This window comes from Alternaria hordeiaustralica, assembly GCF_023758085.1.
Source record: "Alternaria hordeiaustralica strain BMP 2776 chromosome Unknown scaffold_19, whole genome shotgun sequence".
In the NCBI taxonomy this organism is placed as follows: domain Eukaryota; kingdom Fungi; phylum Ascomycota; class Dothideomycetes; order Pleosporales; family Pleosporaceae; genus Alternaria; species Alternaria hordeiaustralica.
In genome coordinates, this window is record NW_026056791.1 from 197,020 (window position 1) to 444,281 (window position 247,262).

General features: G+C 53.5%; 77 protein-coding genes across 77 annotated transcripts; 35 read left to right on the forward strand and 42 right to left on the reverse strand.

Moving 5' to 3' along the window:
- Positions 1 to 1,149: 1,149 nt before the first annotated feature.
- J4E84_007973 (uncharacterized protein) lies at positions 1,150 to 4,230 on the reverse strand (the record flags this gene model as incomplete). Its single annotated transcript, XM_049390551.1, has 1 exon — positions 1,150 to 4,230. The coding sequence occupies one exon, from the start codon at positions 4,228 to 4,230 to the stop codon at positions 1,150 to 1,152; it is 3,081 nt and encodes a 1,026-aa protein (XP_049241652.1).
- A 2,457-nt stretch (positions 4,231 to 6,687) lies between these two features.
- Positions 6,688 to 8,145, reverse strand: J4E84_007974 (uncharacterized protein; the record flags this gene model as incomplete). Its single annotated transcript, XM_049390552.1, has 2 exons — positions 6,688 to 7,119; positions 7,168 to 8,145. The coding sequence occupies 2 exons, from the start codon at positions 8,143 to 8,145 to the stop codon at positions 6,688 to 6,690; spliced, it is 1,410 nt and encodes a 469-aa protein (XP_049241653.1).
- A 945-nt stretch (positions 8,146 to 9,090) lies between these two features.
- Positions 9,091 to 11,561, forward strand: URE1 (Urease; the record flags this gene model as incomplete). Its single annotated transcript, XM_049390553.1, has 3 exons — positions 9,091 to 9,438; positions 9,487 to 11,166; positions 11,241 to 11,561. The coding sequence occupies 3 exons, from the start codon at positions 9,091 to 9,093 to the stop codon at positions 11,559 to 11,561; spliced, it is 2,349 nt and encodes a 782-aa protein (XP_049241654.1).
- A 278-nt stretch (positions 11,562 to 11,839) lies between these two features.
- On the reverse strand, positions 11,840 to 13,210 carry J4E84_007976 (uncharacterized protein; the record flags this gene model as incomplete). The annotated part of the gene is made up of 1 exon (XM_049390554.1): positions 11,840 to 13,210. The coding sequence occupies one exon, from the start codon at positions 13,208 to 13,210 to the stop codon at positions 11,840 to 11,842; it is 1,371 nt and encodes a 456-aa protein (XP_049241655.1).
- A 1,876-nt stretch (positions 13,211 to 15,086) lies between these two features.
- Positions 15,087 to 17,381, reverse strand: J4E84_007977 (uncharacterized protein; the record flags this gene model as incomplete). Its single annotated transcript, XM_049390555.1, has 6 exons — positions 15,087 to 15,327; positions 15,414 to 15,433; positions 15,948 to 16,719; positions 16,774 to 16,914; positions 16,969 to 17,103; positions 17,182 to 17,381. The coding sequence occupies 6 exons, from the start codon at positions 17,379 to 17,381 to the stop codon at positions 15,087 to 15,089; spliced, it is 1,509 nt and encodes a 502-aa protein (XP_049241656.1).
- Positions 17,382 to 18,940: 1,559 nt separating this feature from the next.
- SCD1 (Scytalone dehydratase) lies at positions 18,941 to 19,593 on the reverse strand (the record flags this gene model as incomplete). The annotated part of the gene is made up of 3 exons (XM_049390556.1): positions 18,941 to 19,405; positions 19,455 to 19,510; positions 19,557 to 19,593. 3 exons carry the CDS (start codon positions 19,591 to 19,593, stop codon positions 18,941 to 18,943), a joined length of 558 nt encoding a protein of 185 aa, XP_049241657.1.
- Positions 19,594 to 23,307: 3,714 nt separating this feature from the next.
- J4E84_007979 (uncharacterized protein) lies at positions 23,308 to 24,190 on the reverse strand (the record flags this gene model as incomplete). The annotated part of the gene is made up of 2 exons (XM_049390557.1): positions 23,308 to 23,912; positions 24,184 to 24,190. The coding sequence occupies 2 exons, from the start codon at positions 24,188 to 24,190 to the stop codon at positions 23,308 to 23,310; spliced, it is 612 nt and encodes a 203-aa protein (XP_049241658.1).
- A 1,428-nt stretch (positions 24,191 to 25,618) lies between these two features.
- Positions 25,619 to 28,372, forward strand: J4E84_007980 (uncharacterized protein; the record flags this gene model as incomplete). Its single annotated transcript, XM_049390558.1, has 3 exons — positions 25,619 to 25,843; positions 25,893 to 26,684; positions 26,873 to 28,372. 3 exons carry the CDS (start codon positions 25,619 to 25,621, stop codon positions 28,370 to 28,372), a joined length of 2,517 nt encoding a protein of 838 aa, XP_049241659.1.
- An 862-nt stretch (positions 28,373 to 29,234) lies between these two features.
- On the forward strand, positions 29,235 to 32,170 carry J4E84_007981 (uncharacterized protein; the record flags this gene model as incomplete). Its single annotated transcript, XM_049390559.1, has 3 exons — positions 29,235 to 29,748; positions 29,885 to 30,061; positions 30,294 to 32,170. The coding sequence occupies 3 exons, from the start codon at positions 29,235 to 29,237 to the stop codon at positions 32,168 to 32,170; spliced, it is 2,568 nt and encodes an 855-aa protein (XP_049241660.1).
- Positions 32,171 to 33,295: 1,125 nt separating this feature from the next.
- On the forward strand, positions 33,296 to 34,693 carry J4E84_007982 (uncharacterized protein; the record flags this gene model as incomplete). Its single annotated transcript, XM_049390560.1, has 1 exon — positions 33,296 to 34,693. The coding sequence occupies one exon, from the start codon at positions 33,296 to 33,298 to the stop codon at positions 34,691 to 34,693; it is 1,398 nt and encodes a 465-aa protein (XP_049241661.1).
- A 598-nt stretch (positions 34,694 to 35,291) lies between these two features.
- Positions 35,292 to 36,748, reverse strand: J4E84_007983 (uncharacterized protein; the record flags this gene model as incomplete). Its single annotated transcript, XM_049390561.1, has 3 exons — positions 35,292 to 35,939; positions 35,994 to 36,458; positions 36,671 to 36,748. 3 exons carry the CDS (start codon positions 36,746 to 36,748, stop codon positions 35,292 to 35,294), a joined length of 1,191 nt encoding a protein of 396 aa, XP_049241662.1.
- Positions 36,749 to 37,440: 692 nt separating this feature from the next.
- J4E84_007984 (uncharacterized protein) lies at positions 37,441 to 38,334 on the reverse strand (the record flags this gene model as incomplete). The annotated part of the gene is made up of 1 exon (XM_049390562.1): positions 37,441 to 38,334. One exon carries the CDS (start codon positions 38,332 to 38,334, stop codon positions 37,441 to 37,443), a length of 894 nt encoding a protein of 297 aa, XP_049241663.1.
- Positions 38,335 to 42,542: 4,208 nt separating this feature from the next.
- On the forward strand, positions 42,543 to 44,564 carry J4E84_007985 (uncharacterized protein; the record flags this gene model as incomplete). Its single annotated transcript, XM_049390563.1, has 2 exons — positions 42,543 to 42,547; positions 42,848 to 44,564. 2 exons carry the CDS (start codon positions 42,543 to 42,545, stop codon positions 44,562 to 44,564), a joined length of 1,722 nt encoding a protein of 573 aa, XP_049241664.1.
- Positions 44,565 to 46,919: 2,355 nt separating this feature from the next.
- J4E84_007986 (uncharacterized protein) lies at positions 46,920 to 48,347 on the reverse strand (the record flags this gene model as incomplete). The annotated part of the gene is made up of 2 exons (XM_049390564.1): positions 46,920 to 47,091; positions 47,149 to 48,347. The coding sequence occupies 2 exons, from the start codon at positions 48,345 to 48,347 to the stop codon at positions 46,920 to 46,922; spliced, it is 1,371 nt and encodes a 456-aa protein (XP_049241665.1).
- An 855-nt stretch (positions 48,348 to 49,202) lies between these two features.
- On the reverse strand, positions 49,203 to 50,061 carry J4E84_007987 (uncharacterized protein; the record flags this gene model as incomplete). Its single annotated transcript, XM_049390565.1, has 3 exons — positions 49,203 to 49,502; positions 49,557 to 49,735; positions 49,788 to 50,061. 3 exons carry the CDS (start codon positions 50,059 to 50,061, stop codon positions 49,203 to 49,205), a joined length of 753 nt encoding a protein of 250 aa, XP_049241666.1.
- Positions 50,062 to 51,550: 1,489 nt separating this feature from the next.
- On the forward strand, positions 51,551 to 53,005 carry J4E84_007988 (uncharacterized protein; the record flags this gene model as incomplete). Its single annotated transcript, XM_049390566.1, has 1 exon — positions 51,551 to 53,005. The coding sequence occupies one exon, from the start codon at positions 51,551 to 51,553 to the stop codon at positions 53,003 to 53,005; it is 1,455 nt and encodes a 484-aa protein (XP_049241667.1).
- A 304-nt stretch (positions 53,006 to 53,309) lies between these two features.
- J4E84_007989 (uncharacterized protein) lies at positions 53,310 to 55,013 on the reverse strand (the record flags this gene model as incomplete). Its single annotated transcript, XM_049390567.1, has 1 exon — positions 53,310 to 55,013. One exon carries the CDS (start codon positions 55,011 to 55,013, stop codon positions 53,310 to 53,312), a length of 1,704 nt encoding a protein of 567 aa, XP_049241668.1.
- A 220-nt stretch (positions 55,014 to 55,233) lies between these two features.
- On the reverse strand, positions 55,234 to 56,271 carry J4E84_007990 (uncharacterized protein; the record flags this gene model as incomplete). Its single annotated transcript, XM_049390568.1, has 1 exon — positions 55,234 to 56,271. The coding sequence occupies one exon, from the start codon at positions 56,269 to 56,271 to the stop codon at positions 55,234 to 55,236; it is 1,038 nt and encodes a 345-aa protein (XP_049241669.1).
- Positions 56,272 to 59,641: 3,370 nt separating this feature from the next.
- J4E84_007991 (uncharacterized protein) lies at positions 59,642 to 60,580 on the forward strand (the record flags this gene model as incomplete). Its single annotated transcript, XM_049390569.1, has 1 exon — positions 59,642 to 60,580. The coding sequence occupies one exon, from the start codon at positions 59,642 to 59,644 to the stop codon at positions 60,578 to 60,580; it is 939 nt and encodes a 312-aa protein (XP_049241670.1).
- An 819-nt stretch (positions 60,581 to 61,399) lies between these two features.
- J4E84_007992 (uncharacterized protein) lies at positions 61,400 to 62,255 on the reverse strand (the record flags this gene model as incomplete). Its single annotated transcript, XM_049390570.1, has 2 exons — positions 61,400 to 61,968; positions 62,018 to 62,255. The coding sequence occupies 2 exons, from the start codon at positions 62,253 to 62,255 to the stop codon at positions 61,400 to 61,402; spliced, it is 807 nt and encodes a 268-aa protein (XP_049241671.1).
- Positions 62,256 to 63,381: 1,126 nt separating this feature from the next.
- Positions 63,382 to 66,879, forward strand: J4E84_007993 (uncharacterized protein; the record flags this gene model as incomplete). The annotated part of the gene is made up of 1 exon (XM_049390571.1): positions 63,382 to 66,879. One exon carries the CDS (start codon positions 63,382 to 63,384, stop codon positions 66,877 to 66,879), a length of 3,498 nt encoding a protein of 1,165 aa, XP_049241672.1.
- A 568-nt stretch (positions 66,880 to 67,447) lies between these two features.
- J4E84_007994 (uncharacterized protein) lies at positions 67,448 to 68,664 on the forward strand (the record flags this gene model as incomplete). Its single annotated transcript, XM_049390572.1, has 3 exons — positions 67,448 to 67,507; positions 67,559 to 67,623; positions 67,827 to 68,664. The coding sequence occupies 3 exons, from the start codon at positions 67,448 to 67,450 to the stop codon at positions 68,662 to 68,664; spliced, it is 963 nt and encodes a 320-aa protein (XP_049241673.1).
- A 1,735-nt stretch (positions 68,665 to 70,399) lies between these two features.
- On the forward strand, positions 70,400 to 71,650 carry J4E84_007995 (uncharacterized protein; the record flags this gene model as incomplete). Its single annotated transcript, XM_049390573.1, has 1 exon — positions 70,400 to 71,650. One exon carries the CDS (start codon positions 70,400 to 70,402, stop codon positions 71,648 to 71,650), a length of 1,251 nt encoding a protein of 416 aa, XP_049241674.1.
- Positions 71,651 to 72,698: 1,048 nt separating this feature from the next.
- Positions 72,699 to 74,582, forward strand: J4E84_007996 (uncharacterized protein; the record flags this gene model as incomplete). Its single annotated transcript, XM_049390574.1, has 1 exon — positions 72,699 to 74,582. One exon carries the CDS (start codon positions 72,699 to 72,701, stop codon positions 74,580 to 74,582), a length of 1,884 nt encoding a protein of 627 aa, XP_049241675.1.
- A 770-nt stretch (positions 74,583 to 75,352) lies between these two features.
- J4E84_007997 (uncharacterized protein) lies at positions 75,353 to 77,761 on the reverse strand (the record flags this gene model as incomplete). Its single annotated transcript, XM_049390575.1, has 3 exons — positions 75,353 to 76,784; positions 76,831 to 76,921; positions 76,969 to 77,761. 3 exons carry the CDS (start codon positions 77,759 to 77,761, stop codon positions 75,353 to 75,355), a joined length of 2,316 nt encoding a protein of 771 aa, XP_049241676.1.
- Positions 77,762 to 77,991: 230 nt separating this feature from the next.
- On the forward strand, positions 77,992 to 78,804 carry J4E84_007998 (uncharacterized protein; the record flags this gene model as incomplete). The annotated part of the gene is made up of 3 exons (XM_049390576.1): positions 77,992 to 78,075; positions 78,128 to 78,364; positions 78,418 to 78,804. The coding sequence occupies 3 exons, from the start codon at positions 77,992 to 77,994 to the stop codon at positions 78,802 to 78,804; spliced, it is 708 nt and encodes a 235-aa protein (XP_049241677.1).
- Positions 78,805 to 78,960: 156 nt separating this feature from the next.
- J4E84_007999 (uncharacterized protein) lies at positions 78,961 to 81,779 on the forward strand (the record flags this gene model as incomplete). Its single annotated transcript, XM_049390577.1, has 4 exons — positions 78,961 to 78,976; positions 79,029 to 80,026; positions 80,659 to 81,459; positions 81,528 to 81,779. The coding sequence occupies 4 exons, from the start codon at positions 78,961 to 78,963 to the stop codon at positions 81,777 to 81,779; spliced, it is 2,067 nt and encodes a 688-aa protein (XP_049241678.1).
- A 1,234-nt stretch (positions 81,780 to 83,013) lies between these two features.
- On the reverse strand, positions 83,014 to 83,565 carry J4E84_008000 (uncharacterized protein; the record flags this gene model as incomplete). Its single annotated transcript, XM_049390578.1, has 3 exons — positions 83,014 to 83,079; positions 83,131 to 83,447; positions 83,508 to 83,565. The coding sequence occupies 3 exons, from the start codon at positions 83,563 to 83,565 to the stop codon at positions 83,014 to 83,016; spliced, it is 441 nt and encodes a 146-aa protein (XP_049241679.1).
- Positions 83,566 to 86,745: 3,180 nt separating this feature from the next.
- On the forward strand, positions 86,746 to 88,542 carry J4E84_008001 (uncharacterized protein; the record flags this gene model as incomplete). Its single annotated transcript, XM_049390579.1, has 4 exons — positions 86,746 to 86,849; positions 86,898 to 87,152; positions 87,201 to 87,610; positions 87,662 to 88,542. 4 exons carry the CDS (start codon positions 86,746 to 86,748, stop codon positions 88,540 to 88,542), a joined length of 1,650 nt encoding a protein of 549 aa, XP_049241680.1.
- A 1,952-nt stretch (positions 88,543 to 90,494) lies between these two features.
- J4E84_008002 (uncharacterized protein) lies at positions 90,495 to 91,834 on the forward strand (the record flags this gene model as incomplete). The annotated part of the gene is made up of 2 exons (XM_049390580.1): positions 90,495 to 90,833; positions 90,923 to 91,834. The coding sequence occupies 2 exons, from the start codon at positions 90,495 to 90,497 to the stop codon at positions 91,832 to 91,834; spliced, it is 1,251 nt and encodes a 416-aa protein (XP_049241681.1).
- A 1,164-nt stretch (positions 91,835 to 92,998) lies between these two features.
- J4E84_008003 (uncharacterized protein) lies at positions 92,999 to 95,103 on the forward strand (the record flags this gene model as incomplete). Its single annotated transcript, XM_049390581.1, has 6 exons — positions 92,999 to 93,185; positions 93,235 to 93,521; positions 93,568 to 93,694; positions 93,747 to 94,196; positions 94,249 to 95,012; positions 95,065 to 95,103. 6 exons carry the CDS (start codon positions 92,999 to 93,001, stop codon positions 95,101 to 95,103), a joined length of 1,854 nt encoding a protein of 617 aa, XP_049241682.1.
- Positions 95,104 to 102,707: 7,604 nt separating this feature from the next.
- CYP6 (Peptidyl-prolyl cis-trans isomerase cyp6) lies at positions 102,708 to 104,189 on the forward strand (the record flags this gene model as incomplete). The annotated part of the gene is made up of 1 exon (XM_049390582.1): positions 102,708 to 104,189. One exon carries the CDS (start codon positions 102,708 to 102,710, stop codon positions 104,187 to 104,189), a length of 1,482 nt encoding a protein of 493 aa, XP_049241683.1.
- Positions 104,190 to 104,768: 579 nt separating this feature from the next.
- On the reverse strand, positions 104,769 to 107,048 carry J4E84_008005 (uncharacterized protein; the record flags this gene model as incomplete). The annotated part of the gene is made up of 1 exon (XM_049390583.1): positions 104,769 to 107,048. The coding sequence occupies one exon, from the start codon at positions 107,046 to 107,048 to the stop codon at positions 104,769 to 104,771; it is 2,280 nt and encodes a 759-aa protein (XP_049241684.1).
- Positions 107,049 to 108,107: 1,059 nt separating this feature from the next.
- Positions 108,108 to 108,968, forward strand: J4E84_008006 (uncharacterized protein; the record flags this gene model as incomplete). Its single annotated transcript, XM_049390584.1, has 1 exon — positions 108,108 to 108,968. One exon carries the CDS (start codon positions 108,108 to 108,110, stop codon positions 108,966 to 108,968), a length of 861 nt encoding a protein of 286 aa, XP_049241685.1.
- Positions 108,969 to 110,608: 1,640 nt separating this feature from the next.
- On the reverse strand, positions 110,609 to 115,901 carry J4E84_008007 (DNA-directed RNA polymerase II subunit RPB1; the record flags this gene model as incomplete). Its single annotated transcript, XM_049390585.1, has 2 exons — positions 110,609 to 115,474; positions 115,545 to 115,901. 2 exons carry the CDS (start codon positions 115,899 to 115,901, stop codon positions 110,609 to 110,611), a joined length of 5,223 nt encoding a protein of 1,740 aa, XP_049241686.1.
- Positions 115,902 to 116,487: 586 nt separating this feature from the next.
- J4E84_008008 (uncharacterized protein) lies at positions 116,488 to 118,091 on the forward strand (the record flags this gene model as incomplete). The annotated part of the gene is made up of 4 exons (XM_049390586.1): positions 116,488 to 116,557; positions 116,618 to 116,679; positions 116,730 to 116,959; positions 117,008 to 118,091. 4 exons carry the CDS (start codon positions 116,488 to 116,490, stop codon positions 118,089 to 118,091), a joined length of 1,446 nt encoding a protein of 481 aa, XP_049241687.1.
- Positions 118,092 to 120,032: 1,941 nt separating this feature from the next.
- Positions 120,033 to 120,767, forward strand: J4E84_008009 (uncharacterized protein; the record flags this gene model as incomplete). The annotated part of the gene is made up of 1 exon (XM_049390587.1): positions 120,033 to 120,767. The coding sequence occupies one exon, from the start codon at positions 120,033 to 120,035 to the stop codon at positions 120,765 to 120,767; it is 735 nt and encodes a 244-aa protein (XP_049241688.1).
- A 922-nt stretch (positions 120,768 to 121,689) lies between these two features.
- On the forward strand, positions 121,690 to 123,943 carry J4E84_008010 (uncharacterized protein; the record flags this gene model as incomplete). The annotated part of the gene is made up of 5 exons (XM_049390588.1): positions 121,690 to 122,381; positions 122,430 to 122,653; positions 122,699 to 123,073; positions 123,119 to 123,697; positions 123,813 to 123,943. 5 exons carry the CDS (start codon positions 121,690 to 121,692, stop codon positions 123,941 to 123,943), a joined length of 2,001 nt encoding a protein of 666 aa, XP_049241689.1.
- A 381-nt stretch (positions 123,944 to 124,324) lies between these two features.
- J4E84_008011 (uncharacterized protein) lies at positions 124,325 to 126,223 on the reverse strand (the record flags this gene model as incomplete). Its single annotated transcript, XM_049390589.1, has 1 exon — positions 124,325 to 126,223. The coding sequence occupies one exon, from the start codon at positions 126,221 to 126,223 to the stop codon at positions 124,325 to 124,327; it is 1,899 nt and encodes a 632-aa protein (XP_049241690.1).
- A 683-nt stretch (positions 126,224 to 126,906) lies between these two features.
- J4E84_008012 (uncharacterized protein) lies at positions 126,907 to 127,359 on the reverse strand (the record flags this gene model as incomplete). The annotated part of the gene is given in 2 exon segments (XM_049390590.1): positions 126,907 to 127,333; positions 127,352 to 127,359. The coding sequence occupies 2 exon segments, from the start codon at positions 127,357 to 127,359 to the stop codon at positions 126,907 to 126,909; spliced, it is 435 nt and encodes a 144-aa protein (XP_049241691.1).
- Positions 127,360 to 130,831: 3,472 nt separating this feature from the next.
- On the forward strand, positions 130,832 to 131,701 carry J4E84_008013 (uncharacterized protein; the record flags this gene model as incomplete). The annotated part of the gene is made up of 2 exons (XM_049390591.1): positions 130,832 to 131,252; positions 131,301 to 131,701. The coding sequence occupies 2 exons, from the start codon at positions 130,832 to 130,834 to the stop codon at positions 131,699 to 131,701; spliced, it is 822 nt and encodes a 273-aa protein (XP_049241692.1).
- Positions 131,702 to 132,812: 1,111 nt separating this feature from the next.
- J4E84_008014 (uncharacterized protein) lies at positions 132,813 to 133,973 on the reverse strand (the record flags this gene model as incomplete). The annotated part of the gene is made up of 1 exon (XM_049390592.1): positions 132,813 to 133,973. One exon carries the CDS (start codon positions 133,971 to 133,973, stop codon positions 132,813 to 132,815), a length of 1,161 nt encoding a protein of 386 aa, XP_049241693.1.
- Positions 133,974 to 137,446: 3,473 nt separating this feature from the next.
- Positions 137,447 to 138,027, forward strand: J4E84_008015 (uncharacterized protein; the record flags this gene model as incomplete). Its single annotated transcript, XM_049390593.1, has 2 exons — positions 137,447 to 137,449; positions 137,506 to 138,027. 2 exons carry the CDS (start codon positions 137,447 to 137,449, stop codon positions 138,025 to 138,027), a joined length of 525 nt encoding a protein of 174 aa, XP_049241694.1.
- Positions 138,028 to 138,523: 496 nt separating this feature from the next.
- J4E84_008016 (uncharacterized protein) lies at positions 138,524 to 139,570 on the forward strand (the record flags this gene model as incomplete). The annotated part of the gene is made up of 1 exon (XM_049390594.1): positions 138,524 to 139,570. The coding sequence occupies one exon, from the start codon at positions 138,524 to 138,526 to the stop codon at positions 139,568 to 139,570; it is 1,047 nt and encodes a 348-aa protein (XP_049241695.1).
- A 69-nt stretch (positions 139,571 to 139,639) lies between these two features.
- J4E84_008017 (uncharacterized protein) lies at positions 139,640 to 141,314 on the reverse strand (the record flags this gene model as incomplete). The annotated part of the gene is made up of 3 exons (XM_049390595.1): positions 139,640 to 140,639; positions 140,696 to 140,909; positions 140,966 to 141,314. The coding sequence occupies 3 exons, from the start codon at positions 141,312 to 141,314 to the stop codon at positions 139,640 to 139,642; spliced, it is 1,563 nt and encodes a 520-aa protein (XP_049241696.1).
- Positions 141,315 to 143,369: 2,055 nt separating this feature from the next.
- On the forward strand, positions 143,370 to 145,530 carry J4E84_008018 (uncharacterized protein; the record flags this gene model as incomplete). Its single annotated transcript, XM_049390596.1, has 2 exons — positions 143,370 to 143,556; positions 143,684 to 145,530. The coding sequence occupies 2 exons, from the start codon at positions 143,370 to 143,372 to the stop codon at positions 145,528 to 145,530; spliced, it is 2,034 nt and encodes a 677-aa protein (XP_049241697.1).
- Positions 145,531 to 145,856: 326 nt separating this feature from the next.
- J4E84_008019 (uncharacterized protein) lies at positions 145,857 to 147,558 on the reverse strand (the record flags this gene model as incomplete). Its single annotated transcript, XM_049390597.1, has 2 exons — positions 145,857 to 147,053; positions 147,112 to 147,558. 2 exons carry the CDS (start codon positions 147,556 to 147,558, stop codon positions 145,857 to 145,859), a joined length of 1,644 nt encoding a protein of 547 aa, XP_049241698.1.
- Positions 147,559 to 148,866: 1,308 nt separating this feature from the next.
- On the reverse strand, positions 148,867 to 150,371 carry J4E84_008020 (uncharacterized protein; the record flags this gene model as incomplete). Its single annotated transcript, XM_049390598.1, has 3 exons — positions 148,867 to 148,982; positions 149,034 to 150,300; positions 150,366 to 150,371. 3 exons carry the CDS (start codon positions 150,369 to 150,371, stop codon positions 148,867 to 148,869), a joined length of 1,389 nt encoding a protein of 462 aa, XP_049241699.1.
- A 409-nt stretch (positions 150,372 to 150,780) lies between these two features.
- Positions 150,781 to 154,770, forward strand: J4E84_008021 (uncharacterized protein; the record flags this gene model as incomplete). Its single annotated transcript, XM_049390599.1, has 1 exon — positions 150,781 to 154,770. The coding sequence occupies one exon, from the start codon at positions 150,781 to 150,783 to the stop codon at positions 154,768 to 154,770; it is 3,990 nt and encodes a 1,329-aa protein (XP_049241700.1).
- A 1,613-nt stretch (positions 154,771 to 156,383) lies between these two features.
- On the reverse strand, positions 156,384 to 157,304 carry DHG2 (L-rhamnose-1-dehydrogenase; the record flags this gene model as incomplete). The annotated part of the gene is made up of 2 exons (XM_049390600.1): positions 156,384 to 156,846; positions 156,907 to 157,304. 2 exons carry the CDS (start codon positions 157,302 to 157,304, stop codon positions 156,384 to 156,386), a joined length of 861 nt encoding a protein of 286 aa, XP_049241701.1.
- A 331-nt stretch (positions 157,305 to 157,635) lies between these two features.
- Positions 157,636 to 159,878, forward strand: J4E84_008023 (uncharacterized protein; the record flags this gene model as incomplete). The annotated part of the gene is made up of 3 exons (XM_049390601.1): positions 157,636 to 157,748; positions 157,867 to 157,894; positions 157,956 to 159,878. 3 exons carry the CDS (start codon positions 157,636 to 157,638, stop codon positions 159,876 to 159,878), a joined length of 2,064 nt encoding a protein of 687 aa, XP_049241702.1.
- A 6,600-nt stretch (positions 159,879 to 166,478) lies between these two features.
- On the reverse strand, positions 166,479 to 168,115 carry J4E84_008024 (uncharacterized protein; the record flags this gene model as incomplete). The annotated part of the gene is made up of 4 exons (XM_049390602.1): positions 166,479 to 166,631; positions 166,689 to 167,018; positions 167,136 to 167,982; positions 168,051 to 168,115. The coding sequence occupies 4 exons, from the start codon at positions 168,113 to 168,115 to the stop codon at positions 166,479 to 166,481; spliced, it is 1,395 nt and encodes a 464-aa protein (XP_049241703.1).
- Positions 168,116 to 175,397: 7,282 nt separating this feature from the next.
- Positions 175,398 to 177,707, reverse strand: J4E84_008025 (uncharacterized protein; the record flags this gene model as incomplete). Its single annotated transcript, XM_049390603.1, has 1 exon — positions 175,398 to 177,707. The coding sequence occupies one exon, from the start codon at positions 177,705 to 177,707 to the stop codon at positions 175,398 to 175,400; it is 2,310 nt and encodes a 769-aa protein (XP_049241704.1).
- A 449-nt stretch (positions 177,708 to 178,156) lies between these two features.
- J4E84_008026 (uncharacterized protein) lies at positions 178,157 to 179,068 on the reverse strand (the record flags this gene model as incomplete). The annotated part of the gene is made up of 3 exons (XM_049390604.1): positions 178,157 to 178,424; positions 178,489 to 178,573; positions 178,807 to 179,068. The coding sequence occupies 3 exons, from the start codon at positions 179,066 to 179,068 to the stop codon at positions 178,157 to 178,159; spliced, it is 615 nt and encodes a 204-aa protein (XP_049241705.1).
- Positions 179,069 to 179,370: 302 nt separating this feature from the next.
- Positions 179,371 to 181,983, reverse strand: J4E84_008027 (uncharacterized protein; the record flags this gene model as incomplete). Its single annotated transcript, XM_049390605.1, has 1 exon — positions 179,371 to 181,983. The coding sequence occupies one exon, from the start codon at positions 181,981 to 181,983 to the stop codon at positions 179,371 to 179,373; it is 2,613 nt and encodes an 870-aa protein (XP_049241706.1).
- Positions 181,984 to 183,501: 1,518 nt separating this feature from the next.
- On the reverse strand, positions 183,502 to 186,771 carry J4E84_008028 (uncharacterized protein; the record flags this gene model as incomplete). The annotated part of the gene is made up of 2 exons (XM_049390606.1): positions 183,502 to 185,082; positions 185,110 to 186,771. 2 exons carry the CDS (start codon positions 186,769 to 186,771, stop codon positions 183,502 to 183,504), a joined length of 3,243 nt encoding a protein of 1,080 aa, XP_049241707.1.
- Positions 186,772 to 188,679: 1,908 nt separating this feature from the next.
- On the reverse strand, positions 188,680 to 192,929 carry J4E84_008029 (uncharacterized protein; the record flags this gene model as incomplete). Its single annotated transcript, XM_049390607.1, has 6 exons — positions 188,680 to 189,021; positions 189,073 to 189,204; positions 189,256 to 191,870; positions 191,923 to 192,198; positions 192,247 to 192,357; positions 192,407 to 192,929. The coding sequence occupies 6 exons, from the start codon at positions 192,927 to 192,929 to the stop codon at positions 188,680 to 188,682; spliced, it is 3,999 nt and encodes a 1,332-aa protein (XP_049241708.1).
- A 2,825-nt stretch (positions 192,930 to 195,754) lies between these two features.
- On the reverse strand, positions 195,755 to 197,414 carry J4E84_008030 (uncharacterized protein; the record flags this gene model as incomplete). Its single annotated transcript, XM_049390608.1, has 4 exons — positions 195,755 to 196,453; positions 196,539 to 196,837; positions 196,888 to 197,301; positions 197,348 to 197,414. The coding sequence occupies 4 exons, from the start codon at positions 197,412 to 197,414 to the stop codon at positions 195,755 to 195,757; spliced, it is 1,479 nt and encodes a 492-aa protein (XP_049241709.1).
- A 2,810-nt stretch (positions 197,415 to 200,224) lies between these two features.
- On the reverse strand, positions 200,225 to 201,905 carry J4E84_008031 (uncharacterized protein; the record flags this gene model as incomplete). The annotated part of the gene is made up of 5 exons (XM_049390609.1): positions 200,225 to 201,018; positions 201,082 to 201,147; positions 201,205 to 201,481; positions 201,542 to 201,617; positions 201,679 to 201,905. The coding sequence occupies 5 exons, from the start codon at positions 201,903 to 201,905 to the stop codon at positions 200,225 to 200,227; spliced, it is 1,440 nt and encodes a 479-aa protein (XP_049241710.1).
- Positions 201,906 to 202,571: 666 nt separating this feature from the next.
- On the forward strand, positions 202,572 to 204,509 carry J4E84_008032 (uncharacterized protein; the record flags this gene model as incomplete). The annotated part of the gene is made up of 7 exons (XM_049390610.1): positions 202,572 to 202,853; positions 202,905 to 203,180; positions 203,231 to 203,365; positions 203,415 to 204,027; positions 204,088 to 204,276; positions 204,338 to 204,377; positions 204,434 to 204,509. The coding sequence occupies 7 exons, from the start codon at positions 202,572 to 202,574 to the stop codon at positions 204,507 to 204,509; spliced, it is 1,611 nt and encodes a 536-aa protein (XP_049241711.1).
- A 313-nt stretch (positions 204,510 to 204,822) lies between these two features.
- Positions 204,823 to 206,204, reverse strand: J4E84_008033 (uncharacterized protein; the record flags this gene model as incomplete). The annotated part of the gene is made up of 3 exons (XM_049390611.1): positions 204,823 to 205,851; positions 205,904 to 206,031; positions 206,084 to 206,204. The coding sequence occupies 3 exons, from the start codon at positions 206,202 to 206,204 to the stop codon at positions 204,823 to 204,825; spliced, it is 1,278 nt and encodes a 425-aa protein (XP_049241712.1).
- Positions 206,205 to 206,694: 490 nt separating this feature from the next.
- On the forward strand, positions 206,695 to 209,415 carry J4E84_008034 (uncharacterized protein; the record flags this gene model as incomplete). The annotated part of the gene is made up of 1 exon (XM_049390612.1): positions 206,695 to 209,415. The coding sequence occupies one exon, from the start codon at positions 206,695 to 206,697 to the stop codon at positions 209,413 to 209,415; it is 2,721 nt and encodes a 906-aa protein (XP_049241713.1).
- A 303-nt stretch (positions 209,416 to 209,718) lies between these two features.
- J4E84_008035 (uncharacterized protein) lies at positions 209,719 to 214,115 on the reverse strand (the record flags this gene model as incomplete). Its single annotated transcript, XM_049390613.1, has 6 exons — positions 209,719 to 211,266; positions 211,315 to 212,020; positions 212,067 to 212,834; positions 212,882 to 213,118; positions 213,166 to 213,945; positions 214,027 to 214,115. The coding sequence occupies 6 exons, from the start codon at positions 214,113 to 214,115 to the stop codon at positions 209,719 to 209,721; spliced, it is 4,128 nt and encodes a 1,375-aa protein (XP_049241714.1).
- An 805-nt stretch (positions 214,116 to 214,920) lies between these two features.
- J4E84_008036 (uncharacterized protein) lies at positions 214,921 to 215,334 on the reverse strand (the record flags this gene model as incomplete). Its single annotated transcript, XM_049390614.1, has 1 exon — positions 214,921 to 215,334. One exon carries the CDS (start codon positions 215,332 to 215,334, stop codon positions 214,921 to 214,923), a length of 414 nt encoding a protein of 137 aa, XP_049241715.1.
- Positions 215,335 to 216,346: 1,012 nt separating this feature from the next.
- Positions 216,347 to 217,231, forward strand: J4E84_008037 (uncharacterized protein; the record flags this gene model as incomplete). The annotated part of the gene is made up of 2 exons (XM_049390615.1): positions 216,347 to 216,622; positions 216,815 to 217,231. The coding sequence occupies 2 exons, from the start codon at positions 216,347 to 216,349 to the stop codon at positions 217,229 to 217,231; spliced, it is 693 nt and encodes a 230-aa protein (XP_049241716.1).
- Positions 217,232 to 217,656: 425 nt separating this feature from the next.
- On the forward strand, positions 217,657 to 218,810 carry J4E84_008038 (uncharacterized protein; the record flags this gene model as incomplete). The annotated part of the gene is made up of 2 exons (XM_049390616.1): positions 217,657 to 217,661; positions 217,745 to 218,810. 2 exons carry the CDS (start codon positions 217,657 to 217,659, stop codon positions 218,808 to 218,810), a joined length of 1,071 nt encoding a protein of 356 aa, XP_049241717.1.
- Positions 218,811 to 218,923: 113 nt separating this feature from the next.
- J4E84_008039 (uncharacterized protein) lies at positions 218,924 to 219,799 on the reverse strand (the record flags this gene model as incomplete). The annotated part of the gene is made up of 1 exon (XM_049390617.1): positions 218,924 to 219,799. The coding sequence occupies one exon, from the start codon at positions 219,797 to 219,799 to the stop codon at positions 218,924 to 218,926; it is 876 nt and encodes a 291-aa protein (XP_049241718.1).
- Positions 219,800 to 220,189: 390 nt separating this feature from the next.
- J4E84_008040 (uncharacterized protein) lies at positions 220,190 to 221,830 on the reverse strand (the record flags this gene model as incomplete). The annotated part of the gene is made up of 1 exon (XM_049390618.1): positions 220,190 to 221,830. One exon carries the CDS (start codon positions 221,828 to 221,830, stop codon positions 220,190 to 220,192), a length of 1,641 nt encoding a protein of 546 aa, XP_049241719.1.
- A 1,159-nt stretch (positions 221,831 to 222,989) lies between these two features.
- Positions 222,990 to 223,655, reverse strand: J4E84_008041 (uncharacterized protein; the record flags this gene model as incomplete). Its single annotated transcript, XM_049390619.1, has 1 exon — positions 222,990 to 223,655. One exon carries the CDS (start codon positions 223,653 to 223,655, stop codon positions 222,990 to 222,992), a length of 666 nt encoding a protein of 221 aa, XP_049241720.1.
- Positions 223,656 to 224,314: 659 nt separating this feature from the next.
- On the forward strand, positions 224,315 to 226,468 carry J4E84_008042 (uncharacterized protein; the record flags this gene model as incomplete). The annotated part of the gene is made up of 1 exon (XM_049390620.1): positions 224,315 to 226,468. The coding sequence occupies one exon, from the start codon at positions 224,315 to 224,317 to the stop codon at positions 226,466 to 226,468; it is 2,154 nt and encodes a 717-aa protein (XP_049241721.1).
- A 1,674-nt stretch (positions 226,469 to 228,142) lies between these two features.
- Positions 228,143 to 229,281, reverse strand: J4E84_008043 (uncharacterized protein; the record flags this gene model as incomplete). Its single annotated transcript, XM_049390621.1, has 3 exons — positions 228,143 to 228,729; positions 228,793 to 229,192; positions 229,249 to 229,281. The coding sequence occupies 3 exons, from the start codon at positions 229,279 to 229,281 to the stop codon at positions 228,143 to 228,145; spliced, it is 1,020 nt and encodes a 339-aa protein (XP_049241722.1).
- Positions 229,282 to 229,788: 507 nt separating this feature from the next.
- J4E84_008044 (uncharacterized protein) lies at positions 229,789 to 231,283 on the forward strand (the record flags this gene model as incomplete). The annotated part of the gene is made up of 3 exons (XM_049390622.1): positions 229,789 to 230,235; positions 230,289 to 230,414; positions 230,462 to 231,283. 3 exons carry the CDS (start codon positions 229,789 to 229,791, stop codon positions 231,281 to 231,283), a joined length of 1,395 nt encoding a protein of 464 aa, XP_049241723.1.
- Positions 231,284 to 232,023: 740 nt separating this feature from the next.
- RPB2 (DNA-directed RNA polymerase II subunit RPB2) lies at positions 232,024 to 235,887 on the reverse strand (the record flags this gene model as incomplete). Its single annotated transcript, XM_049390623.1, has 2 exons — positions 232,024 to 232,189; positions 232,268 to 235,887. 2 exons carry the CDS (start codon positions 235,885 to 235,887, stop codon positions 232,024 to 232,026), a joined length of 3,786 nt encoding a protein of 1,261 aa, XP_049241724.1.
- Positions 235,888 to 236,620: 733 nt separating this feature from the next.
- J4E84_008046 (uncharacterized protein) lies at positions 236,621 to 237,784 on the forward strand (the record flags this gene model as incomplete). Its single annotated transcript, XM_049390624.1, has 1 exon — positions 236,621 to 237,784. One exon carries the CDS (start codon positions 236,621 to 236,623, stop codon positions 237,782 to 237,784), a length of 1,164 nt encoding a protein of 387 aa, XP_049241725.1.
- Positions 237,785 to 238,987: 1,203 nt separating this feature from the next.
- Positions 238,988 to 239,731, reverse strand: J4E84_008047 (uncharacterized protein; the record flags this gene model as incomplete). Its single annotated transcript, XM_049390625.1, has 2 exons — positions 238,988 to 239,295; positions 239,725 to 239,731. The coding sequence occupies 2 exons, from the start codon at positions 239,729 to 239,731 to the stop codon at positions 238,988 to 238,990; spliced, it is 315 nt and encodes a 104-aa protein (XP_049241726.1).
- Positions 239,732 to 239,761: 30 nt separating this feature from the next.
- On the reverse strand, positions 239,762 to 241,454 carry J4E84_008048 (uncharacterized protein; the record flags this gene model as incomplete). The annotated part of the gene is made up of 2 exons (XM_049390626.1): positions 239,762 to 241,415; positions 241,450 to 241,454. 2 exons carry the CDS (start codon positions 241,452 to 241,454, stop codon positions 239,762 to 239,764), a joined length of 1,659 nt encoding a protein of 552 aa, XP_049241727.1.
- A 3,839-nt stretch (positions 241,455 to 245,293) lies between these two features.
- J4E84_008049 (uncharacterized protein) lies at positions 245,294 to 246,619 on the forward strand (the record flags this gene model as incomplete). The annotated part of the gene is made up of 1 exon (XM_049390627.1): positions 245,294 to 246,619. One exon carries the CDS (start codon positions 245,294 to 245,296, stop codon positions 246,617 to 246,619), a length of 1,326 nt encoding a protein of 441 aa, XP_049241728.1.
- Positions 246,620 to 247,262: the final 643 nt, after the last annotated feature.

Sequence of the window (247,262 nt, forward strand, 5' to 3'; positions counted from 1 at the left end):
TGTGGAACCTCAGCGATACTACTGACTTGGCTTCGTTCCTACTCTACATGTATCTCATTTATCGGTTTTCGTTGATAGTCAAAAGCATGGTGGACCAAATCTACTTCATCCGCGACGAAGTCAGGATAAGTCGCAATCAAGTACGGCCAGATTCCCAGGTCAGCATGCTAAGCCGAGCGCGACCCGAGTCACACCGAGATAATCAGAGTATGGTTACCTCGGTACCATCGGACAACGCTAGTCTACAGACCACCTCGCCGTCGCCGTCGCGACCACTGAGTGTTATCGAGCAATGGTCTACTGGCAGAGAATACCATACGGAGTTTGGACCACCAGGCAAAGTAGATACTGAAGCAGATATCGGTCTGGTTCCATTGGCTAGACGAAAGACATTTCCTCCGCAGCAGAATGGGAAAGATGCATGATCATGGCGATTGGCCGACCAGTGTCATATGCGTTAGAATACGGAGAGCAGCACACCAATAGCAGATTGTCAGGTATTGAATGAAGTTATTCGTATTTCTTCTTGAACCTGAACCAAACATGTCCGCCATCCATTCATCATCCATCATCCATCAAACCGAAAAACCACCATTCCATGTCCAAACCTCCCACCGTCCAGCAGCCAACCTCATTACAAAGCCAGCCGCGACACATGAAAAAGAGATACCAGTAGACCCCATAATGACCAATTCCCCAGATGTCGATCCTAATGCACATGCACCATGCCCGGATATTCGCCCATCGCCAATCATGCATCCCGGATAAAGACCTTCCTCCCACGTGTGAGAAGCCGAAGAGCCAAATGGCTGTCTCCAACGTTGAAAAATTCCCAGATCATGCAAACGCAACGCCAAAGCAACGCAAGATAGTACAGAACAAAGGAAAAGAACTCACACTCAGAAGAGAATGGACGCCGCAACCAAGACGTTGCTGGCCAATTTGTTCCTTGGAACTTGCGATGAAGATCGCTCGCAAACTTTTCGTATGTCGTACCGCGTCGCAAGGTCTGCGGTTCGAGATATCGTTGGTAGCACTTTTGAGTATGTTCGAGACTGCTGGCACTGCTGTTCATCAAGATTAGTTCACATAAGATCATCACAATAGCACTGCGTACCTGTTCTTCTTCAACCCCATCAACACTCCCCATCAAGCAGCTTTCAGAGCCTGCGCGACCAAGACCGGAACCAAGATTGCAGTGACAAGGCCAACATTAACGACGATACCAGCAATGAGCGCCGTTCGCTTAGACTGTGGCGTGACGTGACCAAGATGGCCTTTGGTAAGCTCGGCGATGACCTTGTCTCCTATGAAACGGAAGAGGATGATGCAGGGTGGCAGGAGGCAGAAGGCCATGAGGATGCACCATGATAGCTTGCGGCGGCGTGCCTCGTCTTCTGGGTTGGGCTCCCGCTCCACGCAGAGAAGGTGAGGCGAGTGCTGGTGGGCAATGTTGGTCCGGACCGGCGCAGGGTAGATGTCTAGGCTAGGGTGTGTGGGACGGAGAGGCGTGGTAGTGTCGCTGGTAGAGGGACGATCACTGTGGGCCACGAAGCGCGTGATGTGCGTGTCCTGAGTCGAGATGGTCGATCGAGCAGCTTCAGGCGCAAGGAACATCTGCCGCAGTTTCGTCTGACCGGGTACGGCCGAGCGGCTCGTGCGGCGTTGTTGACGCAGAAACGTGGTAGAGTTACGGAGGTGCTTGCGAGCACCAGGGTTTGGAGAGGTCTCTTGAACAGTTTCCAGTTCTGGCGTCTGTGAGAACATACTAGCTTCTGATGGTGTACGATGCTCGGGACTCGGCTTGTAGACTGGTCGGGACTGGCTGATGCGAGTTACGCTGCCTGTAGCTGGGAAGGGCGAAGCATAGAACCCGGTGTAGTCTGAACGAACGCTCTGGCGACCGACGCTCGAGCTGAGGTTCACACCAGGACTGCTAGTATTTGCGACACTGCTACCTGTCTCATGCATGCCAGTACCGCGAGGAGTACCAGTGAGGTTGCCCTTAGGCCCAACATAGGAGAGCTTCTCAAAGGTGTTCTGGCGCTCGAGACCAATAGGACTGTTGTCGAAAACGCTCTCATCAGCGGTACTTGAAGTCGGTAGAGTACTATCATCGCTTCTATACCGGTAATGTCCTTGTGATAGACCCACAGACGAAGCGCGCTGCTCATCGATAATGATGTTATCATTAGGGCCAGAAGCTAGCAGCTCTTGCGTCTCTTTGTCGCTGAAAGCGTACGGGTCCGCCCAAGGAGCGTAAGCATATGGCTGATCGACGGCACCGCGCCCGCGAACGTCCTCAGGTTGAGTAGCGAACTGGAACAATGGTGCTGTCCGTGATGCTGGAGGGCTAGTGGCCAAGGGAAGAGATGAAGTATCGGGTGCGGTACGGACACTTGCTTGAGCTCTCAACTGTGGTGGCGATGAGCCGAACAGATGAGGGTGTTGAGTGCGTGATGGACTAGGGTGGTTGTAGTATGTCGAACGAGCCGGCGATTGAGCTAGCTTCGCCCAGGAAGGAAGGGAGCCATCTGAGTTTAGGCCAAGACTGTTCCGGGTGCCCTCACTGCTGCTATAGTCTGCAATACTGCTAAGAAGAGACTCGTGGCCTTTCGAATCGCGACTGTTGCCGCCGACCGTCTCCCAATCCGCTTTATCTCCGGTAATAGCTGCGTCGCCGCCACCAAGAGGTGTGTCGAACTCCTCAGGAACACCAGATGACCTGTTTGTGGCTGATTTACTTAGCATAAGGCTGGCCGAGTTGCGTCTAGTCCACATCGCGGGGATCTTACGGTCATCCTGATGCTTATTGGCCGTGTCTTGGAAGATTTGTTCGGCCTGTTCGAGAGCCTCTCTAGGCGTATGCGGACTCTGCGGGTTGTCCCCTTGAGAGTAAGAAGACGAAGGCTCCAGAGTCCTGGCTTCTGGTTGAGAGTACGATGAAGATGGCTCCAGAGTGCCTTTCATAGCAGGCTGAAACGAGACATCTGACTCAGAGATGCGGAGCAGATTTCGAGTATCTCCGTATGAGTAGCGTGATTCATCGGAGAACATACCAGACACTGGTAGACGTGGAGGAAGGAAAGGTGCTTCATCGTACTCAAAGGCCGGTGCAAGAGGAGCCGCTTCACGAGGGGGTGAACCAGGGTGCTGGGTAATCGGAGGCCGCCTTGAACTTATACCAGTTTGTTGAACCCCCTTTCCTTTGCCTTCATAGTGAGTGGCTACGGGCGCATTTGCAGTATCATGCGGGCTATATTCATCGATGAGTTTGCTGATGGTGTCTGTCTTGGGATCACGTTCTTCGACCGAAGGGTGGTACATGTCCTGGGCGAATGGACGTGACATTTGCCGACTCATCCGATTAGAGTCGCCATAATCGTACGAGCTGTTAGGATTGTACTCGTTGGCAAAGTCGCTTGCGTTTATCCCACTAAGCCGAGCGAACGGGTTGCCAATGCTATTCCGGTTGCTCTGGAGTCCCTGCTGATACATGGACTTCCGATGACCATCTGCGGTGTAGATGGACGAACTGGGGTAGATCGAATCAAGATCGTCGTAGTAGGGCTTTGAAAGCCCGCCTTCAGTAGAGTAAGGTAGATGAGACTCATCTAATCGTCCGATCTCCGTCGAGTGCTCATCCGGCAGCATGGATGCTAGCGAATCCGTCTGATAGTGTCCAGCGGATTGACCTCGCGGTGCCTCCGCTTCATTCTGTCCGGGTGAAAAGGCTTGTGGGAACGCCGGTGTAAAGGCATGGAAGCCTTCAGGTGACAGGGGGCTGCTGGGCGTAGCTGGCGACATTGGTCCGACCGGGAAGTATGATGTTTCGGGGGTTGTGATATAGGTCTGGTGTAGCGGACGTGGGAATTCTCCTTCCATGCTGATTGATGCCTTGCTCACGTTTTCGCTACGCATCTCCTGCAACTCCTCGCCCTGTGACGCCGACGGAGTCTTGGTGAGCTTCTTCGTCAAAGTGCGAGTCAATCCTTTAAGGGAGAAACGCGACTCGCGAGCAGGCGGCTTGATGGTCAGTGGGGAGGGCGCATTGATTGATTCGGGGCTGTAAGGAGGCGATGTGTAAGACGAGGAGTTGGGACTGAGGGCAGCAGGTGACGGTTCAAGCGGAAGCTCCATATGCGACTGCTCTGGCTCATCTTCAGGACGTCGCAGAATACCTGCATGCGCTGCGCGGAAATCGCCGTAAACGGCTCGTTTGGGCGCCATCTGTTGCGATCAGCTGTGCTGAGAGCGGAGTTGGGTTGTAATGCATACCTCTGAAAATGCGTCGTCAGATGAACGTAGAAGAAGATATTCACTAGAATCGAAGTCGCGCGAGGGCGTAACAATGTCGTGAAGCAGTAGCGAATCGTGCGGGTTAACCAAGTCAAAGGAAGCACCGCGATAATGGATAATTGCGGGCGTCGCGGGCGGCGTCGCAGGCGCGGTTGTCGCGAAGCTAGGTGCGTCTATTCGCCTCGGCTCTCTTTCATCGTGGGGTGGTGAGAGCGACGGGTCGATCCGGTGGGGCGGCTGCGGGAAGCGGGATAGCGAGAAGGTCGAGAGTGTGGGCGTGGTCTGCGCGCCGCTGGAGTGTGAAAGATCGGTGGAGAAGCTCAACACAGCAGGACGCGGTGATTGGCGGTCTTGCGTAGATTTCACGTTTGCAAGCGGAAGAGCAAATACAGGACCTGTAGTGGCAGGCGGTTTCGGCAACCTTTTTCTTGACTTGAACTGACGTACCTTGCTAGACGAGTTTCCAGTGGATATGCTGGATATACTGCCCGTCTGCACGCGAGGCTCAGCTGACTGCGACCGAAGCGATAGTTCGAGCAGTGTCGGTTGCTGGGGCGGCGGGGCAATCGAGTTGAGTTGGTATGCCGACTGCGAAAAGTGAAGAGGGCGCAATGGTGGACCAGAGTCTGACCGCGTCGAATGCGATACCGATGGTGCGCGTTCGATATCGTTCAAGGCAAGTGCCGCAGGTTTCCTCCGAAGAGTCTTGCCTGACGGTGTACCTGTTCGCGATAGCGTAGGCGTGTGTTGCTGCTTGCGATACTCGTGGATGGTGAGGACGTGGACGGGAGTCCGGGAGGAGGCAGACGAGGTAACTGAGTGGTGTGGGGAGTGGACGGGCGTTATGGGATTACCAGCTTGCATCCGCAGTGAAGCCGGCTCAGAAAGTCGCGGTGACTGCGAGTGGGGGTAAAATGCCGCCATCTTCGACGTGCCTGGCAGAACCGTTTGTCGTTCTCTTCGGTGGTGAATGAGAGTTTGCAATCTGATTCCTGACTACAACTCCGTCATTGGTTTCATGTGTAGGGTAGCTTTCCAGGCTCTTGGTTCGTTGTTTCGCTTCGGATCGGACTTGAGGTGAAGTTTAACGAATGCATTGCGGGACCCACGCCATGGGCTTCGAGGGTATGGATACGGTCCGGTTGCTTTCGTTCCAGTCGGCGAGCTATACTTGTAGCGATCCCAGAGTATCCGGTAAACCTCAAAATCGCCGTATACAGACGTTGTAACCGTGCCGGAGTGGGCTGATGTCCGAAAGAGCGGTTTCCTTCGGAGGAATGGCTGAGTGCAGTCACAACCGAGTGTTCGTGAACGCACACGTCGTTGCGTGCTGATAATCGTAGTAAAGGCGGTGCGAAGCAACGTCAGAGATACCGAAGATGCGGGACAAAGAACCAGGAGCGAAAGACGGTGAGATATTAAGATTAGAAGTCGATACAGAAAAGACGGGCGGCACGAGAATCTATCCCGTTGAGACGAAGAGGAAAGAGCGCTAGACGATAGCCTTGAAGAGGAAGAAGGCACGATGTTCTCTCACCGAGTACCTACACACAGCAGGAAGGAACGATGACGGACCACCAAAAAATAAACAGAACGGAAAGAACATCCCTAGAAGCCAGCCCAACTTCAGCCCCGGCCTTAGCTCCGAGGGGCACCGGGCATCGCATTCGTCACGCTCAGCAGACCACACAATTCCCACGCATCCTCTCTGCTGCCCTACCTCATTACACCTACCAGGACCGTTGCGTACGTAGAAAGAGCGATGCAGCTTCGTGGGTGGTTGCCGGCATGGCGGCCCCTTGTCTAGCGTGTCTTCGCGCTGGCCAGTCAAACCTCGCAGACACCTGCAGCGACGAAACACAGGACATGGCCGCGCGATGGCGAGAAGGCATCGTACACCACTTGATCTGCCCCGAGGATACGGGCTAATACCCGTCATCTCGTTTCAGGGCCTAGCGGTCGACGTATCGGAGGTTGGGTGGATGTTGGGAAGATCCAATCAGGCGCCGTGGTGCGTTTGCCTGCGAGCTTCACGACTGGCATTGCGCGGTGGGAGAGATGAGTCTTACCTCAGCTGGTGGAGAGAGGTGGAGATGACATTGCGTGGAAGAGGTGCAGAGTCTTGCCCGGTGCGAAAGGGGTGGTGTGTGATTGAGTGATGGTGGTGTGCTGTCATTTCACGAACCTGTCACAAACTGCGCTAATGGTGGCGATCTCGAGTAGCCGAGTCTTGGGAACTGCATGTTCTTACACGAGTAATGATAAGGCGGTCGACTGCCTGAATTATATTGGAGCGCTGCAGTTTTGGCCTGGTTAGGCTCTCACGCGGGTACTTTGCATGCATGTGTGGTAGGAATGAACTACTCTACGCCGTTAGACGACCCCAAATCACATTACTGTGGCTCCACTGAGTCTATCTCCGCCACGCGATCTATCGCCTTTCTCTTCTGGTTCATCTTGGGCAAGCTCATGCAAGGCTTGCTTCGCACCGTATTCTTTCAATCCCGTCCTTGACTTTCTCCGCCGTATTGACGGGTACCGCACAGGCTCCAAGTTGCTTAGAGGAGAATACGAGAAGCGTCGCGGATCAGAGCCTTGCGGGTACTGATGTTCCAGCACGACCCGAATGTTCACGTTCTCTGGCACCGAGCTATGGCGATGTTGTTGAGATGAATCTCCTTTGGGCGACTTGCTCTTATCTGGGGGCGTACTGGGCTGCTTAGGTGGGGGTGAGGATGGAGCAGCTTCGATGGCTTTACCCCCGTCGGCTGCTTCATACTCTATTAGGTTTGGATTGTTGATTTCCCCTTGCCGTGTGCCCTACAGTGGTTAGCTTATAATGTAAGTTTCTCAGTGAGAATGGCTTACTCGTGTTGGATACACAGTTCCCGGCATCATGACGTATTCATCCAGCGTATGCATCAGTTTGGCGAAGTTGAATCCATGCCCTGGCCGACTTGGAAGGAACCTCTGCCCAATGTCGTGTTCGAAACTGAGCATACAATCTTGGTTCGGCATATACTTGGAGAGATTCGTGTACCACTGGGGATACGTGCCGTACCAGGCTCCGACATCCGCGTTCAGGTCGACTGACATGTATATATTCTCGCAATCTTCCGGCTTCTGCACAAGTAGGACGAAGTCGAATTCTCGTGGCAAGCCTGATTTTTGGAGCATGTTCTCCGTGAGTGTCCAGACGGCCTTGGCGTCTTCGACATCGTACTCTGATCCGTGTGGGCTTCGCTTCGATCGCACCGATCCTTGGATGCTCATCATGTGGAAGACTTTGTAGCTGCTCTTCATAGCTGCTTTCGGGTTCAGTGAAGCAGATACGGGCGCCTGCGATACGCCTAGGGAGCTCGATAAGCTGAAGTTCCACTGCAGGTTCTCTGGCGACACAGATCCGAACATCAGCTCTGGCGCATGCTTCAAGATGCGCGGATGCGACGCGCCTGGTTTCCGGGGTGTGTTGGGGTCACCATCATCGCCATGAACGGTGACTTCAATCTCAGCGCTCTTGAAACGGTGCGACTCTGGGTCGTGAGGATGAAAGACAAAGTGCACCGAAACGAAGAAAAGGTTGTTAATATCTGGTTCGTGAAGCGCGTTCGACCTGTAGTAGCCGTGTTGAAGTCGATTAACATGGGCGGAGATGTACGCGTTCCCAGGTAGCCGGCGCTCATAGAGGCATTTTTTGTTGATTTGGAGTCGCTTCCTCGGTATATTCGGATCTTTGGGTGGAGGTTTGATCGTTACTCGACTTCTCTTAACAGGTGGGTCAGATGTTTGCTGTTCAGGTTCGGGCTCATCGTTCTCTCCCTTCAGATGTCGCATCAATGAGTGCATCGTAACGTAGAGTTATGTCGAAGATGGCGTTCACTAGACGCGCGGGTTGACGGTCACAGAGTATCAAGACGTGGTGCGTGCCCGCGTTGTCATCGACGCTACCGGCTACGGCGGTATTCCTGGTGAGTCTGGATCTGGGCTTATCATGGCTGCGACACGATGCAGGAGTGTTGAAAAAGGAGAAGGGACGAAGGCCTGAGACGCGTCAGGTAGGATAGGAGCAAGATAGGTAAGAAGGTTGGTGGCATAGGCCGAATAAGGCGTGGATCTGCATGTCTCAGTGGTGCTGGTGTTGAAACCAATAACCCCTACGTCATGCTGAGGTTAGCTCGAACCACGACAGGCACGCGCAGGTTCGCGACACCTGAATGGTCTGCCGGAAGACATGTGCCTAGAATTGCGTCCATGAATGTCGTGGATGAAGGTCGAGAGCGCGTTGCCGCGGACGTAAGCTCCTTATCAGCGCGCGTCTTTATCGCAAGCGAACCCCGCAGCATGGCCCAAAGAGGTGAGGCCTGTAGCGGTAGAGTCGGTAGAGTCGGACTGGAGGATGGTGGGGATTCAAATACAATCTGGAGACGCGTTGTATCGCTCCAGATCTTGGCTGCTTCTGATTCTACAATATGCAGTTGTGTCCAAAGGAGGTGTGTAACATGGTGCCATGGACGCGTGCTGCCCCTGCTGACCATCGCGTCACAGCTTGACAAGCTCGTCATATCGCAGCTGGGACTCCTTGCGCAACGTCGGCTGGCAAGGGGAGTGAAGCTGAATCATGCTGAAGCTACTGTGAGTCTCGCATGATATCGCGTGGACGCTGCTAATACTCCCAGGCTTTGATCGCGAATAACCTCCAAGAAGTACGACCTCCGACTTCGCGCGCATCCTCGGTCGCATGCTGAATGCATACAGCTTATCCGCGATGGAAAACACTCGGTCGCCGACCTCATGTCCATTGGCACGACGATGCTTGGTCGTCGCCATGTACAGCCCTCTGTTGTCGCCTCGCTCGGCGAGCTGATGGTTGAAGGCACCTTCCCAACCGGCACATACCTCGTTACCGTCCACAACCCAGTGTCCACCGACGATGGCGACCTTGAGAAGGCGCTATACGGATCGTTCCTGCCAATTCCATCGAACGACATGTTCCCACTACCCGATTCGAGTGTTTACGAGAGCACGAAGCAGCCAGGCGCGATTGTGGCGGTCAAGGGAGAGGCTGGTATAATCAAGCTGAACGAGGGGCGCAAGAGGATCAAGCTCAAGGTGAAGAGCATGGGAGATCGACCGATTCAGGTATGTAAGTATCATCACATTACAGGGCATGCGACTCACAAGATATAGGTCGGATCGCACTACCACTTCATCGAGACGAACCCGCAACTCCAATTCGACCGCGTACGAGCTCATGGATACCGCCTCGATATTCCCGCAGGCACATCGGTGCGCTTCGAACCCGGCGATACCAAGACAGTCACCCTGGTACAGATTGGTGGTAATAAGATTATAAAGGGCGGAAACCAGATCGCCTCGGGCTTCATTGAGGACATGTCGGTTGCGAATGGCATCGTGGAGAGACTGAAGTCTGGCGGCTTCCTTCACGAGCCTGAACCGCATGGTGACGCTGCATACATCGACATCTGCACCATGGAGCGACTGTCCTATATCAGCATGTTTGGTCCGACGACTGGTGACCTGGTTAGATTGGGTGCAACAGATCTCTGGATCAAGGTTGAGAAGGACATGACCATATACGGCGATGAGTGCGCTTTCGGGGGAGGCAAGACACTAAGAGAAGGCATGGGACAAGCTGGCGGTGTATCAGACAAAGACTCGCTGGACACTGTCATCACTAATGCTTTGATTATCGACTGGTCTGGCATCTACAAAGCGGACATCGGAATCAAAGATGGTATGATCGTGGGCATTGGCAAGGCAGGCAATCCAGATGTCATGGACGGTGTGGACCCCAACTTGGTAGTCGGTTCATGCACCGATGTCATTTCTGCTGAGCACAAGATTGTCACAGCCGGCGGTTTCGACTCCCACATCCATTTCATCTGTCCCCAACAAGCACACGAAGCTATAGCATCAGGCATCACAACTATGCTCGGTGGCGGCACAGGACCTAGCACGGGTACAAACGCAACAACCTGCACTCCAGGCAAGACGCACATCCGACAAATGCTCCAAGCCATCGACACACTCCCCGTAAACTACGGCATAACAGGAAAAGGCAACGACGCCGAACTGCGCCCCTTGCAACAACAAGCCGAAGCCGGCGTCTGCGGTCTCAAGCTCCACGAAGACTGGGGCAGCACCCCCGCCGCCATCGACGCCTGCCTAACAGTCTGCGACGAATACGACATCCAAACGCTCATCCACACCGACACGCTCAACGAATCCGGCTTCGTCGAGTCCACCATCGCCGCCATCAAAGGGCGAACCATCCACACGTACCACACTGAAGGCGCAGGCGGCGGCCACGCCCCCGACATCATCAGCGTCGTCGAACTCGACAATGTACTTCCTTCGTCTACGAACCCCACTCGCCCTTACACACGCAACACGCTCGATGAGCACCTCGACATGCTAATGGTATGCCACCACCTCTCCCGCAACATCCCCGAAGACGTCGCCTTCGCCGAATCCCGCATCCGCGCCGAGACCATCGCCGCGGAAGACGTCCTACACGACCTCGGCGCTATATCCATGATGTCCTCTGATTCGCAAGCCATGGGCCGCTGCGGTGAAGTCATCCTCCGCACGTGGAATACCGCGCATAAGAATAAAGTGCAGCGCGGTACGCTCAAGGAAGACGAGGGCACGGATGCGGATAACTTTAGGGTGAAACGGTATATCAGTAAGTATACTGTTAACCCGGCGATAGCGCAGGGGATGGGTCATCTGGTGGGGAGTGTGGAGGTGGGCAAGGTGGCGGATCTTGTGCTTTGGACGCCGAGGAACTTTGGGGTTAAGCCGAGTTTGGTGGTTAAGAGTGGGTTTTGCTCGTATGCTCAGATGGTATGTTTTCTCTCCCTTTTCCCTCTCCTCTTCTTCTCTGTCTCCAGCTCAGCAGTTCGTCTAACATTGCACAGGGCGATCCCAACGCCTCAATCCCCACCGTCGAACCCATCATCATGCGCCCCATGTTCGCGCCTATGGTGCCTTCCTCCAGCATCACTTTCGTCTCGCAAGCGTCTATTGCGTCTGGCGTCGTCAAGTCTTATGGCTTGCGCAAGCGCGTTGAGGCCGTCAAGAATTGTAGGAATATCGGTAAGAAGGATATGAAATACAATGATACGAAGCCGAAGATGAAGGTCGATCCCGAGAGGTATACGGTCGAGGCGGATGGTATGGTATGTGAGGCTGAGCCGGCGGAGACGCTGCCGTTGACGCAGGGGTATTTCGTTTATTAGAGAAAGAAATTGAGCAGTTAGCCCTGATACTCTGAAAGCTTGTTCTGCTTTGTGAATATATGTCTCCTGACAGTGAACGTGATATCCTCTTGGCTCTCAGAGACAGAGTTTGTGCTTCGATATTCATACGAGCTACTGACTATTCATACAACAAGTAAGACCCAGTCTTAGCCCTAAAAGACTGACAAGTACAACAATACGCTTAGAACGCTCAGAAAACAAACGCTAAAAGACTAGCCCATAGTCCTCCAGAAAGCATCGACAGACTAAGAATACGCTCAATCCCCCCTCATACACACCACCACTTCCTCCTGCTCGTCGCCAGCTCGCAAGTCAGCCTTCTCTTTCTTAGTCATCGGACTTCTCTCCCGACTGCCACCCATGGTACTCTGCCTCTTCCGCTTGATTGTTGGCTCAAATTCGTGAGCGTTTGGGTTCAGCATACCGGAGCCGCTGAGGTCGGAATGTGCCGTGGCACCACCAAGTGCTTGTGCGAGTTCAGGTCCCATGCCTGTAGTGTCGATATGGTGTTCAAAGCTGCCCAATTCCTCGCCAAGGGCACTGTAGAGCTGTCTCTCCAGACGGCCGGTACTGTCGATGCTTGAAAGCGACACTCCAGTCTTGTGGCAGGGCTTAAACGGAGAGAGCTTGTTACTCTCGAAGGAAGCATTGGTGTGTAGGTGGGGGTCGATGGCATCCACATCGATGATCTCCACTACATCAGGGATATTCTTCTGGGTATTGTGCAAGGAGTCGTCTTTATCCTCAAAGATGGGTATGTGTGCAGTCCGAGGACCTGAGTTTAACGATGGCAGCAAGCTCTGATCATGGCGCATTGCTTGATCAGACAGCCTCGGTGAGTCGGATGCCAGGCCTTCCTTCCGGCTCCTGATGTTCACAGCTGAAGGGCCGTGAGCTGACCCAAACTTAGCAGGCTCAATGGTCGGAGGTGGCGCTTCGCTCCGACTGAACCTGTACATACTTGAACGTGCCGGAGATGGGTCTCTCATGGAAACATCTGAGTTATGGGTTGGAAGCCTTTGCGCGAAGGGGTTCGGCGTCGGAACACGGTTCGCGTTTGGAAACGCAGTAGGCAATCGCGATTGCGAAGGTGGACGATTCTCTTTGTTGTTTGAGAAGGAAGGGTGATTCATCGTAGGCTGTTTGTCATTCATCGCATCGTGGAACCGCTGATTAATTGGTGACTGCTTATTCGATGCGTTCCGTAGGGCATTATTGAAGTCCGAGTATGATGGCTTGCGCGCCATGGCCGCCGACGACGGGCGGTTGATAGGGGGATTGATGTCTGACTTTGGGGGACAGTAGTTGTAAGCAGTCGGTAGGCGACCAGTATTCTCATGGCGTTGATTGCCCGATCCATGCGATAGCTCACGATTCTGCTTCGGTGGACTCATAGCTTGGATAATCTGCCCTAGCTGGTCATCTCGAAGGGTGACAACGAGCTGTTTCTCTTTTTCCTTCCTCGGCGGATGATCTTCCCATTCTGTACTCATGCCTTGGTCATATTGGGACCTTTCAGGCATCCATGGTTGACTTTTCCGTGACAGATGTGAAGAAGCATACATGTAGTCAGGCATGGCCATGTCGCTGATGGAGCCCGACGTTCTTCTTGTTGACCATGTATCCATGCTAACGTCGTCGGCAGAATCTACAAGGGAGTTGAGATTGTCATCCCATATGCCTGGGCGACCGTTGTTTCTGAAACCTGGCAGTGGCTTCGCAAATTGTGAGATGGGGGGCAGATGCGCGTTAGAGCGTCGATTGGGTAAGGGAATCTGCGATCTAGCAAAGGCGGATGCCGATGTTTGCGAGATTGGCGACTGCATATTGATATCGCCTGGGAAGGGTCGGGCCTTCGGTGTCCGAGAGTTCGTCGGGGATATTTGTGACAGGTGCGTGGCTCGCTCGAGCGCATTGGGAAGGTATAGAGGGTTTCTGATGGGCCATGAGATGCCCGCCTGTTCTAGGACATCTGTTTCTTATTAGGGATCCATATATGAGGGGTGTGAGTTCCTTCGATGTACCTTTCGGAGCATGCTGGAAGGAGAAGCAAACAATGTCGTTGGTCGTGCCAAGATCTACCTCTCCAGGACTTGTCGTCTTCATGATCAATTGTTCCGACAACATTATCTTTATTCGTCCTTGGGGGTCGTGAGCATTCCATGAGTTCTGCATGAGGGTCCGCTGATGAAAGGGCGGGAACTCGAGGCATTGTTTCCGTTGACTTGATGGATACTCGTTGATGGCGAGTGATCTCTTCTCTTGCGCTACACATCGTCAGTCCAACGGTGATGCATCATTGACTTGGGTGGGACATACCAATCTCTTGGGGCCATTTCGACGTTATGTCGAAGAAGCCACGACTATGCTAATCAGCATCGCGGTCCCATGTCCACAGCCCATGGTGTGAAGCTCACAAGACTCTAGCCCCGTCGACAATGACCTGGACTGTGTATACGACCTTCTGATTCGCCTTCCGCCGGGACTCGATCAGTGCCGAGGCTTTCGATGCAGTGGCCCATGAGTGTACGGAGATACGGAACGGTGTGGACGGCGGGAGAGTGCTGATGTAAGAGGTCAAAGTGGGCAACTGGCGGCCATCTACATGGTATCAGTATTGACGCCCAGGTATAAGACGCCTGCATGCAGGTGGGGTAGAGCAGGGTACTCACACTCTTCAGGTGAGACATAACAGGCGGTCTTGAACTCCTGTATGGGTACATGAGAGTCCTTAGGGAAGAGGATCACGTCCCAATCGTCGTAGCGCATGGCAGGCGTGCGATTGCTGCTGTTCGGGTCCAAAAGAGCAACAAGCAATTGGCAGTTGTGCCGGATGTGTTTGTGGAGAGGAGGAAGAAGCCCATTGTTTATGAGGGTTGAAGGATGAGCGACGGCGGGTACGCCCGAGGTCCAGTGATGAGGAAGGCACGATTATCGCGGCGCAACGTCATGGCGCGAGGCAACTCACATCGTCAAAGGTTCTTGCAAATGCGATGAAGTGTAAATTGTATAAGATGGGCATGACTAGATCAAAACGCATGTTGCCGCATGCTCATGTAGCATCTCTCAGAAAGCCCTTCTACTAAAAACTCACTGTCCGTCAGTCTGTGATGTACCCTCCATGGACCTTTGCAGCGACCTTGTACTAGAACCCACTAACCATCAGTCTGCGACGTTTCTTTCGATAGACATCTCCCGAAATACCCACAGCGCACGCAGCAACTCAACGCAAAACCTCAAAAGAAGTGCAATCTTCTAGCAAAGACGCGAACCTCCCGCCACGATAGAAATGAAACAGACTCTTGACGCCTTCTCTTGCTGCATGGGTATACCATATAATTCTTGTTCGCCAGACGCCTCGCTAAAGCATTATGCCTTCATTCCCCAGTTAAAGAATATAGCCACGTCGTGATAATGAAGTTTCATGCCCCAAGAACTCCTTGCTAAAGCGGCAAAACAGTATCTGATATGCGTATAACCAATGCGAGAGCGTACGATGCGCAGTTACTGCGGTGGAGGGAATTGCTGCGAGAAGGCACCGCCAAAGTCGGGCGAGCCGAAGCCGGGGCTGTTGGGGCCGTTGGGCTGGGTGGGGGTGAAACGGTAGTTGTTGAACGTGGGAGTGCCGTTCTGGCCGGCAGGGTTGCCCGTAGGAGCGTTCTGACTGCCGGGTCGCTGACCACCGAGGCTTGCGTTCATCGACGGCGGGTAAGGGGAAGGCTGGCCAGCCTGGACGGGAAAGTTGCTACACAATGACGTTAGCAAGATGTCTAAGGAGGGTAACGAGGTGGTAGACTCTGCGCGTGCTAATAGAACCAACGACAAACTAACAAAGGAAATACTACAAGGCACTTGGAACAGAACGTTAGACGAATCAACCAAGCCAGCAAGCAAGCACGCAACCAAACACGCAGAAATAGAAGAATCGTGTGATTGGAAATGATGGCCAATCCTGCAAGGAGCAGCGCACAATCGTGAAGAAAAGGCAAGTCGAGAGAAAGCAGCATCCGGCCCATGCATGACTAGCTACATCCCTATGCTCCCAGAAAGATGAGTGGCACGCTTAGAAAGAAAGCCCGAATGGGAGAATAGATGGCCTGTTATACAAAGACTCCCTTCTATGGCCCTCCAGCAAGATGAGTGTCGTGAGAAGAAGTCGAGAACTTTTGGAGAACCGCCCGTTATAGAACTAAAGACCAAATCGCTCGAAATTCGTCATGCCGAGTCATGAAAGGGATCGTTGCAGTAAGCCAACGGGATGAACCATGACAGAAGCGCCGTGCAAGCAATACAGAGGGAAAGAATGCGCTTACTACAGTCGAGTTAGCATCAGACACAAAACCGCAACATGTCTTGTTGACTTACCTTCATCATCGGGCCGTAGCCACCGCCACCGCCGTAGGGGTGTTGCGGGGGCATACCCATACCTGGGCCGAAGGGAACTGGTGGAGGTGGTGCAGGGCGGTAAGGGGTGCCGGCTGGACCGGAGTTGTTCTGGGACCTACCCCAACTAAGACGGACGCGAGAGTTACCGATGGGGTAGCCTTGCATCTGGTTGATGGCCATCTCGGCAGCGTGGCGCTGAACGAACTGAACGAAGCCGCAACCCTTGCCTGGGGGAATCTTGACGTATGTAATCTCGCCAAAGCCCTGGAAGAAAGAGCGGAGCTCGTCCTCGGTGACGTAGCCGGACAGACCGCCGACGAAGACGGTAGTGTTGTTCGGGTCAGTAAACTGGTTCATCGGCTGGGGAGCACCGTAGTAGCCACCCATGGGAGGAGCGCCCATCGAGTACATGCCCATACCGGGGCCGCCGCCGCCTTGGGGCATGCCGCCCATTCCGCCGGGACCTCCGGGACCACCGCTCTTGTTCTTGGGTGTGGCGGTGGAGATACGCATGGGGCGGTTGCCGCAGTAGACGCCTTGCATCTCAGTGAGGGCCTTTTGCTGGTCCTCCTCGCTAGCGAACCGGACAAAACCGTAGCCGCGCGACATACCACTGATAGGGTCGGACATGATCTTGGCGGACTTGGTGGACTGGTACTTGTTCTGGAAGAGTTGTACGAGGACGAACTCGGTGACCTCGGGGCCCAAGTCTCCGACGAAGATGCTGAATTCGGGACCACGCTCATCGCGGCTGTTCGAGTCGTTAGTGATCACTGTCGTATGTGGATAGCCGGGTGAGACTTGCCTCCTGTCAGCAAGACCACCGCCAGAGGCCCAGTTCAGCTTGAACGGGCGGTTGGAGTTGGGGATGAGTTGGCCGTTGAGGCTAAGGGCCTTGGACGCAGCATCAGGGCTCGCGAAGTCGACGAAGCAATATCCAGCATTGCTGCTATGCGGTAGTTAGCCTGGAGACTTTTTCCTGTGTGAATTCCGTGCTTACCCGGAGAACTTGTCGCGGATCATCTTGACGTTGACAGTCTCGCCCATGTTGTACCAGATGCTGCGCACGAAGTTCTCGTCGATCCAGGGCTCGAGTTCACCCATCCTGCGTTGTGTTAGCATCGATATGCCCCACCTAGTAAAAAGTCACCCGAGCGCGCATATCGCCATCTGAGATGCGCAACTCGCAACTCGGGTGCGTCCGCAGACTCACCAGAGAGTCGTCTTGCCCGCGCCCTGGCCTTGGCCGTCACCACCAGCGCTGCCTGGCGGGCCCATGTTGCCCTGGGGTGGGAAGCCGTTGCCGGAAGCGTCCATGGGCTGACCCATGTCGCCGGGCTGCGGGGTCTGGTTGTTCATGTCGCCCTGGGGCTGGCCTTGGAATTGGTCGCCGTAGCTGTTGTTGAAAGACATGACTGATAGATCAAGCGGGGTAGTCGATTGAGCTAACGGAGGTGGGGAGTAAGGGTATGAGCTCTAATTATGATAGAGAACCGTAGCGTCGTTTATATAGTCTGCGCCGAAAAAGCAATTGTTAGTTCCGGTGAGTGTGCGCGCAGGAGGTCAGGCAGCGGGAGCAGGGTGAAGGAGCTGGAAGGGTGGCAGGCTGCACTTACCGATTAGATCCGGCTCCTTCTATCACTGCAGTCGCGGAGGCAGTAGAGAGTACAGGCCAAGGAACACGGCTAGGAGATAGTCGGGAAAAGCGGCGACAGTAACTCCAGGTCGCGCACGAAGGAGTGGGTGTGGGTGAGGGAGAGCGAAGGAGTGACCGTGAGGAAGCTCGAACGAAATCTGAGTGGGCGGGTCAGTACCGTAGTTTTCATGTCAGGCATCACATGCGGCGGGCGCACGAGGCCCATGTCACGACAGGTGCTCGCAACACCCACGGCAGTGAGAGCGCGTCGGGATGCGCGACGCTGGCTCGGGCTGGTGGCCGCGCTGCTGCAGGCCGCGCGACCAAGTCCGTGCAGACGACGACGTCAGTAGGCGATGGACGCACATCGCGTAGCAGACGGGCGGTGGCCGAATTGATTGTGCAGTCCGCAGCTCCCATGCCCCGGTGCACGAAATTGTGCAGTGGGCGGCCCGCCAAGACGAGATGAAAATTGCTCATGAGATATACATACCGAAAAATCTCAAGGACACCGGCGAACTGGAGAAGCAGATGAGATCCAAACACCACAAACGCGAGAAATCGGAGAGGAAAGACGATCGACGACGGCGAGTGTTGGGCAGTGTGGGAGGAAGGTCGGTCGGTGGGCGGGGTCGGTAGAAGAGCGAAGAACTGCAGATGATGTACGGCGCCGAGAATCCGCTAGGATTTACTTCGCTTGGTTTTGGTAGCGATGACTGCGCGAACCTGGGGACGCGGATGGCGTAGACCAGTGCAGGTTTAAGCTTTCGATCGATACAAGGATTGCGCGACCCAAGGATGAAGCGGCTCCATTGCGAGTGGCCCATCGCATCTCGCTACAGAGGCTCAACACGGCTGCCACGCTGGCATCGACCAGATGAAGAACGGTGCCGGCTGCGTGCGATCTGCTCTGCGTTATTAATAGGCGACCCACCCCTGGCCGCGTAGATGACTTGCAGCCAGAAGTCGTCACCGGGCTTTCGCAATGTGCGGGGCGGTGCCTCACCGAGAGCCTCTGCAGTCTGCAGCCTTTCCAATCCATATCTCACCCATGCTCGCGCCGCATCGCTGGACTCTGTACTCACGCCGCGCAGTTTTGCGCCGGTCGAATCACACACCTGTACCCAAATGGGCCCCTCCATCCTCTCTCAGTGGTCCCACCGCCTGCAGCTAGACGGCCGGCCGCTGAGGCCTGCATCCAACCAGCTCGACAGACACATATCACGACCGTTGTGCGCTTGGAACACGTACACCAGACTGAGGAATATCAAATACAATGTTGTAATGTCTTCTATCATTCGTAGTGGTATCTTAGTAAGCAGATTCCTATCCTATCCTACATCGCCTGGCCAGGGACCTTCTCTGGGATGCCAGCAGCAGCCTTGGCCTCGCCCAGCTGCTCACGGCCCTCGGCAAACACCTTGTCGAAGTCGTACTCGAACCATCTGATATCCGGGTTCAGTCCAGCAAACTTCCACTCGCCATCGATCTTCTTGTACCAGTGCGTGTTGAAGCTGTGGGCATGGCCCTTGACGGCAACCTTGGTGCGGGACTCATCGGTGTACCTCTGATGGGGCACACGGAGCTGGTGGTACCCGGTAATCTCGTCCTCTGCAGTCTTCTCCCACCGCGTGCCGCCGATGAAGTGCTGTGTCTTGAGGAGAGGGTTGCCTAGTACGTTGGGGTCCGAGGCCATGGCGACGAACTCGTCTGCAGGCATGGCTTCCCAGATCTTGTCGAGGAAGGATCGGTAGTCGATCTTCAATGTGGGGGCGATGCATTTGCTCAGACGGTTCCAGTCCTGCGATGTGTAAGTGATTATCGCTGAGCAGCGGTGCATGTCGACCGACCTTGCTATCGTAGCTGTCTGCCCACTCATAGCACGCCGACTGGCAACCCATAACGTCTGAGCTTGTTAGTCATGCTCGCAAGAGACCGCAGAGAGGACCAACCATCGAACGTCGGCTTCAATTCGTTCTTCTCAAACATGATGACTTTTTGTTTCTGGTAGTTCTGGGAGGCGAAAGTGTTACTGTTATAGTATGGTATTGCAATTATATCTCCTCCCTTCGTTCCCTTCGTCTTTATATCTGTCGTGCTCCATATTCCAGCACTTCTATTTGCGTCCTCTTCTGCGACGTTTGGCTTCGGGTCCCCGCCCAACGGGGTTCCGCCATCCGCATACTCGAGACTGCCGGTGCGGTGCCAGCGGTCGCGAAACGGGGCCGAGTACATTCCTGGACTCGGAGGTCCCTATGTTTCGACACTGCCGACATGTTTCTACACTAGGATAGTGGAGTTACGTCGAAGATGTGCTGCAGGGCAGTTGCTGCCGCGACCCCTCGCGGGAGAAAGAAGGCGCACGGGCCACTGAAACACCAAACCTTCCGATGGTGCGCCGTGGCTTCAAACTTCCTTCATCTCCAGATTTAGCAGTCGCAGGCCGTTGCGCGTTCGTTTCGTTTTGTCGTCTTTTGATACTAGCCGGTTGACATACCGTTGCATCCTATGCTCCACGAATCGACTGAGTTGCGACGAACCAATTGGTACCATCAATTGATACTCACGCCTAATCAACTATGCTACATCCGATTCTGCTCTAGTGAGTGAAGTGAGGATATACAGCTTCACCCATCCACGCCAACCTAGGAAAGACTAAACAGCTGAGAGCCTACGTTGACGTTAGGTCACCTACGTTGCGAGGTTTGAGCTAAATGTAGCCTGCAGACCTGTTCAGTATTTTTCACGTATGAGGTGCATCAGTTCTCTGTCTTTCTCCAGGACTGTCAGACTAGGATGCTTCTCGCTCCGGGCAGACTGATTGGCTTGCGACACGCCTCTCAGCCCCTAACATGTGGCGCGTGTGTGCCTGCTGCCTGACCCCTCTCTTCACAGGCCAGATAAGCAATCGCTGCAGTTGTCTTTCTGGACACGTATTTCGTACATTAGTTTCTTCGACATCGTTCTTCAGCTTTTTTTTGCGCGGTCCACCTTTCCTGAAAAGTTCCTTCGATGCCCAGCTCAGCGTTGCGCCTACTGGCAAATCTGTAACAGGAGTGCGTTCACGACTCTCACGCACGCTTACGCTTTGGCGTTCGCATCACCATGGAAGCTTCTGAATCTTATGTGGCGGAATCGGTCTCTGATGTGGAAGAGCCCGCCTCTAATCAGGATCCGGGCGGTGACTCGCTAGAGCGGATGGTGCACTGGGATCCACCATGTTGGTGGATTATGGACGATAACCCGAAAACTTCTTCAGACTACGACCATATCAAAGCCGCATATGCCAGAGCGGAGACCTGCACAGTATGCCTCAATAATCTCTGGCCTCCAAAAGGTGCGGAAATCCGCTTTTCAGATTTAGTGCTATCTGTCGAAGAAGGTTGTGCTGGATGCATGATACTATCCGGTATATTGAAAGTCTGCTCTCTAAGCAGTGGAATAAATAAATCATTGGGTTACTGGGATTTTGCAAGGTGGCAGCAGAAAAACACGCGCTGGACCATTTATTTCCAAGAGCAAGCATGGGAAGTATTTGTCCCAAAAGACGTGTTTGGGAACGGCAATTTGGGTGGAGGCAGTCCTCTGCATCTGTCCCAACCTCAACCATGGCGGGTGCCGCACCTGCCTCGCGAGCTTGAAGTATACCCAAACACCGGATCTGGACACGCCATCGAACGCGCTCTTGCATGGTTGCGAGATTGCGAGGAGAACCACGAAGCGTGCAGAGGCACCAACTTAAAGCTGCCTTCTCGCGTCATCGAGATCCAAGGCCCCGATTCTGTCAAGCTTTATGAGTCTAAGGGGGAAGTTGAACCCTATGTTTGCCTGAGCCATTGCTGGGGCAAGGGCAGCATGATTCAGACCACTACTTCTAGCGTGGACAAATTTAAGCAAAATATCCCCTGGCACGAACTTCCCCGTACTTTCCAGGAATCCATCTCCTTCACCTTCCAGTTGGGCTATCGATATCTGTGGATAGATTCACTGTGCATCCAACAAGACAGTGACGAGGATTGGCGCATCGAAGGAAGCAAGATGGCACAAATTTACTCTGGCGCTGCTCTTACGCTTGCTGCAGCTGCCGCGGATGGTCCAACGATTGGATGTTTTCGACAAACTCCCGAACGCTCTTCTACTGCGTATCCGTATTGCGATCCAGATGGCTCGAGACTAGAGGTGCATATTCGGCCTCAATTGCGGGGGGAAGCATGGCTTACGAACACACTTCCCTTGTTACGGCGTGGATGGACTTTACAAGAATGCTTGCTCTCGCGAAGAATGATTACCTTCACGGACGAAGAGCTCGTTTGGGGATGCCGAGCCGAAACGGTGTGCGAATGCTCGTTCATAGACGACTACTTTGATGCCTACGAGAACGTACGCAGCCCACAAAAATATACACAGGCATCCCAAACTGGTTCCAGAGACGGACCAGATTTATGGTACCCAGTTATCCAGGCATACAATCGTATGGATTTAACATTCGAAAGAGACGTCTTCCCAGCCCTACAAGGACTAAGCAAGCAAATGTATCAGTACAAGAAGTCGCCATACATCGCCGGCCTGTGGGAAAGTAGCATAATCTCCGACTTGCTATGGTTAGTGGAGTTCCCAGAAGAAGTAACCAGGCCACCGAAGTGGCGAGCTCCGTCATGGTCTTGGGCATCCATTATAGGTCCTCTCACTTTTGGACCCCGAGTAGAGCTTAAAGCTCTATGCGAGTTCGTTACTGCACACATCGTACCTGCGGGCGAGGATGGGTTTGGAGAGATTCTCTCAGCAAAGATCACCCTACGAAGTCGATGTCTCCGGCAAGATCTCGAAGGTTCCTATCAATCTACCACGGGATCATACCGGCGAGTGAAGTATCCAGACGATCCCGTGTGGAAGTATATTGAGCAAGCAACGTGGGAAGACTGTTGGCCGGAAAGTGCAAACAGTACGAAGCCTCATAGCACACCCATGGCTCTAGGTGAGCGTGTCAAGACGCTGTTGGTGGCTCAAACATTCTTTTGGGGCTCGCTGGGGGAGTACCAGCTTCTCATCTTGCGATCTTTGGACCCCGAGGAGCACATTTACGAGCGAATTGGTAGGATGCAACTCCACATACTGAACAGCTCCGCAATTGATGACCTTCTGATGGGCGAAGAAGAAACACTTCACATTGTCTAGTCGGACCACAGACACGCGAACACGTTGGTACGAGAACGCTTCGGCTCAAGCGTCACATAGAGGCGCGAAATGGTCACTCTCACATTATAGTCGAAACTACGAGTAGTTTAGAATAGAACGGGAGTACCAAGAAACGACGCACACAGAATAGCACCTCCACAGCAAACATCATATCCTCAACCGTCATACACGCATACACCCATGCGTGTTCACGTCAAGCGTCCTTCAAATCATCTGAATCATATAAGGCCATGTCAAGTGACACCAAGAAACGGATGCTTTGCTGGTTTAGATAACAAGAACGATTCGATTGAAGGCGACGTAAAAGAGGTAGGGTGGTATCAGGATAACGAGGATGCCCAAACGCCAAATGCAAAACAGAATAGTCCAAAGCCACGAAACGAAGCGTTCGCTCTTCTCCGCACTCCGTTGGTATCACCCCAATGCACCAAGCCATCCCCAGGCCTCACCCCCAAACGCCACACCACACACCCCTCAACTCCACACATGCTCTCTCCCTCCCCTCAGCTACTTATACTGCGGCACCCCCTGCGGCGGCGGGCCATAACCCGGCGGTGCACCACCACCCGGCGGACCCTGTCCTCCATACCCATTCATCGGCATAGCCGCACCACCCTCCTGCGGCTTACCCGCATTGGCAAGATGCGCCAGTTCCGGCCGATACTTGATATCCTGCCAGAAATTGCAGACGTGGCACCCCACTTCTTTGCGTGGCTTGAGGCTGAATGGGATAACGGGGATGAAGCAGAAGGTAAACCATTCCCAGCGCTTCATTACGCGGCCGGTGTTGTTGCCGCAGTTTTGGCATTGGAGCGTGAGGTTTTCGGTGCCGGCGAGGCGGGAGGTGAATGCTAGGAAGATGTTAGTGACGGGTACTGATAGGGCTGGGAGTAGGACGTTTGGGAGTGAGAGGAGGGAGGAGAGGATGGAGGATGGGTAGACGTACTGTGTGTTCCGCAAGTAAAGAAGAAGAACATGGTCGCGGGTTATGTGCGCGTGTAGCGCAGTACTCGTTGTGATACGTGTATTTCCCGATTTGGGGGCGGGTGTCTCTTCGCGGTCGGGCTGGTGGAACGATGCGCGTGCGACAAGTGGTACGGATGCTACGCGTTCTGCCGATGGTTGTTGTTCGTATATGCTACTCGTGGATGTAATAGCGCGTGGTATTGAGGTTGAATGGTATTGGGAAGTTTGTCTGGAAAGAAGTAGAATCGTCTGAAATGTATTGCGATGGGAGGCGCGGGTTTCTGGCCGCTGGTAGAAGGCCATTGGCGCCGAGGAAGCTGCGTCATCATCGATGCGTCTCAGCCACACTTGGCCTGGGGGCTAGCGGCTAAGTCCGCCAGCGCGGCGGCTATCACATGTACATCTCCACGTACGCACCCCACATGTGTTGATTCTCTGGTACGGTAATCATCGCATTTAGAAGAGCCCAAGAGTCGGATTGTATTGTCGGCATGCGGTGATGACCTCCAGGGTTGGATGTGGCCGAGGAGTTGATCGACGGCTAGCTCTTACCTGAAGAGGACTGCTGCGCCTGCATCGTGATTCGCAGTGGATGTTAGTCACCTGATCAGAATCGCGAGGCACATTACGAATAGCTAATGGGGTTTGAGCATCAACTCTTCATTATGGTATCGAGCGGCAGCCTCTAAAGCCACTCTTGTGGGAAAGAGACTCGTGACAGTCATTAAGAGTAGGATAGTACAAGCCCTTCATTATCCTTCGCATGCCAACGCCGATGAACCGCAGAGCCCATAGACCTCCATTGAAGGAAATATCCACACTGTGAGAGTGAGGCAGCGTCTCCCCATCTGGAAAGAGACCTAATGCTGGCCCCACAAGAACCTGAGTAGAGAGGATGGATGAGACTCTAGAGGTCACGGGCGCCTTGGTCCAGTCGCATTCGTCTACTGAGTCTTGAAAAGCAAGATAGCACAGTGGCCGAGGTAGAAGTAGATGAAATGCTTCGTCTCTGTAGTCCAGTCAGTCATCATTGTATGAAAGGTGCTAGTACAATAGTCCAGCTTACCATGCGTGACAAAGCTTCCAAAGTTGCGGCCGACGATGCAGTGCCATGTGGCACCCTTCCGGCTGTCGAACTGCGGAGACATTAGCGCGCGCTTCCAACAGCCCTGGGTGTGATCTTACCTCTTTCTTGATGTACTGGGCAATGTCCTACAAGGCGAAAGTCAGTACGGCCCTAAAATGGTCTCGGCCTGAGCGGATAGTGAAGTCCCACCTTCTCGATAGTGAACTGCTCCATAGCCGTTTGTGCTACAACATGTCAGCGTATCCGTCGAGGTATGTCGAAAGCAGTTGACTTACCAACTTCAATGGCCTCTTGTTGCATCTCGTCGCTCTGTCACACATGTCAATATGAATCCGGAAGCAGCAGCCTAGCTATCCCGTACCATGTCTGCGGACTTGATTTGAGCTACATACTGCATTAGCTTGTACTTTGGCAGACGTGTTGACAGGAACAAGGGGTCTTACCATCCTGCTTGTGGGCATCTGACTTGTCGCTGGCCATGGTGTTGATCTGTATGTGTATCAAAGGTTGAGTGGTTTGGTGTAGCTTCCTTCAAAGTAGGCGAGCTCTTATAATGCGCGTGGTTGAGTGAGGCTTGTCCAGGGCCTTGTCATGATGTTTGAGCAGGCGCTCGCGGCGGTCTGCGCTCGGGCCTTCCCCGTGAGCCTAATGCGCGCTAGTGGGCTGCCGGCCCATGCGTCGTTCACTTTTCTCTTCAGAACGCGACACTGACATCCACTACTCCTCCCACGACACCACAACCCGGGCAGGCAAGACTCTTACAGCATGGAGTCGTCACGCATCTTCGTGAGGAATTTGCCCTCTCACTTCACCGAGGATGACGTGCGGAAACACTTTGCCAAGTTTCCCATCACTGACGTAAAGTTCTTCAACCACCGACGCATCGGCTATGTTGGCTACAAGACGCCCGAAGATGCTGCAAAGGCTGTCAAGTACTTCAACAAGACCTTCATCAAGCTCACCAAGATCTACGCAGAGATTGCGCGACCTGTATGTACTTTGCGACCACAATGGCGACAAGCGGGGCTAACATGCGCAGATCGCCGACAAGGAACTGCCAAAGTCACGGCGGCAGCAGAAACTCGAGAAGAGCGCCCCAGTAACCGACGAGTACCGACCGGAACGGCAAGAGAACGACCTCAAGCGAAAACGAGAGGAAGCCGAGCAGGACCCGAAGCTGAAGGAGTTCTTGGAGGTCTATCAGCCGCCGTCTAAGACCAGCATATGGGCCAATGGCGATACCCAGCTCAATGAAGCACCTGCCGCAGCCGCTGAAGAGGCTGTACCGGCGATTGCTGTACCAGAGGACGAGAGCGACGATGAATATCAAATCATCTCGAAGAAGCCAAAGATTGCTGAAGAGCCTGCGACCGCGCCAGCCCCTGCAGCCCCTCAGCCCACACCTGCTGAAGCAAGCGCAGCAGTGCCTCAACCAGGAGCTGGAGAAGCTGGCGATGCGATGGAGGACGTACAAGTAGCGCCAGCCATCGAACAAGGACCTGTCACGGATGAGGACTGGCTGCGGTCGAGAACAAACAGGGTTTTGGAGCTCGTGGAAGACGATGAAATGCCATCAGCTAGCACGGCTCCTGTCGCTGTAACACCAAAGCCAGCTGCCCAACCACGCGCACCTGCTGAGCCTTCAGCCGCCGTTGCCGACGCACAGCCAGAGCCACAATCCCCGGCGGAAGAGCAGACCGATACTGCTGCCGCGCCTGACGAGGAGGACAAGATCCGCGAGACTGGTCGACTATACCTCAGAAACCTGCACTACGAGGTGACAGAGGATGAGATTAAGGAACAGTTCTCCAAGCACGGAGCTCTTGAGGAAGTAAGTCATCAAATATCTCTTTCTTTACCCGCCCATGCAATGATGAACATCAAGATAGGGACAACTGATGCTTCGGCACCTGAGGTTACCTTGGAAAGTATTTTAGTAGATGTCTTTCTTATCTGATAGCGGCAACCACTCCTTGTTGATAAACGTACACTTGTACGAATAGTTGCTGACTACGACAGGTTCATGTGCCGTTGAAGAAGGCAGATGGCAAGGGTAAAGGTTTCGCCTTCGTGCAATTCCAGAACCCGAGCGATGCAGTGGAAGCTTACCTTGACAACGACAACACCATCTTCCAGGGACGTCTCCTTCACATCATCTCCGCGAAAGCGAAGAAAGATACCAAGCTCGACGACTACGAGATCTCCAAGCTGCCTCTCAAGAAGCAAAAGGAGATCAGAAGGAAACAACAGGCAGTCAAGGCCACGTTCAATTGGAACTCGCTCTACCTTAATGCTGATGCAGTCATGTCCACCATCGCAAGTCGCATGGGCATCAGCAAGGGCGAACTGCTCGACCCTACTTCGTCAGACGCTGCAGTCAGGCAAGCGCATGCCGAGACACACATCATCCAGGAGACCAAGTCGTACTTTGCGCAGCATGGCGTCGACCTGGAGGCCTTCCAACGCAGCGCCAAAGGTGATTTGGCTATCCTCGTCAAGAACGTACCTCATACCGTGACGGCTGATGAGCTCCGCAAACTGTTCGAGGAACACGGCAAAGTGACCAAATTCCTGATGCCGCCGACCGGTATGACAGCTATTGTCGAGTTCTCGAACGTTGCGGAAGCAAAGACTGCATTCATGTCGCTGTCGTATAGGAAGATGAAAGACTCAATTCTGTACCTGGAGAAGGCCCCCAAGGATCTGTTCAAGGAAGGTGTCGCAACCAACTTTGTGCAGACCACGCCGTCCGCCCAGCCTTTGCAGTCCTCACAGCCTGGCGTGAAGCTTTCTGCAACTGACCTGCTGGTGGACGACCCTGAGCCAGAGGCAACAAACACTGCCACTTTGTACGTGCGCAACTTGAACTTCTCCACCACAACTGAGCGTCTCACGGAGGCGTTCAAACCCCTCGCAGGTTTCCGGAGTGCCACTGTGAAGACCAAGACCGACCCCAAGCGAGGCGTGCTGTCCATGGGCTTTGGTTTCGTCGAGTTCAACAGTCCCGAAACTGCGACTGCAGCTTTGCGAGCCATGGACGGACATGATCTCGAAGGGCACAAGCTTCTCATCAAAGCTTCCCACAAGGGCGCCGATGCCGCCGAAGAACGCCGCAACGAGGATGCAGCAAAGAAGGCGGCCAGCACGAAGATTCTCATCAAGAACTTGCCGTTCGAAGCCAGCAAAAAGGATGTTCGTGCTCTGTTCACTCCTTACGGTCAGCTTCGATCCGTTCGAGTACCCAAGAAGTTCGACGCTTCCTCACGTGGTTTCGGTTTCGCAGAGTTCACCACCAAACGCGATGCTGTCAACGCCATGAACGCATTGAAGAACACACATCTGTTGGGCCGTCGCCTGGTCCTTGCATTTGCTGAGACGGAGTCTGATGATCCAGAGAAGGAGCTGGAGAAGATGCAACAGAAGGTGGGAGCACAGGCCAACAAGGTCGCCTTGCAACGCCTCACAGAAGGTGGTCGCAAGAAGTTTAACGTTGCAGGCACCGATGATCTAGACGACTGAGCGCAAGAGTATTCCGATAGGAGTTGCGCGCGCGACACCGTCATACCTTGACGCCATCCCTTGCTCCCCGGCCACACAAGCTAGGCCGCCCTTTGCCGCGGTCCGTAGGAAGTAGTAGGGGTGCTTTGACCTGCTGCACGACGCTATATCTAGAACACCGTTTTCTAAGCTTCGACAGGGTATATCGCCAGTGGATTGCATCAATGGGCATGGCCACCACACGGCGTTTCAGACTACTCCAAAGGGAGTAAAGAAGCCATGAACGAGACGTTTGTCGATCATGCAGACTTGACGTAGTTTGTTGTTTGCGGACACTGACCTCTATCCTTGCTTTGAGCAGTCCGTGATGGCTCTGTTCGCCTATGGCCAATCAGGTGACTGTCGAACAGATGGCAGTTTGACTCCATGCCCTTGATCACTCTGCTAACCACGCTACATTTACCATTACAACAGCAAAGGTTTCACGAGAGATGTGATCAATGGCCAAAAGTCGAACTGGGACTTTTTGGAGGCCATGATGAAGGCACGACGCACTCCAATCTTAATCTTGTGGTACTGGACTGTCACCCCGATGACTGGCCCCTCTATCAATTTCCGGCTAGCGGAAGTCGTATTGCACCCTACGGTCGGTGCTATGGCCTACGTGCCTATCATGTAGTCCTCCTGCCTAGGGCCCGTCATCTGGACCATACTTTATCAATGCAATCATCTGCAAACCTCGCCGCATACCCAGCTACATTCTCGTCTTCATTCACCACACTCGTTGCTTCAACTGCTCAACATTCATTGCTTTGTACTTCAAGTCTCATCCATACTTATCATCGCTGGTTTCATATTCTGAGGTTTGCATGCCATAGCCGCCATGCAGGTCCAGTCACCCCAGCCCTTGTCCAGGCTGTCGGCGGACATTCCCCTCTTGGAAGGTACTCCGGTCGATGGATCGCCACAACATCGAGACGTCCTCCAGGAGCGTTACGCTGCGCAGTCTCACAACACTCATAGCAGTACAGCCTCGCCACAAGTGGGACAAAGAAGCAGTCTCAGCCCCTCCGACAGCTCTCACGCACAGCGGAGCGTCGCCACAGGAAACTATTACACCGGCAATGTACACGCACAACACATCGGATTGGCCGGCTTCGGCGTCGAGAGGTCAGAGAAACAGATCAGATGCGAGCTCGGGCGACTATACAAGCTACTTCAACGGTCAGAAAAGTACCAGACATATCGCGAAAAGCAACCAGCTCTTACACCGGCCGAAGTCGTCGCGAGAGACGCTGCAGAGAGAAAAGAGCAGGAAAAGAGAAAGGCACAGGGACTACAGCAAGAGAAGGACAAGACTGTCTGGCCTGACTTCTTAGAACAAGCCTTCTGGACGGGTAAGTTTTCATTTTCATTACACCTCATCTCGCAGTACGTCTGTCTCACTACCTGCGTTTTCCACTTCTATTCTCCCACCACCTATGGTTACGCAGCTTCACGATTCCAGCCCAACATCTGACAAACACTCTACAGCACTCGTACGATGGCCGCCAATGGGAAGGAAGAAATACATGCTCGAAGGCACCCAGCGAGGGCGGAATGAGCTGATCCAGGATTCTATTTACAGAGACACCGGTATCAGACGCGACCGCAAACAGGTTTCCAGCCATCTCCAGGTCCTCAAGGACAAGCTCAGAGGTGTTCCTGCTGGTGAGTGCCCGTCTCGTACATCGTGTAACCATCGGCATCAGCCTCTTCTCATTCGCCCATAACATCGGGGCAGCGGTCCCGCATGCGTCGATCCGGTTTCAAGTCGTCAGAGCATTCCTATCTTCCAAAGTTCTTCTAGAAGGCAGTGGCGGCGGCTTTGCGGTTGCTATTCCTGGTGTGATTGAGAGGGTTCCGCTAGGGACTACCAAAATGAGACTAACCTGCACGACAGTCCTACTCTACATGGCCACACCTGAGGACGTCTCTAAGCGCCGATCTACGAATACATCCGCCCGATCATCCTATTCGTCACAGCTGCATGGCCGCCAACATGCGCAGCGCACAGAGTCTGTTACCAAATCCGATTCCAGTACCTCCTCGCCGCACGTTTTGCCGCATTGTAGCGGCCCACAATCCGACCTCGCCCTGGGTTCCGGCCCGGATTCTGATGCGCTGTCTTCTTCATTCGCAGTCACGGGCTTCAAGATCCTCCTTGAGGGTGATCATCAGCCTATGCACTGTTTGGCTCAATCACAATCGCAAGGCAGGCTCGATAGCTCGGATGTTGTAGATCTTGCCTCTTGGCGCCATCAATACCGCGAGTTTGACTTCCTCCGATCCGAGACCGAGGAATGGATGGAGAACGGTCGGAAAGTGTTGGTCGCTACCGCATCTACTGCCTTGATGACAGAGGTGCCGCCAGATGTCGACCTAACCATCATCTTCGATCTTCACTCGCATTCCGATTTGTCAAGATACGACTATGTCGAATGCATGACGCGATTTTACAACAGCGGCGAGAACGCAATCAACCCGCAATTTGACCGCACTAGGCATAACCGTGAAGAAACGCGATCCACTTGCGAATATCGGCGAGACCCCCAAGGCTCTCAAGGTGTCCTATGCGTGCAATTTACGACGGAGCCATGGGCGAGGCATGTGAGGGAGAACCAGAATCTGACGCACAGGAGCGAGGGAATTGTCAAAGAACCGCTTCAACACCTGGCAGCAATACAGTACATATATGGTGTTGTTGCTAACACAGGCGAGGTCCGATGCCTCGCTACAGTTCTTTGGAGGTTCCAGCAGACGAGTGAATCTGCAGAAGTTGGCAACATTGAGTGGCGTTCCGTGAAGTTCGCTGATCATCGGTCAGCTGCAGGAGAAAGACATTGTTATGAGGCGATACCCAAGACTGAAGATTCGGAAGATACGGAAGATGTTCCCAAGCGTACTCTGGCCATACCAACGTCTACACATACAGTTGCGACGCCTTATTACCAAACTGCACAGCTACCATTGGACTTGGCACATACACATATAAGCCACCACTCATACGAGACTGAGCCTCACCATGCGTACTTGCCATCACATCTTTCCGTCGATGTTCTCGAATCAATGCAACCAGATCCAGACCACCTCGACACCTCGGTGGCCACTACTACCACTGAGTTCTCCGGCGGAAGCTTTGCACAATCACGTACTCCAGGCATCGCATCGCCGAACACACAAGGCAACGACTTCAACTTCAATGCCGGACACATGGCTATCCGAGGCGACTTCGAACCTGTGAGCAACCCCCAGGTATATGGAGGCTTCCTTAGCCAAAGCACTGGACATGAGGGATTGCATACGCTTGCTGGACTGGAGCACGATGAGCTCGCAACCATGGGGCTTGCTGTCGGCGAACATGGACAGCTGATTCCAGTGGATGCAAACAACGATCTGCACTATCCCACCAATGCAGCTTGCTATTCGGCCAAACCCAACTGGCAGCACGCGCAACTCGTTTCGCACCTCGAGAACGCAGCAGAACAGTACCGCCCTTACCTGAGTCATGATGGCCATGCTCAGGTAGCACCAAATCAAGGCGCTGTTCATGGCCATGACCCATATCAACAAGTCGGTCAAAGACAGGACTCAGTGGCGGGTATCTTCCCCAACGCGAATCACACCTTTTGGGTTTTGCACGGGCTTCAAAGCCCATTCCAAGACGACATGGGTAGTGGTGCCGTTCATGGGACAGAACACTTGGAAGAGCAGACACACGGTCCAGACTACGGTGTGCCGGGTCTAGTTGAGAGAGACCAAACAGGAAGAGGTTATTAGACCTCGGTCGGCCCCCTTGAGGCCGCTTACGATGAAATGACTTTATGTTGGTTACATATGTATCATGTAGATTAGGATTAGGTAGATTATCGAAAGAGAATAGAGGTCTCACGCTGGCGAAATTTGATACCTATCTCGTACGACATGTCTCGACACACTGATCACAGAATGCTCGTGTCCTGCACGCACAACAGCCCTTAGTTTCTCCGATCCCTTTGACGCCGCGAAGATACATGAAACATGGTCGACCCACTGACGCATGCATCTGACAGACACACCCGAGCCGCTCAAAACTACACGCTAGCAACGGCAATGGCGTCAGACTCCCGGCACAGGCATTAAACGGTCGATAGGGCGTTCCTTACGCTGCACAGCCGATCAACCTGCATACAAACCTAAAATAGACAAGATATGCACATGTAAAAGCTTTGATCTTCGGGTGAGGAGCCCAACAAACGCTACACCCGATCCCGCATAACGATCTGTAAGGACATTGTGGCATGTAATGTAGGCGGAATCCATGGAATAAACTACGTAATTGCCAACGGCCGCGGCCATACCCGCAAGGGAAGCGGTGCGCCTCGGGTACCCTGATTGTTCAGTCCATGGGCATGTGCATGATCCCTTTTGCTGCACTCAGCCACGATAACAGATGTTGTTTACCTAATGCTATCGCTACACCGCATGTGCGCACCGGCGTCATTACAGCCCAAAGTGCTGCGAAGAGCCTAAGGCGCGTCAAGTCGACAAACGCGCTGGCGCGCGGTCACGCCTGCTTGCCCGCATTGAGCGGGGCAAACAGCGAGAAAGCTCCACTTTCAAGCGACGACAACAGCAAGCGCTCGGCACGCTACCTCGTTTGTGGACTTTGCTATGGACACGGCGGGGGAGGATTTGAAGAGATACTTGATTGTTCCGACACTTTCTTCTTCTCCTTCTTGTTCGTTACTTCCGTCTTCACGTCCAGCTGCTAGCGATTTGGAGAGAACGATTCCTGATCCTTGCAACACAGATACGAAATACGAGCAAACAGCCTCCACAATCAACAAGGCTGAGAAGAGAAAGATGGAAGTCGATACACCTACTCCCCTACCCAATTCTTTCGGGGGTGTGCATGCAGCTGCTATGGATGGAAGTACACCACTCGACGGCGTGATCAGCATGGATGATTTCATGATCCAGAACAAGCACACGCATGAAGCTCAGAAACTCGTCCAGGAAACCAGACAACCGGCACTTCCTCCCTCCAAGAAGCCCAAAACCCCCAACGGAAAAGCCACTCCACTCGTTCCTGTAGCAGTCGGCGCCCGCTCCTCCCGGCACACAATCCTCCTCCACGAAAAATACCAAGCCCTCGGCATCCCGCAACCACTCTTCACCTACGGAGGCGGCAGCGAAATGGGCTGGACTGTTTCCGTTTCTTTCCCTGGTCTGGATGATGCGGAGGAGCTGCAGGGATTGAAGTTCGAGGAAGAGAAGAAGTTTAATAGCAAGCAAGAAGCCAAGGAGGCTATGAGTCAGAAGGCGTTGGGTGTGTTGGAGGCGTTGGAGAAGGAGGGGAGGGTCAAGAAAGGTGGGAAGGGGAAAAAGAAGAAGGGGGGTGGTGAGGGGGAGGGGAAGGTTGGGGAAGTTGGAAAGGTTCAAGAGGAGAAGGAGAAGGGGCCGGGGGAGAATTATGTTGGGAAGTTGCTTGAATTCCAGCGCGCGACTGACTCCCCCCAACCAACATATACGGATTATCAATCTGGTCAACGCTTCTCCTGTATCATCACCATCGACGGCGAAGACCAACCCTTCGGCTCCATCTCAAACCTCTTCTCCTCCAAAAAGGCCGCTCGACAAGACGCCGCCCGCCACGCCGTCGAGCATTTCAAAAGCCTAGGTACCTGGCCCTCAGACGACACAGCCGTCGGCGGCATCCGTAAGAGAAAGAAAGGCGCACCCATCGACCCAGAATCCGTCTTAATATCGCCCCTAGACGGCTCCAGTTCCCCCTCCACACCCCCCATCCAAGCAACAACCCCCACCCCCGCCCCACCCGGCACCCCCTCCTACGCCTCCCGCGTCGCGACCCTCGCCGTTACCCTCGCGCTCCCGACTCCAGAATGGAACTACACGCCCCACCCCTCCGATCCTACATTCCACAGCGTATGCTGTTTCTTTAAAGGCGCGGGACAGCACGAGGGTCCGATTGGTGAAGTGAGGAATATATACGGCAGGAAGAAGGCGAAGGAGGAGTGTGCAAGGTTGACGCTGGAGTATTTGCAAGAGGTGAAGGAGGAGAGGTTGAGGTATGGGATTAGTGTTATGAGGGGGGTGCTGGGGAGTGAGGGGGTGGAGGGGGTGATTGAGCGGGGGTTGGGCAGGGTTGGATTGGGTGAGGGCGAGGAGAAGATGGTTGGGGATGTGGGAGGCAAAGTGAGATTGGGAATGGGGCTTGATGGTGTGGATGATAGGATGGGGGATATGGATGTGGGGGAGAGTAGTGAGGATGAGGTGTTTGCTGATGCTATGGAGGGCTAGGGTTTGGTCTCTACTTTGGAGGCGTCGGACTTGTATAGCAACTTTGGGTAGTGTACAGCGGGATTGGGTAGAGATGGTGTGGCCTGGACCTTGTATACTGGTGTTCGGTACACATGAACTTTGGGTTTGACTGTAGCATAGATCCCTCTGATGAATACCCCTACAACATATCAAAGCCCTCGTCCTCCCCCACTTTCACCCAACACATCTACCTCACCATCTCCGCACACACATTGAAGGGCAAAGCAATCGAACACCCAAGTAAAATGACCAGTAATATTCGCGCATCTCCACGATACACATGTCTAAACTCCATTCCTACCTTCGCAGAAGGCATGAAGTAGACAGGAGACTAGTTGTACAGTTTACCCAGTCCCGCTAACATTTGAGATACACTGGATGGGAGGCTCACTAAGCCCACCTCGACACTCTTCGCGAAGAAAAAAAGCAGAATATCCATCCGCACCATGCGCCGTGATAAAGAGACCCAGCGACGACAACGACAGGAGGTATAGATGTACAGGTACAGAGGACCATTGCGACCGTAAAGCCCGTGGACTCAACCGCAGAATTAGAAACCAGGAAGTCGGCCGCTCTTCTAAGACGAAGCAACCTCGCTCTTCCTCTTACTCCGATCGCGCTTCTTCTCCTTACCAGCCTTATCCGCCTTCTCCTTCTCCTGCGCCGCCGCGTTCTCCTTATCGCCTTCCATCTCCGTGTTGCGCGTGCTACGCCCGGATTTGGCCTTCTTCTTCGCGGCGCCAGTCTCCTCGGGGGGAGTAGGTTCGTCGTGGGAAGAAGCTGGGGCGGGAGCGATGGGCTGGGGCGCAGATTTCTCCTTCTTCTTCTTGTCTTTCTTTGCGGGGGTTTCGGCGACGGCAGGGGCGGTGGAGGTAGTGGCTTGGGGTGCGGAGCGCGAGGTAGGCAGGGGAACGGGTGTGGACGCTGTGGCGGGCGCGATGGAGACGGGGATTGAGTTGCCGTTTACAGCGGGCGTGGTCTTCTGGCGCTTGCGTGGTGTCTTTGCGGGGGGAGAGGGGGCTTTGGCGGGCGCTTCGTCTTCGTCTTCGGAGGAGGCGTCTGTGTCTGCTGCGCCGGCTTCGACTTCGGCTTCGATTTCTGGTTCGCCTTCCTCGGACGCGTCGTCTTCTTCGATTTCGGCGTCCTTGATGCCCTTCTGCTTGACGTATTCGGCCATTTGGACTTTCCATTCTTCCATGGAGTTGCGGTAGGATGCTTTCCATTCCTGTGATTGGGTTAGTGAGACGTTGATTGTCGGGTTTTGTGGTTGTGTGCTTACCTCCTTCTCCGCGTCGGAAAGCTCAGCCCAGCGCCTGTTGACCTCGGTCTGGACGGCGGCTGGAGCGAGTGTGCCACCGGGAGCGAGCGCTGCCTCCAGATCCGCCTTGACGATGGGACGCGCGTGTTGGTGGTAGAGGAAAGCAGCAGTGAGAGGCTTCTTGGGCGCATTGGGGTCTTTCTCCTTCTTCTCGCGCTTGCGCTTCTTGCTCTTGACGCCGTCAATTGCTTTCTCAGCAGGCGCGCCGACGTCTCCAGCTACGCTATCCATGAGCTTTTGGCCACTCTCTACAACATTTGCAGCGGTCTTGATGGTGCTTGTGATAGCATCGTTTTCGGTCGAGACGTCGTCTTTTTCAATGCCGAGGACTGATGCGCAGTGCTTGTTGTAGTGGTCCATGAGGACGGTGATCTGATGTTGTACGTTGACGAGACCATTCTGGAGGCTGTGGAGAGAGCCGAGGACCTGCGCGTAATTGTAAGTTTTTGCTTTGAGAAACCACCATGTATCGGGTCGCGTAGATTACGCGATCCATGTTACACAGACGTATCCATATGGCGACGTGATGGTGGCGCGATAATGCGCGCTGACCGCGTGGTGTTCCGACGCGACGACAGAGCTATGCGCGCGTGTCGCAATTGCGATTGCAGAGTGCAAAAAGGGAATTGGGTACGTACGTGGTCTCTGGTCCGATTGAATTCTGCAACAGAGATCAGCAATTCGCCGGTGGCGGGCGTCTTCTTCTTGGGGACCATGTTGGGCGGCGTGGTATGGGCAGAGGGTGAAGACGCGTTGACGGGCGGGAGGTTGAAGAGGGAGGGCGCGGGAAGGGCGGAGGAGCGCTGAAATTTCGGGGGGTCGGGGGCATAGCTCCCTTAAGTGACAGCCCAAACACAAGCGAACGTGCCCTGACTTTTGGGCAGTCACCAGCCCATTTTGGGGGGCACCAGTAAATTAATGCCCCCAAAATTCAAATCTAGGCTTACTTTTCGCGCCTGCAGCCTGTACAAAAGGCGCGTTTTCAGTATGCATCTTGATGAATTGCACGCGAAAGTTATGCGCAGTCTTTTTTAAGCGTCTATCGCCTTTCAGAAGCCAATCTCTACTATCAACGCGCATTATATCTCTGTTGCGCAATGCATGTCTCTGTTGCAGCGTGTTGTGCAACTTGGGTGGCGTAGGCCGCCTATTAGAGCGAGGGCGCTCATCCGCTGGGCAGAGTGCGCCTGGCAAGTGCCCCCCAAGCCGCCCGTGATAAGGCCTCGCTTTGGTGCCACCTCCCCATCTTTGCGCATGTTTCAGGCGCTGTTTGGCTTTGCCTGCCACCACCACGCAACATGTCAAATTTCACTTTTCGACGGCGGCTCATATCTTCGCACGATGTATCATAGTAAAATCCCAGACAATCTTTTCTTCTTCTGCAGTCATCTTTGATATTGTTACCTATCTACTCCTTGAATCGACCACCTTCGCTGACGTCAGGGTATACGTCAAACCGCCTCTGTCCATACAGTGGCACTCCCTTCCTGGTCTCCTCGATCTTGCCCGCCTCCAGTTCGCGGATGAGTACACCCTCCTTCTCGTCGAGCTGCTCTAGCACTACCGCATTGGGGTCAACGACCATGCTGTGTCCCCACGCGTTGTATTCAGCCTCCATGTCTCTTGCTGGACTACACAATCCAACGTAGACCTGGTTGTCCGTCGCCCTAGCCCTCGCCAACAACTCCCAATGTAACGCGCCGGTTGTGAGATTGAATGCGCCAGGGTATAACAGCAGGAACGCGCCTTTCCTCGCCGCGATCATTGCGAGCTCGGGGAACCGTATGTCGTAGCAGATGGCTATCGCAATCTTTCCGTATTCGGGGAGGTCGACTAGTGTGATCTTATTGCCTGGCGACAGCACCTCGCTCTCCTTGAATTTGATCTTCCCTGGGATATCGATGTCGAACAAGTGCACCTTGCGATGAGTGGCAAGTAGCTCTCCACTAGGCGCAAATGTCAAACTCGTATTGTACAGCTTCTTTGTATCCTTATCATCTCTCTCCGGTATGCTTCCTCCAACAAGGTATACGCCCGCCTCTTTCGCCAATTTGCTCAATGCGTGGAAGGTCTGCGATTGCGATTCCGATGGTGGGGATGGGAGGAGTGTCTCGGCGTACTTGTCGAAGTACTTTGTTCCGTAGGGCGAATTGAAGCATTCGGGCAGGACTACGAGCTTTGCGCCGGCTTTCGAGGCATCGAGCACCTTTTGGCGCGCTGAAGTGAGGTTTGCGGTCTTATCGGCGCCTGAGGCGAGTTGGATGAGCGCGAGCTTTAAGGACTTTTTGAGGAGGGACGCCATGGTTGGTGCTTGTTTGAGGAATTGGTGAGACTACAAGGCAAATAATCCGGGGAAACTTGAAGCTGAAGTATATACAATGCGATGTTGGAGGTCTGGTTGGAGTGTTGGAGTAGAGTTGGGGTGGGGGTTAGCTCCAGATGTCCGCATGATGACATCGCTCGGACTCGCCGCCCCGATCATGGCGGGGTGTGCCTGCCGACGCGTTGGACGCGTTCCTTCACTCCTCAACCACACCACACCACACGCCGATATCGTCTACTTTAACAACATTGCGCAAGCGCGTCACTTATCGTCAAGCAAAGACACTGGCAATGAGAGATCTCGCATTCCATTATTCTTTTACACCACGTTGGTGCAAAGAAGACGATATCCCATCGCTTAATACCGCTGCCTTTACCATGTCCATCGATCGTTCCTTCCCAACTCTTCGCCCTGGATGTTCGTAGTGGAGCAGGAGAAAACGCACTGATTATAAAGGTTCCGCTCGGTCAAGCCCTTTCTGTTATTTCACGCTTCATCTATGATGTATCGACGGCGAGAAAATCCTTGATAGGAAAGATCCCCGGATAGAGATTCGGATTTTGTTCCATCGATAAGTCCGCAGACGCAGCTCTCTTGGAAATCGTAACGTATCGATAAATCTGTCTCCGTACACTCTCGGGCAAACTCAACAGGTTTGGGTAATACCATCGCTTTGTGGTGGGAGGCTTGCCTTTCTTCCTGCCAGGGCACAGTTGAAAGTATTGTTGTGCGTCTCGATGACTGCCATGACGGCCAAGCACAACGTACCCAGGACTACTCCAATAGTGAAACGGTTGAAACTTGAATGGCTTGGTCAGCACAGAGAGAACCTGCCCAGAATACTTCTTGAAGTCGTCGGTATCTGCGCGGAGGTACTCTAGTACTTTGTTGACAGTCTTGATGTCAAATAGCTGACACTGACCGAAGTGCGGAATATAATTTCTATCGCCAAGACCCGCGTCAGACAGGACGAATTCGAAATCAGCTTTCACAGCCGAAGGTGACCACATTGCCTTTACGAGCGGAGCAAGATCGACGTTCTGGAACCATGGATAATGCTCGAGGCAGGCACTTTCAGAGCATCCATTGGCGACATCGATCTTCACCCGTCGAACATACTGCATCTGGGACCCCGAACACCAGATCGCAGCCGATTGAATCTGACCAAATCCTTTTGCGACCGCCTTGATCTGTGCAAATCTTTTGGTATGGCCGTCTGGTATCATGCCGAATACGAAAGTGTTGTTGCTGTACAAGACACTTGCGGCCTCGTCATAGATCTGCCGGCAGCTGCGCAGCAAATTGATACCATCGCGAATACTGGCAAACGCAGCCGAATTGACCGGGGCGCATGAATTTGATTTCTTGTCTTCGTCTTGGATACCCGTTTCTTGGTCCCCCGAGCACAGGAACCGGACGTTTTCTTTAGGCTCAAAGAGATCAACGTATATCATGGTGCGTATCTCGCCTGGCAAATCGAGGATTGAGCCACCGATGTGGGCTTTGCTGGCTTTCGTCCGCGGGATTTCGATGAATCGGATCGCCATCTCGGATGCCTGATCGATGAGTGTGAGTTGAAGTGTACGAGACTGGGATTGACGGAGCTGGCCCTTAAATACTCGAAGGGAGAAAGAGAGAGCGGCAGCCTGATTGACCAAGCATGTGTAGTGCACTGACCTGGAGGCCGTGGTTCCGTACCTTGCGAACGCAGGAACGCTACGACTCAAGGCGCACATCGCCACTACGGAATGTGCCTGGTGCACAGACATTCAAAAGGCCTCCGTTCATTGCTTCTGTATATGAATCGGCTTTTCGATCTCAAACACTTACCGCACCTTTCAGCACTCAACTCTCCTACTCGAGCAAACAATATGGCGCCGAACAACACGCCGAAGCCGATCGCAAAAGGCAACTCTACGAAACCCAACCCGGATATCCTTTCCTTCCTCGATCTACCAGCCGAAACCCGGAACCAGATATATGGAATCCTCTTCACGAAAGGTGCCGTAGACAGTCAAGTGCATGAGCTGCACGACTGTAATTTCAGGCGTTGGTACCCGCCGCCCGCCGCAGAGTTGGCATCTTCGACGAGTATAAGACTAAAGAATACGGACGAGGATCACGTATCCTTCGTAAAAGATGGTTGCCATATCGAAGGTATACAAAGCACACGTGCACAATTCCTCGCAGGGAAGCCATTACTCTCAACATGTCGACAGGTCTATCACGAAGCCGTCACCACGTTTCTGAAGAGTAACACCTGGACCGTTGCATTGAAACGTTATACATCTAGATCCCAGCTTGTCACACTTTTACAAGACGCAGCGATCTTCTTGAGCGGACTTGGTTCTCAATCCGGATTGCTGAAGGGGTTGGAAATCGACATGGTGGGAACATGTTCTCCTACGTGTCAAGACCTTCATATTTCTCGTGATATCCAGGACCCATACCTCGCTATAGCCACTAGCATTAGGTTCAAAGACTTGGTGAAAGAGCTCCACAAGCCTTCCAACAACGCTATCGACGTGGAGATTATGTTTGGCACTCCATTCAACCATCCAGCACGTTGCATGACAACCCCTCTAGCTACTTCCGGCCTCGACCTCTTTCGTCTGAACAACGTACTCCGACTTCTAGTCCAGGATCCTCTCGGCTTTCTCAAATACGGCGATGCAGTACACGAAATCCTTATTGATAGGGATGGCAGAACAGGGGGTATCTTCTTTGGTCGCTCGTTCATGGACCCGACTCATAAGCAGTATTTCCGCGTTTCCGAAAACGGTGACGCAATAACTCTTATTCCTCCCTCCAAATTGGATCACATACTGAAACTGCCAGAAAATATCAGAAGCGAGATAATCAAGCACGTCACACAACGCGGAAAGACCATAACCTTCGACTTGGATAAGGGGACATGTGAGGACGGGGACCTGGTTCTGGCTTCCGTGTGTCGGGAACTTAGAGGGGAGAGCTTCAGTCAACTCCAGCTAACCAACAAGTGGATAGTCAAAATGGCTTCCAAGGACAAACGTACCAACTTTGACGACTTTCGCAAATTGGAGAAATTTTGGTGCATTGGCAGATCGGCACAGTTTCCTTGGCGCGGCAGGGAAATACATACACTTCAACACTTCGACTGTTTGCTTGAAGTAGAAGCGGCAACTACTCCTGAAAGTGTCCGTATCAACATCACCGATTTTCTTCGCATCACTTCTACTATAGGAAACAAGACAGGAAATCTTACTATATCTGCGACACGCGGCCAGGACGTCGCCCCATCGAATACCTCCACATCCTTCGAGGAACTACGCTGGTACGCCCTGATAGCTCTAACAGAATTTATCCGCAAGCATCCAGATGCCAATCACAGGCTCTGCCCCAACATCTGGATCAATGGTCTCGGCAAAGTTGTTGAAATCGAGAGCGCAGACACGACGATGGATCTTCAAACGTACATACAAAAGTACACACCCTGGAGCACACATCGCCGTACCATCTTCCGAGAATACGGCCTTTCACTCAAAGGGCATAAGTACTGGCACGATATGGATGGCTATACTCCGCCTGCCGAAGCATTCGACGGCTCTGCACGCTTTTATATCGGTTGGCTTCAGCGATGTGGGTTTGGTGTGAGTCCGAGGTACTGGTCTGATGCCTGTAAGTTGTTTTGGGTTTTGTTAGTGACGAGGGAGTATGCTGACTGCTGTAGTTTTCCAGATTCCGGATGCGTAGGGTAGGTTAGGATGTCGCGGGTACAAGCTAGTAGCGCAGTAAGGGTGATTTGGAAGGTGGGGCTCACTGTTTCACAGCCTGTTTGTGGGAAAAATGAGTGCGATGGCTCTAGGCAAGCAGTCTTTCACAAATACCAGGTACTCGGCTGCTGGGTGGGTCGAGCAGGCGGAGGGGAGGTGGTTTAGGTCATCTCTGGCAGCTTGGTGCGAGTGTGAAAGCTCTCAGGGCTGCTGACGGTGGCGAAGGTTGAGAGACAAGAGAACATTCACTTATCGTCAACGCTGTAATGTGCCCTTCTCCACTCGTATTACGGCTACGGTCGTACACGGTGCCTATTCAGGCTATCCCGTGCGTACTTCTATTCACTCTTACCAGTACTTACGCCTATTAGCTCTTGCTCGTACCGTAGTACATTCAATTACCGACGCGGCAGGCAATACTCTTTCACCAATACTATGTAGTCGGGTGCTACCCCGGCCCAAGTCGCAGTCAAGAGAAAAGGGCTTCACTTCATGCAAGCAAGGTGAATCTATGTCAGGAAGTACGAGCGATACTGGGGCACAGACGCTGACCTTTCTTCCTTTGTTGTATATAATGACCCGTACAGCCGACTCTCATCCCCTTCAACTCACCCGAACTCAACAGCTATGGCAACACTCCCGCGAACGGAACCAATACCGGAAACTCCAGCCATTCCCGCTGTGTCTGGTGCGAAAACTCTCTTCTCTTTACCTGGAGAAATCCGGAACAAAATTTATAGCTATCTACTTCCGGCCCACGGCGAGATCGAAATACACCAGCTTGTCCGAGACCAGAGGTTTGCTTCCGCGGATACTCGTCCGATATACACCCAACACGCACATGCTCTAAAGCTGCTCATCACGTGCCGGCAAGTCTACCACGAGGCCACGTCCTTATTCCTGTCGAGTAACACGTGGGTTATCTCAAGGGCTTCGTATGACAAGTCAGGGTACCGAGTTACACAAGCAGACGACCTCGCAACTTGGTTGACTATGCTCGGATCTAGTGCGGCCATGGTACAAAAGGTTATTGTCAACTTGGCTGAAAACACCGACAATGGTGGTGACCAACTCAAATGGCGCCTAAAAATTGACTCCAGCAAGGATACAACTGATATGGCTGAGGCTGTCAAACTAGGCAATCTACTGAAGTGTCTCTGGGCAACCCCTAATGCGATCCGTAAGATGAAGATTGTCTGCCCCAAGGGAGCAGGCAAAACCTATAAGTACCGGAACAACAATGATTTTAATCCCATGTTCAGCAAGACACATCCGGAGAACAGAGGTAACAAGACACATCCAGTCTTTGACACTGGTGCCATTACAAACGCGCTCATAGCTCTCCGACGCGACGATCTCGGTCTGAAAAACTGCGGACGTCAGGTGCACGACGTCCTCATCCGAAGAGATGGTCTAGAAGGGTATATCCTGTTCGACTACAACTACTATAAGCCGTCACACGATCGTCCCAAGGTTGAGAGGACCTACGTTGAGCGGAAGTTCTCCATCACGAACGGCGGCAAAACACTGTCACTTCAACCCGCCGACACTCCCGGATTGATGAACTTACCCCAGCACCTGAAGATCCGACTGTTCGAATCTCTTTGTCTCGCTAAAGGATTCCTCGACCCATGGCGAAGTATAGTCACCATTGATCTAGACGAAAAGATCACAGTAGGCGCAACTCCAGTGCTGGAATCGGTATCGCAACATCTGCGATCGGAGTGCTACTACCGCTTCTGGCTGGCCAATATTATTTCAGTCAAGATGCGGAGTACAGACGTGAAAACAGACTTCGACCACTTCGACAAACTACGCGTCTTCTGCTGCACCGCGTCTACTCCACGTGAGCCCTGGAGGATGAGCAACAGACGTAAAGGAATCCGCGACCTGGAGTTCCTACTCCAGTTCAACGTCTCGCTCGCACCCAAGCTCGATGATTTGCGTATCAATGTACTCGATTTCCTACGCGTGACGTCGTACCTTGACAGCCGCGACAGGAAAATCACTTTCCAGATCGGGGACAAAAACGATAAGGCGTCTGTCCCGTTGGCCCATCTCCACACATGCGCACTCATCGCCCTGACCGACTTCCAACAAACGTACAAGCGCACCCGTCCTGATACCAAGCGCTGCCCTAACATCTGGGTAAACGGCTACGGCCGCATCGTGTGCGTTGAAGGGCCAGGCGGCAAATCCATCAACCCATCGGAGACCATACAGCGGAGTGTGTCGCGTGGAGATGGTGGTGAAGATGTGAATGTTATCAATCGAGATTTTCGCAAGAAGTATGGTGGAAATGTAGAAGATGGGGATTTTACGACGCACGCAGGCCGCCTGTTTGATGGCACGTTAGGGTGTTATTTGGGGTATCTGCAGTGGTTGGTGGTGGTGGGGGATGAGGATGCGGCGTATTGGGCGGGGAGATGTAAGTTCTTTTGTTTGACCTTGTTGTGAAGAGAGAGGCTGACTGATGTGTTTAGATTTTGTTTGCAGTGGATGATTATCATGTCAAGTGTGTCACACGAGACCACGGGGAACGATCACGCGATTTGGATCACAGCTCGCGTCTTTGGCCGCTTCGAGATCATAAGGCGGCGAGCGTAAGCTCTGTTTGAGTGTAGTGCTCAGGATAGCAATGGTGACGAACGACCTCAGATTCAATAATGTCATCTGCAGCTCAGTCACTTCGATTGTGAAACATGCTATCTTTGTCAACAAACGACTCTCAAGTCCTGTGATTATCGACAACGCAACTGCTTTATTGAAGTGCCAGACAAGCTGAACTTCGATAAATACGTGCTGCTCACATCATCTTCTCACTGTCTTCAACTCCCTCATAAAGTGCCACTGTTAACTCCTATACAGCTTTCTTCACAATCTATCAAGAAGTTTCCAGCAGAGCAATACCAGCCATGCTTAGCAAGGATGCTTTCATTGCTTTGGGCAAAACCCCTCCACCTCCGCCCATCGCTGAGGGCACTTCAATACCATGCGATTCGACAGCGCCCTCATTACTCACTACAATTCCTGCCGAGGTTCGGAATGCTATATACGACACTCTCTTCCATGTACCAAGCGGCATACGGATGTGTTTCGGGTATTGCGGCCCCGAGTTCGAAGACCAGGAGCTGGGTGAGGATTTAGCATCTGGTCTTGCTCTTCTATCTACGTGCCGGCAGATCTATCAGGAAGCTGCCACGACTCTTTTCTCCAACAATACCTGGATCATGTCCAGATGTCCCACACGAATGCATCACATATCGATAAATGCACACATAATAGAGCCTACAGGTGCTGCGTGCATGCTTCAGATGTTCGGTTCTCGCAAGATGATGGTCAAGAATATTCTCCTCGACTTGGATATGACATGTCCGGTTCCATGCGCGTTGCACCGTATAGCACCTGAACATCAGAATAACGGAGGTGGTATGACTGGAGGGGAATGGACGCTGGAGCTGTGGACTCTCATGACTGAGCTATTTCATCTACCGGACCTCAAGGTGCAATTCGTGCATCCGAAACGCCGCCCTTACTTTGATCTCCATCCTACGACTGGCTTTGGCCAGGTCGATCTAGGTCTTCACCTTAGCACACTCAACAACATATTGGACACCCTTCGAGAAGACGCCATTGGCATCAGGAAGTATGGAAGACAGGTTCAATATGTCAGGATTTTGAGAGACTGTACACAGGGCTATGTGCTGTTCCACATGCCGGGTCCCATGAGTGGTCATACGGTCGGCCTCGGAGACACAGTTCAGCTAGGATTCGTCATATCTCATGGGGGCAGAACGTTCAACTGGGCGGAACTTGAAAGGACGCCGCCTACCCTTGCAAACCTGCCACGGTATTCGAGAGATAAAATCCTGGACGAGGTTGCATTCCGAGGCATCGATCACAGTGGTAGCAATGGCGTCGGGGTCGTTTGGGACTTGGATAAAAAGACCTTGACCGGAGCATCACTTGTTGGGGGTGCAATATGCCAGAAGATTCGCAAGGATTACTACAGATGGATGTGGATAAACAAGCATATCATTCTCAAGATGAGTACTAGCCAGACACGCGCGGATTTCAAGAAGTTTGAAAATCTCATCGAATTCTCGCCTCAACGCAGCGTCACTCACCACAATCCTTACCACGACCGATTTCAGACTTCGCATGTGACGCTCCTTCTAGAATTCAATACACCCTCTGACGTCTCGGTGGAAGACATCCGCGTCAACATCAGCCATTTGTTGCGAGTTACTATAGACTGCTGTGGCAGTACGAAGGTTACCGTTTCTTTACCTGGAAGGAAAGATGAACCTCGTGCTGAGGCGACCATGAATCTATGGATGTGTCGAGCGTCTATGCTAACTGCACTTTCGGATGCCGGCAAACGCGTGAGCGAAATACATTGGATGAGTATCCATCCCGCTGTGTGGATGAATGGACGCTTGGAAGTCGTGGAAGTGGAGAAGGATAGCCTTTCAGGGCCTTCGGAAGAAGATGACTATCTTTGAGCAAAGTTAGATATACGGGAAGCCAATGCGTAAGTTTTTTTCAAGAACAAACTTGCGCTAGACTGACTGATTCCACCAGGTTGTAGTGTTCCTTAGTCCATCAGGACGATATGACTGCGACAACGGCGGTTCAAGATCACTCATGTCGTTTGGTGGCTTTGGTTTGATAGAGTTCGCAAGGTATGTGAATGATGGCTAGAGTGTGCGCGAGAAAGATTAGTGAAAGCGGCAGGGAGGTGGGAGCAGCAGTGCGTTGGTTGTGAAGAATGCAAGAAATGTATTGTAATTTGAGGTGCCCTCGCACATCTCAAGCTGTGTCATCGTGAGACTTGTTTGGGACTATATCCTCCGTGACGCGAACCTCGTGGCTGCCCTCCAGTTCCGATAGTACGATCCAGGTTGGGAAGACACACAGCACCGTGATGCCAAAGTTGATACCGATACTGACAAAGTGGTTTGCACCACCTTCAGATTGCATACTGTCCCAGTTGTTAGTCAATGATTTGCGAATGCTTTTCACGAATGACAGTACTTACGCCCAAGCAACAGTTTGACCGAGTGCCTCTACACCACGCAGGATACCAGTAAGATGGCTCAAGTTGGAAAGATCGGTCGCATACTGTCCTACTAGCCAGTAAAGGAATTGCTGGAAGGCCTGGCCGCCGAACTGCCAGAAGAAGACAAGCGCGTAGCTCTTTCCAAAGCCGCCTTGGAACCAATCGAACACCGGGGATTCCGACGCATCGTAGTTCTGTTTCTGGAGTATCGTCGCCCAGATCCACGTGCCGACAAGGATGGTGATGATGGTGCAGAATGCAATGCGACCGCGCTTCTTGATGTGAATCTTCTGGTTGTCGAGTAGGAAGGCGATTATGAATGAGGAGAAGATGCCGGCGAAGTTGGTGAAGAAAGAGGAGAACGCGCGAGCTCGAACGGTGAAGTAGGTCGTCAACCACGTGCTCATGAAGCCATTGTAGAAGTAGCTGATGAAGAAAGCTGGCAGCAGGAGCAAAATACGGCGGCTGACGAACAGCTTGCCGACGGCCTTGAACTCGGCACCCCAGGTTGCGGCGCGCTCAGTGACGATCCTTGTGCCATCCTTTCGCCAGACCTTGTGCGCTGGCGATAAGCACAGGGCTACCGGAAGGCCAAGGCACATGATAACGATAAACACGATGTAGGTCGTTGATGAAACCGATCCAGTGGTTTTGCGGTTCGCGTTTAGTCCCAGGTTGATAGATCCTCCAACAATCGGCCCAAGTGCCTTTGCGGTCTGCCAGATGGCAAGGTAGAAAGCGCGGTCTCCAGGTGATGGGTATCCGATGATGATAGCCGCCTCAGCAGCCCAGAAGAAACCAGCGGAGATACCACAAAGCGCGCTACCAAACAGCATGAACCATGTGTTGGCAGAGATGTTGTTGGTGTAGAGACCCGCGCCATACAGAGGGTAACCAATAGCACCCAATGCAAGACCATACGTTAATCCGATACGGTTGTTGATAGCTCCAGCAGCAACACAGACCACAGCGAAGAGTCCGTATACCAGAGCGTTGGCGGCAGAGACGGCGTACGGTTCAGCGGCACCTCCAGCCCCTAACCCACCAAGCGCATCCCACATTCCCGGAGCCGTGAACGAGACACCACATGCGACCAGGATCTGGAAAGGTACCGAGCGGAAGAAGGGTCCAGAACCCTTGATGGAGCCCGAAGGCTCAGACAAGGAGGCGGACGACATGGCGATGCGGAGGCGAAAGATGGAGAGAAAAGAAACGGGATGAGGTGAAGAACCTCAGTCAAACGTGGAGACTACATATCTTAAGAGTTCGGACGACACCGCGATGCTTGGCGAGCTTGGTATCCAATTTTTCTCCCTTAGTGATGGACGTTGAGGCAATCACCGCAATCGAGACGTTTGGTGTTTTCTATGGGGCGAGCACGACATCTGCGCTAAATGACTCGCGCGTGGCGGCTTGCGACCCAAGCGTCCACGGGTCGGACCCTTTTGGTTATGACTTCACTCGAGTTTTCCAGTGGCTTGCCAAGTATGGTGCGGTTTCCGTCGGTTTGATGGTAATCCTCCGCGAAAGGTTGCAATGGATGCGCCATTTCGACATGAGATGCGGAAAGCACGACATGTTGGGGTTGCCTGAAGGCGGCAGAGCACTTGACACCCGCGGACGGCGAAACGGGGAGAACAAAGACCACGACAACATGTCGGGCACCTTGCCTTCTAAAGTCTACAACTGCCCGTGAATTACGCACACCGTTGCTGATACTCATTTCTCTTCAGCCCTGGCGGCCTGAATGTCTCTTCACCGCTCTATTACTGCTCCACGCCGGAGGATAGATGATTCCTTTGCACATAGACCGTCATTATGTTCCCGGCCACTAGACTTCCCTTCCTATTTCACGTTGTCGCGTCAATCTTCATCTTTGCTTTGGAAACATTCGAAAGTATTTCCCGTGCACCGAAAAGAGAAGGAAGTCAAGACCAAGAAACGATCGTGCAAACAGTAGCCCAGCGTAAATTTTTCGTAACCATTAAACTAATCATATATGATCGTACTTCCAGCCTCCCTCAACTTCGAACTCAAACGCGAGCGGCGACGAAAGCGGCAGCAGTAGGAGCATCGATCTCGTAGTTTCTGTGCTCAGGGGTGATGATGATGCCGTTGTCGCAGATGTTGTCACCAGTATGGCAGATGATAAGAACCTTGCTGGCAGCAACAGAGCCGAAAGACTCGTCACGATCAGCATCGCCGAATGTTACAACGGCGGTGACACGCGAGGCGGCGGAGGCTGATAGCCTCTGTGTAGCAGTGTGCACGAGTTGTGCGCCTTGGGAGTATCCGGAGACAACGATCTTGGTTGATGGGCATCGTGTAATAGCCTAGGTGCGCAGTTAGCATCGTACTGATATATCAATAGTTATGATGACACTCACTTGGTTGATCAAGTTGAACATGGTGGTGGCACCTGCGGCGTCGCCTCCAGCCAAGAAGCCAATGACGTTAGCCGGGTAGGTAACGCCTTGGATGGCCAAGTTGCTAGCTCCTCCGACACGCGAAGCCAGAGCATTGAAGAAAGTTGGGCCTTCGGAGTTGGCCTCGCCTACATTACCCGCTAGAAAGGGTATCAGTGAACAACTCGCCTACGATCAGTAGAGAGTTCTGACCTTGGGTAGTACCACGAGCGTAGATGACAGTTACGCGACGGCAGGCGGTGCCGTCAGTCAGTTGGTTGTAAGTGTCGCCGCTGAACTGGCGCTTGGTAAAGTCACGTGTTTCAACGTCCTGGTTCTCAAGCTGTGCCGCGTACTCCTCGACAGTGAGGTCTTTGTCGAGGAGGTCAGTGATGGGGAAGCTCACCCCGCTCGCAGGCGTTGGCGCAGCGAGGGCAGTGGTGAGAATAGCCGCAAGGGCAAGAAGGGAGCGAGCGCAAGTCTTCATGTTGAGCGATTGTCGAAAGTGGCCGATTTGTAACGAAGGAAGTCTGAAGAGGCTGGTAGCGATGATCCACTAAGAGTAGGTGGACGGTTTGACCTTTTGTATTCTGAGCCATCGTCCTACTAAAGCACAGCGAGTGTGGCCATAACCACTTCAGTACTATCTCCTGCGCTACTGCATCGTCTCTTGCAAGCACATTGGCAAGCCATGTCATCAGACCTTACCTACATGCCTATTTCTACCAGCTCAATTTCCTCCTCCGCTTCGTTAAGCTGGACTGTTCTTGTTTACCGCCGTCGACACCCAATGACTACACCTGATCCGTTCACGTTGACCAGTGATTGCCTAGTTCCTGTCCGACGCTTTAAATGACCTGCATTGTGATGCATCGGGCCTTTATTGTGTACTCCTAGTTTGGCTTTTCACTCCGTGTTTGGTGTTGCTGCCAGTCTTGTTACCTTCTTCTTTGGAGTTAGCACGTTCATGAACCCCAGGTACCACCGGATATCTCGAAACACGTGGGGAAGACATGGGGTTCCAGGACGAATAGAGAACATTTCCACAGCCGATGCTGCGCAACGTGAGAACCATCGACGATACGATTCGTGCAGCCGAGGCTTGTCAAGCTTGTTGCGGCGCTACGAGGCGTCGATCAGTGAGAAATCTTCGATGCAGCGCCGGGAAGCAGCCGCTGCTGCATATTTTGGGTGTATAATCACAACCTCTGCTGACAGATACTTGTGCTCATGGAATGTCACTGTCATCGAGTCGCATTGTTGTAATTTGGTGGCTTCCCAGTCAATGCGATGATGTCACGCCAAGCTTTGGGGTTAGCGCCATCTTTGCTATCTTGTTCAGATGTTCTCCCTTCGATTTGGACTGACCAAGCCGATGTGCTCACCAGACTTCAATCACGACATTTGTAGCGATTTTGAAAATACTGCACAATCGATGCAGATGTGGTTCGCAAAGCGCGACACAAACTGCGTGATCGAGACCCCTGGCTCCCAGCCACCTCGAAGGTAACTAACACCAGCACTGCCCTCGCGACCAGACAGCCAGAAGAATGGAAAGCGTCGCGAGGCCGCAGTGGCTTTACTCATGGTCTTTCCTCCGGAAGACGACCGATGTTATCGCATATCGTCGCAAATGGTCGGAAGCTCAATGGAGAACCCCGCACACAGTACCCGTTGCCAAGCTGAGCATGCAGCAAAGCTGTTGAAGTCTTCCCTAATTCTCCTTCTGGCGCCTTGGTAGCATTACGAGCTTCCAATTACGATACAGATCGGCGCTCGCGAAAGCCATGATAGCAAGAGTTGCATTTCTCCGATGACGGCAGTCACTGCGGTATCGCGAGATGTTGGAGATACCGGCAGTCGACAGCCTGTCGCGAAGAGTGGGATGGCGAAAATGGTGGAGTATAAAATGTAGGAATAGAAGATTTGGGTAGCATCTCTTGTATCGTCCAAGCCAATTGCCTAGATCGATCAAGATGCGGTCCTCATCCATCCTCGCAGTCTGCGCGGCGACACTGCTGCAGACGGCTTTCTCGTCACCTATCCACGCACATCATCCTCACCAATCATTTCCGAGTGCGCAACAATGGCCATTGCCCGTCGTTGGAAAGGCGTTAGAGCAACAGATGCCGGATGAAGACCTTCAGGATATCATTTCGCAAATATCGCGCGACAACATCGAGGCTACGATCCGGAAGCTGGCATCATTCGGCACGCGTCACACCCTGTCAAGCCAAACTGACCCGAACCGAGGCATCGGCGCTGCACGAACATGGCTTACGGCTAAGTTCCAAGAAGCAGCCGATGAGAGCGAGGGAAGGATGACCGTAGACTGGAACAGCTTCATCAAATACCCCGGAGACAACGAGCGCATCATCTTCCCAGTAAACATCACAACCGTCGTCGCAACACTAAAAGGCAGCGAGGACCCAGATCGCGTCTACGTAACAGGCGGGCATTATGACTCGCGCAACAGCGACCCCATCGACTACCAAGGCGACGCACCCGGTGCCGTAGACGACGCTTCAGGCGTTGCAGTCTCCCTCGAACTCGCCCGCATCTTCGCACACTACAAGCCCAAAACAACCATCGTGTTCACAGCCTTCGCCGGCGAAGAGCAAGGTCTCCTCGGCGCCGAGAACCTCGCCCAAACCTACAAGAATGCATCCGTAAATGTAGCAGGCATGATAAACCTTGACATGGTCGGCAACTCCAAAGCTTCCGACGGCACCATCGATCCTTACAACATCCGCCTCTTCTGCCAGGGCACGCCTCTGACTGAGAACTCTACAAAGATGACATCGCGTCTTAGCATCGGCGGCGACAACGACAGTCCTGCTCGTAACATGGGTCGCTTCATCTACGAAGTCGCATCGAATGCCTTCACGGAAATGACAGTGCGCCTCATCTACCGTCTCGACAGATACAGCAGAGGCGGCGACCACCGCCCTTTCCTCGAAGCAGGCTACACAGGTGTTCGCTTCGTCCAGCCCAACGAGGACTACACGCAACAGCACCAAAACGTTACCGTACGAAATGGAAAGCAATACGGCGACCTGGTCGAATGGCTGGACTTTGAGTACAACACGCGCGCCGCCAAGGTCGTTGCATCCACTATGTGGAGTTTAGCCAACGCACCGGGTGAGCCAACGAATGTTGGTATCAACACTACGACGTCCGACAACTTCAGCCAGTTCAAGTGGGACGCGCCAAAGGGGCTGCCGGTTGAGGGGTATGAGATTCTGTATCGTGACACGATTGAGCCGCATTGGACGAATGTTATTGAGGTGGGGAATGTGAGTTGGTTTAACCTTACTTCGGCGACGATTCATAAGGATAATGTTATCTTTGGGGTGAGGAGTGTGGGAAAGGGCGGGTATAAGAGTCCGGCTGTTCTTCCGTTTCCGTTTGGATGTTCGAGGAACTGTTAAGCGAAATCGGTTGATTGGCATAGATGATTAAGATGAGTATCGCCAGGTACATTTGGAACTAAGTGTCCTTCATCGTCCCTCATTCATGCATAAACTCTCTCGAGACGCCACTCCATTAATCTGATCAGGTGCTGATGCTAGAGCACTGGCCAAGTAGACTCAATCGTACTCCTCCACGCCTTACTACGCATTCGGCTCTGCTTGTGCTACTACCATCGGGTATGTGCACACTCCATCATACATTTTCACCTGTTCTTCCTGCTCTTATAGATGCGCCCTAGGTCCAAACATTGGCTTTCTTCCTCTATGACTCTTCTTCCGCAGCCTCAAAACTCCACCCGTCGCTCCAAAAGTATCCTCCTAAGTAAAACCAAAGCCCGATCAAGGTATCGGTATTTGGGAAATCATATGTGTCGCATTGAATGCTCGTGTTGTTCCAAATACCCTTGATATTGGCATAGCCTTCCTTGCGGACTTCGGTAGGACTGTCGATAGTATTCGAATAGGGTATGATGATCTGACCAGAGATGGCCGTGGCGGGATATGTGGCTCGCAAGATAGTACCGTGACCATCGATCCAGATCTGTGGAAGAGGTCGGCCGGCTTCAGAAGGACACTGCTTCATAACATCTGAAATCAAGAGAAACAGCCTGCAGGCCAGATCGTGCCACACGATGGGCTTCGTGTCACTGCCATCAACTAATTGAATGGTGCTGCCTGGTTCTGCACGTAGGAAATGGAGCATACTCAAAAGCTTGCTGATGTCGATTCGAAGATCCTTAGTCGAGCGTGGTGTAGATAAATCAAACTTCAGCACTATGCTGATAGAGCGCTCCTCATCCCAGCATGCATCCGGTCGTATCAACTCGGCAAACCTGTCAACATCGAACCAGTCTTGCAAAGCCCTGAAGCCTTTGAAGTCGGTAGTAGCCTCCCGAGTAGATGCTTGGATCACCATTCCGTTGTACAATTGCTCACGCTCCCGGTCGATGCGGTACCGTAAATGCTTGTTGACTCCGCTGAGTCCTACATGGTACCCCTGCGCTTTCTTTTTGTCGAGGTCAAGTACTATAAGCGCGTCCGATGCAAGTACATAGGAATTTATGTGTGATAACAATCTGCTGGGAAGGTGTAGAATGTTTGAGTGTCGAGACTCCACCCATTGGACCTTGGCGCCGTTGTCTGAGATGTGGAAGGATCTTCGGACCACGTTATGGAACCGCGGCTCCTTCGGGTCGACAAAGTCGACCATACCAACTGGACTTGAATTGACGCGCTGCGTGATGACAATCGAAGATAGCAGGCGAGGATGTCTAGCGTACTGCCTCAGGTTGAGAGCGTCCTCAGTGCCCAACGTGAACAGAAGCCTGTTCAGGAGATCGAGGAAAGGGACAGGACTCTTCCTTTCGTAGCCGAGACGTTTTCTTTTGGGTAACGGCCATCCTGATAGTGCGAATACAAATTTCGATTTGGTGTCGGAGTGGTTCCAAATGAGCCTCAACAATGATAGTAGGGAGGTAACTTCAGACCTCGTGCGACCGAATGCATCTGCGTCAATTTGTACACGAGACAACAACTGATAGTGTGACCCGATGTCTGTAAGCCATCCACAGGCAGATTTCAGGTGGTTGGTGAGAGCTCGTGAAAACAGGAAGGTATTTCCCCCATAGAGAATGCCCACTGCCTCATGATAGACCTGTCTACATGACAGTAACAGCCCTACATAGCCATCAAAGTCATGATGAAAATCCTCCCTCTGGACATTTCGCTCCACAATGCCGCCCAAAAGAGGATCGGCCTGATCCTGAGCTATCCATGACAGGCCCTGTCGCAATTCCGAGAGACGCGCATGACCGTCGTGAAGGAGTACGGGTCTGTCTCTCTTGAAAATATACTCATAGATTCGGTTGCGAATCTCAGGCGGTAGGGTTGTGAGGATGCTGGGCGCGCGGGGATCGGCAGGACCTGATGTTGTTTTGGGGATCTCGAGGACGGTAGGAGTCGCCATCTTAGGTCGGCCGTCGAGAAAGCACGGCAAGTGGAGATGCCGTCGCAGGCAATTGATGTTAGGAGAAGAGTGTGGGAGGAGATTCGCGCGGGATAGTACTTGCAGTTTTAGGCAAACAGCGGTCCGAGCGCGGAGCTAGCGCGAGGTGAGAACCAAAGTGAAGGTGAGAGCGAGAGTCAAGTCGCACCTGCCGAATTAGTCTCGTCGTTGAGTGAGAAAGTTAGTCACGCTTAAGCTTCAGCAACCCGTCGTCATTCTCAGTGAAAGACGCCTTTGCCGGTTCCAGAGCTCGTTTCAGGTCACTATTCCTCTCTTTCGCTACGGTAAGCAGCTCAGGACAATCCGCCGCATTCCAGCCCTCCAGACCATGAACGAGTACAGCCAATATCGAGTTCTTGAACAGGTAAGAGCGCCTCCTGCTACCCAGCGCCGTCAAAGAAAGAAACAGCGCGGAGTAAACGAGAAGTGCCAACGGGTACGCAAGCCAGGCCCATCTCACATCAACAAAGATATCCGGCCCGTAAGCTTCACTGGTGTTGTTGATAGCTGCAGAGTTGCCGGGGCCTTGTATGACTTTGCTTCCTACATCTGCAAAGCCTCGGAAGAATTCGGGCCATGTGTGACGTTCGTGGTATGGCACGAAATACGTGCTCAGTATGGTAGATTTGAGAATCCTCGACGTGGCAGAGCCGAGCCAAAGGGTCGAACGATTGCCGATATAGAACGTTTCGTTTAAGCCTTCAGCCCGAAACGTTTGGTCATATCCAGATCCTGCCTTATAGGGGTCGCCAGTCGGGTGCAGTGGCCATTCCTCCACTGATTCGTAGCTTACGGCTGCATTTCGTACGGTGATGCCGGAGTATCGCTTTGCACAATAGTTTAGTGTGCAGTAAGATATTGTCCCGTTCACCAGTCCAAGTCGATCGATTTCGGCAACACGAGTGATATCGGACGTCGACTTGAAGCAAGCGAATGCAGAAACAGCCGGCAGTGGTAGCTTGTAAGGGTCAAGCATGACATTATCCTGGTAACGTTCGTAGTCTCCGATGCAGAACTTTATCTGTGGAGTAGAGTTCGATGGATTCCATACTGGGCCGTCATTGTTCGCAGTGATGAGACCGAGTGTCCTGTCAATGTCATTGCGTTCTAAGCGAAGGATACCAAGTCGGTATCCATTGGTTAGCCTCTCAAGTGAGCTAGCACCCACTCTGGGCCATGTAGAGTTACCGTTGTATTCCGTTTCAATCCACAAAGCCATGTCCGGGTACCCTAGTCTCATAAAAGTGCAAGCTCTCCCAAACGAAGTCGGTGGGCCGGCTGCAAAATATTTCTTCATCGCAGTATAATTCGATCCGAAATCCAAATCCAAACTCGTCACTGTGCTGTTGTAGCTGCCTGCGGTGTTGGAACATGCTGCGAACGCATCATCTACTTCAATAGCGTCGTTCCTAAAGTCTTCATCAACAGACACGTCTCGAGAGGTGCAGGAATCGCAAAGACCCAGAGAGGTGAATTGATCAAGTTTGCATTCTGCTGTCGGACAGTGTACGTTGCTTAGTAAGTTGATGTCCTGCAAAGAGACATGTTCTATGACTCCAACAGCCAGAGTGTACTCCATACCTATAGCATAGTTAATGAAAGGACGCTTGCCGTCTGTGCGACTAACATACCAGCCAGATCAGCATTCTCTGTGTTCCACACATCTGACAATGCTTTGCTGGAGCTCAAAGTCCCAGTAGTGTTGACTAGTAGTGCAGGCTTAGAGTAGACCCTCAGGACCTGCTGTGTGAAAGGCTCAAAGCCAAGCGAAAGAATCGTCAAGGCGGCTCCAAATGATGCTAACACAGCGGACTTTCTCAATCGCAGGTTGAACAGAAATGTCAATGACCCCCATGGCCCTCGGGTAGCCAGATCGAAGTCATAAAGGCGATTTACAGGCTTCGATTGGGGTGTCTGGAAGTAAGTCCACTTCAGCTGTCCGATGCACTCGGCAAGAGGAACTAGCAATGCCGACTTGGAGATGGTGGAAAACACCGCTATCAAGGAATTCGGCTGGATGGGAAGTCTCCAGTCTCTCATGCGCCTGCCATCCATGGTAAAAAGGATAGCTAAGATCAGCGCCATGCACACAGTACTCAGCAACAAGGCGGCCACTTCCCACCACCAGCCCATGGGACGTGGATGGTGTGTGACCATGGGCAATGGCTTGGCTGGGGGAGATGAGGAGTCTTTTTGGGGCTGTATAGTCGACATGGATTCCGGACTGTTGACTGTGGAAGGCGACTCTGCTCTTGACGGAACTGGAGAGACAGATTGGCGTGTGAGAGGTTGGCTTGAGAAAGACACTAGCTCAGTCATCGCAAAGCTAGCGAAGGAGATTCGGCCATCTGCCATGAGCTGGTCGGGCACTGGAGGTCCTTGGGTACCAGACATGTCTGTCGCGTAGATTGGAGAGAAAAAGATTGGAAAGCTGACAGAGGCGGATAAGTCGAAGAACTCGAAAAGTGGTACAAGACAGTTCGCGCCTTATACTCGATCATCGTCGCACGATACAACGCGCCGTTATTGCGGCGATGTCAGCCTCCTATCGTCTATCGCAGTGCCGCCGCCAAGTCTGAGCCCCAGGAACATGGCGTGGAGGCCGACAACCACTCTGGTGGTATCGCAGTGATATATCTTCGCCCCATTCTCTTGCAAGACCCCCGATGCAGTACGAGTATCTTCGGGTTATACAAGAATGCATTGAAATAAGCCGATCAAGATGCACAACACCGACCCCTTCTTCAATCCAGCAGCGACAAGCTTACCGAGACCAACGAAGAGGGTTCCAAAAATTCCTGGAAGGCCCAGAAGGCCTACCAGAGCAGTCAATATATGTAGTTTTAAACCAGCAAAATTGCTACCTCAGACGAATCTTCACTGGTAAGCAAATCACCCCTGCACTAGGATGAGGAAGGACGGAAGAGGCTGAGAGTTTGGCGGATTATATAGGCGAAGGGATCGCAGGCAGCAGTCTGTCACGGGTGCGGATGAGGCGTGGTTGGGACCCGTAGGGCTGCAGGCAACTGTTCGTCACGGGTTCAGATGAAAACTTGGAAACGTTGGGTGTGGTGGATCGAGAATAGATGGAATGAGGCAGCCACGGCGTACGCGGACTCGATGTGTCAGCAGCACCCACGTGATCCTGGTGACTGCCCAATCGGCTCCAAACTTGATCGAGGCGGAACGGCAGGGGTCCGATTCTCGGCATATCACCTCGCCCACAATCCCTCCATAGTACACCCTCAAACAACAAAAAGTAAACACCACATCTTCACCACCCCTGCATAGCGAATGCGCTTCCATGGCGCACTGGAAGAAAGTCGTCGCCGGCAAGAGCGCGACGACGGAAATGCTAGCAAGTCGCACAGGCTTGGCCTGCATAGCAAGGGCCAAGTTGGAGTAACCCTGCAGTAGGCATGGCAGTGGAACAGAGAGCTGGACCAGTCGTTCCTCGTGCATGCTTCGTCCCGCGGCATCCATGTCGAATACTCGGGCCCGGATAATCGGCGGGCGGGCGGACCTATTGGTCTCTCATGCGCTGGGTTACAACTCACCCGCCGTCGCAGGTGGGATTACACCAGGCATGCTTTGACAGCGAAGAGGCCGGCGATTCTCGTGTGTACCGTCGGCGAGGCTTGACAGGTGCAGCGACGCTTCTGCTTAGCAGGTGTGCTAGGTGGCGAGCAGAATGTTCAATAGGGTGGCCGAGGTCAGTCTGGTGAAAGAGCAAAAACTGGGGATCGTCGGTGTGAGCCTTCGCATAGCGGCCTTCAGGGTCTGGTCCCTGTTGCGACATCTGTGGCCAGCTGTGAGGATCCAGAATAATAGCGAGCCATAATCGTGCATGTGCTGGCGGTGAGGGCAGCGAGCCTTGACGCGAGTAGAGTGCATGTCTTATACCCGCCTGCTCCCTTTTGATCCCATCTTGCTCGCTCTTCCCCTGCTCCTCGCCGGCCTCGACATTCAGACTTCTCTAGCTTGTGTTGTGTGGTGACGGCTAGCTGCACCGTTTTCCCACGTCGTCGCCGTGCCGCATTCTCGTCGCAAAACGCCGTCGACCCTTCCCGACCAATCTCGCAGCAAAAGCCGGGGTGTCCCCTCTGGCCCGCAAGATCTGCAGGATAGCGCAAAAGACATAGGATTCGAGCGATTCCCTCTGTGCATTCAGGGATTTTGCAAATTACCATCCACGGGACTTTCGGAACCTCGACGCGCAAGACAGCAGAGTCAGCTGTCAGGTACCCGGTGTGCACCATTCCGACGAGCGTCTGATAGCTAGTGGGAGAGCTAGGCGGCGTCAGAACGTGGGAACCTTGGAAACAGCGGTCACGCCCGAGGTCAGCACACACACCTGGCCGGCCCCTTAGTAAGGAGGAAGTTAGAGAAGGTGCGGGTGAGGCGGTCACATTCTGCGACAACCCACTTTCCGCCTTGTCCTTTCACACTCGAGCACCCAAACGCGCAATCTGCGAGCGACGGCGACACCTCATCTATCCACGCTCTCCTCTCGCACGGCGGCACACTTCCTACCAACAAACTTCGCCTTGACAGAACCTTCAAAGAGCGCCATATACACACCCGCAGCCATGCACCGCAAAAACCCCATCAGCGTGCTCGTCTACAACACACTCTTCCCCACGCCCTCGCCCACAGACCCGCCCTCCTTCAGCGCGCACCTCTCCAAAAACCTCGTCGGCGAAGTGCGCATCGAAACAGCAAACTTCTACGGCTCGCTCGACACAATCGAAGCGCGGTACCCGGGTCTAAACTACGCCTTCCAACCACACCGGAAACGCCTCGGCCGCTTCCCACACCACAAGCGACTCTTTGACGCATTCGACAGGCTCGGGCTAACCGAAGCCGAAATCCAAGGCTTCTGCAGATGGGAAGGCACACTCTGGGCACGAGAGCGCTATGAGCGAGACGAAGGCGTACGCGTAGTCGACACGACCGGCGTAGACATAGGGGAATGGGTCGACACACGCCGAGCCTACTCATCACGCCACAACAACGGCGCAGGCATCAACGTCAAGACGGACATTGAAGTCGAAATCGAAGAACTAGAACACCACAACCACCTCCTGCACAACCCGCTCACCCGGCAAAACATGCAACCGCCCAGCCACCACCACAACGGCGGCGACACAGAAATGCCCGACTCCTCCTCCTCAGCCGAAGACGACGACGACGACGAAGACGGCGCAGCAGAAGCGTCAGACTCGGAATCAGACTCGGACTCCACATCCAACGAACTCTCCTCCTCCGTCGGCTTCTCCCTAAACGCACGCCTCCTCCACGCCGCCGCCCTGCGCGAGTCTTCGGGCGCCCTCAACATACCCATGGACCCAGAATGGGAACAATACCTCAAAGAAGCGTCTGAGCGCGGCGAGCTCAACATCGACGCGACGAGAGAGGCGCTGCGGACGATGGCAGGCCAGATCGCGCAGTTGCACCAGAGCACCGTTGAGGCGGAGGGCAGCGAGGCGGTGCCGCAGACGTTTCAGCCGAATGCGGCTCCGGCTTAGGAGTCCGTAGACGCGCGGATGCAAATGGAGATGGAAATGGATGCGCAGGCCGAGGCGGAGATGGAAATACAATGGATGATCGACGAGGGCGTCGAAGCAGCGGTTATTGTTATGTTTCCCGATGTGTTTCTCACACCACCACCACGGAGGGCATGATTACGAAGGACACGACGACGGGAACGATCAGGACGAAGACGCAGTCAGTGGTGATAGGATACCCATCTTTAAGGATGGTACTTGTTGTTGGTTTTGGCCTTTTGCCTCTCCTGCACTGCATGGCGTTTTCTGTGCTACTTCCATACAAGGCAGGCGTTTGATGGGCATTTCGCGAGATACCCCAGATTTCCTGCTGGGCTTTTCTTGTTTTGTTGGGATAATGGATGGTTCTTGTTATCATTTTATAGATTGGTGAGGAGGCTTTGGATGGGCAATGAGGCATGGACTGAGGCATGCACGGCATATAGTCATAATCCATCATGTTCAGATTTTCAAGATGGTTGTTTTTGTGGTGTTCTTGTTTTTCATTATGTGCTTGATGTTTGCACTTGTGAGGAGTCATGGTTGCTCCGATCGCTATATGGAGCTATTGAGGGGTTGCTGGTGCTCCTGGCTTTTCCATCAAGTCTCCTTTGTCGGAGTTTCGGATGTAGCTAGACATGACCCAAGGCTGCATCCTGCGTGAAGCCCTGCAATCCTCTGCGGGCATCACCGGCTATGACCAGATTGCTTTCCCATGCCAGACGGCCTTGAGGAGTGTGGACCACGGTTGTGAAGACATGATATGTTGCAGTATTGTGAGATACTACACACACCGTCGCCTTAACGCCTTCCAGAGCTTCCGAAGCCGAATCCGCCAGGGCCCCTCTTAGTACCCCTTGTGATCCTGCCGCTACTATCCTCATCAATCTCCATAGCGTCGTCACCACCCATACCCATCAGATTCCGCTTGCCAGTGTTCTTCTCGTCACCGACCGTCATGACTGCCTCAAATGCCCTTTCCTTCTTCCGGCGCATCTTCTCGCGGTCCAACGCCTCCTTCTTGACCTTTGCGACTTGCGCCTCCAGATCTGCTAGAGCAGAGTCACACCGTTGTGACCATGACTGTAGGGTATTTTGAAGTGCGGGGAGGGATCCTGGGGCGAGGTCGCGGAGCGGTGAGATGGATGTTACCGAGACGAGTGAATGCGCGGGGTCGAGCGTCGCGGTGATGAGCCCGGAGTAGATGGCGGTGGTGATGAGCTCCTCGAGAGCGCGGGTGGTGGGCAGCTCGAGCGCTGTCATGAGATGTTTGTAGGTGAGGGTTGCATGTGAGTGTGAGAGCGGCAGTAACGAGAGCAGTAAAAGCTTCTGGTGTTGCTGTGCTGAAAGTTTTGGGAGATTCGCTTGAGCTTTGCGCTGTCAGTACACAACTTGATGGCTATGGTATGATCAACGCACCCTTGTAGTCTTCCCAGGTTCCCCAGGCGAAGATCTCGAGCAGGATAAGATACGAAGCATGCTCCTCTGAATTCCGTAGGTTCTGGATGTTTGGCGTCTGTAGGAGTTCGGCGAATACGTATGTGTTGGGCGCACTGGTGGCTTGTACGATCAAGTCCGATGCTGCTCGTGGAGAAGTCGCGGACTTGCTGAGAGCAAGGAAGGGCTCGAGAGCGTTGAGGGCCTTGGTCTGCTCCATGTCGAATTATTGAAAATGTAACAGCTTCTGGAGTGGTGGAGGCGTGGTTTCAATGTAGCTGTCTATCGATTGTGGAAGGCGAGCAGGCAGCTGCATGTGAGGTACGTCTTGGCAATCGCGGTCGGTCGCGACTGCCCCGCGACTCAACCCCACCCGCCTCTACGCTCGGACTTCCATTCATTCAACGAGTTCGATTCCAACAGGGGAGTTCAATAGACTTTTTCTTTTTGCCCTTCGCATTCAAGCGTGGGATAATGTGCCAGGAATCACCTCTCAGTCAGCGACACAGGCCTTGACTCGTACCCGACACCGCCTGCTCCGCAATCACGAGATCGTATGGTGGCCACACATTATCAATCATAGCGCGCGAACTCAGCAGTTCGTAAGACGAAGTACACCAAGTCCGGTCCACGTCGTGTTCGGTGACTGACACGGTGCACGCTCAATCCAGGCAAACTGCCACGACACTGGTAATTTGTTTCGTTCGGCCAAAGCGGTAACAGGCCCTGAGGCTCCGCGTGTCTCATCTAAGGATCAGGAAGGGTTTTATGTTCCTTCCTGTTTCACATGCCAAGAAGGAAACACTATCGTCTAGTGTCCGTGCCGCGTCAAAGACACCACCAACTCCTAGATATCACAATTATTCTTAATCCTTCTTCTGTCGTCCTACGGACTTGGAGTGTGCCCTGCATCTCACAGCGCTTGCACTCTGACAGCTTGACGATCAGCTTGTGGCGGCACCCTAGCAATAACGGCCTATCATCCACCTGCGGAGCCGGTCTAGCCTTCTTTCGACGTGCCGCGGCGCTGGGCTTGAATCAGCACTGGGTCAGATTGTGGCTGCTGCACTCCGTTCATCAATCGCCATATTAATAACTTCGCCATCTGGCACTACCGGAAGCTGGCCTTCCTTTTTACTCCGGAGTCCGCTATCCTCTCGCGTTTACCTCACGTTGTCGCCATAACGTCGCGCGCGATCGCTTTTCGACTTCGCCCCAATCCTCCCGCTTCGTACGAGCCGCCCTCGCCCCAGTCTGACCGTTGGATGCTGCATCTGGCTCAGCATCGGCAGTCTAGTTTGCGACCCGTCTGAAGTCAACGGCACCGAAAAGCGCTTCTAGCCATCATGGCTCCTCCTCCGGCGACAGCGCACATGGCGACAACGACGCTCAAAGTCGAGGGCATGACATGCGGCGCGTGTACCTCCGCGATTGAATCGGGCTTCCAGGGCGTGAAGGGAGTAGGAAATGTGTCAATAAGTTTGGTGATGGAGCGGGCTGTCATCCAGCATGACCCCGAGGTCATCACCGCGGAAGAGGTTAGGGAGATTATCGACGACAGGGGGTTCGACGCAGAAGTGCTCTCGTCGGATTTACCAATGTCGCACAGCGCAGATGACCACTTTCTGAGCGATTCTGAAGATGAAGAGGAGGAGGCGATCGGAAACACCTCGACCACAACGCTTTCAGTTGGCGGAATGACATGCGGAGCGTGTACATCCGCCGTAGAAGGCGCTTTCAAGGACGTGGCTGGAATCAAGTCCTTCAGCATATCGCTCCTCTCTGAGCGCGCAGTCATCGAACACGACCCTACGATCATATCTCCGGAAAAGCTCGCTGAAACCATAGAAGACGTTGGCTTCGACGCGGAGGTACTGGATACCGTGGCCGCAACACCAGCAGCCAAGAAGAGCAGGAGCCGGAAGCAGCAGAGGACGATGACCACAACAGTCGCTGTTGAGGGCATGACCTGTGGCGCATGCACATCAGCCATCGAGAGCGGGTTCAAGGACGTTGAGGGTGTATACCAGTTCAACATCAGCTTACTCGCTAACCGTGCCGTAATCGTGCATGACCCTTCCAAGCTCACCGAAGAGCAGATAGCAGAGATTATTGAGGACCGCGGCTTTGACGCACAGGTCCTATCATCTGTCGATGGTAGCATACAGCAGTCGTCAACAAGCAACATTCCCGTACAGCTCAAGATCTATGGACTGCCCAACGCTAGCGCTGCTCAAGAGCTCGAAGGTCTACTACGGAAAAGATCCGGCATCACCTCAGCAACTGTCAACTTCAAGTCGTCAAGAGCCACCATTCAGCGAGAGCCTCAAATCGTTGGCCTTCGAGCAATCGTCGAGGCCGTGGAGGCAGCTGGATACAACGCATTAGTCGCAGACTCCGAAGACAACGATGCCCAACTGGAGTCCCTCGCAAAGACTAAAGAAATCCAGGAGTGGAGAAGATCCGTCATCTTCTCGGCTTGGTTCGCACTTCCTGTGTTCTTAATCAGCATGTTCATTCCCATGTTCCTGCCATTCCTCAACTTTGGCGGTATTCGTCTGATACCTGGCCTCTATCTCGGCGACGTCATCTGCTTGGTCCTTACTATACCTGTCCAATTTGGTATCGGAAAACGTTTCTACATCTCTGCGTACAAGTCTCTGAGCCACGGCTCTCCCACCATGGATGTTCTGGTAGTACTGGGTACCTCAGCCGCCTTCTTTTTCAGCGTCTTCTCCATGTTGGTCTCACTCTTGGTCTCCCCACACACCAAGCCGACCACACTGTTCGAAACCAGCACCATGCTGTTCACTTTCATCAGCTTAGGTCGCTATCTTGAGAACCGTGCAAAGGGTCAAACGTCCAAGGCCCTTTCCAGCCTCATGTCGCTAGCTCCGTCCATGACCACCATTTATGCGGATCCCATCGCTGCGGCTAAAGCTGCTGAAGGTTGGGATGTTGCTGAAGAGAAGTCGGAACGCACCTCCACTGATGGCAATGCTGCTGAAGAAAGGGTCATCCCCACCGAGCTCATCGAGGTTGGCGACGTTGTTATTCTTCGTCCGGGTGACAAGCTTCCAGCTGATGGTACAGTCACACGTGGAGAGTCGTATCTCAACGAGAGTATGGTCACCGGTGAAGCTATGCCGATACTCAAGAAGAAAGGCGCACTGGTCATGGCTGGTACTGTCAATGGAAACGGACGTCTGGAGTTCATGGTCACCCGAGCCGGCCGCGACACTCAGCTCAGTCAAATTGTCCGCCTCGTCCAGGAAGCCCAAACGAGTCGTGCTCCCATTCAACGCCTTGCCGACATTGCTGCTGGTTATTTCGTTCCAATCATCATCACTCTCGGCCTCGCAACCTTTGTTGGATGGATGGTTCTCAGCCACGTCCTACCCTACCCACCCAAAGTATTCCTTGATCACGCTAGTGGCGGCAAGTTCATGGTTTGCTTCAAGCTCTGCATCGCTGTCATTGTCTTTGCTTGCCCATGCGCGCTCGGTCTTGCAACACCCACCGCTGTCATGGTCGGTACTGGTGTTGGAGCTGAGAATGGCATTCTCGTCAAAGGTGGTGCCGCTCTCGAGACTGCCACAAAGATCAACCATGTCGTCTTCGACAAGACTGGCACACTCACTGTTGGCAAGATGAGTGTATCTCAGGCGGACATTCAGGGAGGCTGGGGTACTGCTGATAAGAAGAACCTTTGGTGGACACTCATTGGACTTGCGGAAATGGGCTCAGAGCATCCTATTGCTAAGGCTATCGTTCTCTCCGCCAAGGAACATCTCCGCCTCGGACCCGATGGTAACCTGGATGGCTCAGTCGGAGACTTTGAAGCTGTCACCGGTAAGGGTATCATCGCAACGGTCGAAGCAGCCCTCTCTCGCGAGCGCACCCGCTACAAGGTCCTCATCGGCAACACGGCTTTCCTCACTTCCGAAGGTGTTAACGTGCCTGACTTCGTAGAAGAGCCGCTCACACCTGCTGCAAACTCCAGACCTCGAGGTGGACCCCAAAACCGATCCGCTGGTATCACCACGATTCACACCGCCATCGGCAACACCTACACGGGTACATTGAGCATGTCCGACACCATCAAGCCTTCAGCTCGCGCTGCAATTCTTGCCCTTTCTCGTCTGGGCATAACATCCTCGATTGTTACTGGTGATACCTCTGCTTCCGCCCTTGTCGTCGCAGCAGCAGTTGGTATCGATCCCGCAGATGTTCACGCTTCGTCTACCCCCGCCGACAAGAAAGCTATCATCGAAGACCTCCAGTCGCGTGGCCAAGTTATCGGTATGGTCGGTGACGGCATCAACGACTCCCCAGCGCTCGCCTCGGCCGACATTGGTATTGCTCTCTCTACTGGTACAGACGTCGCCATGGAAGCTGCCTCTATCGTCCTCATGACCAACACCGATCTCCTCTCTATCCCGGCCTCACTAGTCCTCAGCCGTGCCATCTTCTTCCGCATCAAGCTTAACCTGGCATGGGCGTGCATGTACAACTTTATCGGTCTTCCTTTCGCAATGGGTTTCTTCCTACCATGGGGTCTCTCGTTACATCCCATGGCTGCTGGTGCCGCAATGGCATGCTCATCCGTCAGCGTTGTCATGAGCTCTCTGCATCTCAAGTTCTGGCACAGACCCAGCTGGATGAAGGTCAGCGTCCTTGATCCTGGTGCGCCGATCGATGAGAAGGAAGCGGAGATGGAGAAGATGGGCCACAAGGGCGTCTTTTCTACTTTCAAGGATTGGGTCAGTGATGCGTGGGCCGCGAGGAGGCGGAACAAGGAGGAGACAAGTTATATGCCTTTGAGGGATATGGAGCAGCAGTAATCTCGTTCACGCGTATTTGAGCAGATGTTGTTAGTATTGGCGTAGCGTTTAGGATACCACCTTTCCTTGGTTCTTTCCCTTGTCTGTATGTCGTTGCATTTCTGTTGTTCCTAATTGGGAGTCCCTGTATATAGCTCTTGACTCCCGATACAGTTGTTCCAATCTCGTATGAATCCAATCCGATCTACGCTACAACAACCTTTATGTCATGTGAAGATCATATATGTTAATTCAATGGCATTACTCGTCAAACTAGCCAACATATAGAAAATCGTGATGCGATAGCCCAGATACTTACCTGAAGCAGCCAAACGTCGGCAGCTTGCCGTGCGCGTGACGAAGTCGCGAAAGCGCGGCGGGCCAGGGTCCACCAATTGGCGTCACAAAGATAAGGCCAAGATGAACAACACAACACCGCAACCGCCTTCCCACTAGAATCCGCCTTATTCGCCCTTGCTCGCTTCGTGGAGCTTACTCGGAACACACATGCGACCGTGAATAGCACCGAATCCCACGTCTCACATCCACCCGCCAGAAACGTCAAACGAGGCCGCTGCCGCCGTTCACCATGGGCAGGAACCGAGCCGTGTCGAATGCGTCGACGCGGAGCAGCGAGCCGCCGTTACAAGTAGGTATGGGCACTTTTTGAGCTTGGCAGGACTGTGCTGAGTAGACGCAGGAGCTGGGGAGTATGTATGATTACCTGGCCAAGGTTGTGCTGTTGGGACCCAGCGGCGCTGGCAAGTAAGTTCGCGATAAGAGCGAAGACATTGTACCAAAACACCGAATAACCAAGAGACAACTATAGATCCTGCCTCCTCCACCGCTTCGTAAAATCCGAATGTAAATCTTACCCCCATCTCCTCTCCTCTCTCCTCCCCTCCCCACCGCCATCAACACCCCCCACTAACACCCTCTTCCTCACTCACAGGGCGCGTCCTCTCCAGCCAAACAATCGGCGTAGAATTCTCCTCCAAAATCGTGCACATCGCCGACCGCCGCCAACGCTCGCCCTCGTCCCCCTCGTCGCGCAAACGGATAAAACTCCAGTTATGGGACACAGCAGGCACAGAGCGCTTCCGCTCCGTCTCACGGTCCTACTACCGCGGCGCCGCAGGCGCTATCCTCGTATACGACGTGAGCAGCTGGCGCAGCTTCGAGCAGCTGAAGACGTTTTTGGATGATGCGAGGGCGTTGGCGGGACCGGATATCACGATTATACTGGCGGGGAATAAGGCGGATGTTGAGGATGGGGGTGTACCGATAGGCATGAGTAGTGGAGGAGGGGGAGGAGGGGGATATAGCAGTTATGCCAGCACGCCCTCGTCGGAATCTGGTCTCCCACCACCCACGCCCTCCTCGCAAGCAAGTCGCACGCCTAGTCTCAACGCCAATCTCCACGCGAGCTACACCGTTGCGCCTGACGGCCGCGAAGTCCCCGCCGAAACCGCCTCTCGCTGGGCTGGCCAGAACGGTATCCCAGTTGCCGTCGAAGTCTCCGCGTTGAACGGAGAGAACGTGGAAGAGCTGTTTACTAGACTGGCGCGCATGATTCTCACCAAGATTGAATTGGGCGAGATCGATCCTGATGATCCGGCCAGTGGGATCCAATACGGCGATTTGGGCTGGGATGATGGGGGCGGGAGTGTGAGGAGTGGGTTTGGGGACGAGGGGGTTAGGTTGAGGAGGAGAGGGGGGAAGAAAGCTGGTGGTGCGTTGGGGGAGTGGGAGGATGTTTTTAGGTTGGGTGGGGGTGGGGGGAGGAGGAGAGGGGGGTGTTGTTGATATTGGAGGGGATGGTAATAGGTTTCTTGGACGGATGGTAGCATGTGGTTTTTCGGATTGTATATGCGGCATACCCCCGGTGTTTCTTTCATGGATATATAGATAGATTGACGATGTAATGTGGATTAGAGGGCCTTTGGGCACATACGAACGAGACAAATTCCTTCAATTCTGACAGCTGCACATAATTACACCTACAAAGTGTTTGGGAATTGAAATCCTTCAAGATTGTCATAGAACTACTTGACGGCATCTTGTTACCCTGCTTTGCATCGACATTCCACCGTCATAGATAATCTCTAACTTCCTTGTCTGCTTGGCTTCATATCATCGATCGACGCAACTCATACGCAGTATATTTCTTCATCCGATGAGTTGTCAATAACCCACATCACTGATGCAGCATCACGTCCAGTCTACCTCGCGTTCGCGCGCTACTCGGGAGCTACATGACGATCACATGTCACCCACGACGTCGGAATTACATCGGGACATTTTTCTCACCCACCTGCATCAACCTTATCAAAGTTCTCACCTCGGGGCAATAGTCGGACGGGCTCGATGTGCAGATTTGGAAGTCAACGGAATTCCGTACCAGACTGAACAACGCGTTATTCGAACTAAAACTTTTTAGATGGTTGATTTAGGTTGGTTGATCCGTAGAGTACCGCGGCGCGGAGGTTTTGTGGTGTGGCCAGATGCGGCGACGTGAAGCCTAGCGCGATCTTCTCGCGCATGCGCGGATCTAAACGTCTGGCGTGTCGTCATCATGGAAAAGGATAATGCATGCGCACGCGATCATGCTGTAAGCCACTCCCCACGCCCATCCGAACTCGATCCAGCAAAATACCGACAGCATCCATCAATACAGATTCCTGCACTCCGAAGAATTCCCACAGTATGTCCCATATCTTGCATGCTGACGCGCTAGGGAAACTCCTGGATCCGCCGTAACGCGTCCGAAACCTCGGCATCTCTCATGTCACAAATTCACATTTGCCACAGTCATGGATGGCACCGGCGGGCGGGCTAGCACTCGGGGGTCGCGTGCCCTTCCGAGGGTGGACGCCCCAGTGCCCTGGCAGTAGCGTGTTAGCATGGGCTTTGTGCGTCACTGGCATGTTCTTCAGATTTCCATGATATAGGCGTGCGTGCGGCTCCGTTTCTGATATAGACTTTCCTCCTCAATTTACACCCCATTCTTACGGCCTGTTCGTTTCTTTACTAGATTTACGACCTCGATTGAAGATTGTCTTTTACGGTTTTTGACAATCATACTGTCGTTCTCACGCGCGTTTAGATCTCTTACCCGCGCTCTCCCCTCGCGACTTCCGTTCGGGACAGCGAACCCGCTTGCGATTGCCGATATGTCGTGGCTCCATCGATTGAATCCCACGCCGGGCTTCCCGCCGCATACGGGACCGTACAAGGTCGGCTCTGTGGATGTAGAGATACCCACAAGCGACCTGGACAGCCCGAGCGCGGATGCGCCTCCTGCGGATCTACCAACTGTCGCTTTCCGCATCTTCTACCCGTGTAAACAGGACAGCAATGAGAAGGCTGTGAGATGGATACCGAGCCCGCAGAGGGAATACATTAGTGCTTATGCGAGGTTTCTGGGGGCAAACAGCGCGTTTGCGAGTGTTTTCTCGTGAGTACTGTGAGATGGCATTTTGGCTGAGTACGATGCTGACAGTTGTCTAGATTGATGCCACAACTACTCTATTACATTTCTATGCCTGTACACCAAAACGCCGAACTCCTCGCTCCCCCACCGAAGTCCGATCGATGGCCCGTTATGATGTTTTCCCACGGACTGGGAGGCACACGGAACGCATACTCGCACATCTGCGGGTCGCTTGCAAGTCATGGAATCGTAGTGGTAGCGGCAGACCATCGCGATGGCAGTTCGCCTCTCGCCATCCACCACACGCCGGAGGAGAAGCAGAAGACGAAGCGCGTCGACTACCGGTCCATTGCGCATAAGGCGAGCACAGAAGTATACGAAGCACGAGACGAGCAACTGAAGATACGGCTATGGGAGTTGGGCATGATGCACGACGCGGTCTTGAAAATCGACGAAGGACGTAAACTCAAGATCGTAGCCCAAGACCAACCCAAGGGAAAGAACCTACTCAGCATGTTCTCCAACATCCTCAACATCCACGAGCCCGGCTCCATCAGCTACGCAGGCCACTCCTTCGGCGCATGCACAATGGTGCAATTCGTAAAATCCGTCTACCACCGCCCTTCCACCCCAACCCCAGGCTACAAACCCCTCTACACCCCCTCCTCAGACTCCAGCCTAGTCCAACAAATCACACCCAGCAACTCCGTCACCCTCCTCGACCTCTGGACCCTCCCCATCCAAAGCCCCGCCACAAGCTGGCTCCGCTCCAAACCCATGCCCTGCTACGATGCCCCCTCTGGCGGCAAGAACCTGCTAGCCATCGCCTCCGAAGGCTTCTACAACTGGTCCTCCAACTTCCGCGAAACGAAATCCATCTTATCTCCTCCTTCTCCCCAATCTTCGAAACACACAAACCAACCTGGTCCCCACATCTTCTACCCCATCGCCTCAGCGCACCTCTCCCAATCCGATTTCGGCGTCCTGTTCCCCTGGGTCACAACCAAGGTTTTCGGCGCAAAGGAACCTGAACGCGTACTGAGACTCAACACACGCGCGATACTGCAGATGCTAAGGGAGAACGGAGCGAGGGTTGCGAATACGAGTGCGGCGGATTTGGAATTGGAGGATGAGCCCGGCCCGGCGAAGGGCTGGAATTTGGTTAATGATACTACGATTTTGAGTAGGACGAAGGATAGTGTGAGGGGGTGGGTTAATATTAGTGTGGATGGGGAGGAGAGGAGGGGGGAGGAGAAGGTTATGAGCCCGTTGGAGAAGGTGGGGAGTGCTGGGAAGGGGCCCGGGGATGCTGTGGTTGAGGGGGAGGCGCTGGGGCAGGTTGTTGAGGGGAAGGCTTGAGGGGGGATGGATGGATTCATGATTGCGATTGTGAATGGAGGGATGGCGTTTGGCATAGCGTTTTTGTTTTTGACTTTGGAGTAGACATACCCGGGTATATAGATATGAGTTTGTAAATGATGATACGTTTCTCAAACGGTCTACTTCCTGACGGTATGCGTGGTTCGAGATGGAACTTATCAACTCAGCATCAACTGTAACATAATGCTATAATATGCCAGAAATGTGTCGGTATAACTGCCATGTTCAATCTTGCGTCAAATACTTTGTCCTGTTCCACTTGAACCTTACTCTATGTAGAGGCCAATATGTAAGTTATCCAAACTACTGTGACTCACTCTTTATATCAAATCATATGTGCATTGCATAGCCTCTGGCCACGCATCACTATAACTCCAACATGCATCAGTTGTATGCAAGAACGACTGAAATTCTATAAGAACTACTTGATCAAGGTAAGAATATCGCTTTCATTCCTCGTATATGCATGCTATAGGCAGTAGTGACTTTAACGTGCATTGTCTTGTGACTTTTGTCCAACGCAAATTCAAAGAAATACATACACCCATGTTGATGGAGATAACGCGTGAGCCAATCAAGGCGCGTCGATAATGAGAGACTAGCGCGGCATCCGCGACATCGAGCACTCGCGGTCAACCATCGAATACTATATAAACCTCACCCATTTCCTCCCATCCATCTTCAGCATCAATTCAACCTTTGATGCCAATTACATAGTTTTAATTATCACGGTTGCAGCTGTCTCAAAGACATATCGCAGCTTCTAGTAGGGTCTAGAAGAAGACTCAGAATTACCTGCACGCGTGCTTCCACAAGGCCGCAGCGGATTGGCACCGGAGGTCTATTACACTCCACGTCATCTACCAGTCCCTTGATATCCATATTCACTGCTCCTCTCTTTTACCCCGCACTTCTGTTGTTGCAGCCTAGAGGTAGCGCGGCACGTATATGGCAAACGCCAGCTGGCGCCTGACATTGTAAACAAACACACGACCACCCCACCTCGCAGAATATCAACTGCAACACCATGGCAGCGACCAAGAACGAAGTCCCCAAGTCCTCAGCATGGCTGCTGGAGAAAGCCCAGAATGCTGCGAAGGCGTCTGGTACCGGACCAGAAGCCGTCGCGAGGATCCTACAAAAGACGAAGGAGCAGAAGGAAGCCAACAACGAGGAGCACAAGAGGAGGATGAGTCTTCTCAGCAAGAAAATGACGGAGCTGGGAGCGAAGCATCAAATGAACCCGTTCAAGAATGCGGAGCAACCTGTCGCGGCGGACACCATCGCCGTCACGCCCAAGATCATCAAGCCAGCGCAGCAGGGTTTAAAGCGTAAGCTTCCAACATCTCCCGGTGCGAAGCCCGTCGATCCGCCCGCTAAGAAAGCGAAGGTTCAAGACAGTCTCCAGCCTCGAGTTCAAGACAAGTCCAAGGCGAAGGAAGCCGTCTCCCAGAAGCCAAAAGACGACACCTCTAATAAAGCAAAAGAGGGTGCTACAGAGCCGAGCAAGTCGAAGGTCCAAGTCCAGATTCAAAAGAAGCCGCAGTCGAACGCCGACACGCATAAAAAGCTAAAGGTTAATACAAAGGAGCTGGGCAAGGCGCCGTCTAAGTCTGCGACTCCGACCCCGACTCAGAAGAAGCCACAGGAGAAGGAGACGAATGAGCAGATCGATGTTCAGAGCTTGTGGAAGATGAGGAAGCAGAGGGAGCCTCTGAAAGGCGAGAAGAAGGACCCTCTTGAGGACGAGCCAAAGAGTGCGACGTTTGCAGAATCGTCGACTGCAGGCGCTTCACGGGAGCGGACGGCTGCTACAACTTCAAGGGCTGCAACGCCAGCAACACCGGCAACGCCAACAAACAACGCAGACTCGGAAATCGTGCCGTCAAACGACCTCTTTGTCTCAGACGATCCGGAAGACAAGTATCCTATTGCAAAGTCCCTCCCAGCATGGTACACCTCCATCACCATCAAAGACCCGCGCATGGAAGCCATGACCAAAAAACGTCCCCTCGCCCTCGTTACCCTCCAATCTCTCAAAGCCGCCCTAACCGACAGCGAGAAGCCCGGAAAAACCCCCTCAGAACTCGAAGCCCTCTACGACAAAATCCGCGACCTAATCCACAAAGCCGAAATCGACCTACAAGTCAACACCGTCCTCCTCCGCAAAGCCATGACCCTAAGCCCGGACTACGGTCTACCCCGCATCTTCAAACCAGGCACAAAGTTCCCATGGGATCTAAAGGCGGACGCGTATCAGTTGTATAAGAGATGGTATAAGAACGATTTGAATCAGGATATACTGAGGGGAATTGTGCCGCATAAAGGAGATAATAGGACGAGTGATCGTCTGGATGATACGTATCGTGCCAAGTTTCCTACGACGGCGAAGTATTATGGGGAGGGCGAGTTGGTGCTCGGGCAGTGGTGGCCTACGCAGCTTTGTACTGTGCGCGATGGGGCGCATGGATCTGCCCAAGGGGGGATTTACGGGGAGCGCGATAAAGGCGCTTACTCCATCGTTCTCTCCGGTGGGAACCCGTACCACGATGTCGATAACGGGGATACGATTGAGTACTCTGGCACCGAAGGCCGCAACGCCACGCCTACGGAGAATACCGCTCATTTGATCAAATCCGCCGAGTTACTCAACCCCATTCGCGTCATTCGGTCTGCTCAGCTCAACAAGAAGAATCCGTACCGCCCGGAACTGGGGCTCAGGTACGATGGGCTTTACATAGTCAGGGGGTATACGTGCGTGGATAGGGAGAAGGCTATGTATAGGTTTAGGCTGGAGAGGTGTGAGGGGCAGGAGGGGATTCGCTGGCAGGGGAAGGGGAAGCGGCCGACGGAGTATGAGTGTAGGGAGTTTAGGCGGTTGAAGGATAAGGGTGTTGGTGTTGGTTGGTAGGATGAGGATGGTGGTAGGGCGGAATGGAGGGGAATGTCGTGTTGTGACACCTTCATGGCAGAAGCTGGACTATTTGGGAGCGTGTCTAACGGATCACTTGTCACTGCGACAGACACGAAGTTTGAAAGGATGTGTGGATGGATGACATGGCGGTGGTGGAGGCGGATATACCGTTGCCTTCTTTCCCTTTCTTTCCTTTGTCTCTCACTCCAGGTGTTTCTCAGGATACCCGTTGTTCACTCTTCAAAAAGAGAGGAGAGCAAACTAGTTAGTCGACGACAGATACGTCTGTTGCACAACGACAGCACATGTAGTTTCCTTGGGGTGTATATAAAAAATAGCAAGTGTTTCTGTATTAGCTGGAGAACATAAAAGTGCGCGCACGTAGCAAAGCGACGCAAAAGCTTGACATGCCATAACAATCACATCTTACAGTTGTTCTTTCCAGATACCCATTGCGTGATTTCGGAATTGTGTCCTGGTTGGACATCAGTCTGGAGTATACATCATACTTCCAGTAATGTAATTACGAAATTTGATATATTGTATACCTTCAGCATACTGTATCAGCTCACAGAGAAACGAATTCATCCATGTATTGAACTCGCCATCACCCGCATGAACAGAGCAAGGAAGAAGAGTCAGGGAAACATGCCGCATTACATTGCACAGCCATATCCCCATCATAGACTACATGTCCATCTCTACAGACACACATATCCGTGTAACCCAACACCAAAATATCCGATACAGTACAAAAACCAACCACTCTACTCATCATCACTCTCCTCCTCCTCATCATCCATCTCCAAATCCTCATCGCTCAACCCCTCGAGGTCAACCTCCTCTTCCTCCTCCTCATCCTCATCCGCCGCAAACTCCTCTCCACCCTTCTTATCATACTTCTCCCCCTCCTTCCTCTTCCTATCCTCCGTCTTCCTAGCCTCCTCGAGCAACTTCGCCTTCTGCTCCCTGCTCTTACGCTGACCCGCCACATACGCGCCGAGCGGACTCTTATCCCACTCTACATCCTTCAAGAACCCATCGACACCCGCACGGTTATTCGGTGCAAACTCAACCTTATTCCTCTTCTCCTCGACCCACCGGGAATTAGCCTCTAGTTTCTGGACGAGCAGCGCGATGAGCGAGGAGACTTTGGTGTTTTTGTTTCCAGAGCTCTTCTTCGTCATGGCTTTGACCCAGCGCTTTAGCATGACGATGACGGGGAGGGCGAGCTCAGGGAACGCGATGTTTTTTGTCCAGAGGATGAAGAATTCGGAGAGGAGTTCGGCGACTTGCTCGCCGATGCCGTCTTGGTAGATGCGTGTGCGGAGGAAGGCTTTGGTTGCGCGGATGCTGATGCTGAAGTCGAGCGCTTTGAGGGTGCTGGGCTTGGGGGGTTTCTTCATCTCAGCCGAGTTGAGGACTTCGACTAGGGCGGGCGCGAGCGGGATGTAGGTGGAGGTTGCTTGGGCGATGCGGAGCAGCGAGCGGATGAGTTGGAAGCGCAGGGGGAAGTATTGCGATGTTGGAATTAGGCGCATGGCTCCGAGGGTGACTTGGACGACGGGGTAGATGAGGGGGCGGAGTGATGAGGGTTTGCCGGACTCTGCTTCGCGGAGGGTTTCGCAGTGCATAGAGATGACTCTTGACCAGAAGTCGAGCGAGTGAACGTACTGCCAGTTGTAGACTGTCTTGTAAGAGTCTTTTGTCTTGTTGGTGATGCTTGTGCGTAGGTGTATCGCGAGCTGGCGGATGAAGCCGAAGCCTGTGGTGTAGCCAACAGTGGGATCGATGCCCCAGAGCTCGGCTGCGGTGTTCTTCATCAGGTTGATACCCTGGATGGTGTGGATTGTGGTATTCCTCGCGCTCTTGACCAGGCCCTGGTATACCTGCTTCAGGACCGCCTCGCGGATGCTTGGGTCCGCAATGACTACTAGTCGTCGCAGAACCAAGAAAGCCGACACTCTTGTTCCGTCGTTGTTGGCACTATCCGACCAGACTGATGCGACAGAGCGGACGACCTCGCGCACGACCTTCTTGAAGGACAGAATGTATGGGAGCATGTGGGAGAGCGAATCCAGGGTCATCTGGAGGGTCTTCGCATCGGACAGGTTCTCAAGGAGGTGATGTATCGAGACGGTATGCGACTTGAGGAGGGGAGTAAGTGTGCGGAACTTCTTCGAGTCGGTAGCAACGCGACTGGTATGGTCAGTGAATATCCTGAAGAAGTAGAGTGATTACTTACATCCTGCCTCCAGCGCTCTCCTTGACGGGCAAGTGATGTTGGAGGACCTTGGGTACTAGGTGAAGAGTGGTTACTTGAACTTGATGGTACACTACATGCTGTTAGTCTTTATCTCATCGTAGAAGTCGATCGACATACCATCTGGGTCGGTTATGGAGTACTTGTATGATTTAGTAGCCTCCGAGTCGTTCATGTGTGATGCAGCGCGGAAGGCCAGAACGACCTCCTTCATGGCGCGCAGGGAATGTTTCGACTCCATGGCAGCCTTCCATTTTTGGATTGTCTTCAAGCCAAGTTCATTGCCCGCGTCTTCCTCGTCGTCGAATGCGCTTTCTTGCGCTTTCTGGGCTTTCTGCTTCTTTCTCGGTGTAGCCTCGTCTTCACTGGCAGACAGAGCGTCAATCTCTGCAAGGTCGGCGTCTTCGGCAAAGTCCAAAAGCTCCGCGTCGTTCTCCTTGAGGTACTTGTAGAACTCGGGGTCCTTCTCCGCCAGTCCTTCGAGCTGCGCCTTGTGTGTGTCTGCATCGTCGCCAGAGTCGCTTTCGGAGCCGGACTCGTCGGTGCCGTCGGGCGCATCTTCCATGTCCTCATCAGAGCCTTCCGACGCATTCTCCTCGACGGGTGTACGTTTGCGCTTGCCGGTCTTGGGCTTGGTCTTCTTCTTGCTCATCTCAGGTATCTGGAATCCGCCTTGGAAGAACTGGTCCATGGACATTTCGCCCAGGTTGTCGTCCTTGGCGCCGTTCGTCTTGGGCTTCTTCGCGGCTTCCTCTTCCAGGTCGTCGGCTTTGGCATTGTCGCGGGCCTTGCGCTCCTTCTTCTTGGTGTCCATCTGCTTCCTCTGCTTGACTTTGGCGACATCCTTGCGGCGCTTGATGACGTCGCCGAGCTTGTCCTTCTGGAACTTCTTGGTCGCCTTGGAGACGGGCATGTCGGCGGTATCTGGCGGTTCCTCGTAGGCGCGAGGGTGTTGTTGGCCGGGCGTGCAGCTGGCGGTTGAAAAACTTGGGCCTCGAAAAAGTTCCAGCGCTAAGGACCCTGCCTGGATCTCTAGCGCCTTCCCCACGCGATGAGCTGCGGCGCATCGATAACACAACTGTGCACCACTCAACTAAGCCCGCGACTCTATACCAAAGCATAACTCATCTCTCATAATTCATAATGTCCTACGGCAGGCAGCTGGCCTACGCGCCGACGCCGTACATTCCGCGCTCTAATCTTTCCGCGACCATCAACCTTGATGAGGTATGACGCGCATCAGTCCCACTCCGCATGCGCATACTCACCGTCTACCCAGGAAGTCAAGCTCTCCACGACCAATGCCGAGCGCGACCTGAACGACTCGCTGGCCGAGATCTACAGCATCATCATCACGCTCGACGCCATAGAAAAGGCCTACCTCAAAGACTCCATCGCCGAAGCCGACTACACCGAGACATGCAACCGCTTGATGAAGCAGTACAAGTCCAATCTGGCCAATGAGACTGTCGCGCGGGCATTCGGTGACCTGGATCAGTTTGCAAAGGAATGGCACGTATGTCATAGCAAGTCTCGAGCTTCTCCAGTACTAGGCTGACACGACTCCAGATGGAATGTCCACGAGCTATCGAACGACTGCGCGTCGGCATACCCGCTACCATCGAACAGGGCCCATCACGGCCAGCTCAGTCAGGCGACTTTGCTGACGCCACGCTGGTCGTCAACGCGACCGAGACCTTCATCACCCTGCTCGACGCTATCAAGATCGGGCTGGTGGAGAAAGACACCCTACACCCTCTCCTTGTCGAGATCATCCAGGCTGTCAACAAGGTCACAGATGTCGAATTCGAGAATAAGGGCAAGATTGTGCAGTGGCTGATCACTCTGAACCAAATGCGGGCCGCCGAGAAACTGAGCGATGAGCAGTCGCGCGAGTTCCAATTCGACATGGACCAAGCATACTACGGCTTTAAGACGACCCTAAAGAAGGCTTGAGACGGGCGAATAGGCAGCGTTGGACTATCAGAATATCTGCTCGTGGTACCTGCATCTTAGCCCCGCGGTGGTTAGCTTGGGCCCACGCTGGACCTGGTGAGTACTGCACCCCACCGACCAGCAATTTTCCCGCGCATTCGTCATAGTCGCTTCAAAATGTCCATGTTAGATGGTATACACCTGCGCCTTGCATCTGCATGTCTTGGTGCTAAATCCATGTCTAGTCCTTGACCTTCCGCAACTCTACACCAAGCCCTCCGCTGAGGCCCTCCTCGAAACCCTCGCGCTCCTTACCACCGCTCCGCCTTCGTGGGAATATACAAGCACAAAGCACAAAGATCATGATGGGGAGGCAGTGATAGAGGCGCGCGAGCCTGCAGTTCAGGTCAATCCAGAGGGCGTCACGCGATACCTCACGACCATTATCAGTAGCGGGCTGCAATGGATAGAAGACGATGAAGTCAAGGAGCGCATATGGGATCAAGCCAGCGCGCGCCTCAGTGAGCGATCCGGTCGATCTGCCATGAGCACCATGTCGCGCACTTTCCAGATTCCCACCTCGTCCGACGCATTCGAGCTTAAGATCCACGAGCCTGCCATGACAGGCGACGATCTGGGCCTGAAGACCTGGGCTGCTTCCTATATGCTTGCGAAGCGCCTCAAAACCTTCCATCTCGTCTCCTCGGACACACAAAATCGGCTACAAGTCCTTGAGCTTGGATCGGGTACGGGCTTGGTTGGACTGGCAATGGCAGGCTTGGGCGCAGACGTTGTTTTGACAGATCTGCCCAGCATCTGTCCAAACCTGGCCTACAATGCGCAACAGAATCGGGAGGCCGTCAGTCTCAATGGTGGGACAGTCCGCACAGCTATGCTTGACTGGACAAATCCAACCTCCTGTGAGCCACTGCCAGACGATAACAGTACTGGCGATGACGCGCCCATTCCTGCCAAATTCCCCTTGATTCTTGCTGCAGATTCGCTCTACTCCCCAGACCATCCGCGCATGTTGGTCGATACCATCGGCGTTTGGCTGGCCCGGGACGACAACGCTACAGTGATCATCGAGTTCCCATACAGGGACGCTTACTTGCCTGAAATCAAGGACTTTCGCCGCCGGATGTTAGAGCTCGGGCTACAGGTAGTGGAAGAAGGAGAAGAGAAAGGACGCGATGACTGGGGCCCGTCCGAGGCGAGCGAAGATCAAGACGATGATGCGCTCGTGACTTGCTGGTGGTCATGTTGGAAAAGGCAAAATTCAAAGGCCAGCTGAGATATTCCAACCAAGATTGCCGCACATTACCCTCTCAAAAGACCCGGCGAGCTTACACTAAGGCGAAATGGCAAGGTGTCCCACGAACCGGAACATGCGCAATTTGGTTTGGTCATTCGCATAGCCGCGGCGCTCTATAGCGACCTCGGAGCAACGCCGAGATACCCACTCCAGCTTTCCAAGAACAGTGATGCAAGCGCCGGATAATTAATACGGATAATTTGGACAGCTTCCAGACTCCCGCCTGCAATGGAGGGGCATTTCCTAACCCAGGCGGGATAGCTTGCCGCGAGGGCTTACTAGGATCCACCGTTTGTATCGTCATTAGCATTTCACCTGCGCGTGAGTTTGGAGTGGACGTGTTCTTACTTATTTCTTTCCCAAACAATTGATTCTTTAACGATTGCGACTGAAACTTGAAATTCTCACAATATATCACGATGGCGACACAAACAGCAACCCAGAAGGTATAGCTTGATTGCCCCACCATGCCCCTCCAAACATGCGATAGCTTTACAACCACCGCCATCAATAGTCTTCGCGCTTCAGCCATGTTTACAGCCAACTAACACACCCCCCAGAACCCCTCCTTCATCCTCAAAGCCAAAAACGAAGTCATATACGAAGACCGGCCCATCCCCTCTCTCCCCTCCCCCTACGACGTCCTCGTCCGCCCGCGATGGACCGGCATCTGCGGTTCAGACGTGCACTACTGGGTCGAAGGCCGAATCGGGCATTTCGTAGTCGAGAAGCCGATGGTGCTCGGCCACGAATCCGCGGGCATCGTGCACGCCGTCGGCGACAAAGTCAAGAGCCTCAAAGTGGGCGATGAAGTCGCCATGGAACCCGGTGTCCCCTGCCGCCGCTGCGTGCGTTGCAAAGACGGGAAATACAATTTGTGTCCTGACATGGCGTTTGCGGCGACGCCGCCGTATGATGGTACCCTGGCAAGGTATTATACGCTGCCGGAGGATTACTGCTATAAATTGCCGGGTAATATGAGTATGGAGGAGGGTGCGCTTATTGAACCTACGGCTGTTGCTGTACACATTACGCGGCAAGCGTCTATTAAGCCCGGCGACTCTGTTGTTGTATTCGGTGCCGGACCCGTCGGTCTGCTGTGCTGCGCTGTCGCGAAGGCGTACGGCGCGAAGAAGATCGTGACTGTCGATATCAACGACGAGCGGCTCAACTTTGCGCTCAAGTACGCGGCGAACGCGAGTTTCAAGTCTGCGCGAGTGAGTGCGCAGGAGAATGCTGAGAATCTGGTTAAAGAGTGTGGGCTGGGTATGGGCGCGGATGTTATTATTGATGCGAGTGGGGCGGAGCCGTGTATTCAGACTGCTATTCATGCGTTGAGGATGGGGGGGACTTATGTTCAGGTATGTTTTCATCACCCTCACTTACCTCCCTCCCCACATCTTCCGTCCCCCATACTAACACAAACCAGGGCGGCATGGGCAAACCCGACATCAACTTCCCCATCATGGCCATGTGCACCAAGGAACTCAACGTCAAAGGCTCCTTCCGCTACGGCTCCGGCGACTACCAAACCGCCATCGATCTCGTTGCGGGCGGCAGGATCAGTGTCAAAGAGCTTATTACGGGTAAGGTCAAGTTTGATGAGGCGGAGAAGGCGTTTGCGGATGTCAAGGAAGGGAAGGGGATTAAGATTTTGATTGAGGGGCCGGAGGGGGAGTAGATGTGATGGTTGAGGGATGGGGATGGGGGATGGGGATGGAGGATTGCGAGTAGAGGATGTAGTTGTATGGTTGTTTTGCTAGGGGAAAGGTTGGTGTTCAAGACTAAGACTGGCCAAGGCTAGATCTGTTGTTGGTGTTTACGTAGAGGTGGCGGGTAGAGACACAATTTCCCAATACGATGTTATGACCTTGACTCTTTTGCACAGAAAAGCTACGTGTTGTACATGCATCTTCTCTGTAGTTCTGTGTAATTTTCACGCTTCTACATTGACAATGTTCCATTAAGCTTCCTGATATGCGCTTCCATGGCTTTTATCCCCGCTTCTCGTGCAAAAAAACAAAGACACGAACTAGTTCATCTTTGCACTCAAATGGAGAGCACCAACCAGATCGATTCATCAGAAACAGTCACAAGCATCGCTTTTTATCACTGTCAGCAGTACGAGTATGTAATATGATGTTCTTCAATACCGTATAACGCACATAGCCCTCGCCGACTAATCAACACGCCACGCATGTCACCTTTCCTTCCACCGCCACCTTGGCTACGACAGAGGGGTTCAGCCAATTCCCTTGGACAATCTTGACTGAGGCGCAAGCTGTAAGAAGCTCGTTAGGCCAAGGCATACACTGCATACCAAAGGCTTCTCAAAACGGGCAAGGGAATTGTGGGGTGTGGATGGGGCTGAAACGAGGAGTTGCCTCAGGTTTTGTCATGTCAGAGATGTCACAGCAGTCAGAGCAAAAGGCAAGAAGGTAGATCCTTGCAGAATGGCAACGTTGGATGAGAGTGATGTATGGAAGGACTGAGAAGTGCAGTGAGAAAATGCGTCATGAGGTGTTTTTTGATTATTGATTCATTTTTGTTCGTTTGTTAAGTTGTTAAGTAGTGCAAACACCTAGCGCCCGTACATTCGCTGCATGACGCCGTGAAATAGTAAATAACATCGTTCGGTGCGCTCTGGTTGGGATAGGATGCTCGACTGCTCGTTTGTTGAGGGGTTTTGGTATCGTGAGATGAATGCTGCTGCTCGTCTTGGATGCTGAGTATGAACGCCTCCGCTCGTGGGCGGTTCCGGAAAATCGCTAAATCATAGTGGGTGGTCTGCCAGAGATATGGGAGTGGTACGTCGTCTACGTGGACATTGTACATGGAAAGGCGTGTGTGGGGTATAGGTTTGTTGAGAAGCGAAGTTGAGGTGCATTGTTGTTGCGGTCTATGGAAGGGCCAGACTATGCGGTCATCTTGCGGGCTGTGGAACCACGCTTGGGGAGAGTCCATGGCTCGGGGCAGACGACCTTGGATAACGTTAGTATGTCGATATCTGATAGGGATAGAATGGTACATACCTCGCCCTCGCTAAACGCCCAGAAGTACGCTCCCATGCCGATGATGTAGTAGAGTCCCGAGTTGGTGCCTTGGTAGATCAAGAGCGCACACAGCGCACTGAGCGGGTAGATGATCAGGCGCGCTTCAATCGAGCGGTGCAGTCCTGTGCCAGCGAGCAGTGGCAATGGCCATTCCCATGCTAGACCGATGAAGCCGAGAATCATGTTGATGACTTGGAGTACGGGGATGGGCTTTACGGCGCCATCGAGGTTCTTGGTAGCAAAGTCCCAGAAGATCTTGGGCCAGAAGAAGCATTCGAGTGCAGCTCCTATTTGATCTGGAGTTGTAATTAGTACGGTGTTGGTGGTGGTGTCGATGACTGTGGGGTAAGACTTACACGCAGCAGCCGTGAGGATGACGAGGCGCGCCCAGTGGTTCTTGATTAACTTGCCCATTGTCGAAATACGGGTATTATAAAGAAAGGATACGAGCAATAAACCGAGCCCGCGGTCGTATAGGTGAGAAAATAAAGGCAAATAGAAAAAATGAAGAAAAGAAAGTGGAAATGTCCCTTCGACTACCAGTAGTCCCTCAGCGACAGATGAGCATCGATGGGCTTGGGTGTGGCAGGGCGAGGTTTTGTGTTATAGACACTGGCTTGGTCGCGGATGGGCGGTTCGTAGGCGTGGCGAAAGCGGTAAGGCTTCTGGGGAGATCAGGCACGGAGCAACTCGAGTGGAGTGTATAGTGGGTAGGTGTTATGGTGGGCTGAGGCGTAGGCGAGTATCAGGCGTGTTAGGTGTTCAGGCAGCGTGGTGTTGCCGTTGAGCTTCGCGACGGCAGGCGTGTCAGTATATCGGGAGCGACAGCGGGTGTCGACCGCAATTGTAGAGACAGTTTATGCGCCAGGGCCTTGCATCGCGCACCCTGGTCGCACTCTTCTTCTGGCTCGGCGCGCGCTGGGGGGAGAGATGGTCGCTCGTAGCCGCTTGACCCGCTTCGTGGACGATTGGGCGTGTGGGCGGCGCGATTGGCTGGGCTGCTGTGATGCTGCATGCGACGCCAGCCTCTCTGCAGCCACGGTGCCAGTATCCTGGATCGCGCCGCCATTTTAGTCTATCCTATCAATCCTATGAACGGCTGATGCTCGCTAGCTTGGCAAAGGTAGTGTAGCGAGGGCGGAGCTAGGCGTGAATCTTCGCGTTCACGTGGTTTGTAGCCATTGTCTAAGACTTGGTGACTGTTTCTCGGCGGAGACATTATTCAGGTCATGATCCAATTCTATACCGCTCTTTCGTTGATGGTGGCGGACGAAGAGTTTGCAAAACGCCTTTACGCAAGCCGATTCGCGTTACCGCTGGCTCTGACGTACACGATAGCCATGAAACCTGCGCAGTGCGAACAATCGGCCACTCTGATCGAATAGGTAATTCTCCGCAGATATCGCCATCGCACGTGCGGCACGGTAGCATTCAGATAATCCGTCCCGACGGATGCCTGAGTCCCGGTTTCTGTTCTGTGCCTCAGGTTCTCCAACCGCAAACCTGGCGCATGATGATCAGTCATCTGCATAGAAGATCATATCGAAGCTCGCTCCTGGTTCCTCAGGCTTGCTCATCAAACAACATCATACGACAAAGTTTACTTCAGATGCCCTCGTGGCTGTCAATGCCGTCACGGTGGGGGGCTGGCAGCCATGGCAGACGTTGACGCAAAACAAAGTGGTACGATACTCGTTCGGTATCAGTTCGCACTCATGGTGAAGCTTTTGGCAGGGCTCCTGTCGGAGAATTGAACGTGGTTCACAAGCTGTCGATCAGAGGGCATGTGTGGTTGTGTGCAGAACAATGGCCTGATGTTGTTTTCTGCGGGTGTGCTTTGGTCAACGGCGAGCAAAAGGAAGGCGCGACCGTGGCATCTGTTTACGCTGCTTCCCAAAAGGGAAATCTATGATAGTGTAATCCAGATGTCGGAGTTGAAGACAGGCCAGAATCTAGCCCTCCACCATCACTCAGCATCCATCATATCGCCGAGAACCACTTCTCTCGGCTTTCTTCGCACTGCACACCGCTTCCCGCATCACGGTCTAAGGCGGGACTAACAAGACTTTCTTCATATCGTCGGCCATCCACGAGGCCGGCAATTCGCATGCTGCCGTCCGTCGAGCCGTGTACGATGGAGACGGTCCCAAAATAGAGGCGAGATCTTGTACACATGCAGCCAGCACAGCGCAGTAGCGGGCTCAAACTTTGTGGGGGTTCCTCGAGCGCTTCGAGACAGCCCCTGATTGGTCGTGTGCGCCACGCCAATGCTCGCCCGTTAGATTTGGTGCTACCAACCACGAGCACAGAGAGCCTTCAACAGCGATGAATTCAAGCCTCGGCGGTTCTAACGCAAAAGCCACAACAGGCTCCTACCATGTGTCTTTCGCGTCTTCGATGCAGTCTTCTGCGCAAGGGGCGGTAGTTTAGAACCAGATCCGCCACCCCAATGCGTACCTTCCGTACCTGCCAACGCTATCCCCTCCGCGACTGCAGTCATCAATCCCAAAGTTACCAGCCTCTGCATCTAACCTAACGACATAACGTAGCGAATACCACTTTCAGCGATTCATTCAGATACCCGTCCTGATTTTCCTATCCCTTTACGACCCGCCTTCCAACGTGCACCGTTTCAGCACGCCTCGCCTATCCGTCGTGAACCCCATCAAAAGAATCGGAGCCCATCTGCCAACGGTCAATCGCACCCCTCAGGAAATACCGTCCGAAACCCTACCACGCGGCTCAGGCCCATCTGTCAGATCGTGCTCACGTCTGAAGTTTGACAGTTGTAGATCGTGAAGATTCGCAAGCCTCGCAGCCTCACCAACACCAGCCCCAACAAACCCACTAGCGAAACGGCAATCGCCTCGCCACTCGCCGGCATACACTGCACTCCTACTGTGCATTATCCAAGAGCAACTGAAGATCTTGAGCTCCGAACATACGACCGCATTTGCAAGGAAAACATGGTTCTGTGCCTGGCGCTTCAAGTCTGAGACGCTCTTCACACACTAGCCGCTCGCGCATAGCAGCAAACCCCTCCCCCAACTTCGATACCTCAAAATCCGACCTTGCGCCCATTCAGGTTTGGCGCCACCGGATTTCCTCTGCATCACGTCCCTCCCTAGTCATAACCTCTGTCATCCATCTTAACGGCTCCTGGTATACGGCACCTTCGTGGGGCATCGGTTTGAGCCACATCCGTACCGAACAGGCCCTGTCGGTTTCAGCACAGCGTGCCGCTCTACCCAGGTTTTACGGCTTTGCCTATCTGCACCTGATCTGCGCACGTTGACTCGGCTTGTTCCCAAGGCTTGACATTCTAATACCCTTGGTTCCCGGCAGCCTTGGATCCTCCTCCCCATCCGCGCGCTCTCTCTCTACATCACTCCGCTCGTCCCGGGACACCCACATTCTTTTCTTCACTTCGTATCTGGCTGGCCGGGTCGAACTTCGACTGGATCGTTTATTTCCTGGTTGGGTTCGCTTATACCACGCGTATACTCTTTAATCTTTTCTATAATCACCGTTGAACGGCACGCCTGAGGTGGACTTGTTGACGACACAACCGATTACCGCGGAAGAACATTCATCATGGGCGGCGGCGGCACATCGTTTTCCAGGCTCTTTACGCCACAAAAACTCTTCTTTCACATCTTCTTCTGGGGTTTCCATTGGGCCCTGTTCGGTATAGGATGGTAGGAAGCCCTTACTCATATCATTGATCGACCACTAACTTTAGTCAGGTGGAAACAAGCCGGTGACGCACGTTTAGCACCGCTCAACGCTCTGCAGTACTCAGTATGGGTATCTCGAGGTGCAGGTCTTGTCCTGTCAGTCGATACCATGGTCATCGTCATGCCAATGTGCAGAAACATCCTCCGATGGCTCCGTCCCAAGGTGCGCGTACTGCCGCTTGATGAGTCTCAATGGTTCCATCGACAAGTCGCCTACGCCATGTTGTTCTTCACTATCCTCCACGTAGCGGCGCATTATGTCAAGTGAGTTGATAAACGTCTTCCAAAGCTTCACTATGCTAATAAATATAGCTTCTTCAACGTCGAACGTGTGCAAGTCAGACCCCAGATCGCGCTGCAAATCCATTACGCCGAGGCTGGTGGAATCACAGGACATATCATGTTGCTGTGCATGCTTCTAATCTACACCACGGCGCACCACAGGATTCGCCAACAATCGTTCGAGACCTTCTGGTACACGCATCATCTGTTCATCCCGTTCCTGCTCGGCATGTACACCCACGCGACCAGCTGCTTCGTCCGTGATACCGCTCCAGCTTTCTCTCCATTCGACCACGACAACTTCTGGACCCACTGCATTGGTTACGAGGGATGGCGATGGGAGCTTGTGGGAGGTGGTCTTTACCTCTTCGATCGTCTCTACCGTGAGATTCGTTGCAGACGCCAGACCCAGATCGTCAAGGTTGTTCGCCACCCATACGGTAAGCAGATCATCAACGTTGTTTTCCAAGGATTGCACTAATGCCGAATAGATGCCGTTGAGATTCAGTTCACCAAGCCCAGCATGAAGTACAAGCCCGGACAATGGCTTTTCCTGAACTGCCCGGATGTTAGCTATCACCAGTGGCATCCATTTACCATCACTTCCTGCCCCAACGACCCGTACATCTCGGTTCACGTGCGCCAGGTTGGTGACTTCACTCGCGCACTTGCCGATGCTCTCGGTGCGGGTCAATCGCAATCCAAGCTCTACGACGAGCTCGACCCCATGGGCATGTACGAAATAGCACTTCAGCATGGCCAAAAGATGCCCGCTCTCCGCATCGACGGACCCTACGGAGCCCCCGCCGAGGATGTTTTCGAGAACGAAGTCGCAGTCCTCATCGGAACCGGTATTGGTGTCACACCCTGGGCCTCAATTCTCAAGTCCATCTACCACCTCCGTCTCAGCCCTAACCCACCCAAGCGTCTCCGCCGTGTCGAATTCATCTGGGTCTGCAAAGACACCTCATCCTTTGAATGGTTCCAGACCCTCCTCTCATCGCTCGAAGCGCAGTCCCTCGGCGGCGCAGATGGCGACCAATTCCTGCGCATCCACACTTACCTCACCCAGAAGATGGACGTCAACACTGCGCAAAACATTGTTCTCAACTCTGTAGGCACCGACAAGGATCCCCTCACAGAACTCAAGTCACGCACCAACTTCGGTCGTCCCGACTTCCAACGCCTGTTCTGCGGTATGCGCGATGGTATCCTAGACCGGACCTATATGAACGGTCTGGAAAGCACGCTACGCACAGAGGTCGGTGTCTACTTCTGCGGTCCCAACGTTGCGGCCCGCGACATCAAGAAGGCGTGTAAGCAGGCGGCATGCCAGGAGGTCAACTTCAAGTTCTGGAAGGAGCATTTCTAGATGACGCTGTTGTTCAAGAATGTGTATTTTGTATGCGAGGTTGAATGTCAAGGCGTAAATCAGGTTGATGTGTATTTGTTACGATTAGCCTTCAGAGTAGTAACCCAAGGGTACACTCCATTTTCATGTGTTCTTACTACAATATGCGGATTATGCAAAGGAAAGAAAGAAAGAAACTAGACTTTTTGAAAACCTCTATCATGACTCCAATTACTTCCGCGCATGTGTTGAACGTCTGATGTGTTGGTGATACTTACTCGTACCTCCTAGAGACTCGATCACACGAACCAACACACCAAGCAAGACAAGCCTTCACCAAGCACGTCCAACCTCCAACACAACCCACCATCGAACCACCCTCACTCCACCCAAGTACCCATCTCAATCTCACCTCTAACACTCATGCACCACGCCTCTATTCGCCTCATCTCTGTCCCTTGCAGCCTCGCTTCGGTACAAAGAGCTTCCGAACCATGCGCATGGTGAAACAAGACACCTTAGTACCACCATAGTAATCCCACCTCTCCACTCCGACTCCCTTGGCAGCTATAACAAAGGATCAAAGCTGTGATGTTAGAGAATGAAGGTGGTGCGATGATGGGTCGATACATTCGCCGATGGGATTGGGAAGGAGAGTGTAGGTGTGTAGGTGTAAGGCCGCCTGCCTGTCTTACCCCGAATTCCTACGCGCGCGCGATAACTCTTCCGTCTTCGTTCAAGAACAATTCTCTGCCACTGCTTCTCTTTCTTCATGCATGTATTATCGTTGTGCGTGTACCTGGATATACATAGCACCTGCCAGCGCGATGCGCGTCGTCAAGCCGCCAGTCGCCACATATTGCGGCGCAGTCATGCAGCAAACACGGACCGGAGACCGCGGGGATGGAAATAGACGGGAAGTCTGATGTGCATGCGGCGTGGGCGGTTCTATAGGCTGATATGGTTCTGTGGATTGCGATGATGTTCGTCTTCGGGATTGAGGAAGACGAGGGTGTTTGCAGGTGGTGTTCGCGACTTCCATGCGAGGACGAGGTAAGCGCCCCGGTTTCCTCAACATGTGTTTTCCTCCATAAATGACATGACACCTAAGAAGACGAACGAACGGCAATAGTCTAACTACCATTGTCTGTCTGCGCCAACGTGACATATCAATCCTTCCGTCGTACACCGTACCTGCGTGACAACCCGACCGCCGCATCTAGAACCCATCAATCGGTGAACGCGCCGAGCCAACACGCCAACAAGCACTCCCATCCACGTCTAAGATCGGTCATGAGCCGAGGCTACACAAACGCTATTCATGGGTTACGCATATTTTTCTCCACTCAACACCACGTCTCCAACTATCGTGAAATCTGTCTTCCCTCTAGTCTCGGAGGCTCGGTGTAGGTTACACTACCAGAAGCAGTATAGCTGCAGCCACCAACCTCCAACCCCACCACGTAGCTTCGCGGCGGAAACGTAGAAGGGGTCCAACTGCATCGCGGAACTGCCAGACTGGGAAGCCGATACTTGCGCGTACCTGCCCCCTTCTTGCGGACTTGTCTGCCCTCCCATTCGTGGAAAGACTGGTGATGCGCGACTATGTGGGGTTCTTCCTCCAACTTGCCATGGCGGGGCGGCGTGACGTTCTCATGAATGGAAGTATTATTCATGGGCGCGGTTTGCGTGGTTGCCCCGCACCAATTGCGAAGGAGCGGAAGGGTAAAGTCTGGGTTATAGTAATGGATTAGGTACATGCTGGCAAGCACCAAGCGGTAAAGGCGTACGCTTGCAGACAGGCAGAAAAGAAGGGCCGCGGGAGTAAGTAAAGGTGGCCAGGTGATCTTTATTGACGCGGTTGTCCCCCCCAGTTTTTTGTTTACCTACCCTTTCTATCGGACCTTTCTTGCATCATCCCCATCCTTGCGATTGCATACCTTTAAACGTTCCTTTTTCGTGCGTTTGGTTCCATGGCTTCTCTTCCCCTCTTCACTAGCTGGGCGTCGGAGATTAAGCAATCACTCAACATCAAGGAAGAGACGACCAAGATGAACGGCACACATACTGAGGCTGCTGCTGCGCCGGCGACGAACGGTGTTAGCAAGGCTAATGGCAACGGCACGGATGTTCAGTTCTCGTCAAAGGCTAATATCGGTGTTTACACCAACCCCGCGCATGATCTCTGGGTCGCGGAGGCGGAACCCAGTCTGGAGGTTGTGCAAAGAGGAGGAGATTTGAAGCCAGGCGAGGTTCTTATCAATGTCAAGAGCACGGGAATTTGCGGGAGTGATATCCACTTCTGGCATGCTGTACGTTTTCTATGCCCCTGGGGTTTTGACGGCAGCAGAAAGCTTCCAAAGCTACACAGAGAACGAACAAGTGCTAACTCCATTTCTAGGGCTGCATCGGACCCATGATCGTAGAAGATACCCATGTCCTCGGCCACGAATCCGCCGGCACAGTAATGGCCTGCCACGAATCCGTCACGCACCTCAAGCCCGGCGACCGCGTAGCCATCGAACCCAACATCATCTGCGGCGAATGCGAGCCCTGCCTCACAGGCCGGTACAACGGCTGCGAGCGCGTCCAATTCCTGTCTACACCACCCGTCACCGGCCTGCTCCGCCGCTACCTCAAGCACCCAGCCATGTGGTGCCACAAGCTGCCCGACAGCATGACCTTCGAAGACGGTGCCATGTTAGAGCCTCTTTCCGTTGCGCTTGCTGGCATGGACCGCGCGAACATCCGCCTAGGTGACCCCACCATCGTCTGCGGCGCCGGCCCCATCGGCCTCGTCACACTTCTCTGCTGTCAAGCGGCTGGCGCGACCCCCCTCGTAATCACCGACATCGACCAAGGCCGTCTCGACTTCGCCAAAACCCTCGTCCCCGGCGTCCTAACCCACAAAGTCGAATTCAGCCACTCGGCCACGGATTTCCAATCCGCCATCCTCAAACTGACCGACGGCGTCGAGCCCAGCCACGCCATGGAATGCACCGGCGTAGAATCCTCCATCTGCGCCGCCATCCAAACCGTAAAGTTCGGCGGCAAAGTCTTCGTCATCGGCGTCGGCAAGAACGAAATGAAGATTCCTTTCATGAGACTGAGTACCCGCGAGGTGGACCTGCAGTTCCAGTACCGCTACTGCAATACGTGGCCCAAGGCTATTCGGTTGTACAAGTCTGGTGTGATTGATTTGAGCAAGCTGGTTACGCATAGGTATAAGCTTGAGGATGCGGTTGAGGCGTTTAAGACGGCGGCGGATCCCAAGACGGGGTGTATTAAGGTGCAGATTCAGAGTTTGGATTAGGCGTGGGTAGGGGAGTTGAGGGGTGGGGGGTTTTCTTGTGATGTACATGACGATGACCATGATGAGTATGAAGGGCGGTGGTTGGTGTGAGGGTGCATCCAGCATTTACATCTTGGCGTTTTTCGGGGAGAGTTCGTCTGGTTGACGATATCTAGCAGAAATGAGATTATGACTCTATGCGTCTCCTGTGTCTACATGTATCTTGCTCACCTCTGCTGGTGTGCGATCTGATTGCACTTTCACGTCGTGCCTCTCTAACATGAATCATTCCGTCCATAAGATTGGCAGCAATCCCTCATGACGTGAGCCGACAAACGCGTCTTAAAAGCGCTCTAAGCTCGACGCGAGGGAATGTTATGCCAGAAAACTCTACGGATGTGTTGGGAAGCACTGCGACGCATTCGCCATTCGGCGTCGTAACAGGGGAGGAGCATAGCTCCGTAAGCATGAATCTGTAGACAGAGAAGTCAGCCTTGTGGTGATCTAAGAGGAAAGACAGAAGGTAAGACAGTGCTTATATGCTGCTATGCTACCGTAAAACACCGTCTTACTCCGCTCAGGGAGGCTACATTTGGCGCGTATACCTTGTCCCAATGTCCATGGAGTTGCTCGCGCTTGACATTGCGGTTGCGCCTGACTATGACTGTATCAAGAGAACGAAGTCGCAGAAGCGACAGTTCGACGTGTGTTCCGACGAGGCTGGCGCGTCATCATGGGCAGATTGGTACGTTGAGTTGAGGGTTGGGGATGATGACGACGGGACCTCGACGCGTTGTCGCACAGACCAATATCGTCCAACCCACGCGTTCCTCCAACACCCCATTTACTTCTACATCGCCGTCTCGCATTCATAACACATGTATAAGTTTCCGCGCACGGATTTCCTCCCGTTCAGTCTACAATCTGCAAGGTCCTGCATGGCCCTGCAAGTCAGACACAAGCTTTATCGTATTAGCAGTGGCCAATGAACCACAGCAAGCCATTTACCCTACTCGTTCCAGCTTCTCCTGCGTAGAAAGGCCCTGCAGGTCGCGCGCAGGTCTCTCGTGGCTCTGCATGTGCTTACTGTCAGCACCCCATGCTCATGTCGCTTTATGATAAGTTTCCTTCGCCTGTCGCGCTTCTTCGAAGTGATCCTTCCACCTTTCCTTCTCGACCCTCAACATGCTGCTCCAAAGCGTTTTCTTGCTATGCTTCGCTATACTTACAGAAGCTCGTACGCATCTCGGACGTACTGCCCAGGTGATTGAAGCAAGACAACTCAGCAAAGAGACGACATACGATTTCATTATTGCTGGTGGTGGCATTGCGGGGCTCACGGTTGCAGATCGTTTAACGGAGAACCCAAATGGTACATTCATCGCATGCTCGAAAGGCTGCAAATTAATCATGAGCAATAGTCACTGTACTAGTCATCGAGTATGGCCCGTTTGACCAGAGAGAAGATGGTGTCATGATCCCTGGCGCCTATTTTCCGGTGCCTTACCTCTGGCTGCCGTTGATGAGTACGCCACAAACAGCGCTTGGTGGTACATCGTATGGTGTGCCATGTGGCAGGGTGGTGGGCGGCGGGTCTGTTGTGAACGCCATGTTCTTCCATCGATCAGACGCAGAGCTCTATAACGCTTGGGAAGAACTGGGTGCGACTGGCTGGGGTTGGGCTGACCTGTTTCCGTATTTCAAGAAGGTATGGTTTACTCTCGGTTTGGGAACCGTATGCTGATGAGGAGAAGAGTGAGACGTTTACAGCACCGGACGCGGATTATGCAGCTAGTCACAACATTACCTGGGATGCTTCCGTCCATGGCTTTGAGGGCCCAGTGCAGGCTAGCCATGCTCCTTATGACTACCCGGGTAGCGGTGAGTCTCTAGCGACCCAGCTGAAGTATCTGAAAGCTCACTATCAGGGTAGCCAACATGTACAACGGAGCCCTAAAGCTAGCTATCCAGCCAGCCCTAGACCCCAACAATGGCCGCGCTCAAGGCATATTCCGTCTCCTTCGCTCCGTTGATCCCAAAACGCAGACGCGTTCTTCGGCTCGAATCAATCGCTATGATAGGGATGCGGCGAGGCCAAACTATCACATCCTTCCGAATACAGCGGTATCGCGCATTCTGTTCGAGAATGTCACCGCTGTAGGCGTGGAGTATATCGGTACGACCAGTGGCGAGAAGCACACTGTCCAAGCGAGCAAAGAAGTCATCATAGCTGCTGGAAGCGTTCACACCCCGCAGATCCTGCAACTTTCTGGGATTGGCGACACTGGTCTTCTCAAGAGCTTGGGTATTGAGACTGTTTCAGGTCTCCCTGGTGTCGGTCGAAATCTGCAGGATCATCTGGTTCTGAAAGTGAATTACAACTGTACGCGACTGAGTTCCATACTTGTCCTTTATGGGTCGACTGATTGATACAGATACATCTAATCACTTTCCGAATGGTGATTCATTGCAGTCGAACGCCACATACGCCACAGAACAACGCGCTCTCTACGACGATGGAAAAGCAAGCGCATTCGACCTCACTGGCACAACTGGCAATCTTATGATCCAGCTACCGCTTTCAAACTGGACAAATGACTCCGCATCTATCATGTCTCGAGCGTTTTCTCTCTCACCGAGCGATGTACTTGGTAGCGACGTGGACCCGTCAATTCTCGCCGGGTATGAAAGACAGCGTGCCATCATTCTCAAGGACATCAACGTAGAGGCCGTGGGCGGTCTATCATGGAACACCGGCCCAGAAACAAGCATCTACATGACCCGCCCTCTCAGCCGTGGTTCAATCACCATAAACTCAACTAGCATCCTTGACGCTCCACTCATCGATTACGGCGCGCTGACAGACCCAACCGACCTCGACATGTTATACGCGATCTACATGAAGAACCGCGAACTAATGGCAACACCTGATATTGCCATTCTCGGTCCCATAGAGACAGCACCCGCACCGGGCATCAGCAATGAGCAAGATGCCAAGGAGAAGATCAAAGTGGCATTGCAGCCAAGCAACGCGCATCAGTGCTGTACTGCTGCTATGATGCCAAGAGAAGATGGCGGGGTCGTCGACCTGCAGAATAGAGTCTATGGCACGTTCGGACTGAGTGTGGTGGATGCGAGTACGTGGCCGCTTGTTGCTGGTGGTGGGCCTCAGGCTAGTGTTTATGCTGGAGCTGAGAAGGTAAGGTTATGATCGAGGAAAGCTGGTAATCATATGTACTAATGATGCGTAGGCCGCGGATATGATCAAGAAGCGTCACGGATTGCTTTGAGATCCGTCTCTTGATGTGCTTGGCGTTCGTAAGCCGCGGCGTGGACATGGAGAAGTTGTCGGAGTTTGCGGAGTTATCGCTCTTGACTATCTGTCGGGCGTTGATCTCATCTCACGTGTAGTCTACATTCAATGCAAAGTATTCTGAGGCAGCATCGAGGTGTTTATGCGTGGTTACTAAATGGGTTCTCGTAGGAAGAGCTATATATACTTGAACGTACGAGGAGCAGTTCTTCACTTCACCAACTAATCGAGTGGCACTTGAGATGGATACTTCACAGCTTTTCACTGTCGAAGGCATGATTGCTGTGGTTACAGGCGGAGGCACAGGTACCTTCTCTGCTCAACTATCTCATCTCATCTCACTACCAAAACAAACACAACCACTAACAGCACCCCAGGAATCGGCCTCATGATAGCCCACGCCCTCGCCTGCGCCGGCGCATCCAAAGTCTACATCCTCGGCCGCCGCGAAGACAAACTTTCCACCGCAGCCTCTCAACACGAAAACATCATCCCATTTCAATGCGACATTTCATCCAAAGCATCCCTGCAAGCCGCCGTAGACTTCATCGCCCAAGACACAGGCTACATCAATATCCTCATCGCAAACTCCGGTATCTACGGTCCATCCTCAAGCTTCGCTCCGCGTCTCAGCATCCAAGAGCTGCGAAAATCCATGTTCGAGAACACATCTATGGAAGACTTCACGCAGACCTTCCATGTCAACACCACCGCGACGTACTTTACTATGCTGGCTTTTCTCGAACTACTGGATGCAGGGAATAAGAATGCCCTAGCCGGTGGGTTTGGTAGACCGTTGAAAGAAGGTAGTAAAGTACCAAGTATACAGTCACAAGTCATTATTACATCCAGTGTAGGCGCTTTCCTGCGTGAGTGGCAATGCGCACCGGCGTATGCAGGGAGTAAAGCAGCAATTATGCATCTGGTCAAACACACCAGTACAGGGCTTGCGCCGCATGGTATCAGAGTCAATGCTCTGGCGCCTGGATGTCCATCTTCCCCTCCCCGCAAACCTACCGCTCCGTGGCTAACAGCATGTCAGTCTTCCCATCTGAGATGGCCAATGCAGTTATCGAAAGCAGAGACCCTAGTACAGAGAGTGTCGACAATCCGAACTTCATTCCTGCACGAAGGTTTGGTGGGGAGGAGGAGATGGGTGGGACGGTGTTGTATCTCGCGAGTCGGGCCGGGAGCTTTTGCAATGGGTTGGTGCTTGTGAATGATGGGGGGAGGTTGGGTGTTACGACGAGCAGTTATTAAAGATGGTAAGGGTACGGGCCATGTATGAGCAGCTGCCATGTCAATATGAAGGCAAGCTGTATATTCTCTTGTTCCCAGCCCTGAACGAGAGTAATCGCGACGCCGTTGCATGCGCGCTGTGACTATGACATCACAGACGCTGAACATCCACCGCCTGATGCACGTCGTTTGCGATACTTCCGCTGATCATGCCGAGCAGCGTAAGCTCTTTTTCCCGACCAAAAAGATGTTTAATGTCCGACCGGCTAGCAGCAGCTGTAGGACGAAGGAAGACAAGGCTGAGCGAGAGAGAGCCTTCACCCCAGCGTTCCTCAGCGGCAAGCGCTATGACAGGTGGACGACGACCCACCATCTACTGCCCACCGCCAACCCCAACCCCCAAACCAGCCTTTCACAAAATCCTTCGATACCACAAACCCTCCTTCTAGCTCCCAACCCATCACCTCTGTGTCGCCCACCCCCCTCCCGGCACCACTCCCCCATCCACACGCATCACACCGCCCCTCGGCCCCTTTCCCCATCCACCACTACCCTCCTACAACACACATGCAACGCTCTTAGGATAATCCCCGTAGACGCGCCGTACAGAAGTGGAGCCTCATACTACGCATCAGTCCTGCATGGTCTGCTGTGCGACACCTGCTGACCGGCTTTGTGCGTGTGTGACGGGCTGTCGTGTGTAACGCGAGCAGGGAGGATATGCCTGCACCTGCCCTGCGGCAGGGTCCAGATGCAGCCCGGACCCGTGTTCTGAAACGAGCGTTTGTTTACTGCGTTTGGTTGTGTAGGTTCGGGGCGGTGTGTAGCATGCAATGTGTGTATGTGGGGAGACGGATGGTGGAAAGCGGTATGTGGAAGAGAGATTGCTGGTTGGGGTGTGTCGTTACGAGGTGGTGTGGGTCTGTTTTCGGGGTTCTGCAGCGAGTGTTTGGGGAGAAGTGACATGCGATCAGGCGTGAGCTGAGGTGTCTGCGAAACAGGCAGGGATATACTGTTGGAGTGTGGTTGTGCAGCTCAAGGTAAACTCTTTGCAGAAGCGAGAACGTGCATGTCTTTTTTGGAACAACATGAGAGTGGTGAGCAACGCGCGTCAGGTGGTGATAGTACCTTGCTTTACTCTGCAGGTGGAACCGTGGGGTTGAAGCTCGTTACGATTATCATTATTCGCTCATGACACCTTTTATGCTAATCAGTACAAAGTATCCGGTACATGACCTCCTATATTTCCGTGGTATCGCATGCGCAGCAACCTTATACACACTAAGCTTGCGACATGTGCTTTTCCCAATTTGAGCGAGTGTGAACGTGACAAGAATGCGGGGTGTGTTTAAGGAGCGGCCCTGGCGTTTTGTCTTGACGAGAAGACATGGTAGTGATACTGGTGTACAAGAATAGACATTAGCCGCCCAAGCAGAAAACAATCGTAACGTTTCGTAGCGTAGCAATGATGCTGAAAGCAATGCAGTGTAGAACATCGAGACGAATACATAGCGTTACAACACAGTGTTGAATAAGCAGAAAGGAAACATGGTTTGATGAACGCCAACCGGAAATGGCTCACCGGTTGCTGAGAACAATGCGAAAGCGTAACGTGAACCGGGCCGAGAGCCATGCTCATGATGATGACGGAGTGCTCGACGAGTCGATTGCCGGGACTAAGATGCAGAGAGGGAACAGCGTGCTGGCTGGAGCTCCCCGTCCAAGGATGCAGCGATGTGAGATGTTGTACATTGGCATAAATCCAGACCATTAAGTACCCCACGGCGATGAAAAAGGATTGGGATACGCAATAGTGACGAGATAAGAAGAGTGATGCAGGCAGGCTGATCCGCCGTGATGCTGAAGGGGGTATCTCAGTAAGTGCTGTTGAGGTTTCCCATCGAGGTGCGGTGGAGCTGCACAGGCTGCATGTTCCGATTCTGGCAAGACTCGCGATGCAAGCTGCGATTTCCTGGGGAGCCCCGTGTTTGGCTGTGGCTGAGAGGTGTGTAGCGGTGACCACTGACGAGTGTGCAATCGCTCGATGACTCGCCACTTAGCGAGTTCCGCTTTGACGACGAGTCAGGGCTGTAGCTGTATAGATTCGTCTGTGAGGCTGGGCGTGTCATTGGGCGTGTCTCACGGACATAGGAGTAGTTTGTCGCTGGAGCTGGCGCACTCATGCCTTCGAGAAGACCAGATGTACTGAAGTTCAGCTCTAGCTGAGATGCAGCAGTGGTTGCAGTCGCATCGTCCGCGGTTGACGTTGTATTTGGCATGTAACTCATCCTGCTCTCCGCGTTGTCTGGCATGACCGGGGATATTAGTTGGGTAAAGGCATCTGCAGATGACGCCCCGGATGCGTTGGCGTGACTCTCGCTGTCGGTAGTCCACGGTAGTAACGATTTCGCGAAAGAGCCTCTACCGTCCATACCCGAAGTGCCAATAGCCTGGGCCGAGCGGAGACGAGCATCTTGCATCTGGTCTACAACATGGCTGCTCTGAGCTGGGCTCGGTTGTGGCATTGGCAGTTGTCTCCTAGGCACACTGGAATCCAGAGGGAGAGGTTGTCGTGGATGGGGCCTCTCAGGGATAGTCAATTGCAGAGAAGACATTCCGGTATTGAGAGGGGATACGTCCGAAGGTGTGGCCAGTCGACCATTTGTATGAGCGAATTGCAAGTCCTGATCAAAGTATGTGCTTCCTTGCTGCAAAGACTTCGCAGTTGGCTGAGTCCAGCGATAAGCAGGTGTGTACATGTTTGCGTTTGCGAGTGCTGTAGACTGTGGTAGATATGCGGGTGGCTGGTCGAGAGGGTATGCGTCAACCGGCGATGTGTCTTCCGAATAAGGTAAAGTCCATGCTGAAGAATAGGCCGGCTTCGAATCGAGTTGCGAATACTGCTGATTTGGCATGGGGCGTGCATAAAGACCGCTATTGCCTCCCGTAGAGTACATGGACATCATGTTGTTATGCGCGGTGGCCATACCACTGAGGCTGTAGGCCATGCTTCTGTCGTCTAGCACTTTGTGGACGGAATCGGATCCCACCTGACTGAATGAGTGAATGTACAAAACGCAAGCAACTAACGTACTCTGTGGAATTGACAGGCTGCCGGTTCAACTCCAGCCGTTCGGCAGTTGACGCACCCAATATCATTTCCAGGATCGCCGCTGCATCGAATCTTCCTCTTACGGCAACGCGCGCACTGGAGACAATGTTAGTAAAAGTAGGAACAGCATTTATAGGAAGTATAGTTAGGAAGGCAGCGAGGAATCGTGTTCCTTGTGAATGCTTCCGAAATTTTTGAAACACATGTTGACATACCGCTACTGCAATGCGACGTCTCGCTGGCCCATTTCCCATCATGGGTTCTTCCATGCTGGCTCGGTTATGCATACCGCCCACTGGGCCGCCCATGGGATAACCTCGTGGATTTTCTCGCGTATTATGGGCTAAGGACAGCGGAGCATTGCGATCGCTGTACATGTAGTTCGGATAGGACAGGTTGTGAGGCAAACAGCGTCGCGGACTGCCGTACTCCATGACTGACATACTGGCGAATCAACTGAACGTCAGCTATTTCAGTCTCCATGACCTGAAGTTGACTTACATCTCACAAGGATACCGACAAGATCGACTGTTGGCGAATTACCCACAGGTATGATTCGGATAGCGTTCGCGGGATGCAACGCCCGAGTCAAGAGAGGGCAGTAGTTGATGACTGGACCGTGGGCGCTCCTCCAGGGAGAAAGTGTAATGAACCGGTGAGCAGGTCATACGATGATCGGCTGGCAGGATTATGTTTATAACCCAAACGAGTTCCTTGCGTCGGCAAAGACTGTTATACTGGATAAGAGAATGATGCAGGGCGAACGTGGCTCCAAAGAATGGCTTCGAGAGTGAGTGTTGATCAGGAATTTGTTTGTGACCTCTGTCCCCCATGAGGGCTATCTCGTTAGTGCCTCCGGACACCTGCATGCATGGACGCGGTACGGTGACTGTACAAGAACCTGGGCCTGCGCTTCCAAGAGAGCACTGGCCAAGCCCCGCGGAGAGAAAGACAGGTGAAACATTGTACGGCCTAGGTCCTGTGAATACTTCTTCATGACAAGCGCCAGAGCCGAATCAAGACCCATGAAGTATGTGATGTGGCCCCCACCCCTTCCTCGATGGGGCTATCTTGTAGTCGTGAGGCTTTAGCAGATACCCAATCGGACAAACACTGATGACTTTTCCCGTTACAAAGAAGCCACGTTATCAGCTAGGCTTGATCTTTCGCAAACAGTCGATGGATGTTTGTAACTGACATAGTGTTACCGCGGATCCGGGATGTGAGGCACGGATTTGACAGTTTCAATCGACTTGCCCTAATCCAGGACGAGTGCGCCAGGCTCGCAGGGGTGTCAAAAGAGTTAGTGCGCTACACCTGCGAGGAGGGGGCTTTCTGTGAGGAATAACACGCTGTCGACCAGCGAAACAACCTACTAAGGACTCTCAAGTCTCGTAGTACTGCTTGTAGCATATATTGGCACATTTGATCCTAGGAAGGGTCTGTTGTCAGATCAACTAATCGCTTCGAGCATACATGGCTTGCGCTGAAACGTACCTGCAGATGATAGCCAGCCTCCTTGAAGACCCTCTGATTGGCTAATTGACGAGCCAATACCGCTGGTAGTACCTCCGATCACGTCATTTGCTAACAATCTGTTCAACCTTACAAGTTTGGCCGCTGAGGATGGTCCAGGGAGTTGGCAGAGGATTGTACGATTGGCGATCCAACAGCCCTGTACTGAACATGTATGCTACCGCTGGCATCTATCCCACAGCCCCACGGCAAACGGATATACGGGGGGAAAGCTGGGGTAAGGTTCCGGTGGGTCCTATGCCTATTATGGATCGCGGTGAACGAAAAGAACTGGATCCGATCATGGGCCGGCTTCCAGATGGTATCACATAGAGCCGATATGAAGATGATGCTACGTAGCGTATCTCAAAGTAATCTTCCGTGTTCACTATGAGTGACTTATCCGAGCGCGCTCGAAGCTTGAGTATGCCAGGGGGTGAAACAAACCTGCTCTGCACCTCGAGGGCCCTAGGAGTAGTAGCGCTTTGACATATGGTGAGGACCGGAATTGCTCGATCTGTCGATGTAACAAGCCAATGTGCGCAGCACAGGCCAGCGCCAAGCTGCAAGCAAACTTCGATGCGCATCCCATGTAAATGACCCATCATCGTAAAGCGATCTTTCTGGGCTTAAAGCTTCATACCCCGGTTCAATGCATCGATGTGCATTAGCTTGTGCATCAAGTCGCACAGTCATGTTGGGTCAGGCTATACCCGCATCCGGTCTGAAGCCCGTGGGGTTGGGATGACAGGCAGATTACAAGGCTCGTGGATCCATCGTTGCTGTGCGTGTCTGGAAAGTTAGGTTGCGAGTACGCATGAGCGAATTGCTGAAGCTCCGTCTTCGCAGTGACAGTGTCACCACACCTGTAATTGTCAGGCATGCTGTGTCGCCTCCCTGGAGCAGAAGAGCTCCTGCAATCTCGAAGACAGCAGTGATAACAGAGATTCCTCCACTTCCAGCGAGATAATCCCGCGGTCCTCGAAAAAGACTGAACTGGCCGCTGTGGTCTGGGCTGGCCGTCAGGCTTCGGCTGGTAGCAAGTCGAAGCGAGAAGCAGAGGCCCGCGCCAGGCTTCTGACAGCCGGTGGTGGGGAGATATGCCCAATATACAAAACGATGCCCTTTGGTCCAATGCTCCTGACGGACGGGGCCGGGGAATTCGGATCGATATGCAGCAGGCAATGCAGTGGCTGCCCGAATCTGTGTGCAGGGATTGCCGTCAGACGCCGGGTAGCACTCAACGGTCCGCCTCTCAGAAGTACTCAGAGCTCTTTCTTGGTACTCGCACTATTTCCGGACAATGGCTTGACAAGCGTGGAAGCCTGCATCTCTCAGGTGCATCCCAAGTTCGATCTGTCAACGCCGGTAGTGTATGCATCAGGACGCTGCTCTTGCAGGTAGACAAGCGGGACCAAACGACGATCTGAAGCGCGGGCTGATGTGAAGGCTGCTGGGGCACGTTGCCCAGGGAGTATTGGCTCAGCAGCTTGCGAGACGTGAAGGTGGAGAAACGCGACATGTACCTGGAGCTAGGCCACAATGGGCGTTACGTCATGATGACTAAGCGTCAGGGCTACGCGATCTCGGATGCTGTCGCGCGCGTTGGCGAACCTTTGCGACAAACACTCGTTCTCGGCACAACATAGCCCAAACCATGTCTGTGCTGCTGGAAACGTCACTCGGAGATATCACCATCGACCTGTTGGTCGACGATGCGCCCAGATGCTGTGAAAAGTAAGTCATCCAATCCCTACGCGCGCCTTGGGTTTTCGCACCTGCATGCTGCATGCTCCATCCCGCTGTCGCCCCAAGCTGAGCATAAACAGACACTGACAATTTGTCGCCTTAGCTTTCTCAAGCTGTGCAAAGTCAAGTACTACAACTTCGCCCCCGTTCATAGCGTCCAACCAAACTTCTCCTTCCAGACGGGCGACCCCATCGGCCCTGGTTCCAAAGACAGCGACGGCGGCCGCTCAATATGGGGCTTGCTCGACCCCGCACAGCCCGCGAAGAAGACGTTCGTACCCGAGTTCAAGCCTAAGCTCAAGCATGCCGAGATGGGAACCGTCAGCATGGCGACCGCGCCGAACCCCGAAGATCCAGACGAGCGGTTCGCCGGCAGTCAGTTCATCATAACGCTGGGACAGAACATCGACTACCTGGACGGCAAGGCGGCCATATTCGGAACAGTGGTAGAGGGTTTTGACACGCTGGAGAAGATAAACACGGCATATATCGATGACCAGGGCCAGCCACTCAAAGACATCCGCATACTACACACAGTCGTCCTCGACGACCCATACGACGACCCCGCCGGCCTCGTGGAGCCACCCGAGAGCCCTGTACCCACCGCCGCGCAGCTCGCCACCGTCCGCGTCGCATACGATGAGAACCTCGAGGAGGACAACGACCCGGAAGCCCTGGAAAAGGTCCGCAGAGAACGTGAGGCGCGTGCACAAGCCCTCACGCTCGAGATGGTAGGTGATCTGCCATTCGCCGAAGTCGCACCGCCTGAGAACGTGCTGTTCGTGTGCAAGCTCAACCCAGTGACGCAAGACGAGGATCTGGAGCTTATCTTTTCGCGATTCGGCAAGATTCTCAGCTGCGAGGTCATCAGGGACAAGCGCACAGGTGACAGCCTGCAGTACGCCTTTATCGAGTACACCAATCAGAAGGACTGCGAGCAGGCCTATTTCAAGATGGATGGTGTTCTGATCGACGATCACCGCATACACGTCGACTTCTCCCAGTCCGTCTCCAAGATTGCCGACGATTGGCGGGACGTTACGAACAAGAAGCGGAGACGGGCTGCCGGCGGCTTCGGTGGTATCGACAACCTCGAGAAGAAGAAGCAGTATCGTGACGGCTCCGGACGCCAGATCATGTCGGATTCTGTTGTCAACAACTTGGTGGTCGATCGCGACGTTTCAAAAGATACCGCGCCACGGCCGAGGGATACTGGTAGAGATGAACGACGAGACGACACACGGAGGCGTGAACGGAGGACGGAATACCACGACGACCGCTTCAAGCGAAATCGTAGTCGGAGTCCCAAGCGCGAACGTCGCGATGGTGATGATGGGAGGTACAATCAGAGGAGAGAGCGAAGTCGTAGCCCAAATCGTCATCGTGACAGCCGTCGGGAGAGGAGTCGGGATCGCTATCGCCGGGATGATCGGGACCGCCGGCGATGAGGCCACCGTTCTGTAGATCGAGGCGCCTTTGGTGTTTGGGATTAGAGCCAAGATTGTACCGCCAGTAATGCGTCGTCTGGCTGGTCATTCTTAGTAGTTAATGCAAATCCTCATAAATTGCCAACGCGAAACACGAATCTGTTCACCTCTTATCGCGCGGTCAGGTATCAAGTATGGTGTATTTGCTTTTCGATATATTCTATATGTATCTTCTATTACTTTAGGAAATGACTGACTAGTGTATATTTGTTAATGACCGATAACAGAATCGAGAATGAACTTTACGCATTGGCTACCGTGAGCTTCCGAGCGTGTGTCATCATAGTAGAGGATGCTGCTTGTCGAGCGCCTATTGCGTCACGCCAGCAATTCAGTCTCGGGTGCCATCGTGTGGATGGAGCACTCGTGAGTGAGCCAGGCGTCGCATTATGCGGCGACGCGATGATAGGACAGTCTTCTTGCCTGAACATATGCGATGTTTACCAACCGATGAGGTTTGAGGTATCGGAAAACATGGCTATCGTCGGTTGCCGGTAGCGAGGCGTAGTGTGTTGTTTGCGTTGTGGACGCTGTTTCCTTTCAATCTGAGACGACGGCAGTATTATGCGGGAATTCTTCTGCATCCTCCTCCTCCTCCTCCTCCTCCTTCACCCCCTTCTCAGCCTCGTAAAGATCGAGAAGCTCATCACAGCACGACCACCAAGTAGTCTGCATCTCCAGCTCCTGATCCAGTGCCTCAAGAAGACCCTCAGGCGGCATAACGGGCTCAAAGATCCGCGCAAACTGCGTTTTGAGCATGTTCTCCGCAGATACCCAGCCACCCCGACCCAGCCCCCTAATGAACGTCCAATAATTCAAACGACAATGAGGTATCTCGCGGAGTAACTTGTCTATGAGGCCCTCTGCGTACCCACCTTGGGTTACTGCAGCGACAGCGGCTTGGTAGAGACCCGACTTGAGCGTGAACTCTGCGTTTTCAGCATCGCTGGCTTCTGCTATGGCGGCGGCGTAGATCTCGCGGTAATGTTCGTGGTTCCATGCCATGTACGGCGATTTATCGAGGCCAAATGTGTATTCTGGAAACCAATCGCTTCGGAGAAACATGGGGACGGCTGTGGCGCCGATGCAGCGTGGTGCTGCCATCGCGTTGTCCCAGTCGATGATACCTGTTACGTTGCCCTCGTCGTCGCAAAGAATGTTTTGCAGATCTAGATCATCGTGATGGAGGGTGAAAGTCTCGCCAGGCTGCCCGCGGAACACCGACTGGTGATAGAAGATAAAGTAGAGGATGTCTCGGACGCCACGTTCTTCACGCCCATCGTCTTCTTCCCAGGTGTCGTTGAGTAGGCGTTCCCTGTTGTCAGCCATCATCTGTCTTATCTTGGCTCCGAAGCGGGCTCGAATGTACTCCTCGGTTGTAGCAGCCGGTGGACGCTTGAAAACCTCATCGCCATCTTCGTATGTACAGTGGCACGTGGGTCCAATACCAATGAAATTGCCGTCGTCGTCGAAGTTAGGTGCTCCAATGGCCTCGAATTTAAGGGTCTGAAGCTCAATCATTGCCCGTGCCAAGGAGCGTAGGAATTTGAGACGCTTCTTTTCGATATGGGGAGGCGGGACATCCGCATGTTGGAAAAGATCATTATCGACGGAGGGATAGTCTTCTGGAAACCAGATATTGTTAGCAGGCGTGCCGGGTAACATTGTCATCAAGATGTACGGGAAACCAAGCGCGTTGTCGTGTCCAGTGGAGTAGTCAATGACCTGTGCGACAGGTGCGTTTGTATTCTTGCGAATGTACTCGATTAGCTGAGCTTCGTTCTTCAGCACGTAGGAGTCTTCCTCCTGCCAGTGTGCGCGCGTACCGTGGCCAGGCACGCGGACAACGTACTTGCGAGTCTGCTCGCCTTCACAAACAGTGACGAAAGTCGCTGCATTGAAAGTGCCTTTCGCACGGCGCACTACCTCAACAGTAGTGGTGGGCGAAGACGAAAGATCGCAGGCCTTGATCAGTTCGCGGTACTTTGCATCGGGAATTGCCTCAATCGTCTTGAAGTCGCAACGCGGGCCGTCACCTTCATCTGAAACGTCTTTATTGGTGTTCGCGCTTTGACAATACTTGTCCTTGTTAGCACCAGGAAATGTACCTGAGTCAATAGCGGCGTCATTGTGTTTTGGCTTGTTTGAATCGGAGTTGGAGGGTCGGGAGGCCCTATGTTGCGTGAAAGCGATCTTCTTCCAGAAAGCCTTCAGACAGCCGGGAAAACGAAGTGTCTTTTCTTTCTTCACGGGAAGCTGCTTTGGCTTCGCAGAGATCTCGCCTTCGGTTTGGATCACGGTATTTATTGGGACCTCGCAGGCGATAAGTACCGGCGAGTGCACAGACAGGCTGTCTTGCTTCTGGATTGGTGATCGCTCTGGATCCGAACGCAGTTCGGGAGAAAGAGAGATGCCTGGCACGAAGAAGTTCTCGCCGCAGCTAAGACGTGGGAGAGAACGTTCGGTTGCAGCCGTTGACTTTGAAGACGATGGCGAGTTTGGATCAGTATCGCAGGCTTCTGAAGTGTGAGAAGAACCCGTCGTGGCTGTCGGCGTGTCGCTTGGTAGACGAATCGGAGAGTTCGACTGATTCGTCAAGGACGGCTCTTCAGAAGTTTTGCGGCCCAGGGTAGTAGATAATGAGTACTTTATGGCTTTGCCGATTTTAAACACCCGTTCTAGTGGGCTACGCAGAGTAGCATCAGACGTGTTGGCGGTGGAAGGCAAGGTCGTAGTCGCCGCGCGCCCACCCTTCTTGTTCTTAAAATCGAACATTGGTGTAAAGGTATACTGATTCCGTTCGAGATGCTCTGCGCGCATAGAGAGGAGTTCGGTGGTCAAGTATTGGTATCTCAAGGAGTGAGTGTCGCTGTTTTGGAGGTTGAGTCGCCAACTCTAGACAAAGGGCCAGTAGCGACAAAGGCGCGAAGGGGAGAATGTATATTGAGAAAGGGTCGCAACTACAGTGAATGTACGTTAGTACGGCTGCGCCTTTTGTGGGACCAGTGCGTGAATCACGCTGGAAATGACAGACGCTCGTGCACAGGAAGCATCGGCGTACTGAACCAAGACCCCTACCCGAGCCTTGGTGTTTGTCAACAAACTTCTACCATGTGAGTGAAATGAACAGCAAGCGCTTCTACGATCACTGAAGCGGTCACCTCTAAGTTCTGGACTATGTAAGACATCTCGCGGTTCTGTGTCGGCCACATACCACATACCGTGTAGTTTCACAATGAAGGAAATAAGTTAAGGGACCAAGACCTCGCTGTATTGCATTGCAGATGATGTCTTTGATCTTCTAGAATGCCGATAAAGTAGAAGGGGATGTCGTCGTGTCTGATGTTGACCCGAAGCTGTCCGAATCTGTGGATGTAATAGTCTCTCAGCTGTATGATGTGTGAAAGTCAACCGTGAACTCTGCTAGAATCGGTACGAGGTCTTCTATGTTTCATTAGCTTGGTGAATGGTGTACCACTAGAGCGCAGGCAAGCGTAACAAGGCTGACTGTGGCAACCCAGTTGCAACTGTTGCGTTCACCCTTGGTCCCTCGCAGTATATCAAAAGGTCCTTTCTCTGCTATTAGTATACGCGCACAGTTTACTCCACAACCAGCTCTCCTTCGCAGCATTTTCAACCTCTCGACCAAAAGCTGTAGCCCCTCTGACAAGAACATACGCACACACAGAGCACCTAAACCTGTGATACCTACCCGCTCTTACCGAGTCTCTCCGTCTCTTCCTCTTTGAGCACCCAGTCTTGAGGACCGCCATCCCATTTGTATCCTCGGCCTCAACACATAGTCGCTGTAAAGCCCTTTTAATTCCCAGTCCTTCGAATAACAAATATTACCGGTCTAAAACTAGGAGGTAATTCAAAATGCACTTATTCAAGGATTGGAAGAGTAAGCACGGCGCTGGGGAGTCCAAAAATGAGACGAAGGTCAAGCCACTCCCTCCTCGACTCACCTTCACGGAGCAGACACAACCGGATGACTCCATCATCAAAAGTCTTGACGACCTGTATTCTAAGACGGTCAGAATTTGGAGAGGTGGAGATTGGAACAATGATGTGAAGAATGGTGCCACAGGCGCATGCTTCGACTCATCCCACCACGTGCCCGGCGAGGGCACCAAGAACCGTGCGGCTTTCAAGGATGGCAAGTTTGGATTTTGCCTAGAGTGGATCGAATTTCCGTACGAGGGTGAAGTCTATCGTGTCAGGTGCATGAATGCTTTCTGCGTAAGATCGCAGCAATGTACAGACCACCCCAAAGCAGTATACAAGGACGGCCCAAACCGTGTCTATGATCTTATGAATTGGGGTGAGAACGTCACATATGGTATGATCAAAGATACCAGAGCTCCAGCAATCCCTTTGACGGATTCCCAGCGGAAGGAGCAGGCCCTGGAGGAAATTGCGGAGGTCAAGGCTAAGTCTGTCGAGGCGTACGAAAGAGGCGAGCTTGCGACTGCCAAAGAATTGGAACGTCGAGTCTCCAACCTTGAGAGAGCGCTGAAAAACAAAAGTTACTTGCGCGAGGACAGATCAAACGCCGCGCCCCAACCCCCTGCGTCTGCCACTATTCTCAACGCCCGGAAGGCTGTGAGCAATTCAGCCCCAGGTAATCCAGACCTTGACGCCAAGGCCAAGCGTAATCCCAACAATCTCAAGACGAATAAGGGCAAGACGGACTATACAAAAGTCCTAAGATCGATCAAGGAGCGTCCGGGTTCTTGAAGTCATGTTCGCTCATGTTTCCAAAACACCCAAAGCCTCATTTATAGGGACACTTTGTACACGCGGTTGGTGTTATTCTTGATTCTCGCGAACCCGGTGCCCAGCATAATATAGCGAGCCTGATGGTTGTGTTTTCGTGTAGCGCAAATGCAAAGTATAATCAGATTCATCCCAAAACTATCTCTTTCTAGTCGGTGACGTATAACAGCTTTCCAAGTGGATTGAGAGAAGACGTGCGTAGACTGCTGCATGCGACGTTGGTGAAACGCAGCGAGGCATGCTGAAAGAACTGCACCTGTAGTTGTAAATAGGCGGTCGATGGTCTTGTGCCGCGGCTCGATCGTCCGAACGTGGGTAATGACGCGCATCGTATAGTGGCGGAGTGAACTCATCGTGATGCACCTGCTAACATAACAACCTGGAGGTAAGTACATTCACCGCGCTGATGTGAACGGCAACCGCGGACCGTTGCCCAGTAAGAGCGGCGCCTTTACCTTTGCATGGTTTCGCGAGTGAGCTGAATTCGCGTCGCTTGCAAAGACAAGTAGCAAATACTGTGCAGCGTTCAGGAACCGGAAGGGCGGGGATGGAGTGAGGTGGAAGTGTGAAGAAGCGACCACTATTGAAAATGCAAGGCCGGCCCACTACCAAGACACGTGATCGCGCGGCTGCCGAGACTAATCTTGGAAAACCACAACACGCAGCAAACATCAATTGACAATAACATCGTCATATTTCTTCTTAATTATCTACCCAGCACCCAGACTTCAGCCAACGCGCAGCAACGCAACAACGTGACTCTATATTCCCATCTCATGCGTCTCATTTTCCCTCCAGCAAGTAAAAAAGCCCCACCGAAACGCAATTTATAGCGGGCTGTCTTTCTAAACATGCGCAAGCATCCATCTCTCAAAAAAGAAAGCCCCCGATTATGTTATGAGGGCGCGCAAAAGTCAACAAACAGACGCTCCGCTATCAAACGCCCAATGCGCAATTTTCTTCCAGAGCAAGGTAAAAAGCAAGCAATGATTAAACGCCCGTGAAACAACCCCCAGCCGCGTAGAAGGGAACTCAGGGTGTTTGTATGCAATCTTGAACCGCGTGACAAGAGTAAAAGAAGAAACGCGCAAAAAAAGCAGGTTTTTGGTGCCACACACCGTGCAGCTTCGGATAATAGTGGTACACAAAAGCATGAAAAGAGGGAAGAAGCCCCATCACTCGTTGCGCAGATTCCATGTGAGTGACAATAGTGCCGTGAGCCTAGTTAAAGGAACGGCATACCACATACACAAACATGAGACTGCCATACGAGACCAGCCGTGATAGGGTAGAGCGACCATGTACGAATGAAGTTCTAGGAGAGAACACTCTCGGGGGAGAAGGGGGAGCAGGTAAGGCACTTGCTCGACATTTTCACACCGGAAGAGGTCACTCACCCAGATCATCAATCCATGGCAAAGAGAGAGGAGGAAAAGAACATTTTCATACACAAAAACTAGAAGAAGAGATCGAGAGAGAAAAAAGAAGGCTCCGATACCTACATCGCCATCAAGCCAACTATTGCTTTGGAGATCTGGAAATAAACGTTAGCACGTGCAAGATAAACGGAGGTTTGTCTACAACTATGACCAAAGGGGTACTTACGTAGGAGAGTACGCTCCGCCCGGAGAGGTAGGGCTGTAGCGCGGAGAGGTAGGTGAGAAGGAGCCTGCTGGACTCGTGGGCGAGTAGCGAGGAGACGTCGGGCTGTATTGCGGCGACGTGGGTGAAGTCGGAGACTGCCTGTTGCTGCTCGCTTGGTACTGAGGGCTTGTGGGACTGTACTGCGGCGATGTGGGGCTGTACTGTGGCGAAGTCGGGCTGTACGCGGGGGACGTCGCGCCACCCATGAACGTTGGGGACGTCGGGCTGTAGTTGGGCGATGTGGGAGAGTATTGAGGCGACGTCGGGGAGTAGCCAGCAGGAGATGTGGGCGAGTACGACGGTGATGTGGGTGAGCCGTATCGAGGCGATGTAGGCGAGTAGTGCGGGGATGTAGGCGAAGCCATGTATCCTGGTGATGTTGCGGCGAAACGAGGGCTGGCAGTACCGGGCGAGGTAGGCGAGTAACCAGGCGAAGTTGGTGAGAAGCCTGGAGACACTGGGCTGGTAAAGCCAGGGGACATGCCAGTGAAGCCTGAACCACCCGGGCTTCTGCCTCCGTCGTACCCGCCGGGGCTGAAACCACCACCTCCGTACATACGACCATAGTCAGTGAGACCACCGGAATCGTCACCTCCACCAGCGGCAGCCATAGGAGAGAACGAAACCTGATCATAAGAGCCGACACCCATGCCACCCTCGTACGTGGGAGAGCCCAAGTCATAGGGTGTGTTGGCTCCGTCACTCAGGTAGTTGCCAGCGCCAGCAGCGCCTCCCATCATCTTGGAGTTGTCCTCCACCATGGTGAGAAGCATGGCGTTGTCCATGACGACGTCAAACTCTCCGGTACCCATAGGCGCCAACTGACCGAGCATGATGTTCTCAGATACACCACGGCAGTCGTCCAGCTCACCGAATCCGGCAGCTTCTAGGAGAATCTCGACTGTCTCTTCGAAAGAACAACGCATAAGAGCACCAGTGTCGTTACGGTTGATACCGTGACGGGTGATGGCCATGAGAAGACCACGCTGGCACATGATGTCGACGAGCAAGGCCATGTGACGATGGTTGACGTAAGAACCGTCGAAGGACAAGACCATACCCAGCTCCTTGAGTAGACCAGCACGAGCTGCTTCGATTCCAAGAACAGCAAGGATCTCGATGAAAGAGTTAGAGTAGGTCTTGGTGGCATCAACACCCTCAATGGCAAGCACTTCGGCCAGTGCAGTACCTGTAGTATCGAGCACCCACTCCTTACACTCGTCCTTGTTCTTCGAGTGTACAAGAGACTTGTCTGCCAACTCAACGGTAGTGATGTGGTCTCGGATGAAAGCACGCTCGATACCGCGAACACCACGTAGCGTAACGTCATCGAGAAGATGCTTCTCAAGCTTGCGCATCCATCGCTCGTCACGCTCGTCCTCATCCTCGTCATCCTTCTGGAGGTTCTGGTCCCAGATGAAACGAACACGCATGACCTGCTCGTCGGCGTTCTCGTCACTGAAGATGACTGCCAGATTAGGCTTGAACTCTTCCTTGATCTTGCCGGCAACTTCGCCAATGGTGATACTCTTGTCCAACAACTTCTTGCGGTCGAGGATGATTCGAAGCAACCACTTGGACTGTGACTCAATAACTTCGTCCTCTTCGGGAAGAATGAAGTAAGACTCAACCATGTCCTGGTCCTCCTCAACTAGCGTGGATTGAATGTCGGGGTCATAGTAGAGTTCAACGGCTTGTGTCAATGAGCGGAGGGTTGTGAGCTCGATGGTGCTTCGCAGGCGCTTGGCATCCTGTTGGCTGGCCTTGGAGTCTGTTTGGCGGACCAACATAGACGGAGTCTTGATGTTGGCAGCGACGTTCAGAATTTCCTTGAGACGGGGCACACCGAGAGTGACGTTCTTAGAAGACACACCGGCAAAATGGAAAGTGTTAAGCGTCATTTGTGTAGCGGGTTCACCGATGGACTGCGCGGCCAGAACACCGACCATCTCACCAGGAGCGACAGCGGCCTTGAGGAAGCGGTCTTCGAGTTCACCAAGAACATAGTTCAGGGCCTCCTTGTTTAGGCGATGCTGAACGACAAGCTTCTTGTATGCGAGACGAGCGCGAAGATGAGCCTTGAACAGATACGTTGCACTGCTCTGGGCCTCTCTTGACAGTTCGTCGGTGCCACGAATGACAACCAATCGCTCCAGAGTCTCCTGCACCTGTCTGATGGTCTCGATGGGGTGTAGGTTGCTGACAGCCTTCTCGGGGTTGATATTAAACCGCGCCTGAGCGGAGCGGATCATACGCTGAATGTTGAGCGGCAACTGGAAGGACTCTAGGTTCTCGTCGGTCACATTCTTGCGGAGAGTCTGACGATCAAGTTTGATCATCTCGAACTCTTCGTCCAGGGCTCGTTGAACGTCGACGTCACCCTGGAACATAGTAGCACCCTCCAGCTTCGACACTGGAATCTCCGGGTAGTCCGTCGTGAGAACGTCAAGCTTGTATCCATCCTCAAAGTCGGCCTCGGAAGCCATGAGGATATCCATGGACTGGTTCTCAATGTGTGCGCCATCCAAACCATCTTCACCGTAGATAAACTCGACAATATCTCCCATAGAGTTACGCACAGTTCCATCGTACTTGACCATGACATCTTCGAGCGCCTTGACGAGACGACGTTGAATGTAACCAGTCTCGGCTGTCTTGACTGCTGTATCGATCAAACCCTCACGACCAGCCATGGCGTGGAAGAAGAACTCCGAAGGCGTAAGACCGCGTAGATACGAGTTCTCGACGAATCCACGAGACTCTGGCGAGTAGTCATCCTTCGAGAAATGCGGCAGCGTCCGGTACTTGAAACCATAGGGAATACGCTGTCCTTCCACAGCTTGCTGACCGACGAGGGCAACCATCTGAGAGATGTTGACAGTGGAACCCTTGGAACCGGAGACGACAGTTTGGACAACGTTGTTGAAGTCCTTCAAACTGGTCTGGGCGGCGGTACCTCCACCCTCACGACCTTCGTTGAGGAACTTCTGGACCTTGGATTCGAATGTACCACGAATCGTCATACCAGGCATGGGCTCAAGCGCGTCCTTAGTAGCCGTCGCAATGATCTCTTCAACCTTGGCCTTGGACTTGCCAATTTCGGAGGCAATCTTGTCGGAGGTGGCAGGGTCTGGGATGGTGTCACCCACACCGAAACTGAAACCGTACGTAAGAAGCCACCAGTTACAGATGCGCTGGCAGGCATTGAAGAACTTGACTGCTGCATCCGGTCCGAGCTCGTTGAAGATGATGTGAATAACACCACCTGCAGAGGCTCCGACAATCTTCTTTGTGACCTGACCGTAAAGCAGCTGACCACCCTTGATAGCGAACGACTTGTCGACGATGTCGTTGTATGCATTGGGCTTGGAGTCCGCCTCCTTCTTCTCAATGTTGACCTCGCGTGGGAAAGCCATGCTGATAATCTGCTTACCAGTCCAGAGAGGCCGGGGCTTCAGAATGGCCGGCTCTGGAACAATACCATCCCAATCAGGCACCCACATGAGGATGGGCATGACCTGCTCGATGGGGATGAAGTTGTCACGACGACTCATCTTGTAAACACCGAGAAGCGTGTCCTGCACGATACCCATCAAGGGCTGGTTCTTCTGTGGTGATACAATCTGCTTGGGAACCATGCACAGGTTCTGCACCTCAGCGCGGGTCTCGTCGCTCTGGGGGACGTGAAGATTCATCTCGTCACCGTCGAAATCAGCGTTGTAGGGTGATGTGACGGACAAGTTGAGACGGAAGGTTGAGTAGGGCATGACCTTGACGCGATGTCCCATCATGGATTCCTTGTGCAGCGAGGGCTGACGGTTGAAGATGATGACATCGTCGTCGTCAATGTGGCGCTCGACCTTCCAGCCGTACTGTAACCGCAGGTCGTCGAGGTTCTTGTTGTGCTTGAGGTCGAGACGGACACCGTCGGCCTTGATGACGTAGTTGGCACCAGGGTGTTGGTTAGGACCGTTGCGCACCAGGTTCGTCAGCTTGCTGATGTTGAACTTGGTGACAACCTCGGGGTATGTCAGGGTACGTGCGATGGATCGGGGCACACCGACTTGGTCCAGTGACAGGTTAGGGTCACCGGTGATGACAGTACGCGCGGAGAAGTCGACACGCTTTCCCATCAAGTTACCACGAAGACGACCCTCCTTGCCCTTCAAGCGACCACGGATAGTCTTGAGCGGTCGGCCAGACTTCTGCATGGCCTGTGGGACACCGTTGGCGTCGTTGTCCATGTAGGTGGCGACGTGGTACTGGACGAGAGCCTCAAACTCGGCCGTTACATGAGCAGGCGAACCCTCCTGCTGACATTCTGCGACACGACCGTTGGCGCGGATAATGTCTCCAAGCTTGTAGGTCAAATCGTCCTCTCCACGCATACCCTGGCCGGTACCGTCGACGGAGATACTGGGGCGAACCGGAGGTGGAGGTACTGGCAGGACATCGAGAATCATCCATTCGGGGCGAGCGTAGTCGGCGTTCAGACCGAGCAGTTGGAGTGTGTTGTCAGACATGAGCTTGAAGATAGTCTGCGCCTGCTTCGGTGTGATGACTTCCTTGCGGTCGCCTTGGCCGTCGTCGTCGTCCTTCTTGCTCTGTTTCCAGGTGCCGGTCAGCTTGAGACCCTCCTTGCGGATAGAGTCTGGCTGTTTGCTGCCGCAGCCGCCGTGGGCGATCTTGGGGAGCTTGTTCTTGTCGCTGCCGTCGTCCACATCCTGCATGCACACGGTCTTGCCCTTGGACATGCGCCAGATCTTGTCGAAACGCTTCTTCGCATCCTTGGTCTTGGCGGCGGCGGCCCAGTCAGGATGGTTCTGATATTGCAGTTAGCATGAGCACGAAAATCTAGGATCTGAAGTCTCTGTCTTCCGCGGGAAGACTTACGAAGTCAGCCTTGATCAGACCACACGTGTGGCAGACAGTCTCGAGCAGCTTCTTGATCTTCACGACGAAACCGACGTGGAAGACGGGTGTGTGCAGTTCGATGTGGCCAAAGTGACCGGGGCAGGTCTGGATGTCCTCCTTGCAGGTCGCGCACGAGTACATGCGGTCAATGGTGCCGAGCTTGGGGTCGTTGAGACCCTGCTCGCGCGGCTTCTGCTTCTGCTCGTCCATGGTCTCCGGGTAGATGATGTGGACCACGCTCATGGCCTTGATCTCCTCGGGAGAGAGCAGCCCGAACTGGATCTCCTTGATCGTCCGGAGCGGACATTTCGACACCTGTGGGGCGCCGGGAGGCATCCTGGCGGTGGTGGAAGTTGAAAGGGACTGCGGGTGAGAGAACTATCGGTCGGCGGTCGCGGTGGCCACGCCGGGCGGTTCCTCCGCGTATTAAGTAGTAGGTGCGACTGCCGTTGTAGCTGCGTCGATAGCTGTGGTGCCTGGTGAGAGACTGAGTGCGCGCCGCGCGCGGAAAGAGATGCGGTCGAAGAGTCGTACCCGTGAAAAGGGCGGACGGGGGTCGGGGGCTCGCCGGGTCGCGCCTCGGGGTCGGAGGCGTGCGCGCGTATTAAAAGCGCTCGGGGGAGCACTGTCGGGGTCGGCGAGGTGGAAGACGCGCTCTAAGTAGGTAAGAGCGGCCGTTGGTGATGGCGGGTGGGGTGGTGGTGAGGGCGTCGTGCTGTAAGAGACGGAAGGCGACAAAGAGTTGCGGCCGCGCTTTGACGCACTAGCCGAGTCTCACGTGCAGTGACCACCGCGGACAGGACCACGCCGATTCCATGCTGCTCACTTTGCGCCTATGGACTTCATTCACCAGTCGCGTCTGTAAAGATGCTGCCAATTGAATTCCTTCCTCTGCACTCCCCGCCCTCTGCAGTGCACCACCATGAATCTCTCGCTGGTTGATCCCTTTGTCCTCGCGCAGGACTGCCCCGATGTCATCACCGGCCGCCTACGTGAGTTCGACATTGTTCCCAGGTTACTTTTCCCACCAGGCAGCAGCTGACAACGCGCAGGCAGCGGCCACTCGACGTCAATTCGCTTCAGCCACCGGGGCGACCTGCTTGCATCCGGACGGGTACGCGAATGTTACGCCGTGCCATGTGATTTCTGCTGATTGGATTCCAGCACGATGGCATCGTCGTCATCTTCGACATTGAGACAAACGGCGTTGCGCGCAAGCTGCGCGGCCACACGCGCCAGGTCCAGTCTCTCAGCTGGTCGACGAATGATCGCTATCTTCTCAGCGCCGGACAGGATTGGAAGTGCGTGCTCTGGGACTTGAAGGATGGCTCGCGGGTGCGCACCGTCCGCTTTGAAGCGGCCATCTTCATAGCGGAGCTGCACCCAAAGAACCAGTGAGCATACGAGTCACGTTTGCAATGCTCCGACTAATTGCTTTCCAGCATGCTCTTCGTAGCCGCCCTCTTCGAAGACCAGCCCGTCATCGTCGACATGTCCGAGGAAGTCCCCGTCAAACACTCCCTCTCGTCCGCGCCCCATCGAACCGACATAGAACGCGAGAATGCCTCCGAGAAGCAGACGGCACAAGACGCCAAGCAGACGACCACCATGACGCTCTTTACACCGACGGGCCAACACATCATAGCAGGCACCAACAAGGGGTGGCTGAACATCATAGACACCGAGACACATGCCGTCCGCTACTCGTTCAGGGTCACCAACAACATCATCGTATACATTCGCATGACGCCATCAGGGAGGGACGTCGTGCTCAACTCGAGCGATCGCATTGTCAGGACACTCCACCTACCCGACCTGAGTGACCCAAAGTTGGACTTTGACACACTGCAGCTGGAAGTCGAGCACAAGTTCCAGGATCTTGTGCAGAGGCTCTCGTGGAACCACGTCTCATTCAGTCCCACAGGCGAATACGTCACAGCATCTACCTGGATGAACCACCACATCTACGTCTGGGAGCGTGGCCAGGGCAGTTTAGTCAAGATTCTAGAAGGCACCAAGGAAGAGCTCTCCGTAGTAGAGTGGCACCCATTCCGACCCTTCGTCGCCGCCGTCGGAGTAGACTCGGGCCGCGTCTGGCTCTGGTCCATCCTGCAGCCCCAACGCTGGTCCGCCCTCGCCCCCGACTTCGTCGAAGTAGAAGAAAACGTAGAATACATCGAGCGCGAAGACGAATTCGACATCCAGCCTCTCGAGGAACTGCACAAGCGACGTCTAAACGCCGAAGACGAAGAAGTCGACGTCCTCACCGTAGACCCTGTTAAGACCTCGGCCACGGAGTTCGGACCGGCGATTGGCGACGCAGAGTTCAGGATGCCCGTTTTGTTGGATATTGAGGCGAGCGATAGTGAGGATGAGGTGGTGGCTGTGGGCGCTGGTCAGTTCCGACGCCGCAGTCCTGGCGCTAATAAGGAATGGATGAACGATGATGAGGTGACGGTTAGTGGTGATGAGGCAAGGAGAGCTAACGGTACTGCAGTGAACGGGACGAAGAGACGGCGAGGCTGATGAACGAAGCATAGACGGCTGCTAATATCGTTGCTACCAGCTGGATGGGAGGAAGTGCTGAGACGCATCGCGTGGCAAGAGCGCGCCGACATGACAACACCGTATGGAATGTACTTGAACTCAAGACATCGTCAATTGCATAAGCGGTTGATAGACAAAGGATTAAATCTTATGAATATATTACTACCACCTCACACAAGAAAAAACCTGAACAGGTCTGCAGACTACATCAACCCAAATTTTGCAAAGGAGGGGTGATCCAACGTCAACGTAGACTCCAGGGTGTTCGATTATTTTCTTGGATGGCGTACCACCTTGTTCTTCACCGCGACTCGAATGCCATGTTGGCGAATGAGCTTCCATATTCTTTTAACATACCGTGATTTCTCTCCTCAGATACTTCGGTCCCATGATTGAAGTAGATGTTCGTCTAAATCGCGGGTGACTGTTAACTCCATGATGTTTGATGATGCGTTACGGAGTGGGCTCAAAGGGGTTCCAATCATGTTTTTTTCATTTTGCAGACGAGCGTCTCAATGGCGTTGTCCTAATCCTAACCTCTACATTCCCAACACAGTGCGCATCCTCTATATCGATCAAACTCAATACATATTGACTTCCTTGCGGTTGCTAGGTGGCCACCCTTCTCTTTTATGAAGAATGACCTCCTGCTGCCGACTAGCAAGATAGATCCAATTGAGCTCTGAAAGTGTCTTGTTGTTGCGACTACCTATTTTCACATACTACATGTGTTGTAACCACCTCGCATTGTGTTGAGAAAAATGTAGCACCTTGTTCCTCCATGTGGTAGGCGGTAGCAAATGTTTGAGTCCACAATTATTGGCACGGATTGACTTCGGATGGCGTGGCGCGGCGTCGCTTCATCACACAAACGACGATGAAACCTGTTCTGGCGTTGATCTGAAGGTGATGACCTTGAACATGTGCTGGGCAAGGCTAAGGCAACACCAATGCTGCAATTTGTCTAGATTAATCGTGGATGGCTGGGGCGACGATGGATGCGGCGGCAGGTCTAGCAAACGTCACTCGGCCTCGGTTGGTAGGCGTTGTCCCTGGTTGTGGATTGTGATCAGGCCCAGGGGCGATGCTTGAGAGTCAGCGGTACTGTGCAAGCTGATGCGCCTCGATAGAACCATGGATGAGGATGCAAGGCGCGTCGCAGTGCGGTGAGCCCCGGAGAAGTAAGGGTATTCCAAGTATAGAACCATGTCCGATGGACTGCAGACTCTGAGCGTCTCGGATGAAGAAAAGGTTGGGTTGGTGTCAGACTCCGGGTGGGCGATGCGCGATGCTTCTACCGCACCGCCCGCCGCTCCATGGAACGCGCAATTTAGCTCGATGCCACACGGACCTCGCCAGTCGAACGCCAACATCCTGCCGAGCACACCATGGCAGGCAGAACAGACAGGAGAACGCAATGGAAAACGCGATGCACATGCGATAATTGACTGCCAGCAGCGACAGCTAGATATCCAGAGCACAAATGCGGCTAGCGTGACTGGGGGCCGTGCGCCCTCCTCCTCTTGGGAGTGTCGGAATACAATGAGAAAACGTTAGCGACGATTCCCGCCCAATATGATCTGGGAAACCGACCACCCCAGCTGGGCCGGCGAAGCCCTTTCTTTGCCCTCGCGGCAACCTTCGTCACCACCCACTCTCCCTGCCACTCCTCCTCTGCATCTCTCCACGCTCTGCTTGCATCGACGCGCTTCATCAGCTCGACGATACCTCGACTTCCTGTGAAGCACGGCTCACCCAGCTTGCTGCTCACCCTAGCCACCGACACGCCAACGCGCTGACCGGCAGAGCCACTGTCTTCTCTCCTCACCGCTGCAGGCCAAACCATCACCACCACCATCTCTGCTGCCCTCCACATCAGCCATCTCCGTCCATCATCGCCGCGTTCCTCTGCACGCGAACATGACCACGAAATCACCAAAGACCCTCGTCGTCGCACTCAAGCTGTCACCGGATTCTCTGCGAGACTTTCCACACGAGCCTGCAACGCCGCCCAAGGAAGAGGCCAAGCCCTCTCCACCAACACCCGCGCCGCAGATTAACGAGCCCTCACCTGCTGCCACGCCCGCCGACTCAACCCCCAACATGAACGGAAGCACACCGTCGTCGCTGGCGCCCCCCTCTTCGAAGAGGAAGGGCCCCAAGCCCGGCAGCAAGCGGAGTGCTGCGCAGATGGAAGCTGGCGCGAATGGCGCAGGCGCAACCCCCAAACCATCCAAGGCCAAGCCAGGGCCAAAGAGGAAGAAGATGGGCGACATGATCAACGACCCCAACTCCAAGGGGCCCTTCCCAGCACCCGCAGCCATCAACAAGGCAGGCCCCAAGGCAAACCTGGGAGCCATCAACGAGCGTCTGCGCGCCCTCGACAGGTCAGGGGCCAAGTGCCGTCGCTGGGAGAAGAAGGGATTCCAGGTCCGCAGCTTCACCGGCGTCATGTGGCAAGTGCCTACATACCAGCCCGGCCGCAAGGGCGCCTTCGCCGACGACGTCAAGAGCGACAGCACCGGCACCAGCGACTCCAAACTGAAGGACGAGAGCAGCGCAATCAGCGACAAGAGCGGACTGAACGGCGACAGCACACCCGTACCAACGCCCATGAACGGCATAGCAAGCTCTCCTGCTCCTATTCCCGCTTGAGGCACGAACGCTCTTGGTCTCATTTCCTTTGATGTACTCCTGCTACAGCCTGCACCTCTTGCGGCTCGGCCTTACTTTATTTCTTGCTACCTGTTTACTATATCGACTTGCTTCCTTTGTCTTGTTTGGCGTTGAGGGAGCGCATTGCATTACTACGTAAAAGGCGCCAACTGGGGCGTCACTGGCTTGCCACGGGCAGCATGGTGTACGGCGCACAAGTATGTTGTGAATGGACGTCACAAATACTGGATACGGATGTGGAATCCGGATAGAGACGGAAAGGGGGCTTTGCATAGCATTATGGAGAGAATTGAATATCTATGTCAAACTACAAGTACTTGTCCATGCATCTTGGGAACCTCGGTAGCGGGTGTCGCAAGCATGCCGTGCCAAAGCACATTAACGTGACAGTGTATCTTCTCGCGCCTTCAGATTGTAGAGTGCCCACTTTTGAAAGCTCATAGTATGATGATTGTCAAGGATGAGCGTGACCTGGATGGCGTTATCGTACCCGTGGATCGCGGGGATCTCCACCGATAGCTCGGCGCATCCAAACCTCCGCCCATGGACCTCATTGACGTACAACCTGCCCAGCACACCTTCGCTAGCTTTCCTGCAGCAAATCCTCCGCTGATGATACCATGAATGCATTTGTGACGATCGCCTCACAGGAGCCCGGGTGCCGTTGATTCTTGCCCTTGCCGTTGGCACCTTCCAGCACAGAGTACCGCATTCACTCGGCGCCAGAGACAGCTAGCCCACGCGTCACTGCGCTGTTGGACGTCTCCAAACCCCGTCAGCGACTACGACCGCCCGCTCGACCATTACTACTCGCGTAGTCTGCGCGTCCGCCCTTTGCGATCGCTTCCAAACGTCCGCCCGAACACGCTGGTAGTTGGCAGCAGCGCCACTATCGACCACTATGAATCCTCGGAGGGACAGCTACGCCAGAGTAGCTGCTGCATCGGCAGGCAGCAATAGCTCATTCCAACAACCCACCCGATCCGGCGCCTTTGCACATCTCGCCAACAGCGGCTCAACATCGCACCCGAACCGCCTCTCTCGCTCCATCGACGCCGACGGCCACATGTCTACAAGTTTCGGAAGGGCCGGTGGGCCACTGCCCTCATACTCCAGCCAGTCTGGCTACTGGCATGGCTTGGGAGGGTCGACACAGGATATACCGCCGTTCTTCGTGCCTTCCTACCTGCGCGGGTCCAAGCACGCCGAGAAGTTACAAGAGGCGCACAAGGCGAAGCTGGCCGCCCAGCGGGAATACAAGTCAACGCACTCGTCCAATGCAGGCTCGCTGTCTACTAGTTCTAGCAGCGTCAATCTGCACAAGATGGCGCCGTCACATCGCGGTCTGACGCATGAGATAGTAGAGCGTGCGCCCGTCTTTGTGGATGAGCCGGTAGCGCCATGGCCAACACGGTGGAATGACGCAGACAGGTTTCCTCAGCTCGAGCTGGAGGATGGTCAGAGGCTGGCCAAGTTCTCGGGCTCACAGAAGACACACGATGAAGCTGCGTCGGTTCGCGCGGACTTTCCCATGCCGCGGCAGTGTGGGATCTACTACTACGAGGTTACTGTCGTTTCTAAGGGGAAAGACGGGTATGTTTGTTTGGCACCTTGTAATGCACACGCTAATTCACAGTGCAGTAGGATGATCGGAGTAGGCTTTTCAGGACCCAAAGTCGCCCTCAGTAGGATACCGGGCTGGGAACCTGACTCGTATGCGTACCATGGCGACGATGGCCAGGTCTTTAGTAATACCACTTCTGGAAAATCATACGGGCCTAAGTTTGGCACGCTGGATGTCATCGGCTGTGGCATCAACTTCCGGACAAATACTGCGTTCTTCACAAAGAATGGCCATATGCAAGGTGAGTATGCGAAATGAGGGATATGGATAGTACTAATAAGTTCAGGGACGGCTTTCCGAGATCTGAAACCCAATATGCCGTACTATCCCACTGTAGGCATGAAGAAGCCCGGCGAGATGGTGCGCGTCAACTTTGGCCAAGAACCCTTCGCTTTCGATATCGACAAGATGGTACAAGACGAGAAGGCCGCCATACAAGCTGAAATTGCCCGGACCAAAACAGAGGCGGGTGCGTTGGGAGGCGAGGATGCGTTGATACATCAGCTGGTGGGACAATATCTGGCGCACGACGGCTATGTAGAGACTACACGAGCTTTCTCGGATGAGATTGTCGAGGAAGCAAGAGCGCTTGCAAACAACGACGAGACAGACGTTTCATACCGAGCAGCAGTGGAAGATCTGGATGCGCTGAACCGACAAAGTAAGCTCGTTCCTCAGGGTACGAATGCATGCTAACAGAACCCAGAGATACGGACAGCAATTCTTGAGGGCGACATTGACAAGGCGCTTAAGCACACCACCGCATACTACCCCTCAGTGCTCCGCGACAACGAAAACATCTACTTCAAACTCCGCTGCCGAAAGTTCATCGAGATGATCCGACGATGCGGAGAGTTGAACGCACAATGCCAATCCGCACCAGCACCATCCTCCAAACGATCCACCGCTTCGAATCCCAACAAGCGCAACTCAACCGCAACAGAAGAATACGATTTCGAAATGGAGCTCGACGAGCAACTAGGCGTACACAACCCACCACCCAGCTGGGACAACAAGGACCAAGACGACTACTTGGAAGTCGGAGACGAGGACGACATGGAAGATAAAGTAGCCAAGAGCGAACGAGCGACAAGCGAAACTATAACATATGGCATGGAGCTGAAATCCGAGTTCGCCAACGACCCAAGACGGGAAGTGAAGCGTGCTCTTGAGGATACGTTTGCGCTTATAGCATATGCGGATGCGCGGGAGAGTGCGCTGGCGCCTTTACTGGAGATTTCGGGGCGTGCGCCTGTTGCTGAGGAACTCAATAGCGCTATTTTGGGTACGTACAGAACCTGAGGTCAAAAGGAGGTCATGTCCTGCAAGGACGGCAAGCCTCTTACGACCTCTCCGCACTTCCACATACTCAGAGAATACATGCTAACTCCCCCACCTAGTCTCCCTCGGCAAATCCTCCTCCGCGGCCCTCGAACGCCTAATCCAACAAACCGAGGCCCTCGTCACCGAACTCGCTGACGACGGCGGGCCTGGCGCTTTCATCAACGTTCAACGCGATTTCCTACAGTAGTATTGGTTTGAGTTCCTGGTTTGAGCGGGGAAGGATGTGGGTAGGGATGGGAAAGATGAGGAGATAAGGAAACTCGGACGGAGGGCGGGTATGTTGCGTTTTTCGGATGGGGGGCTGTGATATCACTATCTCTTTTTGGGGTTTTGTCCTTTTGAGCAGATGAATCAGGAGCATTTGCATAGCTGAGGCTGAAGGCGTGGAAGGCGTTGTTTTCGGCCCGACTGACTAAGATTGGGAGGATATCAACATCACTACTCTCTTGCTCTGTTTTCTGTAATCTACTAGCTGGCATCTCAGGTCTGAAATGAAATTAGGAAGCCATCCATATCTCATCATATGAACCCTTGTCTTTCGAGCAGCTGCATTCCGTCACGTCGTCCCTCACAACGGCCACCACCACTTCTTCTTCTCTCCGTCCCCGCTCCTATTCTCTTCTACCTTTTTGCCCCCCTTACCTCCACCCTTCCCCTCCTCCAATTTATCAAAAAACACAACCATAATCGTAGTATCATCCACCGCATTCCTACTCAACGGCTCCGGCCCCGCCAAAACCCCCAAAAACAACCCCCTCCTATTCCCACCCATCGCATTCCTCGCCAAACAAACCGCCGCATTCTCATCCTCAATCGCAAAATACTCAGGCTCCGCTTTCCAATCCACGTCTTCGCCGGCCGCGGGGTCGCACGTCACACCCGGGTCCAAGCTAGAGAAGTTTTGAGGGAAAACGGGAGGGTTGCGCAGGAGTTCCGGGTCGGCCTTCACAGAACCCTGGCCACGGGCGCGCGCGGAGAGATAGCGGGACACGCACTCGACGGCGTGTTCAGACGAAATCCGGTCCCAAAGACCGTCGGAAGCGAGGATGAGGAAATCGCTTTTCCCCCCTTCTGCCCTACCATCACCACACAGCATCCCATCGCGCGGCTCCCTCCTCACAACAGCCGTTTCCTGCACCTCAGGCTCCGCCGTCATATACGGGGGACTCAGATTCCCCGGTCTGGGCGCCGTACCCCAGAATTTGTGCTGGCACGCTTTGATAGTCTCGTTATCCCATTTCCAGCGGTGGTCGCCGAAGCCGCGGGTTACGGCTATGCCTAGCATGCGGCCTGTTTTGGGGTCTATGACGGAGGGTTCGTCGGGGTGTTGCTTGCTTAGTCTTTCTACTTCCTTAGCGTTGGAGCCGGTTTGGTCTTCCGAGAGGGGGATTGCCGTGTAGGAGGATGTGGAGGGGTCCCAGCGGCCGAGGACGGCGCGGGAGTCTCCTGTGCAGGCGACGCGGAGTTTGTTGGACTGGGGATCGAATGCAGCGAGTAGCGCGCAGGACCCCGAGAAAGCGGGTGTGAGCGCGGCGATGGCGGCGGCGTTGGCGGCGGGGAACCAGGCTGCGGCTGTTTTGGCGCGGGACATGATACTTTTGTCGGTGGCGAGGAAGGCGGTTTTTATGCTGCTTTCGATTTGGTGGCTGGAGGCGTGCGGTGTTAGGGTGCTGAGCGCGGAGGATACCATGGGGATTAGTGTCCATTGGAGGTAGAATGCCGTGTGTCGTCCTGCATGCCCATCTAGTACAGTCCAGTAATTCCACAGGTTCTGCCCGGGGCCAGGCGACGTTCCTAGTGCGAAGAAATCCTCACATGGCTCGTTGCTGCGGAACCGACAGCCGTGTGTTATGGGCATTTGCACGTCTGGCATGCCTTCGACGCCCTTCTTTGAATCATCGGGCGTCATCATCCATCCGTAACATAGCTTGTCGAATTGCTCTGAGAAGAACTTCGCTACGGCGGGGTCTTTCATCGGGGCGCTGGGGTCTGGGATGTGGAAGTCGAGGATGTGTTGGACTTCTTCTTTCGAGGAGTAGAAGTGGAGGGGTTGGGCGAGTTGGGAGGCATCGTCGCCGGTTTCGAAGGCGCCGTAGACGCTGTCTGTCCAGTCGGTTTCTACTATGTCGACGAAGTAGTATGCTAGGCCGCCTAGGGTGAGGAGTACAAGGACGGTTTTGGTTGGGAAGCGTGATTCTAGGAGTGTGGTTGTGGGGTCCTTGGCTGGTTGGTTCCATCGCGGGTTGAAGAGGGTAGTGTCTCTTCCATTGGTTCTTGAACTCTTGGGCTGGGTTTGTAGGAGTCTTGTCTGCGAGAGAGCACGTGATAACGGACTTGAATGAACGCGTGCTGTGTGTGGCCGTAAAGCACGGGTCGTCACCGCGAGTGGCCTCTGTAACCGCGTTTGAGGCTGTGCTTTACCGGCGCATTTGAGCCGTACGGCGCTTCCCAACCTTCTTGGAATCATTTTACCTACAGTGTTCCCTGTATCGCAAGATGGGTGAGATGTGTTCTGCTTCTTTCGCGTTGTGGAGCTTAGATTTGATGGTCTGTGCACACGCTAGTTTGATCGCCCTTTCACGTGGAGCAGTAGGGCAGGTGCTTGGCACGAGAACAATGAGTCCAGAAAAACATGCACTGGCTTATGGTGGCAAGATCTTTGTGGTATACAAGCTGTTTGTTGCTCTCAGCTTGATCACCATAGATGATTCTAGTCAGAATTCGTCGCTCCATGGTCATCGGTAGTGGGTTTTACGACTTTAGTGATGAAAAGATAGTTGCTAATAATAGGCTATGGTAAGGATTGGGTATCGTCGTTACTTGCTTGTGCAACTCATGAAAGCCATAAGGATCCAAAACGCCTCCCAAAACCAAAGGGAAACATCAAGTACGCCACGTATACGCCGACAAGAGTGATGTTGGTGGCCAGCAGCTCATTAATCTGACCGGACGAGTATAAGCAACAGTCTTGATGTGTAGTTCTGATACAGTTCCATCTTTCTTCGGACACCGATGCCTTGTATTAATTCCCGGATGCTTTCGTACGATACACCGACCAGGAATCGCAGCGTCCAGCCTCCTCTCCATCTCCGTGTGTAGCAATAGACGTCGGACTTTGAGATGTTCGGAACATTTGGTATGAGGTGAAGGTCACATCTCTGTCCAGTGTACATCCTCTATACGGTCGACCTCTTCGTACTCTCGCTTCTTCTTCTCCTTTTTCTTTGCGTTCGTGTTCTTACGCCGGAGCATCAACTTCATCTTGTTTGCCAGTTTCCCGAAGGCGGCCGCCGTGGGTGTGCTGGCTGTCGGCTGAGGTGATGTAACATCACCCTGTGGAATGTCTTCGCTCTTCGGGGGGAAATCTTGTTGTGATAGGCTTGCTAGCTTGATCGCGTGGGGGCGATTGACGTAGCTCGCCTGCTTAGTAGGGTGCGATGAAAGCGATGTCTGTGATGAAATCTCCTTGGCAGAGGAGACCGGTTCTTTGGACTGAGCTCTGACGGTGCTGGCTTTGGGCTTTGGTGGGGCCTTCACAGGCAGTGGTTGTAACATGCGCCATACTGGCTCAGTAGGGCTGGAGGGCTCAGAAGACGAGGACATGGGACGGACTAGGACCACCGATGAGTCGTCCCACTGGTGGTCCATCCTTGGTGAGTAGGCTGGCGTCGACGGCTCCGAGTCGATGAAGGTGCCGAAAGACTTTGCTGACATAGGTGGGGGAGACATTGGTCCCAGGGATTGTGGTGTCATAGGAGTGTGTACAAGAGCTGGAGGAGGATAGCTCTTTGTGGACTTTGCGGAGAAACGATGTGGTCGTTCGGGTGACATTGTACGCGGCTGCTTTGGCAGCCCGTGAGTGGAGAGCGGTCTGTGGATGCTGGCACCCAATGAACCCGAGCCCAGGCTAGGCGACGGCACCGACAGTGTAGCCATGTCTATGGGTGTGACAGTGCCAAGTTAGGGACAAGCTTTTCAATGAAGGTAGTAATCTTAAATCGCGGAGGCGTTGTGTGATAGTGCGAACGAGACGCACGATACGAAAAGAAGCGCGGGAAAGGCGGCGGCGAAGGATGTAAAAGAAGGCGGCACCCGTAGACACGTAAGTACCGAAAGGAGAGTATTGCGGCGTAGCAACGAGACCGGTCAACTGGGTAAATCAGACGGCAGAGGAGACCAAAGCTGCGCCCCCAAACGAAACAGAACGATAACAGAGGGCTGAAAGCGGTACAACCTATGATCTGCAGGCTACACTTTTGTTATATGAATGCACCACACACGCGTCATCCGCGCCGCGACGGTGCGTACCACACCGTTTACAGCTGACAGATCTATCTGCGCATTCCTGCTACTGAGGTGGCAATGTGGGACTACGCCCGTTGGTCTTAACGCGTGTCAAGACTCGAGAGCCGCCTGTCCTGACCCCGCCGTCGCGACATGGCACGGAAAGCTCCTAAAGGATGAAGGACGTTGGATATGCGGCTAAGTAGGGAATGATTGGCGACCCAACTCGCGGGGGCGCTAAAGTTAGCGCTTCATTGGCTGACGGCGGACAACTTGCATCAACCACGCCGCAATTCATATAGAGCAGCGCCTGCAGGATAGGAAGTGCCAACAACGGGGACCCGGGGGGTGGACCAACATCGGGTGCTGTCCTGAACGGCTGGGATCTGCTGTCGTGGTTCGGTCTCGACGCAAGGCGGCTCACAGCCCCCATTCGCTCAACTTTGTTGCATGGTCTAGCGAATCAGCGCGACGAAGCACCTTTTCAGCCTGCGAGCCCCTTCACCTAAGCATGACCGCTGCCCGTTTCGAGGTGTAGGTAAGTTCCTCGGACCTGATGTCAGACCACAAGAAGAAGGCGTTCTTGTGTGTGGTTCGCTGCCCTGAAGCTCCTCCAGTTCTCGTTCCCGAGGCGCTCAGCCTAGAGCTAGGATCATGAGTTCGCTGATCAGAGTTGGCCCCCAATGCCTGAGTGGTCGAAGGTCACGCCAAACCTGTCCACCATGACGACCTAGAACTTAGGGCAGTGTCCGGCGCGTCTGATGAAGGACGACTGCGCCGCAATATCGAGGATGTTGAAAAGTGGGTATGGCCCATCTTGCTCGCGGCAGAAACCGTTGTGCAGTGTTGTGTAACACCCATAAGCGCCGTGCGAGGTTGATCCATGCAGGCTACTGGTGGGAGTGTACGAATGCCATACCAGTTGTAGACACAGTCGTGCGTCAAAGAGCCTTTTTAGATTAACCCGATGCGCGTCCGTGAGGGGTCATGGTAAGCGATGAGATTGTTGCAGATTGCTCTTGAGCCGTTCGGGTAGTTGATAGGAAATGTTGCGTGTCGCAGTCATCGCAGGCCGCGGGACAGACGCTCGGGCCGCCAGCAGGGTCAGGATCGCCGAGACGAGGTCCAAGAAGAAACCGCATGCAGGTGAAGCTTGACTGCCAACGGCTATTGACCGAGATAAGTCGATCCTACGTGTTGTTGCATCGGCCCTTTGAGCGGGGAGCAGGAACTTGGAAGACGCCCGCGGGCGGGTCGCCAAGGAACTTTCTGCGTCGGGACCACCCTCAACAGCCGCCGTCAGACCCTCCCTCCCTTCCAGCTTGCACATATGTCTCCATTGAACTTCACCTGACCATGCAAGACTACCTGTTTGTCTGCGCATGACTTGCCCTCTGGATGCAGCCAACACTCCGTGTGGGACGTCTACAATGTTGGATTTGCACCTGATCACCCTACATACTGCCGTGAATTGGACCGTCTATCGCTGTTGATTCTCTCTCACTAGTGAGAATCACATGGAGACTCGGAGCTTGCATCAGATGAGATGCGATTGCTCTTCGTTTCCTGGATTAGGCGAGCCTGTGTGGACGTAGGTAAGATGAGCAAGAGGAAGTCTAGGACGTCTCAGGAGCGAGGTTCCGATTCGCATACTGTCTCCTTCCATCTTTGTGTCAACTATACTTCTTTCACAAGATGAGTGGCTTTTCCGTCGAATTTACCCTGGTCTTGTTGTCTCATGGGTGTCACCCCTCATGCCAGCACCAATTCGCTGACACTCATCATTCCCTGAAGCCGATGTGAGGATTAATCTCATGCTCTGTGATCAACCATACAGCTGGGCGACAACACAGTCGGTCATCTTCCACACGACAGTTGTGTCACGTCCTTAGATTCCAACGCCAGTCTTCCTGAAGTCCATAGTGTTCAGCCTTGTCTCAGCGCATTGCGAATTCGGATCATTGACAGCGAGTCCTCCGACATCGCAGGTCCTTACACGTCCGCTGAACATGCTTTACAACTGGACTCAGACTTCATGCAGCAAATTGCCAGACTTTACGCTTCTCGTCATGTGCGAAGGTGACAACATCCCGCTCGAAGCAGTAAGTCCCTCCAGGAGATTGCACAGTTTGTCGAAAGATGCTCAGCTGACATTGAGGGTACAGACCGGCAAGAAGCCTCTCGAACTGCGTTCTAAATGACGAGAATGCTACCGCACGCTCCGGTCGGACGGTCTCAACCAGACTTTACAAGATATACGAGAGCGCAGCTGCTCTCGTCGAAAGAAATAAAGGCGAGATCATGGAAGAAAACTCAACCGACATCCTCAGAAACCTACACTCCACCGGTGTTTCAAATACTGAGATAGCGCTGAAAGTCCAGGAAAACACAAGACCATTATTTCACCTTATCATGGAATGCTCTTTTTCGCATCGACTCACGTTCATCTCAAGTGGATTCAGCACTGCTTGAACCTTGAGAGAAGTTGTACGCGTGGTAGACCCTGACATCTTCTCCCCCTCTTTCAATCTTCCTCTACTGTCCGCTAATGGCCGCGCAATCGCTCAATTGGGACGTCACCCAGCGATATCGACTCCTCTTCACGCTCACATTCACCTTCACTTTTGACGTCAGTGCGCAAGCTACCTTTTGGTCACTATCGCAGTTTGACAAACGCCGTCACGTCGTCTACGTACCAACACGTCTATATCCGCGTCTCTTTCTCAGCGCCATCTCCATTCCCTTCCCTTCCCTTTGAACGCACACGTATCCGCCGCGCCGAACTCAAAACATGGATTTCCCGCACGCGCAGATGCAAGCGACGCTGGCAGCGACCAACTTCTCGCCAAAATCAGTACCGTCGCTATACCCTCAGCTTGCCAAGTCACAGAAGAATTTGCATCGCAAAGACAGCTTCGTTCCGAAACCTCCCAAAGTGCAGGAGAACACTAGCGATAATGGCGACGACCAAGCACAGCGCCAGGCTTTTCGCAAGAGTAGCATCAAAAACTTTGGTAGTCTCTTCGCGCGCAACCGCAGCAGTATCGCTAGTACTAGCCCATTGACGCAGGTCATGAGCTCCGAGTCCGAGGGCAGAGACACAAGCGTTGAGACCGAGCGCGCAAGTCAGCAGACCACACTCGTCAGCTCGGACATTCCGTCTCCTAGTAATATCATGACTGTTGCCGAGAGAGAAAAGATCCGCGAGCGTCGTACGTACCCTCGACCTCCACTCCAACCCTAAACTAACAAGTCCCTAGACCGAAAGTTTGTGAAGCTCCAAGGCCTCGGACACGACCACCCTACCGTCTTCACCGCCGACCCAGGTGACTACTCTCAATATGACTACGACGATAGCGTCGATAATCGGCGCTTCAGAGACGAATGTGGAGAATGCGAAGGCACACACGTCGCCCACGACCTTGCGAGTCCCACACCGAGCAGCCGCCACCGTCGCAACGAGTCCCTGCACGTCAACTTCAGTCAAGAAGAAGTGAAGAAATACGCCGACGAAGTCCGCAACATGACCATCGCAGACGTCCACCTCTCTCTCTTCGGCTACTGGATCAAGGAGAGCGACGAGCACTTCCAGGAGGCCAAGAAATATCTGAGAGAGCTAGGTCTTGATCGCGTGAGTCTCCATTCGGCACCCGTTGTATGAATATGGTCGGCTAATGTGAATACTGAATAGGGCTACAACCTCTCCCGCCTCAACAACTTCTGCCTCGAAGAACTCTGCCGCGACGTCCACGACATCCGCCCCTCGTACGCTAAGCCCACTTCACAAATCCTCCTCCATAGATGCGCACGCATTGGGAACTTGCGTTGTCCGGGCACGACCTGGTGTCACGCAATGTTCTAGATGCCTCTGCCATGTCTCTCCCTCCCTCGTCTCACTACCACCTACCTTCTCGCCCATGTCTACTACTACTAGCAGCGTTTCATAACCATCCAGAATACCACCCATATTCTAGATACACATGTCATAGCTGCAGTCACACATTACACAAACTAACATCTGCTTCTTACGTCTAGTGAATCCCGTACCACGATCCTCAAGCGACAAGCTGCCGCCGACACGCCCACACATGGGGGCACTACGACGCCTACACGTTCTTTCTCGTCGCCAGTTAGTCCGCGGATCGACAAGTTGCCGCCTTCACTTCACCTTCAGCGAGAAAAAGTGATAGAATCACAAGCGTTGAGGTCGACATCCCTTGGTTCACCTGGTGGACGAGGCGATTACCCACCTAACAGTATGCTACATCCCCGTCAACCCCTCATAAACTTCATGTTGACTGACAACGTCAGCGCCCGACCGCCCTATGCCACTCGCGTTCCGCTCCCCAAGTTCACCCGTAGGCTTCTTGCCGTCGCCCTCGCACTCCTCTGTCTTCTCCTCGCCTGGTCCGCCGCCCGTAGGGGCTTCAGATGAGTTGTCCCTGCGACCGTCTTCAGTGACGTCGTATGATTCGTTCTACGATGAGACGACAGACTGGAATATCAGCGTTGCGGGCATCTATCAGCAGGTGGTTGAGTTGGAGGATGTCGATCAGATCGATAGGATTATTTCTGATCTGCAGAACATGAAGGCTTTGTACTCTGAGGAGACCTGAAAGCGTATATGGGCTCAAGGCATGAGGGAATGTGATCTGTTTCGATGCATTATCAGGAGAGGTTTAGATTGTGGAAATGATCTGAATACCTCCTATCTACAACATGACCCACTTATCCATTCCACAAACCTACATTTCCCACCAACCCTCCCCCAATCAAGCCCACCACCCAATCAGCGCCATAACCGCCGCCCCAAGAAACACATACCCAACCATCAACCCCAACCTCGCCAAATCCCTCGTCCTCTCCCTATCAAACAAAAAGTCCTTAGCCAACAACTCCACCAACCCACTATACACCAAAAACCCCGCACTAACCGCATTCAACACGCCCTGCACCATCAAACTAACCTTACTCTCCGGTAGATACGTCGTCCGAACACCCAGCCCCACCGCAATAGCCAGCGGCGTCGTGAGCCCATATAAGGCACAAAGCGCCCACGGCATCCAGGCCTTGTCGCTAGGAAAGGAGATGCTGGATAAGCGAGCCCCGATTCCTAATCCTTCGAAGGATTGATGGAAGACTAGCACTGGGTAGAGGGTTTTGAATTCGTCACCGACGACGCCGAGGTTCAGGCCGATGATGACGGAGTGGAATATGATTCCGAATTCTAGGACGAGGAAGGCGCCGATTTGCTGCGCGAAGGAGAGGCGGGCTGCGGTTGAGGTGGTGCAGAGGGAGGATGAGGAGTGGTAGCTGCGCAGGCTTGCTGTGTGTTTGCGGTGGTGGTCTTGTTGATTCCCGTTTTGGTGGTCTTGACTTGGGTTATTATCGTTGGATTCTGGGTCCACCATGGCTGCTACTGGTGCGACTCCGATGGTGTTGTTGTAGTCAGAGCGAACAAACGCGTTGTTAGAAACCTCGCTCTCTTCTTTCTTCACGCCAAAATACCGTTCGACATATACTTCCGCACCTAGATCTACACAGAATACCGCCATGATAGATGTCAGCACTATGGCTGCACACCATGGATACTCCGCCCAAGCTCCGCTTTCTCCTACACAACTCCCCGGGCCTATTGCTTCGTACGCCGGATCAAGCAGGTGGATAAACGCTGTTGCGACTATGACACCCGAACCGAAGAAGCGTGCGAAGGTGTAGAGACCGAGTGGGATTTTCCAAGACGGTCTCTTGCGCGCGATGACGGGGAAGTAGGTTACGAGGGTTGAGACGAAGCCGATGACGAAGATGGACGAGATACGCGCGCCGAGCATGCCGTTGTATTCGTTTTCGCCCACGGTGAAGTAGCAGATTACTTCGGCTTTGTCGGCTGTCGTGAGGTCGACGTGCGAGGGGTCGAATGCTTGTGTCGCCATGATGGGCGGAGAGAGAGAGGAGGTGGGTTGGAAGCAATGAGAGATACTATGGACTTCAGAGACTCGTACGACGTTGTCTCTAGCTACTTTGTGTTGGACTGCAATTGATGTCCTCAAGTTCTCAATGTAGTTGCGGCTCTGACGTCGGGCATTTTATCGTCTGCATGCCAAGTACCTTGTTGGACGATTGACAGCAGGCATTTCAAGCCACTGAGAAAGTGCAGTGTGTACTGTACTGCCCATTTAGGTACCGAACTACTCGGTACCCTCGGCATCCATCCCGTTCGGGAAGTCGTAAACGTCGACGGTTTCTTGACGTTGCTTCGCTGCTTCTGGTGTCTCATTACATAAGGTTGTAAGTTTTTGCGCCTCTAGCTACCCTGCGTGTGTACATGCTGGGAGATTTTGTACGCTGATATGCTTATTGAGATTTAGTCCCCGTTGCTGCTAGCTCGGAGAAGACGTCTGACTGCGTTGTTGCATGTGCTCGGTAATGGGTGTTGAGCGTGGTCGGTGCGTCGGAAGACATGCAGGTGTTCGCTTTTTTACCCCTACTTACCGCTTCGTTGCATATACATACTACTACCAACATACACATAGGAATCCTGTAGAGCTTGGAACATTTCCTTATATTCATGAGAATGAGTTGTACGCGAGACTACTGAAGCGACTGCTTTCTTGAGGGTACATCGGCTAATGCATTATTCATCGTAGCTACTTGTCGCAACCGCTCAGCAGAATACATTATAACTATTTTGAACGAACAGAGATACATGTGCTCTATCGGATCAATAAGCCCCTTGACTTCAAGTCCATTCCCTTTTCTCTCTCTTGACAAACAGTAAGTTTCGTCACTACTGGCGCCTGCTGTGTAGTAGGACTTCGAGTGAACATACTTAGATCCGGTCTTTGCTCCTCACTTGGTGGAGGAGGCCGAGGAGGTCTTCTAGCAGATCGCGCGGGTATCGGTGTATCTGGCAGCAGTATATCTTCATTCAGCGAGTGCCTGGAACCTGCCGGCGAGTTTGGTGTAGACATGCTCGCTTGTATAGCAAGCAGGGGTTCTCGTATGATCGGTTGTGGGAACGACTTGTATGATTCGTAGGGCGTGCCACCAATGGTGATGCTACCAGACCAATTTTTCGAGTGTCTTGATTTGGGTTTGGGGGCCGGCGATTGGGATGCTTGGAAGCGAGAGTATGGCTTGAGGCAGAGACTGCAAACGATGAGAACGGCTAGTGTCGTCTGGCCTTGTGTGACCACGGCGTAGGGTAAAGAGTCGAAAGCGGGGTCTCCGTTGCGATCATATGCTTGTCGAAGGAAGACCAGACGAATGACAGATGCTGCAACTAAGCTAGACAGAATGTCAGCAAGGTCTCAGCTGAGTAAAAGGTCCTTTGCTTACATGAAGCGCATGGACAACAGTAGTGTCGCCAAGGTCTTTTGGCGGTAGGATTCCCGCAGTGTCCATATGTGATGTACCGAGAGAGTGATCACGGCTGTTTCTAGAACAGTATCCGTGATGGTGGCGATCATCCAGAAAGGTATCTGTACTATACTTAGAACGCGTTCAGTCACGGTATGACAACCGGACTTACCAAGGGGATACACTTCCCCGTCCACACCAGCCACGGCGTCGGTAGCTCGCACTGGAAGACCATGCCTGCTAGAACTGCAATGGTCCATATCAGAACCAGTGTACTAACAAGTAGGACGCTTGCCCTGCGTAGTGTGCTATCTGCTAGATGATAGAGGAACAGTAGGACCGAGCTTTTGGCGATGCTTATTGTCAAAACGAAGAGTATCGTCGTAACATAAAGCTTGAGTTGGATTTGCTCCAAGTCATCATCGCTGAGGAGACAGTCCCTCTTCCCCAGGCCCGATTCAACAGCCGTGGATATTATCACGGTGCTTCCAATGGCAAAGACTGATGCGGTAACGATAATGACGTCATCTGTCGACGAGAGATGGCGAAGGTGTTCAGATCTGTATCGAGCGACGACTCTTGCTACAGTGCATATAGCCTATGACAATGATCAGCATTGAGATGGATACCAAGAGGGAACTCGTACCAATAGGCAAGCAAGAAACCAAGCTACCATTACCAGAATAGTACCATGATTCTGAGCTGAAATGAGCGCATTCTCATGCTGGGCTTGTTCGCACATCGTGTCTTGCGCGGTTCGGAGATTGCATTGAAATGAGCCTTGATGAATCTTTATCGAAATAGCATGTTGGCGGCTACAAGGAGATGAATAGGGCCAGATGTTCTCGAACTTCGGACAAGCTGCATACGCTGTTCGTAATGCTCCCTTAAAGTCCGAGTCACCAGGACTACGCGTCTTGCATTTCATGCGAATGATTGCCTTTTGTCGCGGCAGAGACGACGAGGGGTTCGTATAGTTTCGTCTAGAGAACCACAAATAGAAGCGGAAGGGATATGAGTCGCGATCCGCAGCGAATCGTAGAACAACATGACGGCAGTGGGCGGGATTCGATGCTGATCGGTCGCACGCGTGCCTGCATCTAGGCTAGACGGCCGTCGTGGAGCTGAGCCCAGGTCCGTAGTGTTGGGATGAAGGATGGCGCCACAGTGATACGGGGATGTTGTACATGCCGGAGCGCTGCCAACCCGCAGATGGTGGCAGCTGAGGTTAGATGATAGCGTTTCAGGACAGGTTTGGGGTTGTAAAAAAGCAATACTCTCTCGTATACCTTGACATGCCTGTGGCAATCGCTTCTATGACATGTTCTACTGGAGCGAACCCTGCAAGAAACAAAACGAGGGAAATTATGCCATCGTAGTGCATCATAGGTGATCACAACGAGGATCGTCATGCGACGGACGGCCAATAGTTGGTGGTCGGGAACGGGCCGCACCTAGCCAAGTCCGATATGCTGCAGTCTTACCGGAGGGTTCGATAAAGCAGTCCTGCCCCAGGTTGAAGCATGACCAGATGACTCGGCTGCGAGAAGGACTGCTGCTTGCTGTTTGGTGCGGAGTCCGACTCGCCGTTGGTGGCGTCGAGTGAGGCAGCTCTTTCGGACTTCATCCAGGCGGAGATGAACGCGTTGCCTCAAGCACCACGGGCGTGTACATGATGACAGGAAGTCTGTGAAGAGTGAAACACATGACTTAGTCCGGTAGATGCGACAAGGATGAGCAAAGGGGCACGATGAGGAGGCAGAGGAGCCGTGGTAGCTCACTGAGGCGATGTGCCCGTTGAACCACGTCGGAGAAGGTCATACAGTTGCAGCTGCGTATGAAGTCGTGAATCTCGTGTAGCCGCGAAGTTACATCCGGATGGAGGGTCGTGAGACGGAAGTCGAGTTGTGCGTCCAGTGTCTGTGAAGGTCGCACGGGCCGGGTGGTTGACGTCGGCACTTGTCGTTATCGATAAGAACTTTTGCGCAACAGCAATCGAGCCCTATGCGACAGGAACTATCCAACTTTGCCTACACACAACACAGCCATGGTATGTTTCTCTGCTGACTTCTATACAATACAGTAAATACTTATTTAAGCGGATAGGCACCCATAAAGAAGCGCACAACAGCGCGCGCAAAGTCAGCTCGCGCCGCCCGTCCCACCACTACCACCGCAACTCTCCCAAAGCCCGACGGCATCCCCTCGTATCCATCCTCCAAGCGCGACAAGCTAAAGATCAAACACTCCTCATTCGTATCCAAAATCGAAAAGTCCTCTGCCAAGACCCAAAAACGGCGACGCCCTAACAACAAGCTCATCGCAAACCTCGAATCGCTCGCCGACGCACTGCCAGAGTCTGGAGAAGATGGGCTTGAAACAAGTCAAGCGCGGATAGTGCAACCTCAGAAGATGCCCGACAGCATGAAGAAAACAAAGGGTGCGAAGAAGCGGAAGGAGAAGCTGGAGAAGTTGGAGAAGGAGAGGTTTAATGCAAATCTGGCGCAGCTTGTGGGCGGGAGTGGGAAAGGGGCACAGGGTGCTGATGCAGTACAAGATCGCTGGGCGGCGCTCAAGAGCCATGTGCAGAGCAATATGCAGACGAAGCCTGAGTTTGCACAGCAGTGAGGCCGTGCCGTTTCGGAATAAGAATGAGATCTCGCCGATGGCTCCGTGGAGCGAATTGGCAGGCGAAAAACACTGAAGAGATACCCGCGGGACCATGGACACGTTGGCAGGAAGTAGGCCAGGCATTCTGACGAGGCACGAGTTTCCCATCCGTGTCTGCATCGTCCGGATTAGGCGCCCTACTCTCCCGCATTTCAAAGCCTCATAGCCCCGACGGTGCGAGCCGATGTCAGCATGATCACAAAATCTCCGATCAATCGACTTAACGTGAGCAATGATGTGGCAAAAGCACGGCAGCCCAGCATCGCGCTGTGTAATGCGTGGCGGAAACTTTCCGTAGGATCATGATCGCTTAATCATCGACTCTTGTATTCTGCAGCCACCTCCTTTGAGCTCTACACCAACACGTAGTAGTAAACAGCCATGCAAATGTATAATAGACCATCAAATCCATTCTCTGGCACAACTCAACTGCGATTTTCAACAGTCACCCACAATGAACGAAGCCGCAATCCTCACATCCCCAAACTCCCCTCTCACATTACAGGCCCTTCCCATCCCCACACCTTCCGCCCACGAACTCCTAATCAAAGTCTCCCTCATCGGCATCAACGCCATCGAAGCCAAGATCGCGAAACGTGGCACCCCACCACCGCCTTCCTACCCCTTCATCCCAGGCTCTTCCTACACGGGCACTATCGTCGCCATCGGTTCCTCAGTCACGAAGTATCAAGTTGGCGACCGCGTCCTCGTCAGCAAGAGATTCAGTACACAGGAAAACGCATATGGCGCGTATCAACGCTACGTCCTCGTTGCTGCAGGGGAGGAAATGGTAGCCAGAATACCGGAAGGCATGAACAAAGATGAAGCAGCAGCGTTGGTAGCGTTGATAATGAACGCAAGCTGTGTTGCCGGTCTCTTCTCCGGGCGGCTGGGATTGCGCAAGCCAGGTGATGAGGTCCAAGAAGGCGAAGAAAGAGAAAAGACCTTGATTTACGGCGGAAGTTCCAGTTTCGGCCGTCTAGCAGTGCAGTACCTCAGATGCGCAGGGTACGATGTTATCACAACGTCTTCACCACAGCACATGGGTACTGTGCGTACGCTCAGCGGGAGTAGAAGTCACGTCGTCGACCACACACTTCCACCCGACCAAATCATCGTGGAACTTATTGCAAAAGGCCCCTACTCTGTCGTCGTGGATATGATATCCACTCCCCAAACCATCCCCCTCGCAAGCCGCATTCTAGCCTCCCAAGGCGGTGGCAAACTCTTCGCTACACAGCCTATGTTCAGTCCTGAGCGCTTGCCAGAGGGTGTAGAGAGGGTGTTTGAACCGTGGTCAGACTCATTGTACGAGGAGGGGAATGAAGGACTGATGGAGTGGGTTGTGGGGACGTATTTACCGTTTGGCATGGAGAAGGGGTGGATGAGTGCGCAGGAGGTTGAGATGGTGAAGGGCTTAGAGAGCGTTGATGGGGTTTTGGGGAGGATGGTGGAGGGATATGGGGCTGGCAAGAGGTTTGTTGTTGAGCTTGGTAGGTAAGATGTTTGACTAGGAATGCTGATTCCGACTCAGTGCTCTTATCTACATGGAGGATTTAGAACTACAAACTCAGTAATCCGGAAACTCAGTATCGACAGTACTTCTCCACGCCTGCAGACCCCCCTTGATATCACCAATATACCTCTTCCCGCCCGCATCGAGTCCAAGCTCTTTCATCTTCTTGACCGTAACCTGCGAGTCGTTACCCAATCTACACACAACGAAGATGGGCTTCTCAGATTGGCGTAGCATCTTGGTCCAGTCCTCTTCTTCGACGGCAGAGGTAGGTCCCCGGGTGGCTGAGACCGTAGAGAAAGGCACGTTGATACTACCGTCGATGTTACACAGTTCAAACTGTACTTTCTCACGGACGTCAACTAGCAAGTGACTTTCTTTCTTCGATACTGTGCCCGTGAAAGGATTGACACCGGACCGTAATTGGGCGTAGTTCTTCGCTGATATACGTTCTTCAGGGGCCAGTGGATTGTTATCTGGAAGTAAACTGCCGCAGAACTGAACGTAGTCCAGACTGCCCGAATCCAGCGCTTCTGCACTAATCGTTGCGTGCGTCGAACAAGCAGCGCACTTCGCTTTCCGACTCCTGAGCCGTATAGACCGGAACATGGGATTTGAGTAAGCCGAGAAGAGAAGAAGACTCGGCGGATCTGCGGGTGTGGTGGTGGGTTTGTGGGTGAGGACTTTGATCGCTTCGAGTGCTTGCAAGACGCCCATTACGCCAACGACCGGTCCTAGGATGCCACCGTCGCCGCATGAGACGACGGATTCGGGGGGTGGGGGTTTGGGGAAGACGCAGCGGTAACAGGGGCCTCCGTTGGGATCGCCGGCTGGTAAGGGTGGGTTGTTCAGGACCATCATTTGGCCGTCTATGCGGAGGGCTGATGCGGAGACGAGCGTCTTGCCGAGGAGGACACATGTATCGGATATTAGGTAGCGCGATGCGGGAGTGTCTGTGCAATCTAGAACCAAGTCGTACTGTTTGAATGTCGAAACCGCAGTCCCTGGGCTGAGTCGGGATGTGTGAGGGACGAGTGTAACATTAGGGTTGAGCCTAGTCTAGTAGGTTAGCTGGGGTTTCCCGTAGTACAGATTGATGGGTAGACGCACGACTTCAAAGACACCATCGCGCTCTCGATTTTGGTCATTCCAACTCTGGCCGTAGAATGTAAGATTTGTCGGTGTAGATTCGATTCTTCTACAACGTCGCCATCGACTAGTCCAACGGTACCAACCCCTGCTCCGACCAGGTATGCAGCAGCTGGACAACCAAGACCACCCACACCTACTATGAGTACCCGGGCATCTTTCAAACGAAGCTGACCTAAGGAATTCGAGCTCAGCACGGTTTCAAGTATCCTCATTCAAGACTGGACTTACCTTTTAGGCCGATCTCAGGCATGATCAGCTGCCTTCCATATCTCTTGTACTCGTTCTTCTCCAATGGCCATTTTGGCGCTTCTTCAGCTACAGTGCCCGCGGCTTCCGGCGCCGTTTGCTCTTGCTGGAGTATAGAAAAGATCTCGTCGCGGAACTGATCCGGGACTCCAAAATTCATGTCATGATCCATGGGGTTTACAGGATCAGTTGCCAGTCGCCTTTTTTGCGGCACAATCTTGCCCTGCTCGCGTTGATTGTGCTCCGCTTCCGCCAGCTGTTGGCGCAGGTCTTTGAGTGTGGCTTCGCATGTTGCAATTTGCTTGCGCAATGCGCTGATAACCGAAGTCATGTTGGTGTTGCCAGGCGAATTGCCTACATCGTGACTCTGGCACGTCTGGGATGCTTGTGGCAGCCCGATGTGGGGCCGGGTCGTCGCTACCACATGCAGTCCCGCAACGCTAGTCTCGATTGTATTAGTGCGCTGTGCCCTTCACTCGGACACGACGCGCAGTCTCGTGGTAATGTTGAGTAAGACGCGACTTACGAAAGTCACGTTTAGTGAACAAGATTAAAAATATCGAGTTCCACCGATTGATGAGCGCCGCATGTCCTGGAAGAGAACTTTATGAGCCCACGTGACGATGATACGCGTAATGGAGTATGTAGTCGGCACGCTATAGGTCACTACGAGATCGCACTTCACGAACGATGCGCAACTTCATCCTTCAAGCCTCCACGACTTTAGGCAGCATCTTCTCGTGATGTTGGCTTCGCTTTCAGCATGCTTGGGCGTACAGCCTCTAGCGACCATTTGAACACAGGGAGCTCTTAGGGCAGCGGTTGACGCCCATTTCATATCGTTGGCCCGGGCTATCAGACCGCAGACCGAATGGCGAGGCAGAGTCGTGAAGGCTTGCATACAAGGCGGTCGAAGTGGCTCATGGATGTAGATGGACTCGATCTGGTGGGCCCTGGCCTGACCACCCTTTCGAAGCTCAAGTGATGACACGCAGCGGAAGATTGCAGGTTGACCTTTTCATTGGGCTTTATATCGTTGATGCATGAAGCCTTGCGCGAATGCAATTCTGCCAATCTTTTGAGCAGGTGCAGGCATGCAGGTGTCGCCGTCCTTTCGCGACCGATCGGTAGTCGAGGCAGCCGAAAGACGATTGACGAATCTGACATGCTGATGGGAGACCGGTGGATAGATTGTATATAGAAGGATGACTCGCCGGATTTGGAAATATAATGCAAGTCAGAAAAGTTCCGTAGGAACGATTGGTTGTATGAGACGGCTTTCGAGGCGGAAAGTAGGGCGTTTTCCATGGCTGCCATCTCCCTGCGCTGGTGTCTGAAAGCAGGCTGAACAACGTCGGTGTGGCAATACGGCTCTGCTGATGCCGGATGGCTTGGATATGAAGACATTCTCATGGCTGCTGTCAGGTGAGGATCTGGATGTCACTTCTGCTAAATGCAGCACTTGGCCGAACAATGGCTCAGCTCGTGTTTCATCATGAATTCTGCTGGTAGGCTAGCAGCTCGAAAAAAGCATTGCGTTGACGAATGATTGAACAAACGGGCTGAAGCACGTTGACCCAGATCTGCGGGCGCGAGGGTCGTGTTCACGGGAGAAGCACCGAACGAGCGGCACCTAGGCATTCGTCGCGATCCATTCGTTACCAAGGTTCGGCGGGCGCAGGATAGATGTCAGCATGCACCAGCTTGGATGATATCGCCATGCGCAGTGCCCGATGATCTGTGCTGCAGGCCTTCGAACGAGGGGCGAGAGAAGGCGGCGATAGGTCGCCGAATACTTATCTTTCTGCAAATGATAATTCTAGCCTCGTCGCACTGCGCCGAGAGATCCTTGTGCTTTGGAAGCTGGGCGCCCCCACAAGAGCGGGAGAGGTTCACTGCCCGTAGGATTAGTAGTGGCGCCTCCACTTTTTGGTTTGGTACAGAGCTGACCTTCCACCTTAGGCCGTCGAATGGTCTGGAAGCCGCATGCAAATGTCAGCTGCTGCTACTGGCTTCGTGGTCCAGCATTTTCACTAGTAGCGACTGCTTAAGGGGTTTCAATTGACGTATACCTGGTCAGTGTGCCATCTCCCTAACACTGTCCTGCCGCCCCGCGGAACAACGGGAACGAACCTCAGCACCCCGCACCGTCGTCATATCCATCACCCATTTTCAACCACTCCACGACGCCATGGTATCTGTTTGCGCGACATGTAAAGGTCTCCAGAAGCACCTCCATGGATCGGACAGCGTGCAAGAGAATGGGCCAGATTCCCTCGTTTGGGTCGACACGACGCTGCCAAACCTGAGGTCGAGATCAAATTCCTGCCGCGCGTGCGCGCTCCTCCTCAATGGCATCCTCCTACACCACGACCGGTTCCCAAACATGAACGAAGACAATGTGAGAGTGAAGGCAGAAACATTCAGGCCAAAGAATGGAAAAGTTCCCCAAGAACATCTTTCCGTCGAGCTCCGATGGAAAGACAACGACGACCATGACGATTGCCACGAGGACGAACATGAACATGCAGCAGGCCATGCAGATCTGAAACTCGAGTTCTTCACCGATGGAGGTATGCCAAATTTCCTTCCGACGTGCTTCGGTTGATGTAGTGATGGTCGCGGTCGTGGAACGGTCACCTCCAGGGCTACTGCTAGCTCATTCGCTCTGCAGGAACGCGTGGACTGACAACACCGCAGACGGCCAGTCTCCTTTCTCCGCCATTGGGCGCGGAAAACATGTGACAGATAATCCACTACAGAGTACTGGCTTAGCAACAGCGCGAGGCTTGATAAAGAATTGCATAGAGAACCATGTTACATGCAGTCGCCGAGGTAAACCGACCACACTACCGAAGCGCGTTCTAGATCTGCTGTCGCGCGACGACTCCAAGAGCATGCGCTTGCACGAAAGTGAATACATCCAAGACGAGAGGAGATACGAACACGGCGAGTACATCGCCCTGAGTCATGTCTGGGGACTGGCCAAAGGTATCCCGAAAACGACTTTGGCAAACCTGCAATCACACAAGAAGAGCATTCCATGGTCAACATTGCCAAGAGCATACCAAGAGGCCGTCTTCCTCACCCGAGCGCTTGGTTTCCGCTGGCTGTTTATCGATAGTCTGTGCCTGATACAAGATGACGTCCAGGAGAAGCTTGAAGACTCGCTCAAGATGGATGAGATCTTCGGCAACGCCTTCTTGACAATTGCGGCGACCTCCGCATCCGACAGCAGTACCCAACCCCTCTTTCCCCCCAAAACACAGCCATTCAAGATCCAAGCAACGGACAACAAAGGCTCGCTACATAAGATCAACGTGCGGGAGCAGCCGACTCATTACAGTTTCAAGGCGCCTTTTGACGGAAATGCTCACATGAACGAGTGGGAGCTACCCTTCAACATGACCGAAGAAGCAAATCTACACACGCCCCTCTTGATTCGCGCATGGCCGTACGCCGAACGCCTACTTTCGCCGAGAGTGCTGCACTTCACCAAGAGCGAGATGATTCTAGAATGCCGAGAAGGCTACCAATGCGAATGCGGGCGTATCGACGACAATACATATGACACGCGGCCATGCGACCAGGTCAAGCAAGAGTTTGGCAGAGTCCTCTACGAAACAGCAAACAGACCACAACAAGCCAACACCAACGGAAATATGGGCCACACTCGGATGGACAGCATGACAAACCAACTGGCCTCTACGAATCTCACGAATGGCGCCCAACAAGAGCTGTTACGCAGACGCGAAGAGACACTCCAACTCTGGTCCTACATCATAACCGAATACACCGCACGCCACCTCACCTACGACAGCGACCGCCTGATAGCAATAGCAAGCATCGCCAAAGCCCTCTCTCCAACCCTCCAATCAGGCTACATAGCCGGGCAATGGACCTTCAGCACCCTCGGCCTCCTCTGGTATCCCAACGACAGCTCACGCTGCCGGCGCCCCAAACTAGCCCAAGGACAAAACGTGCCAAGTTGGTCGTGGGCCTCCGTCGAAGGCTCTCCCATCTTCTTCGACAACACAAGCGCCATGGATCTCGCCTGCCGCGCTTCCTTCGGTCCAAAAGGCAAGCGTGCGAGTGCGTGGTCACCCATCATGGGCGAGCCCCTCGAACTCTCAGGTGCCATGGCCGCAGAAGTCGTGTTTCATTCGTCTCCGCCTTCTTCATCTGCATCGCCAGATGCACCACCCTCGTATACCTTGGCTAAAAACGGTATGACCGTTGACTTCACTCCCGACGTCGTCCCTCCCCGCGGCGAAGACGCGCTGCAAGACGGCGAAACCCTCGTTTGCGTCCTCGTGAGCATGACATTCCGCTCTTCCATAGTAGGCATCGTGCTCAAGTCTTCGTCTTCGGCGGGGAATAACACGTATCATCGTGTCGGCAGACTGGAATGCTATGAGTGTACGCCTGAGGGGACGGAACAGGAGATGAGTGAGGATGCGGAGGCGCTGTTTGAACACTGGTTCCCTGAGATTCAGGATATGACGCAGTTGGATAATTATCCGCAGAGGACTTTTACTGTTGTTTGAAGTACCTGGGTACCTGGGTGTTGTTGGGGGAGGATGGAACTGGTCATGTTGAGTGGGTGGAGGTGGCTGGGCTTTCGTTCGTGCTTTGTATATTCGATACCCCCTTTGCTACTAGCATCTTGCGGTAGTACTTTCGTTGTTGGTGTTTAGTCGTGGTCGGGACGCGTGAGAAGGCTGGTAGCTGGTGTTTCTACAATTGCATATATTAGGTATCGAAGAAACACATTTCAATTCATTTCGGATGAACATGAATGTGTACAGACATCTCGAATTATATCGAAACCTCAGTTCACGGTCTACAATCCAAAACTCTACAGCCAAGCACCTCAATCCACCTTCACCAAATTCACCCTCCAACCAAGCAACTCCACACTCCCAACCTTCCCACTTTCGGCATCCACACGAAACATAATCGTATCAAGCGGCTCCCCCACATACCTCGCCCAATCCCCATTATTCCAACTCATACACTCCAGCCCCGCCCACAACTTCTTCGCCGGGCTGATTTGATCAGGCAGCATCCTCCAGTTCTCGCTCTGCGTACCCAGAGAATCTAGATCAGTTGGGTACAGCCTCGCGCTAAAGTTGTCCAGTGGGACTTGTTGCTTCATAGCCAAAGCAGCAATGATATCAACGCCATTGACGCTCAGCGCCTCGACAGCCAAACCCGGACCCGCCGTCGAAGACAAAACGAGCGTGTCGTTCGAAGACGCCGTCTCAAGCACATACCTCCCAGCGTACATCCCCTCCGCCTGCTGACGTGCTAGTTTATCCGCCCACGGGACCAAAGCCGTAACAACTGTATCCAGCAGCTCCACACTCGAATAACTCGTCTCGCCCCCTGCCGCATTAATCGTGATACTGATATCGTATTCCGGGATCAACACAAGATAGCTTCCATACCCCGGTACACCACCCGATTTTGTATACACATCGATCGCGCGCGGAAACTCGAGCGGAAGGTCGTCGATACGGAAGATTTCCCATGCTACACCGACGTATTGGTGGAGAGACCGGAGGAAGGTGGTGGGCTGCATCCACTTCCTCAATGCTACTTTGCTGAGTAGCTCCCCGTTCTTGAGCGCGTGAAGCAGGGTGAGCAGGTCGTTGGGTGTGGACCACAAACCGCCTGTTGGGTTCAGATTGCCGAAGGGGGCTACGAACCATGAGGCATCTTCAGGGCGGCGGGGTAGGACGGCGGTTCCGTCGTCTGAGGGGACGGAGAAGGAGGAGTTTGCCATGCCCACGGGGTCGAGGATGAGTTTTTGGATCACGTCTTCGTAGGTGGTGTTATGGGCTGCTGAGAGGGCTTCGCCGAGGAGGATGTACCCGATATTGCTGTACATGGCGCGAGAGGAAGGGGAGTGTGGGGCGTAGACTGGGTTGTTGAACTCGTCGAGGAGTTCTTGGGGCGTGCACATTCGGCCGCCGGGGATGGGGTCGCAGCCTGGGAGGGTGTTGTTGAGTGGTGGGAGCCCGAGAGCGGTTGCGTTCTGGCCGAATGCTATGTCTGTTGTGTAGCCCTGGGGTGGTGTGTTAGTTCAGCGTGTGGGTGGGGGACTGGATGAGCGGAGGACGTACAAAGCGACCGAGACCGGAAGTGTGATCGGTTAGGGACTTGATCGTTACATCTCCGTAGTATTCTTCGTTCAGACCAGGAATGAACTTTGTAATCGGGTCATCCAAGCCGATCCTGTCTTTGCTCAGCTCCAGAGCAAGTGCCGTGATCAGCTTGGTGGCGCTAGCTATGCGGAGTTTGGTGTCGAAGAGGGACTGATTGACTTCACGGCCAGGGGCTGTATGCTCATATTGGAAGACCGTGGTGTTGCCGATAGAAGCCTGGATCGCGAACGAAGTGTTTTGTACAAAACTTAAGTTTTGGAATACAGCATCCGGTATGCTGAAGTTGGAGGTATGGGCAGCAAGTGATGGTGGTGGAAGAATTGCACCTGGTGGTGGGCATTGGGAGAGCGCGGTGGGGGCTAGCAGGGAGAATACTGCGGCTACCGGAAGTAGCATCTTCGACATGGCTGATTTATGACAGGATCAGTGAAGAGATGATAGTCTTGTTGTAAAGGAGAACTCTTCGGGAGAATAGAGATGGAGTGGTGCATCTTGGAAGGTTAGTAGTGCCCTTTCTTATACGGAAAGATGAGGCCTCCCAGAAAGACGGTAGCACTAGTACATGCACCGCCTACTTCATAGCTTTGATGCTTCTTTCATCTGGACTGACGACTTCAGCATGGGTCTGCGCAGCATTCAACGAGTCCTTACGCCCTGTGGAGACTGTGTTGTTCCTACTGGACGCCTCATGGGAAATGCTACTCATTAGACAGTCTAGCTGAATGACGTTGAAGTCATCTCGATCATAGTCATAGACATTTAACCCATGCCAGCACTGCAAGACAGATGGTGTAGACAGCAGCTCGCCTATCTTGAAGACGTACCTGGTAGTCGAAAGATGGGGTAGGGCTGTTCACGGGGCTGCGCCTCACACCAACTTTGCTGCTTCTAGCGCCCGCGCTTTGTGGTCTGATTGGCTGACTCGTACATTCTGAGGCATGTATAAACGAACAGTTTGTACGAACGAATCAGAGGAATGACGACCGCTGAGCCGCAGGATATCGTAGATCCTTCGGAGAGTTCCGTCAGTGCTGAATGCCTGACGTGTGGGTAACTTGGCGCGAAAATATATGATCCACGTTCCTCCCAAAATATGCTGGTCGCCCATCTTCTGCGGCGTAACTTTCAGATCATCGTATTCGAATCGGACGTTAGCGGTGAATTTTCAGAGACTCTCGCTTCAGGGCTCTTCGTGGCCATTGATGACTCGACTGTCGAGAAGGCAGCATCGCTCGTTGTATCCCCTAAATTGATTGAAAAGTTGGTGGCGCAAGAATGATCCCAGATGTTACACAACAACTCTGTCATGTGTGGATCGTGGATGAGGAGCGCTGATAAGGCGAAACGCCTTGAATTTGAGAGCCTCGTGCGGAAGATAACGAGGAGCTTGTGCTCGGGAAATTCTGGTACCATTATCAATCCAGCCTCGTCATGCAAATCGATCGTGGAGCGATCAGATATGCATCTCTGGTAGTTGCAATCTGCAATCGCCGTTACAGAGAAGTGGTATCGTTGCTCAGCCCGAATCTATCTATGGCCCTGGGAATCATATGCCGATCGTAAGGAAAACCAACCAAAGGCCCATGATCATCCACAAATGCAACGCCGTTGATATGCCTGACACCTTGAAACCCAGAAAGAATCGAGAAGAGAGACTCATAAGAAACGCCGTGTAAAAGTCGCAATAATAGCAAACGACAACAACATGATGTTTTAGCTGGAGCCCGTACTGCTGTGCATTGGCATGGAAGGTGTATGCATCATGCCACTTCCACTTGGCATACTGGTAGGACCTTGTTGTTTTTTCTTTTCTTTCTTTGCCCAGCGCACTGTCGCAGTTAGCATGTTATACCACCTTGCTTCTGGAGTTGACGACTTACATCCGCATGCATTGCACAGTGTTTTCGGCCCATTTGGACCCTTACGCCATTCGGGCGAATCCAATGTGCCGCAGTCTGTGCAAACGTATTCGTCGGCGATTTTGAGCTTCTTCTTCTTGTCAGAAGAATTTCGGCCATCGCGGTCTAGCGATATTTGTATGCCTGCATCGCCACGGATGAGGTTCGGGCTGGCGTCACCGGTACTTATACCCTGTGAGCGCTCGCCGTCCCTGTACCGGAGGCCGGTCAACATCTCGATTGTTTCTAGATGATTTGCGCCCTCATACCGCATCATCTTATCGTTGATACTATCGGGCTTGCTTGCGGCGAGGGCCTCGTCGAGGTTCTGGCGGGTAAGGGCGGTGTTGGAGATGACTGGCTTGGCTGGCGGCGGCATTTGCGCATAGGACGCGGCATCGGCCTGGCTCATGTTCTGCGTGACATGCGATTCGGAAGGAGTCACCGAGGTGGTGGCGCCTTCCGTCTTCTTTGCCCAGTCGTCCTGCTCATCCTGCTCCTCCCGCTTGAGCTCGGCTATGCGCTTCATGAGGCGCTCGTTCTCTATCTTGTGTTCGAGGAAGGAGTCGAGGAGGGCGGCGTTCTTGGTCGGGTAGGGGCGCGCCATCATGAAGAAGCCGCGGCAGTTGATGGTGTTCGGCGGCGCAAACGAGTTCTGGTCGCTGCTGAGATGCGGGTGGCCGTGCGACTCGAAGATGATCCATGTGTCGTCGGTTTTGCGGAAGCGGTAGAAGAAGCGGAGCGGGTTGCCGGACGCGATCGACTCATTGAACTCTTTCACGAAGATGCCAATGTCGTCGGGGTGGATGAACTCGTTGATGAAGCGGCCCATGACATGCGTAGGGTCCCAGCCCGTGAGCGCCTTGCATGAGGGGGAGACATAGAGGACCCTGCCGTCGGGAGTCAGTATGTGCAGCAGGTCGCGCAGCTCTTCCAGCACGCGCTGCGACCAGTTCCGCCGCTTGGTAAACTCGGTCAGGGTGCTGCCAGAGGGGTTCATGTTGGGGGCGCCGAAGCCCGTCGGTAGAGGCCCAGCGCCTGCGCCTGTCATCTGCATGTCGCCCATGGTGCTGCTGGCTGGTAGACTCGCGGCCTGCATCTGTGGATCCGCAAAGGAGAATCCGCCGTTCTGGCCGCCCTCGGCTCCGTCCAGCGACCCCATATCCAGATCCATCGACTGCATGCCATCGTCCATGGGCAGCCCGTTAAACTCCTGCGTCTGGGGGTGCATAGGCATTCCGGCCATCATCTACAATCATGAGACAGGTGTTCAGATTTACTAAGGATGCAGGGCCAGTCAGCGTACCTCAGCACCGCCATTTTGATATTGCGCCATGGCGTCTCAAATGCACGATGCTGCATATGATGTCGTGCAGTAAAGCCGCGGGTGATAGGCGCGGGCAGCTTCCCCGAGGACGTGATGGGATTTCTATGTTTTGTGCATGCCCATCCGCACTTTAGCATGACGACAACAGTGTTGCGCTTGTGAGCCCAACCCGCACGGCCCTCTTCCGCACGTGATACCGCGCCGCTAGTCAACGCGTCCAGGCTACCGCGCCTGTTCGACAGGCAGCAAACAACGCGCTACTATATCAACCCAGCTGCGGGGTGCAATTCCAACATCCGCCTGCTCAATTGTACGACAACGAATAGCTGATCCCCCATCACCAGCAGTGCAGCCTCACAAACACCAGGAAAAGAAGCAGCGCCGGCAGCGCGAACCGCCATCATGTCGAAAGTCGATCGCCTGATGATCCAGGGCGTTCGCTCTTTCGGTCCAGAAAAAGGAGAGGTCATCCAGTTCACTGCACCCCTCACACTCATCGTCGGCTGGAACGGCTCTGGAAAGACAACCATTATCGAGTCTCTCAAGTATGCGACTACCGGCGAGCTTCCGTCGAGCAGCAAGACTGGAGGCGCTTTCATCCACGACCCATCGCTCCGAAATGAGAAGGATGGTGTGGCGCAGGTCAAGCTATCTTTCCGCTCAACTTCTGGGGTACGCATGGTCGCCACCCGTAGTATGCAAATCACCGTCAAAAAGACTACGAGGAGCCAGAAGACCCTAGAAGGCTCATTACTCATGATCAAAGACGGCGAAAAGCATTCCATCTCAACCCGTGTCGCCGAGCTTGATCAGATCATCCCTCAGTATCTCGGTGTATCCAAAGCCATCCTGGAGAACGTCATCTTCTGCCATCAAGAGGACAGTCTGTGGCCCTTGAGCGATGCGACTACCCTCAAAAAGAAGTTTGATGAGATTTTCGAAGCTTTGAAATACACCAAAGCCATCGACAACATCAAGAAGATCCGGAAGGACCGAAACGTTGAACTGGGCCAGCTCAAGATCATCGAGGCCAACGCCAAAGAGGACAAGACGCGCGCAGCGGACAGCGAGAGGCGGCAAGCTAAACTGTTTGACGAGATCGAGACGCTGCGAGAGGACTACAACGACGTCGATAAGAAATGGACTGAGGCGAAGCAGGAGTATGAAGACGCCTACAACCACCAGGCGCGCTTCGTACAGATCGTGGAACAGCTGAAGTCCAAGCGCCAGACGCTAGACATCAACAGGGAAAATGTTGCAGAGCTCCAAGACAGCATCAAGGAGCTGGCTGAGTCGGACGAGGAACTCCAAGACATGCTAGATCAGTACGAAGAGCGCGTCTCTACATACTCCACTCAGGCCAAAGAGTTCCGGAATCAGTATCTTGAGCTCAAGAACGACCTCGAAGACAACAGGGGCGCCCTTGGAGCGAAGCAAAGCGAGATCGGCAAGTACGAGGCGCAAAAGGAGCAGTATGAGCGTCAGGTCCAACATCGCGAGAACTCTATCAAGGAAGCCGCTAAGCGACATGCTGTGCGAGGGTTTGATTACGACATCACCGAGAAGCAGGTGGAGGAGTTCCAGCAGATCCTAAACAAGATGTCTCGCGATCAGAACAAGGTTCTGGATCGAACTCGGGAGGAGACACAACGCGACCTACGTGAAGCCCAGGATAATCTCAATCAGCTAAAAACACGCAAATCGGGACTTAGTCAGAGCAAGGACTCCGCCCGGAGTCAGATCACGAACAACGACAAACGCATCTCCGATCTCCAGAGGACCATGAACAACATCAAGGCAGATGAGGGCAGCGAAGCCATACTTCAAGACAAGAAGCGAGATGTCGAAAAGCAGCTCCAAAACGCAATCACCGCGGTGAACTCGGAACGCTACGACGAACGCATATCCGAAGCGTCCAACAACGTACGAACACTCGAAGACCAGAAGGAGCGCTTGACGAATGAGTTTGGTGATGCTTCAAAGCAGGCTCGGGAGTCTGCAGCTATCGACGTCAAGCGAGAGGAGCTACAAACCCAGCAGCACAGCTTAGCGACCATGAAGAAGGTTCACAATGAGCGCCTTTCACGGCTGGTGGACTCTGACTGGGACCCCGCCACTTTAGAGACGACTTTCCAGCAGGTGCTGGCAGAGAGGGCAGGCAAGGTCAAGGAGGCTGGGTCTCGCCGCGAGATTGCGCTGACCAAGTTGGGCAAAGTCAACTACGAGATGTCAAGCTTGGAGTCGCAATTGAAGCAGAATCGTGCCGACCTCCAAAAGTACGAAAAGACCGTGAAAGAATCCATACAGAAGGACGACATCTCCGATTTTGACGAGACTCTGCAAGACCTGGAGTATGATTACGAGCTAAAATCTACAGACAAAGCCAAGTTCGAAGCACAGATGGAGTACATGAGCAAATGCCTGCAATACGCCGAAAAACACAATATGTGCCGTCTATGCAAGAGGACTCTTCACGATGACCACGATGAGGACTTTACAACTGCGGGCTTTGTCAGCGGACTCAAGAAAATTATTGCAAAGGCGAAGGAGGATGTGGAGGAAGACAATGTTGATGAAATCATGGCCAAGCTTGAGACTGCTCGCAAGGCCAAACCTAGCTATGAACTAGCGACTCGCCTGCGCGACACCGAACTTCCCGCACTCCAGGCCAACCTCACCAAGCTGACTGCTGAGCGCGACACTCTCAACAAACAGCTCGAAGACCAGGATGCTGTCATCTACGATCTGGAGGCTGCGAAGCAAGAAGTTGAGTCGTTTTCAAAGGAGGTACAGACCATTGTTGCCTACTACAGCAGAGCGCAGGAGCTTGAGGCAGAAATTAAAGAGTTAACACGGAAACAAAAGTCTGCAGGGCTCTCTCGGGGCATCGACGCAATTCAGACCGATCTGCAACGTGTGTCTGATGATAGCCGCAACGCTAGGACAATGCTCGAGCAGCTTACGGCTGCCAGGGACAAGTCACGTAACCAGATCACGACTCTTGAGCTGAGCGTACGTGACATCAACGCGGACCTGAGCAGTGCCCAGTCAAAGCTGAAGGAGAAGCGGGATCTGGCCGATCGAGTAGAAGACCTCAAGCAGGAGAATAACAAGCAACGTGAAGCCCTACGCAGCTTCGACCAGGACATCAGTAACATCGACCCCGAAATCGAGCAAGCGCAGTACAAGTACGACGACATCAACCGCCGTGGCAACGATCGCGTTCAACGCGCTCACGATGAAGCTGCTAGGCTATCCGACACTGTGCGCCAGCTCAACCAGGCGAACGAGGAAATCGATGCTTATATTAGTCGTGGTGGACCACAGCAGCTCGCACGCACCCATCGAGAGATTGAGAATCTCCAAGGCGAGGTCGCACGTATCGAAACTGACATGTCCGATTTGACTCGTAAGATCAAAAAGCTTGAAGACACGGTGCGCGACACGGAAACGAACAAGCGCTCCATCAGTGAAAACTTGCGCTATCGGAAAGCCAAGCGCTCCCTCGACAGCCTAGAAGTCGAGATCCGAAACCTAGAAGAGCTCGGTGCTGAGCGTGACAAGGCACACTACGAGCAGCAAGCTGAACACTGGGATCTTCGAGTACGAGATCTCAATCTCAGGAAGGCAACTCTGGAGCGCGACATGAAGAACAAGGATGACCAGCTTACGGATCTCATGACGGAGTATGAGAAAATCTACAAGAAGGCCGCGGAGCAATACCGCGAGGCGCATATCAAGGTCGAAACTACCAAAGCCGCCATCGACGACCTGGGGCGCTATGCTGGCGCTCTGGACAAGGCAATCATGAAGTACCACACTCTGAAGATGGAGGAGATCAACACCATTCTCGCTGAGCTGTGGCGCAACGCGTACCAAGGTACAGACGTGGACGCGATTCGTATCGTATCCGATGGCGATGGCAAAGGTAACCGGACGTACAACTACCGCGTTGTGATGGTAAAACAAGACACCGAGATGGACATGCGAGGCCGCTGTTCCGCAGGACAAAAAGTCCTCGCTTCAATCGTCATCCGTCTCGCGCTCGCAGAATGTTTCGGCACAAACTGCGGTCTCATCGCGCTCGACGAACCCACTACCAACCTGGATCAGCAGAACATCAAGGGTCTCGCCGAGTCCTTGTCTCAAATCATCCAGAGCCGCAGGAAGCAGGCCAACTTCCAGCTACTGGTCATCACGCACGACGAGCAGTTCCTCCGCGAGATGAACTGCGCGGACTACACCGACTCGTACTGGCGCGTCGGTAGAGATGTGAAGCAGGAGAGCTATATCGAGCGCCAGAACATTGCTGAGGTAACTGCACTCCAACCCCCCTTGATGCTCGCGCAGAGCAGGCACTCCCTCTTGAATAGGATTCGTTTTGAAGAATGAACCGGACAGGTTCTAACATTTGACAGGTTTCTTGATCGAGGCATCTGTTCTTGACGCGATCTTTGATGGCGTTTGAGGATATGGTATATACTCGCATACTAGGGTGTTCGCGGTTTTCGTACATTCGCATCTACATTTTGTAGGTGTTGATATGGGTATCATAGCGATGGAGTTGGCGTGATGGGTGTTGTTTTAGGAGGAATGGGTAGATTTATCGGGTATCATGTATCAGGGGCTATCATATGTATGGTGGCCTCAATGTATTCACCTTAACTGACCTGCATCATACCAAGATAACATATCTCAATTACACTAACTCGGTCACAGTGCAATTCTGATGGCTCAGCAGCTCGTAACTAACATTCTATTTCACTTCACAGCGTAACATGCACATTGTCGCCACAGATTGATCTGTCCAACTTTTCCTTCCCTTCCACATGTCACGAATCCAACTGTCGAAACTTCACACCCTCCTTCTAATGGCCGATTTCGTAGTCCCTCCTCCAACCCCAATCCCAAAGCCCCGCCCCTTACACATCCAAAAGATGTCCTCCGTCGAAACCATCCTCTTCGACCTAAGACACCACAAGTCCTTCATCACACCCCTTACCCCCCTGTCAGACCCATACATTCACTCTATGCAAACATTTCAAACCTTCACCACCTCCCTCATCCAGTCTCTAGAAGCCAATAACCCCGCCGTTGTTGAGCTGGTACAGAGTGATACACTACAAGAACTATACTCAAACTTTCCTTCTTTCTACGAGCAAGAGACGTTCAGAGAGTGGGTGAAAGATGCAACGCTGAAACATCCTCAGCGCCAGACAGAGGCACAGTGTCGGTATCTACGCATCGTGCAACTTCAGACACGCTCGGAACCAGCCATGAGCGTCGTCGACATCGCAGCGAGCGCCATCACAGCAGGCGAAGAATGGCGCGAAACCGCATACACGCCAGCGAATCTAGTGCAAGACCCAGACGCACTCTACTTCTTCACATGCGCCTTGAGCCGCCTCGAAACAGTTTCTATCCCCTCCTCCCCCTGTCCAATCTGCACATGCCCCTTCGACCCTACCACGCACATCCCCAAACGCTTACCTTGCACACACATCTTCTGCACCCCCTGCCTCACCTCGTGGCTCCAAAAAAGCACGCAAGCATACACCTGCCCCCTCTGCCGTGCCTGCATCCCCTGCGGCCGCAATCCCTGCACCTACCACCCTATCCCCCAGGAAACCTCCTTACCGATGCCGTTGCCTGAGATCATGGATGTGGTATTAGTGGATAGGATAGGTGGGATGGATGTACGGGGTGCACAGCTACATGGGATGGCGCCGGAGAGGTATTGGGTGTTGAGGGAGGAGACGAGGAGGGATAGGGTGGGGTTGAAGGCCGCGAGGGATGTGCTGGGGTCGGGTGTGTTGGTGGGGGAAGAGAACGATGGGGTTAGGGGGTTTATGGAGGGGGTGGAGAGGGAGGCTGCGGAGAGGATTAGGGGGGATGTGCTACATGCGGTGGCGGGGATAAGGCGCATAGAGGTGGAGTTGCCGTGGTGAAAGACGAATAATATGATGTCCTTTGTTTTCAATTGGGTTTGACGAGACTGTTTATCTTTATTGGAGGTTTACGAATAAACCTCCGTCAACCAACAATTGCGCGCCGTTCACATAGCTACTCAAATCACTGCCGAGGAAGATGGCTGGACCAGCAAGGTCACTCGGCACACCCGTTCTCCCCAGCGGTATCCTGCCTTCCATGTACTTCCTCTTCTCCTCGTCTTCGAGATCCTTCTCGTTGAGCTGTGTCTTGATTGTACCTGGTAGCAGCGCATTGCACCGTATACCATGTGTTCCGAGTGCGCACGCGGAGGACTGGATGAGGGAGAGGACACCGGCTTTGGTGGGCGTGTAGTGGCCCTGGTATGCGCCGCCGACAAGGGCGCTGATGGAGGATATGCCGATTATAGAGCCGCCTGGGGGGGATTGCGTGGACATTTGCTTTGCGCCGGCTTGGATGGTGTGGAATGCGCCGGTGAGGTTGGTGGTGAGGGTGTTGTTCCAGAGGTCCGGTGTTATCCTGGTAGACGGGTGTTAGTTTTGCACCTTTCAAGTGTTGTTGCTAATAGGAAGGACTTACTCTAGAAACTCCTTGAACTCGCAGATACCGGCGTTGCTTATCACAACGTCCAATCGTCCCCATCGTTGTACTACGGCATCCACCAACTTCTTTCCTGTCTCTGGGTTTCCTACGTCGCCGGGTACTTCTACTAGTCTCTTCTCGACTTCTTCTTTGCTGGTTTGTAGGTTCGAGGCGGCTTCCTCGACGAGGGTTTGGTACTGCGATGAGGACTTGTCGTCGCCGAAGTGGTTCACGGCGACGTTTGCGCCGTGTTGGAGATATCCTAGGACGATGGCGCGGCCGATGCCAGTGACGCCGCCGGTGATCATCATGGACTTGCCAGACAGTAGCTGAGGGGTTTGCGCCGCTGTCGGTGTGGTGGGCGTCCACAGGCTGTTCTTGCGGGCGTGCGACATTGTGCTCGTATGTATAGAGTGTGGGGTATGATAGATGGGCTATCGCGATATATGGGCTCAGGGTGGTCTGCTTGAAGGAATTGAGTCTCTTGGAAGACGGTGAGGAATAATTTGTCCGATAGCACCGTCTACCCAGGAAGCCATAATATACATGCCGCTATGCGCAATCTGGTTCGGTAGGTGCGATGTATGAGTGAGCCGTGTTCGGTCCACGTGTTCGGGACATCATCAGCCGAGGCCGAAAGTCTTGGCGATTGCGTCGCGTTCGCCAGTCAAACCAGTTGCGCAGTTCACGCAAGCCTCCACCAGATACTGCGATACGAGATCAAGGATGGTGTATTCTTGGGACGACAAAGAGGCGCTATGCTATCAACTCTATGTCGAGGAGCGCAGGAGTCTGGAAGAAGTCATGTCGTACTTTGAGATACGAGGGTTCACCCCAAGGTATGCAAGCGCTGCGCGGGAGAGTACATATGGGTCGCCGTACTCGCTCACCGTCATTTCGCAGTCTAGTGTTTGGCGGACATATCTAGAACAGTTAACGCTGACCCTATTACTTCAGCAAGCGTGCCTTCCAGACCCAATTCAAGGTGCGTCGCTATCGCACGACTTCCAGCCTCCACTCTGAATCCCCGACTGATCACGTCATAGCGATGGGAGTTCCCCTCGAAGCAGAATCCAGCGCATAAGAATACCGCCCTCGTCGCGCGACTCCAGCAACTATGGGAACAAAACTACACGCAGAAGGACATGGTGGACACGCTACAGGCTGAGGGCTTCCAGATCAACGACCGCGAACTGCTGCGCTTGCGCCTAAGGCTCAAGCTCTTGCTTCGAGAGAGCGTTTCCAGATCGAACAAGACAAAGGCTGATGGAGGGAGGATACAAAAGAAGCCGAAGAAGAAGCCTACCAAAGTTGTGCCTGGGAGAGGTTTGATCAATCAGCTTGGTAACGCGATATTGGCAGAGGAATCTACGAGCGACGATGGAAGCGAAGAGGAGCCTGCGACTGCTCAGGAAGAAGGAGAGGAGGCTGGGGCATCTGTGGAAGAAGCGCGACCTATACTACCCGAACCCGACATCACGGGCTTGAGCGAGGAGGAAGTGCTACGCAAGCAACTGCGCCAACAGCAGCTTCAGACCGAGAGCGATGAGAAATGGCGGACACGCAAGCGAAGACGTCGAACACGCGGCTGGGCCGGATTGCCAGCTGACGCCCCCGGTGAACCTCCACGATTCCCTTCCGAAACCACCATCGACGAAGCCAAAGCATACCTCGGTCTCGACAACGATATGTACCGGCAGGTTCGAGAGAGCTTTCTCCAGATCTGCAAGGAGCAGGAAGTCACAAAGAAGACCATTGCCGGTCCGGAGAAGTGGGCGCAGATTGTACAACAACTCGTTCGAGATGACGCGCACTTGGCCCAAGTCTTCCAACAAGAGCCAGAGGCGCTACAGAATGTCGACGCGCTCTTCCGTCCGAAAGGTCAGAGAGCGCTGTCACTTGATGTTATCTGTCTGGACGTTACAAAGCGCTTACGAACGATGGACTCACGCATGACCCTCGCCGATGCAAAGAACCTCCTTGGTCTCAATCCCGAACAGACGCGACACGTCCGAAGCGCCTTTGCTGACAAGCTGAAAGCAGCTCAGTTTTCGAACAAGCATGAAGCTGGTGAGGAACGCTGGACGGGTTTGAAGCAAGCGTGGGTCAACGAGTCCGAGTTCCTGGTGAAGGCGCTCGCACAAGGGGAAGAAGATCCAGAATACGCAAGGAAGTTACGGGCCCTCGAAGTGTTGGCCCGGGACGTGATGAAGCGGCAACAGCAGGAAAAGACCTCCAAAGACCCCAGCAAGAAAAAACAGGTTCATCAGGGCCCGGGACCAGGACCTGCACCGCCGGTCGTCGCTACGCATTCGACGAGCATGGGAAATAAGGGGAGACAACAGAATAGTGCTGGGCCAAAGGCAAGGACACAGACTACATACACCGCCGCGCCCTCCCTATCCACAGCATCAGATCTCCAAATCGACCCATCTCTCCTCCTAGCCGCCAGCGACGCCGCAGTCCTACCCATCCCCTCCTATTCCCCTCAACACCACTACCAATCCTCCCACTACCAACCAGCATCCCAGCACCAGCACAACCACAACAACCACCACCCCAACCCACACCCCCCCTACCAACAACCCTACTACCCCGCCACCCCTCCCATCCCCATCCCCACGCCCATCCCCGTCTACTTCCGCCTCCACGCCCACTCCTCAACCCCGTACCCCACGCGCTCCGTCTGGCTCTCCATTATGCAAACCCCCTCCCTCAACGCACTCCGCGAGTTAGCGATGCGCGAACACCCGGGTACTGTTGTGCATAAGCTGCAGGGGTTGGTTGTACATAGAGGGGGGAGGGCGGACAGTGAGGTTGTGGTTGAGGTTACGGATGATGAGGAGCTGGGTGCGTATTTGGGGCTTGTTAGGAGGGCGGGAGGGGAGGATGGGGGGCAGGGGCAGGGGAAGGCGACGTTTGTTGTGTTGTTGGGGATGGGTGGGGAGGCGGGAGGCGGGTTTGCGTAGGGTCTTGGAGGTGGTGAAATCCTGCTATCTCATTTCCAATAGATCGAGATCAACAGCGCAGGGTTCATATGCTCGTTCAAATACTATATCTTTCACACTTGTCCTGTTTGCTAAGCCACATATCAAAAGTCAATTATGACAGTACCGGTTTACTTCACAACCCCCATACCAAGCCTCCATGCATCAACTCTTCACCTTCAGAACTACTCAGATCTACCCCCTCACAAACTCACCCCATAAGCCTCCTCCCCCGCCTCCCTCCAAACCCTCTCCCTCTCCCCTTCTCCCAACCCCTTCCCCTCCATCCAGCTTTCCACAACTTCCCTCCACAGCTTCCAGCTCCCTTCCTCCCCCGCAGGCCCACCCACATTACACACCGGCCAGTCACTCCCGAACATGACTCTGCCTGGGAAGCACTTGAACACGTGGTCTAGGAAAGGGGATAATGCAGTTAGGATACTGGCGATGTCGGCGGGAGTGGGTGACGAGGTGAATTCGTTGAAGGCGCCTGAGAACTTCATGTAGACGTTTGTGTCGGATGAGAGGGATGACATGGCTTGCAGCCAGATGGGGGATGGGGTGGGGGATATGGGTGAGAGGGGGGGTTTGGCGAGGTGGTCTAGAGTCGTGTTAGTTTGGTGTCATCTTGTTATGTTTGTGAAAGAAGTCACAGCGCATTGCGGTTTATGGCTTGGGTGTGCAAGAAAAGGGGGAGATGTATACGTACTCAGGACGAACTTCACCTTCTTCCCATCTCCACCTCCCTCCTTCTCCTCTCTCGCCCTAACAGCCTTGATCAACCCCCCAACCGCCTCCATAGGCCCTGTCCCATCTCTATTAGTATCGACACCTACATCAAAACACCATGCCTGGCATCCATCTCCCAACCCCTTCAACCCAACTAGATTACTAACCCAACTCTCCTCATTCTCATTTAGCATCTTAGCAACAACGCCCTCCCCCTTCCCTTGCAACAGATACCTCCATCCTTTGATACATTTCCAGAGCTGCGGCCCAGCCACCTCCTTGACAAGCTCTAGATAGACATTAAACACCCTAGGACTCAGATGAAAAGGCGCATAAACCACACACCCCTTCATCTTCCCCCCTTCCTCCCCCGTAAACCCATCCCCGTCCCCCTCCTCCGGCCTCCCCTCCACAATCCTCCTCAGAAACCTAACCTCCTCCAATGGTTCTTTCGCCCACTCCCTCAACTTGCCCTTAACATCTTCATCGCTATCAGAGTCTGAGATACTTGGCTCCGCGGAGGGCAGATACCGATCAGTTTCTACGTAGATGAATCCCGCGGGCTGGGGTGATGTAATGGAAAGATAGTCTGAGATACCGTGCCGTTTGGAGAGGTGGTGGCCGGGGGTCATCCAGCCGTGGTTTGAAGAGGATGTCGCGGTTGAGGGCCACAGGTGGATGTGTGTGTCTAGGATGGGTATGTCTTGGGATGGCATTGTTGGATTGGTCGGGTTGGTCGGGCCGTGGGGCGTAGTGTTGGAGGATGTGAGGCTGATGTCGCCTGCGTAGGATTTTGGACAGGTGATCTGAAGGGGTCTTTTTTCTTCTTTTGGTGGTAGGCCTAGACTGATTGTTGGGCGTTTCTGTTGGTTGATATGCTATACTGAGTACTGTGGTGTTGTGATGCGGGGAGGTGCTTTCGGTTGGCGGGGTAAGTGGCTCCGAGGAATATCCATCGATAGGTTGTTGTACACGAATGCTACTTCTTCACGCAGATCACGGTGGTTTCTGATTCATGCTGTTCTGATTTGGACGCTCTCGTCTGTTCTGAGGCATGCTTTTCCAATCGGAGAACTTGGCGTCTACGATGGCCCAATAAAAATACTAGTGATGAACTTGCAGTATTGATGTTCAACATGCTTCTGAACTACACCAACTAAAATTTATCGAAGATAACAAGAACTCGAAGTTTGATACACATAGAGCAAAGTCAAATGGACAGGAAAGGCCGTCCGGCTTGGCCACCCTTCATCACGATATGGCCGGTGATAATCAAGGCAACGCACAACGTATCGACGATTCCCAGCCTCTGGCCTCGGCAACTTGATCCCGAAACACATGCTTCGTATCCTGCAGACGATATACCGGAGTGCACGACCGTTGGTTCTAGACACATGCAAGGTGTGTATCTTGGCATCACAACCGCGCAGTACATACCACATACAAAGCAGAACCCACATACTTCGTACATCTCACCAAACGCGCTCCACGGAGGAAACGTACAGCCATTAGGCGTCCCCTGCACGCACGATGCCGACTTTGACGTGGTCTCAAAAGGCAGCTCGTCTCGATCGTGCAGTGATAGGCGCTTAGTCGTCCCGCGCTTCCCAGCCACAAGGACAAGTGTCAAACTCAATGCCTATGAAGCCGACGGCAATTGTGGGGTAGCCATAGGCAAGAGGGTACGAATATACTTTCGCTTGGAAAGCGAGAGCGGGTGCCCACGATCCTGGTGCTATTGCCCTTGATTGCCTCTCACGGTACAGTAATTCCCGTGGGAGTGTTCGGAAGCGAGGGAGGGGTAAGCGGAGCAAAGAGGGCCGGAGAAGCACCGACGCTGCCAGGCGCGCAGCTCAACAAACAATTTTCAGAAGTCGTGCATACGTGAGGCTCTGCGAAGGTCCCTTTGTTTCCGTGGAGCGTGACATGTGACTGGGGATCCTGCTTACTGCATCTGCCGAAATTCTTGTATCGGCAGCGCGCAGCATGCGCGAATTAGATGTATGGCCGAAGCTGTCAAAATCTGTGGTGGCTGAGCGTCTCCGATCCTATTGATCTCAGCGTTTAGTCAACTCCACCACTGTCAGCAGGACCCTCTCTGTATTGCAAAACAGAGGGTCCGCAAATGGACCTCCGCCTGTTGGTCTCCAGTATCACCTCAGCGCTTACCAATATAGTGCACTATGGCACACTTTGCTGAGCACTAGTTGTTATTGTACCCACACCCGTTTGCCCATCATCCGCCAGAATCTATCAGCGAGTGGACCTAAGACCGAAGTAGCTCTTTGCAAATACTATGGGAATGTCTGGCGGCCTCATCCCGCGATGTATGACGTGAGGTGTTGAAAGCTGACTCGTGCGGCGCCGAACGCCTAAATCACAATCAAGGATCGAGAGGCCGTCCGGCTGTTCTGATGGTGAAAGCAAGAAGAGGGTGGGGTGAAAAGTCTGGATGCAGCGAAAGTAGCCGTGATTGTGGAGAAGACAGGCAAGACCCTTGATGTCTTTTGACGCCGAGTCAGCCACGGCTCAGTCAGGATGCACGTCATTTTAGCGCGTTTACAGCCGTGGAGTAGAGGTATGGGTTGCGGCTCGCTCGGTTCAAGAGACCGATGGTTAGTGAGCGGACTATAGATCGTGTGTTCTTGTGGCTGATGATATGGGAATGCGGCTGTGAGACGATGCTAATCTTGGTTGCGCGATGTTTGACGTGCAGCTGCAGGGTCTTGCTTCGTAGATGGAGTACCAAGGTTGCTATGCGGAATGACAGTTCAGTCATGTGAGTATGTCGTGCGACGTCGTCATCTAAGATCGACGAACCATGGAAAAAGAAAAGCGCCGGGCCCCGTAGCGGACAACGGACGAGGCTTGATCGGATCTACTATACCAAAGTCGCACCGAGCCTAAGAATGGCTAGTAAGGGTTCCCAAAAGGCCACCTATATCTGCGGTATTAAACGACGCGCAAGCTGGTGGAGTTGGAAGCAGTAGGTTGAGACGATGACGATGTCATATATGGTATCTTCCCCACATTACGACGTTGCAGCGTTCCTGGATATAAGCCGTTTCGGGGCAGACTGGCCAGATCGACCTTGAGCACGTGACCTGTACTCCGAAGATGAAAGCTTTTCCACCATACATATCCGAAGATATGCCGCGACGAGCAGAATCCGGCGATAACTGTACCGCAAACGTTAGAGGTACCTGACTCGAAATGATTTGCAGCTCGTGCTTGCTTGCCGCTGGATCTCGGTTCACGACCGGCACGGCGCGACGCTACCTCGGGCGCGCCAGTTCAAGGCCCATACAGACGGAGAGAAGAAGTTTCCAAAGTTTCGCAACTGGAGTTTCCGAACAAGCACGGCTATGCTTCGGTATTGTTGGAGATTGCTGATGATGTAAAGATTATGTACTGGTTTGGTTGAACAGGTTCGCGTACCCGTGTCGAACTTGGAATATTGCTGCCGGTATGGAGCCGTGATCGATTCAAACGCACGCTCGGAGGAGGCTCCAGCATTGTGTCAGACAATCATGACACGATCATGACCAGATCCAAAACTTGCATGATAAGTAGCCTCAAACAACTTATGGAGTAGATCTGGGCCTTTTGGAACTTAGGCTAGACGTCTGATGTCGTCAGAGGGCCAGCATCTATAGAAGCTAACGATGCCGACAAGGACTCCGCAAATACACAGTCTTTGCTGTCGCGGTAATAGCCAGCATGGCCTTAGCGCAGCGTATCCTGGTGAGGATGAAGTGGGTATTTGTACGCATTGCATGACAGCCCTTGGCCCCTTGCTTCAAGATGTACGAGTAATTTGGACCTTCGCGCATAAGTTCCCTCAAGTGAGATAACTGGACGGAAGAGAGGTGATGTAAAGATTTTTGTGTGATAACGTGCGTCCCGACAGCGTGTCTCGCGCGTGAAGCGAGATGTGCAGAGTTTTCGCCTTCGACCCAGCTGTTTGGACAACGTTTCGGCTGCTGACAAGCAGGATCAAGCGAATGTCAATTGTCCGGAAGTGCAGACTGATTGCGCTGCCATCATCAGGCATCCCGGCCCATGTCGTGTTACGTGGGTAGCAGATAGGTTGTGCCATCTTGCAAGCGTGTATATTGAGCAGTCATTGTCATCTCGATTGGAGATGTTCATTGCCATTTTGGCTAGTGCGTGGCGCTCGCCCAGTCTGCACCTGTGCAGTTGTAGTACTTTTGACAAGCCAGGCACCAATGACAATGTTCCGTCCGGTATTGGTAAATGCTCTGGGACACGGCACGCGAGGGTCGAACTGCAAGTCCGTGCCTAAAGCTGTCTGCAGCGTGTTGCATCGGGGATGCGGCACAGATGCTTGCGACAGCTTGGCTACAGAGTATCAATGTACATGTGTGCTGTTCGATGCCTGGTGGCCCATCTGCTGCGAATGCTACGTACGCAGTGACAGGCAGCTATGACGAGAGGTGGAGAAATGGGTCAGGCGTCGCGCCGCAGACAGCGCCAGTCTAGCGCGTGGGAGCTTGGCTCTGGACACACAGGCCTGCGGGAGCGGGATGACCAGCATAAGGTTTGGACAAAGGGTCTCTTCCGTGCGATTTGCTGGCTCGCTAGAAGACCAGGGCTCATGCATCTGTCATCCGTCATCGTCCCTGTTGACAAGACGCAGAATTTGTGTCGTGGGTAGGGAAGAAAATTGCCGCAACGCACGATGATGTTTGATGAGGGCCAGCGATGCAAGTGTGCATGAGAAGTTCGGCGCCGGCATGGCTTCCTTGAAGCTTCAGCTAGGACGTGCAGCATGCAGGCCCGCTTGAGTGGGCAGCTTCGTTGGTGGGAAGACCTGTGGACGCCATCGACTTTTCAGCGCCATCGGATCGCGATAGGGGAGTCGAAAGTGCCAGAACAACGCTGACCCCCAGGGCCTGCTGCAGCCGATGCTGGACGGAATACTCTGCAGCAGTGGACGAAGGGCGGATTTGGCGTGGGAGAAGGGCAGCTGCGAGAGTGACATTGCGCAAAGCCACAGATTAAACGATGCTGCGGGCCATGGCCGAAAGCGGAGATACGAGGTAGTTCCGAGACTTGGGGAGTGGGTTCTTCAATTCCCTTATCCCGTAAACCGAGGGGTACCTAGGTACCTGCCCTTCGCACCTGCCGCCTTTGAGTGGTTCGTTCGGAAGTATTGCCTACCTATCCTCTGCGTAGTGCGCCCGTCTCAGATAACGTGCCGCTATTTGTCTCGAGGCGGCCCAGACTCCCACATCTTTGCCGTAAACGATGAAGCAGGCGATGTCCTCGATGCGGGTGATGGTTCGCGCTACTTGTAGGCCGTGCAGCGCGGGTAGGACGCCTAAGACGGCTGACCAGGGGGTCGTGTGTTGCTCGGGAAACAGCTGTGATGTTGGGATAGAGTTTTTGTGCCGCGGTTGCACAATTGTGAGACGTGGAGCCAGAGCAGTCGCGGCTGACTACGCGCCTCGGGGGACGGCAGGAGCGAGCTGCGACGTTGGAAGTGGAGGAAGGCACCAAACAGAGCGACTGTAATAACGGTCATCATCATTGTCATTTGTTGTGACTTTTGCGTAGACTACATGGTTGGGTATTCACCAACACGGCGCGTGGAAAGACGCTGCAAATTCGACCATGGCCGTAAACTCCTTGAACACCTTGCATCCAACCGGGCCCATTTTGGTATCCGAGAGCTGCCACGCTCAATAGTAGGAAACAACACAGCGCGGCTCTACCATGCGTGTACTGGTAGATGCTATGCTTCAAACTGACATGCGTCTAACATTAATGCATCCAAAAAAACGCGCGGCCGGGGCCTGGAATGCCGGCCAGAAAGGGAAAAATCGTCGTCTAATTCATCATCGGAAAACCGGCGCCTCGCTCGCGAAGCACGCGTCCGCCTGGTGGAGGCGTCAGGGGAGGGGTAATTGTCGCCATCGGCGGGATAGGCAACATCCTGATGTTGTCGTCGGCATCTGCACCCTCGCGAGTACCCCATGTGGTCTGATAGCAAGCCGTCAGCAAGGTTGAAACGAGCGCGATGAATGATTCATGACATACCTCTGTCACGGTGATGCAGCCGTAGAGCTTGATCAGGTTGTGGAAATAGCCGAAAAGAATCGAGACCGGGACGAAGCGGACGTCGCCCGGGTTTCTTAACAAATGGGGAATTAGCTTGATCGTCTTCGCGAAGACCCAATGCGCGAGGAACAGCGCCCAGAAAAGGTTGCGCTGCCAGTCTTGCTCATGGGCTTGCTTGTCGTCCTCTGCTGCGTAGTATCCTGCCTCCGCCAGCGCGAGGTAGACCGAGACGAAGAGGGCGCAATCGAGGAGGAAGGCCCATTGCGTAAGCGTGGTTTGGAAGACGGCGTAGAGGGACCATGGGTAGTTCTATTGCGCAAGGATTAGCAAAGGTAGCGCGAATCGGCGAAGTCAAAAGAGGGGCTGGCTTGGCGGGCGTCCAACAACGCGAAATCTGTGCAAATATTGGAAACTAGCGGCACTCACCATCCACATGTAACCCTCCGTCAGGCTAGTCAGATTGCTCCTCCAGTTGGAGCGGACCCATCGCAGACATTGACGAAGGTATTTCGAATCGTCCTCAAGAGTCGTCTCGACTTCGCATTCGCGGTGGTTTTGCATTTGGATCTTCCAGTTGTGTGAGAACAACCATCGCGTGATGAAGTTATCGTCGTCGGCGTTGAGGAAGTGATCGCTGCCCCATGTCTCGTGCGTGAAGCCGTAGGTAAAATTGGGGTCTTGTAGGATCTCGGATCGATAGGCAACGGCGCGTCCAGATAAGCATGGTAGGCCACCGTCGATCCAGTTGCAGGCAGTGCAGTCAAAGTTCCTCCTCACCAGATAGATGGCACCCAGGAACTCCCAGATGCTGGAGCGGTTGAAGCGGCGGATTTGCTGGTTAGTTCCAACACCTCCGACAGATGGGTCTTCGAAAGGAGCAAGAATCCATTTGGTAAACTTCTCCGGTAACCATACATCGTCGTCAAGTAGAAGCGTGATCTTGGTCTCAACCTCGGGAATGGCTCGGCATAGCTGTCGACGCTTGTTGGCCTGGCTGACGGATAGAACTTGAATGATCTTGGGGCTGCCCAGCTCTTCTACCATCTGGTACACGCGCTTTACTCGCGAGTCGGGTGTGACGAGGAGGAGGCTTAATGGCTCGAGACGGTATGCGCTTTGAACCGTCTCTTTTAGTTGTTGCAGGTTTTCAGCAACTGTTGGGATGATGACAGTCATGTCCTTTGATGTGATGGTAGGGTCGTCGACAGGCTTCATGGGTGTGTACGTCCAGTTGCTCGCCAGGTTCACCCATAATCTGACATATCGAAACAAACTGTGGTACCGAGTCAGTGTCGTCCAAAGTGCGGGGAAGGCTGGCAGTGGCAGCTATGGTAGACTTACAAGAGAGCCAAAAAGATACAAAACCAACTCCAATTGGGGAACAAGGCTAATGGGAAAGAGAACATGGTGACGGCCAACGAGTGTGGTAGTGCGGAACGTGAACTACGACGGTGGACGGTAAACGAAGATCACATCGAATGGTGGGAGTGAAAAGCCGCTTGCATCGGGGAAGCAGCGGAAGTGACAGGTATTTAAACAGATGCTTGCGAGCGGGCTAGGGCGGCGAGGACATGTTTCGCTCCCGGCGCTGTTTAAGCTGCATGAGATTCCCTTAGCAGACTTTGGGGTAGTGTGAACATGGCTGGAGCATGAGGTAGTTGCGAAATTCCAGTAGTGACCAGGGTGTGTACGAGTCGGGAATAGCGAATGCGCCCACTGAGCTCGAGCGTCATGCTTGGATCCCGCCAGCCGTTGAATCGCTCGCATATTCCTAGCCACCCTAGCTGCAGCGCTTTCAGGGATCGACTGCATCGTGGTGCATTGCTGACAAGGGCCCTCATTGTAACCGCCCCGCGGTCGCTCCGGTGCTGGTGCCGTTGGGGCACGAGACAACACGCCTCCCCACTACTCTCACCTCATCGCGCCATCCACTACGGCGAATCTTGACATGCCTTTGCCATCGCCCACTGGTCCTCCTGACGCCGCCAGCTCGTTGATACGGAGCCGACGCGCGGGCTATGAACGATGCGGCTGATGATCGATGGGTCCTGGTCAATATGTGACCCCGCTTGGCGCCAGACCATCTGAGATCAATGGCTCTAGGCCTGAATTGCCCACTCTCTCGTCTTAGAGTCCCATGCACTAGCCGCTGCAAGCGGACCTTACCAAGCGTGGCGCAATAGCGACGATAGGCGCTTCGTTACCCTTTGGCGGCAGGGCTGGCGTCTCCATCTTCCGTTCGTACATGCTTCCGGCACGGCTAATTACTTATTACCACTCATCCACACTCATGCTACGACAGCCCTCGTTGTTGTGTCGCTGCCGCTGACCAACGGGAAAAATTCCGGGGCTGTTCACTTAATTTACTCGATTGCCCATTCTCTGTAGCCGAGCACCTGCAACAGCGACGGGTCGCCACGGTCTTTCGCTACTAGAGCAACAATGCCATGTGCCTCGCCGGTCCATATTGTTGGCGTGCTCCGTCCCTCTAGACACTAGTAGCCTGTATTGGTCGTACGTCGACCGATGGCTTTTTCGTCGGAGACATTGCCGTATACAGTAGCGAATTGCCTGGACTTCCTGCTACCTTGCTTCAGGTTGACTGTAATTATTGTCTTTGTCCCGCTGGACCAGAATGTTGGAAAGGTACCTGCACCGGATGAAGACGTACAAGGTCCGGGTACGCATGCCTCCAAACTCAAACGTCGTGTAGAACGCTGCAGAGACGGGGTTTATACCATGCTTATGCAGATCCAGTCGTCGGGCCGCGGGAAGCCATACGCGCATCCAATTACCTGACTGTCAACCATGTAAACGGCTTGCTGCTGCATACTGCATGTAATTTACGAAGGTGGGTGGGCGTCCAGCATGCGAGCGATCGAACGAAAGATGGGTCATGGCTGCTGGCGCTTCCCTGCATGAAGCCCTCCCTTTCGGTCCCGTTAACGTCTACATCCGGCTTTCAGATGAGCAGATGTAGACTGCGTATCTTATATCCTTGACCTTGTATGTGAGTTTAGCATGATGATGCCCAATGTCAGTAATGGTTGTACTACAGGCGGAAAAGAGCATTGATCTTGGTGGATCATCATGCCACATCGCAAGACGAAAATCACACCCCACGGATGCCAGGTGACAGCTGTCAGAATGGTCTCGGTTATTGCGTCATTAACCAGAGACACGGGCAGAGAGGATCCTCCACATATTGCGGATCGCTTGCCGGTTCCTCGCGAAAGCCAGAGCCATACACAAATGTACCTCATGTTAAGCGCTCCTGCGCCACAGACGAAACAGGGTCCAGCGCCATTGAGCCTCAACTACTATCAAGACCTACCAGGTGGACTTTCGCTGTCGAGATCTCATGCATCCGAGAAACACATTCCAGTGTTACTGGAGCGATGACAGATCCGTAATGTTCGACGAGGGGCGCTATCAGCACGACGTACAAGGCGTCATGGTAGCTCCATGTTAGACAAACCTGTCATGGGTCTAATCAGTGAAAGTCGTGGTAAGGTGCTCGACTGCCTGATGGAGCGGCCAAAATCCGAGATACATTCCGCTAGTGTTCAGGCGAAGACCTGTGAAAGCTGACTAGCACCCTATAGCCGTCGCACAGCTTTTCTCTAGTCAACTTGAAGGTAGTACAAAGGTGTCAATCGAAGGGTCGACGTTCAGTGTTGATAACGTAAGGTGAATTGAGGAACTCTTTGGCAAAAGTAGACATGAGATCGTGATTTGAGCGTGGGCTTACACCAGCCTCAAGGCAAAGCTATCCTCAGTTATGGTTGACCCATTTGACCCAAGATTGGGTGTGTTTCTTACGTGGTACACTGTCGAGGGTTCATCAAGTGCTGGACAAGGCTGGTGATGGCCCTGATGCGCTCCACTCACCCGGAGCTTGGGTCCGGGGACAAAGCGTAGGATGTCTTCGCCAGAAGATGTCGCAGCTGACTACACAAGTAAAGTTTGAAGTTCTGAATCGCCTGAGGCTTTTCTTGCTGGGGTTGCACCCTCTCAACAAAAGACGTCCAGATGACCTTCCTAAAGACCGGGTTTGCTCTTGCCTAGCTCACGATGTGCACCGTAAACGAGGGTGACCCGAAGTGAGATCTTGGTGTTTCCTTGGATAATGTAATCATTGTTTCAACTCGGCCATCGGTTTTCACGGGCACCGTCGTTGTCTCGGTGTCTCTTGAACGGTATGTTCAGCCAAGCCGTTCCTATGGTCTTAGTGTACAATTCTCATCGGCGATACCTGCCGCACTCAGCTGAATGATGATAGCGTTGTGGAATTGCCATGCAAGGAGTGTTTTGGGGAACCGCCATTGCCTCTGGGTCGGAGAGGGGCGCAACCGACCCAGGAAACCGACCTGAAAAGGCACACGCAAGTGCGAGCGTCTTGCGTGCTTTGGGACTCACTCCATTGAAAGACGTAAGCGTGCTACCAAAGCAGTATGGTAAGACAGCAAAGGCGAAAGAAGTGGGCTGGTAACGGATCGCGGCGGGTCAAGTGGTGGTGGTGGTTGCTTGCCTGAAGCTACAACAGCTTGAGATCGACCGAGAGACTAGCGCCGATCAGTCACCTGTGCACATGAATGCCCTATCGTACTCGCCAACACATGATCCACAGCCCTCCTGCACTCAACGACGCGTTCAGTCAAGCGTACGGGTGTATGCTAAACTTAACAGTGTATCAAGTGTGGCTACAGTCTCGTACGATGCTTGACCTTCCGCGCGGGGGCCAGGGTCATGCGAGTCCCTGGAGGACGCTAAGGACGCGCTAATCAATCGTGCTGATCGCCAGTCCCGAAGCGCTCTCGACCAGGTGTTCCCCACACACTCACACCACCTCTAGCCGAGCCACCTCTGCAGACCCTCACACGTCACTACGTATCTCGTACTTTGAACAGTAATACTGCTCGGACGGCGACACAGTCAAAGGGGTCGTGCGACACAGTTGTGCGGCGCAAAAATCCGCCCATGGGTATGTCGCTGAACATTCTTCGCAGGCTTCCAGCTGCGGCATTGTTGGACGCGTCATATTACGTGGAACATATCCCGCACTGCCGGAGATTGGAGGCCACTATAATCCGACTAGGATTGGGGGCTATAACGATGTCCTTATCCATATTCTGCACTGTATGCGGCTGCAGACACCTGGTCCCAAACCCGCCCAGATAGCTTATGTCCTTGTGCATAGCCATGGCCCTTCGCGAACGGTGTGAAAATTATTTAGCTGCATAAGCTGATCCTCCGGAAGGAAGGTAGAACAAAGACATCGAGTTCCTAGTCTTTGGCATCTACCGTCATCTTTGCTGACATTCCAACAAGGCATACCCCTCCAAGCGCATGTGTTGACAACCAAGCCACTCGCTGCCACGGGACGAGTACCAATAACTTCCACGAACATTTCCATCACGTCAAAATATACAAGACTGCCAAGTGAAGCGAGCGGTCGTCTAACAGGACCTCGGTCGATCTCTGATGTCGTGCATAAGCCACGGTACACCAGAGTGGACGCTCACCACAGCACGTGCAAGGAACGTCTATCGGATTACACCCTCTCTCATTCGCGTCAACTGATCCACCGCAAATTTCACGCAGACAGAAAAGTCGACCGCAGGGCTGTGTAGGCGTTACCCGCTCGTGGCGCCGACTATCTTGTGACGATAAGCATACATGATAGGACAATCCTGCTTTCGGCTATGAGACAAGGACTGGCAAACATGTATGCTATCCCAGCATTAAAATCGCACTGATCAAGATTAGGCATCTCGATACTGTCTTGCGGATCATTAATCAGAGTGCAACATCTCATATCTACACTAAACAGCCATGCAATAGACTTCCTTCTATCACTAGGGAGGGTACGGCACAATTGCGTAAAGTCCTTGACGATAGGTCTGCACGCATAACATCCTACAAACCCTAGGGGTATCGCTTGACTGTATCTCCGATACTGCATTGTCCTGCAACACCATGTAACGCGATATGGACCGTCCGAAAATAACCAATTTCGAGATCTGCCGATCGTATGAACACGGAATCCTTCTATCGGAATGCACCAAGAAACACTTGCGCAGTCCATGGTTCCAGGTACATCCGCGCATCGCACACGTACGGGGATGTTCGAGCCATCCATATGGCCCACACAATTCTGTTGAGATGTGTAGCATGCACGAACTTCAGATGCTGTGCGTACCCTAGACCTGCGCCTTGCCGCATGCACGCCATTATAATCCCTTGCTTGACCTGCATTGCAGGCCGAGGACTGCGTTTCGGCTACCCTGGTTCGCATACAGAATTTTGCCTGCTGAAATACCTAAACGGCAAGTCGATACAACGCAAGAGAAAGATTGGTAAGTACGTCGGTGTCGAGCTAAATAGGAATGTGGCACGAGACACAATTTTATCATGTCAGCCCTGGGATGCCGTTCAGATTGGCGTATTATTGCGCTCTATCGAAAGAACCGCACTGAATAGGACGACCAGTCAAAATAATCGAATTGAGTCCGCGTAATCACAGACGGGTGTGGTCCACTGCGACATGGTTACACGACTTCACCGGCAATAGCCCACGTTTCTTGGCTTCCTGGTGTGGACACGACAGCGGCAGCCAAACGATCCTGCTGCTACCCGTATCCGTACGCCTCAAAACGCCTCGAACCGCCCTACCCAGCTGACAGGATAGACGCGGTAGGCGATCTTACAAGTCATCGGTCTGGAACAATTCTACGGACAGACACTGAGTCTTTCGAACTCGAGACTTTTACTCATCAGACCACAGAGGGACACATGCACGGAAAGTTGCAACATGCGGAAATTCACGCCTGTAATCGCCTCTGAACAGCTGAGTGATTAGGCTATGAGATGCGGGGTGGTGCAAGCGCCACCCACCAGGCCCATGTTATCTGTGAGGCAGTGTGAGCCGAGTAAGATGCGATTGGATCTTCCCCACGGTTCCAAGCTGATTGCACCGTCAAGAGCGTCTTGATCTATGAACCAGCCCGCAGATGGATAAGTCAACACAGCGTTCGCCCGCTTCAATCATGGTCTTCAGCACCCATCTTTTCTCGTTCCACCGCGGCGTTCCACCACAGCAGTACTCTGCCTATTTCCCCCGAAGCATAAGCTCGCTGGCCACTCAGCCAGGGAATCGTCGCAAACTGCGTCAGCTCGTGGTCACATTGCTTGTTAATGAGATCTTTAGGGATTGGAGTCCGGAGCAAGAGGCCGACCAGGAATGAGATTCATAGCGCGGTTCCGCACAACGACACCGATCGGGACGAGGGATTTGACGGACATAAGTGGACATGGAGTTCAGGACCGCCGTCGCACAAGGCTCGCATGCCTTCACACCCTCAAAACAACAGCGTGAGTGCGATGAAAGGACTAAAACCGGGCCGCATCAACAACAGTCGGCCGTGTTTGACGTCCCTAGACCAGCTATCGGGATGTACGAACCGGTGACTTGCATCAAAAGACCAGATCGTCTCTCGATCGACCTGGGCAGCCAAGCGGACTGGGCCGAGGCTGGCTCTCGAGCAGATCTCAGGGTTGCCGGCTAAGCGAAGGATGGGATACCAGCAGTCGAGAATGGAACGGACAAAGGAATTCCTTGTGCGTCTGCAAGCCACAAGAGACAGTGCCGGAAATGCTTTTTCCCGTCAGCTGCACTGCTGCACGGGATTATGTTTGCTTTTTCGGAGCTATCCGAGGGGGAGGAATCCCATGGACCCTGGCAAGTGAGGATGACCAAGACTCTCCAACATGAGCGATGGGTACCATACCCGTTGCTGATATCGCGGTCAACTTCTCCGTGCCACTCGTCGTCGTCGTCGATATGTCTAGTTCGAGGAGTGGAGCAAAGACGAGGGATGGGCAGCAAGCGACGACCCGAAAAAGCAAGTACACGACGTAACTTTGGCAAGACCATCAAGTTGTCTGCCCCATTGGTTGCATCATCTCGCGAAACAAGAGGAAAAGATTGAAAGCTGCATTAGAAGCACTAACTACACACTCATCTAGAAGCAAGCCTCTGCCCTACCAAGGGTACCAAAGCCCATGCCTTATGTCCCCCAGCTCTCCAAGAGCCACCTCAGCTTTGCATGTACAATCGTGAAGGTCCTGTATCTAGGCCCAAGAGGACGGAACGCGCTTCACCGACGGTGATTGGATGGACAAGATAAAGACGAGACGTCTGGTAAGGAGATCGTGGAGTAAATAGGCAGATTAGTCCTGTAACGCAGTGATGGTATAGTATCGTGTTATGATGGAGTGTACAGGTGCCATCTCCTTGGACTACAACTTCGACTTGGTAAAACAATCAGAAGAGTAGAGAAGGAAAATAACATGTCGTGTCTCAGTCTCTGCTTTTACGGAATGACACTTTCTATCATGGTGTAGTAAGGTGTAACTGTGGGTTATGCAGCGGGCATCGACAGTTTACACGCACATATTCAGCTACGGGGACAGAACATCTAAACATTGAAACTTGGGTTAAGATAGAACTTAAACAGACATCCATGAAAACTCCTGTGTGGATTTCTTCTATATCGAGTAGAAAGCTCACAAAGCACCATGATCCCCTTATATGGACATGTAATGTTTTGATTGTTTCAAAGCTGAAAGCCTCACATACTGTTGTCTCATACATTCAACCAACTACTCTTAAATCGTCCATAGCAATTAATCAAACCCCTCAAACCCACTCTCATCCGCACTCCCTCCATCCCCCTTCTCCTCCCCAACCTCCCTCCTCTTCGCCGCCTCCCTCGCCCCCTTCCTCTTATTCTCAATCATGCGATCATACCCACTCTTACTACTAATCCTGTCCGCCTTCACCCCCTTGCCATCTTTGCCCTTCGCACCACCCCCAGCTCGTCTGGCTTCCACACCCCTCCTCTTAAGCATCTGCCTCTCCCTCTTACTAGGCGTCGGCAACGCATCCAACAACCACTGTTTCACACACCCTTCCCCCTCACCAACCCCCCTCATCTTCTCGCTCGCCCGGATAACATTCGCAATAAGCTTCACAAACGGAATATCGTCTTGAGTGTAAAACGTCACAGCGACGCCTCCCTCACGCCCCGCACGACCCGTCCGACCAACGCGGTGCACGTAGCCGGCTGCGGAGGAAGGGACGTCGTAGTTCACCACGCCGTTTAGACCGCGGAAGTCCACGCCGCGGGATAACAAATCCGTGGTTATAAGGACCCAGATCTCGCCCTTTCGGAACCGCGTCATTATGCCATCTCTAGCCGACGAACTCAGATCAGCGTGGAGTACTGCGATGCGCGAACTACCGCCTGCTTCAGGCGGGATGTCGTAGAGGAGTTCGGAGTGGAGGGCGATGGCGCGGGGGATGGTTTGTGTGAAGACGAGGAAAGGGGGTCGCAGGATAGGGGTAGAAGATGATGTGAAAACAGAGGTTGGATGCAGGAGTTGGCGCAGACCGAGGAGCTTGCCTTGTTCAGTTGCGGCGTAGGTTAGTTGGTGGGATATGTTTGGTATGGCGGAGTCTTTTAGGCCGACGACGAGGCGGATGAGGGGAGGTCGTGCGGGGAGGGTGGTGGTGGGCTGGTCTGAACGTTGGGAAGTCGGTGAACTGGAGAGGGCGGTCCAGCGGTCGTTCAAGGTAGACGTAGTCAAACTGTCGATATTCGAGCCCATTGTTGCGGACCAGAGACCGATTCGTAGCTTCGGATTCGTGCAGGCGTTCCATATCGCGAGGGTTTGTTCGCGGAAGAGAGGGTCGAGGAGGACGTCTGCTTCGTCGAGGACGAGTTGGGATACACTGGGGATACCCGCGACGGTACCATCCGTGCGCTTCAAGGCGTTCAGCAGAGCAAGTGGTGTAGCGACCAAGATGGCAGCTTTCACAAGCTCTGCCCGTCGACCAGCTTGCTTCTTCTTTGGTGCTATTGCTGTCTCCTCGTCTTCCGACTCAGACTCGTCGTCGTCGTTGTCCGATACCTCAGCTTTCTCTGCGTCGTCCTGCGTCTCTTCTTCTGGCTCCTGCACAACTCGCATACCCTTCCTCATAAGCGTAGCCTTGACCGCCGTCCCCTTGGCCAATTTCCTCGCCTCATTAACTATCTGCGCAGCGAGTTCTCTCGTAGGAGCAAGAACAACGGCGCGAGGACCCTCTTTCGTATCCGCAGTCTTGCCCTCCGCAAGCAACGAATCGATAATCGGTATCAAGAACGCTATCGTCTTTCCACTGCCCGTCGGCGCCACGGTCAAAAGATCGATATCCCCATTATACTGAGCCCCAGACAAGCCCTCGGCATCCTGTGCAACCCCATTCGAACCCTCACGCCCCTTCTTGCTCAGCAGCAACGGTAAAGCGCCCAGTTGCACCTCGGTAGGTAGCTTGTACCCCTGCTCCGCTATATTCTCCGCCAGTCGTTTCGAGATACCGTATCGCGTCCGTAACTGGGCAAACGAGGTGAGGGGTTGTGGGTAGAGCGACTTCTTCGCATCCTTCTTCTTCTCCTTGACCTCCTTCTCCTTCTTCCGCTTCTTCGACTTCTTTTCTTTGACTGGCTCTTCTACTTGCGGCGCGAAGTCTTCCAGGACCGAGACCTTGAGTTTGTGCGAGCGCAGTATCCGCTTGCACTCGTCTACATCGTATGGGTCCTCTTCTATTTCCTCTGTATCGTTTTGAAGTCTGGCCTCTTCCTCCTTCTTCTCTTGCTGCTTCTGCTTCTTCCTCTGCTTCTTGGATAGCGTGCTTCCGTTTACGTCTGGTTCTTTGCTTGCACCGCCGCCGAAGAAGTCGAGGTCGGCGGGCAGGTCGTTTGCGCTAGGAGATGCATCCCGGCCATTCTGCCCCCTCTTTCTCTTGCGACTGGGACTCGACGTGTCGGACGGTTGTGCTGGGTCGTCGTGGCCAAACAGCTGCGGGTTTGCGACGGCGCCGGAGGAGGGAAGCTTTTGCGCGGACGAGCTTGGCGCCGCTTTGGAGGATCGCGAGAGGAGTTTGAACACGTTCATAGTGGCGGTGGACCAGGGCAGAGTCAAAAAGAGTGAGTTATATCCTGTCTGGCATGGCGACTTGGGTTTTGCTCACACTGCAAAAGTTGGATGGATGCGCTCAGAAAAATAACTGGGCCGCGGCGATTCGGCGCAACTAGCGCCGATCATTCGAGCATTCACGCAGCTATCATTATCGTTGGTTCGGCTGAAGGAGGTGCTTGGACTGAAGTAGATGCATTGCCAATAATTGCACATGTGTAGAAAATGGAATCTAAATCAGAGGTATGTGCAGTATACAGTATCGGATCCCTTGCATCCCGAGTGCACCGCAAACACACTTGCTCAGCTTCCCTGCCCGCCAAATCGTACAGTGTTTCCTCGCCGCCCCCTCGCCGTCTTGCTCGCTACCGTTGGAACCTTTGTGCATGCTGTAATAGTCGTATCGTAGCTTCCTCAGCTCATCGCACTCAGTGGTGCTCGTCCTTCTTGGTCCTGTAGCCAACAAGCTTGAAACGGCCGATGATCTCGCCAACCGAGAAGAAGCCAATCACCTCGGCGACAACTACTCCCATCGAGTACCATTGTTCGCGGGGGATGTTCCGGACTTGTGCAAGGACGTTGGCGGGTTGCTGCGAGGCGCTGTTGGCTTCGCTGGCTACGCGGTTGAAGAGCGAGGTTGGGTTGCGGAGAGCGTTCAATGCGGGCTGGATGTAGTTCTGCATCGTCTGGACGGATCTGGGTGCAGTTAGTAATTATTCCGATACTCCAGTGTGTCGAGTGGTGCTGCTGAGAGGCCTACGGTGGTTGCATGCTTCGTTGGTGGGCAATAAGCTTGCCGAGCTCGAGTCCGACCCTTCCGTAGTAGGTAGCCTTGGGAACCAGTCCTGTAGTACTGTCAGTCGATAGTTCAGTTTGGAGATTTCCGCTGTTCTGCGACTCGCGGCTATCCGTCTGTCATGGGTGAGCCAGGCAAATATGGCTGCGCCTGATAAGCCATGTAGAGCTGTTCGGACAAGCCAATGCACTCCGCAACTTGCTCTCTCAGCTCAGACTACTGCACGCAATTCGCACATGGCCAATTGATACCCTCCCCCGCCGCAGAGATGGTGTGACTGACCGTTGACGAAGTTGACCATCCTTCCTACCCGTCCAGTGGCCTGCTGTGTCGCATTGTTGGCGGCTTGACCGGCACTCTGTGCGGCTGAGCTCGCCGAGCTTGTGACCTTGGTGAGACCCTCTGATGCCTTTGACTGTGCCTTTGACGCGGTTTCCTTTACAGTGTTGGTGGCTTCGGCGGTCGTCGAGGCATTGCGGATGCCAGCGCGGCGGACGGCAAACGTCGATTGCCGTATGGCGGCACGTGATGCAGCGAGAGACATGTTGATGCGAATTGACTGAGGGGAGATGGGGTGTCGCCGGTCGTCTGCTCGTCTCGTGAGGGTGGATGGAGCTCGGCAGTGACGCTTGGTTTTTCAGCGGAGTCCGTGCGTCGTCGCCGCTTGCCGGCTCAGGGGATCAACCATGTTGCCATCACAACCTCAACAATCCCATGCTAGTCACCATGAGGTCACTTTCATGAGAGATTTGTAGTTGTATCATGAAAAATACGTGCTTCACTGTCATACTCATCTCCAGGTTATGCGACACTTCTCCAGTAGTAAACAATCTTCTCACAACACCATCACCAACTACCATCGAAACTACTCTTCTTCTCCTTGGGCTGTCCCAACATCTCACCTTTGATCAGAAAGTTTAACTTTCTGATCTCGGTCCAGCGACTCAACGCGCCCAGCTCAAGCACACTCATCCTTCTCATCTTACCACTGGGGTTTCCAATAACGACAGCTTTCCAGTCACTGCCCCGGCCGACCTTTTCTAGGTCTTTGAACTCCTGCCAGGCTGCCGTATCGCGACGGGTTCCGAAGGTATGGTTGGGTATAACTTGTACGGACTTGAAGCGGCAGAGGACCAGGATCAGAAGAACAGTGATGCCAAAGAGAATGCCCGCCGTAGCACCCGTGGACTTTTGTGCGCCAAGACTTCGCGTCATGTTGCCGCCCACCATGGTTGCGACAGCGGCGAGGACGAAAGCAATGATCTGGCTAGCAAAGATACCAGCAGTGACACGTGGGAAGGAGGTGTAGTTCGTCCTTCGTCTGCGATCTTGAACAGCCATGCTTTGCAAGCGATGTCGCGTGTTGACTCCAGGTTGCAAGTCACATGTATCAAACGTCTCCATCATCAGGCCATGGCATTCGGCTATGGCAAGGATACTGAGGAATCCCACAGCGCCAGCGAAGATAATCGGTACAAGCCATGGCTGAGGGCACCTAGCCGACGAGACAGTGTACGCCATGCCCATCAGCGGAAGCGTGAGCGTGAAGATGGCGCGGCGGACAAGATGGCTTGACCAGGTCACTTGCTTCTGGAAGGTCATGGAGTCGGTACGGAAGGCACTTTTTCGCTCACGAGAGAAGATGCCGGCTTTCGTCAAGGGGATGGCGAGGAAGGCGCCAATAGCTATTGATATAACGCCTGCGCCCACCTTTGTTGGTTTCCATCGGTAGTCTCGCGACAAGAGAGCGCCGAGAAGGACTATCACAAGTACCACCTGGGCGTAGATCCATCCCAGGTAGAGTGCCAGGACGAGGAAGCCAGGTTGGCAGAGCATCATTGTCATGAGCTTGATGCCCGCCCACACTTCTTCAAACCAATACTTCGGTCCCTCAGTCTCGATATGTAACTTTACCTCACCCCGACTCACGCGCCTCGTAATATAGTTCTCGTCTGAGTCGTACACCTCAGTTACAGACTTCCGAAAGGGTGCGCGTCGCGTTTCCGAAGTCGTGATGTTGAGGACCAAGGCAAAAGCTAGAATCACGACGATAATGTAGAATCCCCACTGCGGCGATAGACGGTCGATGATCGCAGCGCCAATCTGAAAGCCGACGGCAATGGAAGCAATCCAGCACCATGACCAGATACCCAGCCACATACCCATACCCCCACCATGGCGGCGGACATCATTCGCGACAACGAACTCTTGGTGCGGATTCTTGGACTGTAGCGAAGCCCCAAAGAGATCAAGCAGTACAGTGATGTAATTGACGTTTGCGAAACCGAGGACGAGACCAGATACACCACGCGATAGCAGAAGGCCGACACGATACCTTGCCTCCTTGTTGTGGTAGCCGCTTACAACAATAGCTTGGGGAAACTGAAGTGGCAAGGCGATCGCTAGAGAAGCGAGAATGTAGGGCTTGCGTCCGTGCAGGAGAGGTAGTGTCCAAGCGAAGAAGGTCGAGATGGCAAGTCCAGCGTAGAGTACTGCATTGCCTATGATCACGATATGGCGTTCGTCTGCGAGAGAGTACTGGATACGAGGTACCTCACCAGCGTAGATACCGACGATGATGCCAAGCAGAGCTGTGTTGATACATGCAATACTAGCGGTCAGACGCTTCTTGCCCGTAGACCAGTTTCTCGCGATTGGCTGTCTACGGTGGTGTCGATGAAGACTGAACGTATGGTGATGCGCCTGTTCTCGCACCGTGAGTTCACCGCCATATGGTTTCGATGGTACATCATCCTCGTCGGATGAGCACTCGGTTTCACCGAAGCCTGAATCTCTTGGTTCGGGCCGAGGCTTGGGTCGACACACAAGCTCTGGGCTGTGGTGGCGTCGATGTCGGTGTCGTGTGGAATCACCGTGGTGGCGTCGGCGAGAGCGACCACGAGACTCATCACGACCCACAGGACGGAGGACAAAATCCACATGTTCTCTCGGAGCTGGCTGAACGAGCTTAGGCAGAAGCAGATCGGCATGGAGGTGGTCTCGCTCGCTTTTGCGGTCACTGGACGAACATGACGACGTAGAAGAACTGCTTTCTTTTCGCGCATTCTGGTTCGAGTAGGCCCAGTCATAAGACACTGATGCTCTTGGCAGGTCAGCATGCAGACGGACGTCGGGGGCGATATCATCCAGATTAGTCCGATCAACGACAACCGGGAGTACGTTGTGAGTGCGAGAAGGCGAGCTTGAAGACTCAGACACCTTCAGAGGAAGAGCAGTTGTCATGAGATATTCGGGCTCGGCGGTAGCGTCGTGTACGGCGTCTCTCGCCCCCTCGATAATCGTGTACAGTTCTTCCATTTGGCCCCGATCATCGGCAACCTCTGCAACCGCGGCAGCTTCCTGTACCATGTCTTCCAAGTCTTCTACTGCGTTGCTAATCTTTCGTTTTGCCGCCCGCTCGAAGGTAACGCGGGCTGGTGCCGGTTGCGTGGGAGACATTGTGACTCTAGAGATGACTGCCGGGGGTGTGCTGGTGCAATCTGACGTGCTGGACTGTTGAAGATGATTCGGGACCGGCGCGAGGCTGTCAGCGCGAGGGCGAGCATCGTGCACACGGCTGACCCCTGACTCGTCAACGTCTTGTTTGATATTTACGACAGAAAGCCTCTTTTGTGGTTCATGTGACTGCGATATGGATGTTCGATGCGCCGACCTTAACGGCGTTACTGTATTAGTCGCCAATGAGAAACGACGCGTTTGGGCTTGTCGATGTCTCGTCACTGGGGATGGGCTACTGGTAGCTGTTGATGGAACCCAACGTTCACCTGCTGGTACTGATGACTTCCTTCGTGGCATCGGTCTGGTCGTGATAATGGGCTGAATCCCAGTCGCGACAGTCACCTTGCCGCTAGGTCGCGTGCTTGGTGATGGAGACGGCTTAGGGCTTTCGTGACCATCTACAGGCGAGCTGCATGGGCTTTCTACAGTCGTGCTGTTCTGACCATCCGTGAACGTTGCAGCCACGGCCTGTGAAGTTTTGTTGCTGAGCCAGGGAAGTCTGTCCGATGTCGTTCGTGTTCCAAGCTTCTTGCGTTCCGGCGCCTTCGTCGTCTTTGAGGGAGCGCTCGACGCCTTCGAGGCATTGTTCTCAGACTCAGTCATGTTGTTAAAAGAACACTTGATTGGATTGGTCTGTCTGAGACGGCGAATACGTGTGAACACCAAAGAGGGCAATTTACGCGCTCATGTGAAGTTTGCCGACCGAGTTGCTAGAGGGTTGGTTGGAATGAGAAGTTTGCCTAGAAGGTGAGATGCAAAATGTATATGAGACGACCAGCTTCGACTGCTTGCAAACAATCACAAGCAGGGCGGCGGAGGCGGAGGACGTAGAGGGTGTAGAGGAAGCTGGTCGTTGTAGCGATGAGACAAAGGATGGACGGCTGGAAGGTGTGGAAGCAGTGTCGTGTGAGTGCGACAACATGGAGGTTGAGCTAGCTCTGTTTATTTGCCTGGCCTTGGACTCGCTCTTTCCGTTGCTGCGTAGAAAAGGCGCCGGTGACTTGAAGGGCAGCTGCGACACTAACGCACGTTCTCCGAGATCGAATCAACGGCAGTCATGACATTGCAATGCTTCTTGCATCTTACTTGAACTCATTGCTGAAAACACTGTATTACGCTATATTTTGCTAACTCCCCTTCCTTCCGCTCGCGACGGAGAAGAACATTCCATATACGCCATGAAACACATGGGTGAAATCAAACGCCAGATACCCCATATCGTACGCCGATGTACATTTCCCCGAGAAGAGAAGGTAAAGCCTTGATCATTCGAGATCGGGTATCAAAAAATGCGAAAACACGTGTTTGCGCGTCTAAATATGCGGGTAGGAAACAGATGTTGTTAGAAAAGAACATGTGTGATGAAAAGACGATAGATCGAACATAGAAAGAGCGAAAGGAAACCATAGCGCGAACGCTGTGTAAACGTAGAGGAGACCCGCAGCTTTCTCGCGCACACTAGCCACCACCCATACCAAACAAGAACTTCAGCTCTGATACGCTGAGCTTGGTAAGGCTCTTCGATGCATTCTCATCCAGCGCCGCATCGATCTGCTCACGCTTCCTATCCTGGATAGCAATGATACGATCTTCCACGGTCTCCGGTACAATGATGCGATGCACATATACCTCACGCTCCTGGGGCATACGATGGGCGCGGTCGATGGCCTGTTCTTCGATGAAAGGGTTCCAGAAAGGGTCGAGGATAATGACCTGAGATGCTTTCCAGAGGTTGAGACCCGCGTTACCGGCTTTGAGAGAGACGAGCATAATGTTTTCGTTTGGGTCGTCCATGAAGGCGTTTACGGCGTCGGCGCGCTCGTCCATCTTCATGCTGCCGTCGTAGCGCTGGTAGGCCAGTCTTTCTCGGTGTAGAGGTACTTCGACGAGATCGAGCAAGGAAGTGAACTGGGAGAAAACGAGCGTCTTCTCAGTCGGGTCATTCTCCTTGATCTCTTTGAGCAGTTCAACAGTCCTGCTGATCTTCGCAGACGGAATGAAGGTCTTGTCCAGGCGACGCAGGTAGCGCTTCTTGGCGCTCTTGTTGCGGAGAGACTCTTTCTTGAGCTGAGCAAGAGTAAGCTTGGGTTTGGCACGTTCCTTGCCCTTGCCCTTGTTGCCCTTGCCAGACTTCTTTGCCTTTGCCTTTGACTTTGACTTCTTCTTAGACTTGGACACAGATGCGGAGCCTAGGTCGTCGTCGTCATCTTCCGCCTCATCGGCGACGTATTCGTCTTCCTCATCATCGTCAACGACGAAGCCAGCAAGGTTGCCCTTCCTGTCGACATCCACTGCATCCTCCTCGTCTTCGGAGATGTCAGAATCAGAGTCATCTTCTTCAGCATCGCCCTCCTCTTGTTCTGACAAGTCAGCTGACCCAAGCCGCTCTGGGCAGTGGACCTTGCAGAAGTGCTTGTAATCTGTGATCAGTTTGGCGCTGATATCACCACGGCAGTGTGGGCACAAGGCCGGGGCAGCTTCATCATTGCCATCTTGAGCGGTTCGCATGGCCGGATCCATGATCTTCTGGACACATTCACCGCACACCGTATGTCCACACGGGATGAGGATCGTCGGATTCGGATCGAGATCAAGGCAAATCGGGCAATCGAAAGACTCATTAGCCTTCAGTCGCGCGACGACCTCATCACTCAGTTCCCTGGCGCGGCTCAAGAGATCGTGTTCATCGATAGCCTCGGTTGCTGGTTGACTGAGGTCTTTGATAAGATGCGGATGACAGCATGCTTGGCGGAGGCGAAGCAGGAGAACCAAGACGTTGGCGTAGTTGCTTGTGACAGTACCCTTATCAAGGAACTTATTCATCTGAAGCTGCGACTTGGTTTCTAGAGCCTTGTAGAGCTCATGTTCTTCGTCTTCGAACTCCACACTATCGATGGCAGAGTGCTTGGGAGGGATTTTGGAAACAGGCTGCCCATCAACGACAGCGTCTTTCCGACGCCGGAGCATGATACCCTTGATTACGATGTGAAGACGGTTCTGTGCACCGGTCCGCGCGCGTGGCTGAGTGCTCTTGTAACCCTATATTTCGTTAGTAAAAGATCGTACCCAATAGTCAGAGTCATCTGTACTTGCCTTTGCAATGTCCATGCTATACTTGGTCCATGTAGTATACGGCGACATCTTCAAGAACCGGAGAAGAGGGAAAAGCTCGTCAACACTGTTCATCATGGGCGTACCAGTCATACACAAGCGGTGTTTAGCCATGAGATCAGCGCACGCCTTGGACGCCTTGGAGTTCCGGTTCTTGATATTATGGGCCTCGTCGATGATGATACGATACCACATGCACTCTTGTCCTAGCAGTGCGAGCCTGTCCTTGGCCTTGCGGCGCATGCTAGGGTTGCGGAGCTCTGCGTCGTTGGCCATCGCCTCTTTGGAAGACTCCTTTTGCTTGTATTCTGAAGTCAGGGAACCAAAGGTGGTGAGGACGACGTCACACTGGCGAAGACGAGCGAAATCAACGTTCTTACCACTGCCATGATAGAGGTGAACCTTGAGCTTGTCGCGAGGATGGATATGACGCTCGATCTCCTTCTCCCATTGTCGCATAAGGGCGACAGGCGCGATAATGAGCGTTGTCTTGCATGCCGGATCCGTCGGCGGATTCGCGCAAATGAGAGCGAGGGCCTGAATGGTCTTGCCCAGACCCATATCGTCTGCAAGAATACTGCCCTTGGTCGCGCCGCGCTCCTTGTTGAGCAGCCACGTGAGACCTATACGCTGGTATTCTTTCAAAGTACAAGTCATGGTCTTGGGAGTGGGCGCTCGCTTTTCTTTGTCCTCTTCGTCAACACCAGCACTGATGCTCTGCAAGAGCTTCTCAATGTCTTCCGCCTCATTGACATTGAGCGGGAAGCGGCCATACTCCTCTGCGTCACTGCTCCACCCTCGCATGTGATCAGGATAATCTGCTTCAGCACGAGGCTGATAAGGGAAAGTCTGCGGCACAGCGAAATGACTACCTGGTGCACTGGGTGCGATCAGAAACTCAGCAAGCTCTTCCGGAGCCATGAACTCTTGGTTGAACGCATCTGCTGGTAGTATGGTGCCATTGTCACTTCCTCCCTGATAGTTGTTGAGTTCCGGGAATGGGTCCATATAGTGTGGGGCGGGATCTGGTTGCGCATGTACATGGATAGGAAGCTCGTAATTGCCAGGCGAAGGTGGATTCGATTCAGTCAGGTCGACAAAGTCCATAGGGTCAGAGTGACGAACCCGAGCGGCCTCGCGACTGGGAAGCGATTGTGACCATGGACCAACGGGCGAAGTTGGAGTTACCGGACTAGGCTGCCCGCTGACACGCTTGGCTTCGGGGTAGTCGGTTATCCCAAGGCTGCGCTTGCGGCTATGTTGTGGTTCAGGCAGAGGCGGCGAGGGCGGTACTTGCACACCATATGACGAACCGTTGGTGTATGACGGGCCGCTATGGTAGATTGTGTGGTTGTTTCCGTTGGCATGTGTCCAGTCACCATTCTCGTTTGGAAAGGCCTGGTCATATGCAGTCATGGCGTTGTTGGGCTGGAAACCATTTTCTGTGATGGAGGTGACCCGGGCATCGATCTTGCTTTGGCGCTGCTCATACGACCGCTGCTGGTATAGCGTCTGGAGCATGTTCTCGTATACCGGCCGATCAGCGGGATCAATGGCTGGAAGGACCTCTTCGAGCATCTGAATATTGTCCTGAAGGCTCATCCCGTCGGACGCCATCTTGGGCTAGGCGGTACCGTGGTTAGGTATGCGAAGGAAGCGGGTCGGCGGTTGTACCAGGGGACGTGGTGGTGGGGTGGGAAGCGCCAGCAGTGCGGCGCAGGGCGAGTTAAGTAGGAGAGGCGCTGTCGGTGCTGCGGCGAGGACGCGGTGAATATGAAAGTGAATGGGGAGACGGTTCTGGTGAAATCAGGCAGCCGTGCTTGCCTCAGCTGGGAGGGAAGGCGCCGTCGAGGCAGTTGCGATGTGCGGGCGCGACGCGTCTGGTTGCGCGGGCCTTGTAGGCGTACGACGAAGCAGGAAGCGACGAAGAAGGTTGTGAAATGCAAACAACGAGGTTGCGACAAAGAAGCGAGCACAAGTTGAAGAAGAAGCAGACTAGGAAAGCGAACAAGGCGCTCCCGTCTACCGTATTGGGGCCATGATAGCCTTGTCGCAGTGGGGTGTGGGTTGAGCGACGACTTGACGACAGGGAAAGATAATGCGAAAGGCACTGCGCGCAGTCCGACATGTCGCGTCCCCCTCCGCCGTTACCGAGAAAGGGCAGCCTTTGCTAAGCCGAAGCGTGATGTCATCCGATACCAATCAAATCAATGAAAGCACGTCTCCAGGCGAAAATGCTGCAAACCAACGCTACACAGGGCGTGTGAAAAAAGCCCAGTCCTACCCAGCTGCTGAGTTGGCCACGAGGCTGAAAGCTGAAGGACTTTGTTTTCTGCCCTGTTCTGATGCTCCGGTCAGCAAACACGCCTGTAGTGAGCTTGGCGTGCATCCATGTACAACGACGTCAAGCGAGGCGCGCGAGAGACGCGAAATTAGATAGTGAACTAGCTGCATGTAGTGGCTTTGACGTCTATCATAAATAGATACCATGGGCGAGCATATCCGTCGCAATTAGCAATTGCCCATTCCGGGCCCCCATACTCGTGTGGGTGACAGAGCCCTCGAGTCTGCGGGTCTCGCACCCCGCGCCTGGCAAAAAGCAAGTGTGCGAATTATCTAGTTCGCTGCAGTAGGTGGGATTTAGACATATCACTTGAGGCATATACCCCGTACAACTCGAACTTACTGGTCACCCCATAGTTACAAAGTCACAAAGTCACAGAAGCAGGCAGCAAGTCCCGAGATTACAAGACGCTGTATGGCTAAACCTCGCTTGGCCCGCGGCCGCCCTCACCGATGAGCACAACTAGCAGATTTCCGAACAGAGTGACATATCCATGAGATAGTAGCAAGAGCGACTCTCAGCCCCACTACCGCTCTCACCCCAAATCACACATGCATGCGGACGTAGCAAGGGCAACTCTCGCGCCCACCAAAACACAAGTGCAATCCTTTGAATAAAGCGAAGGTATCCTATACACAACCACGACAACAACAGCGACGAGAGCAACAGCAGCACGCCAATCAAGCCACCGAGGCAAACCCATATGAACTAAACGCCCAAATATGCAAAAAAGTGGTTCGCACAAGAAGAAGATTCGTGGGTAGCAGCAACCAACAAAACAAGGTGACAAGGACAGGTTCAAAAAAAAAACGCCAATACTCAGTAACCCAATCCAAACCCGAATCCAAACCAACCCAACCCCCCATCCACAATCCCCATCCATGTTACCTTTACCTTCGCCCCTCCCTCCCACCAGCCTAGAAATGTTGTGTTGTATGTGCGGGGTATCCGATGATCTCGATAATACGTCTGTCCGCGAAGGAGACAATCGTCCGATAGCGGTAGTAGTCGTCGATGCATTTTCCGAGTGTAGTTTGGTGTTTTGTAGTAGGCCAAGGGCGGGCTTTCAAGTGAGCTTAATCAAGCCTTCTCCTCTTCCTTTAAACGTCACAAAAAAATTCTCAGCTACTGTGACTCCGCAGCAAAAGCTACAACACACACACATATTAGGGTCAATTTACTCACAAACTAGCGGACAAGGAACGTACTCTCTCGACACTGCCATTATCCGTCTGATCCACCGCCAGCAGGTTTGGGCTTTGCGCTCCGCCTCCGCGTTCTGTGAAGCCGCGCGTTTCGAGCTGTGGGCGCTTCTTGCCGGGGCTGGGGAGGCCGCCTTGTGATGAAGAGGCGCCGCCGTTGTTCTCCCGGCCGGGGACGCTGATGCTGGGGAGGTGCGAGGATGCTGTGTAGCGAGACTCGCTTGTGTGGTCGTACATTGTGCTGCTACTGCTGCCGACGGTGGCGCAGCGCAGGATTGTTTGGATGAGTTGGTTCTGGCGGAGGGGTTTGGATAGGTAGTCCTGATATAGGCGTTAGTAGCAGGAAATGGTCTTGATATCATAATAACGTACATCCATCTGTGCAGCGAGACACTTCTCGCGATCACCAACCATGGCGTGCGCTGTGAGGGCGATGACGGGTGTTGACGGGATACCGTTCTCACGCTCCCATTCACGGATCTTTGCTGTGGCTTCGAAACCACCCTGAGATGATGTTAGTGGTGTACTTGCATCGAGAAATGTGGCTCAACTCACCATGACGGGCATTTGGACGTCCATAAGCACGCAGTCGTAGCGCTTCTTCTGAATGTGCTCAAAGGCTTCAAGACCGTTGTTAGCCACAGTGACTCTGTGGTGGTACTTCTCCAGAATCCTGACAGCAAGCTTCTGGTTGACAGCGTTGTCTTCAGCCAGGAGAATCTGGAAAGACTTGGAGTGATCCGAGACAAGAGGTGCGGCGCGACCATCAAGTGCGGGAATGAGCGCGTTGCCCAAATCGATCGGCAGACAGGGTGTTGTCATGTAGCTCGAAATACCATTCTCAAGCGCGGACCTGAGGCTGATGCATACATGTGGCGTAAGCATGACGAGAGGAATGTACTTGAAGCGTTCCGCAATCCTGAGCTCCCGCGCTGTGTTGTCGTTGTCAACGATAACGCAGTCATAGGGCATGTCGGTCCTCTTCGTCGTCTCAGGAACCTCCTCAATCGACTTAACCACCATGGGTACGAGGTCAAGTGTCTTGAGGTGCTCAATGATCTGGTCCGAGAAGCCAGTGTTGCCTTGGTCGACAAAGAGGACGGCGTGCTGCTTGTACGCCACGAGCTGAGGCCGGATGGCGGTAACCTCCGGCGTGCCGAGACGTACTCTGCATGTGAAGTAGAACACACTGCCCTTGCCAAAGTCTGACTCGACCCACATACGACCGCCCATGAGGGTGACGAGACGTTTGGAGATGGATAGACCCAGGCCGGTACCACCGAACTTCCTGGTAGTGGAACCGTCCGCTTGCTGGAAAGTGTCGAAGATGAGGTTGAGCTTGTCGCCACGGATGCCTATTCCAGTGTCGGAAACAGCAAACTGGAACACGTAGTGATCTGGGCCGCATTCTTGCTCTTGCGCCATGGAGATGGCCACCTTGACTTCTCCTAGCTCTGTGAACTTGATAGCGTTACCGACCAAGTTGAGGATAATCTGCCTCAACCTGAAAGAATCACCCACAACGTAGTCGGGCACCTTGTAGGATACGTCGTAGGCGAGGTTCAGCTTCCGCTCGTTGGCTCTTGATGCCAGAGATTTGAGGGCGTTGAAGATTGTGCCTCGCATTGAGAACGGAATCTCTTCCATGACCATGCGGTTGGCCTCGATCTTGGAGATATCGAGGATGTCGTCAATGATGGTCAATAATTGACCAGCCAGGTTATGAACAATAGTCAACATCTCTCGTTGTGCATGCGTAAGGTCTGTGTCGAGCGTAAGCTGGGTCATTCCAATGATACCGTTCATGGGTGTTCGGATCTCGTGCGACATGTTGGCGAGGAACTCGGACTTGGTCTTGTTGGCCAACTCGGCGGCTTCCCTGGCTGCCGTGTTCCTTTGGATACTCTCTCGCAAACTGGACACCATCTGGTTGATCTTGCGCTTCAGCTCGTCCATCTCGCCGGAAGCCTCGACGGTGATTTGGGTGAACTTGCCCTCCATGGCAGCGTTAGTGATGTCGCCGAAAGCGCGCACTTGGGACGTAAGATTCTGGGCCATGGTGTTGACGTCTGTGGTGATCTCTTTCCATCTGCCGTCGATGTCTCTTACATCTGCTTGGCCGCCCATCTTTCCGTCTACGCCCACATCGCGAGCTACGCGCTTCACAGCAAGAGACCATTCGTCTAGTCTCATAACCATGTCGTTGATAGTGTCTTTGAGTAGTCGAATCTCTCCTTCGGCGTCCACGTGCACTCTGCGGCTCATATCTCCCTTGGCGATGGCCTGTGTGACCTCGGAGATACTTCGCACTTGCAGCGTCAAGTTCTGGGCCATGGTGTTGACATTGTTGGTGAGGTCCTTCCACTTGCCTTCCACGTTGTCGACCTGCGCTTGGCCGCCGAGGATACCGTCTGTGCCGACCTCACGGGCCACCTTGCTGACCTCTTGTGCGAACGTGTTGAGACGGTCCACCATGGTGTTGATGGTAATCTTGAGGGACAGAATTTCACCCTGGACTTCTGCCTTGACCTTCCTGCTCAAATCTCCTCTTGCGACGGCTGTAGTGACTTCGGCGATCTCTCGCACTTGTGTTGTGAGGTTCATGGCCATACCGTTCACATTCTCAGTGAGATCTTTCCAGGTTCCCTCAACACCATGCACTGTAGCTTGGCCACCAAGGCGACCCTCGGATCCGACCTCTCTCGCAATCTTGGTGACTTCATGGGCGAATTGCTGCAGCTGGTCCACCATGCGATTGATCGTGTTCTTGAGTTCCAAAATCTCACCCTTGCATTCGGCTTCGACTTTCCGGGTGAGGTTACCCTGCGCGACAGCCGTTGTCACTTGGGCAATGTCTCGCACTTGTGTAGTAAGATTTTGAGCCATGGCGTTGACGTTCACTGTGAGTTCGTTCCACATGCCCTTGACACCAGCGATTTCAGCCTGACCACCGAGCTTTCCTTCGGTACCGACATCTCTGGCCACCTTGGATACTTCAGTCGCAAACGACTGCAGTTGGTCCACCATGCTGTTGATGGTCTGTTGCAGCTGCAGAATTTCTCCGCGGGCCGGACGTTCAATCTTGCGACTGAGGTCACCCATGGCGACTGCGGTGGTGACTACGGCGATCTCTCGCACCTGGTCGGTAAGATTCTTGGCCATCCCATTAACTGCAGGACACGTTAGCATCGGGCCGATAGTGGAACCCTAATCACAACGTACCACTGTCAGTCAGCTCAGCCCAAATACCAGCAACTCCTGGTAGGTTGGCTTGACCGCCCAATCTGCCTTCGGTGCCGACCTCTCGGGCGAGGAATGTAACCTGACTAGCAAACTCCTGGAGTTGATCCACCATGGTGTTGATCGTGCGCTTAAACAGAGTGATTTCAGGGTCCATCTCCTTAGCATGGATCAAGACCTTCTTGCTCAAGTCACCCATGGCCACGGCCGTGACGATGGCGCCGATTTCCCGCAGTGCCTTTTGGAAAGCCAAGTTGGCTAAATATGTCAGCCGTGTCAACGCCTATGTGAGGCTGCAGAGCCTACCCTGTTGATGTTTGCCGAGTTCTCTCTTGAGTGCGCCGATGTCTTCAATGCCGTGTTCGAATACCATGCTCTGTGTCGTCAACTGCTTGTTCACTTCCTGGCTCAGGTTGTCTGTATGATGTCAGAATGGGCGCATGCGACTCCATTTGCACGCTCTTACCAATATGCTCGCGCTGGTTCCTTATCTGGTCGGCTTGCTGGTTCAGGTGTACGCGCAGATAGTTGAGCTGCTCCTCGGTGAGGGCTGCGGCGGGCTGCTCGGGGTCGCCATTCGACTCTTTGGCTGCGAGCCAGTTGGACACCCAGATGGCGCGCTCCTTGTTGGATCCCCGACGGCCCTGGACGGGTGGGCCGTTGTTGCCGCGCACGACGCCGGCCTGTGTATATAATACGCCCTCCTCCGGTGGCTCTTGTGCGGGTGTCAGAGGGAACTGGCCCTGCTTGGTCGCGGCGTGGCTGCTCTTGTGCTCGAGGAAATCTATTCTTGAGCAGAGCGCCGACAGCTCCTGCTCGAGTTGTGTCTTCTCTTCGCTCTCCGGGCCCGGCAGAGCGATGGCGTTGGCGGCCATCTTGGCTCCATTGGCCGAAACCTGTGCGCTGAAGCTGGGGTCTCGCGTGGGGTCATGTTGGCGGGCGAGGTTGCGGATGATGGCTGAGACGCTCGAGTACGTCTCTGCGGCCATTGTGGCGGCGGGTGGAAGGGTGCGAGGCTCAAAAGGCTGCTATGTGCGCATCTGGAACGGGGGAGAGGACGGAAGTGCGGCGGGTCAAGTTTCGGTGCGAGGGCAGGCGGAAACGGACAAAGGAGGGACTGAAGAGTCTGCCGGTGCAGACGGCTGCGAGGATGCTGATGGATCGCGAGATGAACTCGAGAGGTATCGAGGAAGCGCAAGCAGGGGCCCCGCTGGAATGGATATCCAGTATGGCTCAAACAGGGCTAGCGCGGGAGCTAGGCAGCGTGAAGAATAGCCGCACGCCACACGATGGAGGAGCAGAGGGGAGCGCGGCGGAAGAGAGACGGAACACGCCAGCCCAACGCAGCGTCACGGGCGTGCTACACTATGCTGCCTCACTGCCAAAAGGATTGCCCGACATGCTGCCGGGTTGGGAAAGCAGACTGGACGCGAAGATGACAGTTGATACGTCGCGAACTGCCTAGCGCTGCGTGCTGCACGGGTGGGTCCACACGTGCACGGCCGAGCTCAGAAACGGACAGGGCGGACTATGGCTGCCAACGGCCACTTGGTGAACAAACCACCGCAAATTCAGCCCTCCAGCACAACACCACTGCACACCGCCGACGTCATGGCCCGCGGAATGAAGTGTGACCATGCATTTCCCGTCCGCGTGCCATCGACTAGCACGTACGAGTTTACGAACAGAGCGACGAATGGCAGTGCGACCGAAGCCACCTGCACCCACCAGTGTGGCAAATTACCCCTATTCGCTGCTAACGGCGCGCGGAACAGGCATCGCCTAGCATCGCACCACACCGCGGACACCAAGGACTTCAACGCCCACGGCCAACTGTGAAGGCGCCTCTAAATTAGCCACGGCAGCTCTGCGCTGCTCTCCTGTTTGATCTGCATGCCACTGCACCTGCCGTACTCGTGCCGTGGTTTCAGCGCCATCGATCGCAATACGCAGTGTGGCGATGCTCTTCATATCTTATCGTGCGCTGACTGACAGCTGACAGAGGGGCTCTGTGATGGTGCGTACGGTGGGGTACGCTTGTTCACAAAGCACGTCGCTTCGCTCAGGGTCTCTCCCGGCCGTCCGGCCGACTGCAGTAAGCGTGTCTGAGCGGATGCCGGCACATGCTGGCTAACATGCGAGGACGTGTTCTTGCGCTGTCCAAAATCGACTCGCCGTTGCACCAAAGCAAGGAAAGATTGGGGAACCCGGTCGGCGCATCCGAACACTCCCCGGGTCCTCGCCCCGGGAGCAAGTTCCACGCAGCGGACAACCCTACAGAAATTAGATTTGCTTTTGCAACATCAAGGTATTTCACGACACTCAACACGATATACATGTCCAAGATCAGTCATGTGGATCGTGACGAATTAGTACGGTTTGCCTACTATGTATCCACCTAGGGACCCCTCCACTATACACAAGGAAGCCATCTAAATTTGGAAATTCTTCACTCAGAAACGGGTTTGCAGAATACATACACCCAACAAGTTGTGCTGGATCCTCTCTTGCGACTACGTAGTCTCTACGCTTACTATCCAGGAGCAAGCCTATCGACCGAAATTTCTCGATTCCATGACGTGTTTGCAGAATACAGATCACTCACTCATGGTGCTAGATCCTCTGTTGCCATAACCTAGTCTCTTGGAGGATCTCAACCTCGACACATGCCCGCAGAATACATGCACATCAAAAGTCATCAAACACCACCCATTCCAACAGTGTAGTCTCTCAAAATCTCTCAGCCCCAAAACACATTTGCAGAATACATGCACCCCCAAACCCATCCCACACCCCCCATCCCATCAATAATCCAAACGCGTCTCCCCCTGCTCCCCCCCCCTCCCTCCCCTCCTCAGAAGCCGCCATCCTCCACGTCGCCAAAGCATCAGACGCATCCGGCCCATCCCTTTCCTCCCTCCCCACCATCATCGACAACTCCGTATCCGTTCTTGCATGCGGTAGCGCAGGAACGCCCCCAACCCCACCCCTCCTCTCAAACAAATTCCTCCTCGGATTCGTACGTTCGCTTGTAGTATCAATCCGGAGGTCCCGCATTGAAGGCAATGGGTGATAGGACCAATATGGTGACAGTGCGGGAGCGAATAGTTTTGCTCGGCACATGGGACATGTTGATGATGACTCCAACCATGTCATTAAACAGGATCTGTGGAAGATGTGGCGGCATATGTTAATCTTTGTAGCGGGGTCGGTGTCTGAATACGCTTCGAGACAGATTGAACAACTGTCTTCGTTTGCCGCGAGGCATGCTGTGCGGATTTGTTTGAGGCCGAAGTTTGTGAAGGAGGCGCGGGATGTGTGGGGTGCTGTGCGCGTCCGGGCAGAGGTATTGCTCATCTCGATGTACGGCATGGTTGCGGTTGTGGTTGTGGTGGTGTTCGTGGTTGCGGGGCTTGTATGAGTTGTGAAAACAGTGATGTTTGTAGCAGCCGCGGTCTCTGTATAGACAGTTCTAGTGGTTCTGGTATAGGTGGTGGTAAAGGTAGTGGTAGTGGTTCTGGTAGTAGTATATGACATGGTAACCTCTCTTGCGGCAGTTGGAAACTTTTCAGAAGACAGGTCCTGCAGTGTATTCCTACAAAAGATACTCCAAGAGGAAGAAAAAGATCCTCCACCCTTTTATTACACCTATTTTGGCACTAGAATGTGCGAGCTCTGTTACAACTGTGGTTCGCTTGACCCAAGAAATGAATACATTAGCGAATCACAAGGGGTCAGATACAAACGACATCTCCAAAACATGGCTGCCTCAACGGAGATATGATTAAACTGTATTTCAGAAACATGACACTGGCTACCTGAGCTTTTTCGCATGCGCAACCAGACTCTCGATGACTTGCTCAAAGGCATCCTTGTCGCCTAGTGCACTTTCTAACCTCTTCTGCCAGTACTCGAACACCTCCTTTGCTCTTTCTTGCAGGCCCTTTAGGTGGTCGATGTGCATCTTCAATTCTTCGTCTGTCAGCCCTTGCAGTGCTGCATCTGTTGTGGCGCAAAGCTGCATGGTACTGCTGATGTCCAGTTCGGGTGGTGGTGGCGGTCCTTTGCGTTTCCGCTCTGGTTTTGAACTTGATGAGTCAACTGAAGTGGATGACTCGTTCTCGCGCTTGATGCGTCCTAGGGGACCACCGTTATTTCGACCGTCTGAAGAGGGCCGCGGTGAGCCGCCGGGTATGTGTATAGAAGGGAGGATGAGCTTCTTTTGTTTTGATGCAGGGAGGATCTCGTCAAGGTCGACGGGTACACCTAGGGATACCAAGAACAGCCGCCGTATGCGCGAGCGGACCCAGTCGGGAGGTTGTAGTGGCGGCGGTGCGACTAGTTGTGTCCATAATGAATGACTCCGTTCTGAGAGGAATATGGACCGCGTTTCCTCGGGATTGGTGGATATTGTGGGTATGCCGTCCTGTGCAGGGTACATGTCATCAAGGTATGGCTGTGTTGCTGAGACGATATCTTCAAGTGATGTGAGTTGGTCAAAGTCTAAGACGGGCTGTAGAAGGAGAGGTTAGTCAGATTGTCACCAAGGCAAGCGGACAAGGCAGTAGTATATGTGGACTAGAATTGCTGCGACTTACAGGACCTGGCGAGGGGACAGGTACAGGAGGCTGTTCTGGGGGCTTATCAAATGATGTCTCTGCATCGTCCTCGCCTTGCTGAAACCCATCGTCAAAGTCCCCAAAATCATCGTCACCCTCTTCGCCTTCTTCGAAATCGTCGAAATCGCCAAAACCATCGTCGTCACCGTCGGCGTTGCCAAAGTCGTCGTCTTGCTCGATCGAGGCGTCGGCGTCGGCTTCGGCAAGTGTTTCAGGTGCGGCTTCGGTTGCGCCGTCACTCGGGCTTATTGGGGACCTGTCATGCGAGGTTGGTGACCCTTCTTCCGTCAATGGTACGCAGGAGGCACCAAGGAAATGCCCTACGTACCTGGATTGCTGCTCTGGGAAGGCTCCTCCGGTGCTCTGACAACCACGTCAGGCGTAGCATCGGCCAGACGTTGCTGGTGGGCAAGTGTACCGGGGACATCGCCGTAGCTGGGCTGGTCGGGGTCGATCTTCTCGACAATTGTCTTGGGCACTGGCGTTCCTCCTGGTGTCAGAGGCCTGTCGCTTGCGCTGACGCGCGAGGCACTGCGACTTCGTGCGCCTTCTGGGACAATCTCAACCTCGTCGGGGACAGCGTCTTGGGTGCGCATGTTGTATGCGTCTGTTCCGGGAACTTCGCCGTGGGCTGGCTCGTCGTCGACTCGCTCAACTCGTGTGATGGGAATGGGCGAGGTCATGTCCGACCGCGCAGGCTGGCCTTCGGTAGCATCGGAGAAGTGCTCGTCACTTGAGTCGGCTGTGTGATGTTAGAATGAACACACCGTATTAGCAAGACGACATACCCAGCTCTTTCGCGCCGGGGTCTTCCAGCTCTAGGCTCTTGCGGGGTGGTGCTAGCTCGTCCGGCATGTCAGGCAATTGATGTTGCTATACTTGACGGGGTGTGTGTTGTGGGAGAAGTCGTGAGACTTGGGTCACTGTTATACCTAGGTAGAGGCGGAGGAGAAGTGATCTGCGAAGGCGACAGACTGCGCCTCGTTGCTTGAGCGTGTCGTCGTTCAGGCACGCTCGATTAGCGGGGACGAGCGGTCTGGACGCTCCAGCAGCGGGAAGGTGGGAACAACAATTCACCGGAGCTAAGCCCTGACCCTTGCACCTGTTTGTCTAACTTTTGGGCGCGACGTCGATGCGCGTGAGGAGAATACACGACTACGCGCAATTCTTTGACCTCGTCCATTAGCGGACCGACCATTGCATCCCCGGGCGCGACACGACTAGACTTTCGCGCGTTCTCGATATCTCGCCGACCAAAACAGCTCCATCACCCATCAACAACAAACACCAGAGCTATCCTCCACACCCGCCATCATGAGCGGCTTCACATTCGGCGGCGCTGCCAACAACAGCGGCGGCAGCAACACTCCTCAGAAGTCGCTGTTTGGCGCTGCACCCTCCACTGGCAGCGCGACGCCATCTCTCTTCGGCACCGCAAACAACACCTCGAGCACACCAGCTAGCAGCGGCGGCGGCGGCCTCTTTGGCGGTGGTGCAGCTAATTCAGGCGGCTCAGGCGGTCTTTTCGGCGGTGCATCCAACACACCTGCATCAAAGCCTGGTGGTGGTCTGTTTGGCGGAGGCTCAGCTACACCGGCCCCATCCTCAACACCAGGTTTCGGCGGCGGTTTTGGCTTCGGACAGAAGAAGGAGGGAGATGCGCCAAAACCAGCTGGTGGACTCTTCGGCGGAGCTTCAACTGGCGCGGCGCCAGCATCTTCCGGCTCTCCATTTGGTGGATTCGGCGGAGCAGGTAGTGAGTAGCTGGGCATATCTGTGACTTCCAACGCGACTGCTGACATGCCGTCTAGGCTCGACACCAACAGCTACGCCAGCAGCAAACAAGACGTCTTTCCTCCCCTCGACCACTCCAGCCGGCGCACCTCCAGGTGGAAGTCTATTCGGCCAGAACAACCAGTCTAGCGGAGGCACATCCTCGCTGTTCGGCCAAAAGCCAGCAGCAACCTCTGCATCTTCCACACCTGGTCTATTCGGCGCTGCATCCGGACAATCTGCCGCGAAGCCTTCAGGCGGCTTCAGCCTAGGAGGAAACACAGGCGCCTCGGGCGATGCGAACAAGCCCGCTGCACCTGCGTCTACTCCCTCGGGCGGCCTATTCGGAGGTGGTCCGTCAGCGCCTGCTTCACAAGACGCGCAGGCTTCCAAACCTGCAGGTGGGCTATTTGGCGGACTGGGCAGCAACACCCCCTCCTCGACACCTGCGAAGCCATTGGGAGGATTTAGCTTGGGTACCTCATCTGCTGCGCCAGCTTCTTCGCAGCCTACTGCGACCTCGGGCCTGAGTCTGGGTGGAAACAACGCTGCGTCATCTGGCTCTGCAGCACCGAGCCTATTCTCGCCTGCGGGAGCTTCCACACCAGCGTCTACGGGCGGTGGCTTCAGCTTTCCCAAGCCTGCTGCTCCCGCTAGCACCGCTGCAACAACAGGAGCTACGACCACGGCAACAAGCGGTGCGCCTACGACAACCGCATCGTCAAACACATCCTTGTTCCCCAGCCTAGGAAGTGGTTTGGGAGGCGGCAACACTACATCCGCTGCTTCTGGAACTGCTACCACCACCACATCTGGAGCCACTCCCAGCTTGTTCAGCAAGCCTGCAGGAAGCGAAGCACCAGCAGCGTCGTCCAACACCACTTCACAGCCAACTCCAGCCCCTGGAGCGACAAGCGGAAACAATGCAGGCCAAAGTGGACTTGCTGCGTCGACTGCCGGACCCGCACCATCAGCGCAATCACGACTGAAGAACAAGTCCATGGACGAGATCATCACCCGCTGGGCCGCCGACCTATCCAAGTACCAGAAGGAATTCCAATCGCAAGCCGAGACAGTCGCATCATGGGACAGGGCGCTCGTCGAGAACTCCGACAAAGTCCGCCAACTATACTCCAAGACCTTCCAAGCCGAGCGTGACGCCGCCGAAGTCGAGAGGCAGCTAACGATGATGGAGGAGAACCAGCAAGAGCTCGACTCTTACCTCGATCGCTACGAGAAGGAGATTGACAACCTCATGAAGATGCACGGTGTCAGCGGCAAGAACGAGACGCTTCGCGGCCCAGACCAAGAGCGCGAGAGGACGTAAGTTATATCTACACCCCTAAAAATTTGCCAATGACTAACAACCACCTAGCTACAAGCTCGCCGAAAAACTGCAAGACCGCCTCAACGAACTCAACAAAGACCTCACGGAAATGATTGAAGAAATCAACAACACATCGCAGACGCTCAGCAAGACCGGCAAGCCAGACGATCCCCTCACGAAAGTCGTCCGCGTCCTCAACACACAGCTTGCTCAGCTTCAGCTTATCGATTCGGGAGCCTCGCAGCTCCAGGAGAAGATCAACAAGGCGCAGAGGGAGGGCCAGCGTGTTGGTGCTAATGGGTGGAATGGACTGGGCAGTGATCCTTCGGCTGATTTCATGAATAGTATGCGTGGCGGGAGGGCGAGCCAGAGGTTCGGTGGTGTGTCATAGGGGTTGATATAAGGGATGTAGGATAGGGTAGGATAGGATAGGATAGTGTTTGTGCTCTTGATGGATGGATGGTAGTATGATTGCATAACAATTCGGCGTTGTCAAGGCGTTTGTATTAGCTCCTCGAGCCGCGAAGTAGAAGTACAACAACAACGTCATTATCTCCAAGCCCCCCTATACCTTCTCTGCCTCGCCTTCACCCCCCGCAAACCTCCCCTCCTCCTCCCCCTTCCCCCTAACCTCAGCATGCACAACACTCCCCTCCCTCCTCCCCTCACTCCTCTCCTGCCACCAAACCCCGCCCGCACACCACACCCCCATGCCAATACTAACCGCAATCATAGCCCACATGCCCCTCGTAAAATACGGCGCCATATCCGCCCCGTAGAACAAAATACTCCACCAAGCATTAATCGCATTACTCCCCATATTCATACTCGCTATCACCACCGCGCGCAAACTATCTTCTTCGTACCGCAGCACATCGTTCGCCCACGCGAAGAACGTGGCTTGGCAGGCGTACACGCTGCCCGCCCAGTAGTACATGCCGAAGTGGATGGGTGTGGAGTGTGGAAAGGCGAGTATGAGCGCAGAGGTTATGATGCCGGTGGCTGCGATCCAGTAGCCGACTAGATAACGTTTTCCGCCCATGAAATCCGTGAGGGTCGCCCAGAAGAGTGTGGATGCTATGCCGACTGCTGGGACACCGGTTGGATAATTGTTGTTCTGGGCTACGGTGTATGTTTCCGTTGGGTGGGAGCGCATGTAGAGTTGCAACAAGGCGTTTGTGCTAAACGATTCGGTTTCTCCGGCTAGGATCCACAGGATGACGAAGAAATACCAGTACCATGTGCTGAAGCAGTGTTTTAGGAAGGAGAAGGAGATTGGGGTGCGTTCGCTGACTTCAGGGACGCGGGATATGGCGAGTGCTTTTTCGGTGGCGGAGAGGTAGGGGGCGCGGGTGTTGCCTAAAGATGGATGTACGAAGTCAGTAAATGTCTCACAACAGTTCGTACATGGATGTTACTTGCGTGGTGTGTCGGGGAAGAGGAGGAAACCATAGAGGGCTACGGGGAGGGTGATTATGCCGTCGATGACTGAGAACGATGTTAATACATGTGTATGTAGATGTGTGCATAGAATTGAAAACTTACTAAACAACCACCTCCACCCACTCATCCCCCTCAACCCATCCATACTACTATGAATCCCCGTCTGGATAAACCCGCCTATCATCGTGCCAGCCAGACCCGATGCAGTGAAGATGCCGGATCTTTTCCCTAGCTCTTTTTCTGTGTACCAGGACCCGAGGATGTAGTGAGTTCCTACGAACGTGGAGGATTCGAAGAGCGCTTGGAAGAAGCGGATGGCCATTATGTCTTGCGGCTTTTGCGCAGCGGCTGTTACCATTGTTAGGCCCGCCCATGCTACCTGGTGGTCTTGTTAGGAAGGGTGACTTGTGGGTGGAGGGGATGGATGGGGGAGATGTACCATGCATGCTGGGAAGAAGTAGCGGGGTTTTATGTAGTAGAGGGCTATGTTGCATGGGACTTGGCCTATGGTGTATCTGAGGATTTGTGACATTAGTAGAAGTTTCTCGTGTCTTTTTCCTTTCATGCTCAACTCACCCAACAGTGAAAACAGTGTTGATTTGATTGAGTTGGTTGCCTTTGAAACTCAACTCTTCCCTCATGCCAGAAACATACGCATTGTTGAGGTTTGTGCGATCAAGATAGTTCAGAAAGTACATGAGACAGCAGAAAGTAAGGATGAAGAAGTCGAGCTTCTGCACCAGCTTGCGCTCGCCTGGCGCATTCTGGTCGCCTCGAAGATACGCGATGAAGCTGTTGGCCATTTTGGAGATTGTTATCTCAAAGTTGAGATGTTGCAGTGTTGACCTCAGCTGAGCAGAGGTAATGCGCCTCGTCGCTAGAGATATGAGGTTGCGCGACAAAAGACGATTCTATCGCGTCTTCAAACAATCGCCGTTATCAGTTCTGTATGTAGTTGAATCTCTTCGGGTGACATTGTCCGTCCATGCATGAAAGGACCGATAGACGCTGGGAACGAGATATGGGATGATAGTACGCCACTTATGCCTGACTCGGAGGCGTTCACAATCAGTAACCCTCACCGACGATCATGACGCCCGTGGTTGGATAGCTGATTGCCGGTATCGGGTGCTTGGGTAGGCGTATCTGAATCTCAACACGGCAGGTATATCCTCTTGAGCAACGGCAGTCTATCTCGGCCGACTGAGCGGCATGTCTGCTAGGAGTTAGTCTGGCTTGGGCGCGTGTAAATGCGGGGAATTGTAGTGTCAACGCCTTCGATGGCTTCGGTTCAGGGCCGCCATCACGTATGGACCGCGGCGCAGATGCACCCGAGAGTGGGGAGGATAGGAATACGGAATGGCGAAGGATACTCACGGAGATGTTTACAAATTATCCTTTCAGTTCAAAAGAATTCAATACTACAGTCTCCCATATCGGTAGTTTGGCGTTGCACAAAGTCCTAAAGTATGACATCTGAAGCGAACTGGGAGAAAGTTGCCGCGGGGAAGCGCGCCGCCCTCGCGGAATCCATTCCGACTCAATACCGCATACCCCAGGACAAGTTACCATCGGAATCACAACTCGATGTCACGACGTGGCCTAGGGAATCTGGATGGCTTACGGAGTCAGAACTCGCGATCACTGAGAGCACGGCGTCAGATATCCTCGAGAAGATTGCGTCGAAAGCATGGAGCGCCCAAGACGTCACGCTCGCGTTCTGCAAATGCGCCGCAGCGGCGCATCAACTGGTATGGCAGAGTTTCGTAGAGCAGAGTTGAAGTGGTCTGATAAGTGCATAGACGAATTGTCTGAGCGACGCTTTCTTCGATGAAGCGGTACAGCAAGCCAAAGCCCTCGATGAGCATCTCGAACGAACTGGCAAGACCGTAGGACCGCTCCATGGCCTGCCCATATCGCTCAAGGACAACTTCAACGTAAAGGGGAAAGATAGCACCGTAGGCTTCAGCTCGTTAGTGAACCAACCCGCCGAATACGATGCCACGCTGGTGGAAATACTGCGTCGACTGGGCGCTGTCCAGTATTGCAAGACGAATGTGCCTACAGCCATGATGATCGTACGTACACGCGCATATATAAGGAGCTGGAAACTGACAACGAGACACAGGCAGAGTCCGTAAACAACACATTCGGCCGCACCGTCAACCCACTCAACCGCAAAGTCACGTCCGGCGGCTCCTCAGGCGGAGAATCAGCCCTCATCGCATTCGGTGGAAGTCCCTTGGGCATCGGAACAGACATCGTAAGACCCGCTCCCCCTTCCACCTTCCAGCCAACCCTAACAATTCCAGGGCGGTAGCCTGCGTATCCCAGCGGCATGCACCGGCATCTTCACGCTGCGCCCCTCCTTCGGCCGCTTCACAACCCAACGCTGCCGCTCCGGTCTCGCCGGCCAAGAAGCCGTACAATCCGTCAACGGACCCATGGGCAAAACACTTCAGGACATCACCCTATACTCCAAAGCCATCGTCGACGCAGAATGCTGGAAACTAGATCCAAAGATGCTGCCAATCCCATGGCGGGCCGTAGACCCCCCACAGAAGCTCAAGATCGCGGTGCTGTACAACGACGGCATTTGCCTACCCACGCCGCCTGTGACGCGGGCGCTGCAGGAAACGGCGGTCAAGCTGAAGAAAGCGGGGCATGAGGTTCTGGTCTGGAATCCGAAGTTGCATGCTAAGGCGATTGAACTGCTGGGGCGCATGTTCGTTGCTGATGGAGGGAAGAGCGTGGAGGCGCTACTCGGTGTAACGGGCGAGCCGTACCGACCTGAAATGATACAGTACAAACACGCGAAGGAACTGGGTGTTTATGATATGTGGAAGTTGCATACGGAGAGATCGGAGCTGCAGCGGCAGTATCTGGAACAGTGGATGGGGGTTGAGGGACTTGATGGTATTTTAGGTAAAGCAGCTGAGAACCGTTGTTTTGTTCAATCATTCTTGGTCTAACAGTTGTGAATAGCGCCGACAACACCCTACGCAAGCGTAGCGCACGGCGACTTCAAATACGTCGGATACACGGGCGTGTACAACGTAGTCGACTACTCCGCCACCTCGTTCCCTTGTGGCGTCTCAGTCGATAAAGCCGTGGATCAGTATGCGAGCGATTACAAGGCGCAGAGCGAGTCCTGTCAGGCTGCTTGTGATAGCTGTAAGTGCCACTTACCTTATCCAGATTTCCATTATCAGTGCATCACTAATGAGCATGTCAGATAACCCTGAGCTACTTCACGGCCTACCAGTTAGTCTACAGTGAGTCTTACTATGTGGAGTTTTACTGGGGTGGATGATGCTAATTTCTGTGACAGACTTGTTGCGCAACGATTGGAGGAGGAGAAGGTACTTGCTATGACTGAGACGGTGCTGAAGGCGATACGGTCGTGAGTGGGTTGGGGCATGTAGTATGGAACTACTTTCAAGATGTATGCAAGTTATTTGTTCATTTGTAGCGGGAAAAAGACCCGCCTATGCTGGAGATACCGTGATGCTATGAAGCAGCAGACAAAATATATCCACAATACTGTAACGCCCAAACGCTAAAACACCACATACCACTCCTCCGCCAACACATCTTCATGATCCCCGTCATCCGTCGGGATGGATACTTCCCAAACATCATCGCCCATCCCATACGGTTTCAAATCCTCCAACCCAGACTTATGTCCGTGAACGCTCTCGAATCCAGGCCACAAACGTCCTATAGTATAACCTGAATCGCATCCTTCGGAAGACTCTCACTCGGACAATACGGACACTTGAACTTATGCCCACCCCTACTCAGCGTATCCAAACTCACCTGCGCAATAACATGGCCACACGGCATCATCATAGGCGGATTCTTATCGGTGCTCTGCTCCTTGGACACGGGACACACGAAAATGCTGTGGAAATGGTACTGACTCGGCAGTGGAATCTCGACGGGCAATTCATCCTGCGTCGTCCACTCGGTCCGCTTCTCCTTCATGATGGACTGCATTTTGAGCAGGTAGGGCAGGGCGATTGCGCCGGCTGTGGCGGCGATGAACAAGGGGGAGTCTGCGGAGAGGCCGAGGAGGCTGCAGAACTCGCGGTTGAAAGACTGGGCGACTTCGTCCCAGGCGGTGGTGTTGTAGAAGAGGCGGTGGTAGGGCGACGTGGGTATGTTTTGGTAGAAGGCCATGGCGCCGAGGAGCTGTTGGATCTCGCGGGCGTAGCGCTTTTGGAAGGGCGGGAATTCGCGGCGCGCGTAGGCCCACGCCGCGAGGGGGCCTGTGGGGGGTTGGTCGTCCGACGAGTCGGACATGAAGGAGTCGTCGTTGGGGGCGGGGGATGCACTGTCGAAGAGGCAGACGAATTGCAGCCGGCACAGCTCGAATTCTAGGTTGCTGCCGCGTTCTTCCAGGAGGGCGCTGCGTTCGCGCGCCCATTGGATGGCCGGGGCGAGGTTCTGCTCGTGCCGGAGTTGGTGCAGGATGTGGTACATGTCGGCGAATTGCTGTTGCAGTTGCTCCGAGTTGAAGGTTCCTTCTGCTAGGTCTTTCTCCCAGGCTTCGCGTATGTATGGATTCGGCGTGTTGGGCGTGGGTTCGGGGTGGGGTGGCTGGCGGCGCGCTTCTTCGATGAAGGTGGATGCTACTTCGAATTGGCCTTCGCGCAGGAGGTGCATGGCGATGGCACGGTTGATGAGCGAGGGGTGCGAGGAGAGGGCATCGTTGTCGGCGGAGGGGAGCGGCTTGTCTTTGAATTTCTGGAGATAGCTGTTAGGTTGGTGGTGTTCAGGCATGTATAGGGAAGCGCACCTTGTCCAGCGTCTTGCCATACTTGTTCAGGCCAGCGTAGATTGGCTTGAGGTCTTTGTTCACCGCGTCCAGAGACTTCTTGAACGGGTCCTGGAGTTTGGCGAGGGTCACGGGCGCTGTCTTCGCATCTGGTCGCGCAAGTTAGCAGGGTCCACGGCGGGATGTTGACAGACTCCTCACCCGCTGCGATCTTAGCGCGAGCTGCCGTCAGCATGTCTATGGCCTTTTGCACATCGTCGATGCTGGTGGAGAGGTTGGCGCTGCTTTCCAGCAGCTCCACTTGCTCGCGGAGGTCGTCCATGGTGTTGATAGCGATGGGATGTTGGGATGCCCTGGGGCAGTGGCTATGATTGTTTGGGGAGAGGGCCAGCTGGCAGTGAATAGCTGTTGTCTGGCCAGCAGAGCTCTCTTCCGCTGTCCATGGCCGTCGTGTTGGCGGATTGGAGTTGGCGTCGAGCTCGCGATCGCCGCATGGTCGCTGCAGCCGCGGGCATGACGTGTGGGGGACCAGGCCGACGACGTCCGCGCGCATGATGCATCAGCTCCACCGCATGCACAACCTCCCCTATACCGACGCCCTCTCGCCATCCAGATGCAGCGCCGAGCTCGAGACTGCTGGAACCATGCCTAAAGTGCCATTCCACTCGCTCCCCGTTACACTGCCGCCCTCGAACCGGTGGCTCGCGCTCGGGCATCGGCGAGACTCTGCGCCTACCTCTCTACGATGAAGAGCTTGCCTTTGCAGCGCCCTGCAGTGTATCCGAAACATACCTCACCGCCTCTAGCCTAACATGGCGCACCCACTGCCCATGTCGCCGCCGCGGACGCACACGGAGAAGGAGCTGCGGGACCAGATGCCGCCCCTGCAGACGACGTCAACCCAGCGCAAGACTACAGCCCAGTCCCGCCCACAGCCGCTCTCCAAAGCTCCTACCACCGAAATGATACCCGAAGAGGCCAGGATCAAGTCTCCCACGTCGCCTGCCGGACACCAGCGCTTCGTCTTGACCGACGTGGTAGCCGCGCGATACATCGAAGAAGACCCGACCACCTCATGCCACGTCCTCGCCCGTCGCCAGAAGATCGAGGGCTACGAGATATACCTCGTCGAGCAATGGGCCTGTTCGCGCACCCATCCTACCTTCCTCATCACAACCTATACCGGCAATACCGAGGACACTGTGCTGGCCACAATCATAAGCGTACCCAAGAATGAGGAGGAATGGTCGCCGCAGATGCGCCTGTACTTCAGGTCGCTGACTGAGTACCATGCGCGGAGGAAGGATACCCCCTATGGCGCCTTGATGGTTACAAACCTCAGTGGCTTTCCCTCGTCCCTAACTGTCATCCCCATCCCCGGAGGCGATCTGAAGAAGTATCGCGAGGCCTTCTTCGTCAACGAGAATCTGAAGAGACTGGGATGTTCAGGTCGGCTGGGCATAAAGCTCACGCCGCCAAGCAGTGCCACGCAAGCCAAGTTCCAACAACTATACCGTACCAGCGAAAAGATCCCGTTCAACGCATCCGTCATTGAGCTTGTGAAGCTCTGTCAAGTGGCACTTGTCTTGTTTGGGAAGCTAGAACCAGAGTATGCAGACGGGCTGCTGTGCGATGTCACGGAGAAAGCTATCAACGATTGGTGGATAGACTTTGGATCGGAGTACTACACAGTGGAACCTCACGATGGCATTCTTGGTCCGACCACAGTCGCTGCTCTGCTGGGTATGCTGATGGGTGCCCGAAATCGACTGAGTGCTTGTAGCGCTGCAGTTGCCAAGGATGTGTTCGACATTGAGGCCACTAAACGTGGTATCGGACATTTCCAGAAGTCGCAACATCTTCCCAGAACTCGACGCCTCGATCGGCACACGCTTGATAAGCTACGAAGAGCCTCAGCAAAGGCAGCGAGTAAAGAAGGCTGGGCCGTTCCCCGGGCTTTCAAATCCACCGTGGCCGAGTTAGGAGGCAAGGGCGGTGAGATGGTCATGGGCATTGTTGGGGCTGGACAGAAGGACGGTATCGCTGAAGTGGAGACTGTCGACATTGACCAGTTTGTGGAGCTTGTGAGAGGTGAACACGCCAAGTGGTTGTGGCACGGAAAGCCCAGGAAGACCGTATCCGGAGACAGCATGTTCGATCGACTTCCTGGCGGGGAAGCACGCTCAGCCTCCCCAGACAAACATGACCCTGCGCCGAAGCTGGTTCGCCGAGAATCAACGCTTGATCAACAAGGCATTGCGAAGCGCGATACAGGGTCTTCGGAGATGAAGAAGGCAGAAACCTTTTCGCCAGATGGCCAGGAGAAAGACAGCAAAGACCCATACTCAAAGCGGGCGACCATCAAAGCCAAGCTAGAGTCCGGTAGCGGCTTCCATCATATCAAGAACGCTGTGGGTCTGCGCACTCATGCAAGCAAAGTATCGCGAGAAGAGCATGGACGACACGTGTTGCATCGAACCAAGAGTGGCACACCACAGTATGCAGACTCAAGAACGTCGATGGACTACTACGAAAGCCAGTCGGACGATCCCTATTCTCTCATGTCGCCTCAGAGTACAATGGGCGAGGAACCGGCCTACACCAAACAGCTTACCGAAACCCCAGGCGACTCAGTGGTGTCATTAAACGACAACAAGCTAGTCGGTGGTCGCCACGCATCCAACCTACGCAGTTCCATCATCGAAAGCGACGTCTCCGATCAGCCCGATCAACCACCCACCATATCCAGCTCCGTCGCCGGATCCATCTACCACGGCGTGGACCTCGACCAAAACCTCCCCGTCGACCAAACCGCCCAAGTCCCACCCCTCCTCCGCCGCACCCAATCCGGCACCCAATTCCTCCCTTCCCAACCCCCGCGCAACGAAAACTGGTGGCCCCGCCACCTCTCCTTCAGCACAGCCGAAGAGAGCGTCCTCCGGTGGCCCACAATCAACGCTTCGGATCCCATCATCGACGAAGAAGCAGTTGCAGATGACGCCGACGACGTCGCCGACGCCAACAACCTCACTAAAACCACCACAGCCACTACAACCGCCGCCCTAACCACCCGCGCCACAACCCAAAACCTACACTCCACGCAACTAAAGCGCCTCCACACCCACCTCCACACCCTCTCCACCAAAGACGCCCTCTGGGTCTCCACCGCCCTCTCATCCATAACCGCCCTCTCCGCCTCCGCAGACACAGATATCCAAACTTTAGAATCGATATACTACCCCCGCCTCGACACGTACCACTCCCTGCGCGAAGACACGCACGCTACCGTAACCAATAACCGCGGTCAGCTTACTGCTAGTCTAAGGGAATTGGGGAACGTGGGCGATAAGCTTGAGTATGAGATTAGTGCGCTTAGGGGTAAAGTTGAGGATATCGAGGATGTGGTGGGCGAGTTTGAGAGGCAGGTTGAGTTTGTGGAGGGGAGAGTGCGGGAGCTGGACAAGGTGCTGGGAGAGAGGGAGGGGTGGTGGGGGTGGGGGGTTAGGGTTTTGACGGGGGCGGCGCCGGGGTGAGCATAGCATGCGGAGAGGTGAGTTTCCTTTTTTTTATTCGTTCTTTTGTTTTGTTCGCAGGTGTGATGGAAGACTGGGCGTTGGGGGTATATACCCGCTTGTAAAATCTTATGAGTATATCTTTTTCGGATGGTGAGATGGTATGTACATAGGAGATAATGTTTCATCATATAGTTAGAATATTCAATCAGATGTCCCGTTGCAACCCATATTCAAGAAAAAACATAAATCGTGTATTGGTGCTCTCACTAGGGTATCACATATCGTCTTTCAGCAAATATACCACTCCCCTCCTTGAGCATTTCACCTTCCAGCACTCTCCTCCCCGTTCCTAACCCTCTGCCTATGTTCCTCCTCAAGCAAACTCTGTTTCCGCACATACTCCATCACAATATCCTCCTCCGTCCTCTGCTTCTCCAAATTGCTAATCCGTTCACTCTCCGCTTTCTCGCTTTCTGCCAACACTTTCTTTAGTTCTGCGTCTTCATCGTCGTTCTCGTTGTCGTTGTCCTGCATCGTAATGCGATGAGGCAGTGGAGGAGGAGCAGCCCGCGCGTCCATGTCGTGATCACGCGTCTGGTCTTCTCCCAGGGCGGTAGAGGCACGGGCGGAAGAATGAGCGTAAGGAGGTGGAGAAGCATCAGGCGGACCTTGCGCAGCAGCACCACCAATAGCCTGACTCATCGCATCCATAACACCGCTTTCCTGCTGCGCACCTCGCGTCGAAGTGGCATATTCATCCGGATGCTCAGCATGAATCTGAGCGAGATGTTTCGACTCAGCGATAATACGCTTGTAATCCTCATCGTCCTCGGTATCGTTATCAGAACCCCACTCATGATGATCGCTGTCTCGTCTCGTCCGCTTGCTCGTTTCAGACAAACTCTTTCTGAGCGTCTCTTCAAGCGCCTTCTTCTCCTCTTCCGTCATGTCGGTTTTGCCGGCTTCAGACATGCTGGCTGTCATGGCGCGATGGAGCGCTGCTTCCTCGTCTTGTTGGGTCGGCGCGCCGTTGGAGGGGGGTGCGTTTTCGAGTTCAGCGATTGAAGCGCGGATTGCGGAGGCGATGAGCCGGTCTTCTTCGGGGTCGCCGCGCGAGGATTCGGCGACGGAGGCGGCGATGGCGCGTTCGAGTTCGCGTTGATCTTCTTCTTCTTCGGCGAGGAGCTGGGCTTCGAGATCGGCTTGTGATTGTTGGGATGGGGCGGTTGACGATGCGATTGATGGGGAGCCTGATGTGGGGGTTTCTTGCCGTCTTAATGCGCGTGTTCGTTCGGCTTCTTGTTGCCGCCAGCTGGGAATCGTTGACCGGATCTCAGGCTCGACACCGCGTCTGCGTGGGGGATCAGGGTATTGGCCTGGGGCGCTGCCCTGGGGAACGGAGTTCGTGTGGGCTGACGGCTGGGCTACTGCACCGACATGCGAGTCGAGTATAGCAGAGCGCTTATCCTTCCTATCCTTCTTCTGTTGGACAAGTGAATGGAGTGAGTCCATTTGCTCAGCTCCAACGTTGCGCTTCTTCTTGATACCCCACTTCATGTGACTCCATTTCTTCACAATCTCGTCGCGCTCTTCCTGCGTCACCTCGGATGCTTCATCGTAGCCCTGCGCGATACGTGCGGCGATGATATAGTTTTGCACGCTCTTTCCCTTGCTCTTGACCATTTCTTGGTAGAGTCCTTTCATGGCATAGCCAGGAACCGACCAAGCACCACCCATGACGCGGAATGGTACACTCATGATGCCGCGTCCAACTCCCTTGACGAAGCCGATACCACCTTCTTTCTTTGCGCCTTTGTAAGGATCCGTCACAATACCAGTGATACCATCATAAAGACCGAAGCCGAATTGCTGTATTGACATCAGTAAACATCATTCGTAGCGTTATAGTCAACATACCTTAGCAGCGGTTCGCATGCCACTCTGGAAGTCGGTAACCTTATCGACCTGTCGCACTTCTGCGCCGTAGAGCTTCGGTACGTTGTGAAATCCCTTAGCCACATTGAGTGAGAAGTCCATGGGTGACTTGAAGCCAGCGCCAACAATCCTAGCTAGACCCTTGCCAGTGTCTACTGCAGATTCACAATTCTCGGCCATGCTTGGCTTTGGCCCAGTGTTGGATGGCGCTGCAGACCCAGCCACCGATCTGGAGCGACTGCGAGACCGCGATCGCGAGCCTTGGGTAGATTCAGCAAATGCTTGAGACATGAATGATGACCTGTGTGAAGGCGTACCAGGAGAACCAGGACTCTTGACTGCTGGGTTATCCGCCTGTATCCGGGCTAGATCAGCAGCAGCATCGGCTGCTGTTGGTGTTGCGGCCCCACTTCTACCTGAGCGATCGGTAGCATCAGTCGCCGTCCTCGATGTTGTCGGACGTCCACTACTACTTCCTTCTCTGGTCGACGAAGCTTCGGTACCTGTGGCCTTTTCTTTGCCTTTCTTAGATCTGGCATCAGGATGTATGTTGAGTAGTTTGAGAGTCTGAATCGGCATATCAGCAACACCCATCATCACTGAGGTTGCTGTTCCCATAATAGCGCCAGCTGCGCCAGAAACTGGATCCCAAGGGCCTTCATCAGGAACATATTCGCGAGGGCGGTATCTACAAGTTTTAGCACATTTCATAAATCGAGCATACGATTGCTTACAGTTTCATGTCAGAGAAGTTCACTTCGCCTTGCTGGGCCAGTACAGTAGCCGCCTTAGCACTCAACTTCACGTCAGTGCGCTTCAGTCTCCACACAGCCGGTTTGTCTGGCATGAGAGCACATCGCAGGTCGTCGTAATTAAGCATCTGATGGAATGATTGAGCTCCCTTCTGTGTGCCGTTTTCCTGTTTGATCTTGTCGCAGAGCTCCTGCGCCCGATCGAGTGTTTCCGGTTTGAGGGCTTCGTTGATAGCTCCGGCGAGTTTCTCTGCGGTGAGTTCCTTGTATGGGATGGGATCAGGCCCAGCGCCGGCTCTTGAGACCATGGCTCCCCAGAAGGCTTGATCTCCGAAGAATGGCACGACAACGGTCGGCTTTCCAGTTGCGATACCAGCTGCCGTGGTTCCTGCACCACCATGATGCACGACGGCAGACACACGTTTGAACAGCCAGTCGTGAGGACAATTACCAAGCATGAAGACGCCATCTGGCTTTCCAAGATCATCGGCTCCTAGCCCGCCCCAGCCTTTGGACACCAACGCACGTTTTCCGGTGATCTTCACGGCGTCGAAGATCATTTTAGTCATCGCATTTGGATCGTCCACCACAATGGAACCAAAGCCAATGTATACTGGTGGCTCACCTCCATCGAGAAAGGCTGCAAGATCCGGGGCTGGTGTGTAGTTCGAGGCGAGGTTCAGGAAGTAGAAACCCGCGACGGAGATATGGTGGTTCCAATCCCTGGGTTTAGGGATCAGTGCAGGAGACCTGTGAGATGTGAGTAAAATTGTGCGCAGCATTTCAAGTATGCTCACCAGCAATATGTGAAAGGCACTTTCAGACGCGCGAGCATGGCTGGCGCCCAGACAGCGCTGATGGGATCCAGCCGTAGGCTATCCTTGCGGAACCTGTTGATGACGTCGCCCAGACCCTGCCATGTCAGCACGTCGACCATGATATATGACAAGTAGTTGGTGATGGTGGGGTCTGCATTGCTAGACTGGATGTTGGCGAGTGGATGCGGGAACTGCTGTGTAGGCGACCACGGCATACTATTCAAATCAGCAGGGTGCGCATATCTCAACGAAACCAGACATACGTGAACATCATGTGTAGAGGTATGCCCAACTTCTCGGCACAATGTATATGTCCGAAAGCGGGAGGATTTGCGATTATAGCATCTGCGACGAATGGTTTGCGCAGTTGCTCGGGCAACTGGTCCTCGATACCCATCCACTCTTCGACTGTCTGCTGGAGCGGATCTACACCAAGACCGTTACCTGTCTCTATGCAAGATCTCCATGTACCGCTCAGAATCTCTGCGATGCCCTTCCTCCTCTTGCCAATGTCACCACTGCGCAATGTATCGAAGCCAGGCATCAGCCCCGGGTTCTTCACCATGAAAGCCATGAGTTCAGCTGGGTCGCCTCCGATACTGAAGAATTCCAAGCCATTCTCGATAACGAAGTCCTTGAACGTCGGGTGTGTCGCTAACCGCACTCTATGGCCGTACGTATCCTTGAGCACCTTGCCCAATGCGACGAATGGCTGGACATCACCACGAGAGCCCACTACTTGTATGACGACGTTTAGCGGAGGTGGAGGTTGCTGGCCGGGTGCACCACCGAGGAACTCTGGGACGTATGGTGGAGGCGGCTCGGGATCTTCTTGCGCGTTTGTGAGCTGACGCTGTATTTGCGGGAGGATGAGTTGTGATAGCGCGCGGCTCTTCTGATCGATTCGGATATTAACACGTCCATCGTCGGCGACTACTGCGTTCGTGCCCAGCTCTTCGTTCTCGACCTGGCCTGGCAACTCGGTGTATGCGGGTGGTAGGTCCCCAAGGGTCGGTGCTTCGTAGGCGGGACCATCGTTGGCGCTAGGGGTGTGATGTGAACTAGAGGGCGCGCTACGCATCAAGTCAGTATAGAACTGTCGTCAACAACTAGGTAAGACCAACGCGGGTTGTGTTTGTGTATATGGCTGTGTTGGCGGGGCATTGTCGAGGGGCGCGTCATTGCCCTGCGCGGGGTTACTTGAACTCGCCATGGTGGTTGCAAAATAAGCCTCAGAAAGAAGGCATTGTAGGTAATGACGAAGCTGTAAGAGAGAGCGTCAGGAGGAGCCGCTACACTAAGAATGAGACGCAGGAGCTGCAAGCCTGTATTCCACGCGCGGGAGAGCATATGCGCTATGATGCGGACCTCTTCGGACTTCTTGGCGTGTGATTGGCCATGAATAGATCAAAGCCACAGGCGGGGCTTCGTCATCGCTCAGCCCCCGATGCCTTGTTACCTACTCCTGGGGTCTAGTTTGCATGTCACAAATTGCATCTGAAACGATCGACACTGGAAATGCTAATCTGGGTGCTGCTTGAGAGTGTTAGGCGTCCAACGACCTTCCGCTAATCCAGTTGGCTTGGATTATCAGGAACCGAATTCACCGAATACACACCAGTAGTCTGGAGGCCTAGTTGAGATATGACTGAATATATCGTAACGCTACCTAATACCGATGACCCAAAGCCACCTGAAGTCTGCCTCGCCCACTTGCCGAGTATATCGCAGTCCTACTGGTGCAGTCTCAAGCGTATCGAAGCGTATACATGCGTATTCTCGTGTTGTTGTAGCAGTCCACATGGGGTACTCGGTCCACATAGCAACTCAGAAGGCCCGGAGCAACTGACGATGATACGTAACCATGAGCTTCCACGCGCCGGGCTCGATACCTACAGTCCTGAAGACTACGCACTGACAGAGAAGCGCCCACTATCGAAAAGAGGTGCTTGAACCGGAAATCTACCTGTTCGCACACATAAGTCAGCCTCTTTATCGGGTCATGACGATACACATGCCTACCACAAATGCGGCCATGCGGAAACGCCCTCCCAAGAACGTTTGCCGTCCGCCTCAGGTGCAGTTGACTTTTGCTCATCTTCTTGCTTCTCTTGGGGTTTCTGGTATACCGAAGCCTTGCTGCTATCAGTGTCGCGCTTGGGTGCTGATGATGTATCGAGGGCATGTTTCGCAAGCCAGATCAGCTGCTCTGTACGCGTCGTTGCTCTATCATTGGCGAGGCGTGTGCATATCTTGTTGACAATGCGACCGGTAGTCGTGACGCCCTGCGCAGCTTGGAGCTCGTTGACGGCTCGGTCAACGTACCCGGCGCGGTCGGACGCTGAGCTGGAGCTTGGTCGTAGCTGGCGCTTGAAAGAGACTGGTGCAGATCTGGAGACAACACGAGCGGTTTGGAGAGGTAATTTGAACATGGTGACGACGGTACTGGGTAACGTGGAATGTTTGTCGATAAATGAGATCTTGGAAGGGGAGTTGAGACGCGTCTAGGTACGTGACAACTGCCGGCTAGATAGGAAGAAGAAAGAGAGCAGACAAGGTGAAGAGGTGGTGAAAGGGATACTAGGTGTGAGCTGGCAAAGAGGAAGATGAAGGCCGTTTCCATCTCGCCTCAATACAGGGAGGAGCTCTCGGTTATCGAGGCGCAAACTTCACCCATGTGAAATGGGAGGAAGCTGCGACTGTGCCTTGTTCCACAAGTTGAGCGATGCTCCTCTTCAACACCATCTACGATGCATTCTCAGTCTTTCTCTTCCTCGGCCGTCTAAATTCCATGCGTTCTCGTGCTATTAGCCGCGTGACTGGTGAAGAAAATCGCGTCAGTTTTTTACTCTAATTGTCCAAGAATCTGGAACTGATGCCATCTCCAAGACCGCAGATGTGAAAGACGCAAGTGAAAGCGCAGTGATGGCAATTCACACGTGTGGGGAAGGCGCGATGCGCGTTGTCGTTTCGGCTCTAGTGCGCTTGCCCTGCAGCAATCTCCCCGGCCACCCCACGTGGACGGCGCGTCATCTGGTGCGTCACGCGTCCCGAGGTCAACAACAGAGGCGCCAGACACTGATCATCTCGTCTATACATTCTCGAGATACCGCTACTCGTACGAAAGCTCAGTTTGATTTGTCTTGACCTTTTCATACGGCAAGAGTGGGATTCTAGGCTTCCAGCCCTATCTTTCAGCTCGCATCCACCCAGCCACAAGCTTTAGACAAGCGCCGCGCACTTCCATACCTCTAGACACAGACATATCTTCTTCTTTGTTCGAACTAATAGCTCTACTGATCCCCGGTATCATGCTGCATAGAAGCATCATCATAGGAGCTACAATCGTAGTTTCGGCGACAGCATGGAACACAGACGGTACGTCCTTTCACTTTCGCGAGTAACTAGCGCTAAGTCCACACAGTCCATAATCAAGTCGGCTTCATGGCAGAAACCTTCTTCACACCCGAAACCACGTCCGTACTTGCAGAGATCCTCGAACCCCAATACAACGGCTCAGTCGGGCGCTCCGCAGCATGGGCAGATGCGTATGCGCACACCAGCGAAGGCCACTTCTCGTACCAGTGGCACTGGATAGACACACACGATCGTCAACCTGAGAACTGCAGTCTAGACTATGCGCGGGACTGCGCAAAGGGCGGATGCGTTGTTAGTGCTATTGCGAACCAGACGAGGATACTACGGGAGTGCATAGACCAAGTGTATACTGGTGATTTGACGGGAGGTGCAAACCTGACTTGCTCTTATGCGTTGAAGTGGGTGGCTCATTTCCTGGGCGACATTCATCAGCCTCTACATGCAAGTGGCCGACAAGTAGGAGGCAATACGTACAAAGTGGTATTTGGTGGCGCTCACACGCAGTTACATTCTGTGAGTATCTTACACCGATAGCAAAAAGATGTGCTAACAAACAAGGTCTGGGATGGCTACATACCCTACTTCGCGGCAAACGTCGACCATCCCTTCTCGCACGAGTCTATCGATCCATTTTTCTCTGGGCTCGTCTCTCGTATTCGCAAAGATCAGTTCTACTCTGCGCCGTACATGTGGCTCTCCTGCACAGACCCTTCTTCACCCGAGGAATGCGCAACAAGTTGGGCGAAGGAGAGCAACAAATGGGATTGCGACTACGTGTGGAGTCGCGTAACGAACGACACAGATCTTGGGACTAACGGGTATGCTGCAGGCGCTGTGCCCATCGTAGAGTTGCAGATAAGCAAGGCTGCGCTCAGACTGGGTACATGGCTGAACAACTTGGTCGAAGGGGCCAAACCTACTGTGGAAGAAGAGGAAATGATGGAGCTTTGAAGTGACAATCGAACAAACAGCATCATATGCGAACTGCGGCTGGTTGTACACGTGCCACGCTGATCTCACATCATCTTGACTCTCCACATGCGGGCTCAACCAGTATCCGTTGCATATGCGAACCAGTGGCGTTGATGCAGGATGCCTTGCCTTCAGCCCTGCGAAGATGCCGGGACCCCACATCGGCATAGGTGCCATCTCCTTCCCCACATCCGGTTATATACTCTCCCGTCGCTGGCTGCATTGGCAACCAAACATCGAATTGCTTTGCCTGATTTCTATACAGCGAATCCGTTTGGCGATAGAAACTTGGGAGTTCTTTCAACATGGCTTTCGACGAGTTGAACGACAAAATCACACCTGCCGTACGTACCTCTAACGGCCCCACATCTGCATCCTCGATACTCTTTGGCATGTTCAAACACATGAGGTCGCCATTGGAACTTATTCTTCTTTGATGAACGAAGACATCAAATATTCAGAACCTGACTGACCATATTCCCAGAACCCCAGCCGGGAAACATCACCAAACCGCGGCTCCTCCGTCCATCAATCCATCGCCATACCCAAGCCATGCAAACCACTACGACAATGGCAGCAAGAACAAAACATCGACCGCGATGCCCAAATCAAACTCACAAAACTAGTGCACATGCGCTACCAACACCCTGATCTAGACGAAATCACCACATTCCTCCGTGACTTCGGCATGAGCGTAGCCCAAAAAGCCCCAGGCATGAAATGGTTCAAAGGCTACGGCTCAGATCAATACGTCTACTACGCACAAGAAGGAGAAAAGAAGTTCCTCGGCGGCTGTTTCGAAGTCGAAAGTTACGCTGAGCTAGAAAAAGCGTCGAAAGTCGCGGGTGCTGGACCTATCGAGGAGTTGACCGACGCACCAGGCGGCGGCCACATGATCACATTGCACGACCCAGAAGGCTTCCCCATAAACCTAATCCACGGCCAGACCAAAAAGGACCCAGGCCCATTTCCCGAAGTCCTAACTACAAACTACGAAAACGAAAAGCCTCGCATCGCGCGCTTCCAACGCTTCAAACCCGGTCCCGCCGCCGTACACAAACTAGGCCACTACGGCCTCTGCGTCCAAAACTTCCAAGCCGAAATGCAATGGTACACCCGCACCTTCAACATCGTCCCCACCGATTTCCTCTACATCAACCCTAACCCCTCCGACCCCTCCCTCCCCCAACAAAAAGACGTAGCCATCTTCGCTCACCTCGATCTCGGTCCAGCCTACACAGACCACCACACCATCTTCCTCTCCAGCAACCCCACTTCCCATGTCCATCACTGCAGTTTCGAAGTCCACGACTTTGATACACAGAATCTGGGGCATGAGTGGTTGGCGAGTAAGGGGTATAAGAGTGTTTGGGGCGTTGGACGGCATATATTGGGGAGTCAATTGTTTGATTATTGGTGGGATACGACTGGGAATATGATTGAGCATTATGCGGATGGGGATTGCGTTAATGAGGAGACGCCGGTGGGTTGGGGGGAGGCGGGGGATGAGAGTTTGGCGGTTTGGGGGCCGGAGGTGCCGAGTTGGTTTTTGGATTGATTGAGGTGGGCTTTTGGAAGTGTGGGGAGGGGGTTCTGTATGCTCAGTTCTTTCGCTCAGAGAACAGAATAATCTACATTCTGTACTCCCGTACCATCTACGATAGAATTGATCTACCACTCCCTCGCCCTCCCCCATCCCCGATCTGTAACTCCGTCGTTGCCATAATATCTACCACTTATCGGCTCAGTTTCCTGTGTTAAACCGCCGTCTCCGTCTCCACCTTTACCAAGCTGCCCAACCCCCAACCTCACCGGTATCCTCGCCCCCTCCTCCAACGTCTTCGGCGGCCTCCCAATCTGATTCCCCATATCACTATCCACCCAACCAGGGCAACAGCAATTCACCAACACGCCCTCGTTCTCACGTGCCAGAACGACTGTTAGCGCGTTCATAAGCGCTTTACTGACTTGATACGATTTCGGGGGCGTGCCAAACCCGGTGGACTCTTGGGATGAGGATTTCACGGCGTTGATGTATTCCTGAGCCAAGGTGTCGACGTCGGAGATGGAAGTTGCGGACCGGAAACGGGATGCAGTGGTGCTGGGGTAGTTTGACAAGGAGGAGGCGGTGCTGGATACGTTTACGATACGCGCGTTTGGTGTGGAGGACATTTTTCCTTCCGAGAGGAAGAGTTGACACATTTGTTTTGTGCCATGGTAGTTCACGTTGATGACTTGTTCGGCGGCATCGGGGGTTTCGTTGTTGTTGTTGTTTATACCGGCGTTGTTGATCAAGACGTCGATTTTGCCGCTGTCGTTGAGCGCGGTTTTGAGGAAAGATGTTATGGATGATTTGTCTGAGACGTCGAGTTTGGCGTAGCGGATCTCGTTAGGCGGTTTCGCTTGGATTTTAAGATCTACACCGCCGCGGGATGTGGCGTAGATGTGGAGGGGTTGTGGGTGTTGGGTGTTGGCGAGGAGGTTGATGATGCCTTGGCCGATTCCGCGGTTGGCGCCGGTGACGACTATTGTTAATGGGGATGCCATATTTTCTGAGAATTGTTCAGATTGATGGTTTTGAGTTGTATATCCTTCAGAAACTACTGCAGGTATGTTTATGTACCCAGATGTGTACTTGTGAGAGTGGTGATGTCAGGCGATCCATGACGTATCGATCTTCACTTGACCACATGTAGCGAGAGAAGAAAGGAACACATCAAAGGCACTTTAGTCAATGAGCAACGGTGTAATATAAACAGAACTTCTATCTTGATATGGCCATACAGCGCACGATATTCGAAAAAAACTCTGGCGACAGGACCTGATACCAGCTGACCTGTCCATCTACTAAGCTTTCCTTGATTAGTCTCCGTACTCATGATGCTGTCCGTGATGAACGCACGTATTCAGCACATCTCACTCCCTCCATAGGCCCCTTCAACATGATAAGGGCTTGCTGTCCAGAAGCTCTCCAATCTTTCCCGCCAACCACTCTTCAGCCTCGGGCCAGTCGTCTCGCCCCAGGAGCATGTTGAACTCATTGAGGTCTGTGCGACGCAGTTCTGGTATCTCAAGCATAATCTTCTTGATAAGCTCGGGGGCAGACATTGAACTGGTCAGTACTTCTACGATCGCGTGGTACATGCCTGACTTAGCGGTGAAGCGTGCTTCGGCACATCCGGTCTCCTCCATAGCCTTGGTATAGATTTGACGATAGTGGTCCAGTTGATATCCCATGCATGGGTAGTCGTGCAGAGTGAAGCAAGTGTGCCAATCACGGCGGAGAAAGATGGGAAGTGAGGCGTAACCCACGAAACGTGGACTTGCGAAGACACTCCAGTCTAGAATGCCTGTAACATTGCCATCATCGTCAACGAGAATATTATGGAGGTAGAGATCATTCCCCAGGACAAAGGTCTCTTCCTCGCTAGCCTCGGCGTTAGACGCTTTGGAGTTCCTGATGACGGGCTGCGAAAAGATGATCTCGAGCACTTTCCGGTAGCCTAGCGCTCTAAGGCGGTCGCAGGTGCCTGGATACAAGGTATCCAGTACCTCCGAATCTAGAGGCGGCCAAATCGTCCTGAAATTAGGAGTCAAGTACTCGATACTTGACGCGAATGGTCCGTACTGGTAGACCTGAGTGTCAGACTCCAGGTCTTCATGCGTGAGGTCGGATTCATCCTTCCACTGAGATAAATAGGAAACGCGGGGCGTCTCACTGCTCCCCCCATCGGTAAACGCAGGAATGCCAATGCCCTTGAACTCAACCTTTTGTAGCCCTGCCATAGCATTGGCAAGTGAACGCAATAGGTTCACACGCTTTACCTCAGTTTCCTTTGAGATACGGACTGCGGTAATGTGGCTCATGTCCGAGGCATCTTCGAACCAAATCTCATGCGCACGACGGCCAGGTAAACGCTTCATGAGTATGTAAGGCGCACCTAGGTTGGATCCCTCTACAGACTCTGCTGATGCGATGACCTCTGGGGCCGGAACATCCGTGTGCTGAAAGAGGTACTTCATAAGACCAACTTCATTTCTCAGATTGTGGGCGTCTCCCGCTCGCCAGCGAGGTTGCGTGCCCACGGATGGCACCGATACGACGTAGTCTTGATCACCCTGGTCTTTGTGGCGGACTTGAAGCGTCACAACGAGGTTCATTTCGCCCTCATAGCGCGAGAGAATTTCGACATTGGCACGCTCAAGCTGGCCGCTGGGATCCACGGATAGCAGGACAATATCCTTGAACTTGTCGTCTGGAATTTGTCGAAGAGGCTCCCAGTCGTGGCGTTTTAGGTTAAGAGCAAGGTGAACGCTTTCATCGTCATCAACAATGTAGCGCTCGTGGTCGTCATCATCATCAGACACTGGTTCGTCCAGGCCAATGCCAGAATTCATGCCGCCATCCTCAGTCTCTTCGTTCCCCTTAGGTCTAGAGGGCTGGTTTCGATAAGTCTTGTTTTGGTTGGCATGTTCGTCGGCTGGAATACTGTTCCGGTCAACTGTCGACTCCTGCGCGGTCATGCAAATGTCTAGATTGACCAACGAGGATGTTATCTTGTCCTCTTCCGATGACATGATGGTCTGAAGCAATGGTTTAGAGCTTCGAATGTGAGTAGTATGTTGAAGAGAGTAAGTGGCGAAGTTTTGGTTGACCTGTAAAGGATGTGTAGGGTTTCGGAAGGTGAGTAATGATGTGGGGAGAATAGGGGACGAACTTATACTCAAGAGAGCTGGTAGCTCATAGGGTGAAATGAAGCCGCAGACTTATCTGAGAATGATGGCGAATACTGGCCTGCTAAAGGTTCAGAGTGAATGCGGTCGCGTTGTTCGACAGTCGGAAAGCCCAGACTTGTCACGCCAAATCATACTGACACTTGACAATAGCGTGAATTCTGTCACACAATTCTCGACTATCCATATAGGGCATTATAGTTCTGTCCGCAAGATTGAATGCGGTCCAGGAGTGACAGACATATTGTCGTGTCGTTGCTTTCACCCTACAGCCATGGCAACTAATGGTTCTGGTTTCGCAGTGTTCATTCCGCCGTCGAACCCAGGAAGTTGCAGTGGCGACAGATACGCAAAAAACTATGCTGAATTCTTCAAGTATGCTGGTCGTGACAATCGCGCGCAAACTCAGGCTAGGCTTCTGGGCCGGGTTTTGTTTCGCGATCGGTGGAAAATGTGGCAAGTACATAAGTCGAAAATAACGGAAGTCGGCAAAGAGCGGAGGGTAAGTCGCAGCTTCAACGCGCAGCAAGGAGCCAGGCGATTGGTGATTAGTCAGCACCGCGCTTTGGTGGCCAGTGCTCCAAAGTTCCTTCCAACTCGAACCTCAACCACATCTCGTCACCAGACACCGCATCTCACGCAAGACACCGAGGCTTCTGAGAATTCTGAGAATTCAACATAAATAGATCTTGTACGCCTAAGGCGTTCTGACAAGAGGAGATCTACACGCCTTGCGCATATCTCATGAACGCCAGGTTGCCTCGCTAAGCTCATGCTTATTCTACGGTGCATCACAGCGCAGCCAATGGTTACCATTGTGTCTGATCATCCTGCAATTTCCACATTGCATCTCAGCACCTGCAGTTCCGTATCAACCCAAAACGATGTTCGGGTGCTGACTGATTGCGGAACTACATTCGTCAGCGATAGCAAAGGATTGCGCCAATTCTACGCGGAAACATCAAAATCCAATTAAAGTACTTACAGAACCGGGATACGCTAATCAGTCTTTCTTCTTCCGCTTTGCTGCAGCCATTGCCTCCTTCATACTCTTCGGCTTCTGCAACTTGGCCCTGGACTTGGAAGAAGCGGCTCTTGCTGCTTTCTCAGCTGCTCTGGCTTTCTGGGAGTCTTTTGCTCCCCTTTCTCGCTGCTGATTGGCTTCTCTGATAGCCTGGTTATAGGTCATATAAGAGGCGGCATCATTATATGCTTCTTCGTTTGTCTCTTCCTCCTCGATTATACTAAGGAGAGCTGCTGGCTTTCGAGGTGTTGCATTTGCTTCTGCAGAGTTGTTGTCCGAGGAGCGATCGTTGCTGGTCTCGGGTTTGGTGAGCTGCAAATCCCTCTCTGCTACCTTAACAATTTCACAGATCTCAGCGGGCGAACCGTCTGGCGAGACCTTCAGAACTCGAACAAAGCTCGGTTGACCACTGATTAGACCCATGCACATAGTGAACGGGAAGCGGATATCTCCGAGCTTGGGTAAGTCCATCTGCCATCCGATCTGCTCGTGGGGGAACTTGCTCGGGAGCTCATACTCCAAATTCTTCTTCGCCATCTGGAAAAAGCGGTTATCTTCATACTCGCCGTAATGGTGTAACGAGCAACCATGAGGAGATTCTACTCCGAATCGGTTGCCGCAGAACCGCCACTGGCCATTGGCCATCTGAATGGGTACGCAGCAGTATGCAAGATGCAGCCGCTCGAAGCAACTGCGCTTGATTGTGCCACATCCAGGCTCTATACAGTGGTGCCCTTCCATGTCGCATGTCATTCGCCAAATGTTGCAATAACGGCCACTCCAGGAGACTACCCAACCGGGCCCATAGAGTCGCAAGAAGGGCAAACTGAATACTGCCATGGTAGATGTTCTCAAAGATAACGGACCAGAACTTTGAGCTTCGAGATCTTGTAACTGGGTCGTTAAGGGAGCAAAGAATGTCTTTTGCTGGGTATTTGATCAACAGTGGAGTTGAATGTGCGCGTACTGATATTGGACAGTAAAGCCAGGGCATTCTGCGAACTTTTGAACCAGCAAGAACTGGGCCGTGTGAAAGGCATAAGTGCAATCTATCGCTTTCTGATCGCATTTACCGGCAGCAGTGAATCACAAAGAATACGGTCAAAGCTTTGACTCTTGCAATACATAAACACATTCTCACTTGGACCTTTCAACCATCTGCTACCCTCTCACGATCACGAGTGGCCAACTCAACTCTACTAGCTATGGGAATTCTAAACAAGATCACAAGCCTATGGCCGAATCGTCAACCGAAGGTGACGACACTCAATGCATCTTCCGTCATCCCGCCTGCACTCAACGCCATGGAAGCTCCCAAATCAGGAAGAGCATCGCGCATGCTGGCTTCTTTGCGGAGACTGTTCCACTATAAACACGGTCGAACCGTCTCGCCCAAGACCTACGAAGAACGCACATCCGAGACCAGCGACGACGTGTACCAGCTCGAACCGCTCACACTCAGCCTCGAGCAGGAGTCCAGTGGTGGGTGGGAAGTTGATGACATCTTTCGAGGGTCCGATATCGCTGAGCCCGGTGTTCAGCAGATCACAAATGAAGGCTTTGCGCAGTCGTCCGATGACCATGTCGACATTGCGAAAAACAATCACGTTCTTAACAAAGTAGACAAAGGATCAACCGCTTGCGAAAGCACCGCAACTGACGACAAACGTACAATTCGTGAAGCTGGGAGCCGATCCACCGTCACCTCGACTCTGACTTATGAGCTTGCTGGGCCCATCTTCGATAACGTACATCAACACGATAGCTACACGACTACGAACGGATCGACTACGATTATTCGTTCTCTGAAAGAGGTTACGGGCGACGCGTCGACGGCAGTAAACCTTCACAACGACATGTTGGAGAGCTTTGACATGCCTTCGGATCCTTCAAGCCGTAGCCAGCAAAGGGATAGCGTATCCTCGCGAAACATACAAGCATGTCAAGAAGATGATAATCTTCTGATTCCGAGTAACACGACGCAGTCGCAAGACGGCAATACATGCACGAATGCAAAGAGTGAAGCAGATACTGGCACTGAGAACGATCGCGACACCACCGTCAGGACAGATGCATCTGAAGCCGCGATGTCTCGCTTTGATTGGGAAAAGATTCACGCAATTCCTGATTCGGCATTCAGACAGCTGCTGCATTCGGTTATCGAGAGCTACAGCTCCATCAACATTGCTTTAGAGGAGTGCCATGTTACGCAACGCAGGGATGGTGGATTTCATCACGTTGTGTTCATGGCAGCGGTAAAAGACGAGCCTTCCAACCCTCTTGTCGAACGATATGTTTTCAGAGTCCCTGCTATTGGAACTGCAGCCCGGTGGCAGCCAGGCGATCAGCACAACCTACGCTGCGAAGTGACCTTGATGCAGTGGCTGCGAAACAAAACTTCCATTCCGATACCAGAAGTCGTTGACTTCGCTCTAGATATCGAGACCTCTTTCATCGGCGCACCATACATCTTGATGAAGCGCATGCCTGGAAAAGCCGCGCAAAACGTCTGGTATGACAAGCCTAGTGATCGCAATCATGTCACTACCAACTGTGTTTCTCTACAAACGGAAAAGAAGCGTCGTAATATTCTGCATTCACTTGCGCAGTGTATGTCACAGCTAAGAGACGTGAGCTTCAATGAGATTGGTCTTGTAGATTGCAAGGATGCACTTTCTTTGGGCGCGACGCCAACAACTACAGTCTCATATCGCTGGAAGCCGCCGTATGAACTCACTGCGGAGGATCTAGAAGGATCAACCCAAGTGTACCGATATGGACCATTCAAGAAGAACCTGGACTATTGGAAGCTGAACCTAGAGGAGAGCTGGCCTGCGATCCCTGAATACGATCCAGATGTTGATCAAGATGCACTGAACATGGTATCTGGAATACGCATGATCATCGACATGCTTCACGACCACCCAACCATCGCCGTTTCGAAGAAGGACCCCGCAGACGCCGACGAGAACGAGACGTTCGTCATCCGTCACCCTGATCTCGATCTACAGAACATCCTCGTAGACGACGACGGCAACGTCACAGGCATCATCGATTGGGATAATTGTCTCGCCGTCCCTCGCTGTATCGGTTATGCTTCACTACCCGACTTCCTTCGTCGCGATTGGAACGAGGACTTTTCTCTCGCTGACTCGCCCCACATGCCCACATGGGAGATCCAGAAGTATGCGGACATATATGCCGATGCCATGGCAGAGACTGGTTGCGTCGACGCGAAATACACGCGTAAGTCTGGCATGTATCGTGCTATTGCTGGTGCAATTGATCATGGCGATATCACGGATGTAATTGAGAAGCTATTTGCTCATATTCCAGGGTTGAGGATGAGTAATGTTGTGGAGCTTCAGCGACTGATAGGTGGAGGATGGGTTGAGGGTGAGGAGTATATCAGGAAGGCGATTGGGGAGTTGTTAGAGCCCAGCAGCCGCTTTACTTGATTCGCTCGTGTTCAAGTGGCGAATACCCACCCCCAGCTGGGACGCCTAAACTGCAAAGACGGAATCGGCATACATTCAGGCAACCATACACATCAACATCTGAGTCATCCAATTCACTACATAGAATCCCTCTTATTACCATCATTGTTGTACAACTCTCCCCAGTTCCGTTCATCAGTCTACAAAGACAATCAAAATACCACAATGGCTGACGATAGATGCGGGAACTGCTACGAATGTACACGCTACCTAGATCAACTAGACGCCACCGATGAAGCCGCATACAAACCAACACCCAGCGACACAAAGTCCACTGGTAGTACCCCAGCCGAAGATGTCGATCTACAATGCGCTCGCACGAAAAGAAACCGTGAACCACTAGCATGGTCTCTAGATCCATCAAACGTCCAATCCCAAAACAACTGCCGCCTCTTCACATCACTTCCTCGGGAACTCAGAGAGATAATCTATACCTACGCTGTCAAAGACATAGCGTCCTATCCCATCGACTGCCTTGGTCCCGAAGACCCGATACCAGTCATCCACGTCAAATACCTCGGTCACGGTCAAAATGCTAGGAGTTTGGCTGGCGGGAGACCTTTGTATCCTTCTGATACAACGGTATCTCTCCTCCTGACTTGTAAGGCGGTGTATCTGGAGACGTGGAACATGCCATTGAAGGTGAATGCATACCGCATGGGTGCATCTCGTAATCTTCAAAGCGACAGAATGTCAGCATGGCAACTAGCACAGATACGCGGACTGGACATCACAATCAAGCAGCGCGAGTTGGAAAACGGGAAGCTGGAGGATGTTTTGAAAGAGATGGGAGGGAACGCTAGACATCAGGGCGCATACGTGGTGCCTATGCGCTGTTTCCGTGATGATGGATGGACGAAGATCGAGGGGTGCTCACGCACTCTTGACGACAATGTTCTTGTACCATCCGTCGTCGACTTGCCAAATACACAACCGCAGCGCCTGCACGATATTTTAAACCGTTTTCCCACCCTCGCGGAATCTATGTTACAATCATCTCGCGCCCTCCACATCACCCTCGCTCAACCCCTAACTCATCTCACTCTGCGTCTCACACGCACAGACTGGTCAACATGGAACGTAGCCGTAAACCTCCATCTCGACCCGTCGTTTGGGCGCTACGACCTCAACGAGGGCCGCCCCTCGGGCAAAGCCATGCGTCTGCGTGCTGAACAGCGCAAGGCTGGTCGGCACCCGCGGCTCAACCCGCAATCTTGGGGCGCACATGTCGTTTCTGCGCTGCCTGATCTGAAGACGCTGGAGTTGGTGCTGGAGTCGTTCGAGGCGAGGAAGGAGGAGTTGGAACGCGTTGTACAGTATGCGAAGATGTGGAGGTTTGAGTTTGGGTTTTTTGGTGGTGGGGAAGAAGGGGGGAAGGGGAAAGAGTGGGCGTTGGTTTGGGATGGGGACGTAGTGGAAAGGCGGTGGAAGAGGGATTTGGGGGAGACTGTGGTATCGAGGCATGATCGTAGGCTTTTGCGGCCGGGGCCGTCATGTAATGACTGTAATGATTTTGAGGTGAGGACGCTGCGGTATGTTAGGACAAGAGTGATGGAGTAGTTTACGCTGTAATTCAGGCTTCTCATTTTATGCCGGACTTTGCGCATAGTCTAGCAGACGATGTTGCCAGGCACTTTACATCTTGCTTCCACCCTCTTGCGGTACCTTGACAACAACCTTACCCCAGCTATTGCGGCCACCCAACGCCTTTAGCGCCGCGGGTACACTGTCAAGACCGACGTACTCCACATCGGTAAAAGCAGTGCCCTTGTATTTCCCCTCCTTGACAAGCTGGAAGATACCGTCCCAGACCTTGTCCTGCATCTCCGGCTCGTTTATCGCATACGCACCCCAATGCAACCCAACAACACTAACGTTCTTGAGCAAGATGCGGTTCGTAGCCATCTTCTCGATATCGCCTGCCGCAAATCCGATGACCAGAAGTCTGCCGTTCCAGGCCGTGCATTTCATGGACTGAGCGATTAATCCGACAGGGTCGTATACGATATCCACGCCACGACCCTTGGGAGTGAGCTTCTTCACTTGCTCGGGCCAATCTTTGTCGCGGTAGGAGACGGCGTAGTCTGCGCCGAAGGCACGCGCGACGTCGAGTTTGTGTGATGTGCCAGCTGTGGCTACGACGGTCGCGCCGAAGGCTTTGGCGATTTGCACGGCGGCGAGACCGACGCCACCGGCTGCTGCGTGGACGAGTACCCAGTCGCCTACAGAATAGTGTTAGTCTCTACATGGGAAGATTAACAGGGTTCGGAGTTCCGATGGCTTACCCTTCTTGATGCCTGCTCTAGTTACCAGACCGGCATAGCTCGTCGGCGCTGTAACAAATACGCCAGCAGCATCTTCGAAACTCCATCCCTCGGGTACAGGCTTAAGTCTCTCTTCTGTACAGACGATGTGTGTTGCGTAACCGCCCTGGGAAGCACCAAAGACCTTGTCGCCCTCCTTGAACTTTGGTGTCTTGCCTCCTGCGAGCGAGGTCGGCGCTTTGAGAACGACGCCGGAGAATTCTGAACCGGCTACCCAGGGGAATGCAGGTTGGTGTTGGTATTTGCCGCGGATCTGGAGGAGATCGAAGAAGTTGGTTGCTGAGGCGTGGATGGCGATTAAGTATTCGTTGTCTTTGGGGGTCGGTGTTGGGAGGTCGAGGACTTTGAGATCCTCTGGGCCCTGATAGAGTTAGTGGTGAAGCTTGAAGCTGGTAAATTGCTAGGTAGGATGCTTACCGAGACATATTCCTTGATCTGTATGCCTTTCATGATGAAGTTTGATTGTTGTCGAGCGTAATATGTATGGTAGTAAACAGGATTATTGTGATGTGTAGTAAAGGGTTCAGTCAGGAACTCGAAGTCGATGTCGGGTAGTTAGATTCGTCGCGGACGCCATTGTAGCTTGCATGACGGCCGACAGCAACTCAACGCTCGAAAGATACCTCGGCTGGCTTCCCCGGCCAACCTCCGCTCCTGCCCCCACCCGGAGGCTTGGCGCGCATGTCTTAGTCAGCGAAAGCCGCGCGATATGCACGGGCACGCGCTAAGAAACGGCAGGGTACCAGGTGCGGGTCCAGTGACGTTCTACTGCCTTCCAATCCTATCCAAAGCTAATGGTTGCCTCTCGCACAGTCGAACATCTCTGCTGCTATACACCACGCACACTCGCCAAGGACACGTATCATTCCGCAGTCAACAGTCATACCCAGACTGCTCTATTCCTCCAAGTGCCTGTAGAGCTTCCTATCACTACCCCACGCTCGTAAATCAGCGACCATGGCCGACGACGCCGCCACAACCACCGAGGACACGCAGATCACCTTCAATGTCAAGGCTGCAAACGACCAGAAGCACGTTCTCACACTAGCCCAAACCACCACAGTTGCCGACCTCAAGGCCAAGCTCTCGACGTCGGAATACGCAGATGTTCCCGCCGAACGCCAACGCCTGATATACTCCGGTCGCGTACTGAAGGACCACGACACACTCGCTAGCGTCAAGATCAAGGATGGCCACACAGTCCATCTCGTCAAGGGCGCCGCCAGCAACGTACGAAACCAAGGCACGGCAGGCACGGCAAGCGGGGGCAACACCCAGACGCCACAGGTGCCGACCAACATTGCTGCAGGAACAGGCAACAACCCTCTCGCTGGGCTCACAGGCGCGCGCTATGCCGGCTTCCACGGCCTACCAGGAATGGACACTTTCGGACCAGACGGTGGCGTAAGTCTAGATCAACCCGAGATTCGACATGGACATTCACTGACACGTGGTAGATGGGCGGCCCTCCTACAAACCCAGAAGCGTTACTAGAGCAAATGGAGAACCCCATGTTTCTATCGCAGATGAACGAGGCTATGAACAACCCAGCAGTAGTAGAAATGATGCTGCAGAGCCCCATGGTAAGCTTGTTCCCTCTTTCTAATATGCATCGTCTAATCTGAGATAGATCCGCGACAACCCGATGCTTCAGCAAGTCCTCCGAAACCCCGAAATGCGCCGTATGATGTTCAGCCCAGAGATGATGCGCATGCAACTGCAGATGCAGCGGAATATGGGCCCCACAGGGCCGAGTTTCCCAGCTCCAGGTGCTACCGACAACACCACACAGCCAGGTTCGACTGCAACAGGCGAAGGCACAACCGCGACACCGAACCAGCCTAACACGACCGGACCAACAGACCCATTCTCCGCATTCGGTACAGCCGGTGGTGCCGCAGGCGCTGGAGCAAACCCGTTCGCCAATCTGTTTGCTGGAGGCCAGAATCCTTTGGCTCCTCAGCAACAGGGTGGTGCGGGACAAAACACACAAGACGCCTCGGGCACCTTTCCCAACTTGTTTGGTGGAGCTGGCGCACAAGGCGGACAAGCGAACCCGTTCGCGGCGGCCGCCCAAAGGATGATGCAGGACCCAGAAGCCATGCGCAACATGATGCAGATGATGGGCGGTGCAGGAGGCGCAGGAGCAAACCCATTCGCAGCCTTTGGTGGACAAGACGCAGCAGGAGCTCCAGGAGGCGACGCAGGCCAACAAGCAGGCGGCAACCCCTTCGCCGCACTCTTCGGCCCCGGCGGATTCGGCGGCGCAGGCGGCTTCGGTGCCCCACCAGCCCCAGCAGACAACCGGCCACCTGAGGAAATCTACGAGGTACAACTCAGGCAGCTCAACGAAATGGGCTTCTACGAGTTCGACCGCAACGTCGCCGCCCTGCGGCGCAGCGGCGGCAACGTCCAAGGCGCAATCGAGCACCTTCTCGGCGGCGGAGCGTAGCGAGCTTTCCCCCGCATCTTCTTGCTCCCCGTGCCCCCAGAAGGACCGTACTTGACGCAGGACGAATTATAGGAAATCGAACGTTATGAAGAAAGAGAAAGAGAGCGGCAATTAGCTGACGACGACGCTGGTGACGATATCGAGGGTGTCGAGGAGGCTTATGATAGTGACGAGGATTGGTCTTTTGCGTTTGAGGATGATGAGACGCTCGTTGCGTTTGATGGGCTCAAGAAGTGAGTGATATTGATGATGACGACGAGAGCGGTGGTAATCATTTGGTAAGGCGTACACGGGAGCGGGTGGATAGATAGTACAGATACCAAGCAGTAGGCAACACAACAATGCCGATTCGTACAATATATTTTGCATGATGGCTTTGTGATGAACACGATCTGGAGAGTAGCATCCTTGATTCCAGTCTACGTTGATTTACAAAACAGATTATTGCTACTTCGTCTGTAATCACATGCAGTTTTTGTCTTATTCGATATCGCCTCTGATTAACCCCCCGCATAGATGAGAAAAAGCGCTCGCAACTTAAAAACGCCAGGCTAAAACCTCCAACGGTAGCCTTGTATTTCCTCTCAATCACTCTGTCCAAACGCACACAAACATCAAGAAACGCCATGACCATGCAGAAAACCAAAACACGACTACGAGAAAATCCGAAAGTATGAATACCCACGACCGGATTTCCGCTCAGAAGACAGGCTAAGCCTATCCATAGCGTCCGACAACGACTAGTCACGGACGCTCAATCCAGAGCGATCGGTAAACATGCGGGTGGCAATGTTCATGGCGAGGAGTTCCTGGAAGAGCAGCTTGGCGGCGTAGGGGATGTGGATTTGGGAGATGCGGGTTTTGTTGTGGCAGGGGCGGCATTCGTAGAGGCCCTTTTTGAGTTGGCTGGGTTGAAGAGTTAGTTAAAAGTTGACTACTGGGTAGGGAGATGTGGGGGTAAAGATGGGAGAAGGGAAAACTTACGCAATAGGACTCATCAGACCGCAGATGTCGCACACGTGTACGGTGTACGCGTCTGAGACGGTAAAGAGACGTTCTTTCAAGAAGGCGGCGGCGCCGTGTGCAATCATACAATCACGTTCCATCTCTCCGAAACGAAGGCCACCGTCCCTAGCACGACCCTCGACAGGCTGGCGAGTAAGGATTTGGAGTGGACCACGCGCACGAGCGTGGATCTTGTCGTCGACCATATGCCTGAGACGCTGGTAGTATGTCGGACCCAAGAAGATTTGCGTGCGCATCTTCTTGCCGGTGTGACCGTTGTACATGATTTCGAAACCGCGCTTTTGGTAGCCGGCATCCTCGAGCAGACCGGAGACTTGGTCGACGGTGATGTCGGTGAAGGGTGTGGCGTCTCCTTCTTGTCCGGTGATGGCGCCGACTTTCGAGAGTAGACACTCGATCAAATGGGCAATTGTCATACGGGAGGGAATGGCGTGGGGGTTGATGATCAGATCGGGGGTGAGGCCTTCCTTGGAGAACGGCATGTCTTCTTGACGGTAAGTGATACCGATGGTTCCCTTTTGACCGTGACGAGAAGCGAACTTGTCACCGATTTGCGGTACCTTGGTCGTTCGTGTACGGACCTTGACGAAACGGAGTCCCTCAGTGTTAGTGGTGAAAAGTACTTGGTCGACGATACCGTTCTCAGTGCTACGCAGTGGTGTTGAGACATCGCGCTTGGTGTGGAGAGTGGTCTTCTGACCAAGCTCTTGTGCGTCAGTTGCAATAGGGGCTGTCTTTCCGATGATGATATCGTCACCAGAGACACGTACACCAGGCGCAACAACACCGTCATCGTCGAGCTTGTCGTATGTTCCACCCTTCAGGCGGAGTGTATCGGCTCGTGTAGGCTTCTCGAACTGCTCCAGAACATTGACACCAATACGCTTCTCCTGCTCAGTGTATGCACGGTAGAACAGACTCCTGAAGAGTCCACGATCGATACTGCTCTGGTTCATGATAACGGAATCTTCCTGATTGTAACCACCGTATGTGGCAATGGCGACAATGGCGTTTTGACCAGCGGGAAGCTCACGGAACTTGAGGTACTCCATTGATCGAGTAGTAGCCAATGGCTTCTGGGGATAGTATAGGACGTTCATCATGGTTTCCATGCGCAGCGCGAAGTTGGTGAGGGCGACACCCATGGCTTGCTTACCCATGGCAGATTGGTAGGTGTTACGGGGCGATTGGTTGTGATCAGGGAAGGGAATGATACTGGCACAGATACCCAGAATCATGGCCGGGTGGATCTCGCAATGGGTGTAGGCGTGGATGCGTGGGTCTGGTAGTGGCTTGAGACGGCGAAGACGGTGCTCGCCTTCGGTAGATCGCTCAGCCGCAGGCAAGCCCATCTTCATCTCTCGCCACTCTTCCAGATCCTCAGGAGAGAACGTTATCATGGCAGTCTCCTCCTCCTCGGCGTCGAGGTATTCCACAACACCATCCTGGATAAGACCTCTCCAGCCGTAAGTGGCTTGCTCAACCTCATCCTGACTCCATCCTTGTCGCGTGCTTGTCTCCATCTGTTCCTGCTTCAGCTTGTTACTGATTTCCTTGGTAAAGATGAGGTGGTTGCGGTTCGGTTTCCGGATGTCGTTTTCAACAACGAACAGCGGTCTCATGACACGGCCAGCATCTGTAAAGATCTTGAACTCTCGGTCACGAATGTCACGAATCAAACTCATCTCGTAGGATAGAGTTCCGTTTCGTCGCAGCTCCTGGACGACTGTGACAAGCTGTTGGGCGTTGGAGTGAACACCAACCCAGACACCGTTGACGAAGACCTTGGTCGCATCTGGGTTCTGGTTTTGGTCGTACTCTTCCAAAAGCTGCATGTTTCGCTGTGTCATGAAGTCGATGATAGGCGACGCGTCGCTACCGACACTGACGTAGCACATCAAAGACAAGTTCTTGACCAGACCACAAGCTTGTCCTTCAGGAGTCTCGGCAGGGCAAACAAGACCCCAATGGGAGTTGTGAAGTTGTCGCGGCTTGGCTAGCTTGCCGTCACGACCGACTGGGGTGTTCGTTCGACGCAAATGCGACAATGTGGAGGCGTATGTGTATCGGTTCAACACCTGGGAAACACCGGCCTTTGCGGAAGCGGCCTTCTTCTGGTCACCCCAGTTACCTGTTGCCAAGGAGTACTTCAACCCGTTTGTGATGATGCTGGCCTTGACAGCCATCTGAACGTTGAAGTCCTGGTTGTTCTCAACGCATCGCTGAAGGTACTTGTACACGTCCTTGGTGAGCTTCAGGAAGAGAATACGGAACAAGTTGGCAACCAGAGGTCCAGCGAGATCCAGACGCTTTTTACCGAAGTGATCACGATCGTCCTCGTCGCGGCGACCCAGCACACACTGCAAAAGGCGGTGGATCATGTAACCAAAGAAGTAGGCCTTGCGCGTGTCCTGACCCTCCTTTTGGGAAATGTGCGGCAAGAATTCTCGCTGCATAATGTCCCTCGCGAACTTGAGACGCCTGTCCTTCGTGCCTGAATTGGCGCCACGCTTGGCAATGAAGTCCAGAGCAGTCTCTCGGTCCTGAACAACGGATCCCTCCTCGATACTGGGCTTCAACAGCTCCAGCATTTGTGTGTCGGTGCGGTCGTAAACGATGTGACTGAGAATCTCTTCGTCGGAGACAATACCGAGCGCGCGGAAGACGATGGCCATGGGCACATCCGCCTTGATGTATGGGAGGGTAGCGTATGCGAAGGGACCGGGGATACGTTTTCCGGGACCTGCGAGTGAGTTCTCCGCCCACTTGATGTTAAACGATGAGATCAACCGGGTGCCCTTCTCGACCGCACTTCGAATCTCAGCGATCCATGGAATAGGACCCTGCTTCTTTCGGAAGACCTGTACAATGTTCGCGGCACTGCGCTCCTGAGCGATGAGGACCTTCTCACTTCCGTTGATGACGAAGTATCCACCCTGATCGTAAGGGCACTCGTTCAGAGCGAACAGGTCCGCGTCAGACTGCGCTCGCAAATGGCAGAGCTCTGACCGCAACATGACAGGAAGCTTTCCGATGAAGACTCGCGCCGCAGCGCCATCATCCATTGGCATGTCTTCACGCTCCCACCGGATCTGCGATGGTCCGCCTGTGTAGCCACCTTCCATCTCCTCGTCATCGCCCTCCTCTGGTTCGCGTCCCTCACGGGCGACCATTATTCGGTTCTCGATATCGGCCAACATGGCACCGGAGTAGGTGAGATTCCGTAAACGCGCTTCGTGAGGGTAAAGTTGCACCGTGGTGCCGTCGCCTTCTGTGTGTGTTGGCCGCGCCAGGTAGACGCGCCCGAATTTAATTTCATAGCGGCGCTTGATGATGGGGTTCTCCTCCTCATCGGGGTTGTAGGGCGTGTTTTGCTCGAGAATGACGCTGCCGTTTTCTTTTACGATATCCTGGATTGTGTTGCGCGTGAATTCATCGTACGAGTCGAGCTGCTGCGAGACCAGACCCTTGGTGTCGAAGAAGGAGCTGATGACCGCCCAGCAGTCCTCGGGCAAGACGCGGTTCTCCTCATCCTCGTACTCGTCCTCCATACCGTCGTAGTCGTACGGCTCGGCCATGATCGCGACTGGGTTGATTAGGCGCGGGGAGGTGAAGGGGGGTGGGTGAGTGCGGACGTGTAGTGTCCTGTCTGTTCCGTATGCGACGGCGGCGACCGCCTCTCAAAGGACGTTCGGTGCTAACGCTCCCCGTCTTAGCGCCACCGCGTATCACGTGATTCCACTAGCGTTCTAGATTCCATACAGTCCACCCGTGTCTTCCAGTTCCTGCATCCTTCTCGCGGCAACTTGCATTTTACTTCTAGATCCCGCATTTCGGGCCTAGACTTCCACTCAGCCCAGTCTAGGTTACACCACATACTGAACTCTCGAAGTTGGAGGCCTTAAACACCAGCACTAGATTCTCGTGTCTCCAATCACTGGTGACCGGACGCCTTCCAATGTCAAGAACTGGCAAATAAGTCTACATACCGCCGACAAGCCACACTTGCGATCTTGCGCTGTAGTCGCGACAGCATTCATTGTCCATACCTATTCGGGATGCATTATTTTATGCACTAACGCGAAATGTGCTCCATATGTCGATCTGTACATTCTGGGCAGTGCGTGATGGCTCAAGGAGGCTGAAATGGCTGGCTGAACGAAGTATGGGTATCGCCTTGTCCAGTCGCCAGTCAAGTTGGGGAAGAGTCTGGGACGATGAGCTGGAAGAACGAAGGCATATATAAGAGCTGTGAATGCGACAATAGGACCATCAGACACTTCGGAAAGCTCATATATACACGGTGGCAACATGCATCTCTCACATACTTTCTTCGCCGGCGCTCTCTTGCTTGCATTTGAAGCTAGCGCAACTGCTACGACAAAGTCCTACGTTACTTGTATCACCAAGCAAGGTCCAAAGCCGGTTGCTACCGTCAAGACAACGTCTCGCATCTTGACGGTACCTTTCTATGGCTTCAAGTTCACAACGAAGACGCCTACATATGTCGTCACTCCCCCACCGGTTACCGCCACGGTCACTGTCACAGCGACGAGCGTAATGACTGAGACCCAGACCCAAGAGACCGACACGTTCTCTGAAACTGTCACGCAGACCGACACAGTCCTAATAACATCCACGGACATCACCCGAGTAACAGACACCGCCACGCTCACTGTCACGCTTACTGCTGCAACAACGACTGTGGTACCTCCTGCAAATTTCCAGCCCATCCAGTCAACCTTCCCCAACAGGAAGCGAAGATTCGCCAGCCTCCCTGAAGTAGCATCGAACGAATCTGCACTAGAAGAGCGAGGCCAAGCGCAACGTATCATCTTCAACAAAGGCCGAAAACCGACATGCTCACCTCCCGTCTACCCACAAGGAGTGGCTTGTGTCGGCATAGCAAAGGTGATCAGTACGTCGACCATCACCCGGACCGCGAAGAGGACCACGACTGTTACGACATCGGCACCTACCTCTTCGGTCACCACCACAATAACCGAGGTCAGCACGACCACCCTCACTCCCGTTCGCGCATCAACAACAGTCACTGATGCCTACTACACGGCCATCACACAAACCATTGTCGAGCCCTCTACCATCACAACTGCCACTACCCAAACAATCGAAGTAGCCGTACCGGCTTCCACCTTCTACGCCGCCTGCGGTGCCGACAACTTCATCCCCGGTATCAATGGCCAAGTTTTCAGCCAAATCGTGATCGACGACCTGTCGGATCAGAGTGTCGTTGCCGGGTCGGCCTATGAATGCTGCCTGGCCTGTATCTCCACACCTGCCTGTGTCGGAAGCGTATTTCAGGTAGTTAACAACCAGAAATACTGTGATTTCTTCACACGAAATAGTGGTGTTTGCGATGCTGGTTCTCAGGGGGGCCAGATTATCTTGAAAGACGGAACACCGGACGGGTCTGTGTTGCTTAGTAATGGGATTTGTGGGAAATATTATGTTTAAGGAGGTTGGTGTTGGTGTTGATGTTGATGTTGCAAGTAGCTACTATGGACACTGTTAGGCGGTCAAATACTGATTGATGAACATCTTGTCATGCTATCATCGCCATCGCTGCGTTTCCCTGTGAGCGGTTGAGTCATTGAGCGACATAACTGAGTAACATAACCTTGCCACCACTCAACGCCATCCCTCATACCCCCATAACTACCAAAGGCGCAAATATCCAGCCCCAGTACCAAGTATCTCAATACATCCCATGATACACAGCCATCCTATTCAACGCCATAATCTCCAAGTCCACCCCTACCTTAGCAAAAGCCTCGCTCACCACCTCCGGTAGTATGAACTTGCAACTCGGCCAGCTGCCACGCTCCTGCTTACAACCTCCTCCGTCATGAGCGCAAAGGCTCTCGGTCATGTGAACTCGGCGCAAGCTGCGCAGCTGAAGCAACGCCAGTATCCAACCAAACCACTTCAGCCTCTCCGGTTCAGACAGCTCCTGGAATTGCCGCATCTTCGTTCCACCCGTGGCGAAGATACCAGATGGGTATCTGAACCAGATTTCTAGTTCGCGTACATTCGGTGGTAGGAGGGGCGTGATATCGCTCCTGAGCTCAAAGCCCACGCGGTTGGGATTTGCTTTCAGGCTACCGCACGACAATTCCTCGAAAAACGCGAAAGCCGGCACATGCAGAATCTGCAAGGCGGTAAAATTGGTGAATCTAGTTGGGCTCCAAGGTCTCTGCGGTACTTCGTAGCATATGCCAGGCAAAATAGTTAGTTCTCGTAGCGTCTGTTGAGTCGCCCATAAATTAGCGATGCTGACATCTAGGCCGAGTGAGGGCGCGCCGTCGAGGTACCATGTGAAGCGCAATTTCTCCAGCTGACTAGCAGTACCAGCTTTCTGCACAGCAGCACGTCCATTGTGTATTGATGGATATGTACACCATTTGTAGTCGATGGAGGTGAGATTTCTGAAGTTGACTGTGTCAAACCATTGGATGGAGGGCGCGGTGAAATACCCGAGCGCTGCGTGCGTAATATTCTCTCGTACGACTAGTGTTTTGGCGGTGGGCAGACCGAAGAGCCAAGTTGACATGGCTAAGTGATGCTCGGGACAGTCTATGCTGATAGGTGTGGTAGTGTGATCTCTCAGCCTGTATTTGACCTTAGCTCCTTGCCGACAATCACGTTTGGTCAGTAATCTTACATTTGAGCAATCTCGGATGATGCGTCCATTTGCTCAAACGTTGATCGCGGATCGTCCAAGATAAAGATAGTCAAGTTTTGTAGATTCACAAGTTTGGCGAGAATCTCCCGAATCGCGTCTCGTTCGAGGGATAGTTTGCCATATGGGTACGCGCCTTCGAGCTGGCAATCGATTTGTAGCGTTTGTACTGAGCCGGCGAGGTGTGGGGCGGCTGTGAGCGCGGTCAAGAGCATCGAGCAGCGTCCATTATGGACTGGAATATGTTGCGCAGGTACGTGGATGTCGCGGTAGAGAAGTTGCTGGGCTGATGATTTGAAGCTGCGGTGTGTCTATTAAGCTGTTAGCACAAATAATAACATGTCTCAGTACCACGTTAGCAAAGCATAGCAAGGGGGCTACATACTAGTAATAAGTTAGCAAGATGTCTTAAGAGCTATTCGTGGCGGCTACTTTACCTTTGATCAGAGCAAGCCAGGCATCCTTATCGGCGAGATAGGCGAAGATCTTGTCCAATGTCTCGTTGGCGAAAGTTGTAATCTTCGATTGAGACATGTTGTATTGTAGAATGTCAAAAAGTGTTCGACTCTACTGAAGTTCCGGGTGTTGATAATGCGAGCCTTTTAGATGTGGAAGCAGGTGGGGATTAGAGTGCGCGGTGGCCGAGTTAGACTGGTGGTGTCTATAGCGTGGATCCGGCATCGATTGGCAATGTGAAGACCACCATTTTGCAGACCGTGCATGGAGTCTGAGAGCGTGAAACTCCTCCTCATTCACGCAATCCACATGTCTTGACAATTTCCCTTGCTCTTCTCCCAAAGCTCACCCTTCATGATTCCATGAACATAAGCGTCACCTATGAACTCCCACGTACCTTGACCTTCCCGCAGTATGAGCGGTGTCATAACGCCCCCAACAAGCACAACATGGTCTCCAAGCCGACATATACTGGGTACCAGAGCATGATAAGTGATCTCGGAGTCTGCAAGATCAACCATCCGTGCGCCCTTGCGATTCAACATATGCCCTACCATAGACCTGAACTGCGCTTCAGGATTCACCCAGCCAAAGAGGCGAAGAATGCGCTCAATCAAGACGACCGCGATGTAGCAAGTCAAATAGCCGTGGATATTGAATGTGCAAAGAAGCCGCAAGAGTCGCTGGCGGTTCTCAAAAGCAGCATAAGCGCTTCTTTTAGCTTCTGGCGTGTTTTGTAGTTCACCAGCCATGAAGGTCTCGTACATGGCTTCAGTCGCAGACTCGCCTGTCGCAGAGTACACTTGCTTGTCGTGCTGGGGTCGAAAGAGGGCCTCCCATTCATGAACTTGTTGCATGTTGAACTGTAATATTCTTGCTTGTTCAAGCAAAGATTGGCGAAGTGGGGCTTTGCGCGCTAGCCAACGGCGCGGTGTGAGTTGCGTGACCTTCGCTACTGTGACTCCAGACAGCCTCAGCATCTTGGGCAAGTCCATTGGGTAGGTACCAGGGTCTGGTGGTGAGTTGCACGCCTCGAGACCGAAGCCGGGTTCAAATAAAGAGCTTTCCGAAGCATGGTAGTCTCGCACTGTGTAAGCATCATTGGCGAGCATTTCGGCTCTGACCAGCGACATAGGAGTTGCTTCTGTCCACCGCCAGTCTGGTACCCATGATGGGAGTGCCAGTCTGTATTTCGGGTCGCTTTCTTCGAGGGGGGTAGTAACGAGACGAGGCACATGGAGGATTGCCACTTGCCCCTTCTGAAGCGTGCGCGCAGCCAAACGAGTGTACAATATCTCCGGCGTGAGGTTCTTGTCGTAGTTTGGCTCGATTCCCACCTTTTCCAATGCCTTTTTACACCTCATCCCGTAGAAAGCGTAAATCTTGTCTCTAGAATCACCGGCAAAACAGACTCGATGTCTCAGCAGCGTCCCAGGCCAATCGAGATCGACGCCATTGGCAAATTCCATCTCACTAAGCTTCATGAGGATGACGTTGCTTAGCCTAGCTCCTTCATAAAATTCCCACAGCCACAATTGACTCGTCAAAAGATACAGGTATGCAGCCAGCAGCGAATTCCAGGGTATCTTGGCGCTTCCACACATGAACCACACTGAGCTGGAAACCACGACTTCTTGCATGATCCAGGATCGCTCGAAGTAAGGTCGATCTAGCAACCTCAGCAGCGTCTCGAGTGCCGGGTCGCCTACCTTGACCTTAACGCGAACATCTTTCTCTTTCTCTTCCTCCGGTGTCAAGACTATTTGTTTCTGTTCTGCCATTTCTCGTCGGTAGGTTGTGTGTAGTCCAGAAGCGTATTCGAACGCTGCTTCTACCCCCGCCTCTTTCGGACCCAGCCAGCTCACAGTGACAGAAGCCTTCATGTAGATCTGTCGCATCTTTGGTACTTGCGTGGTCTTCTCCTCATCATCTTTTTGGTTCAAGCACACGCTGTCGACCCACAGAGTGCGTGCTTTCTGCCAACGCCATCCTCGAATCTCGTACAGTAACGGTATTAACGTGCGGGGTATTTCGAGAATGTTGTCATTCTCCAGATCACGAGGTGGGGCCGCATTGGTGATATGGATGGTAGCGTTGTGTGGCTCACGACCCCAGTTATAGGAGAGGGCGTAGAACTTCGGAGCTTTCGACAACAACGTTGTATACAGTCGACCGGTGATAGGGCCACTTGGAGGACCCCTGTGAACTTCCAGCAATCGTATGTATACATCTTCTGAGTTGTGGAGAGTCGGAAGTGGTTGGTACTGGTATGGCATGTTCGTGTGCCAAAAGAAACGGATGGTTCGGACGGTTTGTCAAACACGTCCGGTGGAAGGCACACCCCTTCAAATATACCTACTGCGCGTCGAACGCCAGGTATGTTACATCCACTGCACTCTCTTGGGCGCGCCGACATCGAAATAAGACCAGCCCAGACCTACCGGAAAACGCCATATCTTCAGCTTGCTCGTTTGTGTACAAAAAGAGAGACGCGAGGCTAGAGAAAGATGCGCATTTGCGGCTGAAGTTTGCAAGGCTGAACGGAGGCCATGTCATTCGCTTGCTCGGATCCTCGATCCGACCATTGGAGCATACTAGTTCACCTGTGTGTTCAGCTGGTGTTGAGTTGTGGATAGTCCGGCCTCATGTCATACTCATCAAGAGAGCGGGCGTGTTTCTCGCTTTCGAATGCAGGGCCTTTGTGTGGCTAGCTGTGTGGCTTTGCGCAGCGCGTCGGCGAAACGGTACGTAGCGGATGAGGTTTGCGTGTTGCTTGCGTGTTTGCTTACGAAGGAGCTCGTTTCCAAGGTTATCCGGTGCCACGCCCTAGGCCGCATTCGGCGTAGCGCTCGTTCTGAGCAAATCTTTCCGAGGTCGTTCAAAGGGAAACTCACGCACTCGAATGACCACGACGCCCATACCAAGAAATGTGTAACAAAATGCTTATCGCGAGCAGAACTCCAGTTTACAAGATCTGCTACCCCACAAGTGATGGGCATGGTGTGGGCCCTAGCGCCCACACTCCGTCTCCACCTGGAGCACCGATCCTTCACACCCTCACATGGCCCGACTGCTAGCGCCATCGTCCCACCCAAGAGTTCTTGTTCTCCCGTGGATCGAGGTTTATAAGGTTGCGCAGCATGTTACAACGCGGGCGCCTTGCCCTCCATAAAGTTTGTCGGCCCTTTCAGCTTTTGACCCCGCGTCACAAGAGCACGTCGATGAAACCTGGTTGGCCAACTTTAAGAGCTCTGCCCTTGGCTCAGGAATAGAGCACGCTGAGAGGAGCGACGCGTCAAGGGTAGATAGGCCAAGCCCGCATTGGGTGTATCGAGCTGCAGAGCCAGTCTTGGGCTTCATCTGACGATGATGTAGTTACTTTTAAGGTTGGGTCTTCCTCTGTCTCTGCGAATCCGCCTTCCTCCGAGCTGCGCGCTCGAACGTGAACACTGCTTTCCTATCTACCCATCCCGTGGTCCTCAAGCCATACATTCCGTTACTCTGGGGTCACCACATGCGCGCAGTCGGTGATTGCGACACCCTTGGTATGCACGTAGCTTAAATCGGTCGACAAAGGAACTCCAATCCGCCGTATATACGCAACACCTCGAAGCGCGCTCAAGCTTTGGCTCTCTCTCTTCTCTCTGTGTGGATATACCCTACCAGTCTTATTATTATGGCAAACAACACTGAAGAAGAGACGTCGCCGGCGAGTGTAAAGAGTGGTACGATCGTCATCGCGATCATCGTGCCCTCGGTCTTGATCATTTTACTTCTTACGCTCGTAATCATGTCAGTCTCCGCACTGGTGTTAGAGGACCTCATGCATGTCTAAGCTGACGATAGGAACCGCCGCAGGGGCTTCATTCTCCCACGATGCGTCCGCGATGAATCCACTCACAAAGAGAAGCGCTGGAAGACGCGGCAAGACGAACTGGAGACACACATTAAATCACAAAATTTCTATGATTGGCTCGAAAGCCAAAAGGAGAAGACATCTGATTCAACGCAAGCATCCGATTCCCTCTGGTGAGTATGCCAAATAAGCCATATTCGATGAGCGGACCGGACTGACTGTGAGACAGCGCCATCTGCCTTGACGATTTCGCCGAAGATGCGCAAGTTCGGGGACTCCACTGCTCTCACGCTTTCCACTCACATTGTCTCGACGAGTGGTTCACAAGATACAATGAGTACTGTCCCTTGTGCCATCGACCAATAATACCCGGGTCTCGGGCAGCGAGAAGAAAAGTCCGTGAAGGGATGGATCCAACCATTCCGGTAGTCCTGATGGTGTAACTGCTGCAATGGACAACGAGAGACACGGTTCCAACTTCGTGAGGCTCATGAATCTTCGGAAGACGATGCATATCTCTACCAGATCTTGGCATGGGCTGCTTTGGGCAATCGAGAGCGACCACATCCGCGAACAGGCGGACAAGACCTTAGATCGAAGAGCCCGGAGCGATGCACAGCTAGGGCTTAGGCGCAGCGGGGACGGGTTTAACAACGGGTTTCTAGGTGCTTCGCCTACACGGAAGCATCCGCGCCACAGCCGCGTGCGGCTAACGGACGGTTCTCCAGTACCTGTCAATTTCATTCCGAGAATGCCGGGGTCAGTCGAGAGATCGGGCGGGGACCATGAAGGAGTGGGTCAATATACTAAACTCAAGACACTATGCGTCTTAAGAAGAGCAACGGCCTTCCACTCAAGCGCAACGATAGCACCACACCGACGAGAAGAAATTATTCGATGGCGATGATCTAGGAACATCGACATACTGAAGTCCCAGGATATAGAGGAGTGGAGCTTAGTCTACGGGTGACCTCTAGATGCTCGGCATTTCCTTGTCTTGGCGAAATAGTTCTCGCTATGTCGATTCGAATAGATACACCAAACGAGCTTTGAACCTCTCGCGAAGACTCTTTGCGTGTTTTTACTTTCCCTACAGACACAGAGAGGGCATACAGGTCTGATCTCGATTGCATAGGCGCGTGTTGAGATGCGGCTGCTATTAGTGGGGCAGCCGAGGCCGCTAACGGGAGTGTCGTTGGCTCCCGCTCTAACATCGCCTTTAACACACCTGCACTCTTTTCATCCCATGTCACCCTGGAATGATCTTCAGGCACAAGAGCGACGGCACTCCGAAAATAATGCGAAAAAGATACTGCTGTGGCTAGGAGCTCGTAATGAGGCGCACGGCGTGCCATCGCTAGGATGGTTCCGGGCATGGAGCGGGGCGCAGGGAAATGTCACGCCACCCTCTGGTGGTCTGATCAACCTCTGCCTTGGTAATCTAGAACAGCGCAGAACCTGGCACAGGACAACTTCCGCACAATTGCTGTACCGAAAGTCCCGTTGGAGCGACTGACATTTTCTAGGCTTTTGACTGCCCTTTGCACCTGCCACTCTCGATACTGCATCTTCATACCCCCTGACCAGTCGGTAGATCAAATCCCGTACGAGGAGTACCACGAAACGGTGTGGACTTCGCCTGGATTGACCTGCAACTACTGCCAAGCTGTTCCTTGGGTCTTACTCACCCGCCTTAAGCCATCGCCTATTCCCGTGTAAAAACTAGAGAAACTTTTCTCAAACGCGTGGATACATCTTCACCATCGATCCATGTTGAGTACCTGCGGGCATCTCTTCGATTTGACAAAGACAAAGGAAGTGCCCGCGCTTATAACCTCGACCCCAGCTCGACCCTGTTCCTGCACCTCGCCCGCTAGTCTCACGTGTGGCTTGGCCAGGGTACCTTAGCGATTGTATCTCCTGATCAACGCGTGAGCTCTTCCGTGCAACAACCCACCCGCGGACTATCATCATGGCTCTCAATTGGGACGCATTCCTCAATACTGAGGGTTTCAACCTACCGAACGACCAATGGTCCGATCTTTTACCACCAACGTCTGCCCCTCCCACTTCCCAGATGCCCAAGTCGACCACCACCGACACGTCAGGCTCTTCACCTGAAGACGTCACCAATTTCGATTCCCTTCTTGGAGGAACATCAGGCGACCCTTACTTTGACGACTCGCTATTCCTGCCCAACGACTACTTCCTGGGCGATCTCGACGTCCTCAAGCCCTTTGGCAACAACATCGGTGGAGGGAGATCAACCAATGAGTCGTCACCCGAGCCTGTACATGGGAATGGTGACAACTCTACATCTCAGACACCATCAGACGTAAACGGCCTAGACCAGTCAGCCAACATGCCGCCAGCTCAGAGGCAGGCACTCCAACGTGCCAACACCTTCCCCAACCCTGCCTATGAATCTTTGTTTCCAAACAACTTAGATTCCGGTTTCGTCGAAGACCTCACCTTCCCCGACGGCCCGAAAGGATCATCTACCACCACCAAGCCAGGGCTTGAGAGGACTCAAACATCAACAACAACAAACACTACGTCGAAACGTACCAAGAACAAGCCAGACATACTCTCTGCCTGCTGGACATCCCCACTTTGCCCCAATCACGATGTAAATGGTTCACCGCCTAATCCATCGACGTGCGGCGGAGGATGTGCTCCCTTCTTGTTCGCAGACCAGGACGCTCTCCCAAGTATCATCAACCTACTTAATGACCCACAAGAAGTCACTGCCGAAGACGGTATAGTGGAGATCCAACCACGCCCCAAGAAGCGATCCGAAAGCGACGCATCAGCAAACGGCTTCTCAACCCAACAGAGAGAAAGCAAAGACACAACCACATCCCCATCAGACGACCGGCAACGAATGAAGAGCGAGACGACAGAAGATGCCTCCGCCAAAGAATCACCTCAAGCCAACGATGATGATAAGACAAAGCCACGCCGACGACTACCGCACAACCAAGTCGAACGAAAGTACCGAGAATCGCTCAACACACAACTAGATTCGCTCAAGCGTGTCGTACCCTCCCTCCAAAACCAACGAGCGTGCGACGGCGCCGATATCGAGGACCTGCCCACACCCTCGAAGCCTAGCAAAGCAGTCATCTTAGCGTCAGCGACTGCCTACATCAAGCAAATGGAAAAAGATAAGAAGAGTCTGGCAGATGAGAACCAATTGCTTCGGACGAGGGTCAAGGCTCTCCAGTCGCTGGTTAAGTGTGACGACTGCAGCTTGATGCAGTATGTCATGGATTTGAAGATCAAGCAGGCTAGTTGAGGACGTTCTGGTTCCTTTGTTCCCTTTTGCTCTTTGTTCACGCGATGCTGGCATCAATACAGCATCCACTCGGCGTTGGTAGGGTTTGGGATGAAAACATAAACCGTTACATGTCAGCGGTCACAACTTCACAAGAAAAGTGTTGTGCAATCGCACACAGAGAACTCTTCCGTTTTACGGCCGAACTTGTACTGGATACACGTAGCACATCGCTGCTTTATAATGATAGGCGTTTTGGCTGTGGGAGTAAACTGGTATGCGCTGGGTAAAGGCGCTTGAATGAGCTTGGGTGATGCCATTATCGCGGCTGATGCTATGAGATAGTCTTCACTGTAGTTGAATACACGGCATCTAGACTTGACTCTTCCATTTAGCAGTCTTCAGCGTAACATGTGTGTACATTAAGCTTCCAGAACGTGTTGCGATATGTGTGCACATTATGTTGTTATGGTTTAACACCAAAGGTAAAATCGTTAGAGTAAATACACAGCTAAACAAAGCTAGGCCATGTAACAAGTTCGCGTCCCAAGCCCCGCAACATCCAGGAAATCTTCGTTTCCAAAATTTCAACGCGCCTTCACTCCGCAGCGACCTCCGTCACTTTAACGTCGACGCCTTTCCCCTTCACCTCGATTTCGCTCGG